At 42.0% G+C, this 288,358-nt stretch overlaps 1 protein-coding gene across 13 annotated transcripts; it reads left to right on the plus strand.

Moving 5' to 3' along the window:
- The first annotated feature begins 24,232 nt into the window (after positions 1–24,232).
- Positions 24,233–235,719, plus strand: epb41l2 (erythrocyte membrane protein band 4.1 like 2). 13 transcript variants are annotated; one of them, XM_041187700.1, is made up of 22 exons: positions 24,233–24,364; positions 101,068–101,588; positions 119,426–119,668; positions 144,190–144,294; positions 156,402–156,444; positions 160,883–160,958; positions 166,456–166,674; positions 169,546–169,633; positions 199,508–199,660; positions 206,476–206,573; positions 207,099–207,271; positions 208,123–208,319; positions 213,456–213,518; positions 214,409–214,555; positions 217,162–217,329; positions 217,786–217,839; positions 217,988–218,509; positions 219,021–219,149; positions 220,303–220,401; positions 223,912–223,992; positions 228,453–228,566; positions 234,570–235,719. In XM_041187700.1, exons 2-21 carry the CDS (start codon positions 101,082–101,084, stop codon positions 228,558–228,560), a joined length of 3,273 nt encoding a protein of 1,090 aa, XP_041043634.1. In that variant the 5' UTR covers positions 24,233–24,364; positions 101,068–101,081; the 3' UTR covers positions 228,561–228,566; positions 234,570–235,719. The 13 variants fall into 13 exon arrangements, with proteins under 13 accessions (XP_041043634.1, XP_041043637.1, XP_041043642.1 ...); XM_041187703.1 differs by lacking the exons at positions 24,233–24,364; positions 228,453–228,566 and adding an exon at positions 24,722–24,742; XM_041187708.1 differs by lacking the exon at positions 24,233–24,364 and having other exon boundaries at positions 217,988–218,065.
- The last annotated feature ends 52,639 nt before the right edge of the window (positions 235,720–288,358 follow it).

The raw sequence follows: 288,358 nt of genomic DNA on the forward strand, positions 1-288,358 counted from the left end.
TAATGACCAAATTATCTGTTCCTGGTGTTGATTGAGGCACAAACATTGGCCAGGGATAACTCTCCTGTTTTTCTTTTATATTATGCCATGGCACCTTTCATGTCCAACTTAAAGGGTAAATGGAGCCTTGGTTTAACATCATATGTGAAAGACAGTACCACACTGCTTCACTAGAACATCAGCCTTGATTTAGTTCTGCTCAAGTCCTAGAGTGGGACTTGAACCCACAGCCTTTTCACTCAGAGGCAATAATACAACATCTGAGCCGTGGTTGACATGAAGTACAATCATCTGAGCAACAGAGTGATCAGTGTTGCAGAGGAAACATACAATGAGAAAAGAATAAGAATTGATCAAGCCTTTGTAATGCTTAATGTAAGATTCCAATGTTTGTAAAGGTCCAGGATTTCCAACTACCACTCAAATTGTGGTAGAATGTTATGCAATTCATAACTTGCAGTCAGAAAATAAATCATTGTGTGCAGGCATGTAAGCATGTGGTGAGAACTGGAGCTATGAGCTATGTCATCTGCAGATGGTCTTTGGCACACAGTAGCCACCCTTTAATTTGCTATGGTGGCTCAAACCGATTGTAAGAGCATCTACATGTATGGAAAAAGGATGAGAGTAGCAAATGTAAACTCTGACTCCTAAAAGGCAAAGATAGGAGAAATTATAATGGGAAATAATGAAATGGCAGAGCCATTGAACAAATATTTTTTGCTTGTCTTCACTGTAGAAGCAACAAAAGCAAACCAGAAATAGCAGTGAACCATGGGTCTAACGAGACTGAGGAATTTAAAGTAAGTTATATCAGTAGAGGAAAAGCACTGGAGCAACTAATGGGAATATGTAGGGTTCATGGTCTACATTCTAGGGTTCTAAAAGAGATGGCTGCTGAGAATGGAGGGAGAGAGAAAATAGAGAACTACAGCCCCGTTAGCCTGACATCAGTGAAGGGTCATGAGGACTCGAAATGTCAACTTTGCTCTTCTCTGCAGATGCTGCCAGACCTGCTGAGTTTTTCCAGGTATTTCTGTTTTTGTTTTGGATTTCCAGCATCCGCAGTTTTTTTTTATCCCAGTGATTGGGAAACTATTCTTAGCGATGTGTTAACAAGGCACTTAGAAAATCATAACATGATTAGGCAGAGTCAACATGGTTATATGAAAGATAAATCATATTTTCTAAATTTGATACAGTTTTTTGAGGATATAATGAACGTGGGTAAAAGGGGGAACCAGTGGATGAAGCATATATGGATTCCAAAAGGCAGTCCACAAGGTGCTCCATAAAAGGTGATTATTATGGTGTTATGTGAATTTTTCTTCATTCTTTTTAATGGGACATGGGCATCGCTGGCTAGGCCAGCATTTTTATTGCCTGTCCCTATTTGCCCTAGAGAAGGTGGTGGTGAACCGCTTTCTTGAAGCGCTGCAGTCCATGCGGTGTAGGTATATCCATGGTACTGTTTGGGAGGGAGTTCCAGAATTTTGACCCAACAACAGTGAAGGAACTGTGATATAGTTTCAAGTCAGGATGGTGTGTGGCTTGGAGAGGGACTTGAAAATGATGATGTTCCCATGCACCTGCTGCCCATGTCCTTCTAGGCAGTAGCAGGTTTGGAAGGTGCTGTCAAAGTAAACTTGGTGAGTTGCTGCAACATCTTAGCATGGATAGAGGATTAGTTAATGGGCAGAAAGCAGAGAGTTGGGATAAACAGGGCATTTTTAAATTGGCAGGTTTAACCAGTGGAGTGCTGCAAGAATCAGTGCAGGGCTCTCAGTCATTTAAAATGTATATTAGTGATTTAGACAAAGAGACTGAGAGCAGTGTATAGAATCATTTACAGCACAGAAGGAGGCCATTTGACCCATCTATGCCAGAATTTCTCATGTTCTTCTGAGTGAGGGGTACTTAAGGGAAGAAGGGAGTGAATGAGCGAGGGAGGGGGTAATGCAGTGAGGATTGGAGGTGCACAATTCCTGTGCCATGAATACTCTGTCTATTGGAATGTGATGAGAGAGTTCATTGATGATACAAAGCTAAGCAAGCTACGAAAAGAAGGCTTAAAGGTTACAAATGGATATTGACAGATTAAGTGACTGAACAATAAAGTGGCAGTTGGAGTTTAATGTGGGAAGATGTGAGGTTATTCACTTTGGTAATGAGAATAAAAATGCAGAATATTTTTAAATGGCGATGTTTAATGTGATTTAGGTATCCTCAAACAAGAAACGCAGAAAGTTAGCAAGCAGGTACAATAAGCAATTAGGAATGGAAATTCAAAATTGGCTTAGTTGTAGGAGGCAGAGGGTGATGATAGAAGGATGCTTTAGTGACTGGAAGGCAGTGTCCAGTGGCGTACCACAGGGATCTGTGCTGGGTCCCCTATTATTCATCATTTATATAAATGACAGAGATGACTTTGTGGCGGGGGGTGGGGGGTTTAGGATTAGTAAGTTTGCGGATAACACAAAGATTGGCCAGGTGGTTAACATTGAAGTTGAGTGCCTTGGGCTACAGGAAGATATAGACGGGATGGTCAAATGGGCAGATAAGTGGCAGATGGAACTTAACCCTGAAAAGCGTGAAGTGATACACTTTGGAAGGAGTCATTTGACCAGGAAGTATTCAATGAACGGCATGACATAAGGAAATTCTGAGGAACAAAGGGCCTTGGTGTGTGTGTCCATAGATCTCTGAAGGCAGAGGGGCACATTAGTGGGGTGGTGAAACAGGCATATGGGACACTTGTCTTTATAAATTGAGGCATAGATTACAAAAGTAGGGAGATCATGTTGGAGTTGTATAGAACCTTGGTGAGGCCACAGCTGGAGTACTGTGTGCAGTTCTGGTCACCACATTATAGGAAGGATGTGATTGCACTGGAGGGGGTGCAGAGGAGATTCACCAGGATGTTGCCTGGGGTGAAACATTTAAGTTATGAAGAGAGGTTGGATAGACTTGGGTTGTTTTCGTTGGAGCAGAGAAGACTGAGGGGCGACCTGATCGAGGTGTACAAGATTATGAGGGGCATGGACAGGGTGGATAGGGTGCAGCTGTTCCCCTTAGTTGAAGAGTCAGTCACGAGGGGCATAAGTTCAAGGTGAGGGGCAGGAGGTTTATGAAGGATATGAGGAAAAACTTTTTTAACCCAGAGGGTGATGACGGTCTGAATGCACTGCCTGGGAGGGTGGTGGAGGCAGGTTGCCTCACATCCTTTAAAAAGTACCTGGATGAGCACTTGGCACATCATAACATTCAAGGCTATGGGCCAAGTGCTGGTAAATGGGATTAGGTAGGTAGGTCATGTGCTCCTTACACGTCGGCGCAGGCTCGATGGGCTGAAGGGCTTCTTCTGCACTGATTCTGTGAATTGGTATGTTGACCTTTATTATGAGGCAGCTGGAGCACATGAGTAAGAAAGTCTTGCTACAATTGTTCAGTAATTTGGTGAAACCACACAGGGAGTACTGAACACAGTTTTAGTCTCCTTATCCAAGGAAGGATATATTTGCTTTGGAGGCAATACAGTGAAGACTTGAGCTGCAGTGTCTCAGTGGATAGCTCACCTACCTTTGAGCTGGAAGGCCCTGGGTTCAAGTCCCAATCCACATTTTGTTGGGCATGAAACAGCCACTGATGCAGGCAAACCAATGTGTACTGGTGCCACACCCTAGCCAGGATAAATGGGAGGGTCAACCACAGGAAGGGTATCTGGCTGTAAAACCACCACCAAATCCAAAAATGATTGTAGGTATGAAGAAGTAACCAACCAACATTTTGCTGATACCATGTAACATGAGAAAAGCTGAAAAGGAAAGAAGGCAGTAAAGTGAAGCTTCATTAGATTGATTTCCGTGATGATAGGGCTGTCCTTTGATGAAAGGCTGAGTAGGTTGAGCATCTACGCTCTGGAATTTAGAAGGATGAGAGATGATCTGATCATTCCCAGTAAAGGCATGGCATATTCATAACCTTACTCATGGACTGAGCTTGAATGGAAGCTTCTGGAACTGTCTTTTATTTGTTTAAAGTGGACACTGATTATTTGTGAAGATGGCTGCCACGCAGTCAGGTGACCTTTGCTTATTCAACACAGGTGACCCAGCTTCCTGAAAGTTCTGAATTGAATAACCATGGGTGGGGGATCTCCCCCTGGACTGCACATACCAAGACAAATGTTATCTGTGGAATTCAGAACTGCTATTGTACAAAGCTTACTCAAAATACAGAGTCAATGAACTCCTAGGGTGGAATTTTCTGAGCATTTTGGCATCGGGCATCATGACAGGTGTGAGCAGACAATTTGGCAGAAAGGCCAAAAACCAATTTCACGATGTCGTGAAACGAATTTACAATCGTCTGCTCTGCCCATCAATGGCATCCCATGTTTCCCACCACTGCGAGTCAGGAACTTCAAACTTCATTTTAATACATTTGCATATCATTATAAGCACCATTCAACAGAATCAGCAACGCCCCCCACCCGCCTCCCCCCCGCCCCCCCCCCCCCCCCACCCCTCTCCACTGCATCATCTGGGCACGTCAGACTAATTGCATGCCAAAATGTTTCACAACAGCATTTGAAAGGTGTGTACCTTGCAAGCTGCACTTCGAGGGGAACTCGGAGGTGAGTGAACAGTAACGTTGCACAGCACTCGCGAGTGTCTCAAGGTTGAGGTGCCATGCATTCAGGCGAGGACAAAGGCAAGTCACATTTTCCTGGCTGGCTGACAGTGTGGTGCTGATGCAAAGGCTACACTGCAGTTGAGGCAAGTTGGTTGAGGGGTGGGAGTGGTGGGGGGGGGGTGGTGCGGGTGCGGGTGGTGGCGTGCAAGGGCTGCCCAGTGGTTGATGGTGTTGCACAAGTACGAGCTGGGTCAGGGGGAGGAAAGCAGCCACGTATTTGGGAAACCTTGTATAAAGTGACCATTCTTCTGCAGCTGAGACAGTTCAGGCAAAGCCACATTGACATGCTTGGAGTCAGACCTTTAGCTTATCTGCCCACTTAAGCAACTCAAAGGCCTGAAAATACCACCAAATGCTCCAGAGCTTTTCACCCCTTGGGCAGAGACTGCAAACTAATGAGGTTTTATTGGACTGCAGAACAGTTGGACAACTTGGCATGTTGTACAATCTACTTGCAGAAGCTGGCCATGCAGCAGTCGCTGGTGGAGGCACACACAGCCCCTTGCAATATCATCATTCAGTTTTGGACCAGTCTCCCCCATGGTTCAAGCTAACAGAGCAGCCTTGCTCCTGAGCTGAGAGCACAGCATGCAGTCCAGTGGGCAAAGCTGCTGCCAATGAGTCAGGTGAAGTGGGACAGAGGTGGGTGGGGTTTTCGGCAGCCATGCAGCACACTAAACTCTGGCCATCATATGCAGTCTTCAGTGACACAGGTTCTCGGCCATCTGCAGGAATGACATGTACTGGCTATAGACCCCAGGTCTAGCTAGGCGCCGACCAGCAACGGGCTCGTTGTGAGTCTTCAGCAAATGGTGGCCAATACTCTCTGGGATGCATTCAGGGGCCTTCAGACTTAACAAAGAGAGGTTCTTAGTACACTCAAGCTAACCCACAGGTCTTTCTCTTTCATCCTGCAGGAGTCCAACATCAGGATCATGGAGCCTGGTGAACTAACCGTATGGCTAATGGCTCACAGACAGTGGAGACAAAGGAGAAGAGAGCAACAGAGGGGCCTGGTTGTGCAGAGGGAGGAGCAGCACCCTTAGAAAGAAGGAGCAGCTGAGTCTCCCACACATGCTGCTGAAGAGCCTCAGCAAGCCCATTGCTGGTCAGTGCCTAGCTAGACCCAGGGTCTATAGCCAGTGAATGTCATTCCTGCAGATGGCCGAGAACCAGTGTCACCAAAGACTGCACATGTCCAGGAAATTGGTTGGTCACATCTGCCAGCTGCTGCAGGATTTAGCACCACAGGGACATGGAGGGCAACCACTAGCAATGGCCATGAAAGTGACTGCGGCACTCAATTTTGTACTTGCGGCTCCTTTCAGGGCTCCACAGGTGATCTCTGTGGGATATTGCAAGCCTCCAGACACAAACGTATACATGAGGTCACAGATGGTATTCTCGCGAAGGTACACAACTTTGTGCATTTCGCCCAGGATCAGGAAATCCACGAAGCAAAAGTACTGGGATTTGCACAGATCTCAGGTGTTCCACAGGTGCAGGATGCCATCGACTGCACTCACGTAGCATTCAGATCTCCGTGGCAACAAGCGGTCAACTACATCAACTGCAAGGTCTTCCATTCACTGAATGTTCAGCTGGTCTGCGACCACCACAAACCTACCTTTATCTTGTGCAGGGACCAAGGTTTCATGTCTGAATGACATGAACACTGCTCATCAGAACAAGGAGCCATAGGCAAGGAGATAATCTTGGGAGTTTATTAACAAAGTGAACGTTATGTACAAGTGATTAACACCTGTGTCCCAGGCTGTGCAACTAAATCTTCTTAATCTTTCTAATGTTACTGCTACATTTTAGTGCTCCCCCAACATCCACAGTGGAGTTGGAGGCAGCCTGCTGAGTGCTGCACCCTTTCTGTGATGGCCTTGATGGGTGTCCACTTGGGGGCCATGATCTGGAGGGCCCTGGCCTGCTTTCTGGGTTCTACTGTGTGGCAATGGCACCCTCCTTGATCTGTGGAGCTGGAGCTGTTGAGTTAAGAGGAAGAGGGGATTTGAATGGACTGGATACTCCTGGAGTCACCTAGATGGATGGTCCCAGTGTGTGTACCTACTGATCCTCCTCCCAATGGGTGCCCAAAGGCCCCAGCTGACTCCTTGAGGAGAATGGTTAGCTGGAGTGAGATCAAACTGTCCTCGCACCCCACTTGCGGCAACACTGTTGGAGGCCCACTATGGCATCAGCGATGGAGTTGAGCCTGCATAGCAGTGTAGGATCAATGTCTGGACCAAGGTCTCCATGGTGGCCACCATCTTTCCATTGCTGACCTTGGTACATTGGCATGCCGGCACTATTGCCTCAGCCTGAAGGCAGACAGACTCCTCCATCGTGTTTTGCAATCTGAGGAGTACAGCGGAAGTCCCTTCCTGATGTTCCTGCCTTTGCAGCTCCAGCCACTGAGGTATGACTGAGTACAGAGGCCCTTCAGCTGACGCTGGGCTCCAACAGTCCTCAGAGTGCAGAAAACATGGGCAGTGCCTCCCACTGCCTGCTATGTGCTCACCAGATTGTGATCCCGAGACTACTCTAAAGCTTGGTCCCACTGTCTCTGTGCTTTTGGAGGGTATGGGTGAGCGCTTTGACAGGTCTTCAATGGGAGTTCCAACAGATTCTTCTGCTGAGGTGTCTTTGGGGCTTGAGTGGGGGACCCGAGTCATGGAATCCCTCGGCTCTTTCCAAGATGAGCCTATGAAAGCAAGGAGAGATAACTTGGGCATGGCATTGGCCTGTGAAACAAGACACATCACTCACAGCATGATTGATGGATTTTGCATTGCAGGACTCTCAGTCTGCACAGGAATGGTGCAGATCTTTGCCAGCTGGATGACTTTATTTTCAAAGTCTGTGAGGACCTTGATTTCAGGCATTCCTCCACCAGCTTGGGGCCTCTTCCTTTTGTTGTGGTGCTAGCTTGTTCTGCATGAAGACAGATGGAGAGAGTGTAAGCAGGACATCTTCCAGGCCAGGTGATAGGTATGCCTGGCATGTGTGGGGTTGAGACAATGAAGGTCTGTGTGTCAGAGTGAATGGTGATGTCCTTTGAACTGGCAGTGAGTGAGATTCCTCTAGATGTATGATGGGTTTGTGAGTGTGAAAGTTGAGAGTGATGAGAAGAGTGACTTACCTGGCAAACGGAGGAGATCATTCATCCTCCTTTGGCAATGGGCAGCTGTCGTCTTTTGCAGGGCATTGGCACTAATCACAGCTGCCACCACCTCCCAAGCCAGACTGGTGATGTTGTTGCCACTCCTCTGGCCAAAGTGATAGTAGAAAACATCACGGCAGCCCTCCACAGTGTCCAAAAGGCGTTTCAGGGACATGTCACTGTATCGGGGGACTGCAGTCTTCTTGTCTTTCAGGCCCATGTCTTCTGTGCAGTAGTCCTGGGCTGGCAATACTGAGAGGTGAATGTGCAGCTGCACTTTAAATATGGCCCCGGCCTGTGGAATTGGCAAGATAACGGTGTGGTGGGCGAATCGGAGGCCACCCACCAGCAAAACGGCATATTTCCTAGGAAAGCATGATTAATGAGGTGTGATTGGGTCAATACAGCGTGAAAGGTCATCATGGCAGCTGGCATCTAAAACGTTCTTTGTCCCCCACCACCACCAACCCCCCCACTACCTCACTTTGTGCAAATCTGGGATGATTCTGCCCCAAGAATCTATATTTCCAGGTTTGTAATTCAACAAAGAAAAGCTGACGAGATAAGTTATCCACAAGTTAAGTGTGAAAGACCACCATCTATCTCCTATTGTTTATCAATGGCCTGTTAGCTTTAAGCCATTCTGGATGGACAATGGCTATTTACCATGTGACTGAAACTGGCTTCTGAGATCCTTTATTATGACAAGATCCAGAAAAGACCTGGGCAGACTGCAGAAGAACACCAACAAGACAAGCTGCAGAGAAAGTCTGTGCCATCTTTGTCTTTTGAGAAATATCAGTTGATATCAGTCTGAGCTCCAGGCTCTGAAACTAACTGCACTCTATCAAGTAGGCAAAGTACATAACCTGTTCCAGTTTCAAAGTTCACCTGACAGCCAACCTCCTAGGTATTTGATAAAAGAAATCTCACAACCTGCTGTGAACCCTTCACTTTACAAGACCCTCACTTCAACTTTAAATCATTGACTCCACTCAAGAAACCACAAAGCTGCCATGTGGGTGACTGGAAATTGTACATCAGATACTGAGTTAACTGTAATCTGTACATGTGCACTATCTGTATCAGTATCCAATCTTTGTGTGTGTGTGTGTAAGAGACCAAGTCTGTGACATGTGGCATTGCATTAATTCAGGGTTTCTGTGTGAGAAACCTTAGTTTAAACTCATGAAAGCTTATTGCTGAATTATTTAATTGGAATACCAAGGGAAGAAAAGATATGCCTCTTTCCATATAAAAACATACTTACCATGTGCAGCAAGAGAGCCTGTGACAATCTCATTGCATCTCATAAAATTACACAATAGTGGACAAGAAACTGTGAGACATTGCAAATATCTCTAGCATGGAAGGAACCAGATACATATGAGTACATCACCACAGTCAACTTTACAGTCACTGACAGTGTGGCATGCCCTACTCTAAGACTGTGGTTATGGCTGCTGCCAATGACCAATTTCAATGAGGACATTCTTACCGAAGTGCAGATATCTCACATATTGTCCCACGCTGAGGTTCAGATAGGAGAATTGCTACCTGTGCATTGTGGGCAACGATGGCTTCATGCCAAGGTAACCAACTGTCCCTTATTTTACAGCATTGTCCCGTATTTGAAGCCACTGTCCCATGTTTAAAATTTGCACATGAGACCACCTACTTTCTGCTAGCTGGCATGCTCTCACAGCTCTGCCATTTCCCCCCAATCCCCACACCTCACCCCACACTCTTACAGCTCTTGCAGAAGCTCCCTCCCCTCCACTCCCATAGCTGTGACAGCCTCCCACCCTGCTCACAGCTCTGACAACCCATTCCCCTTCCACCCCACAACCTGTTCCCATGGCTCTGGCAGCAGCTCCCCCACCCCCACACACAACACCCAGCTCATAAGGACCCCCATTGCAGGCTGAACCTTAATTTTCTCTTTGGTCACTCTGCTTCCTGCTTAGAGACCCCTAGGCCCCCCACCCCACCCCACCCCTGCTCCACCTCCTCCATCTTTCAGCAGCTTGTGCTTTTCTATATGGCCTTTGTTGTCCTCCAACTCATGCTGTATTCCAAGGAGAGTTTTTTTTTCTTTTATTCATTCACGGGATGTGGCCTTCGCTAGCTGAGCCAGTGTTTATTGTCTATCCCTAGTTACCCTTGAGAAGGTGGTGGTGAGCTATCTTCTTGAGCCGCTGCAGTCCATGTGGTGTAGGTACATCCACAGTGCTGGTGGGAAGGGAGTTCCAAGATTTTGACCCAGCGACAGTGAAGGAATGGCGATATATTTCCAAGTCAGATGGTAAGTGACTTGGAGGGGAACTTCCAGGCGGTGGTGTTCCCATCTATGTGCTGCCCTTGTTCTTCTAGATGGTAGTGGTAGTGGGTTTGGAAGGTGCCGTCGAAGGAGCCTTGGTGAATTCCTGCAGTACATCTTGTAGATGGTACACAATGCTGCTACTGTGTGTCGGTGATGGAAGGAGTGAATGTTTGTGGATGTGGTGCCAATGAAATGGGCTGCTTTGTCCTGGATTGTGTCAAGCTTCTTGAGTGTTCTGGGAGATGCACTCATCCAGGCAAGTGGGGAATATTCCATCACACTCCTGGCTTGTGCCTTGTAGATGGTGGACAGGTTTTGGGCAGTCAAGAGGTGAGTACTCGTTGCACAATTCCTAGCCTCTGACTTGCTCTTGTAGCCATAGTATATATATGGGTAGTCCAGTTCTGTTTCTGATCAATGGTAACCCCCAGGATGTTGATAGTGGAGGATTCAATGATGGTAATGCCATTGAATGTGAAAGGGCAATGGTTAAATTCTCTCTTGTTGGAGATGGTCATTGCCTGGCACTTGTGTGGCATGAATGTTACTTGCCACTTGTCAGCCCAAGCCTTGATATTGTCCAGGTTTTGCTGCATTTGGACATGGACTGCTTCAGTATCTGAGGAGTCGTGAATGGTGCTGAAAATTGTGCAATCATCAGCGAACATCCCCAATTTACATGGCTAGTCCAGTTAAGTTTCTGGTCAATGGTAACCCCCAGGATGTTGATAATGGGGGATTCAGTGATGGTAATGCCATCAAGGGGTGAAGGTTGGATTCTCACTTGTTGGAGATGGTCATTGCCTGACACTTGTGTGGCGTGAATGTTACTTGCCACTTGTCAGCCTAAGGCTGGATCTTGTCCAGATCTTGCCACATTTGGACATGGATTGTTTCAGTATCTGAGGAGTCGCAAATGGTGCTGAACATTGTGCAATCATCAATGAACATCCCCACTTCTGAACTTATGAAGGAAGGTCATTGATGAAGCAGCTGAAGATGGTTGGGCCAAGGACACTTAGGGACTCCTGCAGTGATGTCCTGGAGCTGGGATGACTGACCTCCAACAATCACAACCATTTTCCTTTGTGCTAGGTATGACTCCAACCAGCCGAGAGTTTTCCCCCTGATTCCCAGTGACTCCAATTTTGCTAGGACCCCTTGATGCCACACTCAATCAAATGCGGCCTTGATGTCAAGGGCAATCACTTTCACCTTACCTCGGGAGCTCAGCTCTTTTGTCCATGTTTGAACCAAGGCTGTAATGAGGTCAGGAGCTGAGTGGCCCTGGCAGAACCCAAACTGGGCATCAGTGAGCAGGTAGTTGCTCAGCAAATGCCGCTTGATAGCACTGTTGATGACCCCTTCCATTACTTTACTGATGATGGAGAGTAAACCGATTGGGCAGTAATAGTCTGAGTTGTATTTGTCTTACTTTTTGTGTGCAGGACATACCTGGGCAATTTTCCTCATAGCCGGGTAGATGCCAGTGTTGTAGCTGTACTAGAACAGCTTGGCGAGGGGCAAGGAATTTGTATTGTTTGAACCTGTCTTTTGGGTGCTATGGCAATACTCCACCCATATCAGGGAGCAATTGGTTTTTGCAGAAGCCTTGAAGTTATCAAAAACTTCTTTGACACCTGCCACACTACTCCATGTAGACTTTTGCAATTTTAAGCTATATAAAACATTGAACATTTGTAGAATCGAAGCAACAGCCAGAAAAAAATCGACCTGCAACCTACCTGCAAGTCGTAAGTCTTCGATGATCCTTTTAAATAGCTCTGGTCGGGGGTAGGATCTTTCCTGCTGCTAAGTGTGTGGTCGGCTGTGTGAGGTTAAGAGAGGGTTTAACTGGAGTATTACGCTCCAAAATGGCAGCCGGCAGCAAATCAGCATTACATGCTGACTGATGCCATGATTGCCTGTGCTGCAGACTTCTAGGGCCATTCACTGCATGCCTGCTAACACCTTCAGCAATATGGTGTGTGGCCCGATTCACCCCAAAATTGTGCATGTGCATTACAGACAATATTTTGGAGCTGCAGGAGCATCCATAGCACCCAAAAGACAGGTTCAAACAATACAAATTCCTTGCCCTCTGATACTTTGTCAATTCCCTCCTTGGCAGTTTGTGCTCCTGCATAGAAACATAAAAACTAGGAGCAGGAGTAGGCCATTCGGCCCTACAAGCCTGCTCCACCATTCATTATTATCATGGCTGATCATTCAACTCAATAGCTAACAGCAAAGTTGAAGGTTTCTGTGGAGAGTTGATAGAGAGATCTTCTATGCTGCTGTTGTGAGAGAAAACAGCCTCATCGAAATGCTCTGTAGCTACTCTACTGGCATTACCAACAGTAGCAGAAGATCTGGCATCTTGGAATGAGTAAGATTCTTAAATCCCTGATACAGACTGAATTGAATATCACCTAGTCGTTCTGAGATATGGCCTAAATACTTGGCAATCTGCTTGACATTTACCTCTCCAAACAATTTTCCAAGGCCGGCAGTCCTTCACTTCACATCTCCACAAGGACTTCACTGCCATTCCTTGGTCTGAGATCCTTTACTTCTACGTCCTTGTAGCCACTGGAAGTAAAGGCAGTTCTGTCAGCTTGGGTCTGCGATATGAAAAATACTGTAGCCTAAATGAGTTATTCGTGGATCTCTTATGAATGTTCTTACACCTGATAGAGGAATTAAAGAAAGCAGAGATTTATATTATTATAAAATGATCACAAATCTACGAAAAGCACATTGACTCCTGCACCTCTACTCTTAACTTTCAGGCTAGCTTTGGATCCAAATGTTGCCAGTGCATCCTCTCCACGCTGACTTAATGGGCAGAATTCTACACTCCCCGGGGCAGGGTGGTAGGAGGTGCAGAAGTGGGAATAATATTATGGGCATGTTTCCCAGTGTCTGTCACCTGCCCTTGACCCCATCACAGTCTTGTGTTCAGTGTAGGAGGTGTCAGTGGCCCACCTGCTCCTGGACAATTGAAGCCCTGAAATGGCCAATTAATGGCCACCTAAGGACCTCTTCCTGCCCTGCCGCATTTTTTCCCACAACAGACAGAGCCAGGTTTGAAGCCCTCCAGCTCTCACACCTCAGGCTTTTGGTGGAAAATGGGGTAGTTTCTCCTTTATGACCCCCCCCAGGCCCATCAAAGGACCTCCCCCCACCCCTGGGTTTGTCCCCACTCATTTCCCCTCCCCCATTTGTTTTGTCTCCCCCACTGGCCTCTTCACCCCAGGTCCCCCTTACCAGGGCCTCCTAGCCTGGTCCTGTTGAAACACCGCACCCACCCGCACCACCGCCCCTCCCCCCCAACTTCTTTCCCCGTCCAGCTTCTGTGAAGACCTCTGTTTGCGAATGAATGCAGTCCCAGCAGTGGCCACCACTCCCAGTGGTACATCTAGGACCAGAGAGCTACTGGCCTTTCAATTGACCAGCAGCCCATGTAGGCAGGACCACCTTTCCAGAAGGGGGAGGGGGTAAATCTAGCTTTGAGCCAACAATGCCCTGAGAGTTAAGTGGTTGCGGGGCAACACAGCAGAATGGGGTCAGGTTCGCCACTGACTTTCTCACTGAGGGTGGGGCAGGAACCCTGGCACAGCAGAAAATCCTGCCCTTTGTGTGAATATCTGCTGTTCCTCACCAGTGCCCTGCCATCTCTTGCTGTTATATACTGTCTTCTCCTATAGGAAGAATGTATTGCGTTAATAGGCTTCAGCAGTCTGCAGAAGTTGCAGTCACAATCTACCAGTACTCATAGTTCAGGATAGCCATGGGTAGAAGAGAGCAAGGACATAGAATTTGAGATTTCCATATGTCTGCAAGCACATAAGATGTGAAACAATTCACATTAGTGATACTACAAAGCAGTGCTTCTGGGTCAGTGAACAACGCACATATGCAAGATCCCAATTGGTACAGCTTAAATATTTGGGCAGGGAATATCCATTTATTTCTTTATGTTTCCGTCTACCTTCCCCTTATTCATTTGGCGATTCATTTACCATTTCTGACATTATGAGGTCATTTATCATCCTTCAACACTGTTAGTGCCAGGCCTTGTTTCAATGTGAGTATGTTAAAGCTGCAGCTTTTCCAAATTTGAAAGTGCTTGGACTCTGCCTTGTCTGAATTCAGGAGTGTTAGCGCTTTGAATTGTTAACGGTGTGTTATCTTCTGCACACAGGCGTGTTAACATTGGGTGTTCTTTGAACTCAAGAGGTTTTAGCATTATGCATTATCATACATACACATATATATATATACACACATACACACATACATACATACATGCAATACACACACATATACATATACATATACACATATACATAGACACACATATACATATACACATACATACATATATGATTGGAAACTTGATGAAATCTACCCCCATGGTGTTCAATTAAATCACACATTTTAATCATTATCTCCATCATTATCCCCATTTTAATCATTACACCCAGGTGTTTTTTAAACAAAGTTATTACTATAGAATCTTTTCAGGAAAATTAAACCCTTTTTCTAAAAATGTTACAAATTGTACATTTCAGGGAATCATTAAGTTTTAGTCTTCTAGCACAACAAAAGACAAACTAATAATTGTATGAAGGTTGCTTTGCCAAGTTGACTGAAAATAATTTCAGTGTCACTTCACAAAAGAAACCAAAAAATCACCCAACAATTCAACTGCTAATCTGACAAACATGCATGAGCTAATAATGTGCAGAAAGGCATGAAAAGACTCTGATTAAATGAATAAATACAAAAAATAATTGCAATAATAAGGAACAAAATGAGTTTCAGGCCTTGTTAAAATTCCAGAAGCTAATAGTAAATCTGTAAATTAACTTTATGGTTAAAATGCTTTACAGAGAAAAGAGCTGGAAAGTTAAAACTTCTGTACGTTTTCTGCAATTTACTTCTTGAAAAAAAAATTCAGAATAGTAATTTTGCATCTTAAAAAAAATCCAAATGTTTAAATAAAACCATCCATCCATTTAGTAAATTTGATAATAGCTGGCTAGGCCAGCATTTATTGCCCATCCCTAATTGCCCCTGTTCAGAGGGCATTTAAGAGTCACATGTAGGCCAAATCAGGTGAGGACAGCAGATTTCCTAAAGGACATTAGTGAATCAGATGGGTTTTTACAACAATGGTTTCATGGTCAGCATTGGACTTTTAATTCCAGATTTTTTTAAATTCAAATTCTACCATCTGCTATGGCAGGATTCGAACGTAGGTCCCTGTAGCCATACCCTGGGTCTTTGGATTACTAGTCCAGCAATACCACTGTCTTCTAACCATGACTATCCTGTTCTATGAGTACTGATAGATTGTGACTGCAACGTCTACAGACTGCTGCAGCCTATTAACACAATGCATTCTTCCTATAGGAGAAGACAGTATATAACAGCAAGAGATGGCAGGGCACTGGCAAGGATCTGCAGATATTCATGCAAAGGGCAGGATTTTCTGCTATGCCAAGGTTCCTGCCCTGCCCTCAGTGAAAAAGTCAGTGATGAACCTGCCCCCATCTCATGAATGAATTTTTTAAAATCTCATTTGTTCTACTAGGATCTCTTATATGTTAAATTTATATTTTTGTTTTTGTGATTCTTCATTACTGCTTTATCCCTAATGTGTAAGGCTGCATGGAAAAGTAATGTATAGTACTTAATCATATCCCAAACAATAAAGAACATTTTTTGCTCTCATATTTATTACACTGCAAAGTTGTACAGGTCAGTGCAGTGGATAAGGCCAATTTATTTCATGCCAGCATTCACCCTCTACATAATTTAAGAGATATAGACTCTTTCAGATTGCCTCAAAATGATATAGCTGAACCACATGGACTGCTCTCGTTAAGCCAAATCTGCTCCATATTTAAAATTAAGAAAACGAAACTGCTGCAAAACTGCTGATGCAAACTTACAGAAAAGTTGGTGATGTTAACACCAGTAGATGTCTTTCCGAGAGAGTATGATTAATTGGTGCGCTGCTCCTTATATGCAGAGGGGAAAGTGCAGAGGCAAACATCACCTGATTTTGAAGCACATATGAATGCTTTTTGAGTTTTAGTAGCCTTGTACAATTCTTTAAAGTTTTCTTTGTCTGTGCTCCTGGCAATTACCAAGATCAATTAATGTTTCTTCTGTCTCTAACTGCACTCTGTTTCTGGTCCTCCATACCTGTCACTGAACCTGGACATCAGTTTGTCGAAGTTCCAGCCTGCGTCCAGCATATCCACAAATCATCCTCATCCCAACAGAGGATCTTGGATTTCAGCTGTGGACTCTCTGTATTGGCTCGCTTCTATTCTCTATTTACAACCAGGACATATGTAGTCTAACCTTTGCTTATGTAACCTGAGTTTTCATGTGTACTTTTGGATCTGCATTTTGGCCGCTGCTGTGGGCCCGATAACATTATTTCTCTCTCTCTCTCTCTCTTTCTTTCTCTTCACTTCACTCCTCTAGGGCCCTTTTACCCTGTCTCCTGGCCTTCCTGTTATCTAGATATACCTCTTATTTCTTTGGTGTTTTGCTTCCAAATCCATATCTCAACCCTTTACAAATCCTCAATCTACCTAGTTTCCTTCTCCCATCCTAAGCTAAACTCCCTCTTGGATAAGACCGCAGCGTTCCTCTGTGCCTCTTTAAGCATTCCCCAAAAGGCTTCTCAAGATAATCATAATTTCCTCCTTCCGAGCAATGCCCCATCTTACTCTCCCACTAACCTCCCTACCAAGTACACCTACTAGAGGCTAATCATGCCAACCTCCTTTCTGTACCACTCATCAGTCTTATTGTTGACTCAATTACCGATCCTTTCCATATCTCCCTCCAGAATGTCCATTCATTTGGGAACAAGACCCTTGACATATATAACCAGATTGTGGATGATTGCATTGAAATCATGGCTTTGGTGGAAATGTGGCTCAAAGGTGAGCTTTTCACCTTATCGGAGCCTCTCCACCTGGCTATAACTTTATCACCAAATCTCATGTTGATCTGTTCCCCTCTTTCTCAGGCACCTTCATCCTTTTTGAGCATCTCACCTTGATCCTATTCCTCCCACCTCTCTTTTAAAATTCTTGTTCTCCCATACCAGCCCCACACTGAGTGTTTTTTCTTTAGAAATATCCTTACTTCTTTCCTCCCTCATTTCCACACTGAGTGACTTCTCACCTTCCTGGATATCAACTTCTATCTCACTTATCTTGTTCTCTATCTTTTTGGTTCATTCTTCTCCTGACCTCCCTTAAACTTTTTCTCCATACTGACTCTCCTTGCCATATTGATGGCCACCAACTCAACCTTGCCATCTCACTTTTACTGACAATGCCTGATCATTTCCTTGTATTCCTCACCATTCACATTCCCATGCTTCATTTCCAACTCCATTTTCTCCTGTGTCCACCTCAAAAAATCTTTCTCCCACATAATTTACAACACCATTTTAAAACATGCAACTGTCAAGCCTTTGGCTCTTCATTCTCGATATTAACTGATCTGCTGAAACATATCCCCACCTTTTGAATCTGGGAAGAGTGTCCTCTGCAGTCACTACCGCTGGGAAGCAGTCTGGGAAGAGTGTCCTATGCAGTCACTGTTGCTAAGTGAAAAAAAAATGACATCACAGGAAAACTGTAAGTTCATTGGTTGGTAAGTAACTGCTAGTTTGAACTGCCTGTTCAAAGTTGATTTCAGATTAAAGGTGACTACTGAGGCCCAGGATCGGAGACCTAACACTTCAGCTTCAACTCAGCAGAGAGAGCTAATTCCAGTTGATTTTAAAAAGTGTATTTTGAATCTCTATTCTAACTTGCTTTCAGATTAAAGGTAGATTGGAGAAATATTTTATAGATTGATAAACTAAAGATCAGCAGGAAATTTAAAAACAAATTGAAAAACTGATTTAATAAAATAGAGATGCAGGGCCAGGCAGTGTGTTGTAGCTGTTTGATGTGGGAGCTGGTGAACCCCATCATGGTTTCTAGTGACTACATCTGTAGCAAATGTTGGTTGCTTGAGGAACTCCGGCTCAGAGTTGATGAGCTGGAGCCTGAGCTTTGGACACTATTGACACATCAGGGAGGGGGAGAGTTACCTAAACACTGTGTTTCAGGAGACAGTCACACCCCTTAGATTAACTACCTTAAATTTGGCCAGTGGTCAGGGACAGGAGGGTGTGACTATGAGTGAAGCAGGTAGAGGGATCCAGGAAGTAGCACTGCAGGAGACTCAGTGCTTGCCCTTATCCAACAGGTTTGAGATTCTTGCTCCCTGCCTAGACGAGAGCAGGGACTGTAGGGAGGATGAGCAAACTGACCATAGCACTGTGGTACAGGGAGCCATTCAAGTGGGGGGAAAAGAGAAATGTAGCTGTAATTAGGGATAGTATAGTTAGGGGAATAGATACTGTTTTCTGTAGCCAGCATTGAGAATCCCGAAGGCTGTGTTGCCTACCTGGTGCCAGGGTTAAAGATATCTCATCTGGCCTGCAGAGGAATTTGGAGTGGGATGGGAAGTATTCAGTTGTTGTGGTCCACGTAGGTACCAACGAAATAGGTAGAATGAGGAAAAAGGTTCTGCTGAGGTAATACGAGCAGCTAGGGGCTAAATTAAAGAGCAGAACCAAAAAGGTAATAATCTCCGGATTACTACCTGAGCCACGAGCTAATTGGCACAGGGTCAATAAGATTAAAGAGGTAAATGCATGGCTCAAAGATTGGTGTGGGAGAAGTGGGCTCAAATTCATGGGACATTGGCATCAGTACAGGGGAAAGAGGGAACTATTCCGTTCGGACGGGCTCCACTTGAATCAGGCTGGGACCAGTGTCCTGGTGAATTGCATAACTAGGGTTGTACTTAGGGCTTTAAACTAAATAGTGGGGGGAGGGTTCAGTTGCATAGAAGTATTAAAAATCAAAGTTTAAGGAGAGGGTAATAGTGCAGTTTAGTGACGAGGCTGATTATTATCAAAAAGTGAAAGGAAAGGACACTGTGTGTGAATGCCATATTGCACCAAAGAATCCTTTAAGAGTAGAGAATATTGACAATATGGCAAACTTAAAAGCTTTGTATCTGAATACGCATAACATTCTGAATAAAACTAATGAGTTAACAGCACAAATTGTGATAAATAGGTATGATTTGTTAGCGATTACTGAGATGTGGTTACAGGCAGAACAGGTTTGGGAGTTGAATATCCAAGGGTACTCAGTGTTTTAGAAGGATAGGCAGGAAGGAAAATGAGGTGGTATAGCTTTGTTAGTAAAGGAAGAGATCAGTGCTATAGTGAGGAATGACATAGGCACTGGAGAGCAAGATGTAGAGTTAGTCTGGGTAGAACTAAGAAATAGCAAGGAAAATAAGTCACCAATGGGAGTAATCTATAGGTTCCCAAACAGTAATTCAGCAGTAGGTCATAGTATAAACTAGGAAATACTGGGAGCATGTAAGAAAGTTACTGCAATAATCATGGGTGATTTTAATATGCATATAGACTGGACTAAGCAAATTGGCAAGGGTAGCCTCGAGGGAGAGTTCATAGAGTGGACCCAACCAGGGAGCAGGATATTCTGGATTTGGTTTTGTGTAATGAGATGGGATTAATTAATGATCTCATAGTAAAAGATCCTCTAGGGAAGAGTGATCATAGCATGCTAGAATTTCAAGTTCAGTTTGAGAGCGAGAAACTTGAGTCCCACACGAGTGTTCTGGAGTTAAACAAAGGTAACTACATAGGCATGAGGGCAGATTTGGCCCTAGTGGACTGTGCAGCAAGACTAAAAGGTAGGACAGTTGATGAACAGTGGCAGATATTTAAGGAGATATTCAATTCCTCCCAAGTAAAATATATTCCAAAGAAGAAGAAAGATGATAAGAGGGGGAAAAAGCATCCATGGCTAAGCGAGGAAGTTAAAGATAACATAAAGGCAAAAACTAAGGCATACTAAATTGCAAATGTTGGTGGCAGGCTGGAAGATTGGGAAACTTTTAAAGATCAACAAAGGGTTACCAAAAAATTAATAAAAAGAACAAAGGTGAATTATAAAAGAAAATTAGCGCAAAATGTAAAAACTGATAGCAAAGGCTTCTACAAGTATATAAATGGAAAGAGAGTAGCTAAAGTGAATGTTGGCCCCTTGGAGGATGAAACTGGGGAGTTAATAGTGGGGAACACAGAAATGGCAGAGACGCTTCATCAATATTTTGCCTCAGTTTTCACAGTGGAGGACACTGGTACCACCTCAATAGTAACAGGTAGTGCAGAGGATATAGAGAAGGAGGAACTTAGAACAATCACCATCACTAGAGAAAAAAGTACTGAGCAAACTATTGGGATTAAAGGGTGACAAGTCCCCAGGACATGATAGCTTACATCCCAGGGTCTTAAAGGAAGTGGCAGCAAAGATAGTGGATGCATTGGCTATAATATTTCAAAATTCCCTGGATTCTGGAAAGGTTCCATTGGATTGGAAAAATGCCAATATAATGCCTTTATTCAAAAAGGGTGGGGGAGGGGGGGGAAGCAGAAAGTAGGAAACTATAGACCTGTTAGTTTAACGTCTGTCATTGGGAACTTGTTGGAATCCATTATTAAAGAAGTAGTAGTGGGGCATTTAGAAAGTCAAAATGCAATACATCAGAGCCAGCGTGGTTTTATGAAGAGTAAATCGTGTTTGACTAATTTTCTAGAGTTCTTTGAAGACGTGACAAGCAAAGTGGATAATAGGGATCCTGTAGATGTAGTATATCTGGGCTTCCAGAAGGCCTTTGATAAGGTGCCACATAAAAGATTAATACACAAGATAAGATCACATGGAGGTAGGGGTAATATATTAGCTTGGATAGAGGGGATTGGCTAACCAACAGAAAGCAGAGAGTCAAGATAAATGGGTCTTTTTCTGGATGGTATGCTGTAACTAGTGGGGTGCCAGAGGGTTCAGTCCTTGGGTCCAAACTATTTACAATCTATATTAATGACTTGGATTCAGGGATAGAAATCGCTTCAAATATATTCAAATAGCTAAATTTGCAGATGACACCAAAATAGGTGGGAAAGTAAGTTGCAATGAAGAAATAAGAAATTTACATATGGATATAGACAGGTTAGGTGAATGGGCCAAAATTTAGCAGATGGAGTTTAACATGGATAAGTGTAAGGTTATCCATTTTGGTTGGAAGAATAAAAAGGCAACATTATTTAAATGGAAACTTCAGATGCTTCAGTGCAGAGGGATCTGGGTGTCCTCATGCATGAATCGCTGAAAGATAGTATGCAGGTACAGTCTAAGTGCATCTTCCTTACCATCCTAACCTGTTTATCTCCTTATCGGCCTAACCTGTTTAAGTCCTCTTGCATGCTTCTTCACAAATTGCCAATACCCTAATTTAATCTATAGAATTACATTTAAAAAGCAAGTTAAAAAAAAAGCCTTGCATTTATATAGTGTTTTCACAACCATTGGACATCCCAAAGTACTTTACTTTTAAGCCAATTAAGTACTTTTTGAAGTGTACTGAAGGAAATGCAGCAGCCAATTTGCACACAGCAAACTCCCACAAACAGCAATGTGATAATAACCAGATAATCTGTTTTTTTTTAAGGATTTTGACTGAGGGGTAAATATTGGCCAGGACACCAGGAATAACTCCCTTGCTCTAACTTGAAATGGTGACCTGGGATCTTTTACATCCACCTGAGTGGGCAGAGGGGCCTCACCCAAAAGAAGGCAACACCAACAGCACAGCACTGCAGTGCCAGTATTGATTTTTGTGCTCAAATTCTTGAGTGGGACTTGCCTTACGACTTTGAGGGAAGAGGGCTACCAATTGAGCCACGGCTGACAAAAGCACATGGAAAACATCTATATGTTTCTGAGTTAAAGATTCAGCTAGTGTTGGTCACAACCCTCAACACAGGAAACATTTCAAATTTGAGTTTCAACTCACTTAACTATCATTCAAGCACATCAGGCACGGCATGGTTAGTACATTGAAATGGGGAAGCTGTTCAATTTTAAATGAGTTTTATATATGACAGAAAAGAAACATAAGTACAGAGAGGTTTACGTGTGGAGGTTATAGTTTAAAAAACACTCAAAATATTGCAATTAAGAGACCAAAAAAAGATTGTTTCCCGTCACACCTACAAATCTGTTAAGCCACGTTGAGCCACCTCTCTCCCACCCTCACAAGCAGCGCAACTGGAAGTACTTGCATAAAAGCAAAAAACTGCGGATGCTGGAAATCCAAAACAAAAATAAAAATACTTGGAAAAACTCAGCAGCTCTGGCAGCATCTGCGAAGAGGAGCACAATTAACGTTTGGAGTCCGTATGACTCTTCAACAGAACTAAGTACTTGCAGTTTAGTGGCGGGAGAACTGTTCAAGCAGAAAGTTTGATGTATAGACATAAAATATGGGAGCAAATTGTAGTCACGTGGAACCTCGACTATACACAAATTTCCGGGATCTTTTAACCCCCTTAATTGTTTTGCGTGTAAATTACACGTATGTTTGGGCAGAAGTGCGGAAGATACTCCAAGTCAACATGCTTGTCGTTTTACCATCACTGTTGTAGCTTATTCCTTTCATATTTTCATCAATTTCTGTTTTTTGTTTTGATTACCAGTTGTTGAAACTGCGTCATGTTAACCTGTTATCATGAGAAAGCCCAGGAGGGCAGCCTAGAAAATAACTTCATTAATGTTACAAGCTATTGGTCACAGTCTCAGAATTTAACCAACGAAACGTATGAATTAAATTCTGCTGGTTGTCGAACATGCTTTTTTATTATTGTATTCATTTTCACTGGAAAGGCCTTTGTGACATGACAAGCAAGTCTCCTGCTTTGCTGCATTGCCCATGGGTATCAAAGACTTGACTGTCAACACGAATTAGCAGCGAAGCGTTCTTTCAGGAATCATATTTAACGTTCCAGTTCAAGGTTTAAATCGTGGTCAATGTAAAACGGTTACAGTGTTGGATTGTTAGGTACAGACAACATAATTCAGTTCATTATAAGATTCAGGGAAAATATGACTTTGCAATTTAGTACCAGTGAAAAGTGTTTGTGGCACTATTTTAATTGTCGGCGATTATGTTTTCGTTTTTCTCTTCTAAATAAGTTTTTTTTGTATTTTCGTTTTTTAATAATCACATTTTACTACAAGTATAATTCTCTACAGGTTCTCCACAGAAGTGGTAGGAGTCGCCAACCACAACGACTATTTTAGACAAAATGGCAAACTAAACAACAGAAATATTGGTGGAATAACAGGACAACAGCAATTGAAAATAAATTATGAATTTAGAGAATTTTGGAAATGAACTGCGGGGAGCGGGAAGCAAACAAGTGTAAATTTAAGCAACTAATTAATTCCAACAACCCAGATTGACGCCCAGGTGCTTTAAACCGGTTTGTTTTTGCTTTTGACAGTTTTGGAGCTGGGATTAAAACACCTCCCAGTCAGGCTTTTACTTTCTTAGGACCCACCACCATAAGCGTTGATTTCTGGTTTCCCTCCCAGGCCAGTTACATACTATGAGCTATCTCCACACGGTGAGGAGCTTCCCACCTCTCCCTGAATGTCTCAATCAAACTGCACTTTCCCACGCCTGATGATTTGATGATTGACAGAAAAATAAACTACTCAGAAAGGAGCAACTTTACAATCGACTAATAACGCCTTGAATAGAAACCAATAATCCTGGCGTCAAGAAGCAGGGACCCACGTCGGTGTAGCAAATGCGATTGTCCAAGGACGGGGGTAGATGATGAATGAGGGGGTAGGAGGCGGGGCTTAGCGCTGAAACAAGCCCTTCTTCCTCCTCCTCCTCCTCCTCCTCAGTGAGCCTATCGGACGCTGAGCCCCGCCCCCTCAGTGGGGGGTTGATGTCTGCCGCTGAGCCCCGCCCCCTCAGTGAGGATGTTGTCAGCCGCTGAGCCCCGCCCCCTCAGCCACCGTGGAAACTCAATCAGTTTAGCGCGCGCTCGAGGGAAATTTCAAGTGTGGAGTGAGTGCGCGCGCGGTGTGTTTACCGCTGTCGGCACCGAGAGAGGGAGCGACCCCCCGGGCAGGCGGGTAAACCAAAACAGCAACACCGGCAGGAGAGCTAGCGGCTCCGAACAGGTAACCGGCGGGGATCGGGCTGACGGTAGATTTGAGGACGGGTTGCCGGTGACGGGATGTGGGAGAGCGGTGGCGGTGCTACCGCACGGAGCCAGTCTCTCCGGGGGGCTTTACTCCCGCTGTCTGTCTTTCCCCTGCAGCGCTGGCGCCATTTTGAGCGGAGATTCTTGATTTTTACTGTTTTTTTTCGGTTTTATTTTCATCTACTCTTTCCCCCTCCCCACCTACTAAAATGGAAGAGTTAGGATTCCGTGTCTCGAATTGCCAAATAGTGAAAAGCGGAAAAATCCTCCCCCTCCTCCCTAAAGAGTGTGTATCCACCATCCAACTCCTCCATCTGAACTGTGTTTAAAGAGGGGATGGTGAGTTTTTTCTAAAGTAAGTGTTAGTTGTTTTTCTTTCTGAGCGGATTTCTCTATCATTTTGCCGCTGGCTCTGTAACGGTGTCTTGTCAGTAGCGGCATGTAGAACAGTCAGTTAATCCGCTTTTAAAGACCCGCGTCTAATATTTATCTTGCCCACATTCTCGCTGAGATTGGCAAACCACGATTAATTGCAAAACACTTGGGGATTTTTAGATGAAATTCTTGTCCTGTTGTGCACTCTTAAATTCCGTGTTTGCTGTCCTGCGATTAGACAGTGTAACAGCTTGTAGGTACAGATTTACTGAAGCTGATAGTGTTCGTGCAAGAAAAAACGCTGGATTAAAAAAAAAATCCTTTTTGGCGGATAGATGAAGTTTCGCTACAGTGATAAGTAGAATAAAGCAATTTTTAAAAAGTGAGTCTCTGTGTTGTTGAAATGCGAATCCGATTCCACATTTTTCTAGTGACTAGTTGACTCCAAACCGAGTCTCGTTCCTTGGCTCCTGAACTGTGCTATTTGTTCATCACTTTCATACAGTTATTTGGTCCAGACAACTTGTTGCTCTTGGATTTTGTTTCATCATCTCGTGAATGTACTCCTCAAAGAACTGCGTTGTCTTTATTGATACATTTCCCGCATTCAATTTTAAGCGTTGAACCTACTTTTTGTTCCACGGTGAAGCTTATTACGTTTTGTTCGCATTATGCAGTACACATGTTGTTCAACAACAGATGTTTTCATTCCGATTGCAATTTTGTTTACAGGGGATGAGATTAATAGACGATGTATTCGGCACAAGACTTATTGAGGTCAGGTTGAGAGAGAAACTGTGACATTATTTTATTGAAGGGATTCGAGAATGTTTTTGTCACTGTAGATGTTGATGTGTACTCATACATTTACAGAATTATAGTCCTGCTCCTTCTGATGTATCACGTTGGCTGCTTTTTAACAGCATCAACTTGTTTTTTTTACAAAGGTTTTAACAGCAACACCACCCATATCACTTCACAGGAGCAGTGGAAGAAAAAAAAATAGTTTAGAAGCTACATGTGCTTTGAAGGTTCTGGACGCTGGGTAGAGAGGGAGCATAGCAGAAGGGCTTGGAAGATTCCACACTGCAGCTTTATGGTGGCTGTAAGTTCAGAAACTGATAATGAATTGGAAGGCTTGGAGAACAGGAGCACATAGCAGACCAGAGTCAAAAGAGTTTAGGTGCAGTTTGAGACTTGAAGTTATGGAAGTAGAGGGTGGTGAGGCCTTGGAGGGATTTGTGATTGAGGATTTTTAGACCTGTTTGCTGGGGAATGAGGATCCTGTGAAGATCAACAATCTCAGGAATGATTGGTGGGGTGGGATTTGATATGCAATATGTTGCAAGCGGTAAAGTTTGGGATGAGATGAAGCTCACACGGGATTGAGCTTGTGAGTTTAAGTTGACTCCGGGGGTGGCAAGTGTGGATGAAATAGGAGTGGAAATTGGTGCTCTCGCTAATGTCAGGACTTTGAAGCTTAAATTAGTTGAAATAAAATGTGTGGTTACATATTATCATTCAATCCTGAGAGGTAGCTGTAGAGAGCTAGAACCAAAGTTTGTGAAGGGACAAATAACTTGATCTTGGTCTTGCCATTGCTCAGCTAGGCATTGTTTTGTTAATAGCACAGTGGTAATTGAGAGGTGGTGAAGAAGTAAATCTTAGTGGTTGTCAGGATTCTTATGGAAGCTGTCTGCATGCTTGTGTCCGAGCAGAGTGAAAAGGCTCAAAGAAAAATTGTACCCCCACCCTAACCCCACTGTCAACTTTGTGTTCTTCTCAGAATAGTAAAACAATGGAAGTTCTCATTATTTAATGGGGTGGGAGGGTTAACAAATGAGCAAGCTTGCATTTTCTTCTGCTGAAACTATTCTGAAGTATATGTAGGTATCATGTAAGTACTACTTTATGTTTCTTCACACAAGTCATGTATTTTATTATGCTTTTATGCACATTATGTCAATGAAAATGTGATTGGATCTGTGTTGAATGAAAATGTTTTAAAATTTAATAATCAATTGTCTGGCTATGCGCATACAAGCTGTTACATTGTCTGATTGCAGAACAGTCAAAATGGAATTTAAAAATGCATGAGAGGACAAGAATTTCATCTAATGGCCCCAAATAAAGTTGTTTTGCAGTTAATCATGTTTCACAAATCTCAGCATGAATGTGGGTGAGGCAAATATTAGACACAGGTCTTTAAAGGCAGATTAACTAACTGCTGTAGAACCAAGTGTTGTATTTAGGCACAGTGGCTGAGAAAATATGGGATAATTGGAGCCAGGTGCACAAAGATAATTTGATCCACAATTTAAAATCATATATTCTATCCTTATTCTTATGTAATACTTCTCTATGTCTATTTTGGAATAACGAAATAGTGAAATGTCAGCTAACCTGACTAGAGTCATTTGGAGTTTGGGAGATTCTCTGCAGTACAGACTGCAGAGCTGTCATCAGTGATCATCTTTATTTACTGCCCCCTTCACCCCAACCACCCAAACCACTGGAGCAGTGATGCACCCACCCGACATTATTCTCACTTTTTCAGAAAAAGGGAGTGAATGATAAGGTCCTAAATTATTAGTCAGCCTGAAGGCCAAGGAGCTGCAAAGCATTCCTTGAGCTTAAAGGCAAAATACTGCAGATGTTGGAAATCTGAAACAATAACAAAAAATGCTGGAAAAACTTGGCAGGTCTGACAGCATCTTGAAGAGAAAGACAGAGTTAATGTTTCAAGTCCATATGACCCTTCTTCAGAGCTCCCTTGAGTTTCATTGTTTTTAGTCTTCTATATGGTTCCAGAGCTGGGAGTAGGACATAAAATTTGTGGTATGTGGCAGGGAGCTTGGAGTTAAACATGCACGTAGAAAGGTGTTGTTAGTGAAATGGTCAGTTAATCTGTGTTTGGCCTCTCTAATGCAGAGACATAACTGAACTGTGTATATCTTGAGGAAGGTTGTCAGAAAACAGGGTGGGTGAGGAGGTTAGTGGCCAGGTGTTGCATCTCCTGGACCATCCACGGGATGGGATGGTCGTGAGGGATCCTCAGCTGAGGAATTCGGAGTAAATTTCCAAACATCAAGTGTGGATGGTGATATAGTAGCAGATATGACAGAGACTGGGAAGCTGGGAGAAGGGAATTGGGTGCTTGCAAATTTGATTTGATAATGCTACAATGAAGCATCCTGAGACATTTTACAATGTTAAAAAACACTATAAATGCAAAACAAAAACAGAATTACCTGGAAAAACTCAGCAGGTCTGGCAGCATCGGCGGAGAAGAAAAGAGTTGACGTTTCGAGTCCTCATGATCCTTCGACAGAACTTGAGTTCGAGTCCAAGAAAGAGTTGAAATATAAGCTGGTTTAAGGTGTGTGTGTGGGGGGCGGAGAGATAGAGAGAGAGAGAGAGAGATGTGGGGGGGGGGTGGTGTGGTTGTAGGGACAAACAAGCAGTGATAGAAGCAGATCATCAAAAGATGTCAACGACAATAGTACAATAGAACACATAGGTGTTAAAGTTAAAGTTGGTGATATTATCTAAATGAATGTGCTAATTAAGAATGGATGGTAGGGCACTCAAGGTATAGCTCTAGTGGGGTTTTTTAAAAAATTTTTTTATAATTGAAATAGGTGGGAAAAGGAAAATCTTTATAATTTATTGGAAAAAAAAGGAAGGGGGAAACAGAAAGGGGCTGGGGATGGGGGAGGGAGCTCACGACCTAAAATTGTTGAATTCAATATTCAGTCCGGAAGGCTGTCAAGTCCCTAGTCGGAAAATGAGGTGTTGTTCCTCCAGTTTGCGTTGGGCTTCACTGGAACAATGCAGCAAGCCAAGGACAGACATGTGGGCAAGAGAGCAGGGTGGAGTGTTAAAATGGCAATCGACAGGGAGGTTTGGGTCATTCTTGCGGACAGACCGCAGGTGTTCTGCAAAGCGGTCGCCCAGTTTACGTTTGGTCTCTCCAATGTAGGGGAGACCATATTGGGAGCAACGAATGCAGTAGACTAAGTTGGGGGAAATGCAAGTGAAATGCTGCTTCACTTGAAAGGAGTGTTTGGGTCCTTGGACGGTGAGGAGAGAGGAAGTGAAGGGGCAGGTGTTGCATCTTTTGCGTGGGCATGGGGTGGTTCCATAGGAGGGGGTTGAGGAGTGGGGGGTGATGGAGGACGCCTCAACTATAAATGCAAGTTGTTTGAAGGAAGTGGAGTGGCAGAAAATTAATCCAGATATTTGTGGGAGTCAGTGGGAGTGTAATAGATGTCAGTGGAAAACATCAAGTCTGGAAAGGCAAGAGTTAGAAATTGACTTTGTAAAAGTAAAGAAAGACATGATTTAAGAGATATCCTAGATCATGGTGAAAGTAGAAGGCAACACTGACACAAGTGATCAGAGTAATGGAAAGCGAGGGTACTGAGCAGGACTGGAAAATAGAATGCTCCAAATGTATGACAAAAAGTCAGGTATAACTTGGAAACATGCAGATTAATAAACATTCAAAATCCTCACTTATATTAAAAGAAGGATTCTGTTTCTTGTGGCACTCTTCTGTGAAATTACTCTTCCCCAGTGTACCTCTTGCCACCTGAAAAAAAAATTCCCGGCTAATCCTGATGCTCACAGCAAGCAAGGACCCTGCAGGAGTGCAATTTAAAGGGGTCAGCTCTGTACAGGTTAGTGGCTGGTTTGCCTTTTTGGGATACTGGTTATCTTCTGGGTTGGTCTTTTGGCTATGTTTTCCATTGCCGCAGTGAATTCTCACTTCAGAGCAACTTTTTATACTGGTACTGCACTGTTTTTGCCTACCTTGAAAACAGTTATATTCCAGCTTTGGATGGACTGGTAGGCCCGTCTTTGTGGGTGTAAGATGAGGGGAGGTAACAAAGAAGTCAGGAGAGAGAGCAGTAGTAGCTTGGGAGAACGGCTGGTAGTGTTCAAGGAAGGTACTACCCAGGAGGCCTTAACTACACTGTTTTTGAGGTAACCTTGTCATACCTCAACCTCTTGGGCACTGTACACATTGCACCTCTGTGTTTCACTTGCAGCAGTTCAACTAGAGCCTCAGACTTGGATGTAACAATCCTGCTGTTGCTATCAACATTACTGTGATTCTTAACTTTTACCCCAGGGTTCGTTCCAGACTACAGTTGAGTTAAGCAATATCTCTCATTTAGCTGCTTCGTATAGGTCTATACCAGGAGGAACATGTACATCACATTCCCAATGAACGGAATGAAACAGATCAGAATGAGAACACCTCAGGCTTTGCTTTCATTGCAGACTTCCCCTGGTCTAAGATGCTGTAAATGGCATTTGCATTGCTTCGCATGGTCCCTAGTATATTTCTCAATACAAAAGAATACCACTCCCAGAATTTGTGAGTAGAAGCAGCATATGATGCAAACAAGAGCGACAGAATATTCGGTGCAAAGCCCCAACACAGACTGGAGCTGGAATCTTTCATAATCTGAGCCATTGTGCGCAAGCTTGCTGGCAGGCTGCCCAGTGCTCCTGCCATTTCTGGTCTATACTCATCAGACACCTTTGGTACACTGGACCCTCAAAGTGAAATAGAAACAAGAATGTTCATGTTTAAAAAAAGGAGAACTTAAACTCTGTGATATCTGCTGCATTGCCAGTTGCCATGGCTACATCTCACTCCTGCCCATGATGGCCAGCACATTGTCTTCCAGGCAAGGGCTTGCAGGCAAACTCTGCCTCATATGGTCATGGCCTCCTGCTGCCTGTTAGCTGTGACTTTCTTCTGTACGAAGAAGGGAGTGTGTTGGTAACAATCTTGTGATGTGATTTTAGAATGGACCTGTCATACAATAGCAAAGATGCTTTGTGGAAGGTGAGAGGTTTGGGTAAGAGAGAGACAGAGGATTAGCAGCCAGAATGCAGTGTGGTGCAATGATTTTTAGAAAGTAAAGAGAAGCAAGGGAAGGAAGTGTTGAGTGTGGTGTGATTGTAGATGTGAGGAGAGAATAATTGAGGTGAGAGGTAACATTTGCTGAGACATGAAGCCTTTATCCAAAATTGAAGCCAGGGTTCTTGGAGCTAAGTTCTGAGCATTAATTTCCTCAACCAACTCTTCGCATTGGCATAGGTATTGCCTGGAGGGCAGTGGACTATCAAGATCTCCTTTCTCCCATCTACTTTCTGGACCAGGGCTCCATCATTTCTGGACCTCTTGCAGCTATTTGTCAACTTTCAAAATTACCCTGGTGTCTGCTGCCCACTCAAACGTCACACTTAAGAACTGCTAGCTGTCTTTTCAAATGTCATCAGAGAAGCCTGGTTCTCTTTCCCCCAACATCCCCCAAACACTTGTACAGCCAACAAACAGTATAAGAAATGTTGTCAGCGCGCCTCACCCATAATAAGCTGTCAGGAAAGATTTATGGTTGCCAAGCCTACACGACCATATATATGAAATAGGTGAGATTGAATTTGTAGGTCCCTGGTTTTTACTTCTTTGATCTCTCTCCTTGGCCATTTTGTTGACCATTGTCATTTCTGCTATTTAACCATCTCTTGTTTTCCACTTTGAACAATTTATAAATTATTCTCTCTTTCTATTTTCTTTTTCTCTTCCCCTCTCCTTCTGATCCTATTAAATAGTTGTTCATCTGTGTTACCTTCCAGTTCTGATGACTGGTCAATTACTGAAATGTTAATGTGTCTGTTGTCTCCATGGTTGCTGCCCAGCCTGAGTTTTTCCAGCATTTTTAGTCAAATTTTCATTGTATCTGGACTTCTGAACTTGTACCATTAGTAATTCATCTGGTGTTATATAGGTCTGTCACTGTTACAATTGGGACAGTTTGTTGATTTGGTGATTAATGATGTGTCAAACAAGCAGTACATTGGACCAGCATTAAATTATATTGGTTTATGTGAGATTTTCTTCTCATGGATTTATAGTATTCAGGCTCCAGCTCAGACTGATAGCTGCAGTTCAGTTTTCAGAAACATAGTACTCTTTATGTTGCTTGACTGAAACTGTCAATAGTGGTGCTAGGGATGGAGCTCTGAACAGTACTGTTAACAGTTAAAGGGCCGAAACTTCCGAGCTCTAGGGCGTCATATTGGCGTGAGTACGCCAAAGGTGTGCTAGGAACCCTCTCTTGGAAGTTCACAGGTAAGGTTTGCACGGCAATTGTCTGGAAGTGCAAAGCCCAATCGCCCTGCACTGAGAACTATCTGAAAATGGGATTTAAATCACAAACTTCGAATGATTCCGATTGGGTTACACCAGTGGTTACCTGACAAAGTTAGAAGAATTAAAACCTCTTCTAACTTCTGAATAACGAGTGTACAGGCCCACAGGACTCCGCCGACATCCTTGATTGTCTCCCCCGCCTCCCCCAAGGCCTGGTCCAGCCCAGCTCCCAACCCCAAGCTGTTCAGCCCCACACCCTTCAAATCCTACTCACTTAGCTTATACACCTACCTTCACCCCTGGCTGGGCAAGGACCTTTAAACTTCAACTGACCTTTAACTTACCTGGTTTACGGCAGCTAGTGCTGTAAAAAAGGGGGCGTGGCCTCCTTCCCTTTGTCAGAGCCATACTCAACACTAGACCCTATGCGTGCCCTACCCAGATCTCACCAGGACTGAGTTGGAAGGTTGGGTGAGACAGAATGGAAAACAAATTAAGGTAAACAAATGAGGAGTAGAGTGGCAATCTGACGCTGATTGCCAATCTGAGGAAGTTCAGGGCCAACCTTTTCAGAGCACTGATTTTAAGATTCAGGTGCTTGGACCTGTAGCAATCCCAGGTGTCTTTGCTGCCATTGGACTTCTGTATTTAGTGACTTGCTATCCTGTGACTTTCTGTTGTCTTGTATGTAATGTGGAATGTTTATCTTTTTATTTTGTGTACTAGGCACTGTCTGGGATCTTAGATGGGTTTTCCTGGAAGTCTTAACATCTGCAGGAGAACTCCATACAAGAACCCCTGAAAGCCAATTATTTAGAGAGTGGGTGGGAGGAAATGCTGGTCTCAGCTACCAGAAATTAATGTAAATGTTTTAAGACGTGTCCAGCAGAGCCATTGAACCCTCAGAACACCTTAGAAGTTGAGTTTGGGACTCCATAGGGTATCAAATTCAAATAGTGAGAGACTGCTTCAGGGTATCTCTTCTTTGCTCTGAAGTCAGGTTGCGTTCTGATTCTGTGCTTACAGTAAATCTGTGCGTAAATGCATCCTGATTAAATTTACTGACAATGCTGAGCTCTACAATCAACAATTTGGAGTTGTAACTGTTTTATTTTGATACAAATGTGGTTTGAAATAGAAACTAATTTGGAAAGAAATGTTTATAGTTGCTCGGCATGTACATGACTGGGTCCAATTATTCAATAAGTATAGGGAAAGTAATATTACTGTAGCTTGTCATTATGCCATAGACTTTTTTGCTGTACAGCTTTAAGTCTCCATCCTTTATCCTTTCATCATTACTATCCTCACCACATCTCGACATACCTACCTCAAAACAGCAAAAGACACTTTTTAGAAACAATTATTGAATGCTGGCAGAAGCAGTTGAAAGTGATAGTTAACACTTTTTTTTTTGCTGATATTTTAATCTAAATTTTAGAGGTAGCATCATGACTGTTTGGAAAGACACCCAAGAACAAACTTAACTATCCGTTTTTGTATATTGAATATTCTATTTGAAGGCCAATTAAGTGATCTAAATAGCTGATTTATACTGCAGCAATGACAGAAAAAATCAATATCTGATTTGATACAGCGCTAAAGAGGTCTATAGTATTAAATGCCAACAGCTTTAAAGTGTTTTCTAACCTTTGCGTTGGTATGTAGAACAATTTGTATAGCAAAGCTGAATTGGCTAAAAATTCTTGATTTCCTAGACAATTATCTGCTCCTTAGCCCCCATCAATGGCATTCTCAGGTTCCTTCTGCACTTGTGCTTCCAATGTATCCAGTTTCAGAAAAGGAGAGTTTGTGTCTTGGTTTCATTTGTTTCTCATTGAATGGGGAGTTGGATGCCCCTCTGCATCTTGAAGCACCTCCACATCACTTTCTAAGTATATTTACTGAAAACTAATTATGAAGACTCGTTTCCCTTCCTCATTGAATCATCGGGTCACAGAATGGTTTCATCATAGAAGGAGGCCATTCATTTGACCTGTCGTGTTCCTAGAAAGAGCCTGGAATGAACAACTCAGCTAGTCCACCTGCTCCACTACCCCCACACTATTTCCTTGTAGCCCTGCAAATTGTTTCTCTTCAGGTGCTTATCCAGTCCCCTTAGAAAGCCTTGACTGAATTTGTCTCCACCACACACTCAGGCACTGTATTCTTGATCCTAAGCACTTGCTGCACAAAAAGAAATGGTCGTGGCCCCTGGCTCTCAAACCTTCCACCAATGGGAACAGTTTCTCCCTATCTGCTCTGTCTAAACCCTTCATGATTTTGAACACCTAATCAAGTCTCCTTTCAGCCTTGCCTAGGATGAACACCCCCCAGCTTCTCTAACCATATATCTGAATTCCTCATACCTGGAACCATTCTGCTCCCTGCCGAAAGCCTTCGCATCCTTCCTATTGTGCAGTGGGCACAATACTCTAGCTGAGGTTGAACCAGTGTTTTGTAAAGATTCATTGTAACTTCATTGCTTTTGTACTCCATGTTTTTATTTATAAAGCCCAGGATCTTGTATGCCTTTTTCACCACTTTCTCAACTAACCTTGCCACTTTCAGTGATTTGTGCACATATATCCTGTGCAGTGATCCTGCATCCACTTTCAAATTGCAACCTTTATTTTATAGTACCTCTCCTCGTTATTCCACCAAAATGTGTCACTTCTCTGCATTAAATTTCATGTGCCATATATCTGCCCATTCCACCACTCTTATCTATGCCCTCTTAAAGTGTATCACTACCCTCCTTACATTTCACAATACTTCCAAGCTTTGTAACATCTGGAAATTTTGAAATTGTGCCCTGTACACCCACCCTCTCTTGGAACTCCTTAGTTCAGCCTTCAGTCAGCCCTCTATGTTCTTGGCCTTACCTGAAAACACTCAGCAATTTCCACTCTGTGTATCTTAAATTTCCTTTAAATGTTGAGAGAGTAACTGACTTGGATAAGTTTCCTGTCTTTGTTCTTAAAAGCAGCTCCCATAAAATTATAGACCTACATGACTTGGCAATGCCACTGCTTCCTGGAACCTGGGTTTAATGCTCCAGAGAGCAATTAGCAGGAGCCTCACCAGCTGTACTTGTGAAACATAAGTACACCTAAGTCACTACAAAGAGGTGTTCTTTGTGTGCTGAAGAGTTCTTCAAAGATGAACCATACTAATCCCAAAAAAGGCAACTTGAGTTTTCTTGCTGCAGCAGCCCTTCCAATGCTTTTTATCCCTTTTTCCTTGTGTTGTTTAAAGCACTTGGTTATCTTTAAGATATTAAGATTTTGGAAACCTCCTCTCTTTTGCTTCATTTATCTAAATGAGTCTCACAAAAAGATTAATGTAATGCTAACAAATTACACGCTAAGAGACTCACCATGATGGGCTCTCACTCCTCCTTCTCGACCTGTCCGCAGCCTTTGACACATTGGACCACATCGCCCTCCTCCAACAACCCCCTGCTGTTATCCAGCTGGGTGGGGTTGCTCTCACATTGGCTATGATTAGAAAGATAAGGATGGAACAGAGTGTTACTTGCAATGGCATTTCTTCTTGTTCTTACACGTTCCTTCAAGGCCCCCTACTTCTGCCATTTATGTTGTTTCTTGATGATATCATCCAATAGTACAAGCACTAGTTTTCTCATGTACATTGGTGACAGCAAGCTCTACATCACCACAATCTTTTCATTCTTTCATGGGCTGTAAGCATTGCTGCCAAGGACAGCATTTGTTGCCATCTCTAACTGCCCTTGAGGAGGTGGTGGTGAGCTGCCTTCTTGAGCTGCTGCAGATATTCTGGTGCAGGTGCACCCACAGTGCTATTAGGAAGGGAGTTCCGTGATTTTGACCCAGCAACAGTGAAGGGAATGGCAATATAGTTTCAAGTCGAGATGGTATGTGGCTTGGAGTGGAACCTGCAGGTGGTGGTGTTCCTTTGTATCTGCTGCCCTTGTCCTTCAGTTGGTAGAGTTTGCAGGTTTGGAAGGTACTGTTGAAGGACCTTTGAGTTGCTGCTGTGCATTGGTGGTGGAAAGAGTGAATGTTTAAGCTGGCAGAATAAGGTGCTGATTAAATGGGTTGCTTTGTGTATTTCCTTATGTGGCTTCCTGGATGGTGTAGAGCTTCTTGTGTTGTTGGAGCTGTGCTCATCCAGGCAAGTGGAGAATATTCCATCTCACTCCTGACTTGTACCATGTAGGTGGTAGCCTGGCTTTGGGGAGTCAGGCGGTGAGTTACTCACTGTAGAATTCCCAGCCTCTGACTTACTCTTGTAGCCACAATGTTTATATGGTCGGACCAGTTCTGTTTTTGGTCAATGGTAACTCCCAGGATGTCGATTGTGGGGGATTTAGTAATGATAATGCTGTTGAATGTCAAGAGGAGATGATTAAATTGTTTTTTCTTGAAAATGGTCATTGCTTGATACTTTTGTGGCATGAAAGTTATTTGCCACTTATGAGCCCAAGCCTGAATATTTTCCAGGCCTTGCTGCATAAGGACATGGACTGCTTCAGTGCCTGAGGAGTAACGAATGGCACCCTTCTCAACTCCCCCACTGTCTCTTCATTATCAAATTGCTTTTCTGACATCCAGTGCTGGATGAGCAGAAGTTTCTCCAATTTAATAGTGGGAAGACTGAAACCATTGTTTTCAGTCCCTGTACCAAACTCCATTCCCTAGCATACAGATGCCACCCCTCTGACAACTATCTGAGACCAAACAAAACTGTTTGCAACCTTGGTGTTAGACTTGGCCCTGAGATGGGCTTCTGACCACATATTTGCACCATCACAAAGACCTTTTATTTCCACCTCCATAACATTGTCTGATTTCGCCCTTGCCTTAGATTATGTATTCCAATGCACTCCTGGCTGGCCTCCCACAGCCTACCCTCTGTAAACTTAAGGTTATCCAAAATTCTGCTGCTCATGTTCTAACGCATGCCAAGTACCATTCACCTATCACCCCTGTACTTGCTGACCTACATTGGCTCCCGGTCAAACTAAATTTTGATTTCAAAATTCCCTTCCTTGTTTTCAAATCTCTCCGTGGCTTCCCCTCTCCCTATCTCTGTAATCTCCTCCACATGCAGTACCCTCTGAAATATCTGCACTTCCCTTATTCTGGTTCCTTGAGCATCCCCAATTTGAATTGCTGTACCATTGGTGGCCATGCCTTCAGTTGCCTAGGCCCTAAGCTCTGGGATTTCCCCATTATACTTCTTCGCCTTTCTATCCTACTTTATTCTTTTAAGACGATCCCTAAAATCTACCTCTGACCAAGCTTCTGGTCATTTGACTTAATATTTTCATGTGGCTCAGTGTCATATTTTGTTTTGTACTGTTTTCGTGAAATACTTTGGGGTAATTTATTACTTTGGAGGTGCTGTATAAATTTGAGCTGTTTCTTAAGGTTAAGCAGATGTACCATAACTTAGTTGATTGTTCAGTGTAGCTTTGTGGCATTTGTAGCAGGAAGTGAGTTTGTTGCATTGCAGCATTTGTTTCTCTTATATTAGAGTTGTGGTTATATGTTTTAAGTTTTTCAATTTGATGAGCAGTTTCCTGCAGTTGGTTTGACTTTTATGTTTATATATTTTAGATATCAGTCATGTCCAGAAGTATTTCAGATTCATTGTTTAGGAGTAGTTGAATTCTTATGAGTATTAGTGGTTTTGTGTACCATCTACAAGATGCACTGCAGGAATTCACCAAGGCTCTTTCGACAGCACCTTCCAAACCCACGGCCGCTACCATCTAGGAGGACAAGGGCAGCAGATAGATTGGAACACCGCCATCTACAAGTTCCCCTCCAAATCACTCACCATCCTGACTTGGAAATATATCACCGTTTCTTCACTGTCGCTGGATCAAAATCCTGGAACACCCTTCCTAACAGCACATGGACTGCAGTGCTTCAAGAAGGTAGCTCACCACCACCTTCTCAAGAGTAACCAGGGATGGGCAATAAATGCTGGCCCAGCCAGCGAAGCCCACATCCCATGAATGAATTTTTAAAAAAAAAGGAGGTAGAGTGAATATTGAATAAGGACTTTCAATTTACCCAAATGTATGTTGTCTAAGTTGTGAACGAGGTGCTTTGTACTGTGTCTTTGCCATATCAGAAAATCCGGCACTGGACAGCCATGCTATGCTGATAAAACAGGGGTTGGTCGTGTAATTGTCTTGTGTAATGTCTCTGATAGTGTGTCAGCCCTGAGTCAGTTGGTAGCACACTCACCTTTGAGTTATAAGCTTCAAGGCCCACTGCAGGGCTTTGGTACAAAGATTAAGCTGGCACTCTGGTGCAGTACTAAAGGAGCGCTGCACTGTCTTTCGGATGAGACCTTAAACTGAGGCTCTGTCTCAGGTACATGTGAAAGATTCCATGGCATTATTTTGAACAAGAGCAGGGAAGTTCTCCATGGTAATCTGGCCAATATTTAGTGTGTGAGTTTAGTTACTGCTTAAATTTGAGTCTTGAAATTAGAGTAATGGCAATTTATTCAGAAGGTTCCTTCTACCAGTAGGTTCCAATTTAACAATCCCAGCATCAACTCATGTTTGAATTAAGAAGTTGAATCTCAGGACTCTAATCTGAATGGCAACATAATAGAACGCAATACATTAAAAGGTGATTAAAAACTAATAAGTGTTATAAATATCTTGTGTTAATAGGTTGTTTAATTGCTACCAAAATCCACTGTATATCTTTGTGGTTTTGTAACTGACACAGATGTAGCGAATTACTTCTGGGTATGTTTTATTGCACATGTTACTGTATCAGTGTGCATGGAGGCATCTTTGAAGTTTGGAGATACGAAATTGGAATCATCCAACAATCCTTTTTTATGGCTTTGATAAATGTTTTGTGTGGTATCATATTGAAAGTGGGTAAAATGTACTGTCTGCTTAAGCAGTTTCAAAGAGGGCACCTACATAATATCATTGGTGTAATGTAGAATGGTTTCTCGTGTTGGTTACCAATAAATTGACTCAGTTACCTAATTGTTATCTGTGTAGATAGGCTTATTTTAGTGAATAATTTGGCTCCCATTTCACTTTTGGCACTAAACCTGGCAGTGGCTTTACTGTAATTGTGTTATGTCCTACACTAGGGTGTAGTTTTAACAACTAGCATTTTATGCACTTTGCTTTATTCAGTTTAATATAAGTTGTTAATTCACCCACCACTGTAACCACACTTTTACAGCTGTGCAGCTGTTCTTGTCTCTGTTTTGAGTTGCTGCTATGGTTTTAAAGGCAAGACAGGGGAGGACACGTCACAATTCAATTTTAAACAGCTCTGTTGAATATAGGTTGCAGCACAGAAGGCTATTTAGTATCATGTTTATTCCATGAAAAAGTTGCATTTTTAAGTACAATAAACATATTCAACAACTTTCTACTCATTCAATTTATATGGCTAATGTACTTGGGAACTTCCCCTTTAATAATATAAACTGGCAATGTGGTATTTGTGTTACTGAAGTTGGAGAATGGAGCAGAGAAATTTGGTGTGAAGGATGAAAAGTGTGTCTTAAGTTACTTGTCAGAAAAAACTGAGGTGGCAAGAAAATATAGTCACATCTCTCATAATCTGATACTTTGAAACACACAACTATATTTTTCCTTCACTTTAATGTATGTATACGCTATATATTAATGTATATTATAACATACCTAGTTTGAGGGCTGAGTAGCCTACTCCTCCAAATTTGTTTTATGTATGTATGCATGATTCATTCAACCAACAAGTTCATCAGATACTATTAAGATAGTTTTAATATGCTTGATAGGTGAGCTTTGGCCCAAAAGGATTGGTTTTTTTCTTGTGTTATTACAAATTGTTGGGTCACTGCCCATTTTAGATTTGGTGTTATACAATGGCCATGATCAAACTGTGATTTCACCCTGCCCGCACTCCCCACTTTTATTGTGACTCATTGACCGAGGAATTGCTAGACATGTGTGCTGAGTGCATTGAATTGGAATTTTCCCCTCACCTTTTGTATGGTAATTTTGTGTAGCAAATTGGTGGCAATGCAAATTGGTGTGGGGCGACATCAATTGGGCGCCTGGGACCTCTTGAGTGTTTAGTTCAATGATCCGTCTCGTTAAACAATTACATTTAAGCGTAGAACAACAAATAGAGCAAGATACAGAAGGAAATAGGGTGAATTAGAGTCAAATTAGATACAGAAAGAGATATAGAGGAGGAAAGAGTATGTCAAGCCAAACAGCAAAAAAAAACTTTAAAAAAAATTAATGAAAATTCAACCCTTCCCCACCCTTTAGGAAGCAACATTCCTTGCTGTTCTCCATGATAGCTTATATGTAGGAAACTATAGAACAAGACCTGCTTTTTAACAAAACCAGAATGCGTACATGTATTATGGAACCTCCTAAGAAGTTAATTTTGGCCTTGAATACAACCAACCCAAATCCCACACAAAGCATCACTACTTATCATTGCACAATAAAAACGAAGGTAAGTTTTAGAAAATCCAAATGTGTAATATAATTAATCTACATGATTAATGTGAGAGGATTCAGGCAAAACCAGTAATTAACCTAATCCTTACGTCAGCACCCAGTTGTAATGGCACCAGGTTGAAAGAAGAAAAGTTCCAGTTTCCAAACTCCACCTCTCTGTGACTGGTATTGTCTAAAGTACCATAGATTAATGATCAGTTATTAATTGATGCAGTCTCAGCAGATCCACGAAAGAACAAAACAGGTTGTGTTTATTGACAAGAATGCCACACACCATTTAAGCTGTATAATCAACTCGATCAATAGACAGCTAGCATTACACCATGTTGAAGAAGCGTGACGGGTTAACTTAAAATATCTTGGTAACCAGGTAACTAATATATATATATATATATATATTGGATTCTTCCTCCAGAGTTTCCCTGATGTGTAAAATTGGATAACTATATATATGACCTTACACCATAGGTATGCTGTTGCCGTTGGCAGTTGGTAACATTTCTGTCCAGTTTCATATGTCATCAAGCCATCTCTTCTTTTGTTTTCTTCCTGATATTTGGACTTTGGTTTGATCCAACAAGATTATCTTGCCTTGGTTTCTTTTTCCTCGGGCAGTATTGAAATTTCTTTTTCTGCTACTGTTTTTTCAAATATCCATTAATTGCTCATGTGAATAATATAACATCATAAACTAACCTTTTATAAAATGGAAGACCCAGAGGGACCTGAAGACATGCTGGAGCCCATTGCATCTCCAGCTGACCAGTCTTTTTCTTGTAGGACGTGCTGTTTTTGTTATTTAGAGATTGACCAATCTCAAAACTGAGATGGACTGTATTAGTCTATAATGTTCTGGCAAACATTGCAGTGGAATGGATGTAAAGAGCGTATATTGCAGCATCAACACCTCTACTAGCTAAGTAGCTATTGCACATTTTGGTGAATCTGACATAATAGCATCTGTTCTATACTGTTGTCACATTGCTTACTTTGTGTATCTGTGGCAATATACTATAGCACTATATAGATTGAATTTTTCAGTTTAGTTTAATAGTTCTGTTATACTTGTGTGGTGTCCTTCATCTCAAATTGCTGTTACCAATTGTGATGGAACTGCAGTCGTCGATGTTTCACCATAATTAGCGCTCTAGTTGTAGGAGGACAAAATCAATAATTGTACTGCTGGAGGCTTTATTATATGAGTGGATATGATATGAAAATAATCACATGGCAATCATTATCTAATTTCTTTTTTAAAACAGTGGTAACATTCCAAAGTTACATCTTTAGCCTGGTATTTTGAGTAACTGTCTTCTGCCTTCCTCCTCAACCCTCACTGCCCCACTCTTAAAAGATTGATTGAAATTACTGGCAGCAGCCCCTCACCAGCTGAGGAACAAAGTGCCTCGTCTCCTCCCTGAAAATTGCCCTTGGTCTTGATGAAATGCAACGTCATGGGGAATTGACTAGTGCTTTACTGGCATAAAGACAACACTGATCTTTCTCTGAGCGAAGATTTCACTTAATCAAATTATTTTAAAAACAATTCATATCTTAAATTGTGAACCTGTGTTTAATTATTTACGAAACATCTCCTTCACTCGCCCAAAAAATGCAAAGTATAGTGTTATTTTTAAAGTTTTTATTACATTTAGTTTAGCACTCCATGGAGAACATAGAAAGTTGGTTGTTTCCTTTTTGTACTGTTAATCATACACAACAAATTCATTTAACTTTGTGAAGAGTACTTAAATAGAGCAGTTTTATTAGAAGTAATATGCTTCTCACCTCATAATTCTCTATTACATCAATGCTCCTTGGCCTATTGCCTGTTTTCCATGCTCAGCAAATTTAGTCCATCCAAAATTTTGCTCTCATCCAATATCACACTAAGTTTTGCTTACGCATCACCATTCTCCCTGATCTACATTGGCTCCTGATCACCAAAGCATCAGATTTCAAAATTCTCTTGGTTTTGTGTAAAAGCTCTCCATGGCTTTACCATATCCATCTGTAACCTCCAGCAGAATTATATTCCCCCAGTGACAAATTCTCTGTTCCTCTCACTCTGCTATCTTGTGCAGCTCCACTGTTGGCAGCTGTGCCTTCAGCCATCCAGGTTCCAAGAGGCAACATAATCATACAGGTATTGTGTTTTTGTTACTGAAAAAAATCTTATGACAAATGTTATTATTGTTGTGTAATTAGTACGCATTATTTGTTAATATGAAGTAATTTTGCTTCAAACATTCAAATTATCCATAAGTTTGAATTAAACACAGCAAAACGCTTTAAAAAATCAAAGAAAGTATTGAAATACACAATTAGAATTTGAGCACTGCAGAAGCTGCAAAATAAAAATTGAAATTTGAGCACTGTACAATAAAAGATTGAAATTTGAGCGCTGCACAATGCAAACTTCAGTCACCAGAAAAATGCTCTCTGATCATGATTTGTTCCCTGTTGATAGCACATTCTGTCCACAAAATAATTAGTGCAATTAAAAACTCCACTCGTATATGTGACTTAGTTGTGCCACTTCCTCAGCAGTCATACAGAATTGGATGGCTGCTTATGGTCAAGGTGGCTCCTTTACCATGCTGAATGCATTTACTTGAGCTTTTTCCTCTCTCACCAGTGGGAGCAGCTTTCTATATGGCATTAACAATTTCCCAGTTGGTCAGCAATATGGAATCCATCACTTGTTTATCAACTCAAACTTGATGCAAACCTTGAGTTTACTAACTGGCTCAGTAGAAGACTCATGCGCTCAAAAGTTTGCTATTTGTGTCAGTTGATGTATAAAATCCTTAGCTGTGTCCGATGCAGCCTCTTCCTCTGATAATTGGATGAATTTATAGTGTCAAAAGCTTGTTTGCAGTGGATTCTGCATGTAGGCTCAGGCACTTCATGCAGGACCCATAGCTGCTATATTTGAGGCAAATTTTCTGCTCTGTGATGCCATGCTGCAGTCATTCCTGAAAAGATGCATCTGTTATCAATGCCTTTTTGTTGTTTCTGTAGGTTGTAACAACAACTTGCAGCTATATGGTTGTTTCATGTAGAAAAATATCCCAAGGTGCTTCTGAGGCACAATTGGAGAAGAAAGGATTCCCAGTTAAAAAAGGGGTGCGCTGGGGAGTGGGATTTAATGAGGGCCTTCGCAATGGGAAGGGCAGGAAGTCTAGACCACAGACTTTATAGCTCTAAAGGCATAGCCCAATATTGGAGCAAGGGAAGGGGTGATGCTCAAAGTTCAGCATCAAGCAACTTGGAATTTAGGGGAGAGGGTTGTTGGACAAGATGAGATGAGAGGTAGGGAAGAGGATGAAAATGAAGAAATTTTAACTGTTAGGAGTGAGGTTATCAAGGTGGAAATTGGCAGTCTTAGGTTCTGACCCCATATTCATCACTAAGCTTGATCAGATAGGGTGCCAAGGTGGCAAACTGCATAGTCCAACTGGAGACAGTGGCCTTGGAGATGAGTAGAGTTGGTGGTGAGCTGAAGACAATGGCTTCAGTCTTTCCAGTGTGTTTGTAGGTGGATGAAATTGTTAAAGCTGGATGTTTTAAAAGACTTCTAAGGTAGGACTAGGTATTACTGAGGTCAACTTACATAGTAGCATCATCCAAAGATCTTGCATGTAAGAGCATGTAGATGAGGCAGAGGAAGGGGGCAAGCATCAATGTTTGGAAGACTCCAAAGCTCAACTGTTTGAGGCAGAAGAGCAGTTATTTCTAGTTCATGTGCATAACTCAATTACATTTATCCTGTTGTGATGAAAAGTCATCAACATGAAACACTGTGTTTTTTCTTCTTCAGATGCTGCTTGACCTGCTGAATATTTCAGTGTTTTCAGTTTTTATTTCAGATTTTCAGCATCCACAGTATGTTGCTTTTGTACACCTATTCAATTGTTTGGCTTAAGGAATTGCTATACTAATATTTTTAATAAATGTGAAAAGCTCATTCTGAAGAAAGTGAGAACTTGTGTGGCAATATGCTTGTTAACAGCAATCTATAAGAATGTAGTTTTTGAGATGTTTTTTAATGTATAAAGGAAATGCTTATAATTGTGCATATTTGTTCTCAGGCCCAATATGCTGACATGGTTTTGGTTTAACCGTAAAATCTTGCATTATTCAGTCCAGTCTTGCGAAAGAAAGAACTTTGATTTTATGTAGCACTTTTCACAACCTCAGGAGGTCCCAAAATACTTAATGGCTAGTGAATTACTTTTGCAACGTAATCAATGTTATAATTTGGGAACACATGGCAGCCAATGTATAATGAGAAATGATGAGATAATCATGTATTTGATGGTTGAGAATGTTGACCAGGACACTGGGAGAATTAACCTTGGGAAGTTTTGCGAACACCTGAGGAACCACACAAGGTTGTTGCTTATCATGCAGCACTCCCTCAGTCCTGTACTGAGGTGATGATGTAATGATCCGTGGTATCTCCATAAGAGCAGCCTGTGTCCTTTGCAAATGCAACATGGACACTGGCTTACAGTAGCTACTTTTGCTTAGGAAAACTGTTCTTTTTGAAAAGTTCAATGCATATATTTGTCCAGTGATGACATAAATTAATATTTTATCTTCATAACACAAACCTGTCTTCTCAAATTTCAGAAGTGTATTGAAGAGTCCTGTGTCAAAATGTAAATGGTCGTATTTCATTCTTAGCTCAGGTTTTGATTTTAGTTGTGCTTAGGTCAGGAATTCCATAAAGTAGAAGATTATTTGGCCCATTAGAATTAAGCTTGGATGAATGCTGTTCTTGTTGTCCTTTCCTATCAGAATAGTAACTTTGATCATGTACACTGATTTTCTTGAAGTCAGGAAAGCCTTGCATTTGTTTGCTTAAGCCTTTGAGATCTATGTTAGGAACCCTGAACAGAAAATAAAACATTCCATAGATTTTGTACTAAATTTAGCACTCATTGTATTAATTTATAATGGAGTATTCTTCCAAAGAACAATTTGTGTACTTATGTCTTATTCTCTAATAAACTGAAGTACTAAGTCTGCAATGTGTGTTTTTAATTACTACATGGAAGAGAGAAATAAAGATTTTGAAAAAAGAAGTATCTGAACAATTTTTAGGGCAAAATTAAACATATACTATTAAATTAAAAATGTAATCAGTTTTAAAAATACTTTGAAAGTGTGTCATTATTTTCTGCATTAAATGGCAGACAACTCCATCATGATTCGAATAACTGTTTAAATTGTGACTTTGGCTAATGATCACATCCTGACCTGTTTCCTATCCCTTCGTACAATTTCTAGCTACATCTGTCATCAATTCTGTTCATTGTTTTTGAATTCTTGCATTTTTGTCAAATTTACAATTACGACTAGACTGATATTTCCGTCATATTTGTACACTTCCTAATGACTCAGTGTCAGTCCAGCTCAGATAGTCGTCCAGTTCTTTTGAAAACTAGGATCTAAAGGTTTGTCTTTTAAAGCCTGGATTCCTTCTCTTATCTAATTTGCAAGTTGAGAAACCCTGTTTAATTCTGTACTCTATTTCTGGTTTTACTGATGCTTTTGAGCTTATTAGTATTGCTTATTAGTATTGGACTTTTATTCTATCTGCATACTTGTGTGCCCATAATTTTATTTGCCTTAAGGCTGGTAACCATCTAGTGTATCAGTTGTTGCAGGGGGTGGGTTATTGCAGTGGCTTTTCACTTAGAATTGGGGCAATTCAGTTCAAATTACTGGGCTTTGACATTTGCATGGAATTCTCAATCAGTTCTGGGAGTGGATGCACAACATAGATCCCCTCAATTTAGTTGTCTAAATTGGCAATCTCACTAGTATGGGAAAATGTTAAACCAATGCAAGGAAGCATGTCCTTCTGGGATTCATGCTTAGAGGATGTTTCCCCTCATGAGGCAATCTGGAATCAAGGGATATAGTTTCAAAATATGGGGTCTCCCATTTAAGATTAAGGTGAGGAGGAATTTCCTCTCTGAGGGTTTTTGGTCTTTGGTATTCTCTTCCACAGAGAGCAGTGGAGGCTGGGTCATTGTTTTACTCAACCTTGAATATATTCAGATTTTTGATCTACAAGGGAGTCCAGGATTATGTAGAGCAGGCAGGAAATTGGAGTTAAAGCCACAATCTGATCAGCCATGGTCTTATTGAATGGCGGACCAGGCTCAATGGACTAGAAGGCCTACTTCTGCTCTTATTTCTTATGATCTTATTTTCTGAACTGCACTATTACCCTCTCATAGGACTCAATTCATCACAATGCCCCTAACACTCACTCACCAACAACCTCTACCAATCAGGACTTTTAGTTGACATTTATATGTAATATTGCACCCTCACACACTTTTTAGTGATTCATTTAGAGGATATGGGTGTCGCCTGCTGGCCACCATTTATTGTCCACCCCTAATTGCCCTTGAGAAGGTGGTGGTGAGCTGCCACCTTGAACCACGGAACAGCGATATAGTTTCAAGTCAGGGTGGTGAGTGGCTTGGAGGAGATCTTCCAGGTGGTGGTGTTCCCATGTGTCTGCTGCCCTTGTCCTTCTAGATGGTAGCCATCGTGGGTTTGAAAGATGCTGCCTAAGGAACCTTGGTGAGTTCCTGTAGTGCATCGTGTAGATGGTACACACTGCTGCTACTGTTCGTCAGTGGTGGAGGGAGTGAATGTTTGTGGAAGGCATGCCAATCAAGTGGGCTGCTTTGTCCTGGATGGTGTCAAGCTTCTTGAGTGTTGTGGGAGCTGCACTCATCCTGGCAAGTTGGGAGTATTCCATCACACTTATGACTTGTGCCTTGTAGATGGTGGACAGGTTTTGAAGAGTCAGGAGGTGAGTTACTCATAACAGGATTCCTAGCCTCTGGACCAGCCCCTACAGCAACAGTATTTATATGGCTAGTCCAGTTCAATTTCTCGTCAATGGTATCTACCAGGATCTTGATAGTGGGGGATTCAGCGATGATGATGCCATTGAATGTCAAGGGGCGATGGTTGGATTCTCTCTTGTTGAAGATGGTCATTGCCTGGAACTTATGTGGCATGAATGTTACTTGCCACTTGTCAGCCGAAGCCTGGATATTGTCCAAGCATTGCTGCATTTGGATGCGGACTGCTTCAGTATCTGAGAGTTGCAAATGGTGCTGAACATTGTGCAATCATCAACGAACATCCCCACTTCTGACCTTATGATGGCAGGAAGGTCATTGATGAAGCAACTGAGGATGGTTGGGCTGCCGGCCTAACACCCACACCACACTGCACCCGCTGCCAGCTATTGAACTATAGTAGCCACATCACCAAAACAGGTTGTGCAACACTCACTGATGTACTTCCATTTTTCTGGCAGGATGAGGTGGCGCACAACTGGAGACTACAGTAGGTAACTGGAGAGGTAGAGGTGTGCTAGGGAGGAGACGTTGCTGGCTGCTGTTCATGGCCAGAGAAAGCTTTAAAATCCCACAATTTGTGCTCCTACCTAATAGTTTTCACATCCTACACCCTCTTCTGATTTATAAGCTGCAGCTGATATAAGCATGCACCAGTTTTTCCTTGCTTCCCTTATCACAACATTTTTCTTGTGCCTTTCTCATTTCAGATACTCAAGAACTGTAACCTGACCAGGCACTGGAGGAACAGCAAGAAGAGAGTGAGGATGAAAACCTAGCTTCATCACTTGATTTCACACTCCCAGCCACCAGCTCAGATACTGATATTGCGTGCATCTTAGAGGATAAATTTAGAGGTGGGAGCTGCACATAATGATTAACCAAGCATGAGTGGGCTTTCCCCACAGCAAGGATAATGTAGCTGCCAGCTCGCTGGAGAGTGAGGTTGCACACTAGCTCTACTGCAGAGGATTAAGATGAGTACTTCGGGGCAGCTTACAGAAGCAAATTGATGAGTATGCGCACCAAAACTCTGGTGCGTTTGCAAGATTTCTGGCAGGCTTCCAGTGTCATGGAGTATGGAGGAGCCTGGCAGAAACTTGGCGAAGGGTTTATTTAGGGCTTGGAGCTCATCCTTTCAACCCTGGAAGTGGTGACCAACTCCACAGGCATACTTGTGATCCACCCATGATGGAACATCTGAAGGCAGATTTATCTGCTTGCAGTAAAAGCAGCTTCTACCAGAAGACTGAATGCAGTAGAAGCTCAGACTGAATTTATGTAAGCATAGATTGAATTCATGCTAGCTGAAAACACTGTCATGGTTGTGGATTATCATGTGAAAAAGACCTTGCAGGATATCACAGGAATCCATTAATTTGTCGAACAGGATTGCCGAGACACTGCCCTCGGTGAGTGGCAGTGGTTCCATGCATGAGCATGAACTTGCTCCTCTCTCAGGAAGACAGCATTCCCAGTCTTAACCCTGCCACTCATTAGCCAAGCAGCCCAGACTACTACCCATGCTGAGATGGTACAGGCTGCAGCTGTGCCTTTCAGACCCTGAGCTTCTTGAAGTTAGTCTCCAAAGTCATCTGAAGTCTCCTTCACTTTTATCAGCCGTGCTACAGCGCACAGGAACCAGGCACTAATTGAATGTGCAGGGTGATATTTTGTATGCAATATGAAAGACTTGATTTATAAAGTTGGCATGGAATGACTATTTTGTGGCGGCTTTTATTATTGCTTTGTGGACAAAATAATGCTGAGGATCAGTGACAGTGGAAAGGTAAGATGTGACATTGGCAAATGAGGAATTGAGTTGAGGTTATTCAACTCGTAAGTATTCTATTTGATGAGTTCTTAGACTGCGTGGCCAGAAAGGGGTTCCTGATTTGTTTAATCTCTTCCTATTTCCTCCTTGTGCTCCTGCCATTAAGCTTCTTGGTATATAGCTGGTGGCAAGGGCTGTGCCTTCATGATATCGAGTTTGTGCAGCATGCAGTGAACCATGGCTAACCTTGACACCTGCTCTGCTGAGTACTGCAGGGCTCCTCCAAAGCAGTCCAGGCAGCAGAAACATCATTCCATTGTGCCAGTGATATCACGTTTTGTGTGGAACTGTGGCTTGCATTGTATAAATGTGACTGACATTTGAGTAGATTGGGAATTGGATCATCAGCCATGTAGTCAGTTGATAGCCCTATGCCCAGGATCCACCTTTTGTTTTGCCAGTATGGCTCATGAGCAACCACAGTGGACTGCTGCAGAATGGAGGCATCATGACTGCTGCCATATGGCCACACAGCAGCCAGATGTTGAGGGAATGGAGCCAATTTCAGTTGTTATAAGAGCAGAGTTGATGTGTGGTGCCCACAAAGCAATGTGATATTACTGTACACAGTTGTATTTAGAAACATAGACTGCTTGCAGCACAGGAGGAGGCCATTTGGCCTGTCATATCTGTGCTGGTTGTTTGTGATAGCAACTTGGTTAGTGTCATGGCCCCTCGCCAGCCTTTTCCCTGTAGACCTGAAAATAATTTCTCATCCGATCACTATTTAATTCCCTTTTTTGAAAGCCACAATTGATTCAGCCTCTACCATACTCTCGAGTAGTGCATTCAAGATCCTAACCATGCACTGTGTCAAAATGTTTTTCTTCGTGACACCTCTGGTTATCTTGCCAATTAATCGGTCCTGTGCTTCTCAACCCTTCTGGTAATGGGAATAGATTTTTTTTACTTCCTTCTTAGTTGAACGTGGTTCCTTGTTTTTAATCTGTGCTTCCTTACCCAGTACTAGGCCAAATTGAGCTTTATTCCTTTGTTGAATAACAACATATTGTCTAAGAACAGTTTTTAAACATAAAAAGAAAAGTTCTCAATTCTCAGTGATCAGTGATGCAAGTATACATGTCTGACATCACTGCAGGAAGTTAAATTATGCATGGAAGAAGTTAGTGAATGTTGGTAAACAGACACAAATATTGGATTTAATTCTGTTTACAAAAAATGCTAAGTTAAATTGCATGTAAGTTACACAAGCCATATGCTCCAAAACTGAAGTTCATGCAGTTTTATTCTCAGTTCTAAATTTTGTCTAGTATTGAATTTTATTTCTTAAAATCACATTTTTCTTTACGCAAGTATAAGAAAACATTTATGGATTGAAACCACCATCTAATTCTTAAATTGTATAGTCTTAAAGTTCTTTGATTAAATTATTATTGACTATTTGAAGTGGACAATGAGCAGTGAAATGTAATCTGCACGTCAAATATAAACTTGAATTCACCATATGTATCCCGGTTTTAGTAGTCCTTGACTTTCCTTGATGTGAATACATTCCAATTCAAATTGCAATATTTCTCCTTTTTATGAAAATGTAATGGACATATCTGATACAATAGCTTTTGAAAATTAAACTGAAACCATCTTGCAGTAGTTAAAATAAGATTGTCAAAATATGGAATGCAGCAGTTCAAGGAGGCTGACCTCCATGTTCTCAGGGTAGCTATGGATAGGCAATAAATGTTGGCCTTACCGGTGACACCCACATCCTGAGAGTGAATAAAAGAAGTTACATAAGCAAACATTTACTGTCAAATACAGCTTTGTTAGTAGTTCTTCATCTCTGCTTATTTGGACTTTGTTGAAGCAGAAGAAATGAGTATTTGTCAGCTGTCGTCTAACTGAACTATGTAACCTTTCAAAAATCTTCACCAAAGGCTAGTTGTCCAAGAATTAAAGTGGACTATGTATGGTATTTTTGTGTATTGCTGGATGTAGTCAGCCTTTACATTGGAACAGATCAAATGGTATTTAATCTGTAGGTGTAATACAATTCCTTATTACTCCCATTCTTCAATGAATGTTTGGCTTCATGCCAGATTGTGTTCTTCTGTTCTAAAATTGTACCTCAGCATCAGAAGGGAAAAAGGGACTCTTTTCAAAAAGGGTGAGTTTTTTTAAAAAATTAAACCTTTTATTGCAATCAAGTTCAACAAAACTTTTTGTTCAGAAATACTAATGCAGTTTTGAAAATACTTTACAACTTTTTTTGTATTTGGCCTACAGTGATTGTATGCTTCACTTTTTATGGGATGGAATGTGTGGCTAATCCAGACACGTAGTTTACTGAAGTATTTAAATTAGAGGTGTGTGTTAATGATTAGTGGTTTAAAAGTGGGGGAAGATGTCAGAAATTTGAGAACTATGGAACATTCACTTGATTTTTATTTCTGAAGTTACAGCATAACTTTTTGCTGGTAAACACTTTCAGTCCTTGTTTCTGAACTGGTAAAGGATGACATTGTTCACTGATATTTTATGGACTCATGAAGGACACTTTTCAATACTGTTTTCAGAGATCTGTTTTTAAATTACCGTAGTTCGTTATCTGGTAAACAACTGAGGAAGAAAAGCAACTGCATCAATGGTGATGCCTAGGTTGAGCCACCCTAGCAGCCTGATCCAAGATCTGATTAATTCTTGGTACAACTTTGAGGAGAAATTTGGGGCAGTGAACAATTTGAGCAGGAACCATTTCAATGCAAAATGACACCATTTTTAGATCGGTGTGCTAGGTTTTTTTTCTTGCCTACACTTAAATGAGGAGTGATTAAATTTGTACTTCTCTTAGTTGGCCTGTAGTCACTGGTAGTTGTGACAGTAGTGAGAAAGATTCTTGGCTCAGCGATCAGGAAGTTGAATCAGTTTGGGTGGAAATTAGGGATAACAAGAAAATGCTGTTGGGGAGTAGTTTATAGGCCCCTAACAATAGTTATACCGTTGGTCAGAGCTCTAAGCAAAAAATAACTGGAATTTGTTGCAAACTCCAATGTAATAATTGTGGAGGACTGGACAAATCAACTTGGGAAAAATGATCTGGAAGCTGGGCTCGTAGAATGCTTTTATGACAGTTTTCTGGAACAATATGACATGGAACCAACAAGGAATAAAACTATTTTAAGATTGAATATTGTACAGAGAGACAGGGTTAATTAGTAATTTCATAATAAAAGACCTGCTGGGGAAAAATGATCATAACACAATTGAATTCCATATTAAGGTTGAAAGCGACATTCTCCAGTAGCAAACAAGAATTTTAAACCTGAAGAAGGCCAATGAGGGGAGAACTAGCTAAGGTTGATTGGGTAATTAGACTGAAAGGTATGGTGATAAGTGGGAAACATTTTGTTCAACAAAAATACGTTCCATTTAAAAAAAAACTACTCGGAAGAAAACTCTATCCATGGCTTGCTTAGGAAGTTAAGGGTAATAAGGGTAGGATTGTGTTAGAAATCAGCAAAGGGCCATCAAAAATTTATAAAAAGGGAAAAAATAGAATGAGTGTAAATTAGCCATGAATATAAAACCAATTCTAAGAGCTTTTACTGGTATATAAAAAGGAAGAGATTAGCTTAAGTAAACAATGGCCCCTTAGAGGCAGAGGCAACAGAAATTATTGTGGGGAATAAGATAAAGACAAAGACCTTGATAAAATATTGTGTCATGGTGGAAGACACAAGTTGTAAACAAAAAATAGAAGGAACCATGGGGCTGAAAAGAGTGAGGAGCTTAAGATAATTATTATGAGCAGGGAAAAAGTATTGCAGAAATTTAAGGGAATAACATCCCCTAAATTTTGGGACCTGCTGGTTTTAGGGTTTTAAAAGAAGTAACTGCAGATGATGGATCCTCTGGTTATGATTTTCTAAAATTCCCTAGACTCTAGGATGGTTTCAGCAGATTGGAAATTAGCTTCGCTATTCAAGAAATGAAGGAAAAAGATAAAAACAAAAAACTGCGGATACTGGAAATCCAAAACAAAAACAGAATTACCTGGACAAACTCAGCAGGTCCGGCAGCATCGGCGGAGAAGAAAAGAGTTGACGTTTCGAGTCCTCATGACCCTTCAGCAGAAATGATCTTTCTTTACAAGGAGAGGGAAATATAAGCTGGTTTAAGGTGGGGGGGGGAGAAGTGGAGGGGGGTGGTGTTAGGATAGGAGCAGATCATCAAAAGATGTCACAGACAAAAGAACACAAAGGTGTTGAAGTTGGTGATATTATCTAAACGAATGTGCTAATTAAGAATAGATGGTAGGGCACTCCAGGTATAGCTCTAGTGGGGGTGGGGGAGCATAAAAGATTTTAAAATAATGGAAATAGGTGGGAAAAGAAAAATCTATATAAATTATTGGAAAAAAAACAAAAGGAAGGGGGAAGAAACAGAAAGAGGGTGGGGATGGAGGAGGGAGCTCAAGACCTAAAGTTGTTGAATTCAATATTCAGTCCGGAAGGCTGTAAAGTGCCTAGTCAGAAGATGAGGTGCTGTTCTTCCAGTTTGCGTTGGGCTTCATTAGAACAATGCAGCAGGCCAAGGACAGACATGTGGGCAAGAGAGCAGGGTGGAGTGTTAAAATGGCAAACGACAGGGAGGTTTGGGTCATTCTTGCGGACAGACCGCAGTTTACGTTTGGTCTCTCCAATGTAGAGGAGTCTGCATTGGGAGCAACGAATACAGTAGACTAAGTTGGGGGAAATGCAAGTGAAATGCTGCTTCACTTGAAAGGAGTGTTTGGGCCCTTGGATGGTGAGGATAGAGGAAGTGAAGGGGCAGGCGTTACATCTTTTGCATGGGCATGGGGAGGTGCCATTGGTGGGGGTTGAGGAGTAGGGGGTGATGGAGGAGTGGACCAGGGTGTCCCGGAGGGAACGATCTCTACGGAATGCCGACGGGGGGGTGAAGGGAAGATGTGTTTGGTGGTGGCATCATGCTGGAGTTGCCGGAAATGGCGGAGGATGATCCTTTGAATGCGGAGGCTGATGGGGTGATAAGTGAGGACAAGGGGGACCCTATCATGTTTCTGGGAGGGAGGAGAAGGCATGAGGGCGGATGCGCGGGAGATGGGTCGGACACGGTTGAGGGCCCTGTCAACAACCGTGGGTGGAAAACCTCGGCTAAGGAAGAAGGAGGACATGTCAGAGGAACTGTTTTTGAAGGTAGCGTCATCGGAACAGATGCGACGGAGGCGAAGGAACTGAGAGAATGGGATGGAGTCCTTACAGGAAGCGGGGTGTGAGGAGCTGTAGTCGAGGTAGCTGTGGGAGTCGGTAGGCTTGTAATGGGTATTGGTGGACAGTCTATCACCAGAGATTGAGACAGAGAGGCCAAGGAAGGGAAGGGAAGTGTCAGAGATGGACCACGTGAAAATGATGGAGGGGTGGAGATTGGAAGCAAAATTAATAAATTTTTCTAAGTCCCGATGAGAGCATGAAGCAGCACCGAAGTAATCATCGATGTACCAGAGAAAGAGTTGTGGAAGGGGGCCGGAGTAGGACTGGAACAAGGAAAGTTCCACATACCCCATAAAGAGACAGGCATAGCTGGGGCCCATGCGGGTACCCGTAGCCACACCTTTTATTTGGAGGAAGTGAGAGGAGTTGAAGGAGAAATTATTCAGTGTGAGAACAAGTTCAGCCAGATGGAGGAGAGTAGTGGTGGATGGGGATTGTTCAGGCCTCTGTTCAAGGAAGAAGCTAAGGGCCCTCAGACCATCCTGGTGGGGGATGGAGGTGTAGAGGGATTGGACGTCCATGGTGAAGAGGAAACGGTGAAGAGGAAGGAAAAAGATAATGGCCAGCATGATGTAAGTCATCAATAAAGCAGATGTAGTATACTTAGATTTGGAAAAGGCATTTGAATAAAGTGTCATCCAAAAGAATAATATTCAAGATTAGAACTTGGAGTTTGGGGTAATATGTTTGCTTCCTATCCGTTAAGTAAATACTATTAATGCTAAGAGTAGGCATAAATGGGGCATTTTCCCGTTGGCAGCCTGTTACTAGTGGAGTACCACAAAGGTCAGTGCTAGGGCGCAGCTATTTACAATTGATTTTAATGTCTTAGACGAAGAGGCAGAGTAATATGCCTAATTTTGCAGATGATACAAAGCTGTAAGGAGGGCGCAAAGAGAGATAGACAGGTTAAGTGAATGGGCAACAAGATGGCCGATGGAGGATAATATAGGGAAGTGTGAGGTTATTCACTTTGGTTGTAATAATAGAAAAGCAGAATTTTTTTTAATGGATGAAGCTTGTAATTAGAAGGAACACAAAGTTGGCATGCAGGTACAGCAAGCAATTAGGTAGGCAAATAGCATGTTGGTCTTAATTGCAAGGGAATTGGAGCACAAAAATATGGAGGTCTTAATACAGTTATACAGGGCTTTGGTGAGACCACACCTCTTGTAGTTTTGAGCAGTTTTGATCCTCATATTTAAGGAAGGATATACTTGCATTGGAAGCAGTACAGCAAAGGCTCAACAGACTGGTTCCTGGAATGAAAGGGTTGTCCTTTATTTCAAGGCTGAGTAAATTGGGCCCATACCCTCGAGTTTAAAAGACTGCAGTGATTTAATTGAAACATAGAAGATTCTGAAGGGGCTTGACATGGTGATTGCTGAAAGATTTTTTCCTCTGGCTGGGGAATCTAGAACATGGAGACACAGCCTCAGGATAAGGTACTGATCATTTAAGATTGAGATGAGGAGAAACGCAAATTTGCAATTACTCAACTGGCTGAAGTTTCACTCTCACTCACTTTGTCTTGACAAAGACATCAAGCTTATTTCTACATTTTCTTTGCAACCTGATTCTTTCTTTGTATTGATTACTGTATACAATATTTTATTGTGGTTGTATTTACCATAATGGATTACCTGTGGCTAATCGCTACTTAGGAAACATGGTTGAATGTCATAATTCATGATTTGTTCCCACATGACATTAAAGTGAGAGGTTCATTGGTAAACTGTTGGAGCACCTTTGAAAATATAAATAAGTGTTTTCAAAATTGAAGATAGTGTGGGATTAGGGTTGAAATATCAGGTTTTATAAATAGTGAGACTAGCTCAGTAATGTAGTGAAAGCAAAATGTTTTTCGTATGTTGAACAATATTGCAATGAAGGCAAACTTCATTTTTCTGTGAATTGCTGTAATGATGGGACAGTGTGTTTTCTGTAAACTCACCGTTCTGTATTGTTTAGTTTATTGAATTTGAATTTACTTGCATTTCTACACAATTATGTTGCAGAAAATTAGTCCATTATTTGGCATTTTTTCTGCATTTTTAAAATTATCTAGTAGGTAGAATTAATTCAAACCACCTTGGGCTTTTTCGTTCAAAAAAGCAAATGAACAAATCATTTGAATTAGGCAACAGTGCATTACGTGGAGCAGGTTATAAATATGTTCTTTATCCTCCATGCACTGTGGAAGAATAATTTAAACCATTTTTTTTATTCATTCACAGGATGTGGGCTTCACTGGCTGGGCCAGCATTTATTGCCTATCCCTAGTTGCCCTTGAGAAAGTGGTGGCGAGCTGCCTTCATGAACCACTGCAGTCCATGTGGTGTAGGTACACTCACAGTGCTGTTAGGGAGGGAGTTGCAGGATTTTGACCCAGCAGCAGTGAAGGAATGGTGATATATTTCCAAATCAGGATGGTGAGTGGCTTGGAGAGGAACTTGCAGGTGGTCGTGTTCCCATCTACCAGCTGCCCTTCTGCTTCTAGAAGGTAGTAGACGTGGGTTTGGAAGGTGCTGCCTAAGGAGCCTTGGTGAGTTCCTGCAGTGCATCTTGTAGATGGTACACATCGCTGCTATCTTGCGTCAGTGGTGGAGGTAATGAATGTTTGTGGATGTGGTGTCAATCAAGTGAGCTGCTTTGTCCTGGACGGTGACAAGCTTCTTGAGTATTGTTGAAGCTGCACTCACCCAGGCAAGTGGAGAGTATTCCATCACACTCCTGACTTGTTCCTTATAAATGGGATACAGGCTTTGGGGAGTCAGAAAGTGAGTTACTCGCCGCTGGATTCCTAGCCTCTGACCCGTTCTTGTAGCCACAGTATTTATTTGGCTAGTCCAGTTCAATTTCTGGTCAATTGTAACCCCTAGGATGATAGTGGGGGATTCAGCGATGGTAATGCCTTTGAATATCAAGGGATGATGGTTGGATTCACTCTTGGAGATGGTCATTGCCTGGCATTTGTCTGGCACAAATGTTACTTGCCACTTGTCAGCCCAAACCTGCATATTGTCCAGGGCTTGCTGCATTTGGACATGTACTGCTTCAGTATCTGAGGAGTCGCAAATGGTGCTGAACGTTGTGCAGTCGTCACCGAACATCCCCACTTCTGACCTTATGATGGAAGCAAAGTCATTGACGAAGCAGTTGAAGATGGTTGGGCCTAGAACACTACCCTGAGGAACTCCTGCAGTGATGTCCTGGAAGTGAGATGACTGACCTCCAACAACCACAACCATCGTTCTTTGTGCTAGGTATGACTCCAACCAGCAGAGAGTTTTCCCCCTGATTTCCATTGACTCCATTTTTACCAGGGCTCCTTGATGCCACACTCGGCCAAATGTGGCCTTGATGTCAAGGGCAGTCACTCTCACCTCACTTCAGGTGTTCAGCTCTTTTGTTCATGTATGGACCAAGGCTGTAATGAGGTCAGGAGCTGAGTGGCTCTGGCAGAACCCAAACTAAGCGTCAGTGAGCAGGCAAGTGCCACTTGATAGCACTATTAATGACCCCTTCCATCACTTTACTGATGATGGAGAGTAGACTGATGGGACGGTAATTGGCCGTGTTGGATTTGCCCTGCTTTTTGTGTATAGGACTTATGTGGGTAATTTTCCACAACTGTGTAGATGCCAGTGTTGTAGCTGTACTGGAACAGCTTGGCTAGGGGCACGGCAAGTTCTGGAGCACAAGTCTTCAGTACTATTGCCGGAATATTGTCAGGGGGCCCATAGACTTTGCACTATCCGTTGCTTTCAGCCATTTCTTTATTATGTGGAATGAACCGAATTGGCTGAAGACTGGCAGCTGTGATGCTGGGGACCACTGGAGGAGACCAAGATAGATCATCCACACTGCACTTCTGGCTGAAGATTGTATCTTTTGTACTGATGTGCTGGGCTTCCTCATCATTGAGGATGGGCATATTTGTGGAGCCGCCTCCTCCAGCGAGTTGCTTAATTGTCCACCACCATTCTCTACTGGATGTGGCAAGACTATAGAGCTCAGACCTGATCCGTTGGTTGTGGAATCGCTTAGCTCTGTCTATCACTTGATGCTTATGCTGTTTGGCAAGCAAGTAGCCCTGTGTTATAGCTTCACCTGGTTGATATTTCATTTTTAGGTATGCCTGGTGCTGCTCCTGGCATGCCCTCCTGCACATTTCAAAGAATCAGATTTGATCTCCTTGCTTGATGGTAATGGTAGAGTGGGGGATTTGCTGGGCCATGAGGTTGCATATTATGGTTGAATATAATTCTGCTGCTGCTGATGGCTCACAGCACCTCTCAGGCTCAGTTTTGAGTTTGTAATCTATCCCATTTAACATGTTGGTAGTTACCATGCCTGTGAAAACATCATGATACGGATAAGCAGTGCTGCATTTGGCCTCTTGCGTACATAGGATAAAGCCACAGAATTTGTATTATTTGCTTCAGTTTGTTTTATTGTAGCTTGGATTCATTTTCTTCTTATGTTGAACCCCTCGCTACCATGTAAGAGATGAGGTCTGTACTGGAGTACGTAAATAGGATGCCAAGTTTATTGTTATTTCATCTGTCAGACAGAGGTTGTGTTTCTTTTATCAGGTTTTCCTGGAGCTGAAGGTGTTATGCTATGTAAATCTGCAAAAAAATCATCACACTACTCTCCTGTTTGTGAGAAAGTTAAAATCAAAAGAAAAGATCTCAAAATAAACAGGAAAGTGTCTGTTATGCTGTGGTGGTATAGAAACTGTTTCCACTCAAAGGAGCATGAAGAAGTAGAGAGCATAGATTCAAAATAATTGGCAAAATGAGTAAAAGTGGTGTGAGGAAAAATGTTTTAACTTCCTGAGGTGGTGGTGGAGGCAGGTTCTATCGAGGGATTTGAAAAGGAATTGGCTAGCTGTCTGACAAGGGAGAACGTGCAAGGTTATGGGGATAAGGCAGGGGAGTGGGACAAGGCGGAAAGCTCTTTCAGAGAGCCAGTGCAGACTTAATTGGCTGAATGGCATCCTGCACTGTAAAGATTCAGTGCTTCAGTATGGTATACCATCTGGCTCTTGCAATACATTACCTGTATCAAAAATATGCCTCAAATTGGATCAGCATAGCTCCACCAACATTACCAAAGAGGTTGCATATTGTACATTTTAATGCTTACAATAATTGGAATGCTTTTTGCTTGAATATGATAATGCGACTGTCCAAATTTGTCTCCAGTTCCACAAAATGTTCAACCACAGAAGAGCTCTGACTTTGGACAATGCGATAAATTCATCACTGCTGGACAATGCATAAATAGTGACAGGGGCTTCAACGTTTGGCAAGAAGGCTTGTTGGTCACAACTGGTATCCGATTCTGTGTAAATCAGGATTATATTTCATATCGCCAAGGAGTTAACTGTTGGTCCAGTAACATGGGAGCCCCTGTAGACTCTTCAGTGTCATCCGAGAAAGTATTATCGAAACAGCCTAGTGCTAGTTTACATTTGATACCCTTCATGCTACACAACCTTGGGGATCATCAAAACAAAGTGCAAATATTCATCTGATGGATTTTGTGAAGTCTCCCCACAACCCCAAAAATTGCCTGAGCAAACCTGGTTTTGTATTATAAGCTATCGATTGTGAAGAATAGGTAACCTGTCTCTACCTGCACATATACGGTTCCATCCATTTTAACTGGGTCCTTCTCCCATCTTTGCCCTTTAAAGGAATATGCCTAGTTTGTGCCTGAACTATCACTTCCCTGAATGTATCTATTCTTCTGTCATGCTGTACCCTGCGATCACCTTTTCCAACCTACATGTGCTAGAATCCTCACTGTGAAATTAGCTGTTCCTCAGTTGAGCATTTTTACTTCTGATTATTTTCTGGCCTCTTTCCATTATTACTTTAAACTGAATTATGTTGTGGTCGCTATTAGCTAGATAATCCGCACGTGTGACACTTTCCACTTGCCCCACTTAATTTCCTAGAACTAGATTGAATCCTGCTTCCTTGTTGGACTGGAGGCAAATTTAAAGGGTCTGATTTTAATCCTAAGTGGATGTGTTTTGGATTGGTTAAAATCTGGCCCATACTGATTCAGACAGTTTTGTTGTATATCGGACTTTCTCACTTTATTGAAGCATTATAATTTTGTTAATTGGGTTAGGGTTAGGGTGAAGGATCTTATCACCACTTAGGTGTTGTGTTGGATTTATTACGCTAGGCAGCTCGAGACTGGGCAAGTGCTAATGACCTTAAGAATGCGTGTTTTTGAACAGCCTCCACTTGGGGCAGTCTTTCCAGTTTTGTTTTAAACTTAGAACCTTTGCTCTGTAGCCTGTACCCATGGTTTTAGTGCACATTAAGTTGCAGAATTTATGTGTGGGCAAATGGTTCATTTTGAGCCCAATGTGATAATTTTGCAGCCTTCAGGCATGTTTGCTTAATGATCTCCCCTTTGCAGGAAAGACTGTTGATCTTGGGTGGAAGATGTGGTTTCCAAAGCTTAACTTATTATGTGTTAGGAAATAGAGAGTTTCACTAAGTCATATGCATTGGGTGTGTTATGAATAAGGTATATTTTTAATGTTTAAGTTTGATTTGTATTTCTGTATTTGTGTGTTAAGAAAAGGAGAAGTTGAGATTAGTTTCCCTTTAAAAGGTGCCTGCATGTCTAATGAAATTTTTACAACTCTTGAAGGGGAGTTAAAGCAAATAAGAATAGAAAAAAACTGTGCTGTTGCCTAGCAACAGGGATCCAGAGAGGGAAGCCCCACACAAACACATATAGAGAGAACTAAAGAAAAGCAGTTTCAGTTCAGTTGAAGTCAGCATTCCAGAGAGGCTGGATAGCAGAGGGACAGATAGTAAATCCCAAACTGAAGTTGCAGCCAGCTGCCAAGTGAGGCTATACAGCAGAGGAAACTGTAGAAGCAGGTTCCGGAAACTAAAGGAGGAAGTCCCCAAATCCAGGGGAGTCGAACAGGGAAGATCCAAGAGGACAGTCTAATCAAAGGACAACGACAGGAATCTGGAAAAGGTCCTATTCTGTAGAAGTGAAAGTAAGGAGCAGAGAGGAAGGTTTCAAGTTTAAAGAGAAGAAAAGCTGCAGGAAGCAGATTTAAAGCAAAAATGGCTTGTGAGAAGCCAGAAGATGCAAAGAGACAGCTGAAGATCTATAACTCTTTACTATGTGCATGCGATGCAGTGGTGTTCTGTTGGCATGGCTGAGTCAATGAGAATATGTGTGTGCATGGAAGAAAGCTTGAATGCATGTGGTGATCTGGGGAGAGGATCATCGGAAGCAGAGTTCGAAACCCTGGAGGTGGACCCTTGTGGAAGCTGTCCGAGAGAAAGCGTTGTTTGGGAGAAGATTCCAAGGCGCGTTCTTCGAGAGTGGCTTTTAGAAATTCTCGTGTGAAAGACTGAGTCCAGTGAGACCAGTTGGCTCAGTGTGATGGGCCTCTGAGGGGAGTTGATGAGAGACCCGTAGCATCTATTTGGGGTGCCATCTATCACTTGGTTTCAGAGTGTGTGGGGAATGTCTGACCACAGGTCACCTATTGGTTTACATGGACTGTGTACTTACTGTGAACATTAGAGTATAAGATAGCTTTTGTTGCTTGTGTTATCCTACAGATATGTATATATCTGTTGATGTATAGTTGTGGGTGAAGGAGTATTGTAATAAACTGTTTAATAAGTGTTTTATTCTTTTATTAAAAGTTCATCAGCTGACTCCTGTGACCCTGTTCAGTAGCACTCTCCACATATCTAAACATAAAATAAAAGTTAGGATGTCACCGCTTCAATTATATCTGTTCACCCAGTGTCTCTCTTTCCCAACCAAGGATCAATCAAGTTGCAGCCCTAGTTCTGACATGCTGGTTGTACGAGGTCAGTATCTTATAGGGATTCCACTGCAACAGCCTGCTCCAGTTCACAATGTTAATGGAACTGTCATTGATTTGAGACACTGATCAAAGATGGAACAAGGCAATAAAGCAGTTCAACGAGCACATCAGCTGGTTGGAACTTAAGAGTAGCTCTGGGATGTTTTCACATTATAGAGCAGGGTAATTAACTAGATATGTGGTTTACATGATCTGCCATATCAATGATTAGGGAGGGACATGCTTTGGCTCCCTCTCAGTATATTGTCCTAAGAGTATGCTGGTGCCTGGTCAGAAGATTACATTTTCTGTTCGGTATTTGGAAAGAGTAAACAATCTAGCAGTATACTCCCTCCTGTTGCTGGAAACACCAAATGATAAATTATTGTAATGGGTGTCGAGGGATATGGAGCAAAGGCATGCCAAGTGAAGGTTGGAGAGGATTTTGGTGTTTTACTTAGGATACTAACAGAAGAAATTTGGACAAGTTTAAGGTTATGGAAGGTGCAAAGTTTCAGGCCAAATCATGAGAGCATTAACTAGCCTGATTTATAGGTAACTGAGATATGGATGAGGGTTTCAGGAACAGATGTGCTGAGGTGGAGATGGCCAATGTTGTATCTACAAGATGCACTGTAGAAACTCACCAAGGCTCTTTGGATAGCACGTTCCAAACCCATGTCCTTCGAGATGGTAGTGGTTAAGGGCAGCAGATCGCTGGAGAGACCGCCACCTGGAAGTTTTCTTCCAAGCCGCGTACCACCCTGGCTTGGGAATTTATTGCTGTTCCTTCACTGTTGCTGGGTCAGAATCCTTGGACTCCTTCCCTAACAGCACTGTGAGTGTACCCACACCACATGGATTGCAGTGAGTTGAAGAAGGCAGCTCACCACCACCTTCTCAAGGACAACTAGGGATGGGCAATAGATGCTGGCCTAACCAGCAATTCCCACGTTCCATGAGTGGATTAAACAAAAAATATAAGTAGAAGTACACAGTTTTGGTGATGAAGCTGATAATGGCCAGAAGCCCATCTCATGGTCAAGAATACCAAGGATCTGAACAGTCTTGTTCAGCCTCAGTTAGTGGCTAGGGAACAGTTTTTGGTGTGAACCAGAGAAGGTAGGTTCTGTTTTCCCAATGTTTACCAAGTGTTACAACTTATTTACATTTTAGAAAAGGGCCAGTAGATCCATGCTGGTGTTTATGCTCCATATAAGCCTTTGCTTGCCCTTCTATATCTTACCCTTTCATTCTTTATATTCTTTTATTTCTTTCTCCCTCCTGTGTCTGTCTAGTTTCCCTTTAAGTGCTGCTCGCCTCAACTGCTTGTGTTAGCGAGTCCCATATTAATCATTCGCTGAATAACTAAGTTTCCCCTATATTTCCCATTGAATTCATTTGTGGCTATCTTACATTTATGGCTCCCTGTTCTGGTCTCATCCACAAGTGGAAACATCTTCTCTATATTTACCGGATCAAACACTTTCATAATCTTCAATACCTCTATTAGGTCACCCTTTACTCTTCTTTTACTTAGAGAAAAGAGTCCCAACCTAAGACCATTTGGACCTCCACTGTTTCTAGTTTTTCACTGTTTTAAAAAAAAGTACACTGTAACCCCTACAATCTGGAAATCTATTATTTAGAAGCGACAGTTAATTTTCTGGAAATTTTTTGAGCAGACGCATGCATTCTCTTTGATGTCATTGGCATCATTTTAGTACAGTACCTTGAGAGCAGAAACATGGAAATTGCAGTATTTGCACAGGTAAAGCAATTTTTATTACTACTTTATAATGTTTCATTGCTGTTTTATGTTTCAGATGAATACTTCTACCTATTTAGTTTTCCGGTTCTCTCACTTGTGGTCAGGCATTCTAAAGTCATTCTATAATCGGGAAAATTCCGAAACCCAGAAATGACTTGGTCTCAAGCATTCTAGACTGGAGAAGTAGCAGTGCACTCTGATCTATCCTTTCTTGGCCCATTATGGATGACCTTAGACTTGTCTGCACCTTCTGTTACGGTTTTTACACTCTGTTAAACTATCACTGTTAGATTGTAATCTTAGGCCCCTGTCTACACAATTTATTATGCCACCAATCTTTGTGTCATTGACAGACTTGGATATTTGGATTTCTATTGTGTTATCCAAATTATTTTTAAAAAGTGAACGGTAGAGGCCCTAGCACAAATACTTTGGTAGTTAACCATTATCCCTACTTTGTTTTATACTGCCTAACTAATTGATAATTTGCCTTCAATTTCATGTGGTAGAATGGACTTGATGAAATTTATAACTCAAGCCCAAGCTCATTTCTCTGATGTCAGTATAAAAGATAAGGAAGGAAATGGATACAGAAATTTTCATCTCTAAGAAAAGAAGATATGGGGCTGAATTGTACGTCCTGTGGGCGGACGCACGCCTGACCTGATCGGGCGTAAAATCGCGCCAGACTGTCAGGTGAGCGTCCCGACGTCATTGTGCACTCGCGTGATGTTTCGCTTGGCGCGTGCTCGCAAAAGGCAATTAAGAGGCCAATTAAAGCTCATTAACAGCGCAATTGTCTCTCATTTCTCGTGGCCTGTCCAACCTTAAGGCTGGCAGATGGACGAATCGGCCAGGCGGCCTTTGCATTTTTCATCAAACCTCATCTAAGGGCGGGATGAAATTTCCGTTATGAAGTAAAATAAAAATAAATATGAACAACATTTTTATCAGCTATATTTTTAGGTGATGATTGTGATGCGTGGACATTTTTTTCAGCTTTTAAAACCTTTATGTGTGAATTTTCAGGTCTGCAGCTCCCTGAGACAGGTGTCTGCCTTCAGGGAACTTTCTCGCAGCACTCATTCGCACCCGCAGTGACGTCATCGCCTGCCCTCTTCCCACCCCCACCCCGGCAGTGCTGAGCACTTCAATGCGTGTTTCACACTGGCTACCCATTATTTGGCTAACCAGCATGAAATTGCGGTCAGGTGCCAGTCGCGGTCAGCGGTCCATTTCTCAACTGTTCCCAGGCCTGCTGATTGCTTGCGTCTGCCACAGTAAAATTCAGGCCATTGTTCACCCGGCTGGTACAGCCTCTGTCTTTGATCAGCGACATGAGAGACAAATCAATTGTCTGAATATCCCAAAGAGCTGCAAAGGTTATGAGCTATCTCTTCATGGATCTTCCATTTGAAGATGAAATGGAAATACAGGGATGGCAGTAGGTTATTCAGCCCCTTAAAACTGTTTAGTCCCACTCCAGACTCTTCAGCGCAATAGCTTAGGTTGACATTCCAGTGCCGCAATGAGTGAACTCTGCACAGTCATGGAGGTGCTATTTTTTGGATAATAAGTTAAACCAAGGCATTGACAGGAGTGTTTTCTACTGGGTAGACATAAAAGACCCCATGACACCTTTAAAGCCGTGCAGGGGAATTACCCCCGGTGTCCTAGCCAACATTTATCACAGAATTAACATCACAAAAGCAGATTATCTGGGTATTGTCACGTTTCTGTTTGTGGGAGCTTGTAGGCGCACTGGCTGCAGAGTTTCCTACTTTACAGTAGTGACTACATTTCAAAAGTACTTCATTGCCTGTAAAGCACTTTGGGATGCTCTGAGATTGTGAAAGGCACTAATAAATATTTTTGTTCTGTCATTGCGTGAAATTGTAATTGATTTGTATCTGAGCTCCATTTACCTGGCTTTGTTCCACATCCTTTGATACCCATACAAACAAAAATCTGTTGATCATCTTCATAAATTTCAATTGATCCTGCATCCATACCATTTTGGGAAAAAGAGTTCCAGATTTCTACTGGCCTTTGAAATCTGGAAGAAGTTTTTTTATAATACCTTTCAGCATCAGTAAAATGTACAATACTTTTTACCTTGTAGAAGCCTTACCAAACGTTTCTTTGGTAAATTTGCAGTTACCTCAATGAGCAAACTGCTGTTCAGTTTTGACTGGTACGTGACTTTGGAAAGCATCACATGCCACATTCCAGGTCCTGGGTTACTTGTCAGCAATGCCACAGGAGACCGACTAGCAGCTTACAACACCAATTTATCTCAATCTTACTTTTGCAGTAGGTAGTATAAATGCTAGTAATACTCAGCAGGCCAGGAATCATCTGCGGAGAGAGAGTTGAAACACTTTAAGTGGTATCAGGTTGCTATACTTATGTGATAGATACAGACTAAACATGGGCCTTCCATCCAAGGGTAAGTGAATTTTTAAAAACATAATGGGCCATAACCCCTCTAATTTTTTGTTGTTGTGTACTGTTAATCTTTTTCTGTGGCTGTGCCAATGTAGTAGTTTAAAAGGAACAGCCTTCACAATTGCAGTGCGGCTGTACACGCATGCATCTTAGAGGGAACATTAGCGAAAAGGCTCGGCTATTGCCAAGCAACCTCCCTGACACTAAAATCTAGATTTTATGAATGTGGAGTGTCATTCCTTCATATTCTAATTATTAGATATTTTAATAATTGAATATTTTAATAATTCGAGAATGTAGTTTTTTAAAAACTTTTCATTATGCCTCGTCTTAACCCTATCTTAATCCCCCTTTTCCTTTCAGTAAATTTGCCATTGAATTAAATATTTTGAATTGCACTTTCTGCTTAAGGTTTTGTGGCTGAGAAATCAAGTTACCCAAATTTTGAGATGCAGGTTTGTGATTTGCAATCTGCCATGCTAGTTCCATTGGAGGTGGTATGCATTTAAGTTTGGTGTTCCACCTAACTAACATTATTGTAGCCTGGGGCTGAGCAGGCTCGTCGCTGCTTTGTGTTGCCAGCTGCACCTGTGCTCAGCAGATGGCCGAATGGTGGTGTGCTGAGACCACGTGGTGCAACTAGGGCCCTGCCCTTAAGGTGTACTGCACTGAATAACATTGCTGCAATTTATCATGCAAAAATTGGAACACCAGGGTAGAGAGAGGGTTCCAGAGAGATGGATTTGGCACTGGAGGTATTAATGGTGTAGGTGGGCAGGGGGAGAGGCACCATTGTCTTGTGGTGGTGTACCCCTAACATCCATGTACTCATCTCACTCTCTCCCACCCTCACTCAATTACCAAGCATTCAAGCTGCACACCCACCACTTGCTGTAACCACATATCTATGCTATTGGGTTGTAGTAGGCAAATGACTCAAATGCAGCACTAGAGAGCCAACAGGTGACAAGGATGCCTGCTCCTGAGCTCTGTGGAGGGGATAACTCTTAGCAACATGGGGCCGGCTGCAACATTCTGTGTTGCTGAGAATATTGAGGACGTTGGTATGTTCCAGCCCTGTGCCCCTTAACTCCCAGCTCACTCTCATCTTGCTCACAGGCTTGATGAACAAGTTGCTGATGGTGTGACCATGGACCCTCTTGCTTCCTATCCTTTCCATCTTCCCTCGCACCAACTTTCGCCTTCTAATTTCCTGTTTTCAGCCACAGCAGCCCGAGAAAGAAAAATACTACCACCGTAGCACTGATGAAGAAGTCCATCACTTCATCTGACACTATCACCAGCTCATATACTGGTACTGCATGTACCTTGGAGGCCAGAATAGAGTTGCGGTCAGCATTTGGTGAGCCACCTGGGCATAAGCAGTCTGCAGCCAGGCCAAGCATAAAGAATAGTTCATTTACAAGCTTACTGGAGCACAAGGTTGGAGACGAGCTCTGCTGTCAAGGTCTCAGATGAGGACATTGATCTTACCTAGGTATGCAAGAGAGCGCTCATGAGCATACACAGAGATGCTTGTGCTCTTGTCACTGTCGAGAAGTCTGGAGGAATCCAGCTCCAACTTGGCAGAGGGCATCACCCAGAGCTTCCCCTCTCTGCAGCCTCTGATCCACCTGTTATCCTACAGACCCAGGGGCACTACCATTACTGCCCCCACATCTGTTGCAGTTTTTGTGTGGACAGATCATCAAATACTCTGCCCTCCTGTGAGCATGCAGCACTATTCTCTGGCAAAACCAGGAACTCACTTCAACACCTCCAAAAACTCTCCAAAATATTTCCAGAAACTTTGCAATAGCAGAAGTTCTTCAAAATTATTGTTTAAAAAAATGGTATGAGATCTATTTATTTGAGACCGAGAAGGTAAACTTGCAATAGAATTTTTTTCAGGTGTGGTTCCACTAATCGATTTTGAGTTTAGTGTCTAGTCTCAAAGAGATGGCATAGCTTATGGAGGATAGGGAGTGTCTACCCACCAGGAGAGGTAATGGGATTTGATGAACCAACTAGCCATTCCTGTCAGCCATTTTCAAATGTTCATCAGATAGCAAAAAATACCAGTCACTATCCTTGTTACTGTTGGACTGTAAACTTTTCTTCCTTATCGCATTTTAACAGGAAAAATATTATTCCTTTTAATTATCCCAAACCCTATCTATGGAATTTAATCATGAAGTTCAACTTCACTGATACTTCAGTACAGTACTGCGGGAGTGTGGCACTGCTGGAAATGAGATTTTCAGGTGAATGTAAAGATTCCATGGCATGATTCAAAGAAGAACAGGAGGTCTGCCAGTTTGCTGGTCAACATTTACCTGTTAATCAATGCCGTTAAAAATGATTCGTTATTTGTCATATTGTTCTTAGTGGCGCTTGCTCTGTGCAAATTGACTATTTCTCTAGATTACAACAGTGACTTTGTTTCAAAAGCACTTGCAGATGCCCTGAGGTGTGAAAGTCACTGTAGAAAAGCAAGTTTTTACAAAGTAAATGGAAATTGAATTCTTGTGTATCTCTGTCTGGTTCTGGAGCTATTGATTTCCCTTCTAGTGAATGTAAGGTAATGCTTTAACCGTATTCAAATACAGTTTATTGGAAGTTTAACCACAATTGTAGATTTTGAAGCATTCATTGGCAGAGGAAATTACAGGCAAGTCTCAATTGTTGACAGTGTTACAATAATAGTTGCATTGTAGTTACAATTTTCTAAATTGCTCTCTTTTAAAAGTGGAATTTTCAATTGAAGCAATATGCTCAACTTGATGAGGGTATTAGTATGACTTCATTTAAGCAGAATGCAATTCTGTCAACTTAGGCATTTGTGTGCACTCAAATGCAGGGCTAGTTCACTTAAAAGAATAGAGTTATGTCATTAAACTGAGCTATTGGGTCAGCCATCTGAAACTAACAGTGAGCAAAGATTCCTTTATGTACTGATTAGTTTCCCAGATACGGGAAGACTGTTTCACAATCCAAAACAGATGCTTGGTGGAGGGACATGTCAAGGGATTTGAATCAAGGGAAGTTATTTGTTAACCAGGCAGAAATCTTTGTTATATAATGATGAGTAAGGAATTACATTACAAGCAAAAATTGTCAACTTATTTTTGAAGCTTCTGATAATTCAGAAGACTTTTGTGGTTGTCTTGAATATTCCTTTACACCTAAGAGCAATCTTTTTAATTTTGTGCAAGTTAAGAATTTCATACAATCATTTTTTAAAAATTTATTTTTTCATGGGATATGGACATGGCTGCCTAGGCCAGCATTTAATCCCCGTCCCTAATAACTCCTGAGAAGATGGTGGTGAGCTTCCTTATTGAACTGCTGAGGTCCAGGTGGTGCAACCACACCCACAGTGCTGTTAGTGAGATCTAGGATTTTGACCCAGCGCCGTTGTTGGAATGGCGATATAGTTCCAAGTTAGGATGGTGTTTGGCTTGGAGAGAACTTGCATGTGCTGGTGTACTGATGCATCTGCTGCCCTTGTCCTTCTCGGCAGTGGAAATCGTGGTTTTGGAAGGTTCTGTTGAAGGATCCTTTGTTGCTGCAATACATCTTGTAGATAGTACGTACTGCTGCCACTGTGTGTGTCGGCGTTATAGGGAGTGAGTGTTTGAGATGGTGGATGGGGTGCCAATCAAGTGGGCTGCTTTGTTTTGTACGGTGTCAAGCTCCTTGAGTGTTGTTGGAGCTGTGCTCATTCAGGCAAGTGGGGAGTATTCCATCACACGCTTGACTTCTGCCTTGTAGATGGTGGACATGCTTTGGGGAGCCAGGAGGTGAGTTACTCTCTACAGTATTCCCAGCTCTGACCTGCTCTTGTAGCCACAGTGTTTATATGGTTGCTCCAGTTCAGTCTCTGGTTAGTGACAACCCCAGGATGTTGTTAGTGGTGGATTTGGCTGAGGTAATGACATTGAATGTCATGGGGAGATAGTTAGACCCTCTCTTGTTGAAAATGGTCATTGACTGGCATTTGTGTTACATGAATGTTACTTGCCATTTATAAGCCCAAGCTTGGATATTGTCCAGGTCTTGCTGCATATGGACATGGACTGCTTCAGTATCTGAGGAGTTGGAAATGGTGCTGACCATTGAGCAATCATCAGTGAACATCCCCACTTTTGACCTGACTTTATGATGCAGGGAAGGCCATTGAAGCAGTTGAAGATAGTTGGGCCTAGGACACTACCCTGAGGAACTCCTGCAGTGACATTCTGGGACTGAGAAGATTGACCTCCAACAACCACAATAACCATCTTCCTTCGTACTAGGAATGGCTCCAACCAGAGCAGAGTTTTCCCCCTGATTCCCATTGATTTCAGTTTTGCTCGGGCTCCTTGATGCCACATTCGGTCAAATGCTCCCTTGATATCAAGAGCAGTCTCTCTTACCTCACCTCTGGAGTCCAGCTCTTCTGTCCATGTTTGGACTAAGGTTGTAATGAGGTCAGGAGCTGAGGGTGGCCCTGGCGGAACCTAAACTGAGTGTCAAGTGAGCAGGTTATTTCTGAGTATGTGCCATTTGGTAGCACGATGACCCTTTCCACCCATACAGTGTTGTATGGATATAAATATTATATAGGTCTGTATTTGTGCACGGTTTCTCTTTGTTACATGATTGTATTTAAGACATATTGCCTTGCTGCCATATCTTGTTGATTTAATTGAAAATATAACAACAAATCATAACCAAGGAATCAAAAGCCAGGAAAGCAGCTGGAAAACTATCACTTGAAAGCGTCTAAAGACTTGTTATTTTTAAAAAAAAGTGGCCCACCAGTCAAGTTGTTCAAACCGCTTTGCAGGGGAAATTTTTTTTCCCCTCACTCAACTAGCTGCAGATGTAATGGTGCAAACTTTGTTGACAATATATTGGTGAGGCTGTTGGTATTCCCTGGGTCTGACGTATAAATGGTACAGCAACTTCAGGATAAGTGCGGAACACCAATGTCCGAAAGTTGCTTCCAAGAGACTCTATATGCAAACCTGAGTCTACCTGTTGGGCCTTTTGATTTCAGACTCAAGTGCAGATTTTCACTTGCATTGTATACCCGATCTCTTGAAGTTTGGGACTCGATGGACGATATTCAACAGCAACAACTTGCATTTATATCATCTATTAAAAATAGAAAAACATCCCATGATGATTCTCCAAATGTCAGTTATATAACGAAGGAGCCATCATAGAAAGTAAATGTTCGGTCAAAGGTATAGGTTTTAAAGGGTAGAGAGAAAAATGCTTAGGGAAGAAAAGCCAGAGCTTCAGACCTAGATGGCTAAAGGCAGTCACCAACAGTGGAGTGAAAACAGTAATGAGGTGCACCAAGTGGCTAAAATTGGAGGAATTTATTTTCAGGATATACTTTACTGAAACTCAGCAATTCACTGGAGAAGATTGCAGCAATTTAGAGAAAGAGGCCAAAAGGGACACAAAGATGAGAATTTTAAGTTGAATTCAGCATGGCTATGGAGGATTCTGATCTGCTTTTTTCCCTCCTGGAACACAATTTTATATTTCCAGAAGTTTCATGACAACTATCAAAAGAATTCCATGAACTCCTATTGGATTTTTGGAGGTGCTCCTATGAATAAATTTCCAAATCCAAAGAATTTGGAATGATTTGCTTGGATTTACGCTGAAGTTTGAATATGACCCATAAGACATTGGATAAGAACTTCTCTTTTAGATAACTTTTGCATTTTAACTGCTGATGGTCACTGAATTAAGCTGAATTTAGTTGAAGAAAGATGAAGAGCAGCTGTTACATGCAATTGGCTAAAACTTAGGCCTGGAATTTATGATTCTCTAAGGAAGGCCCTTCCCCTCTTTATTTTGGCTTCACATATAGTTAAGAAATTTTTTCCCTTCAGTCAGATAAACACTCAACAGGGAAATTGAAAATTGTTGAGATAATTGAACTTTTTTTCAGGATTTTAATCCAAACAATTTAAATCGATGTACTAGTCTTTTACCTGTTGTTGAGTTTTTAAAAATATGTAATATATTGTTTAAATAAAGTAGTGTTTTGGGCTTAAAACTGAATTCAGGCTAAGGTCCAGCCTGACGTGACTGAGACAGGTTAACCATGTTTGCCTAGGCCCTCCATTACATGATGTTAACTGATAGTCCCACAGAATCTTCCCCTCCCTACTTTAGCGTTTACAAATCCCAGAAGACCTCTGCCCCAAAGCTGTTAGGCACTGCTACTTTTCCCAGCCCCCAGAGTTCCCAGATAATGACATCCCATTCCCCAGAGAAGCCAGATTACAGAGCAACAGATCCCTGTAAGATAGCAGGCCTGATGATATCTTGTCAATGACCTAACTTGTTTACCATTATAAAGTAACACATTTTCTGACACGCCATGACCACATGATGCCACTTAATCTACTCAAAATGTAATAACATATTTCTGTCTGTTACTCTTGTGGTGTCACCATTATGATATGCAAACTCTGTTCGCAAAACAGCAACAAATCAGAACTATGCCATGGAGTGCCTGAATCAGAAGTGAGGATACAACAACCTACAATCAGAACATGTGAAGCAAGTGTGAAAGGATGAGTAGTGAGGGAAGAAGAAGCTGGACTAATCAAATAATTTCAGCACTTGTTCAACTTACTTAGAGGCAAAACAACAAAGTTGAAAATAAGGATTGGAACATAGGAACATAAGAGCAGGAGTAGGTCATTCACCCCCTTGAGTCTGCTGTACCATTCAACTTGATCATGGCTGATCATCTTGCTCGACATTTTCCTGCACCATCCCATAACCCTTGATGTCTTTAATATCTGGAAATCTATTGATCTCTACCTTGAACATACTCAATGACTGAGGTTCCACAGCCCTTTGGGGTAGATAATTCCAAAGATTCACCACCCTTTGAGTGAAGAAATTCCTCCTTTTCTCAGTCCAGAGTTGCCTAATCTGAGACTCTGATCCATGGCTCTAGACCCGCCAACCAGGGGAAACATCCTTCCTGTATTTACACTGTTGAACTTTATACAAATTTTTTATGTTTCAATGAAATCACTCCTCAATCTTCTAAACTCTAGAAAATATAGGCCCAGTCTCCTCATTCTCTTCCCTTAGGACATTCCGGCCATCCTAGAATTAGTCTGGTGAACCTTCAGTGCACTCCCTCTATGGCAAGTATATCTTTCCTTAGCTAAGGAGACCAAAACTGTACACAACACTCCAGGTGCGGTCTCACCAAGGCTCTGTATAGTTGCAGCAAAACACCTTTATTACTGTACTCAAATCCTCTTCCAATAAAGGCCAATATATCATTTGTCTTCCTAATTCCTTGCTGCACCTGCATGTTAGCTTTCATTGACTCATAATCAAGGAAACGCAAGTCCATTTAGACATCAAAGCTCCCCAATCTCTCACCATTTAAGAAATACTCTGCATTTTCCTACCAAAGTGGATAACTTCACATTTTCCACATTTTATTCCATCTGCCATGTTCTTGTCCTCTCACTTAGCCTGTGTAAATCCCCCAGAGCCTCTTTGGATCCTCCTTGCAACTCACTTTCCCCCCCCCAAGTTTTGTGTCATCAGCAAACTTGGAAATATTACATTTGGTCCCCACATCCACATCATTGATCTAGGTGGTGAATAGCCGGGGCCCAAGCATTGGTACTTGCGGCACTCCACCAGTCACAGTTTGCCAACCTGAGAATGATCCATTTGTCCCTATTCTGCTTTTTGTCTGTTGATCAATTCTTAATCCATGCCAGTATATTACCTAATACCTTGTGTTCTAACTTTGTGTACTAACTGCTTGTGTGGGACCTTATTGAAAGCCTTCTGAAAGCAAAATACACCACATCCACTAGCTCTCCTTTATCTTCTGCTAGTTACATCCTCAAAAAAAAACTCCAACAGGTTTGTCAAACATGATTTCCTTTTCATAAATCCATGTTGACTCTGCCCAGTTCTGCCATTATTTTCTAAGTGTCCAGTTATCATAGAAACATAGAAAAAAGGAGCAGGAGTAGACCATTTGGCCCTTCGAGCCTGCTCCCCCATTCATTGATTATGGCTGTTCCTGCTCTCGCTTTCTCCCCATATCCTTTGATCCCTTTCGCCCCAAGCGCTATATCTAACTCCTTCTTGAATGTTTTGGCCTCAACTACTTTCTGTAGTAGCAAATTCCACAGGTTCACCACTTTCTAGGTGAAGAAATTTCTCGTCATCTCAATCCTAAATGGTCTACCCTGTAACCTCAGACTGTGATCCCTGGTTCTGGACTCCCGCATCATCAGGAACATCCTTCCTGCATCTATCCTGTCTAGTCATGTTAGAATTTTATAGGTTTCTATTAGATCCCCCCCATATTCTTGTGAACTCCAGTGAATATAATCCTAATCGACTCAGTCTCTCCTCATATGTCAGTCCCGCCATCCCAGAAATCAGTCTGGTAAACCTTCGCTGCACTCCCTCTATAGCAAGAACATCCTTGCTTGGAAAAGGAGACCAAAACTGCACACATTATTTCAGGTGTGATCTCACCAAGGCCCTGTATAATTGCAGCAAGATGTCCCTGCTCCTGTACTCTAATCCTATGGCTATGAAGGCCAACATACCATTTGCCTTCTTTACCGTCTGCTGCACCTGCATGTTTACCTTTAGCGATGGTGTACGAGGACATCCAGGTCTCGCTGCACATTCCCCTCTCTCAATTTATAGCCATTCAGACAATAATCTGCCTTCCTGTTTTTGCTACCAAAGCTGATAACCTCACATTTATTCACATTATACTGCATCTGCCATGCATTTGCCCACCCACTCAGCTTGTCCAAATCACACTGAAGCATCTCTGCATCCTCCTCACACCTCACCCTCCCATCCAGCTTTGTGTCAGCTGCAAATTTGGAGATATTACATTTAATTCCCTCATCTAAATCATTAATATATATTGTGAATAACTGGGGTCCCAGCACCAATCCTTGCGGTACCCCACGAATCACTGCCTGCCATTTGGAAAAAGACCTGTTTATTCCTACTCTTTGTTTCCTGTCTGCCAACCAGTTTTCTATCCATCTCAATACACTAACCCCAATCCCATGCGCTTTAATTTTATACGCTAATCTCTTGTGTGGGACTTTATCAAAAGCCTTCTGAAAGTCCAATTAACCACATCCACTGGCTCCCCCTCATCAACTCTACGAGTTACATCCTTGAAAAATTCCAGTAGATTTGTCAAGCATGATTCCTCTTTCGTAAATCCATGCTGACACTGTCCAATTCTGTCACTGTTTTCCAAACGTTCAGCTATTAAGTCTTTTATAATGGACTCTAGAATTTTCTCCACTACCAATGTCAGGCTGACTGGTCTGTAATTCCCTGTTTTCTCACTACCTCCCTTTTCAAATAGTGGGGTTACATTAGCTGCCCTCCAATCTGTAGGAACTGTTCCAGAGTCTATAGAATCTCAGAAGATGATCACCAATGCATCAACTATTTCTAGGGCCAGTTCCTTAAGTACTCTGGGATGTAGATTGTCCGGCTCTGGGGATTTATCAACCTCCAATCACATCAATTTCCCCAACACCAATCATTTCCCTACTAATACTGATTTCTTTCAATTCCTCCCTCTCACTAAACTCTGTGTTCCCCAACATTTCTGGTATGTTATTTGTGTCCTCCTTTGTGAAGACAGAACCAAAATATGTATTTAGTTGGTCAGCTACTTCTTTGTTCCCCATTATAAATTCCCCTGTTTCTGACTGTAAGGGACTTACATTTGTCTTCACCAATCTTTTTCTCTTCACATACCCATAGAAACTTTTACAGTCAGTTTTTATGTTCCCCACAAGCTTACTCTCGTACTCTATTTTCCCCTTCTTAATCAATCCCTTAATCCTCCTTTGCTGAATTCTACACTGCTCCCAATCCTCAGGTCTGTTGTTTTTTTCTGGCCAATTTGTATGCCTCTTCCTTGGATCTAATACTTTCTCTAATTTCCCTTGTAAGCCACGGTTTGGCCACCTTTCCTGTTTTACTTTTGCGCCAGACAGGAATAAACAATTGTTGCAGTTCACCCATGTGCTCTTTGAATGTTTGCCATTGCCTATCCATCATCATCCCTTTAAGTAACGTTTCCCAATCTATCATAGCCAACTTGCGCCTCATACCATCGTGGTTTCCTTTATTAAGATTCAGGACCCTAGTCTCAGAATCAATTATGTCACTCTCCATCTTGATGAAGAATTCTATCATATTATTGTCACTCATTCCCAAGGGGCCTCGCACAACTAGATTGCCAGTTATTTCTTTGTCATTACACATTTCCTTTATGATAGATTCTAGCATTTTCCCCAGCTACTGCCATCAGGCTAACAGGTCTGTAGTTCCCTGTTTTCTCTCTCCCTCCATTCCTGAATAGTGGGGTTCTTTTTGCTATTTCCAATCTGCAGGAACTGTTGCACAATCTATAGGATTTTGGAAGATGATCACCAATGTATCCATTATCTCCAAAGCCACCTGTTTTGACACTGGAATATAGATCATCAAGTCCAGGGAGTTTACCAACTTTCAATCCCATTAATTTGGAATGTAAGACAGATATAAAAAGCATGCTTCCCTCCTTGATGCCTTTTCAGCTGATGCTGCAAATGGTTCCCTTTCACTTGGCACTATCCTATTAATTAAATTACCGCTATCTTCGTCCTCAGTAATATCTGTTCTCGGTCCTTCTGCCCTTGCTAACAGTCATCTCGTCTCTAACCTCCAGATCCACTCCTGTCATCCACCATCTTTCTTGCAAATCCCTGTTTAAATCCTCACAATCCTTTTTCTATCCTTCTCCCTGAACTGGAAAGGTTCTAACCAAAAGCTGGAGTAAAACTCTGTGACTAGGTTGCATCATTCTTCCTTGACCTTTGTGCAGATATCAACACAATTGAACAGACTTCTCTGTTCAGCTCATTAGGACTACTCTTGCATGTTGTTGGTCTTGCTTGCCTTACAGAACATATGCCACAATGCTCATGCCCCATTATCTTTGTAATCCCTCCAAGATCCATTCTTGGACCCTGAATCAACATGCTGCATCATGATGACATCATTTGAAACCGTGAGGTCAGCTTCCACAATGATGTTCATTATATCCAGTTCTCTTTCTCCAGTTCAACTCCTCCACAATATTGGCCCTGTTTGCACTGTCAGATTGGTTTATTTTTCAACATTTATTCTTAGATGTGCCGCAATTTCCTTTAGCTAAAGACTGGGGAGGATGAAGTGATCATCTCTTGTTCTTGCTACAGACTGCATACTCTCTCCACCAACTCCATTTGCCTTCCCTGGCTGCATACAGTTGTGGCCTTAACACCCTGTTTATACTGAAGCTTAATATGAATTCTCTACATTGCCAAAGCTTCATTTTCTTCCACGTCCATCCCAACCTCAAGGACATCTGACAAACCCTTGTGCTTTTGTCATCTCCAGACTTGATTATTCTTGAATACTCCTGGCCAGCTTGCTATTATCCACTATCCATAAAATGCACCCGATCTAAACTTCTGCTATTCCTACCCTATCCTGTATCGTGTTACCGATTACCTTGTTGACTTACGTTGGCCTGCCTTAAATTTCAAATGTCCACGCTGTGTTTAAACTGGTACCCTCATGAAATATGTCTTTGGAGTTGTCCTCAAATAGGATAAGAAAGAGGAGTTATTCCAAAATAAAGCAGTCTTCATTTTACTGAAAGTGTCCCATTTGGAATCTTTCTAAAGAGGATAAACTTTATAATTTTACTAGAATAGTATTGTTCACCGAAGGAACAGAATTAAAAGCACAAAGCTTTTATTATATTGCTATTCTGAAATGATGCAAAACAGAACTCAGTTCTATTTGGCCAATTCCTCTTGGTTCTTAGGTGGAGCTTAATAATAATTTATTAAGTTGTTGAGGGAAACTATGTGTCATTTTCACTGAGTTCTGATGTTAACTTTGTTTCATTTCATAGTGTGAACAAGCTTTGTCAAATTCTTTAGAATCAAGAACAAAGTAAGCAATTTGCAGTTTTCAAACTTTATTCTGTAAAGCAAAAGCCTGTTTTTAAGGATCAATGTGCTGCAAAGTTTGCTATTTTTCTGCCTCTGTCAGTTCTGATGTTGTTTTTGTGGGTTGTTATAGTGTTTCTATTGTATTTATTGGCATCCATATTTACTGTCTGTCTTCTGCAAAAGCGTATTTGAAAGCATGAGTGCATTTTAATTGCTGGACTTGGTGAGCTTGTCAGTGATGGGAGATGTTTATTGCATTTGACATGTTTTGTTCTCCATATGAAAAACAATGCAAGATCTGCAGAATACCATGTCTGCTTGTCACAGACAGCTTAGTGTTGGTAGTTATATGTTTGTTGTGGGGAAAGGTCGAGGGCTGCAGCGGGATGGTTTCAGAATACTTTTACTGTTCTGGCAATACAAGTTTTCTGAGTTGTGACCAATTTTTGAGAATTGAACTGTTGCCTTTCATGTAGGAGTTATGACCGTGATTTTTTGCTCTGGAGATTGGAAAGAGGAGCCAGATCAGTTTTGGGGCCAGAAACCCACCTCTTGTGGTTGAGGGGGCGGGGGGACGAAGAATGGATGGGGGTGTTGATAAAAGTTAAGATTTTGGTCTTTAATTGATGTGGTGATGGGTTTCCTGTCCAGAGCTAATCGGGATGGTAAAAGAGATGGGTAAGATGAAGTATGGGTCTCACTTAGGCTCCCACAAGCAGCTATCACTGAGGCTACTGGTTGTCTTGACTGAGAGATGTGTGGTTTGTGCCAAAACTGATCCAGAGGAATGCAAGATTTCATAGGGTAGCTGAAGGCCCGGCTCCAAGGGCAGAACAGATCTTGCTTCGTCGATGCCAACATGGATCTGATGCCAGAGGTCGTGATAGTGCGGAGGAGGACCCCATTAGTCGTAGTCATAGAAGTCTACAGCACAGAAAAAGGCCCTTTGGCCCATCGAGTCTGTGCTGGTCAAACAAGCACCTAACTATTCTAATCCCATTTTCCAGCACTAGGCCCATAGCCTTGTATGCCATGGCATTGCAAGTGCACATCCAAATGCTTCTTAAATGTTATGAGTGTTTCTGCCTCTACCACCCTTTCAGGCAGAGTGTTCCAGATTCCCGCCACCCTATGGGTGAAAAAATTCTTCCTCACATCCCCTCTTAACCCCCTGCCCCTCACCTTAAATCTATGCCCCCAGTCTATCCAATCTCTCCTCATAACTAAAACTCTCCAGCCCAGGCAACATCCAGGTAAATCTCCTCTGCGCACTCTCTAGTGCAATCACATCCTTCCTATAATGTGGATTCCAGAACTGCACGCATTACTCTAGCTGTGGCCTAACCAACATTTTATACAGTTCCAACATAACCTCCCTGCTCTTTATATTCTATGCCTCAGCTAATAAAGGCAAGTAACCCATATGCTGCCTTATCCACCTTATCTACCTGTCTCGCTACCTAAAGGGACCAGTGGCCATGCACACCAAGGCCCCTTTGATCCTTGGTACTTCCCAGGGTCCTACCATTTATCATGTATTCCTGTGCCTTGTTTGTCCTGCCCAAGTGCATCATCTCACACTTATCCAGATTAAATTCCATTTTCCACTGATCAGCCCATCTAACCAGCCTGTCTATACCCTCCTGTAAGCTAAGGCTATCCTCCTCACTATTTACCACCCCACCAATTTTCGTGTCATCCACGAACTTACTGATCAACCCTCCTACATTCAAGTCTAAATCATTTATAAAAACCACAAACAGCAAGGGACCCAACACCGATCCCTGTGGAACCCCACTGGACACAGGCATCCAGTCACAAATACACTCCTGAACCATCACCCTCTGCTTCCTGCCACTCAGCTAATTCTAGATCCAATTTGCCAAATTGCCTTGTGTCCCATGGGCTCTTACCTTCGTTATCGGTCTCCCATGCGGGACCTTATCAAAAGCCTTGCTGAAGTCCAAGTAGTCTACGTCAAATGCACTGCCCTCATCTATAAACCTCTGAAAATTCAATGAAATTTGTCAGACATGACCTCCCCTTAACAAAACCATGCTGAGTGTCCTTGATTAATCCCTGCTTCTCCAAGTGTAGATTAATTCTGTCCCTCAGAATTGCTTCCAGTAGCTTCCCCACCACTGAGGTTAGACTGACTGGCCTGTAGCTCCCTGGTTTATCCCTTCCCCCCCTTGAATAGTGGTTCCAAAAAAAAAGCCATGATTCCTGGAGGATGGCAGGAGGAAGCCACCTTGTTGCACAACAGAGGCACCCTTGTTCAGCAACATATCCTTCTGCCTCTTCCTCTGCACTCCCTAGCCACTGCACCCCATGAGCTGTCCCCTTCCCAGGGCCTCGTTGTCCCTAAGGTCCACACCTCACTGGAGGGCTGTGTTACGGAGAAGTGCAGCAGGCTACTACAATGACCAAGACTCTTGGTACCACCTGACTGGTGCAAGCACTGAAAATACATCTTCAGAAGCCCAATGGCTTGCTCAATGGTGTCATGCTGAGCAGGGTGGAATGGGTACTGCCTCTTTCTGGGGCTCTGATAGAGGGATGAGTAGCCATGTCTTCAAGGGATATCCCTTGTCCCCTAGGATCCATCAGCACAATTTGGGAGTTGGAGTGAAGATCCCAGGAAGTTTGGACTGGTGGAGGACGAAGGAGTCTTGGCAGCTGCTAGGAAAGCGAGTGCATGCATAGTAGAAAGGTGTATGGTCGCAGACCAGTTGGAATTTGAGAGAGGAAAAACCCTTCCTATTGATGGATTTTTAAAAAAAATTATTCATGGGATTTGGGCATCACTGGCTAGGCCAGCTTTTATTGACCATCACCAACTGCCCTTGAGAAGGTGGTGGTGAGCTACCTTTTTGAATCATTGCAGTCATATGGTGTAGATACACCCACAGTGCTGTTAGGGAGGGAATTCCAGGATTTTCACTCAGCAACGACACGATCATTGATGCCCCGTATTTGAGGTGAAACCCAATGTCCAATCTCTCTGCAAGGCCATGCCTGTCGTTAAACAAATGTGCTGCCCAGCTCTGGCAAAAAGAATATCCGTGAGCAATGAGATGCAGTGGTGTGCAACTGTTTTTGAGATGCCACGAGGGTTCACAGCTGATTCTTGGAATGAGCCAGAAGCAAAGAAGTTCAGGACTATGGCGACTTTGAGCATAGTGAACAGTGGTGAGAGGTCTTCAGTGATTAGGACACAGATGCCTGCGACCATCTGCCTGGAGAGTTGCACTTTCATGCGGCACTGGCTCTTGGTCATCATGAGGTAGTTCCATCTTTGGCAATAGATCTCGTGCAGATCTGCTGTCTTCCTGCCCTTGTTCTCTGATGGTGCCTAGGTGGTGTCCTTCCTGCAATGTGTTGCCTCTCATGTCACCAGGCCCAAAATCTGACAGTTGCACCCCTATGCCCATTGGTCCTGCACTTTTCGGATGACTGCCTGCAGTTTCTATTGGAGGCTGTTAATGATCTACGTGAGATGCCAGTGTGAGAGATGGATAAGGCACCTAGTGATTCTACTGGGATCCTATCCATGTTTGGTGAGCAGGGAGGGTGGGTGACCTGCAGCTCCATGCATCTCAGGGCACTCCTGATGATGGCAGCAGCTTCTTCGCCCCTTTGCCAGTGACCATCGCATTGAAGGAGACCATGGTGACAGCGAGTGCCCAGCCAAAGCGCTAGACTCTCCCATCCAGACGGGGCCAACACAGGCCCCGGTGACCAGAGGATGTCTGCCAAAGTTATCAAGGCTGATGGGGCATCTGAGTCAGCAGTCTGGCTCCAATGCAGCTGCTGGAGAGGGGTAAGCACCTTGATTTAGCACTAATAAGCAGAAATTTAAGTCACTATAATCACAGCCTTTTACAGGTGAATCATTCTCGTTGCTACTTGTGTAACGTTGGATGTAGCTGCCATATCACCATTAAAATGTGACATAATGTCAAATGGCCTATGGTGCTTTATGTCACTCAGCTCCTGAACTCATTAAAGCCTTGGTTCAAAACTGGAGAAAAAAAACTGAACCCAGTGGTGAGGTGAGAGTGACTGTCCTTGACATCAAGGTAGAATTTGACCGAGTGTGGCATCAAGGAGCCATAGCGAAACTGAAGTCAATGGGAATCGGAGGGAAAACTCTCTGCTGGTTGGAGTCATACCTAACAAAAAGGAAGATGGTTGTGGTTGTTGGAGGTCAATCATACCTGTTGCAGGTTGTTGGAGGTCAATCATACCCTCGGGGTAGCGTCCTCGGCCTAACTATCTTCAGCTGCTTCATGAATGACCGCCTTTCCATCATAAGGTCAGAAGTGGGGATGTTCGCGAACGATTGCACAATGTTCAGCACCATTCGTGGCGACTCGGTTACTGACGCAGTGCATGTTCAAATGCAGCAAGACCTGGATAGTATCAAGGCTTGGGCTGACAAGTGGCAGATAACATTTGCGCCCCACAAGTCCCAGGCAATGATCATCTCCAACAGCATTGTCCCTTAACATTCAATGGCATTACCATTGCTGAATCCATTCTGGGGGTTACCATTGACCAGAAACTGGTCATATGAATACTGTGGTTACAAGAGCAAATCAAAGGCTAGGAATCCAGTGGTGAGTAACTCACCTCCTGACTCCCCAAAGCCTGTCCACAATCTACAAGGCACAAGTCAGGAGTGTGATGGAATACTCTCCACTTGCCAGGATGAGTGAAGCTCCAACAACACTCAAGAAGCCTGACACTGTCCAGGACAAAGCAGCCCGCTTGATTGGCATCACATCCATAAACATTCACCCCCTCCACCACCAACTCACAGTGGCATCAGTGTGTACCATCTTCAAGATGCACTGCAGGAATTCACCAAGGCTCCTTAGAAACACCTACCAAACCCACGACTGCTACCACTTAGGTCAAGGGCAGCAGATACGTGGGAACACTACCACCTGGAAGTTCTGCTCCAAGACACTCACCATCCTGACTTGGAAATATATCGCCGTTCCTTCACTGCAGCTGGATCAAAATCCTGGAACACACTTCCTAACAGCACTGTGAGTGTATCTACACCACATGGACTGCAGTGGTTCAAGAAGGCAGTTCACCACATCTTCTCAAGGGATTGTAGAGATGGGCAATAAATGCTGGCCAAGCCAGTGATGCCCACATCCTGAGAGTGAATAAAAAAAGCCATAGTTAGGGTGGAGGCCTGCAACCCTGTTAGACATCGATTGGGCTGGAGATGAGAAGATGCTGCCAGAGGGCCTCATCAGCCTGAGCAAAAAGGTGACAGCTTGTTTGTGAAGATTTGGAGTCCTGACTTCGGAGTCCTGACTTCGGAGCCCTACTGGAAACTCCTCTGAATCAAGGCTTCCTTGGTCTCCCTGGCTGCCTTAAGCATCCTCATTGCTGGATCTTCTTTTTGATCCTGGGGCTGAGCAGGAACCTCCTCAGATTCAGTGCTGGATACATCCTCAGTGGTATTGGAAGAACGTCTTCGTCTTCACCTGCCATCTGCTCCCCCCTAGTGAGCCAGTTAGAGCACAGCAGCCAACCACTATAAGAGAAACAGATTGCAGACGATATTGCAGAGATCCTCCTTAGCGACCCAGACAGTGAAAGCTCATTTTGAGGAGGCCGATTGTCCCCTCAATGATGGCCCTTGTGGAGGCATGACTCTGGTTGTGCTTCTCCTCTGCGGGCATCCTTGAATGTCTGAGTGGTGTCATCAGCCATCTTTTGAACTGATATCCTTTGTCCCCCAAGCAGCCAGCCATCCAGCAGTGCTGGGGCTATGAATGGCCTTGGCAATTGGGAGTGACCTAAGACATAAGATGCATCATGGCAGCTTCCAGAATACCTGTTACAATTCTGCAGAATCTCATGCTGGTGATCACACACTATCTGAGCATTCAGAGAGTGGAACTCCCTTCGATTCACAAAGGCCCCCGGTCTCCTGCAGGTGCCTTTGTAGGCACATATGTGTAGCCAATGGCTCCCTGAATCCCTGCAAATCTTGCTATAGCTGTAAAATCTCTGGTTTGCTATGCCTGGTGATCCTTGTCTGTCTTGTAGTGAATGAAGGTGTTCACCCTTCGGAACAGGGCATCTGTCTACAGTTTGATGCAGCTGGGCGCTGTGGATTGCGGCACTTGACAAGGATCTCCCACAGACCCCCTGAAACGAACCTGAGGCATAAAACTTCAGAGCCAGTGGCACAATTTGAGGCTATCTCAGGTCCGATCATGTCATTCATTGAGGTGACTGTTTCTCTGGAGAGGCGGTGCCTTTTTTGGCACTGTACCTCTGTTATGTGAAGGTAGCTGAATCTCAGCCTGTATACTATTCCAGCTGGGTATTGGCGCCTTTTTCTGCCCCTTCTCCCTTGCAACGTCTGCTGGCCTTCGACCCCTTCAGGTTGTGCCTCCCGGTCTTGAGGGCAGACTCCATTTGCTGTCTACGGCCAACTGGCCTCCTCTCCCTTCTTGCCCTCTCCTCCTCCATCTGAGGAGGTCCCTCCAGCAAAGTATACACTATCCATCTCAAACCTAATGCTTGCAGAGGAAGGGGCCTGTCTGCATAAAGCCTCTGCAAAGTTTTCAACTTCCTAAAGTTATATAAATGAACAGAATGCTTCAAGTTAACTATCATGCACGCACACACAACTCAATTTGATACTCCTACCTCCTTGCCCTGGACCCAGAAAGTTGAAAAAAATGAGACCAGCCTGCCCGATTGGCCCATGCACCAAGCACACAAGCTTCTCAAAATCCAGAATCATTGGACTTTTTAATGGCCTTAGTTGGCCCTTTTTAATTGCTGGCAGGCACGCTTCCAACATTCATGTCCGCCTGCCAACCAAAATACTGCGAGGTGGCACAATGACCTTGGGAAGCCTTCCCGATGTCAATAACGCACCATTTCGTACTGAGTCTGTACTGCCATGGGCTGTGTAAAATTCTGGCCATGGTATCTACATTATGGGCTTTAGAGCCAGATTCCGCTTTGCGGAATGCCTCCGTCCAGTACATAAGCATAACCCCCAAGCTTCTGGTGACGTGTCATTTTAATTTTCCACCTTGCTCTCATGTTGACATCTCTGTCCTTGGCCTGGTGCATGGTTCCGGTAAAGTTCAATGTAAGCTTGAGGAACATCACCTTGACATTCAATTAGGCACTTTACAGCCTTTCAGACTCGACATTGAGTTCAACAATTTCAGAGGGTAAACTTTGTTCCCCCACTTTGTTTTCTTTGCATATTATGGTTTCTCTGTTGTTTTTGCTTTCAGACAGCAGCACACCTACTCCTAGGCACGTCATTTGTTTCTTTTCCCATCACCATTCCCTTTGGTCCTGGTAAGTCTAAGTCTGTCATTCAATCTCTCCTGTCTTCCACCCTATCACAGGCCTCCCTTTGTCCTTGTCCCACCCACCCACCCACCCCTTGCTCAAAACCTGTTACATTGCTACCTTTTCCTAGTTTTGATGAAAGGTGATTGACCTGAAACATTAACACTGTTTCTCTCTCCACAGACGCTACCTGACCTCCCCTCAATCTCTTTTGTTCCAAAGAGAACAAACCCAGCTTCTCCAATCTAACCATGTAGCTAAATTCCCTCATTCCTGAAACCATTCTAATAAATCTCCTGTGCATCCTCTCAAAGACCTTCGCATCCTTAAAATGTGGTGGTCAGAATTGGACACAATACTCTAACCAAAGCTTTATAAAGGTTCAGCATAGCTTGCCAATTTATACTCGTACCCCCTCGAAGCCCAAGATCCGATACACTTTGCTAACTGCTCTCCCAATATGCCTTGCCACCTTCAAAGATCTATGTACATGAACACCCATGTCCCACTGTTCCTGCACACTCTTTAGAACTGTGCCATTAAATATATATGCCTTTCCTCATCCTTTCTGTTAAAATGCATCACCTCACAATTTCCTTTATTAAATTCCACCTACTCTTGTCTACCCATTATGCTAGCTATGTATGTCCTGTTATGGTTCATTGATGCCACAGTTCCAAGTTTGGTATCATTGGCAAATTTTAAAACTCTTCTATATTCAAGTGCCAAGCCATTTTTATATATATCAGAAAAAGCAGTGGTCCTAGCACTGACCCTTGGGGAACACCACTGTCTCTTTTCTGTCCTTAAGCAAATATTTTTTTTTAGCCAAGCTGACACTGACCCTTCTATTCCACGAGTCTCAAAGTGGTTAGCCGACCTTTAATTAGTATAAAACCTATATAGATAAGATCCATTGTTTTTCCGTCATCAACATTCTCTGTTACTTCATCAAATAATTCAATTAGATTTGTCAAGCATGATCTGCCTTTTACAAATCTGTGCTGCTTCCCTTAATTAAGTCAAACCTCCAACTGCCTGTTGATTTTTTTCCCTAATTATAGTTTCTAAACCCTTACCCACCACTGATGTTAGATTGTGCAGCTTGTAGTCACTAAAAATGTCCTAACACACTTCCTTGAGAAGCAGTGTTGCATTTACCAGTTTCCAATCCTCTGGCACCTCCCCTTTATTTGAGAAAAATTGGAAGATTTATGGTAAGCCCTTCAGTTATCTCCACCCCCAATTTCCTTAGCTTGAGATGCAAGCCATTCGAAACAGGCAGCTGATCCACTCTAAGCATAGGCAGACTTTCCAGTACATCCTGCCTCTCTGTATTCAACCCAATCATTATCTCCACCACCTATGCTTCTACGATATTTTGTCTGTATCCTTGTTTTGTGGGTTATTTCATGGCCTAATCTTTACTGGTAAGTTTTCCCTCTGCTCATGAGTGACTCAGGTCTGACTAGGGTAGATGACTTCAAAACTACCTTATTAACACTAAATACATGGTAAACTACTAGATAAGTAATTTCTCTTGCTTGCAGGCTATTCCATCTGCTCTACAGCATCCTAAGCACATGACTGCTGATGACACTATTACATCATAGTACAGATAATCTCATTAGCATAACTATTAACCCATTATGCCACAATCCACTCTTAGTAAACACTGGTACAAAGTACTCTAGCCTTGCACCTCTAAGTCTTTGCCCTTCTCTAATTGACCTCACCATGATTGTACATATCAGGCATTCCTTCCCCACATTGGCTTTTACAGTTTTTACCCCCAGTCTATATTGGGATAATTGAACCCCCCCCAAGTTAATTATCACTATTGTTTCTGCATCTTTTTGAAATTTGCTTGTATATTTGCTCCCCCTCTTCCTCCTCCTCACTATTATCTTCTTATCAAAAGTACACACCAGCAGCACAACAGCTGCTCTTCTCCTTCACTTTAACCAAATAGATTTATTGTTGGAACTCTTAGTATACCACCCCTTTCCAGAGCTGTACTAGCCTCCTTTCCATTTTTTTTAATTTCCCTTTTCTTCCTGAGTACATTGTAGCCAAGAATGTTAGTTTCCATTCCAGCCCTTATTTAAGCCAGATTTCCTTTATTGTTACTCTATCAAAACCCCATGAGGTAACTTATGCCTGCAGCATACTAACCTTATTTGTTACTTTTGTGAGTTTACACACCTGCTCTCCAAGCCTGCTATGAACCACCTGGAAGAATATGAACTAGATAAAGGATGACCAATAGATTGGGTGAGAGGGCTAGAAGTGATAATGAATTTGTTTTCTAATATTTGCATTTACGCTCCTTTACCATCCTGCACTAACATGGCTACTGGCATGTGATATTTGAGCTGTCGTATATTGGTACTGTATACACTTTGAGCCAAGAGAGAATAAAAGAGAGAGAGGGCAATTAGGGATGGGCAAAAAGTGTTGGTCTAGCCAGTGAAATCCATATCCCTTGAATGAATAATAAAAAAAAACTTCACTACTGTTCTCCAAAGAGAAGATTTTGCAGTGGCACCAGGTGGGCAAAATTGAGAATTGTAGCAAAATTCAATAGTTGATTGGCAGACATATTAAAACCTGCTTCCAATAAAGTACAGAAGTATAATACTAAACCAGTAATCTCCAGGCCTGGACAAATAATCTAGAAAATTTGAATTCAAATCATGCCAGTGCAGTTGGAGAATTTGAATTCAGTTTTAAAAAGATATCTGGAAATAAACAATTGGTATCAATAAAAGTGACTGTGATGCTGTCTGATTTTGCCATATAAATCTATCTGGTTCACAGCCCAGTGTGACCTGAATATAAATTTAGTTCCAACCAACATGATTGACTCTAGTCAGCAGTGCTTACTTTCTGAAAGAATTTTTTTTGAAAAGATAATGAATCACGCAATGGTACTCGAACATCTCCATCTACAGTATAATTATAATGTTGCAACGCAATCCAATTTCTTTATTCAAGTCGACCAGTTTAGGGATAAATAAGAGGCAGAGAGGAGTGAAGGGGAACAAGGTTTTGGAAGGGGAAATCAAGTTTCCATGGTGTGTGTTTAATTTGCTCTTGGCAGGAAGAGGCAGGCCTAGTTTGCCCTCATTTGGGGTGGGAGAGGCGGGTGGTGGAGGGACCATAATTCAGATGGAAGTGTAGCCTTTTAAAAACAAGGTGCCTCCCCAATGAGTGCATTGGGTAACCTCGACATTCTGGTCATATATATCCTTTTGGTGGGTGGGAAGAGTACAATTTCAGGTGTTAAATTGAACTCTTCACATTTGGGATGGAACATTTGACCCAATCTATCCTGGATTACCAACCTTTTCACTTAAAATTCAAAGTGAAAGGTAGAACTTTATAGGAGATGCGCAGACCTGGGAATGTTATATCTGCACAAATTTTTGACGGTGCCAGGACAAGTTGAGAATGCAGTTTAATAACAGGCATATCAGATTCTTGGTTCTATTAACAGGCGTAGGGCTGGATTTTCCCCTGTGAGGTGGGAATTGAGAGTTGGGCCATTTCCCAATGTTGCAATTCTGCCTCTTGCCCGACATTACCCATCCATGCTATTTTCATGGTGGACTGGCAGGAAGGGCTGGAGTCAGGTCCTGAAGCAGGCCAGAGGCGGGAACAGTGGTGGGCAGATGCTGAGGCATGCAGGTTAGAAGGCCCACCTCACTTCCCTGGAACATTGGCTTGGTTCTGTACCTGAGTGTTAGGCACCCTAGCCCTCACTCCAATCCTGCCCCCAACTGTGTCCTCTGTCATGCCCAGTATATTATGAACTTTCAGTCAATACAATTAAAAACTGGATGCAAACAAACTGTTAAAATGGCTGCTTCAAATCATGTGACCTTTGACATTTGAGCCACAGGCAGTACCAAGCCTCAAGCAAATTTCTAATTAAATATGGACACGCAAACCACCTGGAGAAATTGCACATCTCTTTAAGATGGGCCAACACAAACAACTGGAATTTCCACACTGCCTGACTCCCTATTCCATACTGAATGAAAGGAAAGATTGAAACTTAATTGGTAGTAGATGAAATTGAGTGGCTATATCATGATCAAAAATAAAAATACCTGGAAAAACTCAGCAGGCCTGACAGCATCTGCAGAGAGGGACAGAGTAGATGTTTCGAGTCCGTATGACTCTTCATCAGAACTAAGAAATATAGCTATATCATGATGACTGCCTCAAACCTTCAGAGGCATTAACCAACAATACAGAATGTGGAATCGACATGAACACACGACCTTTTTGGAAAAGGACTTGAGAAGTTGTGGCATATCACATGGTGAGGCAATCATGTTGTCTTTGTTTAAAGGATCAGCTATTTCTAGTTAGAACTCAGTGACCTTGCACATGAGCATGGGAGAGACCTCATCCTGAGTGAGACACAGCCAGACTGAGTGTGGGTATTGGCAATTTGGTGCACAGTGGGAATTTGGTGCAGAGGTGCTTTTTGCTTTTTTTCTTTGCTATCCAACTTAAACCTTCAGAGAGTGGTCTTGCCTTGCTGCAGCAGTAGTGCCTATAATTTAAGGTCTTTTTTGTGGTTTATAGTTAGTATATTCTGTAGTAACGAGGATCAGGAAAGAAGAGCCCTAGAGTAATTGATTTAAAAGGTTTAATTTAAAAGGATAAGTTATGGCAGGAGAGCTCAAAGCTGTGGAGTGCTCCTTGTGCTCAACGTGGGAAGCTGTGGAGTGCCTGGGACCAGCGTATGTGCAGGAGGTGTGTCCAGCTGCAACTCCTGGAAGTTCGGGTTTTAGAGCTGGAACGGCAGCTGGGGACATTTTGGAGTATCCGCGAGTCTGAGAGCATCATGGATAGCATGTTTAGAGGGGTGGTCACATCACAGCTGAAGGGACTTGAGGAAGGAAGGGAATGGGTGACCACCAGGCAGTCCAAGAGAAACAAGAGTCCCCTGGGGTCCCGCTTGCAAATCGGTATTCCATTTTGGAGGCTGATGAGGTTGCTGGTTCCTCCAGGGAGTTCAGACAGAGCCAAGATTTTGGCACCACAAGCAGCCTGTCTGTACAGGAGGAGAGGAAGAGCAATAGTAATAGGGGATTCTATAGTCAGGAGAGCAGATAGGTGCTACTGTGGCTGTCAACGTGACTCCAGAATGGTGTGTTGCCTCCCTGGTGCCAGGGTCTGAGATGTCATTAAATAGCTACAGGGCATCTTGAAGGGGGAGGGTGATAAGGCAGAGGCCATGGTACGTGTTGGTACCAATGACATAGGAAGAAAGAGGGATGAGGCCTTGCATCAAGAATTCAGGGAGTTAGGCAGTAGACTAAACAGCAGTTGTAATCTTTGGATTACTCCCAGTGCCACGTGCTAGCGAGCACAGAATAGGAGAATAATGCAGATGAATACGTGGTTTAAGAGTTGGTGCAGGAGGGAGAGTTTTAGATTCCTGGATCACTGGGACTGTTTCTGGGGGAGATGGGACCTGTAAAAGTGGGATGGACTACATCTGTACCAGAGCGGGACTAACATCCTTGCGGGCGGGTTTGCTAGTGCTGTTGGGAGGAGTTTAAACTAAATTGGCAGGGGGAGGGGACACAATGTTAGCAGAATAGGGACACATCATAATACAGTAAAACAATCAAGTCAGAGGGAGTACAGCTGCATTAAGTTTCAAGGGAGTAAGGCAAGTATGGATGGCCTCTACTTTAATGCGAGGAGTATTATTGGTAAAACGGATGAGTTAAGGATGAGGATTGACACGTGGAATTGTGATATAAAAGCCATCACAGAGACATGGTTGAGGGAGGGGCAGGGTTGGCAGCTCAACATTCCGGGTTATAGAATCTTCAGGCGAGACATGGGAGGGGGTAAAAGAGGAGAAGGCATTGCATTATTAGTTGAGTCAGTTACTGCAGTAAGGAGAGATGATAACTTGGAGGGGGCATCTTGGGTAGAGCTTAGGAATAAAAAATGGGCAGCCACATTGTGAGGTGTTTATTATAGACCCCAGATAGTCAGCGGGAAATTGAGGAGCAAATATGTGTAGAATTTGTGGAGGTGTGTAAAAGCAATAACAATAGGGTAATTATATTAGGTGATTTCAACTTTCCCAATATTAATTGGGATAGACATATTAAGGGCTTGGATGGTGTGGATTTCTTGAAATGGAGAAATGGAACAGGAGAACTTTTTAGGTCAATATGTAGAGGGTCCAATAAGGGAAAGCGCAGTGCTGGACCTAATTCTGGGGAATGAAGCCAGACAGGTGGCTGAGGTGGTGGTGGGGGAGCATTTTAGTGATAGCGACCACAACATGGTACAATTCAAGCTTGTTATGGACAAAGAAATCGACAAGTTGCAAAAACATGTTTTGGATTGGGGGAGAGCTGATTTTAGTAAAATAAGGCAGAATCTGGCCAAGGTAGACTGGTAACAGCTACTTGTGGGGAAATCTACAGAAGAGCAATGGGGGCATTCAAAAGGAAATGGGGGAGGGTACAGGCTCAACATGTTCCCTCTAGGGCGATAGGAAGGAGTAACAAGCCCAGAGAACCATGCATGGCCAGAGATATTCAGGATATGATGAGAAAGAAAAGAGAGGCTTTTAGCAGGCACAAGGAAAGCAAATCAGCTGAGGCATTAGTGGAGTACAGAAAGTGCAGGATGGAGCTTAAGAAAGCAATTAGGAGAGCAAAGAGGGGATATGAGAAAGCTCTGACTGGTAAAAGTAGGAAAAACCCCAAGATATTCCATAAGTATATCAATGGGAAGAGGATAACCAGGGAAAGAGTAGGGCCCATAAAGGACCAAGGTGGAAATCTATGGGTGGAGCCAGAGGACATTGGTAGAGTGTTGAATGAATACTTCACATCCGTCATCACCCAAGAGAATGAGGATGAAGGTATGAAACTCGGGGAGAGAGACTACAAAGTTCTTGAGCAAATTGATATAAGGAGTGACAAGGTATTGGAGATGTTGGCAGGCTTAAAAGTGGACAGATCTCCAGGTCCGGATGGTTTGTGTCCCAGACTGCTGATGGAGGCAAGGGAGGAGATCGCAGGAGCTCTGACCCAAATTTTTAATTCCTCTCTCGGGTGCCAGAGGACTGGAGAACAGCTAATGTGGTTCTGCTATTTAAGAAGGGTTGTAGAGATAAGCCAGGGAATTACAGACTAGTGAGTCTCACGTCAGTGATAGGGAGACTATTGGAGAAAATTCTGAAGGAGAGAATCTAACTCCACTTGGAGAGGCAAGGTTTGATCAGGCTTTGTCAATGGGAGGTCATGCCTAACAACTTTGAATTTTTTGAGGAGGTGACCAGGTGTTTAGATGAGGCTAGTGCAGTTGGTATAGTTTATATGGATTTCAGCAAAGCCTTTGACAAGATCCCACATGGGAGACTTATAAAGAAGGCAAATGCACATGGGATACAGGGTAATTTGATAAGGTGAATTCAAAACTGGCTTAGTTGTAGGAGACAGAGGGTGATGACAGAAGGCTGCTTTAGTGACTGGAAGCCAGTGTCCAGATTCTGGGCATCATGTGGAGAGACAGCATCAAAATGAGGAAATGCTGCAGAGGACTGGTTCGAGGTTTCTGGGGAAATTGTGACAGAGGCTGGCAGGGCACTTATTTTTGCCTTCCGGACTTACCAGAGTGGCTGTGGAATGGATACCACCAGACGACAGAAGACAAGTTTGGCCAAAAAAGACCTGGAGAAATACACTTAAGGAGAACCTTCAAGAATGGGACACCATCTGGACTGGACAAAAGTTTGTGATGTACTGGACTGATGGCAGAGTCTTGCTGCCCATTGTCGCACACAGCACCAGAGGAACTAAGTCTAATTAAGTAAATTAGATCTGTCCAAAGTGGGGTGGAGAGTCATCTCTGAATGATGATGGATACTGTACAGATGCTTACAATAGTTCTCTGTTCAGTTCAGGTTGGGGAGTTGTGTAGCTGCGGCAAAGTAGTGGATTAGAGAGGTTACAAGAAATTTGTGCCTGGAATTGATATTAGGTGGAAGGTAGAGCTGTGCGAAACCCTCGTATTTGAGAATAGATGAATAATTACCTGCAGTTCACTTGGGTAGCCGTGTGGTGAATTGGATTAAACTCTATTGTACATTAGGGATGTGGTGGTTCTGAGAATCTTCTCTGGGGTGTGGAACTGATCTCCTTGTGATGAGGGGAAGAGGCAAGTGTTTCTACTAATGCATTTGAGTGGCCTCAGCTTTGCTGGGTAACGGAGGGGCATGTTCTGTGTTCACAGGAGAGCGGCAAGTGCCAAACAAAGCTGTGGGATTGACAAATTCATGGAAACAGGGAGCTTGAGTTCAAGGTTGCTGGTGTGGTGTGGTGCTTTGATTTAAGTGGTCAGTGTAATAATGGAGCCTTTATTTCACTTTGTAAGACTGCCTTGCGCACAGTTGTTTATTGGGTGGCACCAATCTTGTGTGTTTATTATGTCATTACATCTTTAGCATAATATACAAGTACATTACAAACACTACGCTCAGTGGGCTGGTGGTTTCAAATGTCTAGCTGGGAGTTGGGTGGAACTGGGGAAAGGGGTGGGAATTGTTGCCTCCAGTGCTAGATTTTGTTGTGCCTGTTTGAGTGCATTGTCACAGCCCACTGTAAGCATAAGAGGTTTTTTATTCATTTATGGGATGTGGGTGTGGCTTGCTAGACCAGCATTTATTGCCCATCCCTAGTTGCCCTTGATAAGGTGGTGGTGAGTTGTCTCCTTGAAGTGCTGCAGTCCATGTGGTATGGGTATACCCTGAGTGCCGTGAGGGAGGGAGTTCCAGGATTTTGACCCAGTGACAGTGAAGGAACAGCGATATGTTTCCAAGTCAGGATGGGAGTGATTTGGAGGGAACTTCCAGGTGGTTGTGTTCCCATGTATCTGCTGTCCTTGTCCTTCTAGATGGTAGAAGCCATGTGTTTGGAAGGTGCTGCTGAAGGAACCTTGTTGAGCTTCTGTCATGCATCCTGTAGTTGGTACACACTGCTGCCACTGTTGTTTGGTGGTGGAGGGAATGAATGTTTGTGGAAGGGGTGCCAATCAAGCTTTATCTTGGATTGTTTTAACTGTTTTTTCACTGTTGTTGGAGCTGCACTCATCCAGGCAAATGGAGAGTATTCCTTCACACTCTTGACTTGTGCCTTGTAGATGGTGGACAGGCTTTGGGGAGTCAGGAGGTGAGTTACTCGCCACAAGATTCCTAGTCTCTGACCTGCTCTTGTAGCCACAGTATGGCTAGTCCAGTTCAATTTCTGGTGGTCAATAGTGGGCAAGATTGGAGGCTTCTGAATCAGCTCTTTGCAAAGTATCACAGCTGGTATATACATCACTTTTGGGCTTTGCTTTAATACTGTTTCAGATTAATTGTGTGCTTATCTTTCTCTTTTCACCACGGTTCCTTTGAGGTTCAGTCAGTGCTGCGATTCTTAGTGTTTTGCTGTAATTTTGCTGAAGGATTATCGCGTGCCTAACATGATGATTAGCGCTCACGTTCTCATTAATTTCTCTGGTGTTTTTGCCTGGTCTGTTCTTCAAATGTCATAGTGAGAGTTTTCAGTGAAACAAGCTATTAATAACTTTGAAGACCTCAGCTCTGTCAGGAACCTCTTAGTCTTTCTCCTGTTTTAAAAGAGAAAAGAATCCTAGCTTGTCTGGTCTTCCCTGATGCAGTTGCATCCTTTAATAGGAAAGAATTTCAGAGTGAGCTGTAAATATTTTCCGATGCTTAAACTTATTCTTAGTGGTTAGTAGTTAGTAGTGATTGATTCTTAACTGCCCGCTGAAATGACCTAGCTAATCGTTCAGGCATCTTGAGGGCAATTAAGGATGGGCAGTAGAGCAATGTCCACATCCCCTGAATGAATAAAAGAAAAATCAGGGGTGCAGTACAGTGGAGTTTCCTTCAAGACTTGAATGCAAGTCCAAGATGCATAGACTGCAGTTTGGTCACTATAAAACAAATTGTCATTAAAAGAGATCACTGGTCTGCATTCCACTGAATTACAAAAATGAAGAAATTTGAATGACAATTCAGTTCAGTACAACCATTATTACTGCGCTGTCATCTTAAATTGGAAACTGAGCACGTAATCCAAGCTGGCACCTCATTACAGTAATGAGGCAGTACTGCACTGTTTCAGGTTCTATGCATCAAATATGATGTTGAACTTTGGCCCTAACTGCCCTCTCTGAGGGATGTAAAAGATCCCACTGCAGTATTCAAAGAGAAGCAGGGGAGTTCTTCCAGTGTTCTGGTCAACCTCTATTCCTTAACTAGCAATTAAGATGATGATCTGGTCTTAATATCTGCAAATTGGTCACTGTGAATTCCAATATCGTAACAGTGATTACAGTTCAAATCTACTTCATTGACTATAAAATTCTTTGGTACCTTCTGAGATTGTGGAAGGTGTATTATAAATGCAAGTTCTTGCTTTAATACCATTTTATTAGATTACCTGGGCACTTTAAATGTTACTTCTGTTAATTAGAGTTGCACATTTTAATTTCTCTTACAAACATTTACAGTAGCTTATGTTGGCAAGTGCAGTTTTTCATGTTGGCTGTGATTTTTTTCAATGCACACAGCTGTAAATATTGAAAGAAGTATCAAAAATCTTTTTAATGTTTGTTGTATACAATTTCATTAAAAGGTTTGTTCCTTTCAGTTCTGCTTCATTTTTAATAATAGGAAAAAAATAAAAAAAATGTAACATTGGCCTTTCTTCAAATAACGCAGTTGTTCAGGTCTCTTTAAAAAAAATATAAATGAAAAGTTTACAGGTGGCCTTATATTGCAGCTACTAATTTCAGTCTGGCTTTCTAAGCCTGGAGTTTAATTGTGACTGGAGTAATGCTACTCTCTCTGCTTAGCTTTGTGACTGAGAATCCGATCTTCAAAGTACTGGTATTGCTCAGAAGATGCGCACCTGCTTCCAAATTTGCTTCTCTTAGAAGTGGAAGTGACTACATAACAACAAAAATTCGTGTCTTCCTGTTTCAGCGAGGGAATTCAGTGTTTGTGGAAAAACTGGTGAGAGAATGGAAAAAGAAGGAAACCATACTGAAGAAATTGCCCAAGGCTAAATAGGCCATGAGAACTGGAACCAGCCACTGGTCTGATCTTGAGAAGCATGTATTGGAATGGATCCTTGCAAATCGTTAGAATGGTTATATTGTCACTAAAAATACAATGTATATATGTAGTTGAATGGGCCATATCAAACCCTGAGTCCAGCAAAAATTTTAGAGCAACAGCAAGTTGGTGTAGCCGCTTTATGGAATAAGAATGTTAAGTGTTGTGGAAGAAGACCAAGATCGTTCAAAGACTACCAAAAGACCTCTGCCAAATTTATTGATTTCCGGTGATTGATTCATACAGTGGCAAAAAAATGATTATCCATTGTGTCACATCTGCAACGTAGATGAAAAGCCCATGAATTTCAATATTCCCAGCAGTCGAAGTGTGGAGTGAAATTGTGAGATGCTATTAACGCACAAACTAACATATCATTCAAAAATGCTGAACATCCAATTCACAGTTCTAGCAAAAACCACAGGACATGAGAAGACCAAATTCATGGTGTTGCTAGCCTGCATGGCTGATGGAATGAAATTAAAGCCTATGGTAATTTTCAAAGGTAAAACCATGCTGAAAATCAAGTTCCCTGCGGGAGGATTTTTGCATGTCCATGACAATGGTTTGATGGATGAAGATAGTGAAGTTGTGGATCGATGACGAGTGGAATAAGTGGCATGGTGGCAAAGAACGAGGGTCATGTTATTAGCGAGGGACATGTTCAGATCCCATGTAATTTAAGAGATCAAGGTGCCTGTGAAGCAATAACACCCAAGTTGCACCTATATCACGAGGTCTCACGTTCGCAGTTCAATCTTTTGGATGTGTGCCTCAGCAAAATATTCAAGGATCATGTTTGCATCAGTTGGAATAGGCAGATGGTTGACAGAGAAAACATCTCCACACTGCTCATTGATTAAAATCTGTATATCTTCTAACGGATGAATGTGCTTAATGTTCAATCAAGCGTGCTACATTTTATGTGGAGCTGTGGGATTAATGAAAGTGCTTAGAGACAGTGTTGAAGGATACAAACTTAATTACAGGGCATCAACCACATGTAACCTTAGGGAACTGTTTTTAGACAGCTTTGTTCTTTCATTCCTGTTTAAAAATTCATATGATTACCACAAATGCACATAAATCTTCCCTTTTTACAACCCTTGTCTTGAAAATGCATGCTCCCCGCTTGATGTTTTGTATGGTTTAGAGATTAAATCATGGGATGCTATTCGTGCACAAGCTGTCAACAGATCGTTCAAAAAATGCGGAATATCCTGGATGGAGAGGAAGATGATTTGTAGAGGGATGATTCTGAAACTGGGATTGTGAAATTTGATTGAGTGGGATTCTTTCATAATTCCATAGCCAAAGTGACTCGGAATAAATGCGATGAACTCTTTGTGTCAGATGCCAAAGACAATGATCTTGATGGTTTTTAAAATTTGTTGTTTGTGGTTAAAAGTAACCTTGTAGAATTAATTCACTCAATAAAGCTTGTCATGTTGATTTAATTTGAATGCCTGTGTTATGTATTTTTTCACATTTCAAAGTGGCGACCACTTACACCAGCGGTTCATATTTTATACTCGGCATATCCGTCAACCACGTTTTTGGAAGGATTTTTTGAGGCTTCGAAGGTTGGTTCATACTATATCTACAGTATATAAAAGGCGATTAATGGCAGTGTCGCAAGCATTATAATTCAATTGTGCTGCTATTTGTGCCATTTTCCCTGAGCCTTTGAAAGAACCAAACTATAATTTTGAGGCCTTGTCAAAATATATACTACATTTTTACAAATTTACATCTGTTTAGTTGTAAAGCTAGACTTCACTTGAACCTGTGCTTGGGAGCAGTATTCTTGAGTGAGCTGAAATTTTATCTGAAAGCTAAGATGAACCTGGCATCTACAGTAGCTTGCATAAACTGTTCATTGATTAAAATCTGCCTGTATATCTTACAATAGAAGAACGTGCTCAATATTCAATGAAGCGCGCTACATTTTATGTAGGGTCGTGGGATTAATGAAAGTGTTTATACACAGTGATGGAGAATACAAATTTGATAATAGAGCATCAACACATGTAACTTTAGGCAAATGTTTTCAGGAAGCTTTGTTCTTTCATTCCTGTTTAAAAATTCATATGATTATCACAAATGCTCATCAGTCTCCCCTTTTGATCACATTTGCCTTGAAAATAACAGAATGCTCTTGGTAAAGAGTTCAGATGCCGTAGTTTCTAAGACACCTGGAAAACAACACCGTGCTTTCATAATTACCAGCTTAGCATGCTGGACATACATTTTGTATTCCTTTTGGAATGGTTTTGTAATCTATTTAGGTCAAAAGAGGTTTTCAGTGAGGACTGTCTCAGACCTATGTTTTTGCATAGCATCATGCCGATATTTTTTGCCTTTGGAGAGCCCCAATGCCTTTGCATGTGGCTATTTGCATGTTGTGCACTTAAGCCTGGCTTAACAGAGCTGAATTCGTGGACCACATTGATAGAAATGCCATTTGGACTGAACTGTTTGCTGCAACTGGTAGAAAATGCCTTACTGATATGGGTGAACTGAAACCCTTCTACCTGTCCCCTTACTATCCATAATCAGTGTGGTTTTTGAAGAGGAAGATCTGTGTATCTCTTAGCCATCGGAATGTATGGCCAATTTAAATAACAGTAGCAATCTTTTGTGTGTTTCAATATAGAGGATTATTTATTCATGGGTTCACCCCAAAAGTCTAAAGGCAATGCCAGTCACTCAGCATGTGTGCATGTACACACACGCGCACACCAGCTCGAGAAAAAATACACTTAGAGAGAATAGTTTACTTTTACAAGTTGTAATCAAAAGAGTAATTTATAGTTCACGTGTCCGGTTCGTTGTGGGAGAACAACCTTTGTGTGCCTGGTAAAGAAAGGAACTTTTACCACTCTTGATTTCTAGCGTAGATGAGTTCAAACACCCAAAGTCGAATATTAGGATTATTGCAGGATTCCCTTGAAGAGATAAATGTTCAGGTCATGAAGCTAGGCAATTGTGGTTTTTATATCAGCAGGTCCAATTTCTTCACAGGTGAACTTGGATATAGGAATCAGGTTGGGAAGCTTTTAAGATTTTGCAGCCTCCAGATTCATAAACGCAAAGATGACAGTCTTTTCCTACAGCTGCTGTTTCATGCGGTGTTCTCTACAGAGTACTCTGGTCTTTCTGGGTCTTCAGATAATAGTAGCCAATTTCAGTCACATGCTTAACTGCTATTTTCCACCTCGAATGTCTTGAACTGAAAGCTGTTGCTATACAATAGCTCTACACACCCACTTGTAGATAGCAAGTTTTTTGCAGCTCATCTTTTGTTGAATTGCAAACTTGGAGACATGGAGTCTTGAAGCCCATTGATTTTGAGTTTGGAATAAATTATGAACAATGGCAGACGTGAATTCTACAGAGGCATGCTATCTGGGTATGCCCATTCAAGGAGGAGATCCCCATCCAGGGTGATATAATTAAGACATTTCCAGAAGCTTGATGTTGTCTGTATTGAATTTGCAAAAGTCACCTGATCCATGGCAGTCATCTGTAGTTCCAGAAGCTTCCAAACAAACACAGTCCATATTTAAAGTGACGACAATTACATGCCTTCACTGGGTATAACAATACCAACTTGAAACTAATTCAAAGAACTTAGGCTTTTCATATGTAGTTTTTCTTTTTCTGCCTCCCTGTGAAGAACTGCTTTATACTGATGAACTAGCTGGCATTGGGGCACTTTAGATGGCTTCATTGGGAGAACTACCTTTTGTACCAGTGCTTTTTAAATAATAACATGGAACTGAGCATTACCTTAATGTGTAACCAAAACTCAAACTTGAAATTAAATCTGAAGACTTTAAATTGTAAATACTCAATCATCATTTTTTTTTTGATTTAAATGGATTAAGCTGAGAATTTTAACTTCGTGCAAATTTGTGTTTTTCTGTCAACTTTTTAAAAACTTGATTGTGAAATTATACTTTTTTAAAATTCCAGTTTAAACTTTGATCATGGCAACTGAAGTTGGATCTGCAATTGAAGTTAAGGAAGAGCCAGAGCAAATTGAACAGGAGCATTCTGAAGCCTCAGATCCTGAAGAGCCTGCCAGTGTAAATCAAGAGCAACAGAGTGATGCCAAAGAAAGTGAACAGCCAGTATCCACAGAACAAACTCTGAAAGAACAGGAATTAAATTCTCCAACTTCAAATGCAAGTACTCAAGCTAGCCCTTCAAATAGTCTCAAAAAGGAACAGTCAGGTGGTAAAGGGCTGTCACGCTTTTTACCTGGTTGGCTTAAAAAGCAAAAATCATTTTCTCAGGTTGAGATGACAGAAGACAAGGAAGCTGAGAAGGGCATTCAGGCTCAAGCTGAAGAAATGGGTTCAGCAGAAAAAGAACTGCCAGAGCCAGTAAAGACTGCATCAGAAAATGAAGTAGAAAAGGAGGAGAAGGTGGAAGAACAGACAAAGATAGTTGAAATAGGGGAGCAGCATTCAATGAACAGTGCAGAGATACAGGTACAGTAAATGCTGTAATGCACATCATCAAATTTTAATAGAGATTTTGATAAAATTTAAAGTACATGCCATCTGTCATCTCAAAAACCTTTTAAAAAAAAATGATTTCTTTCAAGATGCTTAAATGAAAATATAAATTCTACAACATGGTAATTAACGATGATTACTTAATTTACAACTTACACTGAACAATGTAATAAATTAAGATAAAATCTCCCAAGTTCTGGAAATCTCAATTAAGAACAGAAATGTTGGAAAAACACTGCAGTTCCTGTAGCACCTGAAAATAAAAAAAGGTAGGTCAATATTTTGGGAACCAAATTATTTTAATTCGGAAAAACTAATTTTATTTTGAACGCTGATGGACCTGCTTTTTCCTTGCAGTGTTGTCTGTTTTTATGTAAATATTCAATGAAAATGATATACTATTCTTAATTGCTCTCTAAATAACTTAAAATGTGTGCAGGTAAATATTTTTTCCAAACAATTTTAAATTAGTGTATAATATGAGTATACAAACTTAGTGCACCAGCAGATAAGGCCAGAGTTAACAAGAATGGTAAAAAGACAGAATTAATGGTTCTGTATTTGAATGTGCATAGCATGCGTAATAAATCGGATGAATTGATAACACAAATAGAAATACATATGTATGACCTGTTAGCAATTTGAGAGATGTGTTTGTAAGGTGATCAAGGCTGGGACCTAAATGTTCAAGAGTATTTGATATTATGAAAGAACAGGAATCCTAGAAAAGAAGGTGGGGTAGCTCTGTTAATTAAGGATGACAGTGCAGTAGTGAGAGATCATCTTAGCTCAGAAGAATGTAGAATCAGTTTGGGTAGAGATAAGAAATAGCTAAGTTACAGAACTGCTTTTTTTTTTGGACCAGTGTTCTAAATTTCCAGTTTTTACTGGTTTTTCCTTCTGGGGTTAGAGGGCATTTGTGGGAGCAGTTCAAAGGGCCCTTAACAGTAGCTATGCTATAGGACAGAATATCCAAGAAGAAATAATGGGGGCTTCTAAACAAGGTACTGCAATAATCATGGGTGATTTTGGTTTTCATTTAGATTGGATGAAACAGATTGTCTGGAAGATGAGTCCATAAGAGTGTATTTGGGCCAGTTTTTGAGAGCAGTACCTTCTAGTGCTAACTATGGAACAGGCTATTCAACAGAACGGGATTAGTTAATGACCTGATAGTAAAGGAGACTCCCATGACTAACTAAGGAAGTTAAGAATAGTAACAAATGGAAAGAAAAGCATTTAATACTGCAAAGATTAGTGGTAGGTCAGAAGATTGGACAGATTTTCGAAACCAGCAAAGGATGAAGTTAAAATAAAAAGAGGGAGAAATTAGAGTATGAGATAAAGGTAGCTAGAAATATAAAACAGATTGTAAGAGTTTCTGCAAGTATTTTAAAAAGAAAAGAGTAACTAAAGCGAACATTGGTCCCATAGAGGGTGAGGTGGGGAATTAATAATGGGAAACAAGGAAATGGTGGAAGCATTGAACAGGTATATGGGTCTGTCTTAACTCTAGAAGACCAGAACACCTAGAGTACCCAAATCAAGGGGAAAAAAGGAGGGAAGAAATTAAAACAATCACTAGGGAAAAGATACTGGGAAAATCATCAGAGCTCAAAGCTGACAAGTCCCCTGACGCTGATGATCTGTATCCTACGGTCTTAAAATAAGTGGCTGCAGAGATTGTAGATGCATTGTTTGTGATCTTTCAAAATTCCCTGGATTCAGGATTCCAGGGATTCCGAGCAGTTTGGAAAATCACAAATGTAACACCGCTATGCAAGAAAGGAGGGAGACAGAAAGCAGGGAGACGGACAGTCTAACCTCTGTCATGGAGAAAATGCTACACAATCTATTATTAAGGAGGGCACTTAGAAAATCGAAATGCTATCAACATGGTTTTGTGAAAATGAGGATGTAACAAACAAGGTTTTGTTTTAGGCCAACATTTATTGACCATCCCTCACTGCCCATGCTCAGAGGGCATTTTTAAGAGTTATGTAGGTAAGGATGGCAGATTTCTTTTAAAGGGCCTTATTTTCCTAAAGGACATCTCCCTAAAGGAGATTTTTATAACAATCAGCAATGGTTTTGTGGTCATCATCAAACTTTTAATTCCAGATTTTTATTGAATTTGAATTTCACCATCTGCTGTGGTGGGATTCGAACCTGGGCCCCCAGAGTATTACCCTGGGTCTCTGGAATACTAGTCCAGTGCAATGTCACTATGCCATCGCCTCCCCACTCGGGTGAACCTGTAGACATGGTGCATTTGGATTACAAAAAGGCATTTAATAAGGTTATTACACAAAATAAAGGCTCATAGTATAACATATTAGCATGGAATAGAGGACTGGTTGACTAACAGGAAACAGAGTGGGGATAGATCTGTCATTTTTGCGTTGGCAAGCTGTAACTAGTGTGCCACAAGGATCAGTGCTGGGGCTTCAACTATTTATAATTTATATCAATGACTTGGATGAAGGGACCGAATGTATATTAGCTAAATTTGCTGGTGACGCAAAGTTAGGTAGGAAAATAAGTTATCAAGAGGACATAGAGTCTGCAAAGGGATTTAGATAGGTTGTGATGCACAAATATTTGACAGATGGAGTATAAATGGAGAAAATATGAACTTGCCCACTTTGACCGGAAGAATAGGAAATTAATATCATATTTAAATGGACAGAGATCTCAGAAATCTACGATACAAAGGGACCTGAGTGTCCTGGTACAGGAAGCATAAAGTTAGTCCGCAGGTACAGCAAGTGATTGGGAAGGCAAATGGAATGTTGGCGTTTATTGCAAGGGGAATCTAGTATAAAAGTAGGGAAGTGCTGCTACAGCTGTACAGGGCCTTAGACCATATCTAGAGTACTGTGTACAGTTGTAGTCTCCTTACTTTAAAAGGGTGTAATTGCATTAGAAGCAGTTTGGAGAAGGTTTACTCAACTGATTCCTGGGATGAAGGGGTTGAGTAGGTTGGGGCTATACCCATTGGAGTGTTGAAGAATGAGAGGTGATCTTATTGAAAGTGCTAGTGAGCATAGGAATAAGAGGATTGATTGATTGAACACATGGCTAAAGAATGATGAAGGAAGGAGGGCATCAGATTTGAGGCGTTGAGATGGGTTATGCCTTAACAGGGCCAGGACTAATATCTTCACAAGGCGATTTGCTAGTGTTGTTGATGAGGGCTTAAACCAGCTTGTCAGGAAGATGGGAACCTGAAGGGTAGCTCAAATTGGAAGGAAGAACAGCAGCAAGTGAAAAGTGGCAAGTGAAATTAGAAAGCAGGCAAAACTAAGGCGGCCATCATCTAAGCTTAGAATGTGGAATAATGTCAAAAAAACAAAATGAAGGGCACTCTACCTGAATGCAAGCAGCATTCGCAACAAACTAGATGATTTAAAGGCACAAATCGAGGTAAATGGGTATAATCTAATTGCCATTATGGAAACATAGCTCCAGGGTGACCAAGACTGGGAATTGAATACTTAAAGATTTTCAATGTTTAGGAAGGACAGGCAAAAAGGAAAAGGAGGTGGTGTTGCGCTGATAAGGGATGGGATCAGTACATTAGTAAGGGCGGATCTCCAATCGGAAGAACAAAATGTGTAATCTGTTTGGGTGGAGCTAAGAAGTGGGAAGGGGCAGAAAACACTGGTAGAGTTGTTTATAGGCCACCAAATAGTACTGGTAAGTGTGGGACATGGTATTAATCAGGAGATTAGGGAAGCATGCAGCATGGGTAATACAATAACCATGGGTGACTTCAATCTGCATATAGACTGGGAAAACTTAATGAGCACTAATGCTGTGGAGTTCCTGGAATGTGTTAGGGATGGTTTCCTAGAGCAGTATGTTGAGGAACTAAATAGAGAACAGGCTATTTTAGATCTAGTATTATGTAACAAAAGAGGCCTAATTAATAATCTTGTTGTAAGTGAACCTTTAGGGATGAGTGACCATAATATGATAGTTTTACATTATGTTTGAAAATGATGTAGCTCAATCTGAAACCAGGGTGTTAAATTTGAACAAAGGAAATTATGAAGGTATGAGGGACAAATTGGCTGAGGTGGATTGGGAAAGCATATTAAAAGGCATGACAGTACATAGGCAATGTATAGTCTTTAAAGAATTATTACATAGCCTGCAGCAATTATACATTCTTTCAAGACACATCTCAAAAAGATAAGTCAGTCAACTGTAGCTAACAAAGTAAGTTAAAGATTGTATAAGATTAAAAACAAAGACCTATAAAATTGCAAGAAATAGTAGTAAACCTGAGGATTGAGAGGATTTTAGAATTCAGCAAAAGAAGACCAAGAAACTGATAAAGGGAGAACAGAATATAAATGTAAACTAGCAACACACAAAAATGGACTGTAAAAGCTTCTATAGGTATGTAAAAAAGAAAATTTTGGGCTAAGACAAATGTTTGGATCCATTACAGGCAGTCAGGAGAATTTATAATGGGGAATAGAGAAATGGCAGAGAAGCTAAATAATTACTTTGCGTCTGTCTTCATGACAAAGATACAAGAAATCTCCCAGAATTAGAGACCCAAGGGACTATGGCAAATGAAGGATTGAAGGAAATTAGTATTAGTAAGAAGGTTATATTGGAAAAATTAATGGGACTGAAGGTTGATAAGTCCTCAGGACATGATATTCTACATCCCAGAGTGTTGAAAGAGGTAGCTATGGAGATAGTGGATGCATTGGTGGTCATCTTCCAAAATTCTATAGACCCTGGAATGGTTCTTGTAGATTGGAAGGTAGCACTATTTAAGAAGGGAAGGAGAGTGCAAACTGGCAAGTACAGACCTGTTAGCCTGACAGCAGGGAAAATTCTAGTATCTATTAGAAAGGATGTGATAAATGGGCACTTGGACAATAATAATCTGGGCATTTTCAATGTGGATTTATGAAGGGGCAATCATGTTTGATAAACCTGTTGGAGCTTTTTGTGTGTGTTGTTAACAGAATTGATGAAGGGGTGTCGGTGGATAGTATATTTGGATTTTGAGGAAGCTTTTGATAAAGTTCCCCACGGGAGGCTGGTTAGCAAAATTAAAGCATGTGGGATAGGTAATATACTGGCATGGATTACGGATTGGTAAACAGGCAGAAAACAGTGTAGGAAGAAACAGATCATTCTCACATTGGCAGGCTGTGACTAGTGGGGTACTGCAAGGACCAGTACTTGGGCCCCAGCTGTCAAGAGATTATGTCAATGATTTGATGTGGGGACCAAATGTAATATTTCCATGTTCGCGGATGACACAAAGATAGGTGGGAATGTGAGGAAGATGCAAAGTAGCTTCAAAGGGTTTGGTCAGTGGACAAGAACATGGCAGATGGAATATAATATGGAAAAATGAGTTCATCCACTTCAGTAGAAGGAACAGGTGTGGAGGGTATTTCTTAACTGGTAAGAGATTAAAAAGTGTAAATGTACAAAAGTACTTTGGTGTCCTCATCAGTAAGCCACTGAAAACTAACATGCAGGTGCAGCAGGCAATTAGGAGGGCTAATGGTATGTTAGCCTTTATCGCAAGAGGATTTGAGTACAGGAGCAGCAGAGTCTTGCTTCAACTGTATAGAACCTTGGTTAGACCACACCTGGAGTACTGTGTGCACTTCTGCTTGCAATAACATCCTTCCTAAGGTAAGGCCATAGAGGGAGTGAAATGAAGGTTCACCAGACTTGTTCTGGGGATGGAGGGACTGTTTTATGAAGAGAGATTGGGAAAACTGGGCTTGTATTCTGGGAGAATGAGAGGCGATCTCTTTGAAACCTATCAAATACTTAAAGGAATAGACAGGGAAGATGCAGGTTAGATGTTTCCCTGGTTGGGGAGTTTAGAACCAGAGGACACCATTTCAAAATAAAAGGAAAGCCACTTACGACTGAGATGAGAATTTTTTTTTTACTTAGAGGGTTGTGAATCTTTGGAACTTTCTACCCGACAAGGCTCAGTAATTGAGTATGTTTAAACTAGAGATTGACAGATTTCTAAATACAATGACATAAAGGGATATGGAGATACTGTGGTGGAAAAAAGGCATTGAAGTGAATAATCAGCCATGGTCACATTGAATAGTGGGGCAGGCTTGATGGGCTGAATGGCCTACTCTGACTCCTGTGTTCTAATGAAGCGCATAAAACCCTGAGGGGATTAGGATGGATGACAAGATCATTGGGAGATGGCATTCAATGCCAAAAATTGCTATGTCAAGTGCATTACCAACAAAAAGGATCCACTAACAGGAAACTTTAAATTTTGTAATCAAATTATCCAACATGTAGACACACAACCATACCTGGAGTTTCATCTTAAGAATCGTCAGTGGAGACTCCACATTAAACAGATAACATCCAAACATTTCTGAGAAGGAATCTTCAGTGTTGCAACAAAAAATATCAGCTTTATAGTTGACCAAACATTTGTTTGTCCACAGAGATAAAAACAAAAAAACTGCGGATGCTGGAAATCCAAAACAAAAACAGTTACCTGGAAAAACTCAGCAGGTCTGGCAGCATCGGTGGAGAAGAAAAGAATTGATGTTTCGAGTCCTCATGACCCTTCGACAGAACTCTTGTTCTCACGCTGAACAATTCCTCCTTCAACTCCTCTCACTTCCTCCAAATAAAAGGTGTGGCTATGGGTACCCGCATGGGCCCCAGCTATGCCTGTCTCTTTATGGGATATGTGGAACATTCCTTGTTCCAGTCCTACTCCGGCCCCCTTCCACAACTCTTTCTCCGGTACATCGATGATTACTTCGGTGCCGCTTCATGCTCTCGTCAGGACTTGGAAAAATTTATTAATTTTGCTTCCAATCTCCACCCCTCCATCATTTTCACGTGGTCCATCTCTGACACTTCCCTTCCCTTCCTTGACCTCTCTGTCTCAATCTCTGGTGATAGACTGTCCACCAATATCCATTACAAACCCACCGACTCCCACAGCTACCTCGACTACAGCTCCTCACACCCCGCTTCCTGTAAGGACTCCATCCCATTCTCTCAGTTCCTTCGCCTCCGTCGCATCTGTTCCGATGATGTTACCTTCAAAAACAGTTCCTCTGACATGTCCTCCTTCTTCCTTAAGCGAGGTTTTCCACAGGGCCCTCAACCGTGTCCGGCCCATCTCCTGCGCATCCGCCCTCATGCCTTCTCCTCCCTCCCGGAAACATGATAGGGTCCCCCTTGTCCTCACTTATCACCCCACCAGCCTCCGCATTCAAAGGATCATCCTCCGCCATTTCCACCAACTTCAGCATGATGCCACCACCAAACACATCTTCCCTTCACCACCCCCCCCATCGGCATTCCGTAGGGATCGCTCCCTCCGGGACACCCTGGTCCACTCCTCCATCACCCCCTACTCCTCAACCCCCTCCTATGGCACCTCCCCATGCCCATGCAAAAGATGCAACACCTGCCCCTTCACTTCCTCTCTCCTCACCGTCCTCACCAAACACTCCTTTCAAGTGAAGCAGCATTTCACTTGCATTTCCCCCAACTTAGTCTACTGCATTCCTTGCTCCCAATGTGGTCTCCTCTACATTGGAGAGACCAAACGTAAACTGGGCGACCGCTTTGCAGAACACCTGCGGTCTGTCCTCAAGAATGACCCAAACCTCCCTGTCACATGCCATTTTAACACTCCACCCTGCTCTCTTGCCCACATATCTGTCCTTGGCTTGCTGCATTTTTCCAGTGAAGCCCAACGCAAACTGGAGGAACAACACCTCATCTTCCGACTAGGCACTTTACAGCCTTCCGGACTGAATATTGAATTCAACAACTTTAGGTCGTGAGCTCCCTCCCCCATCCCCACCCACTTTCTGTTTCCCCCTTCCTTTTTTTTCCAATAAATTATATAGATTTTTCTTTTCCCACCTATTTCCATTATTTTTAAATATTTTAAAATCTTTTATGCTCTCCCCACCCCCACTAGAGCCACACCTTGAGTGCCCTACCATCCATTCTTAATTAGCACATTCGTTTAGATAATATCACCAACTTTAACACCTATGTGTTCTTTTGTTCTATTGTTGTTGACATCTTTTGATGATCTGCTTCTATCACAGCTTGTTTGTCCCTACAACCACACCCCCCTCCACTTCTCTCTCTCTCTCTCTCTCTCTCTCCGCCCTCAACACACACACCTTAAACCAGCTTATATTTCAACTCTTTCTTGGACTCGAACTCAAGTTCTGTCGAAGGGTCATGAGGACTCGAAACGTCAACTCTTTTCTTCTCCGCTGATGCTGCCAGACCTGCTGAGTTTTTCCAGGTAATTCTGTTTTTGATTTGTTTGTCCAGTCGTGGAGAATGCAAGTTGCCTGTAGGATCCTTATATGAGAGATAGAAATCAAATTGAAATGATTCACAAATCTGTATGGTAAATAAACCAATGACACATCCTTGATCAAAGATTTGGAATGGGCATCACCAAAGACAAAGAGGGAGAAAAATAGACTGACCGTGTTCTGTAAAATGTGGAAAGGAGTGTGGGAACTGACAGAAACAAGTACCTGGTGTTCTCTGGCAATGATAAAACATGAGATAGCCATCCACACAAACTACAAAGACCATTTATTTCCAAGACTGTGTATCAACAATCTTTCTTCCCAAGAACAATCCCACAATAGAACAAGCTGCTAAAGGAAATAGTCCCAGTCCCATCACTCAATCTTCAAGACCCATCTTAAGATTATTTCCGTTTAAAAGTTTTTTAATTATCAGGACTACCATCTCAGCAGGTCATGCCTGGTTAGCTATCACTACCCATATAAATGTTGCAGAATAGAGATGTTAGCCTGTGATGCAGACATAACTAAAGCAGAAGCAAAAGGATGCTGAGAGAATGTTTCCCCTTGGGGGTGTCTAGAACTAAGGGGCATAGTTTAAAAATTAGCAGCCTCCCATTTAAAACAGAGATGAGAATTTATTTTGAGGTTGTCAGTCTGTGGAATTCTCTTCCCCAGGGTATAATGGAAGCTGGGTCATTGAGTATATTAAAGACTGAGCTGGATAGATTTTTGATTGGTGAGGGAGTCGAGGGTAATGGAGGCAGACAGGTAAACGAAGCTGAGGTCAATCATATCAGCCATGATCTTATCGAATGGTGGAGCAGGCTCGAAGGGCTGAATGGCCTTGTCCTCCTAATTTTTGTGATAAACCAATAAGAATTGCTGGACAAAAAGATTAAGGTCCTTCGAGTTTGCCTGCTACCATCCTGATAGTTGGATAATTTAAAAATTAACCAGTCAGGGTAATCGATCTATATTAATCTATCTGCAACAGGCAAAAGGTAAGGAAATGCCCAATAGTGGAGAGCTTTGGAAACTACAGATGCAAAGCTACTGGTTCTTTCCAGTAAATTAACATCTGCCAGCATTTATAAAAACATAGAAAATAGGAACAGGAGTAGGCCATTCGGCCCTTCAAGCCATTCATTATGATCATGGCCGATCATCCCACTCAATAACCTGTTCCTGCTTTCTCCCCATATCCTTTGATCCCTTTCGCCCCAAGAGCCATATCTAACTTCTTCTTGAAAACATACAATGTTTTGGCCTCAACTACTTTCTGTGGTAGCAATTTCCACAGGCTCATCACTCTCGGGGTGAAGAAATTTCTCCTCATCTCAGTCCTAAATGGTCTACCTCATATCCTCAGACTGTGATCCCTGGTTCTGGACTCCCCCACCATCGGGAACATCCTTCCTGCATCTACCCTGTCTAGTCCTGTTAGAATTTTATAGGTTTCCATGAGATCCCTCCTCATTCTTCTGAACTCCAGCGAACATAATCCTAACCGACTCAATCTCTCCTCATATGTCAATCCCGCCATCCCAGAAATCAGTCTGGTAAACCTTCGCTGCACTCCCTCCATAGCAAGAACACCTTTCCTCACATAAGCAGAACAAATCTGCACACAATATTCTAGGTGTGGTCTCACCAAGGCCCTGCATAATTGCAGCAAGACATCCCTGTTCCTGTACTCGAATCCTCTGGCTATAAAGGCCAACATACCATTTGCGTTCTTTACCACCCGCTGCACCTGCATGCTTACCTTCAGCGACTGGTGTACAAGGACACCTAGGTCTCGTTACTCATTCCCCCCTCTCAATTTATAGCCATTTATATAACACTTTGAACATGGATTACACTTCGTGGGTCACTGCGGAGATAACTTTTCTAAACCGTTTATAGTTGATTTTGACTTGGGCATAGCGAACACAATCATGAAATTTGCTAATACGCAAGTAATGAAGGCTGTGAGAAGACTTCAGGAAGGCATAGATACTTCAAGAAAATGGGTGGGCAGGTAAAAGATGCACCACAACATGAATAAACCTGAGATAATATATTTTGTGAAGGAAAATAACGAACAGATGTTTACATTCAATGGAAAGATGCTGTGGTTGAACAGAGACATCTAGAGGTTTAAATATACAATTCTGTGAAAGTCTTAGTACAGTCAGTGAAATCATTTTTTAAAAAGGCCGCAACAGCATTTTGGCTTTCATTAAAAAAGTATTTTGTTAGTCATATCATAGACCAGTATACAACGGGTTCCCCTGATGGTATCTTTAAGGTAGCTACATGAGGTAATGTAAATGCATGAAGGTGAGAAAAACTTTAATGTTGCAAGTTGACCTCATCATCAGAAAATTCCATTCCCCTTTCTCAGTACTACTTGGCTTAACTCATTTGCGCATGTAGCCATATAATTAAATCTCTAACTAGCAGTATTTGCGGTCTTATTATTTTTAGACATAATGTCTCTGTAGACCAAAAATTAGTGCTTGGCTGACAGTTATCTGATAAATCACAATACCATAACCAATTAACTAAACCGGAATGAATTAAAAATTTGGACCTTTTCCCATCTGACAGCTACTGGCACATATCAAAACCGCAGAAGAGCTTATTGAGCTTCTGTTTACTGAAGATGCGCTCCTGATACACATGGAGGAAGCAATGCAGTCCATTGTAAACTGTTTCTCTGCAGCAGCAAATGCCTTTTGTCTTACTATTGAACAACTGTAAGGAAAACAGAAGTGTTGTACCAACTATAACCTGAGGAAATTGCACCCACTGCAGATAATCATTGACAGCAGCAACCTCTATGTAGTAGAACAGTTTGGCCCATAACTTGTGAGCTCCGGTGGCATTGTACCTGGGAAGTACCCCAAAGATGTTCTCGGGGACTCCTTGGAAGACCCCAAGTAAGGATTGCATCGCAATTGCCCGGAAATTTAAAACTTCCATCTGAAATTGCGATATAAATCACAAACTTTGGATGGTTCTTACAGCACTGGTTACCCAGAAGAAACTAGAAGAAATAAAACCACTTCTAACTTCTGGGTAACCATAGTACTGACGACACAGGGGAACCCCTTCCCTACAAAGCCCACGACCCCTCAACTGCAACCCCCCCCAACCCCCTGGTCCAACTGCCCTGCACATAGACCCCCTCCCCATGAGAACCCTCCCCAACTACCCACCCCACTGACTCCCTGACTGGCCACCCCAACTACTCCTGCCTGCCTTGACTGTACTCCCCCAACCTGGCCACCTCCCGCCCAGCTACTCCCAATCCTGCCCCCTAAACCTCTCCCTGGCTTCTCAAAGTGGTTGAACCTTTTATACCTAATGCCATAAAAAATGGGGCGTGTCTTCCTTTTCTCCGACTCAGCTGCCATCAACAGCACTGCAGTTTTTTCACCTAGCCCAAGTCGGAAGGTCAGGTAAGAGGTGGCAATCTGATTCCACCACTTCATGGATGATGTTACTCAATACCTACCTAGGTAATGTGATCTCAAATAATGTGACTATCAACAAGTTCATAGACAATCAGCTGTCCATGTCCAACAGCTCCTTTGGCCACCTCTCAAAGTGCGTCTGGTGAAACCATTCATACGCATCTCTACTAAAACTCAAGCATACAGAATTGTTATCATCATCCTCTTGTATAGACCAGAATCATGGGTTCAGGACAGAAAACATGAGACTGCTTGAACGCTTCCATCTACACTATCGTCGACCCATCATGAACATCATGTGGCAGGACTACAGCACAAACAATGAAGCCCTCAACAGAGCTAATCTACTCTGCATTGAATGCATTCTTTTACAACACCAGTTGCATCTTTGCGGGCGGGTTTGCTAGTGCTGTTGGGAGGAGGTTAAACTAATTCGGCAGAGGGAGAGGACACAATGTTAGCAGAATAGGGACACATCATATTACTGTAAAACAATCAAGTCAGAGGGAGTTCAGCTGCATTAATTTTCAAGGGAGTAAGGCAAGTCTGGATGGACTCTAATGCCAGGAGTTTTACAGGTAAAACGGATGAGTTAAGGATGAGGATTGACTCGTGGAATTGTGATATAGTAGCCATCACTGAGATGTTGTTGAGGGATGGGCAGGATTGGCAACTCAACACTCCGGGATATAGAATCTTCAGGCGAGACGGGAGGGGGTAAAGGAGGAGGAGGTGTTGCATTATTAGTTAAGGAGTCAGTTACTGCAGTAAGGAGAGATGATATCTTGGAGGGGGCATCAAATGAAGCTTTGTGGATAGAGCTTAGGAATAAAAAAAGGGGCAGCCACATTGTTAGGTGTTTATTATAGACTCCCAGATGGTCAGCGGGAAATTGAGGAGCAAATAAGTGCAGAATTCGTTGAGGTATAATTATATTAGGTGATTTCAACTTTCCCAACATTAATTGGGACAGACACAGTGTTAAGGGCTTCAATGGAGTGGATTTCTTGAAATGTGTACAGGAGAACTTTTTAGGTCAATATGTAGAAGGTCCAACAAGGGACGGTGCAGTGCTGGATCTAATTCTGGGAAATGAGGCTAGACAGGTAGCTGAGGTGGTGGTGGGCAAGCATTTTAGTGATAGTGACCACAACATGGTACAGTTTAAGTTTGTTACAGACAAAGAAATCGACAAGTTGCAAAAAAATGTTTTGGATTGGGGAAGAATGGATTTTAGTAAAATACGGCAGGATCTGGCCAAGGTAGACTGGGAACAGCTACTTATGGGGAAATCTACAGAAGAGCAGTGGGGTGGGGGGGCGTTCAAAAAGGAAATGGGGATGGTACCAGGTCAACATGTTCCCTCTAGAGGGATAGGAAGGAGTAACAAGCCCAGAGAACCATGGATGACCGGAGATATTCAGGTTATGATGAGCAGGAAAAGAGAGGCTTTTAGCAGGTACAAGGAAAGCAAATCAGCTGAGGCATTAGTGGAGTACAGAAAGTGCAGGGTGGAGCTTAAGAAAGCAATTAGGAGAGCAAAGAGGGAATATGAGAAAGCTCTGGCTGGTAAAACTAGAGAAAATCCCAAGATATTCTATAAGTATATCAATGGGAAGAGGATAACCAGGGAAAGAGTAGGGCCCATAAAGGACCAAGGGGGCAATCTATGGGTGGAGCCAGAGGACATCACTAGTGTTGAATGAATGTTTCACATCCGTCTTCACCCAAGAGAATGAGGATGAAGGTATTGAACTTGGGAAGAGAGATTGCGAGGTTCTTAAGCAAATTGATATAGGGAGTGACAAAATATTGGAGGTGTTGGCAGGCTTAAAGGTGGACAAATATCCAGGTCCAGATGATTTGTGTCACAGATTACTGACGGAGGCAAGGGAGGAGATCGCAGGGGCTCTGACCCAAATTTTTAATTCCCCTCTGACCACGAGGGAGTTGCCAGAGGACTGGAGAACAGCTAATGTGGTTCTACTATTTAAGAAAGGTTGTAGAGATAAGCCAGGGAACTACAGGCCAGTGAGTCTCACGTCAGTGGCAGGGAAACTATTGGAGAAAGTTCTGAAGGAGAGTATCTATCTCCACTTGGAGAGGCGAGGTTTGATCAGGGATAGTCAGCCTGCCTTTGTCAGAGGGAGGTCATGCCTAACAAATTTGATTGAATTTTTTGAGGAGGTGACCAGGTGTGTAGATGAGGGTAGTGCAATTGATGTAGTTTATATGTATTTCAGCAAAGCTTTTGACAAGGTCCCACGTGGGAGACTTATAAAGAAGGCAAATGCACATGGGGTACAGGGTAATTTGATAAGGTGGATTCAAAATTGGCTTAGTTGGAGGAGACAGAGGGTGATGACAGAAGGATGCTTTAGTGACTAGAAGCCAGTGTCCAGTGGCGTACCACAGGGATCTTTGCTCGGTTCCCTGTTACTTGTCATTTATATAAATGACATAGATGACTATGTGGGGGGTAGGATTAGTAAGTTTGTGGATGACACATAGATTTGCCACGTGGTTAACAGTGAGGTTTAGTATCTTGGGCTACAGGAAGATATAGACGGGATGGTCAATTGGGCAGATAAGTAGCAGGTGGAATTTAACCCTGAAAAGTGTGAGGTGATACGCTTTGGAAGGAGTAATTTGACAAGGAAGTATTCAATGAATGGCATGACACTAGGAAGTTCTGAGGAACAAAGGGACCTTGGCGTGTGTGTCCATAGATCTGTGAAGGTAGAAGGGCATGTTAGTGGGGTGGTGAAAAAGGCATATGGGACACTTGCCTTTATCAATCGAGGTATAGATTATAAAAGTAGGGAGGTCATGTCGGAGTTGTATAGAACCTTGGTGAGGCCACAGCTGGAGTACTGTGTGCAGTTCTGGTCGCCACATTATAGGAAGGATGTGATTGCACTGGACGGGGTGCAGAGGAGATTCATCAGGATGTTGCCTGGGATGAAACATTTAAGTTATGAAGAGAGGTTGGATAGACTTGGGTGTTTTCGTTGGAGCAGAGAAGACTGAGGGGCGACCTGATCGAGGTGCACAAGATTATGAGGGGCATGGACAGTGTGGATAGAGAGCAGCTGTTCCCCTTAGTTGAAGGGTCAGTCATGAGGGGACATCTGTTCAAGGTGAGGGGCAGGAGGTTTAGGGGGGGATGTGAGGAAAACTTTTTTACCCAGAGGGTGGTGACAGTCTGGAATGTGCTGCCTGGGAAGGTGGTGGAGGCGGATTCCCTCAAATCCTTTAAAAAGTACTTGGATGAGCACTTGGCACATCATAACATTCAAGGCTATGGGCCAAGTGCTGGTGAATGGGATTAGGTAGGTAGGTCAGGTATTTCTCATGTGCTGGTGCAGACTCAATGGGCCGAAGGGCCTCTTCTGTACTGTGATTCTGTGATTCTGCATTGGACAGGACATCTGTTCATGCATGAAGTTTTCCTGAATGCCAAAAGCAGTCTTTTATGATAACTGTCCAATGCTCTAGTAAGAGTGACCAAGGTCCACCTCGTAAACACTTCAAGGACCACTGAAAAGACAGATTCTCTGGCTGACATTGACCAACTGGGAGCAGGAGGCTGCCAACAGAGACAGCTTGCACAAAGCAAGTAGGAAAGCAACCTACCAGTTCAAAACAAACAAATGCGAGGCTGCTGCAGAAAGGCGCAGACAATGGATGGAGGCTGCTTTTTACACAGCCCCTCCAAACCACGAGTCCATGTGCCCCAATTGTTTAAGAGCTTGCAGATCAAGAATTGGCATCTATCTACCATAGAGATGAGACTTCCCGTGATTCTTGCTGCAAAGAATCTTCCATCATCATTATCAAATGGGAGTGAATTAAAATGTTGGAGCTTTTCCCATGAGTTTGACAGTCAACATTCTACGCTGTATAGTTAGATTTATGCTGTGTGCTAAATATTTAGTTTTGTAGTGTATTGCTAGTCAATATTTCATGATGCTGCACACGGGTAGTCAAGCAAAGTCTAATATTGAAGTCATGCAAGTTAGAATGAAGTGGGATAACTGGGGATGGGTGTGGGTATGGCGGTCAGGAGGGAGTGGCTGGTGGAAGAAAAGAGGTCAGGAGCTTAAGGGGCTGGGATGTGGGACAGAGCAAGAGAAGGTATGGAGAAAGTGTAACAGAAGATGATAAGGAATGTGAAATACTGGGCCATAGCTCGTTTTGCAATGAGAGGAAGGAAAGGATGTGATATAAAGTACAAATGGTGAAGAGAGGATAGGAAGTTGAGGGGACAGTGATGGATGGAGAACCATGTGGTGGCACTGGGCTAAGGCCAGTTGTCATTCTTTGGGGTGGAGGCAGCTGTCCTGGCCAAGTCCTGATTCCATTTCTATGGAGTGGTGTTCATAAAGGGTAAGATTCTTCTCAGAGTTGGGGATGTTGTATAACCCTTTGTCTTTCCACTCTTAGAAATTCTTCTAATAGCTGATTCTTTGGCTCACCATCCATTTTTATCTGATTTCTCATCTGTAAGATGCATTACAATATTTCATATTTGCTATATAGGTGCAAGTTATTGTAGTAGTACTCCTACTCCTGAATTACCCTCTCTCCCAGAGGAAAGCCAGTAATAAAACTGTTGACCATAATGACCCAGATCTTCCAGTCTTCAGATCACACAGACTGGACGCAAGCCTCAAAATGCACGTTGGGATCCCACACTAGTCCTGACCTGCTGACCTCCATGGGAATTTCCTGGGAGGTTTTAGCTTCCAAAGGGAAATACCCCTGCTTCCCCCAAACACTATGCAAAAGTCTCCGAATCTGGGTTAGAGTCTGAGACTTCGGATAGTTCCAACTTTCTTACCTGAGTAGTTACCTGGGAAATGTTAGACAGAAATACCTTTGTCTAACTCCTGGGTAATTACAGAACTGACTGCCACCCCACTATCGACTCTCTCCTCAATGCTTCGACTATCCACGACCTGACCCCACTTGACTGATCCACCACTGACCAGCCCCAGACCCAACATGACTAGCCTCGACGTGACTGCCCCTCCCGACCCTACTCAACTATCCCCCGGCCCATCTGCCATCTCACGCACCTACCACTTGCCACACTAACCACCCATTCACTAACATTCACCCACCTGCCCTTTCACCCTGAACATTTAAACTTACTATATGGCAGCTGGTGTCATTAAAAAGGGGGTGTATCATGTATTCCCCTGAACTAGTGCTGCGGTGGAGTTCTCTGAGGGACCCTGCGCTCCACATTTCTGGAGAAGCCAGTCTCTGAGGACTCGGCAAGAAATGTGGACCAGTGCCGAATTGTGGAAAGGTTTGAGTGGAGCAGCAATCCGACGATGATTGCCTGAGATTGGGTACGTGACGGCCAGAGGTTCTTGCGGAGAAACCCTTCAAAGACAGGCAGACCCAGAGGAGTGGAACCTGTTGGGAAACAAAAGTAACAAACCTGAATTCACAAAGTATTGAAAACCAACAAAATCTTACCTGCAGCTTGAGCAACAGATTTGGGAGATGGTCTATGCAGGAGCAAGTGTAACAAAAAGGAGTTACTTAATAGACAAGACTTTTAACATTATATACCTGACCTCCTGTGACATTGCCCACAAGAACTCTGACCATTATGTTCTTTTGTAAGGTTGGAGATTTATGTGACATTCCTTACAGTTGGTGAGGCAACGGCTCGGAATTTCCTAGGAACTTGCACCTCTACAACAGTGTATCCAATGGTGCATGGTCATTGAACCCATTACTCTGTCTTACCATTATATCAATGCTGATTGCACATTTTCTGGATGAACTTTGACCGCCGTGCTGCTACCAATTGGACTTGCCGAATGTAACTGGTGGACTTAGTATAGTCACAGGAATAGAAAATGTCTTCAATACCTCAGTTTTGAAACACAGAATATTGACTATTAAACGAATCAGTATTTTTGAATTAACTGACTCAGATGATGAATCATATTTTGCGTTTCATTGAAATAAATTAAACTTAAATCTACTTTTGCAGCCAATTAAAGAAGAGGAAAAGATTGTAGAATATTTGGAAAAGAATGCAGATGTGAATAAGGCAGAAGTGACTAATGCAGAGTTGGTAACCGAAGAGATAAATGAGGGAAGTAACAAAGGTGAAGAGCTTCGGAAAGATGAAGATGCAAGCAAAAAATCCCCTCTGAAAATTCCCAAAAAGATTAAGATTGTGCAATGCAAGGTACTTATGTTGGATGATTCAGAGTCCACCTATGAAATTGAGGTAAGGAGAATTTTCTTTAATGTTAACATGACATTAAACCAAGCAGTTATGTGATTATTACTGACAGCGTGTACACTTACCCACGTCCTATGACATTCAAATTATCAGAGTGTGGAGTACCTACTCCAAACTATTTAATATGTTCACTACCAGGTTATCCTAGAATATGAACAATAACCTATTTAAGTGTTTTGATCAGAACTCATGACAATATTTTCCTCATGCAGTAAAAGTGGACGTGGCACAAATAGACTTCTATCACGTTAGGGTAGTTAAACTTCCAGTGATTTTACTCCAAGGCTCCTTGGAACATATCTTTGTATCAGATCACCATTATGATACAGTTGTTCGTGGGTTACTCAGACAGTTGGTTTTTCCTAATATACACTAGTAAATTATAGATAATTTTGCAAAGTGTACAGAGGATCTGCAGCCGGTGATTAATTTTTTTGGGCATTAATTAGAGTCTCACATGTTGTAAGGAAAGGGAAACTGTTTTACCCAGAATCTGTGAATAAAATAGAGATTACAAAGATAATTAGAAAGTTTCAGACTCATCGCATTAAGGCCAAAATCAATCGGCACTATGGAAATGATGATCTAGCAATATCAGGGAAGATTTTCCTTATACTGCACCATTTGCATCCTTTTTAAAATTTTAACCCCTAAAGTATTGTGAAGAGATTACTTGTTCAGGCATTATCAGATTGTGGGAACGACGAATTATCATGTGCAGTGGTTGTTCTGCTCCTGGTAATGATGTTTAAAAGCGTTGAGTTGCATCTGTCTTAAATTCCTGTGAATCCATGAGCCTTTGCTTACCTGAAAATCAACCTTTTGAAGTTTTATTAATTCGGTCAATTGGCAGTTTTTCTGAAGTTGCTCTTGCCTCTAAAATGAAGGACGAGAGCAAGGAGATGGGTGGAAAAAGACAAAAATTTTTACAATATGAGAAAGATTAACATTGTATATGTTGGTTACTAAACCAGAAAGCCGGGCCAAATATAGATCTATATTGCTGTTTAATAGAAAAGCAATAAATAAAACCTGAAGCAGTGAAACTGCACACTGGAGGTGAGTAGATTGATCCTGTGAATTTAGCCCTAATGTTGCGACTAAAGAGAACAGTGAGGCTATCACGTCCATTGTTATTAAGGAATAACTCAGACAGCAGCTTCCTCCAACAGCCCATGCACAGTTGAATGTGGAAATCAGGAGTTGTCTACTCTTCTAAAGGTTTACTGAAAGCTTGGCATTGAAATACAAGGGAAGGCTTGAAGATGCTCAACTTGCTTGCTGGATACCCTCTAAACATCTCAGAAAAAGTTGGGGTTTGACATTATGGTGCTTGTAAATTTGAAACACTATCATAAGTCTTAATTACCGCCAAACTGGGACACTGAAATTTAACTTTTACAGGTGTGTTGCTAAGAAAAGAATTTTTCTCTCATAATTTTTAATTCCTTTCTTTCCCTCGGTTAATTTTGCTGATGATTCATTATGAATTAACTATTCTAATTTACACTTTCTTGTAAAGTTTGTGCATGCCTCAGTAAGCATTTTAAAATCTGGCTAAGAAGATGCACAGGAGCTTGACAGGTTCACATAACTCCCAGATCTCCTGTAGAGGATTCAAGCTGAAATGGATTTTTAGTCAGGTCCACAGAATCTTGTGGCCAAATGTAATGAACGGCCGGCACTGTTCGCTGCTAACTACAAAATCCAGGACAATTTTGGCAATTAAGGAGTTAGACAAATTGGCTGTTGAGATGGAAGCATTGTGGATTAAACTAAATGACGTCAAGTGGGAACTTGAGAGACATTATATCAAATACGTAAAGATTGTATTTGAAGGATTAAGAAGCATTGTTACACAATGCTGAGGGAGTAGGAAGGAGGTTAGAGATTTTGAGCCCCAGGAAACAGAGACAGATAGATCATTGGGAATGGATGGTGAGACAATTGCAGTTGTTGCTGTTGGTGAGCAAGTGATAGATGCCATCAGAGGTTAGGCACCAGGATGGGTGGCTCATGTTATAAGATGCTGTGTGTAGTTCAGTAGGTCTCTTGATGAGGTTCTGGGTCTTGTAGGGTTTAACAGTAAGTGTTTATTAACTACTGGTAGCTATGTACATATATGCAGTATAAGGTCTAAACTCGGAGATGTCTCCATGCTTGCCTCAACACATGTCTCTGTCCAGTATAAGACTGCCCTCTGGACTCTGGTTATGTGCTCCTTTACATTACAGTGTGGGCAGTACCGCACCCAGTCACATTAATCCTTTCAATGCTAGACCCTTATACTACACCTCCCCAAGTCTTTATGCAACTTATTTATGATGGATTCCTGTTTACCCAACATATTTACATTACTTCAACTACCCCTTCTTCCCACCTCAAGTCTGTGTTTACAGGTTCAGGAGGCCTGGAGGCTTTATAATTGTTCCAGATCTTTTCTTTACAACAGTTAGAGGAGTGATAGACTGTTGTACTGTGCAAACCTTATTGAATAGGGGGTGGTTTTGGATGTGGTCATTCTGGAGTTTGGTTGGTTGATCTTAGTTCTCTTTTTTTGTTCCTTGGAGTTGAACTGATCCTTCTCAAATTCCCATCCGGTGTTATCGATGGTCCTTGGTTTCTCCCATTCCTTACTGGGAGAACAAACTCGCAATTCACCTATAATGCTCATTTTGTCTTTCTCCCTACGTGCAGTTTGCCATGATCCACACTGAGATGGACAGTGTCTCTGCCTGTAGTGTAACTTATCAACGGGCTCACCTTGCAGTTTAGTTTTCTGTGCAACGATGTTCTAATTAATTTGTTTCCTTGCTGCACTGAGTTGTGCAGCAGTCAGTTGATGGCTGCTTCTCTGTTCCAGCATCGTCTGGCTAACAATTGTACTGGCTGGAGGTTGCAGCACCTATGTCTTGGTGCCTTGAGGTACCTTATCAACAGATGTCAGAGCCGAAGGTCAAGACTCTTCTTGCTGTTGGTTCATCTTTCGGTTGTCTTCTACTCTAGGTGTCGTGGTAACCATCTGAGTGATTGGCTGGTCTTACCCAATGCAGAGCTTCTGGCACGTGCAAAGAAAATGGATGAACTGGTTCTGCAAAGAGCGAAAGCAATTCAGAACTGAAATCCCAGTTGAGAGTATCTTTTCTGTTGGCACTCTTGGGAGCTTACAATTCTGTGTAATTGACAACAGAGGTTGTTTTGACATCTGCCATTTAAGAAGATTCAGGGCAACAGAGTATCTCTGATCAGAAGAGAAAAAGACTGGTTATGGATGACAAACATGACTTCAAACATTTGTTTGCCATCGTACCTTAATAGTTCCAGAGTTATCCCTGTAACTGGAAGTCGGATTTCTCCGAGTCTTTGGAGTGCTATGTCTGTCGTTTGTAGCCAAAAGTGACTCAGCCACGGTTCAATTTAAAATTTGTGAGATGCCCATTAACCGAGATGTCAGCATTCTAGAACTAAGATCCCTGATGGTTGACCTCACCTGAAAAGCATGGTTGTGTTTCCTCTTGGTGTGATACCGCGACCTTGTGATTCATCTTGGGATCATCTGTGCATCTGGTTGTGTTAGCTTTGCATAGCTTTCCGAAATATCCTATGCGGTTGCAATTGAAACACTGTGCCGAGACTGCCGGACATTGATCATGCCTGTGGGGTCACTTGGCTCCACAGCACAGACATGGTCGCCTACCCTCCCGTGGTCGGTTAGGGTATTGCTTCCCTTGGCCTGGAGCACTCCTGCTTCTCTGCTGTTTTACTAGCTGGACAGTGGGGGTTGCTCTGTACCATGGCTTGTTTTTGTCCCTTAAGTTGGATCTGTGCTATAAACTGATTTCAGATTGCCTGGCAACCTGAATGGCCTTTTCAAAGGTTAAACCTTCCTGAGCTTGAAACATATCTGAGAGCGCATCGTCCACCACTCTGACAACAATTCTCTCCCTGATTAGCCCTGATTTCAGGACACAGCCTCGAGCCATTCTGTGTAGCTCATTAATGAAGGAGTCAACAGGCCCTCCTGGCTGCTGGACACATTCGTTAACTTTGCTCTTTCAAGGATCGTGTTATTGCTCAAATTAAAATGTGTCAAATGATTTTAAAACTTAATCAAAATTTACTGAGAAATTATATTGATTCCTTGCCTAGCTGTTTTATTGTTGGCTATTGGACCTACCGAATAAAGCAGTATGATCAGCTTCTGCCTTTTTGTCTAGACCTAAAGTAATCCTGTATCTAAAGAATCTCTTCCTCCAAAGTCGCCAATTTTGTGACTGGTCTGGGCCTTGGATGAATCCAAACTGGTCTGGTAAGGTAGATTTTTGATTCATGGTCACTTAAAATTAAAAGTGTGCATTGCTGAAAATGCTGTTAGGAAATCCAAGCTGGCACTGATGTATGCTGCTTCTCAGTGAGGTTTCTTCTGTTTGTTCGTTTTGGCGGGCTCTCACAGTAATGGTGGTCACCATTTCTGTGTATTAAATTTTCAGCAGTAACTCAGTGGATTGATACTTTGAGTTTTCCTCGCACCATGTAAATATTTTCAGGTTGTGGAAAGTTGATTCCTGGCTTTTGCTGGATCTTTTAACTGCCGATTATCTGTTAGTAAGTTTAATTATTTTTTTTCGATTGGAGCAAGTTTGGCCGCCATGTGTTCAGGCGCCAACCCGGAACCCAAGGCTGTTCGCAGTGCTTCATAAAATGGTACTGCTGATTTGAAAAAAAGTTTAAAGCTTGTTCTGGCCAAGACTGTTTTTTAGCTCACCCCTGCTAGGTCTTCTGACTCTGCACTCTTTGGGTATTGAAGCTGGTCTTCCATGGGATTCAGTGGAGTCTTCTGCTGCTGTGTGGAGTTTTATTTCTGCCTTCTGCTTCCGGTCTTGCCTTGAAGCTTTTCTGTGGTAGCCGGCAGGTGCCTCCTCACCAATTAGGAGTACGATTCGAGCTCCATGATCAGGTTGACATCATGTTTTGTTGGAAGCTCCACTGTGGCTCTGGAGAATGTGAGGGGGGGGTGGGGGTCACCGTTGCCAGCTCCTTCTCTTCTAACAGTGAGAACAATGGCTTATGATCTGTTTCAGTGGTGACATTTCGGCCATTAATGTAGTCTGACAATTTGCGTGCCCACATGACTGCAAGAGCGCCATTTTGATCACGGTGTACCTTGTCTCTTTGTCCGACAGTCCTCTGGATGCACTGGCTGGCGACATCCATTCAGTTGTTCCTGAAATAAGACTGCTCTGAGACCTGTGGGCCAAGTATCCCCTGCTGTGGTGGTTGGCAGGGAGTGGACCAGGAAGTCGGTTGAGAGCAGCATGGTTTTGATGCAATCAAATTCTTGTTCTTGGTGCGTGTCCCAGCACCGTGCCTAGCCTTTCTTGAGAAGGTGCTGCAGGAGTTCTGTGACCTGTGGCAGACTGGGTAAAAAATGTTGCCAACTGATTAACCTTACCCAGGAATCTCTGGAGGTCTGGAATCGAGGATAGGGTTGGGAGCTCACAGATAGCTTTTGTTTTCTGTGAGGCTGTGGGTTATTCCAATATCTGCCATCATGTTGTAAGATGTGTGTAGTTCAATAGGTCTCATGAGGAGGTTCTGAGTCTTGTATAGTTTAACGGCAACTGTTTATGAACTACTAGTAACTATGTCCATATTTACAGTATAAAGTCGAAGCTAGGGGATGTCTCCCTGCTTGCCTCTACATATGTCTCTGCCCAGTACAAAACTGCCCTTTAGACTTGGATCATGTGTTGCTTTAGATCATAGTGTGGGCAGTACTGTACCCAGTCCCACATTAACCCTTTCTATGCCATACCCCTATACTACAGCTCAGACCCAGGTATTGATCTTTAGGCATTGATCATTATTAAATGGTTAGCAATGAACGCCAAAGTATAATTGAATTTCCTGAGTCAGATGAGAGAGAATTTTTCAAGTCAGTGACTTTCATGTATTGATGGATACATTACTCTTTAAATGGCATTTGGATGGAGTTGTACTTCACCTTCTTGTTTATGCCTTACACAGCTGTGTTCTGATTACCTGAGGAAATAATGGCACAGATGTTCTTTACATTTCATCATAATTCCTCCATTGGGAAGTAAAATTTGACACACTTGCACGAGCCTATTTTTGAGCAGGCTGATAGCAAGACTGTTGCTAGCTCCAGCAGTATATTATGTTGCTTAGGGAATTGGAAGATTGGAAAAACTGATTAGAAAACTAGTTTATGGATTGTGTCTCCATTGAGAAAATTAAAACTCAGCTTCACTCCTGCACCAATCGTCAGATCTTTTTATTAACTCATTCATGGGATGTGGGCATCGCTGGCTAGGCCAGCATTTATTACCCATCCCTAATTGCCCTTGTTCAGAGGGCATTTTTATGTTTTGAAGAGTCAACCATATTGCTGTAGGTCTGGAGTTACATGTAGGCCAGCCCAGGTAAGGGCAACAGATTTCCCTCCCTAAAAGACATTAGTGAACAATCAACAATGGTTTCATGGTCATCTTTAGATTTTTAATTCCAGATCTTTTTTGAATTCAATTTCTATTACCTGCCATGGTGGGATTCAAACCTGGGTCCCAGAGCGTTCCCCTGGGCCTCTGGATTACTAGGCCAGCGACAATACCATTATGCCATCATCGATGCAGATTACTTTTCCTCGACACTGATATAGAGCAATGTCTGCTTTATCAAAGCATTACAAGAGTTTCATTGATGCAGTTGGACAAGTTTGGCTGAAGATGTTCAAATTTGGAAATTTACTTAGTGTTTTACAGTGGTGCTATGATATACTTTCTACTTGGTGGTTGGCAGAAGTGTAATTTGGGTAAAATATGATTTTTAATACAATTCAGCTTCCCTTTCAAGAATAACAACTTGCATTTAGCGCCTTTAATATAGGAAAAGATCCCAAGGCATTTCATAAATGTATAATCAGATAAAATTAGATGAGGAGCCAAAGCAGGAGATATTAAGAGGAGTGATTAAAAGTTTGGTCAATGAGGTCGGCTTTAAGTGTCTTAAAAGATAAGAGGTGAAATTGCTTAGGAATGGAATTCCAGAGTATAATAAACGATTTTGCAAATCTAGTGAAAATGGGATTGTGGTGTATGGCTGCATACTTAAGTGCAATAGTGATATAGGGAAATGAAATTGTGGAATTTAGTGAATGTAGGATTGTTTAGCAGGATCGTATTAAGCAGCACATCCCTTCGGCTATTCACAACGGGCAAAGTACTGACCATACCCAGCCTGTGCTTGCAAAACTCAAAACATAGTGCCCAACATTGGTTGTGATTCTCTAATTGAACAACACCTGCTTAAAAAATGCTGATTATGCTAAGAATTACACTGAAAATTTAAGATTGCCAGTTGGGCTCGCAGTGTGGCTCACATATGCATGCTGGAAGCTATACACAGGGCCCTGTCCTTTGCAGACAAAAGGATCATGTCCACACATTGCACATTTTTCAACTAAACAGAAGCTTAGGCAACAGTCATTCTCTGGTTCATTCTCCAGAGCAATGCCTTGACCAGAGTCGACCTGCCCAGTTTGAATTAGAAGAAAACTAGATAGCTAAATGTCTCATGCTGCATTCCCCGTGGCAATGTCTCCACCAATCAGAATCCACTTGCTAATCAATTAGTACTTCTTCTCATGCAGTATAGATCCCCCATTATGGATAAAAATTCTTGCAAGCTATCCTGATAAGTGCATGATGAAGTGCTTTGATAGCATCTCACTTTTATCAGCAATATTAAAATTAGATATATCAGTAATTGTGAAGCTATTCATATATTTAGCAGCCATTAATCATGCAATGGAAAACAGTTAACAGTGGTGTTAAATGCATATTAGTAGCCCAATTTAGGTTGAGATACTTTTGAGAAAATCCCAGCAGACACATTTTGCTTGGAAGTGTGAAGAAATGACATGATTGCTTCAGTTTTGACTAATAAGATAGTAGAGGATAGTTTCATACAAGACTTGTATTCTTTGGCAGGACACTGTATAGCCTGTACACTTGTACAGCTCTTTGTTTATTAATGGGCTGTGATGTTGATTTCTTGGAATTAGAACATGAACTAGGATGCATAATAGGTCGGTTGAAATTAAATCTGCAATCAGAGGATGTAAACAAGTTTGGAGCAACATACCAGTGTGCACCTTCAACAAAGGCAGTACATTCATTATATATTTGAACCCTAGATTAATAATGGCTTATAATTTAGTGCGAGTATTTGCTTATTGGTGTTGAATAATTATGCTGATTTGGATAATGGTCCTTTATGTGTTGAAGTTTGTATGAAAAGATCTTTTGGAATTGATTTCAGAAAGTAGGATCAGAGAACCTTGTACAAATGGCATGTTTTCTCCTGTATGTTTAAAGGTAGCTGAGAATTTAGGATAAGCACTGCCAAATATGAAATAGGAATCTTTCAATGTGGAAGATGAGAATTGACTGTTGTTGCATTTGAACCTTAGGCAAAGAAATGAATAAGAGCTGCTCCTGATGGAGTGTAGCAAGAGTGAATAAGGGTCTTATTTTGTGGGGCATGTGCACTGAATGCTGGAGTTAATTGTATCTGTCAGATCCAGTGGCTGTAGAGGCTTGTAGAATGGATGAGAGGACCTATCCTTAAAGAGGCCCGTTGGATGCAATTAAATCCCCAGTACACTGACAACAGCTTAAAATTATATAGTACCTCTAACGAAGTAAGACGCAAGGCTTCACAGCGATTATCAAATAAAATTTGACACCAAACCACATACTTGCCAGGTGAACAACAGCTTAGTCAAAGTGGTAGGTTTTAAGGAATGTGTTAAAGGAGGAGAGTGAGGCAGAGAGGTTTAGGGAAGAAACTCCAGAGGTCAGGGCTTTGGTGAAGGTACAGCTGCAAACCTATGGAGCAAAGAAAGTCAGGATGCACAAGTGGCCAAAATTAGAGGAGCACAGACCTCAGGGAGTTGCAGAGTAGGAGATGATTAGCAATATCGCTTTCTATCTTTTTAGCAAATATTTAGAAAGTTGAACTTTGAATCTTTCTGCGTAATTTAGTGCTTTAAGTACTTTTTTCCCACTCCAAATTTACGAATGAACATTGCTTCGTTATGTAAAGATTTGCTTCCTGTTCCAATGCTCTAACCTTATTTGTTCACTTTGAAATCTATCTGCTATTTCTTAGATCACCTCCTTCATTTGGCTAGTATAACTTTTTCTAGATCCACATTCATTACTAAGTTCAAGTGGATAAGCGGTCATAGCTGAATAAAACAAAATTAGACGTGTTTCAGCAGCATCTTTTACTCTGCATCTGGCTGAGAGAGGTATTTTGAATGGAGTAGTAATTAAAAATCAGCATTTATATATGTGAAACTATGGCTGGGATTTTCTGTTTCTGCCAGAGTCGGGCGTGAGCGGACAATATGGCGTAATTGGTTTCATGACTGCATGAAAACCAGTTTGCGATTGTCCGCTCAGCCCGCTGATGGGGTACCAGGTTTCCCGCCATTGGACGTCGGGAACTGCATTGTTATACAACTGCATATCATTATTAGACCTGCCCGCTGGAATCCCCTGTCATCACTGGATTGTCTGCCCACGTGTTTCACAACAGCATACAAAAGGCATGCACTTGGCGGGCTGCACTTTAAGAGGAACTCGGAGGTCAGTATACAGTAATGTTATGCTGTGCTCACCAGGGTTGCCTGTTGGATTTCAAGCTTGGGGTGGTAAGGGCTGCAAGGGCATTTCCGCGGTTGAATATAGTGCACAAGCATTTGGGGTGGGGGGTGGGCTGGGTGAGGGGCACCTTATATACAGTGACCATTGCTCTGCAACTGTGACAATTCAGGCACAGCCATTGATATGATTGGAGTCAGGCTTCTAGCTTATCTGCCCATTCAAACAGCGCAGAGGCATCAAAGTGCCACCAAATACTCCAGACCTTTCCACCCCTCGAGCACAGACTGCAAACTAATGAGTATTTTAGTGGATTACAGAACAGTTGTACGACTGGGCAAGTTGTACAATCTCCTTGCTAAAGCTGGTCATGGAGCAGTCACTGCTGGAGGCGCTCACAGCACCTTGCAATGTTAGCATCCGGGTTTCAACCAGTTTCCCCCATGGTTCAAGCTAACAGGGCAGTCTTGCAGTGCGGGTTAGGAGAATACCTGAGCTGAGAGTACAGCATGCAATCAATGGGCAAAGCTGCCGCCAGTCGGTTAGGTGGAGTGGGGTGGAGATGGGTGGGGTTTCGGGCAGCCATGCAGCGCACTAGTCTCTAGCCATCCAAGTGGTGGCCAGCAGCCTCCGCGATGCATTAAGGGATCTTGATACTTAACCAGGATAGGGGTCCTTAGTACACCCATGCTAAGCACGTGTGTCTCTCTTGCATCCCACAGGAGTACAACATCAGGATCCTGGAGCCTGATGAACTAGCTGTATGCCTTGTGGCATAGAGAGACTGAAGATGACGGAGAAGACAGCAACTGAGGCGCCTGGCTGCACAGAGGGAGGCGCAGCACCCTCAGGAAGAAGGGGTGTCTAGGGCTCCCTCACACGCCGCTGAAGAACCACAGCAAGCTGTTGCTGGTCGGTGCCTAGCGACACCCACGGTTTTTGGGGGGCTCCTTTCATTTCTACAGATGACTGAGAACCAGTGTCATCGAAGATTGCGCATGTCTAGGGAACTGGCTGGTCACATCTGCCAGCTGCTGCAGGATTTGGAGCCACTGGGACTTGGAAGGCATCCACTGCCAGTGGCTTTGAGAGTGACCATGATGCTCAATTTCTACGCCAGTGGCTCCTTTCAGGTCTCCACAGGTGACCACTGTGAGATATCACAAGCTTCCACCCACAAATACATCGATGAGGTCACTGATGCTATCTTCACGACGGCACACAACTTTGTGCATTTTGCCTGGGACCAGGAACACCAGGATGCAAGAGCGATTCGATTTGCCCAGAACTCGGGTTCAAGAAGGTGCAGGGTGCCATCGACTGCACTTGCATAAGGCTCAGATCTCTGTCACAACATGCAGTCAACTACATAAACCACCAGGGATTCCATTCGCTGAATATGCAGCTGGTGTGCGACCACCACAAACACAGCCTGCAGGTGTGCGCAGTTTCCAGATAGTGTGCAGGACTCCAACGTTCTCAGGCAGTCACAGATCCCTGACATATTCCAGGGTTCACAGAGGCTGCAGGGATGGCTCCTTGGGGACAAGGGCTACCCACAGAGGACGTGGCTGATGACACCCATGTGGCGGCCTCAGACTGCAGCAGAGCGAAGTTGTAATGAGACTCATGATGCAATTCGCAATTTGTTGGAGCAAACTATCGTAATGCTGAAAGTGAGGTTCTGGTGCCTGGACCGGTCTTGTGGTGCCCTGCAATACAGTCCGAAGAGGGTGTCATGCATCGTCGCCTGCTGTGTCCGTTGCAACCTGGCACTGCAACGGGGAGAGGAGCTGCTGGAGGAGCTGGAAGTCTCCTTGGATGAGTAGGACACTGATGGGGATGAGGGTGAGGAGGCCTTCTGACTGGGACGAGGCCCTCTCAGTGGCCATTTGAGGCAGGTGTTCGGGAGCTCCTCATAGCTACTAGATTTGTGAAGGATGATGACATGTAGTGAGGTGACCCCATAGATCCTCACATTGCATCCGTGAACATTTGACTCCAGTCTGGCTTGTGGCATTATCTGTGCTAATGTTTCTGTCATGGAGATGCAGTGGAGGTCCTAATTGATTACAGGAGGATGATGGTGACAGGCAGTGATGACATTCCATAGATTTTTGCATAGCCTCTGGGAATGCATGTCTCCTGTCTGGCCAAGGGAAGCTTGCTTGCGCTCTGTGATCAAGGTCATATCATACCATATCATCAAACTTTAAATGCACCTGATCCTTTGTCCACCTTCACCTGAGCTCTTCAGGAGCACAGCGCTAGTGGTCACCAGATGCTAAAGAGATGGGGGCTACCCTGCATTAAAGGTGCTGAGAACACACAGAGAATAATGGAATGCTGTGGCGTCTGCCCACTATATTCTGGCAGCAATGACTAGCACCGTCGAGGTGCAGGTATTAGTAATATATCCAGGGAGTGAGGAGCTGGACCATTACTTTGGTCTGAAGAGGCCCTGGACTGAGACACCTATCCTTATCTTGTGCAGAAAGATTTCACATCTGAGTGACAAGAACACTGCTCATTTGAACAAGGAGCCAAAGGCAAGGAGACATTCTTGGGAGTTTATTGACAATAGTGAACACTATGTACAAGTGTTTAAAACCCGTGCTTAGGCTGTGCAACTACATTTTCTTAACTTTCCTAACTCTGCTACTATGTCTTGGTGCTCCCTGGACATCCACAGTGGAGGTAGAGGCAGCTTGTTGACTGCAGTGCCCTGTCTGTGTGAACCTTGACATGCGCCCTCTGGAGGGCCGAGATCTGGAGGGCCCCGGCCTGCTTTCGGGGTCCTGCTGTGTGGCAGTGGCATCCTCCTCGACCTGTGGAGCTGGAGCTGATGAGGTCACGGGAAGAGGGGATTCGGGTGGGCCGGACAGTCCCAGAGTCACCTGGGCGGATGGCCCTGGTGAAAGGGGAATCATCTACTGATCCTCCTCCCTATCGGTGTCCAAGAGCCCCAGGCTGACCCCTTGAGGAGAAGGGATAGCTGGAGTGAGATCGAGTTCCCCCGCACCCCTCTCGAGTACACACTGTTGGATGCCGACAATGACATCAGCAATGGAGTTCAGCCCACACAGCAGTGCAGGAGTGACATTCTTGACCAAGGTCTCCATGGTGGCTGCCATCCTACCAGTTGACTTCAGTGCATTGGCATGCTGGTGCTATCACTTGAGAGTGAAGGTGGATGGACTCCTCCATTGTGCCTTGCAATCTGAGGAGCGCAACAGACATCCCTTCCTGATGTTCCATCACATTCCTGACTTGTGCCCTGAAGATGTTGGACAGGCTTTGGGGAGACAGGATGTCAGTTATTCGTCGCGCTATTCCTAGCCTCTGACCTGCTCATGTAGCCACAATATTTATATGGCTAGCCCAGTTCAATTTGTGGTCAATGGTAACCCCCCGGACATTGATAGTGGGGGCTTCAGTGATAGTAATACCATTGAACATCTTGTTGCAGATGGTCATTGCCTGCCATTTGTCTGGCGCGAATGTTACTTGCCACTTGTCAGCCCAAGCCTGGATATTGTCCAGATCTTATTGGATTTGGACATGGACTGCTTCAGTATCTGAGGAGTTGAGAATGGTGCTGAACATTTTGCAATCATCAGTGAACATCCCTGCTTCTGACCTTATGGTGGAAGGGAGGCATTGATGAAGCCGTTGAAAATGGTTGGGCCTAGGACACTACCCTGAGGAACTCCTGCAGTGATGTCCTGGAGCTGAGGTGACTTACCTCCAACAACCACAACCATCTTCCTTTGTCCTAGGTATGACTTCAACCAGCAGAGAGTTTTTCCCCCGATTCCCATTGACTCCATTTTGCTAGGGCTTCTTGATGCCACACTTGCTCAAATGTTCCTTGATATCAAGGGCAGTCACTCTTATCTCACCTCGGGAGTTCAGCTCATGTTTGAACCAAGGCTGTAATGAGGTCAGGAGCTGAGTGCCCCTGGCAGAACCCAAACTGGCATCAGTGAGTAGGTTATTGCTAATCAAGTGTTACTTGATAACACTGTTGATGACCCCTTCCATCACTTTGCAAATGATGGAGAATAGACTGATAGGGCGGTAATTAGCCGGGTTGGATTTGTCCAGCTTTTTGTGAACAGGACATACCTGGGCAATTTTCCATATAGTGGGTAGATGCCAGTGTTGTAGCTGTATTGGAACAGCTTGGCTAGGGACACGGCAAGGTTTAGAGCACAAGTCTTCAGTACTATTGCCGGAATGTTGTCAGGGCCCGTAGCTTTTGCAGTATCCAATGCCTTCAGCCGTTTCTTGATAGCACATGGAGTGAATCAAATTGGCTGAAGATTGGCATTTATGATGCTGGGGACCTCCGGAGGAGGCTGGGATGGATCATCCACCTGGCACTTCTGGCTGAAGTTTGTTGCGAATGCTTCAGCCTTATCTTTTGCGCTGCTGTGCTGGGCTTCTCCAGGATTGAGGATAGGAATATTTGTGGAGCTGCCACCTCCAGTGAGTTGTTTAATTGCCCACCATCGTTCACGACAGGATGTGGCAGGACTGCAAGCTTAGATCTGACCTGTTGGTTGTGGGAGCGCTTATCTCTGTCCATCATCTGCTGCTTATGCTGTTTGGCATACAAGTAGTCCTGTGTTATAGCTTCACCAGGTTGACACCTTGTTTCAAGGTATGCCTGGTGCTGCTCCTGGCATGCCCCCCGCACACTTCATTGAACCAGTGTTGATTCCCTGGCTTGATGGTAATGGTAGAATGGAGAATATACCGGGCCATGAGGTTACAGATTGTGTTCGAGTACAATTCTGCTGCTGCTGATGGCCCACAGTGCCTCATGGCTGCCCAGTCTTGAGTTGCTAAATTTGTTTGAAATCTATCCCATTTAGCACAGAGGTAGTACCACACAACACGATGGAGGGTATCCTCAATGTGAAGGCGGGACTTCGTCTCCACAGTGACCATGCAGTTGTCACTCCTACTGATACTGTGATGGACAGATGCATCTGCAGCAGGCAAGATGGTGAAGATGAGGTCAAGTATGTTTTTCCCTCTTGCTGGTTTCCTCACCACCTGCTGCAGACCCAGTTTAGTAGCTACGTCTTTTAGGACTTGGCTAGCTCAGTCAGTAGTGGTGCTACCGAGCCACTCTTGGTGATGGACATTGAAGCCCACCCCTCCCAATCCAGAGCACATTGTGCGCTTGTGCCACCCTCAGTGCTTGCTCCAAGTGATGCTCAACATGGAGGAGCGCTGATTCATCGGCTAAGGGAGGGCGTTATGCAGTAATCAGCAGAAGGTTTCCTTGCCCATGCTTGACCTTATGCCATGAGACTTCATGTGGTCCGATTTTGTGGATTCCCAGGGCAACTTCTGACTGTACACCACTGTGCTACCTCTGCTGGGCCTGTCCTCTTGGTGGAAGAGGGCATATCCAGGGATGGTGATGGTGGTGTCTGGGACATTATCTGTAAGGTATGATTCCGTGAGGATGGCTATGTCAGGCTGTTGCTTGACTAGTCTGTGAGACAGCTCTCCCAATTTTTATACTAGCCTCCAGATGTTCGTAAAGAATGCACTGAAAGAAGTTTTTTGCAAGGTCGACCATTTCAGAAAGTTAGTGCTATAATGCCTTCGTTGCTGAAGATGCACTTGTTACAGAAGTTTTATGCATCCAGATACTTTCTAGTTATCAACTCTCTTGTATGTTGGACTGCTGTCCAGAATAATTGACTTTGTGAGGAGTTTGGGGAACTAAAAGATATGCCTATTTGGCTTCTTACCTTCTTGTCAAGGAACAATGTATCCATTGAATGTTTATTTCCAAACCCCTCTCTTTATCCCTTCCTCCTCCCCATACTTTTCCTCAGCTAACTAGCAACCTAAGACTTGCCTGCATAACTCTTTTGGATTTTCTATTTAGTCGGCTAATGTAGAGGTGAATGTAGCTTTTGGGGCTTTTCATTCTTTCAACTTACACTGGAGTTTCTGGAGCATCACTAGAAGGAAGTATATGATTCCGAGCTACTACTGAAACAGTTAGATAAAGTATAATTTGCTGCCTGACTGCTGAGGTTGCAAAAGGCACTGCATAAATGCATGCTTTTTCCTGTTTCCTCTTCTGGAGGAGCTAGCCTCACTGGCCATTCATTTCACACTGGACTATGAATCTTGGGCTTCTGGGAGTTATGCACTTTTTTTTTGGTTTCGAGAGAGAAAGATGGACCTTGTGAAAATTTCAGCAAGAAGCAAGACTCTTTCAGAACTGTTAGCAAAAACTATTGGATGCTTCTGAGAGCTCTGATTTGTTATTTGAGCTTCTATACAATGTGCATATCTTTTTATTGAAGCATATTGAGAACATATTCCAGACCACAATTCTTGAAGGTTTAGGTAGCCTGTGGTAATGTCTTAGTGCTCCCTTGAATCTGGGAAGCTGCAAGTAACTGAAGCATGCTCTTTGGAACCTGAAGATCTGAATGTTAGGTAAAATTTTAATTTAAACAGGCTTATTGTTGTTATCAATAAATTTAATCGACCAATCAATTTATTACTTCAATTAAGCAGGATTGACTGCAACCAACGTAGTCAACATTTATAAAAATCTCGACCACAGTCAGAGTATTGTGTCCAGTTCAGGTCACCACACTTTAAGAAGGATGCGAGTGTCCTTAAGAGAGTGTATAGGAGATTTAACAGAATGATTCCAGGGTTGAGGGATTTTAGCTACAAGGCTAGGTTGGAGAAGATGGGACTGTTCTCCTATTGAGCAAAGGAGATTAAGGGGAGATTTTATGGAGGTGTACAAGTGGTGACTGGTTTCAGTAAAGTAGACAAAGAAAAACTATTCCAGTTAGCTGATGGTACAAGGATGAGGGGACACAGATTTACTGTTTGGGCAAGAGCTGCAGGGGGATGTGAAGAAATTTTTTAATGTATTGAGTGATGATGATCTGGAACTCGCTACCGACAAGGTGATGGAAGTGAAGATGATGAATGATTTCAAAAAGAAATTGGACGGGCACTTGGGGGAGAAATAATCTTGTGGGGCTATGGGCATAGAACAGGGGAATGGAACTGATTAGATTACTCTGCAGGGAGTGAACATGGGCTTGGTGGGCTGAATGGTCTCCTGTGTCATAATGACTCTACTCTATGACTCTGAGTTTAATCAGAGCCATGATATAATATCACACAACACAAAAATAAAAATACCTGGAAAACCTCAGCAGGTCTGACAGCATCTGCGGAGTGGAATACAGTTAACGTTTCGAGTCCGTATGACTCTTCATATCACACGCTAGTTATACAGCAAAAATATTGAATCATGACAAACGAGTATCACTTTACATAGGGCAGGACAGCTGGCATGCAGAAACAGCTAATTTCTTTTCTTTCTACTTTCTCTTGGTCCCTAGCTTCTTGAAGTCTTCCTAACTACCCAAGAGTGTTAGACTGAACCCAGTAGGGATATACGGTCGGGAGTTCCTCTTTACCATCTGCTGCAATGACTTCTTTCAAAAATTTTTCCTTTATAACCTTTTTCAGGGGTGCAACTGAGTTTCATATTGACCAGGCTTGATTGCCTTGTAAAAGTTCTTAATATTATTCAGTGGTATGTTGAGGTTGTGGTTTAAACTATGGTGTAAAGCCCATCCTTATATTATCTCCCACCTTTCATGATGACTGCTTTCCTTATCTCTCCCTGTGCTGTTCACCATCATCAGTTTCGTAACTTTCTTGAAACATCGCATCTCCACTTCAGATCTACTTTCCGGGGCCTTATTGTTCACATTTGCTTGTTATCGATTACTTATGCTCAGTTCATAAGGTCAGCCTTATTGTTTTATCTGGTTGTTCTAATTCCTTATCAAACTATTGAAGCATAGGATGGTTCACGAAAGTGCCTCCATTCACTGGTTTCGTTTCCAGTCCAGTCAATTCTAACTGATGTAATCATTTATAACTGAATAAGCAATCTTAAAGTACACCCAATGTGGATAGAATCAATTCATGTGCATCGTTGGACTACCATTTCATATGATTTAATCGGATTAACCACACTACACCTGCCAGTTAATCAAAGACTACTGAAGGCTAATGCCATACTTTTGTGCATGTATTACTGAAATTACTGGTTGTTGTTGGAATGAAGTACCTTTGTTTGGCAGGCTGTCATCTCCAACAGTTTTATGGATATAATAATCAACATTTTGAATGTATTTTAGCTAAACTTTTTTGACTTGAACAACATCTTGTATTTTTGTGGAATAAAATGAAGCGATCCAAGGCCTTTCACAGGAACGTTACTAAGCAAAGTATGATACCGAGCCGCATGAGGAGATATTAGGTTAGATGACTAAAATCTTGGCCAAAAAGATGGGTTTTAAGGAATACCGTATAGGAGGAAAATGGGGTAGAAAGTGGAGAGGCGTTGGGAGGGTATTCCAGAGATTGGTGCCTAGGCAGCTGATACTACAATCACCAATAATGGATCAATTAAAATCCGGGATACTTGAGGCCAGAATTGGGGAATGCAGATATCTAGGAGGGTTAAAATCAAGATGTTGCTCAAACACTAGCCAATGTAAGTCAGCAAGCTCAGGGATGATAGGGGAACAGGACTTGCTGCAAGTTATGGCACAGGCAGAATAGTTTTGGATGACCTCAAGTTTGTGGAGGGTAGAATGCAGGAGAGGAGCCACAGCCAGGAATGCAGTATAATGTCAAGTCTAGAGATAACAAATGATGGTTTCAGCAGCAGATGAGCTAAGAAAGGGCCGAAGTTGGGTGACATTATGAAGAAATACGCAGCCTTGCTTATGGCATGAATATGAGGTTGGGAGCTCAACTTCAGATCAAATATGACACCAAGTTTATGAACAGACTGGATTAATCTCAGACTGTTGCTAGGGCGAGGGATGGAGTTGGTATCCAGGGACACACCTACAAAAGAGATGTTGACAAGACTACTCCAAATTAGGTTTGCACTGCATAGTTCTGAGTCTAAACCAGAAGCTGGGTAACTGCTTCTCTTCTAGAAGTATTATTCATTTTTAAAAGAAAAACCTCTGCAGAGAGCCAATCAAATGAATGGGTTTGTTTCATAAACTTGTTCAAACCTGGTGTGTATTTTGGACTGTCCTCGGCAAGTAAAGAGTAGTGTCAGATTAAAAGAAGAGGCTTATAATTTTGCACAGAGAAGTATTAAGTATGATGATTGGGAGTATTTTAGAAACTGCAGAGCACCACCAAAAAGTTATTAAAAAGGGAAAAAATAGAGGGCAACCAAGTGTTGTTAATGATGGCTACATCCTAGACTTCCAAAAGAGGCTGTTGCAGAGTTAGTGGATGCACTGCGTATGATTTTCCAAAATTCCCTAGATTCTAGAACATTCCCAACAGATTGGAAGTTAGCAAATGTAACTCACTACTCAAGAAAAGAGGGAGAGAGAAAATGGCGAATTTAAAGGCCAGTTGTCTGATATCAACCATTGGGAATTGCTAGGATGTCTTACTAAGGAAGACTTAATGCATTTAGAAAATCGTAATATGATCAAAGTCAATATGATTTTACAGAAGGGAATTGTGTTTAACAAATTTAGTAGAGTTTTTTGAAGATGCAACTAGTAGGGTAGAAAAAGGGGAACCATTAGATAGAACAAAGAAAAGTACAGCACAGGAACAGGCCCTTCGGCCCTCCAAGCCTGAGCCGATCATATTGCCCGTTAGCTAAAACATTTTGCACTTCCGGGGTCCGTATCCCTCTATTCCCATCCTATTCATGTATTTGTCAAGCTGCCTCTTAAACACCACTATCGTACCTGCTTCCACCACCTCCTCTGGCAGCAAATTCCAGACACTCACTACTCTCCACGTAAAAAAAACTTGCCCCGCACATCTCCTCTATAATTTTCTCCTCTCACCTTAAATCTATGTCCCCTAGTAATTGACTCTTCCACCCTGGGAAAAAGTTTCTGATTATCTACTCTGTCCATGCCACTCATAATTTTGTCAACTTCTATCAAGTCGCCCCTCAATCTCCGTCGCTGTAGTGAGAACAATCCGAGTTTCTCCAACCTCTCCTCATAGCTAATAACCTCCAGACCAGGCAGCATCCTGGTAAACCTCCTCTGCACCCTCTCTAACACCTCCATATCCTTCTGGTAATGTGGCGACCAGAATTGCATGCAATATTCCAAGTGTGCCCTAACCAAGGTTCTATGCAGCTGCAGCATGACCTCCCAGCTTTTATACTCAATACCCCTGCCAATGAAGGCAAGCATGCCATATGCCTTCCTGACCACTTTATCCACCTGCGTTAACACTAGATGTAGTATACTTGGATTTCCAGAAGGCATTCAATAAGATGCCACACAACTTTTATATGCAACATAAGGGCTCGTGGAGTTGCAGGTAATATGTTATCATAGCTGGATCATTGGCCAGTGGACAGGAACCAAAGAGTAGGGATAAATGTGGTATTTCCAAGTTGTCATGCTGTGACCAGTGGAGTTGTGCAAGGATCAGTGCTGGGGCTTCAGCTATTCACAATCTATATTAATGACAGAAGAGAACGAAAGTAATGTATCTAAGTTTGCTGACAATACACCTTGTAGATCATAGACACCTTAGTTATGATGTGCCAATGCTGGAAAGAGTTAATGTTTAAGGTGGTGGAAGTGGTACAAATCAAGCATGTTTGGCCTGAATGGTGTTGAGCTTCTTCAGTGTCGTTGATGCTGCACTTATCCAGGCAAGATAATGTTCCACAACTCTCCTGACTTGTTTCTTGTGGATAGTGGAAAGACTTTGTGGGAGTCAGGAGGTGAGTCAATTTTCCAGTTTATAGTGAGAGCAGGAAATGGCATTGATAGTTGTCAGTGAAGCGGAAAAAAGATAAAAGGGATGGAACCTGAGTAGGATTGGCACAAAGAATATTTCACATATCTCATGCTAAAACAGGCATAGCTAAGACTCATGTAGGCTCCCATAACACTTTTTTCATTTGGAGAAAGTGAGTAGAGTCAAAGGAAAAGTTATTCCATGTGAGAACAAGTTCAACCAGACTGCGGAAGATGGGAATAGGGACTGCTGAGCCTCTGTTCAAGGAAAAAGTAGAGGGACATCATACTGTCCTCGGGATAGAGATGTAGAGGAATTGGATATTCATCCTGTCAAGGAGACTGGAAACTGTGGTGGAGGGTATGGGAAGAGATTAGTTAAGATGAGAAAAATATAGTTAAGATATGAATAAATCAGTTCTATGGGGCAAGAACAAGCTGAAACAATTGGGGTCCACCAGTCCTTTTTGTTTACCTTGGGAAGGAGGTAAATGTGGATTGTGCAGTGTTGGTGGACTAAGGTCAAAGACTGTGGAGGTTAGATCAGTATACCTTTCTCCAGGGCGCTGGCAGGCCCCCCCCATGGTATACCTGGCAGTGTGCACCCCTCATCCTGGTTGGTAAAATATCAGTGGCAGAGGGTGCTGAGGCCTTAAGTGGCCCTTAATTGGCCACTTAAGGGCCTCAATGGGCCTCTGGGTGGGAAGGCGATTGTCAACCCTTTCCACCCTGGACTTCATTCGGGGAAGTCAAGCAGGTGACGGGCTCTCCACCCAGAGCCTTCCTGCTCCATTTTACAGCCACCCTTGCCTCTCTGCCTGCTCCCAGGTAATTGGGGCATTAAATTTCACCCAGTGAGTGGGTGGGACCTGAGAGAATGGAGTTCTGCAAGTTCAGAGGGAGGTAAGTTAAAGAAAGTGAGTGGAATAGAAGAATTGTGATGTCACACTGGCAGTTCCCAATGGGAAAATCTTGAGGGTAAGAGGCTAGGAGGCATCCAAGTGATTGAGAATTCTGAAGAGTGGAGAAAGGGCCCACTGTGCGGAGGAAGACCTCTAGCCAAATAAGTGAGTGTGGGAGTGAAAGTGAAGGAAGAAGAACTCAGCATCATGCCAAGCTCGAAATTTATTGAGGTGGGGCTGTAAGAGGATGAAGCTGGGTCCTATGCTGAGGAGTGTTCAAAATCCATGAAGAGATGGTGAAAATGTGAAGGGGGAGTGGGATCCGAGGAAAATGATGGATCCGGAGGGGCGTTCATATGCAAGATTCGAGAAACTTGATAGTAAGGTAAGTTGGTTATTGAAAATGTGTTAATATTGGGTGGGCACCTCACTCCTTAGCATCACTAGGGAGGGCCATTGCTCGGGTCGCACTTGAAAGGCTCCATCTACTTGCACACTGACTATGTACAGAAGCGTAGTGCAGTTCCTTTGCCAACAGAGTGGACATGATCTTCTTCATACACCAGCTACAAGGAAAGTGTAGGGGACAGGATATACCCCTTTACCATACTTTCGTAGATCCCACAAAAGCATCCTACACCAACAGCAGGGTAAGACTCAACAAGGTTTTGGGGAAAATTGGTTGTCCATCACAGCTCCTCAGCCTCATCAGTTCTTTCCATGACAACATGCACTATTCTGTACAAAAACAGAATTACCTGGAAAAACTCAGCAGGTCTGGCAGCATCGGCGGAGAAGAAAAGAGTTGACGTTTCGAGTCCTCATGACCCTTTGACAGAACTTGAGTTCGAGTCCAAGAAAGAGTTGATATATAAGCTGGTTTAAGGTGTGTGTGTGTTGGGGTGGGGGGGGGTGGGGGGGCGGAGAGAGAGAGGTGGAGTGGGTTGGTTTGGTTGTAGGGACAAACAAGCAGTGATAGAAGCAGATCATCAAAAGATGTCAACAACAATAGAACAAAAGAACACATAGGTGTTAAAATTGGTGATATTATCTAAACGAATGTGCTAATTAAGAATGGATGGTAGGGCACTCAAGGTATAGCTCTAGTGGGGTTGGGGAGAGCATAAAAGATTTTAAAATATTGGAACAATGCAGCAAGCCAAGGACAGATATGTGGGCAAGAGAGCAGGGTGGAGTGTTAAAATGGCAAGCGACAGGGAGGTTTGGGTCATTCTTGCGGACAGACCGCAGGTGTTCTGCAAAGCGGTCGCCCAGTTTACGTTTGGTCTCTCCAATGTAGAGGAGACCACATTGGGAGCAACGAATGCAGTAGACTATTCTGTACAGTTTGACGGCATGACTTCCGACAGTTTCAGGGTGAAGAATGAAGTGAAACAAGGTTGTGTCCTAGCCTCCACTTTGTTTGGTATCATCTCATGCTTTTGACCTTTGCCTTCTCTGGCAGAAGTGCACCATATGAAGCTATAGCATCCCCAATGGTTTAAAATTTGCTGTATGTCCATCATCTTATGCAGATGGAAGAATGCTGATGATGATTTATTCTAGAATAAAAGACAAGACAAATAAAATGAACATTAATTGTCAATAGGCCATGTAATACCTGACCAGTGCAAATCTGATAATGAGTTGCAGAAATGGACAGTGTTGCTTTTTCTAGCATTGCCATTCTTACCTTGAATACAAAAGGTCATTGAAAGTAAATTTTATTTTTTTAAAGTTTGTAACCCATTTGTATCAATTTGGCACAATGACTTCCATGCAGGGTTTTCTGTATTTGCCAAACTTTATAATTTTGACAAATAACATTAGTTTTAACCAACATTGAAAACAATTTGAAAATCTCCATAATTATTCTGTACCATTACATTCTATGAGCAACTTTCTGTTTTTAATTAAAACAGAAGATGCTGGAAACATCCAGAGGTCAGGCAGCATCTGTGTAGAGAGGAACCAAGTTAATATTTCAGTTCAATAACCTTTTATCAGAACCACTAGAGATACAGTTTTTAGGCAAATTTTAAACCAGAAGAAGAAGAAAAGGGACACAGTGGAGGTCAGGAGATATAAAACAACCAAAGGAATGATGGTGCAATTCAAAGAAGGTGATGTGACAAAAGTGGGAATGAAAGATGGGTCTGGGGAGGTGCAAATGATGACAAATTTATACCACCTTTTGCCTTGCACCATCACCCTTATTGTCACTGAAACATTCCACGTGATCAGAGACTTTGTGTTTCCCTTCTCTCATTTTTTCGGTCATCTCCAACATCTTTCAGTTCTGTTGAAAAGTCAGCAACCTGAAATGCTTACTCTCTACAGATGCTGACTGACCAACTGACTTTCCAGCATTTCCTGTTTCACTAAAGATTTTTGCAGTATTTTGCTACTTAATTCTTGTATCTAGCACAGAATGGCTGTTTCTGATCATGCATTATGCTTATTTGTGTACCATTTTTTAATTTTAAGGTAGTTCTAATAAATTCTCAGTCATGAAATTAGTTTTAAGTTTATTCATAAACATTGGAAATTTCAGAGGTGATTTTAAGTGCTGTTGTCATTTAACCTGTAACAAAAGAAAAATCGCAAATGCTGGAAATACTCAGCAGGCCAAGCAGTATCTGTGGAGAGAGAAACAGAGTTAATGATTCAGTTTGATAATTTTTCATCAGAAGTACATCTAGTTGGGTAACCAAAGAAGAGATTAGAGACAGTATATGCAGAAACAACAAACTAGAAGAAGCAGAAATTTGGTTTGAATGATTGATTAGTATTGCAGAAACACAATTTTTGAAGGATATGGAAGTTTGTCGGAATAAATGAGTTTTGCATTCAGTTATGTCAATTATAATTGAAGCATAATTTCAACAATTATCAAGTGTAAATGTTCAGCATAATTTAAAAATAAATTATTTTCTGTGATTTTGTTCAATTATTTTTTGAATGGTATTCTTGTACTGTAAACATGTCCCTTTTAAAATAAAACATTATTTTTAATTTTTATTATTTATTTTGCATGTTAAGATTAAAATCTAAATTTGTCTGTGGCTTTTATTTTTCAGAAATGTGCCAAGGGCCAGATATTGTTTGACAAGGTGTGTGAGCAAATCAACCTGTTGGAAAGGGATTATTTTGGCCTCACTTTTCAGGATGCTGCAGATGAAAAGGTAAGATTAAGAATTGAAATAAAACTATTCATAGCTTCTTTGAAGTGACAGTTAAAATAGGAGGGTTTCTAAATAAAAATAAAAATGTACTCCAGCCAATGGTGAGAAACCAAAAAGCTTCGCCAAAACTTTTGTTATTCTCACCTTTCCCTTGTACTTCATCATTTTGGAACATGGTATTATTGCTGTAATTTGTAAACAGGTTTTAAGTACCCAAAGAAGGAGCAAAGAGTGGCCTTAAAGGTTTGCAAGATCCAAAACTGGAAGAAAAGGTAAATCTTGCGCATTACCTCAGATCCACGGTATACAGTTCAATATGCAAAGCCAAATTTAAGGGCAATGAGAAGAATAAGTTCTTCAGCAAAAGTATGATCCATTTTGAATGGTCTCGTAATAGTTAAGGATCAGGAAGTTTGTCCTAGCTCATCTACTCAGAAAAGAATCTCAATTTCCTCATCATGACTATTAAATGATTCAAAGTCTTTTGCCTGCTCTACCCTCTCTGTATTCTGCTGTATAATTGGCCAGCATCATTCGTTGGATCAGTAGTCTGCTTCCTTTTTATGTATTCTTAAATTTGTCTATATTGGGTTGGTGCAATATATGTGATGGGAGGACACAACTTGTCCCCCCTTATAACACAATAGAATGTGGTTAGTCTGCAGTATAATGTTTCATGTATACAAAAATCACAGGTTTTATTTAGCTATGCAGACAATCTTGTGATTGTTTAGTATTTTTCATTCTTTAACGTTTGGACATTAAAAATGTATGATTGGTTATTTAAAAGAATTATATGTTGACTAGTGCATCTCCTGTGTTGCTCAATTTATACAGACTGAGCTTCTGCTTTCCCCAATGTTGTGGGTGACCAGAATTTCACCATCTGAAGTGGAGGTATGATTCAGACCAAGATACTTTAGTGTATGTATCTGGTCTTATTAACCCAAGGCAAACAATAGAGACAAAATCCTTTTCTCTTTAGTTGTGGGTTGGGGCAGCTGTTGCTGTATCAAGGAATAAGAATCAAAAAATTATTTTTAATTATGTAACTTTTTTACATTAAAGTGATTGGCTCAGAGGACTTTGCTTCAGTGTGTTTTAACTAATATTAAGCAATTATTTTCTTAGATCTTGGCTCTGCTATCATTTTTTAAAAGCATAGCCTCCAGAAAAAAAGTTAACTGAAGTACAAGCCTTATATACTTGTGAAGTTTATTCTTGTGTTGTGTCATCACGGCTGCTATCTGCCTGGCTTGAGTTGGGAAGAAGTTCAAATTTGATTTCCGTGATAACCAGGTTCACTAAGAGTTCATCCATTCATCAGAGAGGAGATTTGCGGGAGTTGTATTATTTTGTTTAACATTGCAAGAGATCTCTCTCCTTTATAAAGTTGCAAATTATTTAGAGCACAGAAACAGGTCATTTGGCCTAACAGACCCATGTCGGTATTTATACTGTACAGGAGCCCTCTCCCACCTGCTTCACCTAGCCCCATCAACATATTCTGTTCATGTCTCCCTCGTGTGTTCACCTAGCTTTCCCTTAAATACATCTATGCCAGGGGTATTCAACCTTTTTAAACTTTTGTTTTGCTCCCATGTTAAATTCCACAGATCCCCTAAAGCCTGAGGTAATGCATCAATGGGGCATTCAAGAATCCCACTATACTTGTGAGATTGAGTTACATTTTTGAATGAGCAAAACTACCTCCAATATGCAGTTAAGTTACATATTATTCAGACGATATCAACCAAACCTTTAATCAATAACTAGAAATTAGGTGTAATTTTATTTTCCTACCATCATCATGTTAGAGACAAACCAACACAGGATATGACCTGAACCAGGCTGCAAACCCCGGCCTTACTGGCACCCAATGGAGTGAGTGGGTATAAAGTGTTCAGCTTTCCTTTTGGTGAATCTATCGAGGGAGACAGTGGTGTAGTGGTAATATCATTGAACCAATAATCCAGGTTAATTCTTTGGGGATGTGGCAGCTGGTGAAATTTGAGTTTAGTCAATAAATCTGGAATATAAACCTAGTCTCAGTAATGGTAACCATGACAACTATCATCGATTGTTGTAAAAATCCATCTGGTTCACTAATATCCTTACCCGGTCTGGCCTACATGTGACTTCAGACCCACAGCAACGTAGTTGACTCTTAACTGCCCTTTGAAATGGCCTAGCAAGCCACAATTAGGCATGGGCAACAAATGCTAGCCTTGCCAGCAACTCCACATCCAATGAAAGAATTAAGAAAAAAAATTACTGCTGATTACTTATTCATTACCCTACCATGTCTGAAGCACAAGATTTTTTTTTCAATCTTTGATAAGAACATAAATAGGAGTAGACTATACAGCCCGTCCAGCTTGCTCGGCCATTCAATGCAATCATAGCAGATTTTCAGCCTTAACTCTGCTTTTCTGCTTGCTGCTCAAGGAACAAGAAAATGGGGGAAGCACTGTATTTTGTCTCTTTTCGCTGTTGAAGACACAAAAAAACATCCCAGGAAAGTAGAAAATCGAGGGGAAAAAGGGAGAGGGGAATTTAAGAGAATCACAATCATTAGGGAAAGCACACAGGGAAAACTATTAGAACTAAAGGCTAACAAGTCCCTTGACCCTGATGGCTTGCATCCTAGCGTCTTAAAAGAAGTGGCTGCAGAGATTGTAGATGCATTGGTTGTGATCTTCCAAAATTTGCTAGATTCTGGATAGGTCCCAGTGGATTGGAAAACCGCAAAAGTAACAACTCTATTCAAGAAAGGAGGGAGACTTTTTGCAGGAAATTATAGGCCAGTTAGCCTAACGTCTGTCTTAGGGAAAATGTTAGAATCCATTAATAAGAAGGCAATAGCAGGATACTTATAAAATTGTAATACAATCAGGCAGACTCAGCATGGTTTTGTGAAAGGAAAATCCTGTCTAATTTATTAGTTCTTGGAGGAAGTTGGAAAAAGGGGAACCTGTAGATGTGGTGTACTTGGATTTCCAAAACATATTCCATCAGATGCCACATCAAAGGTTACAACACAAAGTAAGAGCTCAAGGTTTAGGGGCTAACATATTAGCATGAATAGAGGATTGGTTATCTAACAGGAAGCAGAGAGTAGGGAAAAATGGCTCATTGCCAGGATGAATGCAGATCCAACAACACTCAAGCTTGACACCGTCCAGAACAAAGCAGCCTGCTTGATTGGCAACCTATCCACAAAAATCCACTCCCTCCACCACCGACGCACAGCAGCAGTGTGTACCATCTACAAGATGCATTGCAGGAACTCACCAAGCCTCCTTAAACAGCACTTTCCAAACCCACTACCATCTAGAAGGACAAGGGCAGCAGACACATGGGAGAATCACCACCTGGAAGTTCCCCTCCAAGCCACTCACTATCCTGACTTGGAAATGTTTTGCTGTCTCTTCACTGTCGCTTGGTCAAAATCCTGAAACTCCCTGCCTAACAGCATTGTGGGTGTACCTACACAACATGGACTGCAACAATTCAAGAGGCCTGCTCACCACCGCCTTTCGAGAGCAATTAGAGCATCCCATGAATGAATTTTTTAAAAATTCAGGCCAGCAAGCTGTTAGTAGTGGATTGCCACAAGATTCAATGCTGGGGCCTCAATTGTTTACAATTTATATCAAAGGCATGGATGAGGGCACCGGATGTATGGTAACTAAGTTTGCTGATGACACAAAGGTAGCTTGGAAAGTAAATTGTCAAGCGAACATAGAGTCTACAAAAGGATTTATATAGGTTAACTATTGAAAAATTTGGCAGATGGAATATAATGAGGGAAAATATGAACTTGGCCACTTTTTGGCAGGAAGAATAGAAAAGCGGCCTATAGTTTGAATGGGATATATTTAAAAATTCTGTTGTACGGAGGGAGCCGAATGTCCTGGTACTTGATTCATAAAGAGTTAGTATGCAGGTACAGCAAGTGATTAAGAAGGCAGATGGAATATTGGTGCTTATTGCAAGGTAAATTAAATATAAAATTAGAGAAGTATCTGGAGTACTGTCTGCAGTTTTGTTCTCCATACTTAAGGAAGAATATAATTGCATTAGAAGAAGCTCAGAAGGTTTATTCGACTGATTTCAGGGATGAAGGGCTTATCTTATGAGGAAAGGTTGAGTAGGTTGGGCCTGTATACACTGGAGTTTAGAACAATGAGAGGTTACCTGATTGAAACATAAGATCCTGAGGGGACTTAACAGGGTGGATGCTGGGAGGTTGTTTCCGTTTGTGGAGGAATCTAGAACTAGGGGACACAGTTTTAACCAAAAAGAAATTAGGGGCCACCTATTTAAGACTGAGATGGGAAGAATTTTTTTTTTCTGAGGATTGTTAGCTTATGGAATTCTCTTCCCCAGAAAGCAGTGGAGACTGAATCATTGAATATATTCAAGGCTGAGTTAGATTTTTGATTGACAAGGGAGTTCAGGGTTCCGTGGCAGATGGGAAAGTGGAATTGTGACCCTAATCCGATCGGCTGTGATCTTATTGAATGGCAGAGCAGGCTCAAAGGGCTGTTTGGCCTACTCCTCCTAATTCTTGTGTTCTTGTGCTCATATCTTCTGATTCCCTGTGAAACGAAACATTTGTCTGTCTTAGCCTTAAATATACTCAATGATGGACCATCCACAACCCTTTGGAGTAGAGAATTCCAAAGATTCACAACCTGAAAAAATTTCTCCTTATCTCAGTCCTAAATGATTGTCCTGTTATCCTGAGACTGTGTCTCCATTTTCTAGACTCCACAGTCATGAGAAACAAATTCTGAGCGTCTATCCTTTGAAGCTCCTTCAGAATTTTTGTTTCAATATGATCAGCTCTCATTCTTCTTAATTTCAGAGAATATAGATCCAGTTTATTCAGCCTTTCATCAAAGGATAACCCTCATCACAAGAACCAATTTAGTGAACCTCCGCTGTACTGCCTCCTACGCAAGTATATTCTTAGTTAAATATGGAGGCCAAAACTGAACAGTACTCCAGGTGTGGTCTCACCAAAACCCTGTATAATTGTAGCAAGACTCTTTTATTCTTGTATTCCTTCTCCCTTACAATAAAGGCCAACATGTCATTTGCCTTAAACAAAAACAAAAATAGCTGGAAAAACTTAGCAGATCTGACAGCATCTGCAGAGAGGAATACAGTTAACATTTCGAGTCAGTATGACTCTTCATCAGAACTAAGGAAATATAGAAATGAGGTGAAATATAAGCTGGTTGAGGGGTGGGACAGGTAGGGCTGGATAGAGGGCCAGTGATAGGTGGAGGCAAAGAAGAGATTGCCAAAGATGTCATAGACAAAAGGACAAAGGGGTGATGATGGTGGTGATATAAGCTAAGGAATGTGCTAATAGTGACATTAAGAGTGGAAAGCAGGACAAGCAAGTGACAGCCCCAGCTGAGGTGGGGGGAAAGGGATCAAAATAGGCTAAAAGGTGGCGATAAAACAATGGATGGAAATACATTTTAAAATAATGGAAAGAGATGGGAAAAGAAAAATATATTTAAAAAATTATAAATTATTAGAAAAAGGGAGATTGGAAAGGGGGTGGGGATGGAGGAGAGAGTTCATGATCTGAAGTTGTTGAACTCAATGTTAAGTCCGGAAGGCTGTAAAGTGCCTAGACGGAAGATGAGGTGCTGTTCCTCCAGTTTGTGTTGAGCTTCACTGGAACAGTGCAGCAGGCCAAGGACGGACATGTGGGCATGAGAGCAGGGTGGTGTGTTGAAATGACAAGCGACAGGGAGGTCTGGGTCATGCTTGCGGACAGACCAAAGGTGTTCCGCAAAGCGGTCACCCAGTCTGCTTTTGGTCTCCAATGTAGAGGAGACCGCATTGGGAGCAGCAAATGCAGTAGGCTAAATTGAGGGAAGTGCAAATGAAGTGCTGCTTCACTTGAAAGCACTGTTTGGGCCCTTGGATGGTGAGGAGGGGGAAGTAGAGGGGCAGGTGTTGCACCTTCTGCGGTTGCATGGGAAGGTGCTGTGGGAGGGGGTTGAGGTGTAGGGGGTGATGGACCAGAGTGTCCCGGAGGGAACGATCCCTGCGGAATGCCACTAGGGAGTTAAAGGGGAGATGTGTTTGGTGGTGGCATCATGCTGGAGTTGGCGGAAATGGCAGAGGATGATCCTTTGAATGCGGAGTCTGGTGGGTGATAAGTGAGGACAAGGGGGACCCTATCATGGTTCTGGGAGGGAAAGGAAGGTGTGAGGGCGGATGCGCAGGAGATGGGCCGGACACGGTTGAGGGCCCTGTCAACCACCGTGGGTGGAAAACCTCAGTTAAGGAAGAAAGAAGACATATCAGAGGAACTGTTTTAGAAAGTGGGATCATCAGAACAGATGCTATGGAGGTGAAGGAACTGAGAGAATGGGATGGAGTCCTTACAGGAAGCGGGGTGTGAGGAGCTGCAGTCGAGGTAGCTGTGGGAGGCGGAAGGCTTGTAATGAATATTGGTGGACAGTCTATCATCAGAAATTGAGACACAGAGATCAAGGAAGGAAGGGAAGTGTCATTTGCTTTCCTGTTTGCTGGCTGTACTTGCATGCTAACTTTGTGTTCCTTATAAGTGTACACCTAAGACTCTCTAAACATGAACATAAACATTTATAAGGTTCATGCTTTTTTAAAATAAAATTCTGATTTCTATTCTTAGGATCAAAATGAATAACTTCACACTTTGCCACATTATATTCCTTCTGCCACCTTATAGACTTAATCTGTCTATATCTCTTTACAGCGTCTTCGTGTCTTCTTCACAGCTTGCATTCCTACCCAGCTTTGTATCATCAGCTCACTTGGATGCATTACTCTTGGACTCTGTCTGAGTAATTAATATGGATTGTAAATAACTGAGGCCTCAGCACTGATCCTTCTGGCACTCCACTAGTCACAGCCTGCCAATTTGAAAATGCCCATTAACCCCTACTTTTTGCTTCCTGTCAGTTAACCAATCCTCTATGCAAACTAATACATTACCCCCACCTCCATGAGTTTGTTAAACATGATTTCCCTTTCATGAAACCACATTGACTTTGATCATACAATGATTATCTAAGTCCATTGTTAAGTCTTCCTTAATAATAGATTCCACGCTTTGCTGGTGGCTGATGTCATGCTAATTTGCCTGCAGTTCCCTGTTTTCTCTCCCCCTGTTTTTTTGAATAGCGGTGTTACACTCGCCAGCTTCCAATCTGTTAGGGCCATTCTACAATCTAGGGATTTTGGAAAGTGAAAGCCAGTGCAGCACTATCTCTTTTAGAGCTCAAAGATGTAGGCCATCAGGTCTTGGGGATTTGTCAGATTTTAGCCCCAGAAGTTTCCTTAGCCCATTTTCTCTCCTGATATGAATTACCTGCATTTCCTCAGCTTTTCCAGCCCCTAGGCTGCTCTCTATTTCTGTTATGTAACATGTCTGTCTTCACCGTAAAAGACACACAAAATATTTGTTCAATGCCCCTGCTATTTACTCATTCTCCATGATAAATTCTTATGTTTCTGCTTCTCAGGGATCAACAGGATTCTGCTCCCTTTTATACACTTGCAAAAAGCTCTTGCAACCTGTTTTATATTCCTGGCTTGTTTACTCTCATTCTATTTCTTTCCCTTTTTAACACCTTTGCTGGAATGTGAGTGTCACTGGCAAGGCCAGCATTTATTTTACTGCCCATCCCTAATTGTCTTGACGAAGATAATGATGAATCACCACCTTGAATCGCTGCAGTCCATCCTGGTCTAGGTACACCTTTGGTGTTAACTCCAATAATTGCATGTTGAGGAAGAATGAGTCTGAAGCTAGCCTGGACCTTAAAACAGGTTTATTTCCAAGACAGCAAAGCAGAGTCACAGACTCCCAGTTCCACTGACACTCCGAGTAAACTGGTTTATATACTCTTACAATGATTCCCTAATCCTTCCCCAACTTGGAATAGCTGTGCTTAATTACCAATTTAAAGCATGCATTTCATTGCAACACCAGTTCAACATTAACACACGGTGCTGTCAGGAAGTGCCTTGCAAGATTTTGATCGAGTGAAATAAGGGCAATATAGTTGCAAGTCAAGATGGTTTGCGGCTTGAAGGGGAACTTGCAGATGTTTCCGTGCCTCTGATGCCTTACCTTTCTAGGTATAGAGGCCAGGGGTTTGTAGGTGCTGTTGAAGGAATCCTGGCGAGCTGCTGCTGTGCATCTTGCACATGATGCACACTGCTGCCACTGTGTGTTGGAGGTGGAAGGAGTGAACGTTTTAGATGTGAATGGGGTGTTGATCAAGTGGCCTGTTTTATACTGGATGGTGTTGAGTTTATTGAGTGTTGAGAGAGCTGCACTCTTCCAGGCAAGCGGAGAGTATTCCATCAAATTCCTGACTTGTGCCTTGTAGATGGTGGATACGCTGTGGGGAGTCAGAAGGTGAGTTGTTCATTACACGATTCCCAGCCTCTGAACTCCTCTTGGAGCTACAGTATTTGCTTGGCTGGTCCAGTTCAGTTTCTGGTCAGTGATGGTACCCAGGATCTTGATGGTGGGGAATTCAGCGATGGTAATGCTATCGATTGTCAAGTGGAACTGGTTAAATGCTCTCTTGTTGGAAATGGTCATTGCCAGCCACTTGTTTGGCGCATTTTTTACTTGCCATTTATCAGCCCAAGCCTGAATGTTGTCCAGGCCTTCCTGCATATGCTTCAGTATCTGCAAAATCATGGATGATATGGAATGTTGTGCAATCATCAACAAACATCCCCACTTCTGACCTTATGATAGACAAGAGGTCATTGATGAAACAGCTGAAGATGGTTGGGCTTAAGGCACTACCCTGTGCAACTCCTGTAGCGATGTCCCGGGACTGTGATGATTGACCTCCACAAAGCACAACCATCTTTGTGCTAGATATGACTCCAGCTAGTGTAAGTTTTCCCCCTGATTCCCATTGACTTCAATTTTGCTAGGGCTCCTTGATGCCACTAATGATCAGATGCTGCCTTGATGTCAGAGGCAGTCCCTCTCACCTCACCTTAAGTTCAGATCTTTTTTCCATGTTTGGACCAAGGCTGTAACAAGGTTCGGAGTTGCCCTTACAGGACCCACGTCCCCCAAACAATCAATCTCTATCCCACCTGTAATTGCTGTGCTGGTTGGCTCTGCATTTCTCATCTAAAGCCTCGAATAAAATGAACAACCAGATTTACCAATGGTAATCCCCAGAAATACAAGCTAGCCAGCCTGTAGTTGCTGACCTACATCGGCTCCTGGTTAAGTGATTGCACAATTTAAAAATTTTCACACTTACTTTCAAATCTCTTGGTCCTTGCCTCCTCTAATCTCTGTAATTTCCTTCAGTCCTATAATCCTCAAATCTGTCATCCTCCAATTCTGGCCTCTTGTGCTTCCCTGATTTTAATTGCTCCACCATTGGCTGTGCCTTGAGCTGCTGAGGTCTTCAGCTCTGAAATTTTCTCCCTTATCCTCTCTGCCTCTGTATTTCTCATTTCTTCTTTAAAATACTCCTTTAAAAATCCTTATTTGACCATACTTTTCTTCATTTGCCCTAATATCACTGCATGCGGCTTGGTGTCAAATTTTGTTAGATGATGCTCCTGTGAAGCACTATTGGGAGGCTTTATTATATTAAAGGCACTATATAAATGCAAGTTGTTATGCTAGTGAGTACCATATCCTAATCATTCTCAGTAAAGTTTCTCCTGAGTTCTGTTTTGCCAAAATTGTGATGGTATTTGTATTTATGGTTCTTGCAAAGCTTGTGGATAGACTGATTACGAACAATAATGAATGACATTGATATAATAAAAGATGCCTGAAAATACTGGAGTTTCTATTATTTGTGATGTTGCTTTAAGATAGAGCTGTGAAAGTGCAATGCAAAAATGCACATAATTTGATTCTAAACAGCCTCAGTATTGGCAACTGACTGAACTTGTATTGCAGCCTATTTCAAAGTCATAAGAAAAATGCTTGCCGGCTTTTTTCCTATGGTTACTGTAAAAATTTGCTATCCTATATTGTAGGTGTTAGAAGAATTTTGCTGCATAGTTCCAAAGTATTTGTCTTCCTTGCATTAATTCTTAATCTATTGACTCTATTGTTATTTCTGTTGGCACAAGTTGAATCCTGTTTTTTTCTGCTTCCTCCCCTGCTGCGCCTGTTGATACTTCCATGTTCAAATGCTACAAATCTTTGACCTCCAGTTAGTGCTTTGCTGAATGCTTAATGATTTATTCTCACCCTTGTTCACTTATCACTGCCAACCATTTATCTGCCAGCTGTTCTCCTCAGCTGCAGCTGGATAGTCTGTGAGCTGCATATTAAATACCCTTTAGTTGTGTTCCTAAGGCTGGTCTCTAACAGTGTAGCAGTGGGGCCATCAAAGTTGATCTCAGGAGACAGAAGTGTTGAGAATTGTTCTGCTTTGGCTAATGTACCTGCTAATTGGTGTTGTTGATGTGAGGTTTTGTCAGGTATAGGAATTAAGCAAGCAGCAAAGTGTTATGTATGATGGAAGTTGCTCAATCCAAGTCAGATGACAGATCATGCTGGAAATATTTCTGAATTTCTGCATTGGAAAAATTAATACCCAACATATTAATGCTAACTGTTAACCCACCCCTACCTGATTTGTCATAAAAGGCCATACATTTTTTCACCCCATACCTTTAGAAGTGGTGAGAATTTTCACTCTGGGTGGCTGGGCATTTGGTGGGTTGAAGGGTATAGGTGATTGAATGGCACTAATTAGAATTAATAGAGCATCGTTTATCTGCAAACGTTTCTGTCAGTGATAATTGAGCCATTTTTTAGCTTTCCTGCAAATAAGAATGCTTGAATAACCCATTATAAAGGAGCTTTAGAATTATTATATTAAGAATATGTGGTAGAAGACATTGTGGCTATTTGAAAACTCCCAATAAGACGGTGCTGCTCCGAGCATAACATTTTGCAGGAACTGAGACCTTGGGGTAAAGTTTCTGCATATTTACACGAGTAACGTTGGCCCAACCAGGCAAAATTGGCTGAATCTGTACAAAAGATTGGGGAATTTTAAACCTAAGTGGGTTACGGACACAACCACTTGCCCGAGGTTTCTGCGCACTCAATTGGGCTCTGCGGTCCAGATTGAAATTGCAACGTTCTGCATTGCAATGGTTCAGAAAGGTTCTTTAAATTGTGCTCATTTTCTTTGGTACAGAGGCACATTTTTAGTTTACACAAATCAAAAAATATTTCATTTACTGAGAAATTGACTAGTATATACCAGTTAAATTATTAAATAATTTGGTGTAGGTTTATTCATGTAATTTTCAATCTGGTTATTCCAGTGAAGGACTGGACACCCCTTTTCAGAAATGTTTATTTTTCATGATAAACTTATTTTCAGCTGTACTAACAAAGCTATAACATAAACACATCAAGAAATTTAAAGGGAAGAGAAAAAAGCTATTATATTCCATTCCACTTGCCGATAGCGTTAGCTTACAGAAGATTTTGCGTTTTTGATTTTGCACATCAACTTTAACAGAAATGCGAACTATAATGTAACTAATATATTATTGTTGCAATTTTCCGATTACGTCCAATGCGGGATCTTTAGTCCCTTGTGTTTAAAGTTATTGGGTGGGAGAACTGTTGCTAGGACTCTGAAACATAATAGGTCTGTGAAATTTGAACATTGAAAAATGAACAGCAGTGTATTTGTGGATTTTTGTTCATTCCTGGCTCAAGTCTGGGGAAAGTTTTTTAAGCTAGGGTGAAGTAGCAGTAAACGAAGATCTGGTGACAGTAGTGGTGAAACTACTTGGAAATGATGAAAATGCTGTGCAGAATATGCATTGTACAATTGAATTGCATTGGCTTAAGTGCAGCAAATACTCAGAAACGATGCTGGAATGTACCAAGTAGAATACGTCAACCTAGTAAAAATTGCAAAAATTGATAACATAAGATTTTCAGAAAGAAGACAGAGCTGAAGATTTCTTGAAAATCCTGCTTCTCTAGATCTAATTATTATAAAATGTGTATTTTTCCATATGATTAGTTCTAATGCACAACTCTCTCTTTTTAGAATTGGTTGGACCCGGCAAAGGAAATAAAGAAACAAATTCAAAGTAAGTGTACTATTTCTTAAACAGTAGTATGTTTAGGACCATCGAAGTTTAATTTGGACATAGATGTTATTGATTTTTTTGTTGTGTATAACCCTAATTTATTGAATAATTTTACAAACTATAATTAGGGAAAGAATCAACAGGCACTGTTAGAGATTTGAGCTAATTAAGGAGAGTCAGCAGGATTTGTATAGGCAGATTGTGCTTGACTAATGTAATCTAAGGAGAGACGATGGTGTAATGGTATTGTCGCTGATCTAGTAATCCAGAGACACAGGGTAATGCTCTGGGGACCTGAGTTCGAGCCCAGTTCTGAATGTTGGTGGACAACTCAATGGAGGAGGAGGCTCCACAAATATCTCCATCCTCATTGATGGGGGAGCCCAGCATATCAGTGCAAAAGGCAAGGTTGAAGCATTCGTTACAATCTTCAGCCAGAAGTGCCGAGTGTATGATCCATCTCAGCCTCCTCCAGAGATCTCCAGCATCACAGATGCCAGTCTTCAGCCAATTCGATTCACTCCACGTGATAGGAAGAAGCGGCTGAAGGCAATGGATTGTGCAAAGGTTGTTGAGCCTGACATTATTCCAGCAATAGTGCTGAAGATTTATGCTCCAGAACTTGCCACGTCCCTCGCCAACCTGTTCCAGAACAGCTAAAACACTGGCATCAGCCCGGCTGTGTGGAAAATTGTCCAGTTATGTCCTGTGCACAAAAAGCAGGACAAACCCAACCCATAAGACCTAGGAGCAGAAATTAGGCCATTCGGCCCATCGAATCTGCTCCGCCATTCAATCATGGCTGATAATTTTCTCAACCTCATTCTCCCGCCTTCTCCCCGTAACCTTTGATCCCCTTACCAATCAAGAACCTATCTATCTCAGTCTTAAATACACTCAATGACCTGGCCTCCACAACCTGTGGCAATGAATTCCATAGATTCACCACTCTCTGGCTAAAGAAGTTTCTCCTCATCTCTGTTCTGAAAGGTCTTCCCTTTACTCTGAGGCTGTGCCCTCGGGTCCTAGTCTCTCCTACTAATGGAAACATCTTCCCCATGTCCACTCTATCCAGCCTTTCAGTGTTCTGTAAGTTTCAATCAGGCCCCCCCTCATCCTTCTAAACTCCATCGAGTATAGACCCAGAGTCCTCAAACGTTCCTCATATGTTAAGCCTTTCATTCCTGGGATCGTTCTTGTGAATCTCCTCTGGACCCTCTCCAGGGCCAGCACATCCTTCCTGAGATACGGGGCCCAAAATTGCTCACAATATTCTAAATGTGGTCTGACCAGAGCCTTATAAAGCTTCAGCAGCACATCCCTGCTTTTATATTCTAGCCCTTTCGAAATAAATGTCAACATTGCATTTGCCTTCCTAACTACCGACTCAACCTGCAAGTTAACTTAAGAGAATCCTTGACTAGGACTCCCAAATCCCTTTGCACTCCAGATTTCTGAATTCTCTCCCCATTTAGAAAATAGTCTATGCCTCTATTCTTTCTACCAAAGTGCATGACCTCACACTTCCCCATGTTGTATTCCATCTGCCACTTTTTTGCCCATTCTCCTAACCTGTCCAAATCCTTCTGCAGCCTCCCCGCCTCTTCAATACTACCTATCCCTCCACTTATCTTTGTATCATCTGCAAACTTAGCCAGGATGCCCTCAGTTCCTTCATCTGGATCATTAATGTATAAAGTGAAAAGTTGTGGTCCCAACACTGACCTGGCCATTTACTGCACCATCAGTCTACTCTTGACCATCGGTAAAGAAGGAGTCATCAACCGTACTATCAAGCAGCAATTGCTTAGCAACAACTTGCTCACTGAATCCCAGTTTGGGTTCCACCAAAGCCACTCAGTTACTGGCCTTATTACAGCCTTGTTTCAAAGATGGACAAAAGAGCTGAACTCCCGAGGTGAGGCGAGAGTGACTGCTGTTGACATCATGGCCGCATTTGACTGAATGTGGCATCGAGGAGCCCTAGCAAAACTGGAGTCAGTGGGAATCGGGGGTGGGGGGAGCTCTCCACTGGTTGGAGTCATACCTAGCACAAAGGAAGATGGCTGTGGTTGTTGGAGGTCAGCCATCTCGGCTCCAGGACATCACTGCAGGAGTTCCTCAGGGTAGTGGCCTCGGCCCAACCATCTTCAGCTGTTTCATCCAACATAAGGTCGGAAGTGGGGATGTTCACTGATGATTGCACAATGTTCAGCAACATTTGTGACTCCTCAGATACCGAAGCATTCCATGTCGAAATGCAGCAAGACCTGGACAATATCCAGGCTTGGGCTGACGAGTGGCAAGTATCATTTGCACCACACAAGTGTCAGGCAATGACCGTCCCCAACAAGAGAGAATCTAACCATCAATGGCATTACCATCACTGAGTCCCCCACTATCAACATCCTGCGAGTTTCTATTGACCAGAAACTGAACCGTATAAATACTGTGGCTACAAGAGCAGGTCAGAGGCAAGTATTCCTGTGATGAATAACTGACGACCTGACTCCCCAAAGCCTGTCCCCGACTACAAGGCACAAGTCAGGAGTGTGATGGAATACTCCCCACTAGCTTGGATGAGTGCAGTTCCCACAACGCTCAAGAAGCTTGACACAATCCAGGAAAAAGCAGCTGGATTGATTGGCATCATATCGACAAACATTTACTCCCTCCATCACCGACGCACAGTAGCAGCAGTTTTTACCATTTACAAGATGCACTTCAGGAATTCACCAAGGCTCCTTTGGTAGCACCTTCCAAACCCATGACCACTCCATCTAGAAGGACAAGGGCAGCAGATAAATGAGAACACCACCACCTGGAAGTTCCCCTCCAAGCCACTCACCATCCTGACTTGGAAATATATTGCCATTCCTTCACTGTTGCTGGGTCAAAATCTTGGAATTCCCTTCCTAACAACAGTGTGTGTGTACCTACACTACATGGATTGCAATGGTTCAAGAAGGTAGCTCATCACCATCTTCTCGGGGGTAACTGTGGATGGGCAATAAATGCTGGCCGAGCCAGTGATGCCAACATCTCATGAATTAATTTTTAAAAATTTAATTTTTTGATAAAGTAACAAAGAAGGCTGATGACGGGAAAGCATGGTGCCTGTATGGATTTTAAGAAAACGTTTGACAAAGTATCATAAATACTGGTTTACAAAATTGAGGCTCATGGAATAGGGGTCAGTGCCAACTGGGCTACAGGAAAAAGATGCAGGAGTGGGATCAGATCACTCGCACTTCCAGAGAGCTGCTGCAGGCTGAATGCAATGTGCTGCAACCATTCTATGATCCTAATGGTTTAAAAATGTGGCTTAAGGACAGAAAACAGCAAGTCGTGGTGATTATTTTTCAGACTGGAGGATGTTAGATAGTGGTTTTCCCCAAGGGTTGGTGCTTGGACCGTTGTCTTTTTGACATGATTTGGATATTGGAATTCTGTGGAATTGGAGTAAAATTTCAAAACTTGCCAATGATATCAATATTGGAGGTGTGGCAAACGGTGAGGGTGATAGCACTCAAATGCAACTGACATAGGTTAGCAGAATGGGCAGACCAGTGGCAGATGGAATTTTATACTGTAAAATGTGAAGATACATTTTGGCAGAAGGGAGAGGGAACGGCAGTATACACTAAATGGCACAGCTCTGAAGAGTGCACAGAGACCAAGGGGTCTGGGATTCATGTACTTAGATCTTTGAAAGTGGCAGGACATATTGAGAGAGTAATTAGCAGAGCGCATAAGGTTTTGAGCTTCATAAATAGAGGTATTGAGTACAAAAGCAGGCAAGTTATGCTGAACCTTTATTCAACTCTGTTAGGCTACATATGGAATATCTTGTTTAGTTCTAGTCACCAGAATTTAGGACGGATGTGAGGGCTCCTAAGAGGGTGCAGAGGAGATTTACCAAAATGATTCCAGAGCTGAGGGATTTTAGCTACAAGGTTAGGTTGGAGAGTTGGGTTTTTCCACTTGGAGCAAAGGGTATTGATGGTGAGATTTGACAGAGGTCCACAAGATAAAGAAAGGTGTAGATAAGGGGAAGAAGGAAAAGCTAAGCCCCTTAACCTTTGGTACAAGGACAAGGGGATACAGATTTAAGGTTTTGGGCAAGAGATATGGGGCTGGTGGTGGGTGGATGTAAAAAAGCATTTTATTTTAAACAGAGTAAGTGGTAATGACTTGGAATTTACTCTCTACAAGGGTGATGAAGTGGAGATGATCAAAGATTTCAAAAGGAAATTTAATGGACACTTGGAAATAAACTTGCAGGGTTACAGTGATAGAGGAGGGGAATGGGATTGACTGGATTACTCTACAGAAAACCAGCATAGAATCAGTGGACTGAATGGTGGCCTCTTGTATTGTAATGACTTTATGGTTCTGATTTGCCACATAAAATAATACAATTTGTATTTTATTGCAGGTTGTCCTTGGCAGTTTTCCTTTAATGTAAAATTCTATCCTCCTGATCCTTCACAGTTAACTGAAGACATCACAAGGTACAAATGCTTAAAATTAGATGAGCAAATCCTTGTGAAAATATTTTCAACACATAGTCATGTAAAGTTTCAACTTGTGCTTCAATTTAAAAAAGAAACTAGTATAGCATACTATATAAAATGCTACTGATACACATTGAGGCAATGCACTTTGGAGCTATGCTCTTCTTAATAACAATCTACCACACCACATGGACTGCAGCGATTCAAGAAGGCGGTTTACCACCACCTTCTCGAGGACAACTAGGGATGGGCAATAAATGCTGGCATAGCTAGCGACGCTCACATGCTGTGAATGAATTTTTTAAAAACTCCACTAACAAACTATGAAATAATTGCTGTAGTTTGTTGAACTAAATATGGAAAATGTTTAAATACATAAGCCATTTGTAAAAAGCCAAAACAAGTTAATATTTCAGTGTTAAACTAGCAAGGAAAATATGCTTTATCTGCTTATCCTCTGTTAATGCAGGACTTTTTGTGTATTTTCAGCATTTTTGTTTAAGTTCATATTTGCAGCTCTGTTTTCTTTTGTATGGATTAATAAGTTGAGTTTCATGTGGGAGAGAAATATGGCTATTCCTGGACTAGCATTTGACTAGATGTGGATTTCAGCTATGCAGTTCTGTGAGGAACAATAATAATTGAGGTTCTAGTTTTCCAAATAGTCTCTTAAGGAATCTTGGTGGGGAGTTTTAGAAAAAGTGGCCTAACACTAGTGCAGGATGAGCTGTGAGGAAAGATTAAAGGAAGTTTAAGGTTTACAATCTAGAAAGGTGGTGGCTTGGAGAACATCACCAAAGTATTCCATTACTAATTGTTGTATCTATGGTAAATGCAGACTCTTGTGTAAGACTTCGGGGTTTGGGTCCACAGATACCTAAATAGGCCGTCAACTAATCATAAGGGGTAGACGGTGGCATAGTGGTATTGTCACTGGACTGGTAACCCAGAGACCCAGGGTAATGCTTTGGGAATTTGAATTCAATAAGGGATCCGGAATTAAAAGTCTGATGATGACCATGAATCCATTATCGATTGTCATAAAAATCTACCTGGTTCACTAATGTCCTTTAGGAAAGGAGATCTGCTGGCCTTACCTGGCCTGGCCTACATGTGACTCCAGACCTACAGCAATGTGGTTGACTCTTAAATGCGCTCTGAACAAGGTCAATTAGGGATGGGCAATAAATGTTGGCCTAGCCAGCAATGCCCACACCCCATGAATGAATAAAAAAAGTAGTTTTACGATGGTTTATTAAGAAACAACAGTTTAAGGTTCTCTAGCCGAAGTGTTAGGAAATTCTTTCCTTCATGTTCCTCCCCGTTCTCTGGTCCATCTTCCATCTGAAGAAGGCAGCTGCCAACAAGCATTGATAGCTCAGCAGCTTGTGAGCCCTCAGCAGGACCTCTCCAGCACCTCCGCCCGACCTCAGCCCCCTACCACAAGTATGACACCAACATATACACCCTTTTTGACACTGGGTAAGCTACCAGTCCCCAAACATCTGTCTAGCTAGCATGACCAATGATCATCTTTCTAGCTAGCAACGTGTAAGAAAGGCAAGGTTACAGTGATCATGGGGGATTTCAATATGCAGGTAGATTGAGAAAATCAGGTTGGTAGTGGATCCCAAGAAAAGGAATTTGTGGAATGTCTACGAGATGGCTTTTTGGAGCAGCTTGTGGTGGAGCCCACTAGGGAACAGGCAATTCTAGATTTAGTGATGTGTAATGAGGCAGATTTGATAAGGGAGCTAAAGGTGAAGGAACCCTTAGGATGAAGTGACCATAATATGATAGAATTTACCCTGCAATTTGAGAGGAAAAAGCTGGAATCAGATGTAATGGTATTACAGTTGAATAAAGGCAACTACAGAGGCATGAGGGAGCAGCTGGCCAGAATTGACTGGGAGATGTGCCTAGCAGGAAAGACAGTGGAACAGCAATTGCAGGAGTTTCTGGGAGTAATTTGGGAGACACAGCAAAAATTCATCCTTAGGAAGAAGAAGCATAATAAAGGGAGGACGAGGCAACCATGGCTGACAAGGGAAGTCAGGGACAGCATAAAAGCTAAAGAGAAAGCATACAATGCGGCCAAGAACAGTAGGAAACCAGGGGATTGGGAAGCCTACAAAGACCAACAGAGGACAACTAAAAAAGAAATAAGGAGGGAGAAGATTAAATATGAGGGTAAACTAGCCAGTAATATAAAAGAAGATTGCAAGAGTTTTTTAAGATATATAAAGGGTAAGAGAGAGGCAAAAGTGGACATTGGGCCGCTGGAAAATGACGCTGGAGAAATAGTAGTGGGGAACAAAGAAATGGCGGAGGAACTGAATAGGTACTTTGTGTCAGTCTTCACGGTGGAAGACACAAGTAACATCCCCAAAGTTTGGTGGGGGGTGGGGGTGCAGGCAGGCAGCGGTGAGTATGGTGGCCATTACCAAGGAGAAGGTGCTAGGAAAACTGAAAGGTCTGAAGCTGGATAAATCACCTGGACCAGATGGATTACGCTCCAGAGTTCTGAAGGAGATAGCTGAAGAGATAGTGGAGGCATTAGTAGTGATCTTTCAGGAATCATGGAGTCAGGGAGGGTCCCAGAGGACTGGAAAATCGCTAATGTAACCCCCCTGTTTAAGAAGGGAGTGAGGCAAAAGACGGGAAATTACAGGCTGATTAGCCTGACCTCAGTCGTTGGTAAGATTTTAGAGTCCGTTATGAAGGATGAGATTTCAGAATACTTGGAAGTGCATGGTAAAATCGGGAAAAGTCAGCATGGTTTCATCAAGGGAGGTTATGCCTGACAAATCCGTTAGAATTCTTTGAGGAGGTAACGAGTAGGTTAGACAAAGGAGAACCAATGGATGTTATCTACTTGGACTTCCAGAAGGCCTTTGACAAGGTGCCGCACAGGAGGCTGCTTAGTAAGATAAGAGCCCATGGTGTTAGAGGCAAGGTACTAGCATGGATAGAAGATTGGTTGTCTGGCAGGAGGCAGAGAGTGGGGATAAGGGGGTCCTTCTCAGGATGGCGGCTGGTGACTAGTGGAGTTCCGCAGGGGTCAGTGTTGGGACCACAACTTTTCATTTTATACATTAATGATCCAGATGAAGGAACTGAGGGCATTCTGGCTAAGTTTGCAGATGATACAAAGACAGTTGGAGGGATAGGTAGTGTTGAAGAGGCGGGGAGGCTGCAGAAGGATTTGGACAGGTTAGGAGAATGGGCAAAGAAGTGGCAGGTGGAATACAACGTGGGGAAGTGTGAGGTCATGCACTTTGGTAGGAAGAATAGAGGCATAGACTATTTTCTAAATGGGGAAAGAATTCAGAAATCTGGAGTGCAAAGGGACTTGGGAGTCCTATTCCCGGATTCTCTTAAGGTTAACTTGCAGGTTGAGTCGGTAGTTAAGAAGGCAAATGCAATGTTGACATTTATTTCGAGAGGGCTAGAATATAAAAGTAGGGATGTGCTGCTGAGGCTTTATAAGGCTCTGGTCAGACCACATTTAGAATATTGTGAGCAATTTTGGGCCCCGTATCTCAGGAAGGATGTGCTGGCCCTGGAGAGGGTCCAGAGGAGGTTCACAAGAACGATCCCAGGAATGAAAGGCTTAACATATGAGGAACGTTTGAGGCTCTGGGTCTATACTCGATGGAGTTTAGAAGGATGAGGGGGGATCTGATTGAAACTTACAGAATACTGAGAAGCCTGGATAGAGTGGATATGGGGAAGATGTTTCCATTAGTAGGAGAGACTAGGACCCGAGGGCACAGCCTCAGAGTAAAGGCAAGACCTTTTAGAACAGAGATAAGGAGAAACTTCTTTAGCCAGAGAGTGGTGAATCTATGGAATTCATTACCACAGAAGGTTGTGGAGGCCAGGTCATTGAGTGTATTTAAGACTGAGATAGATAGGTTCTTGATTGGTAAGGGGATCAAAGGTTATGGGGAGAATGTGGAAGAATGTGGAGCAGACTCGATGGGCCGAATGGCCTAATTTCTGCTCCTATGTCATATGGTCTTATGACCAAAACAGCCAAGTGCTTGCAAATGGCAAGTAGGCCATTTTTGATCATTACTCAGAACGTCAGGGTGGTTAACCAGTCTGCTGTTCATCATCCTGCTCGAGGTCTGTTTTTAGTTTACGTCATGCTGAGGGCCATACCTTGGTCTTTTCTAAACGGGTAAGGGGGTTCAGAAGATGCCATCCTATCAGCTTCGGAATGTTAACATCCTCTTTCTAGAGAGAGAATCAGTGCTGTTTAGCTCATCTAATAAAATGTAGAAAATATCCATTTATTAAAGACCCCAATTTCTTACATTTGCTTCAAGTAATGCTAAAAAAAAATGGAACCTTGGAGCCTGAATTGGTATCTGTGAAAAGTAATTTCAGAATGGATATGGAAAAAAATATTTTATTGTGCAAAAAAGTGATGAATGTTTTAAATACTTTAATTTGAAATGCGGTTTGATGTCTTTTTTAAAAGGGAGGGATGAGCTTTGTTTGGCTTTATTTTTAATCTATTGATTTTTCATCTGACTTTTCTTGGGTTCTGGAGTTTGTGTTTATGGAGAAAAATTTCCTTTGACTTCTCTTTGTTAAGCCCTGTACAATGAGAATGCAAATTTGTTTGGCAATGCCTCTGCTGTCATGGTGTCAAAATTGATTTCATTAAGCAACTACAACATATTTGATGTGAATCTATGTTCCAGAATGGATGTTAGGGCCTTTGGGACTCAATGGGCAAAAAAGTACCATTGTAAGTATTGCAAGTCATAAGTTTTCAAACTGGGGTCCACAAGGCAGTACCAAGGAGTCCACAAAATCATTAGATTTATGTTCCACACGTTCGGCATGCTGTACACTGATTTAAGTGTTCTGAGAATTTTCATTTCTACTGTATTTGTTGATTTATAGGCAAATATTTATGTTGCTGTGCTTTTCATTTGTCTTTTTGTTTTGTAGGTAGTCTTGAAAGTTTGAATATGACATTATTGGGAGGAGATCACTCATATACACAAGCTTATGTTATCAATAATGCAGAAATAAAACTTAAATAAATGACAAAGCAGTGAATTGGGAGGGGGATAATGTGCATAATTTTTTTTATTTTTAATGAGTAAAATTGGGTAATTTTATTGATAAATTTTCATGATTGAATTTAACAAAATAGTTCACACTGGAAATTTTGTGTTTGGCCATTTTTGATCATTAACATAGAAACGTTCACTGGTTTAATTTTTCAAGTTGAATGGTAGGTTTGAAATCCCTGTAAATTAGGCTCACTTCGGTTTTTAAAAATTTATCCTATTGAAGAAAAAAAGCTATTCTTAATAGTGTAGTTCTGTTACTGTAATAGTTTGGTAGCCCTACTTAGACCATGCAATGAAACAATAATAAAATCAGCATTGTGAGAATTGGTTTATGTAATACTGAAGGGGATACTCTTTTCCTCTTCTAAACTCACCACCTCCTGTACTATCTACTGCAGATATTACTTATGCCTTCAACTCCGCCAAGATATTGTATGTGGTCGTTTGCCATGCTCTTTCGTAACTCATGCCCTTCTTGGTTCTTGCACGTTGCAAGCGGAGCTTGGGGACTATGATGCAGATGAACACAAAGCAGGTTATGCCTCAGAATTACAGTTTGCTCCAAGTCAGACAAAGGAATTGGAAGAGAAAATTTGTGAACTGCATAAAACACACAGGTAAAAGTTAATGTAATTTTTTTCATCTCATGTACGCCTATTTGTCAAATCTTGTTAAGAAATTAGATACTTTAGAGGAATCATGAGGACAGGAGCATAGAAATGAACACAGACCACTTGACTGAAGCATAAGATTTTCTGGTTTATCCTTTGAGTAGTAATTTCCCCTCAATCATAAGGTAGTGTAGGATAAACTAATTGTTAAAAATGTTCCAATCTTAGTTGTCAAGGATTATTTTTGGCATTTGATTTTTGAGGAGGGAAACATGGCAGCCAATTGACACACAGCAAGGCCCCTCAAATAACAATGTGATGAATGACCAGTTAATCTATTTTGGTGATTTTGTTTGAGCAATGTCATCTTTTGGCCAGGATACCAGAACTCTGCTCTTTGGAAATATTTCCATGGTAGTTTTTGCATCCACCTGAACAGGCAGACTTTGTTTACCACCTTATCTAAAAGGTGGCTTTCTGACAACTCCCTCAGTTCTACACTAAGGCGTTGGCCAAGATTAAGTGGTGGACTGAAGGTTTCAGCCCAGTCTCCTGACTCAGAAGCAACAGTACAACTACTAAGTCAAATGCACAATTTGGTTTGGAAGGCCCTGAATTTCCCAGCAACTACACGATAGCTTGGCAAGTGAGCAGGATTACCATAATTTGTTGTATGCTGCACTTTGTGGTTAAATGCAGTGTCTGTGCTGGGTTTTGTACCAGAGGTAGTGTTTCTTGGTTTCCTGTTGGTGACTTTTCAGATTTTACATAGAATTACAAATAATATAAAGCACAAACACTTGGTATTCAGCCTAACTTGCTTGTGCTGGTGTTTATATTTTACATGGTCACCTCCCATTCAATCTACCTCACCTCAGCCTTTCAGCATAGTTTTCGATTCGTTTTTCTCTAACATTCTCCTCTATTTCCTTTTGAAACCATCTAAGCTATTTGCCTAACTGTTTCCTGTGGTAGTGAGATCCACATTCCAAACACCAAATAAAGAAATTTCTCTTTATTTCCTTATTGAGTTTATTAATAATTATCTTATAATCATGGCCCTTAATTTTGCATTTTGTGAGCTTTGATCATCTATGAGAGTTGGAAAGTGAATGCAGGCTTTTCAGTTGCAGAGAAGCATCAAAAATAGAGTCCACTCCTGTCCTTATCTGATACCGATCACACTTCTCAGAGAGGAACCTGAGATGACTATTTCTCTGCCTCCCTAAACCCTGCACCAAGACCAATCCTAGCAGCCCTATCATTATTGCACCCTAGGGCTGGAACTTCATTTATAAGGTTTGACTGTTTTTTGTATTATCCAGCAGAGCTATTGGAAATCCTGATTCCAATTGGAGATTGGCTGGCATTACCAGTGATGCCCACGTCCCATGAACAAATAAAAAATGATAATCTTTTGGTGGCCTTCTGTTTGGCATTGTTTGGTGTTTTTAAAATGCTTACATCAGTTTTCGCTGTGATATCAAATTAGCTTTTTTTTCAATAACTTAAAATGCCCTAATGGCATTGTGGTGTTGGTAAAAGAGGACAAAGTTGGATGGATACAAGCTCATAGTGAGTGCATTGTAGTGCTGGAGTAGGTTACCGTGGTTGGTTTGGGCTAGTCCATGAAGATATTCAAATGCAATACCGACAGAACTTCAGTTAAAAGAGCTTTGGCAACCAAGTCAAATGTACTAAATTTTTCACTTTTCTTTAAAATTTTAGAGGATAGTCTTGGACTAAGGTAGAAGGAGAAATATCCTAAACACACTTTTAATAGTTAAGTTGGAAAGATTTGAATTTCTTTACCTTAGTGGAGAAATTTGAAACACCACAGATATAAAATGAGTTTTTCAGGGCCAGTGAAGCCGTTCAATAATTGTGAAGTGAATCATAGATTTGGCCCATCAAGTCCATACCAGCACTCTATAGAGCATTCCAGTCAGTACCATTTTCCTACTTTATCCCAACAGTCCTGTACGTTTATTTCCATCAAATGCCCATCCAATTTCCTTTTGAAATCATTGCTTATATCTGGTTCCCACACCCACGTAGGGAGTGAGTTCCAGGTCATTATCACTCACAGTGTAAAAAAGTTTTGCTTGATTGCAAACTAGAGGGTTCTTTGACAGCATGGAGAAGCAACTAGAATGGTAGAATCACTGACAGCAACTTCTGGATTTGTATATTTAACTGTGCATTTGTGAACCCCAGAAGTTGCTGTCAGATTCTGAGGAATAATAATAAGAATGCTGACAATCTTGTTGTCATTACCATCACAAAATGCGGGCCTGTAACTTTCCATAATTACACAAAACAGGAATAGGCCATTTAGAACCTTAAGCCTGTTCTGCTGTTGAATTAGATCATAGCAAATGTATACCTTAACTCCATTCTCCGCTGTTAATCTATATCCCTTGATATCTTTACCTAAGCATAAAAAGTCAATCTCCATCTAGAAATTTTGAATTGTCCCAGTGTCCACAGCCTCTTGACCTGACTCCTCTTCTCATCCACAGGATTTACTGTGCCACTGTCATCTGAAAATCTTGATATATAAATTTCTATTCCTTCACCAAGTCACTAACAATACATGTGCCAAGTACAGATCTCCGGTCTCTTCTTAAATTACCCAAATTATAATCACAGAAATCATAATACAAATAGGCTATTTGGCCTATTTGTACCAGTGCAATTACTGATTCTTCACATAATGTCCTTCAATGGTTTTTTTGTTTTAACAAGGATGCCGCTTGTAATTAACGGGAAATAATCGGAGTTTCTTAACTTAGCCATTTTTTAAAAAATTGGTAGCTGACCACATAACCATGTGTCGTTATATTTTTACATTTAACTTCCTTGTTTTTATACCAGGGGTCTAACTCCAGCCCAGGCTGATGCTCAATTTCTGGAAAATGCCAAGATGCTTTCCATGTACGGCGTAGACTTGCACCATGCTAAGGTAATTGCTTCCCAATTGCTCCCTGGGTATGATGTAAGCGGAGGGAGAAGCCTTGTTAACAAACATGGAAGTCAAGTTCAAGGCTATTCTTCAAAGCATATAAAAGAATGCTAGAATGTTCAATGTTAAGTATTGTTTTTAAAGAAGCATTGTTTTCACAATAGTCATAAAATCATTCACGGCACAGAAGGCAGCCATTTGCCCCATCAAGTCCATGCCAGCTCCCTTTTGAAGCAATCCAGTCAGTCCCACTCCCCAGGTCAGTCCCTGTAGTCTTGCAAGCTTATTTCCTGCAATTGTCTATCCAATATCCTTCTAAAATCATTGATCATATCCGCTTCCTCCACCTCGTGGGCAGTGTTCCAGATCATTACCACTCACTGCCTAAAAAAAAGTTCTTCCTCCCATTCCTCCTGCAACTCTTGCCCAAAAACTTAAATCTGTGTCTGCCCTCCCCTCCCTGCCTAATTTTTGTGCCATCGGCTAATTGTTAGGAAATAGAGATAGTTTAAATAAGTTATATTTGTATTTGTGGGTGTTAGGAATGAGTTTAGCTTTAAAGTTTAAGTTTGACTTGTATTTCTGTATCTGTGTATTAAAGGTCGAATGGAGTTTTAGTTTCATTTTAAAAGGCTGCTTGCATTTCTAATTAGAAGTCTACAACCCCCATAAAGTAAAAGTAAACACACAAGTAGATAGAATAGTGCTGTTGCCTAGCAGCAGGGAGGCCAAATAGGCAGGTTCCTTCTACAGACATACACATAAACTAAAGAAACGGCAGTTTTAAGTTCAGTTGAAGCCTGGACCCCAGGCAGACTGGACATTGGAAGAGGCAACTGCAGATTTCCCAAAAGAACAAAGGCCTCAAGCATCCAGGACAGTGGAAGAGGGGAAAATCCAAAGGAGACCTTGTAGTCAAATGAAGGACAGAAACCTGGGAAAAGGTCCTGTTAAGTGAAGTTAAGAGTGAGGGGCAGAGAGAGAGGCTCCAAGCTTCAGATTTAAAGAGACAAAAGTTGCAGAAAGCAAATTTAAAGTGAGAACAGCTTGCAAGAAGGTTCAAAGAGACAAGTAAAGGTCTATAATTCTTTGCCATGGGCATGAGGAGCAGTGGCGTACTGTTGAGGCTGAGTTGGTGAGAGAGAGAGAGTGCATGGAAGATAGCTTGAATGCATATGGTGACCCAGAGAAGAGGAACATCAGAAGGAGAGTTCAAAACCCTGGAGGTGAACCCTTGTGGAAGGTGTCTGTGAGAAAGTGTCGGTTTGGCAGAAGATTCCAAGACGAGGTTTTAGAGAGTGAATTTAGGAAACTCTCGTGTGAAGGATGGAATTCGGTGAGACTGGTTGGCTCAGGGTGTGACAAGCATCTGAGGGGGGAGTTGAGGAACGATCCATAGTATCTGGTTGAGATGGCATTTGTCACATCATTTCAGAGTGTAGTGTGTCTGACCACAGGGTGCCATAGGTGTACATGGACTGTGTACTTACTGTGAACATTAGAGTATAAGATAGAAACAAAATACTGTGGATGCTAGAAATCTGAAACAAAAACAGAAAATGCCGGAAAAACTCAGCAGGTCTAACAGCATCAATGGAGAGAAGAACAGAGTTAATGTTTCGAGTCCGTATGACTCTTCTTCCGAGCTAGAGAGAAGTAAAAATGAGATGAAATTTATACTGTGTAAGGGGGTGGAGCAGGTGAAGCTGGATAGAAGGCCAGCAATAGGTGGAGGCAAAGGAGAGATCGACAAAAATGTCATGAACAAAAGGACAAAGGGATGTTAATGGTAGTGGTACTGGCTAAAGGAGGTGCTGATGGTGGCATTAAGATCAGAAAGCAGAATGTGATAATAGCAAGACAACATGAACAAGTGACAGGTGGCCCTTGTGGGGGTGAGGTGGGACCCAGACCTTCTTGTCACCTGCCATTTCAACACACTATCCTGCTCTCATGCCCACATGTCTGTCCTTAGCCTGCTGCAATGTTCCAGTGAAGCCCAACGCAAACTGGAGGAACAACACCTTATCTTCCGATTAGGCAGTTTACAGCCTTCTGGACTTTACATTTGGTTCAACAACTTCATGAGCTATATAGTTGTGGGTGAAGGAGTATTGTAATGTAGTTCATCTTGTTGAATAAATGTTTTATTCTTTTGTAAAAAGTTCATAAGCTGACTCCTGTGACTCTGTTCAGTAACTACTCTCCATGTATTTAAAATACAAATAAAAGTTAGGATCTATCAAGATGGGTTCCACCCCGGGATCAGGCTTGTCCAGGGATAATCTCAGCTGTGGATCATAACATAATGGGAAAAGGTTTTCCTCGTCAATCTTACCTAAGCCTGTCTATAATCTTGTACACCTCTATAAAATCTCCTCCCATTCTTCTTTTCTCCATGGAGAACAACTCCAGCCTTTCTAACCCAACCTTATAACTAAAACCCCCCATCAATTCTGGAAGCATTCTGGTACTCTGCACACTTAAGGAAGTTTAAAGTGTGGTGACCAGAACTGGACGCATTACTCTAGTTAGTGTCTAATCAGAGCTTTATAAAGATTCAGCATAACTTTTGTACTCAGTGCCTATATTCATGAAGCCCAGTATACCATATGCTTTGCTAATCACTTTCTCAATATGTCCAGCCACCTTCAAAGATTGATATGCATATATTCCCAAGTCCTCTGTTCCTGCACACTCTTTAGAATTGTGCCATTAAGTCTACATTTCATCTTCCTTTCCCTTTTGCCAAATGCATCAACTTGCATTTCTCTGTATTAAATTCTGTCTTCCACTTGTCTGCCCATTCAGCTTGTCTTCCTATGTCCTGGTGCAGGTGATCCTTACTGTTTACCACTCCTCCAAGTTTGGAGTCAGCATCAAATTTTGCAAGTTTATTCTGTGTTCTAAGATCCAAGCCACTTATATATTGCAAACAAAGCACTGGTCCTAGCTCTGACCCTTGGAGTACTCGACTGTGTACCACCCTCCAGCCTAAAAAACAACCATCCACCACGACTTGCTGCTTTCTGCCCTTAAGCTAATTTTTTATCCTGTTGGACACTGACCCTCCTATTTCACTATCTCAATTTTGTGAATCAGCCTCACTTGTAGTACCTTGTCAAATACATTTTTGAAATCCATATAGGTGACATCCACCACATTCCCTTCATTAACTTTCTCTTGTTACTTCATCAAAAAATTATTTTAGATTAGTCGAGCACAATCTGCCTTTTACAAATCCCATGCTGTGTTTCCTTAATTCAAACTTCTCCAAGTGTCTGTTGATTCTTTTTCCCCTTGATTATGGATTCCAAAACCTTACTTGCCACTGATGTTAATTTAATTGGCCTGTAGTTGCTAGGACTGTCCTTACATCCTTTCTTTTGAATAAGGGTGTCACATTTGCCACTCTCCAATCCTCTGGCACTACTCTGGAACTAGCTAGAGAAGATTGAAAAATTAAGGCAAGCCCTTCTGCTCTCTCCACTACCACCTTTTAGCAACCTAGGATGAAAGCCATCCAGACCAGGTGACTTGTTCACTGTAAATATAGCCAGCATTTCAAGCACTTCCTCCCTTTCAATTTTCACACTATTAATTGTCTCCATTATCTCCGCTTCTACTGATATTTTGTCAGATTCCTCTCTTAAGTTAACACTGATACAAATAACTCAATAAGTATTCTAGCCTTGTCCTGCACACACATCACCCTGTTTATCGATAATAGGACTCACTCTAACTCTTAGTACCTACTTACTAATTACATGCTGGTAGAAGATTTTTGGATTCCCTTTTATGTTGACTGCCATTCTATTCTCTCTGTTTACCAACTTTATTTTCCTCTTCACCTCTCCTCTCAAACTATTGAATTTGACCCAGTTCTCATTTGAAGAATTCCCCTGACATGCATCATACACCCTTTCTGTAGAATCATAATCTCTACCTCCCTCATTGTCCAAGGAGCCCTGTTTTGGCTCCCTTACCTTTCACCCTTGTTGGAAAGTACCTAGCCTGTACCTGAAGCATCTCTTCCTTAAAGATCACCCATTGTTCTGTTACAGTTTTTTCTAACAGTCTCCAGTTCTGTTTTACCTCCACCCCTGGCCTCTTCATCAAGAACCTGTCCACTCCCAGGCCTCACCTCCCCTCTCCACTCTAAGACCTCCGCACACTTACCTGGACCTGAACTCCAATTTTCGAATCTGGGGACTGCTTGTAGTCCCAGTTCTGGCCACAGCACTGCTGGAACTACAGAACTGCCGGCCATCCTTGAGGATAAATTGTTGTATGTCTGCTGTGATGAATGGTGATGTGTTCCCCGCTGACTCTTTGGTGGAGCTGGAAACTTCAACATACGAAAAATCATGCCCTTGGTCCACTTTATCCACCTCATTTCTCAGCTGCAGTTAGAGTAATGCCTCCTTTCTAGTTGGACCAATACTTACTGGTCAAGAAAGTTCTCCTGAACACATTTCAGGAACTCTTCCCATTCCTTACCCTGTACTCTAACATTATCCCAATTAATATTTGGGTAATTACAGTCTCCCAGTATCACCAATCTACAGTTCTTGCACATCTGTCATTTCCCTGCAGATCGATCACTCAGCCACTCACTCTCTTATCTCGCTCTCCTCTCTCACCCCTCACCGCTTGGCCCCTCGTTGTTTGACCTTTCTTCTCTTCCCTCCCCCTCGCCACTCCCACCAACCCCCTCTCCCTCCGTTTTGGTCTCCTTACCTAAGAAAGGACATACTTGCCATAGAGGGCATGCTGCAAAGGCTCACCAGACTGATTCCTGGGATGGCAGGATTGTTGTATGAGGAGAGATTGGGCTGACTAGGCCTGTATTCACTGGAGTTTAGAAGAATGAGAGGGGATCACATCCCGTATAAAAAACATAAACAATTCTGACAGGGATGGACAGACTGAATGTAGGGATAATGTTTCCTCTGGCTGGGGGGTCTAGAACAAGGGGTAACAATCTCAGCATACGGGTAGGCCATTTAGGACTGAGATGAGGAGAAACCTCTTCACTCAGAGGGTGGTGAATCTGTGGAATTCTCTACTACGTAGTGCTGTGGAGGCCAAGTTACTGAATATATTTAAGAAGGAAATAAATAGGTTTCTAGACTCAAGCCATCAAGGTTATGGGGGGAGAGTGGAAGTATGGCATTGAGATCGGCTCAGCCATGATCGTACTGAATGGCAGAGCAGGCTAGAAAGGGTAGAATGATCTACTCCTATTTCTACTTTTCAATATTTCTCTCTCCCTCGTGTGCCCTCGTGCCCCCCTCTTGCATGCCCTCGCCTCTCCCCTCGGTATTAGAGGTTGCTACCCTCAGCCTCTCCTTTCTCTCATCTATTTAGAGGCCTGTAGATGAGTACAAGAAGCATGATCTTACCTTTTTTAGTACTTAACTCTAACCAAATGGATTCTGTCCTTGCACCGTCAAGACCATATTCTTTCCAACATTGCGATGTCTTCTCTAATCAGTACTGCCACCCACCCCCCTTTTTTGTTTCTGAACACTTTAATAACCTTGTAAATTAAGCAGCCAGCTGTCGTCATTTTTAAACCATGTTTTCGTTATTGCCACTAAATCATATTTCAACACTGCTATTTGTGCTTGAAGCTCACCAATCTTATTCATTACATTTTGTGCATTTGCATTCAAGCATTGTAACCCTGCCTTTGCATTCCTGATACTCCATGTTAGTCTACTCCATGGTCTGGGCTGTTTTGCTTCAGGCTATTGCCCCTTGTAGCAACCTCTAATACCAAGCACCTGTTTCAGAATGGCACACCCCAAAGGCTCCTGTACTCCCTGCCTCTTTCTACTTCTCTAGATGGTCATCCGTCTACTATCCTGACTTCTCACTGCCTGTGGAGTGATCATCTCCTGGAATGAATGATCATGGGAGCTCTATCCTCCCCAATGCTCTGTAGTGACTCTAGCTGCACTTCATGTTTGGAAATCCTGAGCTGGAGCAACTGGAGATGCCTGCGACACACACAGTCACCTTAGACATGTGAAATGTCATGAGATTCCTACATGGTGCAGGAATTGCAAGCAACAGGTGTTGATGCCCATCTGTGATGTCAACAAAAAACTCTCTGGGCTGGATTCGGGCTGACTCTGGAGGCCTTTAAAAATAGTAGACGAGACCCAGATATGTAAGTTCCGTCTCCATTTCTGGCAGATCTCAATTTTTCCAGAAGGGTGGTGGGGTGGGGGGTGGCATGGTGTGAATCTCACAGACAGGATACCCAAACTCAGGGTCATTTGAAAGTAGGGCTGAGTTTAAGCATACCCTATTTTTGCTGATCCAAGGGCCTTGACCCACAGTGTGGGAGTCATGAATTTATGGTAAAGGCGTAAACGTTTGTGATGGGCTGGTAAGGTCAAATTAGTCTCATGGTTGGAAGTTATTTCAACCCCCATCCCTTTAAAAGTGAAACAAACCAGGTTACAACTGTGGGTTGAAATAAAAAACCAGACACACACTGCTAGCGCACATTGATAACAGGCCACCTAGTGTAGCTTAGAAAACAAACTATTAACCATCTATTTCTGCAGTTTCAATAGACCTCATTGCTGATGTTTTGCAAGGACTGTTATTACACCTGAGCCTATTATGAATGTTTGGCTGAGTTTCAAAAGTCCCAAAACCAGTCATGTCAGCACAGGTGGGGGTTTGGGAGGGTAAGTTTTGACTGACAGTTTTAAGGAGTTATTAAAGGATTAGCTGTCTTTGATGTAGTTAGTGAATAGAATTTTATTTTTACAGCAGATTCACCACTTGACAAAGGGTTTTAAAGTTTTGAATTGGTTTCATGAATGGGAGGCTTTTTTAGTATCAACTGTGTTGAGTGAGTGCTCTCTTAGATTGTTTATCTTTTCTTATCTCCAAATGGCTCCTGTGGTCTGCCCAAAGTGGATACTGGGTTGTGGAGGTGGCATGGGGGTGTAAGGGAACACAGAGGTAGCATGAGGGATATGAGGGTGCTTGGAGGCGGTATGGGGTTTGGGTGGGGGGTAAGGGCTAGGGAGCCAAATGTCCTTTTATACAGTTAGCTGAAATCATAGAGAAGCAAGGCAGGCCTTCTAACCAGCTCGCCTTGGTACTCACCTGCCTCCAGAAGTGGTGGGCCTGACTTAATCACAATCTCCCCCTCCCTATCATGTGTGTGGTTAATTTGCATACAGACAGGTCAGCCAAGTTGGGAGATGTACTGACTCGGTCTCCCTGTCTTGATGGTGAAAATACAGCCCTTTGTTGCCAGTTAGTATTCAGTTAAAGTATCATCAATTATTTGCATTTACAGCCTTATTTCATGAAAGTAGACATAGTAGTTAAAAGACGCATTGAAGGTGTGGTTTGTTTTTATGCTGGTATAATGTAAAATAGCACCCGCTGTAGGAATAGAATGAAACTGCTGTGTTTCATCAATAATGTCTATTCTATATTGCACTGCAGGTTTGAGATTGCCATTATTTTAGGTCTGTTTGGAATCTTTTGGAGTTTAATCATTGTACTTTAAATATTTGGTACAATTTAAGAAAAATTAGGCATAAAGAACATGAGCCAAGTATACTGACTTGTGAAGCATGTCATTAACGATGCTTACATTTAAAATGAGTAAAGTGAGAAGGAGAGAAATCTTTGGTGTAGAAGAAAATTATTTAATTAACACAATGTTCTTTCTAGTTAACAATGTTTACAGAATGTATTTGTTTATACCACTGGTTTTGCAAATGCAGTTTGTCTCCAGGCATTGCAACTTTGCATAATGAACAAGATATAAATGTAAATGCAGAAGACTGGAGATATGGAATTCTGAAATAAAAACAAAATGCTGGAATATTCAGCAAGTCTGGCAGCATCTATGGAGGCAAAAACAGAGTTAACATTTCAGGTTGTTTCAGGTCTGTTCTGATGAAAGATATAAATGTACTTTTTTTTTAAAACCACCTTTTCCACTTTCTGTTTTTTGTTCTTGAATAAAACTCACTAACATCAATTTCAAGCAGCTAATATGTGATTGTCATGTGTCACTCTGTTGTCTTTCATTAAATAGCACTAGTAAAATTTAACTCTCAAACAAATATATGTTGAGAGTGTGGTTTATACAAAATAAACCACTTTCACTAGAGCCATTTTCAATGAATGCTTGCCACTAAGGAGCTGTCTCTTCTCTCTGTTCTGGAACACATTTACATGTGCACAAAGTGCTTCCAGGAGTTCAAGCTCTTTTACTGAGTTTTAGGAGTGGCTGATGCAGGGCATATGAGAGCATGAGTGTTTCCTCGATCACACTTTCCAGGAGGTGTGCACCTTGAAGCTGAGGAGAACAGTTGAGGGGGTAGCCATCTGGCTGGGTAAGAAGTGGCAGGCAATGTAGGAATTTTCCACAAGGGCAGCATTCTCAAACCAGCTTTCAGCACAGACTGCCAGTGATATTGACGACATCTCAGGGAGGCTCAGTCGAGAGCACATCCATGGCACCATGAGGCAAACGACTATATGGAGAGCAGAGGCACAACAATTCGTCAAGATGCAGTGGTCATAGGGGATTCGATAGTCAGCAAGATGGATGGTGTGTCTGCAACCACAGGCATGCGTTCTGCACAATACAACATAAGAATTAGGAGCAGGATTAGAGCTTTCGGCCTCTTAAGCCTGCTCAGCTATTTGATAAGATTATGGCTGATCTGATTATGGGCATCAACTCCATTTACCTGTCTGCCTCCCAAAATTCTTGCCTGGTGTGGTGCTTCCCTGAAGCAAGGATAAAAGTCATCACTGAGAGAGTGCAGAACATTTTGGGGAGGGGGCGTGGGGTGGCAAGGGGCACAGCCAGAAATGGTGGTCCATGTGGGAACCAATTACATAGAATAGAAAAGGGTTGAAGGCCTGTAGTTAGAATTTCAGAAGTTGGGGAGGTAGTAGAAAAAGCAAAACCTCAAAGGTGTAGTAACCTCTGGATTACTGCAAGTGCATATGCTAATGAGTATAAAAATAGTACATAAAATTACACAGAATATGCAGCACAGAAACAGACCATTCAGCCCAACCAATCCATGCCAGTGTTTATACTTCACTTGAACCTCCTCGCATCCCCTTGCATCTAATTCTATTTAGCATAACCCTCTAAACCGCTCTATCTCATTCTTGCCTAGCTACCCCTTAAGTGCACCTATACAATTTGCCTCAGCTGCTCTCTTTGGTAGCAAGTTCCCCATTCTCACCACTCTCTAGGTAAAAAGACACTTCTATGGGCTTCCTAATTGGACTTTTTTTGCTATCTATCTTGTATCGATGGCCTCTAGTTTTGCTTTTCCTCACAAGTGGAAAGACACTCTGTCTACTCTTTCAACCTTTCTTAATTTTAAAGATCTCAATTAGATTATCTCTCAGCCTCGATCTTCTCCATTCTAAAGTCAGCTCTGGCTCAATATTGATCAAAAAAACTAGTATGGCACTGAAGAGGGATGATATAGTTGAAAGGTCAAAAACAGACTCTCTTTGATTCAAATTGAGGAACAAGCAAGGAACTATTACACTACTGGACATATACAAGGGACGCCAAAAAGTGGGAAGGAGAATAAGGAGCAGGCAAATTACAGAAAGATGCTGGAACTATAGAGTATGATAAACAGAATTTCAATTATCCTAATTATGGACTGGGACAATAACAGTGAGATGAGACTGACTGCCCTTGATATCAAGGTAGTATTTGGCTGAATGTGGCATCGAGGAACCTTAGTAAAATTGAAGTCAATGAAAATCGGAAAATTCTCCACTGGTTGGAGTCATACCTTACACAACGAAAGATACTTGTAGCTGTTCGAGGCCAACCATCTCAGTCCCAGGACATTGCTGCAGGAGTTCCTTAGACCTGTGTCCTTAACCATCTTCAGCTGCTTCATCAATGACCTTCCCTTTATCTAGAACAGAGATATATTTCCAAGTCAGGATTCTGTGCAACTTAGAGAGGAACTTGTAAGTGATGGTATTCCCATGCACCTGCTACCTTTGTTTTTCTTGGCAATAGAGGTCACAGCTTTGGAAGGTGCTGTCAAAGCCTTTGCGAGTTGCTGCAGTGCATCTTGTGCACCAATGTGGAGAGAGTGAATGCTTAAGGTGGCGGATAGGGTGCCAATCAAGCAACCTGTTTTGGAGATGAGAGTGATTGTCTTTGACATCAAGGTAGTATTTGGCTGTAGTGACAATGTGGTATCAAGGAGCCTTAGTAAAATTCAGGTCAATGGAAATCAGGGAAAATTCTCCACCGGTTGGAGTCATACCTTAAACAAGGTATGTTTAAGTAGTTGTTCAAGGCCCATCATCACAAGATATTGTTACAGGAGTTCCTCAGAACCGTGTCCTTACCCATCTTCAGGTGCTTTGTCAATTACCTTCCCTCCTTCAAAAGGTCAGAAGTGGGATGTTAGCTGAGGATTGCACAGTGTTCAGCTTTATTTGCTGCTGCTCAGCTAATGAAGTGGTCCTTGCCTATATGGAGCAAGACCTGGACAACATACAAAGATATGAATTAGGAGCAGGAGTAGGCCTCTCAGCCCCTCGAGTCTGCTCTGCCATTCAATAAGAACATGGCTGATCTGAATGTTTCCTCAACCCCACATTCCTGCCTACCCCTGATAACCTTTCACCCCCTTGTTAATCAAGAATCTATCTAGTTCTGCCTTAAAAATATTAAAAGACTCTGCTTCCACTGCCTTTGGAGGGAGAGAGTTCCCAAGACACTCAACCCTCTGAGAAAAAAATTTCTCCTCGTCTTGGTCTTAATTGCGCGACCCCTTATTTTTAAACAGTGACTTCTAGTTCTAGATTCTACCACAAGAGGAAACATCCTCTCCAGATCCAACCTGTCAAGACCCCTCAGGATCTTAAATGTTTCAATTAAGTCGCCTTTTACTCTACTAAATTCCAGTAGATACAAGCCTAACCTGTCCACTCTTGCCTCATAAGACAACCCTGGAATTAGCCTCGTAAACCTTCTCTGAACTGCTTCTAACACATGTTTCTTTAAATAAAGAGACCAGGACTGTACACAGTACTCCAGATCTGGTCTCACCAATGCCCTGTAAAACTGAAGCATAACCTCTCTATTTTTGTAATCAATTTCCCTCACAATAAATGATAACATTTTATTAGCTTTCCTAATTACCTGCTGTACCTGCATACTAACCTTTTGTGATTCATGCACTAGGACACCCAGATCCTTCTGACCCTCAGAGCTCTGCAATCTCTCATCATTTAGATAATAAGCTGCTTTTTCATTCTTTCTGCCAAAACAAATGATTTCATATTTGTCCACACTATGCTCAATTTGCCAGCTCTCTACCCACCCACTTAACCTATCTATGTCACTTTGTAGCCTCCTTATCCCTTCTTCACAATTTACTGTCCTACCTATGTTTGTGTCGTCAGCAAATTTAGCAACTATTCTTTCGGTCCCGTCATCCAAGTCTTTTATATAAATTGTGAAAAGTTGAGCCCCCAGTGCTGATCCCTGTGGCACAACACTCCTCACATCCTGCCAACCAGAAAAAGACTCATTTATGCCAACTTTCAGCTTCCTTTTAGCTAGCCAATCTTCTTTCCATGTAAATATGTTACCCCCTGCACCATAAGCTTTTATTTTCTGCAATAATCTTTAATGTGGGCACCTTTATAAATGCTTTCTGGAAATCTAACTACCATCGATTCCCCTTTATCCACAACACATGTGACTCCTTCAAATAACTCCAATAAATTGATTAAACATGATTTCCCTTTTACAAAACCATGTTGACTCTGCCCGATTGCCTTGAACTTTTCTAATATATTATAGCCCTGCTATAACATCTTTAATAATAGCTTGTAACATTTTCACTATGACAGATGTTAGGCTAACTGGCCTATAATTTCCTGCTTTCTGTTTCCCTTTTTGAATAAAGAATTTATATTTGCTATTTTCCAATCTAATGGAACCTTACCCGAATCTAGGGAATTTTGGAAAACACCAAGATCCTTCTGCACCTTGGAATTCTGCAGCCGTTCTTCATTTAATTAATACCCTGCTTTTTTTATTCTCCCTGCCAAAGTGAACAACTTCCACATTTTCCCACATTATACTCCATCTGCCATATTTTTGCCCACTCACTCAACCTATCTATATCCGTCCGCAACCACTTTATGTCCTCTTCACAACATACTTTTCTACCTATCTTTGTGTAATGTGCATATTTAGTGACCATGCCTTCACTCGCCTCATCTATGTCATTGATATAAGTTGTAAACAGTCGAGGCCCCAGCACAAACCCCTGCAGGACTCTACTCGTCTCACCCTGCCAACCGTAAAAAGACCCATTTATGCGTACTCTGTTTTCTGGCAGCCAGCCAATCTTTTATCCATGCTAATATGTTACCCCTACACCATGAGCTTCTATTTCTGCAGTAACCTTTGATGTGGCTCCTTATCAAATGCCTTCTGGAAATCCAAGTACAGCGTGTCTACAGGCACCCCTTTATCCACAGTGCATGTTACTCCTTCAAGAAACTCCAAAAAGTTGATTAACTGGCTGGCAGAAAACAGAGTATGCATAAATGGGTCTTTTTCCGATTGGCAGGGTGAAACGAGTGGAGTCCTGCAAGGGTCTGTGCTGGGGCCTCGACTGTTTACAATTAAACATGCTTTCCCTTTCACAAGACCATGCTGACTCTTCCTGATTACTTTGAGTTTCTCTAAGTGCCCAGCTATGATCTCCTTAACGATCGATTCCAACACCTTCCCCACGACAAATGTCAAGCTAACTGCCTCCCTTGAATAGAAGGGTTATATTTGCTACTTTCCAGTCTGTTGGAACTTTTCCAAAATCTAGTGAATTTTGGAAAATTAACAGCAGCGCATCATCTACCTCATTAGCCACCTCTTTTAAGACCCTAAGATGAAGTCTATCAGGACCTGGGGACTTGTCAGCTTGCAGCTCCATCAGTTTGTTCAGTACCGTTTCCGTAGTGATTGTCATTTCACCAAGTTCCCCCTCCCTTTCACCTCCTGATTTACAGCTACTATTGGAATGGTTTTTGTATCATCTATAGTGAAGGCAGAAGGAAAATATTTGTTCATTCCATCCGCCATTTCCTTATTATCTACTATTGTCACTCACTTTACTTACCCTTTTTCTTTTTAAATACCTGCAGAAAATCTTGCTATCTGTTTTTCCATTTCTCACTAGCTTCTAATACTCCAATTTCTTTGTCCTCACTAACCTTTGTCATTCTCTGCCTTTCTTTTATATTCTGACCAATCATCTGACCTGCCACTCACCTTTGCGCAGTTATATGTTTTTTTTTTAAGTTTGATGCTTTCCTTAACTTCTTCCGTTAACGACGGATGGTGGGTTCTCCGCTTAGAATTTTTCTTTATAGTAGGAATATACTTATTCTGAGTATCCTAAAATATCCCCTTAAATCTCTGCCACTGCTTCTCTATTGATCTGTCCCCTTGCCTAGTACACCAATTCACTTCAGCTAGCACAGCTTTCATCCCACATAGTTGCCCTTATTTAAGTTTGAAACATTAGTCTCAGATCCACTTTTCTCCCTTTCAACCTCACTGCTACCGAGGGGTGCCTTCATTCTGAGATCATTAATTAATCCTGTCACATCATACAATACCAAGCCTAATATAACCTGCTTTCTGGTTGGTTCCAGAATGTGCTCCTCTAAAAAAATACTATCTTGAAAGCATTTCATGAACCCCTCATCCAGGCTCCCACTGCCAATTTGATTTTTACACTTTATATGTAGATTAAAATCACTTATCAACTATTGCTGTCCCTTTATCACAAGCACCCAATATTTCTTCTTGTATACTTTGTCCTACATTGTGGTTACTGTTAGGGGGCATGTAGACCATTTCCATTAGTGATTTCTTTCCCTGACTATTCCTCATCTCCACCCAAACCAATTCTACATCCTGATGACCTGAAGCAAGGTCATCTCAAACTATTGAATCAATGCCATCCTTGATCAACAGTGCTGCCTCTCCACCTTTAACTAGTTTCCTATTCTCCTCAACACTCAGGACCCAATCCTTGTCATCTGCAATTATGTCTATGCAATGGCTATCGGATCATATTTATTCACTTCAATGTGTGCTATCATTTCATTTACTTTATTATGAATGCTATGAGCATTCAGATACAGAGCCTTTAGTTTTGTATTTTTGTTATGTTTGTAACATCTAGTCTTGACTATTGATGTATTCTTAGGTTTTATCTCAGCCCCTTCCTGCTACTTCCTGCTATTCAAGCACCCTCATTTCCTACATTACTATTATGGTCTCCTGCCTTGAACCTATTCCTTGATTTGCCACATCTAGCAAGCTTGATCCCTCACCCCCATTGTTTAGTTTAAAGCCCTCCCTACTTCCCAAGTTATGCAGTTCGGGAGAACACATGTCCCAGCATGGTTCAAGTGTAGACCGTCCTAATGGTTCAGCCCCCACTTTCCCCAGAAGTGGTGCCAGCACCCCACAAACCGGAACCCATTTCTCCCACACCAGTCTGAGCCACGCATTCCTTTCCCTAATCTTGTGTGACCTATGCTAATTTGCACGTGGCTCCAAACCCAGAGCTTATTATCTTTGAGGTTCTGCTTTTTAATTTGGTACCCGGTTTCTCATACTGACTATGCAAAACCTCCTTCCTTGTCCTGCCTATGTCATTGGTACTTGCATGGACCACAATGACTGGATCCTCCCCCTCCCACTGGAAGTTCCTCTCCAGGCCCAAGCAGATGTCCGGAACAGTGGCACCGGGCAGGCAACACGGCTTTCTGGACTCTTGCTCTTTACTGCAGAGAACAGTGTCAATCCCCCTCACGATACTGTCCTCTACTACCACTACATTCCTGTATGCTGCCCTAGCTTGAACGGCTTCTTGTACCATGGGGCCATGGCCAACATGCTCATCCACCTTGCAGACCTCGCTTTCGTCCACACAGGTTGTGAGTACCTCAAACCTGTTTGACAATTGCAAAGTCTGAGACTCCTCCAGTACTGTCTATTCAGTCCCATTACCTGTCTCACTCTCAGTCACACCCTCCTGTCCCTCACTGCTGACCAAAACAGGCGACCCTATTTTAAGAGGTGTGACCATCTTCTGAAACAAAGTATCCAGACGTTTCTCCCCCTCCTTTTATGTTGCACAGTATCTGCAGTTTGGCTTCCAGATCAATGATCCTGATCTATAATTCCTCAGCTGCTTACGCTTTCTGCAGACGTGTTTGTCATGGATCGTCTTAGCATTCAAAAGCTCTCTCATTCCACAGTTGCAGCATAACTCTTGTCCTGCCAATGTTCCTTATGTTATTTGGTTAATTTAATTATTCATTTAATTAACTTCGAATAATTCCTATATAATCCACACCTCTTTTCCCCGTGCACTGAATTCCCACGTGAAACTAATTCGCTACTCATTCAGTCTCTGTCTCACTCAAGCTTAGTCGCCTATCTCCTCGCGTGCCCCTTTACTGGATTGTACAGTTTGAAAAGCCTGTCTTTTTAATAGAATCATTGGGTCACTGGCTCGTTTTGCTTCCTGCTACAGTAATTAACACCACTTGAACCAACTGCTTTCAGGTGATTTGAGAGATAACTGCCAATCCAGGCAGTTCTCTGTTTAACAAGCTAATCTAATTTACTTGAAGGTGAGTACTATGTCAGATCTTGATTCTTAATCTATAGTTAAAACCTGAAAAGGACTTACCATAATTTAAAACGTGAAACTAATTCGCTACTCACTCAGTCTCTGTCTCAATGCAGCGTAGTCACCAGTCTTGTCATGCGCCCCTTACCGATTGTAATAAACAACAACATTCCATTTGTCTTTCTCATTACTTGCTGTATCTGCATATGAGCTTTTTGTGATTCATGTGCCAGGACACCCAGGTTACTCTGCACCTCAAAATTCTTCAATTTCCCTGCATTTAAATAATATGCTGCTTTTTTAATCTTCCTGCCGAAGTGGGACAAGTTCACATTTTCCCACATTATACATCACCTGCCAATTTTTTTTGCCACTCACTTCACCTATCTATGTCCCTTTGCAGACCCCCTATGTTGTCTTGACAACTTACTTTTCTACCTATCTTTGTGTCACCAGCAAAGTTAGCAACCATACATTCAGCCCCTTCATCCAAGTCATTGACATATATTGTAAATAGTTAAGGACCCAGCACTGATCCCTATGGCACTCCACTTGTCACATCTTGCCAACCCGAAAATGATTCGCTTAGTCCTACTCCATTTTTGCTGTTAGTTAACCAATCCTCTATCTATGTACCCATGACCATCATGTTACCCTCTACACCGTGACCTCTTATTTTGTGTAGTTACCTTTGATGTGGCACCTTGTCAAATGCCTTCTAGAATGCCTTCTTCTGCCAGTTACTTTAAACCTGTGTCTCTGGCTCTCAATTTTTTCACCTGTGGGAACAGTTCCTCCCAACCTAGCCTGCTCAGACCCCACATGATTTTGAATACCTCTATCAAATCTCCTCTCAACCTTCCTCTTCTCCAATCTGTTAACATGACTGAAGTTCCTCATCTCTGGAACCATTCTTGTGAATCTAACCTGGATAGTGTTGAGCTTCTTGATTGTTGTTGGAGATCCAGTCTTTCCAAGAGTGCTAGGGAGTATTCTATCATATTCCTGACTTGTGCCTTGTAGATGATAGACAGGCTTTGGGGAGTCAGGAGGTGAGTTTCTCTCTGCAGAGTCTCCAGCCTCTGACCTGTTCTTGTAGTCACAGAATTTAAATGGCTGCTCCAGTTAAGTTTCTGGTCAATGATAACCCGAGGATGATAAATTGATGATGGAGAGCTTAGTGATGGTAATGCCTAGCTTCCGAACTTGTTCAAAATATTACATCACAAGTGAACTATAGAAAGGCCCAACCATTCAAAGGTCCACCAGAAATTCTACTGGCTAAACTTAAAGTGGTGAGGATTGTCAAGTGTCAATGATTAGATTCTCTTTTGCTGGAGATGGCCATTACTTGGCAACAAATTGTTGTATTGTTTGGAATTCTGTTTGCTTTGTTGATTGCTTCTCTGCAGGAGTTAGGCTTATTGAGTGTAAAACCTAGTAAAGCTCCTAGATCCTTTTTCATTTTCATCCATGCCTATGGGAACACGGGAGTTATGTACCTTGCCCATTATTTTTCTTCTTTGGTTCACAACTTTGCTTGTCCACATTGAATTTAATATACCAATAATGTGTCCAGTTACGTGTTTTGTTTAATTCACTTCAGTTTTCCAAGCTGTTCAGAGTTAATTGCTCACACTTGGTGGTATATGGAAAATTAAGTGATTCATTGAGTCTCTCAAAACAAGTCATTGCTGTAATTTAGGCACAATACCAATCCCTGGGCAACCCATTTAGAACACTCCTCCCACCCGAAAGAACTCATCTGACGTGTACTGTTGTATTCTGCACAAACCATCTTTTAAATCCATGCTTGAGATTTATTCTGAATCCTTAGCACTTCAAGTTTAACCAGTAGAATTTGTGGTGGAATTTTGAATGGTTAGGCCTTTCCATGGTTCACTTATGATGTAACATTTTGAAAATGTTAGGAAACTAGGTTGGCCATTATCTTCCTCTTCTGTTATTTTCTCTAGTTTTAGCACAGACAACCCAAATTAAATGGATTCCATTATTTCTGCGTTGTATTGCAGCAACACTCTCATCATTGTCTGCCCCAGCTTTGTACATGATATTGGCCTGTTTTCAGTCTACAGATGCTGGTACTGGTATTCACTAATCCCTTATGATCACCATCAATGCCTCATATCTGTTTTTTAAGGCGCTGGAATAAATGTCCATCTATCACTGGAGTTGTTTGCTTCTAACCTGTATAGCCTTTCTGGGACTTCCATCCCATTTATTTCTACTTGGGTTATCACTACTTTGAGAGGGCATGACATGCGTGGCCTTTTTTGTGAATACCAGAGGAAGTAATAGAGTTTATAATTTTTTTTTGTAGGGCCATGTTAATTTAGTTTATGCTTCTGATCCTATGTATGTATTTATCCTAAGATAAAAGCAAAATACTGTGGATGCTGGAAATGTGAAATAAAAGCAGAAAATGCTGGTAAAACTCAGCAGATCTGGCAGCATCTGTGGAGAGAGAAACAGAGTTAACGTTTCAAGTCCGTATGACCCTTCTTCAGAGCTAAAGAAAGAGCTGTATTTATCCTACCTGCTTTGGCATATGTCTTTCACTGAAATTTTGTTAAATAAACCCTAAATAATTTCTTTTACATTTAGTCCTTTTAAGAATTATATATCTGGTTCCCAATCTTCTATTTTTGAATCCCAGAAAATGTTGAACTTGATCAATGTGGTTGCGATGACCTGAGAGTGCCACATCTTCCATTTATCGATGTCATCTCACTCATTTTACCATTGCCAAGTCAAGATATGCATTGCCTCATCTGTCTTCACTGAAGAACTGAATCAAGAATTTTTTTAAAAAATTATTTTACGGCTTGTGAGCGTTGCTGCCAGCATTTATTGCTCATACCTAATTGCCCTTGAGAAGGTGGTGGTGAGCTGTCGTCTTGAATTCCTACAGTCCCTGTGGTGTAGGTACACCCACAGTGCTGTTAGGAAGGGAGTTCCAGAATTTTGGTTCCAGCGACAGTGAAGGAACGGTGATATGTTTCCAAGTCAGGATGGCGAGTGACTTGAAGGAGAACTTCCAGATGGTGGTGCCCCCATCTATCTGCTGACCTTGTCCTTTTAGATGATTTGGAGGGTGCTGTCTAAGGAACCTTGGTGAGTTTCTGTAGTGTATCTTGTATATGGTACACCTCGTTGCCACTGTTCGTTGGTGGTGGAGGGAGTGAATGTTTGTCATAGGGGTGCTAATCTGGTGGGCTGCTTTGACCTGGATGGTGTCGAGCTTCTTAACTGTTGTTGGAGCTGCATTCATCTAGGCTTTGGGGAGAGTTCCATCACATTCCTGACTTGTGCCTTGTAGATGGTGGACAGGCTTTGGGGAGTCAGGAGGTGAGTTATTTGCTGCAGAATTCCTAGCCTCTGACCTGCTCTTGTAGCCACAGTATTTATATGGCTAGACCAGTTCAGTTTCTGGTCAATGGTAACCCCCAAGATGTTGATAGTGGGGGATTCAATGATGGTGATCCCTTTGAATATCATGGGGTGATAGTTGGATTCTCTTTGTTGGAGATGGTCATTGCCTGACACTTGTGTGGTGTGAATGTTACTTGCCACTTGCCAGCTCAAATGTGGATATTGTCCAGGTTTTGCTGCATTTCGACATGGACTGCTTTAGTATCTGAGGAGTCGCAAATGGTGCTGTACATTGTACAATCATCAGTAAACATCCCCACTTCTGACCTTATGATGGAAGGAATGTCATTGATGAAGCAGAACACTACCCTGAGGAACTCCTGCAGTGATGTCCTGCAGATGAGACGACTGACCCCCAACAGCCACAACCATCTTCCTTTGTTCTAGGTATGACTTCAACCAGCGGAGAGGTTTTCCCCTGATTCCCATTGACTCCAGTTTAGCTAGGACTCCTTGGTGCCACGCTTCGTCAAATGCTGTCTTGATGTCAAGGGCAGCCACTCTCCTCTCACCCCTGGAATTTAGCTCTTTTGTCCACGTTTATACCAAGGCTGTAATAAGGCCAGAAGCTGAGTGACCCTGGCGTTACCCAAACTGTGAGTCAGTGAGCAGGTTATTGCTGAACACGTGCTGCTTGATAGTGCTGTTGTTGACCCCTTCCATCACTTTACTGATGGCTGAGAGTAGATTGATGGGGTGGCAATTAGCCAAGTTGGATTTGTCTGGCTTTTTGTATACAGGACATGTCTGGGAAATTTTCCATATTGCCGGGTAGATGCAAGTGTTGTAGCTGTGCTGCTTGGCTAGGGGCACAGCTAGTTCTGAAGCACAAGCCCTCAGTACTATTGTCATGCTTTGCTCAAAATCTTAACTGCATTGCCAGTTCATATCTGTTCATTTTTGTTATGATAGGGTGTTAATTAGTATTTTTCTAAAGGAAAAGTCCAATTCCAGCTCTCTCTTTATTGCATGAGATTCTTGGAATTTTATAATATGAATTTCAGATACTTCACTGAATTTCATTTGTATACACTACTGTTACTGAAACACTACTACAATGGAACAAATGGAGCAGATTTACAAGTGAGTCTTTTCACGTTTAACTGGTTATTAAAACCAAAGAATGAGATGAAGGTTTCTATTGCATTTTGTAATATGAGCATGTTGCTGCGGATCCAGCAATTTTGTTTCAACCCTTTCCTTTGCCGTAGTGCCTTTAATGTCTAGTAATCCATGAGGCCACTTCAGTTTGAAAGTTGATGCTTAAAAGTGGTGGATTATTTCTTTAATATTTATAAATGGGGCACAGATTAGCAGATATCACTATTGAGGCCTATTACAAATGCTGCCCTTATTCGGCTGATTGGTTATGGATTTGTCCTTGGCCAGTCAGGCCTGCTTGCCATCCAGCTGATTTTTTTTTTAGTATTGGGTAGACATTAAGCATGAGTTGGTAAATGGAGAAGTAAAGAAAAAGTCTTGTCGTTATTGTTAATTGTTCGATTTGCTCGGGCCTCTATTTACTTTAAACAGCCCCATTTTTCTTTGATCCTGTATAGCCCATCTTTGGTTTTCATTTTACAGTACAGTATTCTGAATAAAGCTAAAACATTCAAGTGAGACTTGATGCAGCATTTTCTTCAAATAATAGGCTGCCTTTGTACACAATCATGGTGCTTAGCATTGTCTTTTGCATAGTTGTCAGAAAACCAAGTGATTGGCCAAAGAACCACAGGCAATATGACAGAAAACCTTTTTGCGCGCGGAATGGTTAGGATCCGGAATGTACTGACTGTGTGTGTGTTGGAGGTGGATTCAATTATGATTTTCAAAAGAGAATTGAATAATTATCTAGAAAGAAAAAAAATTACAGGGCTGCAGTGAAAAGGCAGGGGAGTGAGCCCTAGCTCTTAAAGAACTGGCATGGATACTATGTTACGACACAGTTGTAAACTATTAACGATGCGCCTTAGCACAGCTATAAAATGTAGTGATCTGAACCATTTTTTTTTTACATTTCTTGATAAAGGCCTAATGTCATACAAATTGTTATGATTGTGAGGTTTTATAAGATTATTTTGTTTGTAATGTCTCTTTAATTGAAAGTAAAATGGAGTAATGAAGAGAGTCATGCGATCTGCTGAGTTCTGCAAGGCAACAGGCCAGGTTGCTTGGTTACCATGGGAATAGGGGGCTGAGCAAGGTGAAAAGTTGTCACAACTGAAAACAAGGGCAGGAGCAACTGGGCAGACTGTGGTAGACTTTGTTTCCAAGATTGCAGAGAGAGAGAGAGACCTCTCAGAAGAAATAAAAGGCTACAGCTAATGTGGTCAGCAGTGAGGAGAGCAGAGAGCCTTTCTGTGGGCTACCAGGCAGAATGTGAGAGGGAAGATGGTCTCTGGTGGAACTCTAAGAGATCTTGAAGATTCATCCTGTTTGGCCAGAGGGAGGGGTTGGAAGGGGTGGGGAGTGGGAATTGTCTGAGTGGGTCTTTTTGCTGGTATTCAGTTCAGGACTTCTTTGGAAATTGAGAGTTGTGTCTTTTGACGGTCTCTTGACGTTATGACTCAGCGAAATGTGGAGAAGCAAACCCGTTGGAAGCTGGGAGTGATTTTGAACTGATTCTTATGAAAACTGTTATTCTGCAGAGAGTGGGATATAAGTCTGACTGTACTGATGGGTTTTTGGCTGTGTGAAAAGTTAAAGGGAGAATAAATTTCCTATTGAATATTAACTAGTTGCTTACTGGGTAATGTTTAGTCAATGTTGCTTTTAGTTAGTTTGTGTACAGTTCAAAACACACAAATTACTATGTTAATTTTCAAGGAGCCATTGCTTCACCAGGTAAAGAAGTTACTTATGTTGTGGTCCTTTGAAGTCACTTCCCGTCTCCTGTTCTTAAAACTTGAAATCTGGTTGTGTAATTCCTTGATGTTGGTCACTGAGAATTAAAACCTCTTGCTTAAAGTTGTCAGTCGCTGTTGGGATCATGACAAAATGTAGAGGCTCAAAATATTTACTTTAATGGAAGGTGAATATTTTAACTTTTGAAACTAAGTACACTTCACCTACAAATCTTCCATTTGCTATCTGCCCCTCTAAATGTTTTTTCCAGCATTTTTTTGGTATGACATCCTGGAAGTAACCCTTATGAAATAGTTATGAGGTAGGACCTCATCATCCAGGAATATCCAGAGTTCATGCACGTAATCACCAAGATTTTGCATCTAATAATTTTAGTGGTCAGAAAATCCATTTAAGTCTGAATTCCTGATATATGCTTCTCACTGGCAAGGCTCTGGGAAAGTGATTTTATATAATTATTCCTTCTGTTTTATGATACAGTGGCTCCATTTCATTCTGATTCAGTTTTGCAAGGATATTTTTTGTATCACATTTTGCAGACTTGCCAGTATCAGAAATGTGTAATTATGGTGTTACAGGTTTTAAGGACAACTGTTTTAAAGGCACATTTCTGTTTTCAAACCGTATACATTAAATTTAAAAGCCTTTATCAAAATGGAACTATAGGCAGACAACATGGCACCTTCCGGTATTTATTCAAACCTCGTCAGACTCATAGCTCTAGAGCTGGCTATGAAGAGACATTAAAAAATGCAAAGGCCCTTCCAAGAATGTCCATTGAATCTTCTAAAATGTGTGAAAAATCCTTTTACTTCTGAAGGAACAAGAGACGGGAAGTGACTTCAAAGGACCAGAACATAAGTAACTTCTTTACCTGGTGAAGCAATGGCTCCTTGAAAATTAACATAGCAATTTGTGTGTTTTGAACTGTGTAAAGGAGGCTGTAAGAAGCTATCTTATGAGGCAGTGCAGAACCCCAGGAAGAACTGAGAAACATCAAAGGAGAGAAGGTTCTTGGACAAAGAGCAGGTTTAAAGAAATCAACTGATGTCCTGCCAAAAGATTCAAGGCAATTTGCAAGTACCGTAACCACAGAATTAATTATTAATAGGGAACCTCCTCTCTCTTGCAAAAACCCGCTGACCTGCTGAATCCTCCTAAACTGAACCTCAAATTTCAACCCCTTCACTTCGGAAAGAACAAACTCAAGCAAGGGGCCCAGAACAATATCACATGGAGACTGATTTGATATCTCATCTTTAAGTATCTTTTTCCTTTATCTGCATTTTAATCTTTGTATCTCTATTTTAGATAATAACTTTATCACATTTACCTAAGTAACTTTCAGGAGTATTTTTTGTTATTAACTAAGCTATCTTGCTTGTCTGCTGGGTTATTTTCAAATTGAACTACTCATAAATTAAAAGGGGGCTACATACACACACAAGTCCTTAGCTCATGGACCACTTTAAGGAAATGGCTTTTACGTGGTCAAGACATCTGCAATAATATATATTAAATATAATCTTAATTCAAATTAACACATCATAGAGCCTTTTTTTGAAAGGTAGAACTTGAAATGCCTCTTTGTATACCAAATTATAAGGACTGTATATTTTTTTAAATGGCAAAACTAATGGCCAGAATTTTCCACGTGCCGACGTCAGCACGCGGCATTGCGATATTTCGGTCAGCGGGCGCGCTCAGCAGTGAGGTGTTCGTCCACCATTAATTGAAGGCCTCATTAAGGCCCTTTACTTGCCAATTGTCCTGGATTTTGAGGGGCCCGTGTGAACTTCGGGTCGGCGCACGGGCCCAACAGGCAGGCGGGTAGGAGATTTTTTAAGAAAACTCATGCAATGTCGGGATATGTGGACTCAGAGAGGCTGTTCATGTTTTACGTAAAGTTTTAATTGCTGAAATTGTTTAAAAGTTGCCTGTGTGATTGGTAGCAGTTCACATCGATTTCCAAGAGCTTCTTGTGTACTTTGAAGCCAGTCTGCAGACAGTAATCTTTCTCGAGCCTGCAGCTTTCCGGAGGCCTCCATTTAGCCTGGGGGTATGGGTTCTGACCTCTCCATGGGAGGCAGCTCCCCCTGAGGTGGAAGAGAGGGATAGAATAAGGGGGAGGCCAGGACTGGACAATCAGCCTCCAGGGGAGCCACCTTTGGGAGGCCAGGCACAAGGGGCGCAAGGCCAAGAGGTTGTCCAAGGTGCAAGAGGCCTCAGAAGATGCCACTATCCTGAGCCAAGGTATACAGGCAGCGAAGCAGCTACCTCAATACGACTGAGGTGCAGTACCTAAGGAGGCTCCGACTCTCAAGGGAGACAGTCAACTATATCTATGTATATATATGATTGGCCCTGAGATCTCCCCTAACTGTGTAAGTGACACCCCATACCAACGGCTCTGAAGCTCACAGTTGCCCTCCATTTCTATGCCTCTGGCTCCTTTCAGGGCTCGGTGGGTGATCCTTGCAGCGTGTCCCAATCACCTATCCACACTTGTGTCAAGCAGGTTACAGACACTCTGTTCAGATGGTTATCCACCTTCATCCACTTCCGCTGCGACCAGGCAGGTCAGGCACAGCGAACCAGAGGCTTCACAGCCATTGTTGGCTTCCCCCACGTCCAGGGTGCAATAGACTGTACACATGTGGCCATCGAGGCGCCAGCAGGTGAGCCCGGTGCCTTCGTCAACAGGAAGGGCTTCCACTCCATGAACGTGCAGATAGTGTGTGATCACCAGATGCAGATTTTACAAGTCTGTGCAAGATACCCAGGCAGCTCCCACGACGCCTAAGTAACTTTCAGACACTCCCAGGTGCCGGGGCTCTTCAGTGCTCCGGCTCGGCTGGATGGTTGGCTGCTGGGTGACAAGGGCTATCCCCTCAGAAGGTGACTTATGATGCTACTAGGCCGTCCAAGAACAGAAGCTGAGCAGCGGTACAATAGGAGCCAGGGCCACAAGGGCTATGGTGGAGAGAGCCATTGGTCTTCTCAAGATGCGCTTCCGTTGCACTCCAGTACCCCCCAGATTGTGTCCGTGATAGTGGTAGCACGCTGCGCTCTCCACAATCTTGCGCTGGAAAGGGGGGATGCAGTTGACGATGAAGACCTTGATGCACTGGATGAGGCTGCACATGATGAATCCATCAGTGTCTCAGAGGATGAGGAAACACAGGGCGATGATGAGGGGCAGAACAACGACTCGCAATTACACCAAGGAGGCAGGGACATCTGGGGCAATTTAATCCAAAGAACCTTCAGCCAGCTCCACGTACATGGATCAGCAGGAGCAGCATTGCCTGGAACTTCCACACGTGGCACTTAGGTGCCATACCTTCCACCTGTTCAGCTGCAACTAAGGGCTTAGTACAGAAACATCAGTGTCCACTCAAACACTCATGATAAGTATGTGAAAAAGAAAAATGCACCACAAACAAAAGACCCTCAGCCATGGTAATAAAGGTGGACTTTATTCTGTCCAAAAGAAAAGCAAACAACACTCCATTGCAATAAGAAAAAATTTGAGTCCCTATTCTACGGGCAACACAAAATCACCAGTGACATACCCGGGGAGTGCCTAAGGTGCCTTATGCTTATGTTTGTGGGTGCTATGTCTACGTGCCGCCCCATCGCTCGGAGTGGCTTGTAAGACAGCCTGCTGACTCTGCTGTCCTATTGGCCTCGCTGACCTTGGCGGGCGTCTTCTGTCCCGTGGAGCCTGTGATGGCTCCACCTGGGAGGGAGTGGTCAGTTCCTGAACTGGCAGTTCCCCAGTTGTCACAGCCTCAACATTGACTGGCGGAAGGGTGGAGGAGCTGCTGTCCTCATCTGGAGCACCCTGAGAGGAGCTTGCAGTGACGACAGGCAGCTGCTGCGCCGACGTGAGGTCCCTGCTCACCGCAGATGCATGGGCACCGAGTGCTGACGCTTGGTGCCCACAACATCCTCCCACTTTGGGAATGACCACCTGTGGCCTTTACCGCTGTGAGGGCTTGCAGGTCAGAGCGTAGCCCAATCATAAAATGTTCCATTCGATTGAAACCCCTCTCTATGAGAGTCGCCAATCTTTCATTGGAGGAAGCCTGATGCTCTGCCCTGAGGGTCAAACCTTCACGTGCGCTCTGCCTGGACTCCTCCATCGCAGGGAGCAACTGAAGCATTCCCTCATGCAACCCTGCTAGATGCAAACGCACTTCCTGCCGCCTGTCCTTCAGCTGCTGCATTGGGGACAACTCCAGAGGCATGTCATCTGTGCCAGACTCAGCATGTGCCTCATCCCCTGCAGCCCTCCGGCTGCTGGAGCCATTGGCACTCTCTGCCCCTACCATCTCCTCCAGCGATGGTGATGTGCCCTCTCCACTGTGACCCGGGACACCAGCCGACGGTAAAGTCCCCACCGAGGTGTGTGTGTGTCTGCGCTGGTGCCTGGCTGGCTGAAATGATATGCCGCAAATTGCACATGTTGGCCCTCAGGTGTGGAGGGGGGGCTGCGGTGTCGAGGTGTGCGTCGCTCTGGCGGTGATGCTGAAATTAACAACAAGGACACTGCATCAGTTAGCGTACATTCAGTTCAACCTTTCATCCCTTTCCACCCCCAGCCTCATAAGTCGCTCATCCTTCAAGACCCGAAGGAGACGAACATTGGTGAGGTGGCAAAGAGTCAAGAGGAGCCCCAACCATTAAACGCACATGCAGACCGGCTGGTCAGAAGGCCTCAGGAATGCCACATGGCATGTTATGTGCCATAGGAGTGGGGAGAGTGCAGAGGTTCCTGACCTGGATGCATTGTGGCCTGGATAGTTGCGGGGCTGAGGAAACATCGCAAACAGTTGCGACATTTGCTGTGGATCACAGGAGATTGAGAGGTCACATTATTGGCCTTCATACCGTTATGAGGGGCATAGACCAAGTGGGCAGAAGGCCACATTTCCCCTTGGTGCAGGGATGAGTAACATGGTGACATTTATCTAGGTTGAGTGCCATGAGGTTCACAGCTGAGGTGCTGAGGACCTTTTGGACAAAGTAATGTGGGGCGCACTGGCCCCCTAAGATGCAGTAACTCTTTGGCTGTGCAGCAGCGATCCAATGGCATGTTAGACCATGGTGATAGTGGTCACAAATGGGATAAGGTGATTTTGGAAGGTGGTGGAGACACGAATCCTCAAGGGCACGAGGGTCCCTTCTGTATGATTCGTGTCACAGTCTGTGAATGAGCATTGTTTCAGCATTAACGATTACAGCAACCATCAGTGGTTTGGATGGTGGGCAGAGTGGATGGGATTGTGAACCTTAAATACCTGTCCCCTGGACCCCAGCCTCGCCGCCCTGACCTCCTGCCCAGCTCCATGGCCTGTTCTTCAAAGGTTGTGAGGTGCTGGAGGAGAGCACACCCACCTCCAGTCCTCTGGTGCTCCCGGGCATTGTGGTAATTTTTTGCCTACAAAACAGAGAAGAGGGTTTATTGGGGCCTTTCGCTCATGTACTCTGCACGCGCACGCTGAACCCCAACCACAGTGGCCCATCTGAGGCCTCCAGCGGCTCCTGCCCACACTACTGGTGATCAGTCCTCAGAAGATAGTACAGCTGCTCCCAACCCCCTCCCCCAACAGCCACCTTGGACAACATTCGGCGTCCATCACTTTGAATTGCACACGGGTCTTAGTGCCCATGGCAAGGAGGCACAACTAGGTGCAGCACTGATGCCACTTGGCCAAAAGACCTTGAGGCACCCCTTGGACCATCTCATTACCATCAATATGACATGTGTTGGAGTTCTGAGTATGTGTCTAGTGGCCTCCCCTGCAGGTTGCCCCCAGACTACTCAAATGCCACAAACAACAACATATGCTGCGGGGAGAACCCTTCACCTCAACCGCTAAGGCTGATGTAAGCATGGTCAGTACCCATTTACCCACCCAGCATGTGCCAGATGCCCTATGCAGTCAGTGGGGTGAGGGTGGGGGGGGTGCTCAAAGGCTAAGGCTGCCTTCTGGGTCAAATGGCCAAGACCGACATGGTACTCACCCGTCCAGAGCGCAGCAAATCATTGAATCTTTTTCTACACTGGGTGCCAGTGTGCCGCACATCATCATGGACACTGACAGCGTCACCCACCTCCTCCCACGCCTGGCTGGTGACATGGGGGCCGCCCTCCTCCCATCCTCCAGATACAGCACATGCCAATGGATAGACACCTCTTGGAGGAGGACAGCAAGGCATGCACCTGAAAATCGGGGGGCACAGTAGCCCTCCGCTGGCCTCTCCTGTAGCCTGCCCCCCCCCCCGCCTCCTGCTCATGCTGCTGTCCAATCAGTCTTCCCTCCCTCTCTCTACGAGTGGCCATGGTGCACTGCCTCAAACAGGCTGCCTGGCCACTCTTTAAACAGGCTGTCGGTTCCCCATTGGAACCGGCAGTCTGAGGCCACCCACCCCGGTGACTATTTTCCCGTTCTCCACAGGAGTCGCTTACCCGCTGGACGGGCCTTAATTGACCCACCTGCGGAAAATGGTGGTGCGGCCCGTTTCTTCAGCGGCAATCGACCTCCCGACCGACACGGAAAATTCTGCCCAACGTGTAACTGTGTAATTTGTTAGATCATTCACTGTAAACCAGGAATTTTAAACTGTATGCCTCAGTTAAGTGACATAAGTAGTTCTAAGTTTACCTTAGCGATGCATAGAAGCATCTACTAGACAGTATAAAACAAATAGTTTTTGATAGAGATGCTGCTTTTTATACAAGTCATAGTATGATTAGAACAAGTCAACGTGGTTTTACAAAAGAAAAATCGTGTTTGACAAATTGAAGAGTGTTTTTTGAGGATGTAACTAGTAGAGTAGACGAAGGGGAACTGGTAGATGTAGTATACATGGATTTACAAAAGACATTTGATAAGGTGCTATACAGAAGGTTAAGACACAAAATAAGGGCACTTGGAGTTGGACATGATATAATTGCATGGACGGGATTAGTTAATGGATAGGAAACAGAGAAGGAATAAATGGGGCATTTTCAGCTTGGCAGGCTGTGACTAGTGGAGTGGTTCAAGGGTCAGTTCTGAGGCCTCAGCTATTTACAATCGATATTAATGACTTTGATGAAGAGACAGAGAATAATGTATCTAAGTTTGTTGATGATACAAAGCTAGATGGAAAGGTAAGCTGTGGGTAGGATGTACAGAGACTACAAAGAGATATAGACTGATTAAGCGAGTGGTTGACAAGATGGCAGATGGAGCATAATGTTGGGAAGTGTGAAGCTTTTCACTTTTGCCGTAAGAATAGAAAACCAGAATTTTTTTTTTTAAAACATGAAACTTGTAAGTGTTGATGTTCAAAGTGATTTGGGTGTACTCGTACAAGGAACACCAAATTATCTTGCAGTTACAGCAAGCAATTAAGAATGCACATAGCATGTTGACCTTTATCACAAGGAGATTGGAGTACAAGAATAAAAGAATCCTTGCTGCAATTGTATGGAGCTTTGGTGAGTCTACACCTATTCTGTGCAATTTTGCTCTCCATATTTTAAGAACTTGCATTGGAGGCAGTATAGCAAAGATTCACTAAATTGGTCCTTGGAAGGAGAAGGTTGCCCTATCCTCATGATATGCCTCTCCAGTTATCCAGTAATTAATCTTAAGTCGTTTAAAAGGACGCATTCATAAAATTATTCCTTATTCTGGAGATCTTTGTATTGCTCATGAGTTAAAATTGTCTGCCAATTTACCTTGAAAATTGGGCTTTAGTATGTGCAAGCCTTTGACATGCCATGTTGATATTTTAAAAAATTTTTATTGTTTTTCTGTTGCTTTTTAAATAGGATTCAGAAGGAGTGGATATTATGTTGGGCATATGTGCTAATGGACTGCTCATCTACAAGGATCGTCTCCGAATTAACCGCTTTGCTTGGCCAAAAATTCTTAAAATTTCTTACAAACGAAGCAATTTTTATATTAAAATCCGACCTGGAGAGGTAAGAATTTATCCAAACATCAATTTGATATGTGGTTAAATTTCACAGTAACTTATTTAAGACTGACAAGAAGCTAATTTAAAGCATAATGGAATTCAATTAATTTGATAAAGGTTAATGTTCATGTTCCATTCTATTGGGTTGTAACAGTGGTATATTCTGAGGGGGGAAAAATACCCCTACAATGTTGGAAATACACAAAGCTGATGAAAGAAAGTGGTTGGTAAAGCAACCACCTAATGTTTGGTTTTCTCAATATAAAGGAGACTGCCTTATGATTAGTTATCAGGGTGTTTTAGACTAGAGAAAGGGTATGTACTTGCCATTTCAAATTGAAGAAGTTCTGGAATGGCTATGTGTTAAATGGACAGGTGTTGTGCACCCTGCAGTTGCATAGGAAGTAGCACGGTAAAAGATTACACAAATGTATTGCAGAGGCATTCCACAAAGTGAGGTGGAAAAATGCGCATTGTGACATAGTCATGTTGGTTGCCAAAGACTATCTAGAGAATGTGGAAGGAGGTGAGGAGGACAAGAGGGGACACTGCTGCAGCTGAGTAGGAGGAGGTTAGAGACTAAGGAATGAACTGACACAGACAAGGGTCATCTTGACTACTGTGGTGGCAAAGTTTGATGACAGCAGATCTGTTGCCAAAAATGGAAATTAACCCTGTAAATGCAAAGAAGATCTATGGACCTTTTACTGGAACTGCAGTGGGAAGAAACATAATAGTTCTTGAAGTAGATTTCTGTGGAAAGCCCATTGCGTGACGTGGAAAGAAGGCCAGGAAAGGAAAGAACAAATCAGAGATGGACTGTGAGGGATGGGGTGATCGGAAGTTTGGTAAATTAAATCCTCTGGATCAGAGTGAGAACATGAAGCTGGATTGAAGAATTGTCAGTGTATTGATTAAGAATTTGGAAAGGGTCAAAGTAGAATTGAAACAGTGTTCCATATGTCATGCAAAAGGGCACAAATGTCTAGGACTCATGAATGCCCACAGCAACACCTATCTGGAGAAAGTTTGAAAGAATTTTCAAGGTGAGTTCAGCCAAGTGGAAGAAGATGATGCATGTCAGCTGTTTGAGCTGCTATTCAAGGATGAAATCGACTATGCAGCTGGTAAAGAACGGAGGTACTGGACATACATGCTGAAAAGGAAATTATAGTGGAATATCTGAAATTGTTTAAGCTTCAAAAGGCTTCAGTGGAATTATGGCTATATATGGGTCATGTTACGAATGCCAAGGTTTATAAGATGGTTATGTTTTGGACTGTCTCTTTCAGGTAAAATGGAGTAATGAAGAAAGTCATGTAATCTGCCAGGAGTTCTGCCCGATAACAAGCCTGTATATCTTTTAACCATGAAGACTGGGGGGTGGGGAGAGAGGGAAGGGTGAGCCCAGATTGAGTGCTATTGAACTGCATGTTACCAGGTTTAACACCTGAAAACAAAGGCAGAAGCAGATGTACTTGTTATTGTCGACTTTATCTCAGGGACTTTGAACAGGAAACAGAGAGAGGGAGTCCGAGAGAAAGAAACAGAAAGACAACGACGGCGGTGAAGAGCAAGGAGAAGGTAGTTCTGTGTTAGCTACCGGGCAGAATGCTGATGGCAGCTGGCCTTCTGGTCAAGGCAAGGGAACCGGCAGGTATTTAAGAACTCAAAAAAAATACACCGCGTGGCTGGTGTAAGGAAACATTGGGGTGAGCCTTGCTGCTGAAGGTCTGTTTGGGATTTCTCAGAAGACTGAAGGAAAGGACCTTCGACAGACACTGGACGTTATAACTTGGCAAAACAGGGAAAAGTGAACATGCTGGAAGCTGGGAGTGACTTTGGACCATTTCCTGAAAAGACTGCAATTCGGTGAAAACCAGGCTCTAAAGTATATATGTGGCGTGAGGTTATCGATGGTGTTAAGGCATTAATATGGGTTATCTTTTCTGTAGTTTAGTAATTTAGTGTATTAGTTGCCTATGAAGTAATGTTTAGGCGATGTTGATTTTGGTTTGTTTGCTACATTAAAAGTCTTAAAGCTTGAAATCTTCTGCAATTCCTTTAATTTGGTCACTGGGAATCCAAATCTGTATTATTGGTCTCTATACTGGGATTGTGAAGAAGAGTTATATGGACTCTGTTTCTCTCTCCACAGATGCTACCAGACCTGCTGAGTTTTTCCAGCATTTTCTTTTTATTTCAGACTTCCAGCATCTGCAGTATTTTGTTTTTATGTTATTGTATTGTAACAGTAGGGACTGGATGGCTGAAAAGGAATACAGCCCTGAATTGAGGTAATTGGTTCAGTAGCACAAGAATAGGCTGAAACAATGGATGGAATCTTGCCACATCCGAAATTTTTCTTCCATCAGGACTAAAGGTGAGCCCTGACCCCAGTGGTGTCTGCTGATTGCACAGCACTGCGATCTTACAGGGGGTGGCCAGTTAAGAGGTCACCTCTGCGTTTGCCGGCCAATTAAGGATTGTGGGTGAATTCCTGAGGTGGGAGATCGAACCAAAGGGGCTGAAGCTATGGGCTTCTGGGAGAGGTAGGCGCTGCTGAACCACACAGAGAAGCACAATGGGGTGCTCAAGATGGATGTGCTATCTGAACTCTTACGCAATTTAAAAATGAAGAATGGCTACAGCTGGCAGAACATCATTGTGGAGAAAGAATCGCTCCTTAAGCTTGCTAGTGGTTATGGCTGTGGTTCTCTGACCCCCACGGCTCTAAGATGGGAGGTTTTAGAAGAAGCGTTGATGGTCCCCCAGCCTGTCGCCAGGAAGCCCGCACCAGGTACCTGCTAGGCTTTGGCCACAGCAATGGGCTCATCTGACATCAGAACGTTCCCACAATAGTGGCTTTCTTCCCTGCCCCCCCATCCCCCTCAACCCCAAATTGGCCCCTAAAGTGACCAATTGACTTTCTACCTCTTCTGCATTGACCCCTTTTCTGGCAAGGAAGCTTTGACATGGGAGTGCATGGGGAGCTGAGCCAATGTGCTATCTTCAGACTTTACTCTTGTTGCCGTCTCCAACCCTGGAGGCATCAGGGTCTGGGAAGATTTTGCCCAACTGGTCTATCAGAATAGTTCTAATTATTTATCTTCAGCAGGAGGCAGAGATGTGTTGTGTGGGGTTGCAGAGCAAGATTTGAAATATTACAAGATATAGATTTCCAGAAGAGATTAAATCAGTTTCAGTATGGGAAATATACCAAAAAGCTTTCACAGGAGCAATGGGCGGAATGGCTTCCTCTCTGCCGTATCGTTCCATGATTCTATACAAAATAAAGCACTTGCATTCATATGATGCCTCATCATACTATTGAGGCAAAAATGCTCTGCAACCAATGGATTACTTACTCTGTAAATGTAGCTGCTGATGCATAGGAAAACATAACGGCTGATTTGTAAGTCAAGATCCCACAAGCAGCAAATGTCTGAAAGTCCAGTTAATGTATTTTTTTGTGTTATTGATTAATGCAGGAATGTTGGTTAGGACAAGTTGAATATTCTGTTCCTCTTAAAATAATACTATGCATTTTTTTATACCCACTTACGCAGGTAAATGGAGATTCAGTTTAACGTTTTAACGGAAAGACAGCATCTCTAATGAATGCCCCAAGTTATCAACCTAGGTTATATACTCAAATTCATAATTAAGCTTGAATCTGAAGCTTCTTAACCGAGATGAAAGTGCTGTCAGTTACAGCTTGCATTATATAGCACCTTTAATGTCGAAAAACATATGATGATGTAATCAGACAAAAATGGATACAGAAAGGTGACTGAAAGCTTAATCAAAGAGGTGGAATGCAAGGTAGAGATACAGAGCGGTTTAGGAAGGACATGCAGAATGAGGAACCTAGAGGACTGGAGACACTACCACCAATGACCAAAGGGAGGGAGAATGAAGAAGAGGTATTTTGTGAAGAGGACATGAGGTTGCAGATGGATATAAATAGGTTGAGCGAGTAGGCAAAAATCTGACAGATGGAGTATAATGTGGGAAAATATGAAATTGTTCATTTTGACAGGAAGAATAAAAAGCAGAATATTACTGAAATGGAGATTGGCTGCAGAGGTCCAAGGTGCAGAGCGATCCAGGTGTTCTAGCGTGTGGGTCACAAAAAGTTAGTATGCAGGCACAGCAAGTAATTAAGAAGGCTAATGGAATGCTATCCTTTATTGCAAGAGCAATTGAACATAAACGTAAGGATGTTATGCTTCAGTTATACCAGGGCATTGGTGAGACCACATCTCAAATAGTGTGTGCAGTTTTGGTCTCCTTATTTAAGGAAGGAGGTAAATACATTGGAGGAGATTCAGAAGAGGTTTACTAGATTGACGCCTGGAACAAGTGGGTTATCTTATGAGGAAAGGTTAGACAGACTGGGCTTGTTTCCACTGGAGTTTAGAAGAGTGAGGGATGACTTGATTGAAGTATATAAGATCCTGTACAGTCTCGACAAGATGGACACGGAAAGGATGTTTCCTCTTTTGGGTGAGTCCAGAACTAGTGGGCACTGTTTTCAAATTAGGCGCCACCCTTTTAGGACAGAGACAAAGAAAATTTTTGTTCTCTGAGTGTTCTGCAACTTTGGAACTCTGCCTCAGAAGACGGTGGAGGCGGGGTCATTGAATATTTTTAAGGCAGAGGTAGATAGGTTCCTGTTAGGCAAGGGAATCAAAGGTTATTGGGGGGGGTGGTTGGGAATGTCGAATTCGAAACGAACAGATCAGCATGATCTTATTGAGTGGCTCTTATGGAGCAGGCTCAAGGGGCTGAATGACCTACTTTATTTTGAAAGGTCTTTTGTAGGCCAGAGTTGGAGGAATGGAGACTTGTGGGAGAACTGTATGGCAAGAAGTAGTTATGGATATAGGTAGGGACAAGGCATAGGAGGGATGAGAATCTTAAATTTGACACTTTGGTGAACAGGGAGTCCATGTAAAACATCAATGACAGAGATGGTTGGGTGAATCTTTGTGCAGGGTAGTATATGGGCTGCAAGGCTTTGGATGAGCTGTACTTTATTGTAGAGGATGGGATGAAAGTCCAGTAGGGGAACGATTTGAAATGTTGAATCTGGAGGTGACAAAGATATGAGCTGAACTAGAGACAGCAGCAAACAATGTTGGAGGTGAAGATGGATGGTCTTGCGTTCAAGACCACATGGAATCAAAAGCTCAGTTTGGGGTCACATTGGGTGCTAGGGTTACAAACAACCTGGTTCAACCCGAGAACGTTCAGGAGGGAGATGGTATTGATAGCTGGGATAGAGTTTGTGGCTGAAGTCCAAGAAGATGCATGTGATTTTCAGTTTTTAACTGGGAGAAGTTAAAATTTATGTCAACCAACTGACCTGAAAGCAGTGGAGGGGTAGAGAGATAGTGGAGAAGCAGAGATAGGTGCAGTTATTGTATGTGGAACTTGATGCATTGTCTGTGGGTGATATCACCAGAGGCAAAATCTAGAGAACACCTGCAAAACTAAAGCCCTCTTCCAACCCGCATCTGCAGCACACCATTGCCCTCCCCATCAATCAAGATTCAAGTTAAGAACCTGGAAAGCATGGACTATTTTGGCATATTTTGGGAGCCACCTCTCGCTGAAGGCAGATACAGATGTTGAAGCCTGTCATCATCTCCAGTGTGCCAGCTCAGCCTCCTGACGACTGAAGAAAAGATTATTCAAGGACCAGGACCTCAAACCCAGGACTAAAGTTTACTGGGCAGCAGTGATTCCCATGCTCCTATGTGCTTCGGAGACTTGGACAATTTACAGCAGGAACCTCAGACATTTGAGAAATACCATCAAAGCTGTCTCTGAAAAATCTTTCAAATTTGTTGACAGGACAGGTGGTCTAATATAAACATCCTCTCCCAAGCCAGCATTTCAAGCATCTAGGCACTAATGACCCAAAACCAGCTTTGCTGATAACAGGCTCCCGAAACAATTGCTCTACTCTGAACTTTGTCATGACAGGAGACTCCCAGGTGGACTAAGGAAAAGCTTTAGGGATATCCTCAGAGCATCCCTGAAGAAATCCAACATGCCCATTGATTCATGGCAATTAACTCGAGGGATATGTGGATAGTGCAGGAAAGTGGCATTGAGGTAGATGATCAGCCATGATCTAATTGATTGGTGGAACAGGCTCAATGGGCTGAATGGCCAACTCCTGTTCCTATGTTCCTAGCCTATGACTGCTCAAAATGGAGAGGGAACATTCAGGAAGGTACTAAGTGATTCAAGAAACTGACAGAAGCATGCAGCAGTCAATCCAAGTAGCGGAAGGAGTACACAGTCCTCAAACAACTCATCTTTTTGATCCCTCAAGCACACCTGCCCACATGTGTGCAGATTGCGCACTGTTAGCCATTTTAAAATGCACAGAACAGCAGTGGAACCAAGGCATCTGCGATCCCAAGGGACTGCCCGAGAGATCCTGTTTAACGCTTGAATGAGTTGAAAATTTAATTGTCTTGTGATTTTATATTTTATCTTCACAGAATGCATTGCATTGCATTGTACGTGGAATTAGAAATACCAGTTAAACACTGGACTAGTATAATGCAAAAATAAAGTGATAAAGTATCTCATATTTGTTCCTTATCAATATATTTTTATCTCTGTCCTTTTGAAATGTGAGGGGTCCTTTTCATAAGTTGCCAAAGTGTTTCAAAAAAACAATGTGCTTTTATGTTTAAACAGTAGTGCAAAGGTTGATACCTTGTAAAAGCAAACATTTTTTTTGTTGAGAATCCCTGTTTACTGCTGAGAAGATGTCATTTCATTTCTTCTTTCCAGACAGAGCAGTTTGAAAGTACTATTGGGTTCAAGTTGCCTAATCACCGAGCAGCAAAGAGATTGTGGAAGGTTTGTGTGGAGCATCATACTTTTTTCAGGTAAACCTATTCTGTAGTTGTTGGATATAACAGCGTTTATGATAGTAATCCAAAATTATCCTCGCTGTACTAGTGGAAACGGACAAATTGTCCCTTTACTTTCATTATCTCAGTCTTGCTATAATTTTCTGGTTACACCTTTATCCATATCCTATAATAAATTGCCCTATCTATAGATGTATGCTGCAAAGAAGGAAGAATGAGTTGAGTATTTTTCACGTGAAGTACTCCCTGCAATGCACATCTGAAGTGGATAGTTTCTAAAAGAAGGACAATGAATTATTTTTATGTGCAAACTCAAAAATGAGAAATTTTCACATTTAATTGGCCAAAATGCAATGTACTGAGAAAGTTCCCTTGATGACGTTCCTTAGCAAATTCCATGTTTCCAGGATGTCCGAATAGTACAGACTAATGGTTATTTTCTAAGTTTGAACCAATACATGGCAACATTTTAATTTGTGTATTTATATTGAAAAGCATTTAATTTTGAATTTTTAAAACATTTAAAATCATTAATTGCAGGTTGCTATCTCCTGAACAAACTCCAAAAAGCAAGTTCCTGACTTTGGGGTCAAAGTTCCGATACAGTGGTCGCACCCAGGCTCAAACACGGGAGGCTAGCACACTCATAGATAGACCTGCACCATATTTTGAACGTACTTCGAGTAAGAGAATGTCCAGAAGTCTTGATGGAGGTAGGTGGTGGTGAATTTCAATAAGCCATCAGGCTCTAATCCATCCTTTGAAGATAAGTCTAGAGAAAGTGCTTTCTGGTAAATAATCTCCAATGTCCCTATTATTAAAAATAATTTTAGGTTGAAAAAATACTTGCTATTTTCAATTAACTTTTCTGCAGGATATATGCAGTTATGTCATATGTGGACATTACTTTGAATCAAGCTGATCTGTAGCAGACTGTTCCTATGAAACGTGACTGATGGAGCATGCAACAATACCAAGACAGAAGTATGATTTTTTTTCAGGTTATGTGACTTATGAATCATCGTTCTGACTTGGTTTTGACATAGTCCGATGTCTGCATATGACATCTTCCCTGGAAACAATGAATTCAGAGAAATCAGGCAGGGAAGACCAGACTTTGGTATGGGGGACTTCCCAATTATCTGTCTATCTTCCCCAACAATTTTCCTCGGGGTAATACAATACATCTGGACCCAGGTCTAGAGAAATCTACTCTTGATGTCGGAAACTATTTCATTTCTCAGCACCGACCTCTTTAACCTTTGGACGTGGAAAAACATATAGCAGATAAACTACTGTATTTGGTGCATCTTCTGAGCATTTGTGTAGGTAATTAGTACGCAAAATACTATAGGTATCTCTCTCCATTAGCAAGAGACAGTCAGTTATATGTAGCTTGAGGGGCACCACTCTGCAAACATGGAGCAAGGTGAGAAGTCTCCATGGACTAGCACAGCCAGTGCAGGGATTAAACTCATACCATTGATGTCATTCTGCATTACACTGTAGCCAACTGATCTAATAATGACAGATATAAGCAAAAAAAGTTTATTTTCTCTAACAGCCCCAGTAGATGGCATTGATGAAGTTGGCCTGCTGCAAGGTTCATCTTCTGTAGGTGTTTCTCAGAGTTCAACGGCAGACATCACTGCTGTGACTGTTGGTATCGTTAAAGTAGAAGCAACAGATGAAATGGCAGAAGCAAAAGGCAAAAGCACTCCCTCAAAAGTCTCTCAGCTGGAAATGCCTGTGGAAACAAAGGTATTGTATATTTTTATTTAAAAAGTTACTTTGATTAGTCAATAATTAATGCACACAAGTTTTTCACCTTGCAAAGTGTTCAATAGTGATTTCCATAAGCATGCTAATGGTGCAGAACTATTTTTCCCCTCCAACTATCACATGATTTAAAGCTTTATAATGTGATATTTTATGAAGTATTTCTTGAAAAAGGGGTGGAAAAGAATTACAATAAAATCTGTGTGTGATACATCTTATGGGAGGAATCGGCCTTGACTGTCAATCATTGTAGTTTTCACCATCATTAAACTAACACAATTTTCTTAAATTTCCTATTCTCACCTTTTGTACGAGTTAATTCTTTGGGCAGGGAAGAGTGATTAAGAGTTTGCATATTGTGGGAGAAATTCAGAAGTGTTCTCTGACTTGTGGAGAAAGGGTGGGGAGAGAAAATGCAAAATGATATTATCCCTCACCAGTAAGGGCATTTGTTTCCCCCTAAGTATGTTATGTGGATGAAGGGAAGTGCTTTTTATCCCTTTAAGTTTTGTCCACTGTTTGCAGCCACTTATTTTAACAAATAAGGTAGTAAAATTGATCATGATGGGATATATTTGCTGAAAACATCAGAGGAAGTAGAAAAATAATGAATGAACTCAGATGAATGAATCAAAAGCAAAATATTATTGCTTTCAAATTTCTTAAAACTAGAAAGCACCCTTTATCGGATGAGTTGACTTTTCCAGCCCTGCATGGATCGAACTTTAGGACGTGTAAATAATCAATTGAAATCAAAATTAGTAAGAATAAATGTAAGTGCTGAAAACTATTTGAGGAGAGATTTTCCTGGTTCAATGCCCAGGTGTGTTGGTAGTGTGGGTGCAGCAAATATTGGAAAATTGGGCAGTCAGAACACACATACTTGTAAAAAACCCGCAAAATGTTTCTCCAAAATTTAATGTCATGAAAATCAGGTGTGTGTTCTCACTTGCTTAGTGTTTAGCTATTTGTTGCACTTCGTTAATCTTGGATGTAGACCCAGACCCAAGAAAATCTCCCCTAATATTTGTAAAGTAGCAGAACTGTTTTGCGTTATATTTCAAGTGCCACTGTTAAGTGCGCTGTGTTCTTAATAGCTAAAATTAACATAATATAGGAATGTAACATGACCATGACTTATAAAGTGTAGCTAAATCCTTTGTAGAAAAAAACTGAGCAAGTTTACTTTAGATAAAAGTTTTTCTTGTGTTTTGAATTTTAAGTTGAATAAGCATATGGTTGGGAGAAAAAGCTCTGTTGTAATCAAGCTAAATTTTAGTAATTATTGTACAAAAGATGTACTTTGCTTGTTTTTCCTGTATTGTGTTTACCCTATCCATCTTGCAAAGGCTAAAGTTGTCTGCCTCCATTTGTTTGAACTTGTAGCACTTCCTGAGTGACTTTCTGACTAATATTGTTTCTCTTTTCTTTTTTGTTTCCTTTCTGTCCCCTCTATACTTTCTGAAACATTAACACGTCTCTACTGGGTTTAATTTAGTTTCATTACATATATCCCCCATCTCCTACCTATTCCAGCTATTCCCTCTCTTTAAATCTCTTTCCTATTCCTGAGACAGATTTTCTCTCTGACATTTCAGAGGGTAGTGCATTTTCAACTGGCGAATTAGACAAAGAATGTATTTTCGAGTCTGTTTCTTTCAGGCATAGTCCACATGTAACAACACCAGAGCATGATGCAGTATTATTAACTAATCCTCATCATCCTGATCCTGTATTTATCACACATAATCTTAAAGCACAGGACCTGAAGGAAATAGAAATTGACTCTAATCCTGTAAGAAAGATATTGGCTCTTGCATTTCTAAATCTATACAAATGCTTTCCACACAAATTCCCTTCATTGCTTGATGAGGATGGTTATATTAGCTTTCCCAGCCTTCCTGCTGACTGTTCAGCTTTGATTCCACCAAGTTTTCAAAAGTACATTCCTATTACATCTCCATCCCTTATTCCTTCTCTCATTGTCATCTTTGTGCTGCTTTTGTCTGCATCCCAGTCTGTCCCTTTCTCACTCACCCTTTCTCTTCCTCTTGCTCTGTCTCTCTGCTACCTGGAGCCTAAGGCGACTACATTATACGCCTCTTATGACAATGACCTGAATGAGAAAGCAGAGGAAGAGGAGGTGTGTAAATTTGTCGCTTAATGTGTGGCATTTGAAAAGTTTTTGTATGGAAAGTTATAAAATAATTAGAGATGCTCTTTTTTGGGGGGGAAAGAGAAAGAGTATAAATATTTTGATTAATGTTGATTCATGGATTGTTTTTATTTGAAACTCCAGCCTACTTCTGTCCATTCTATTCTCTGCAATTTTCTCTTCTAATTGTGTAGCATCTGAACTCAATATTTTGTATTGTATACTATTTCTTGCAAACCAAGAAGTATGGGGTCTTCAAACACAATGTTAAACCATGTGATTTGTAATTATTTTCCATTTTTTTACTCACAAACCACACTTGATCAGATGTTTCCATATCTGAAATTTCATTGTTAATGCCTTTTTTAAACAATGCAAGTTTAATACAAGATCTATGCCAAGTATTTACTTTTTGGGGAACTGACTTTGCAGCAGCTGCAAGGCAGGTGGCACTGTTTCACTTCAAACTAGACAAGATTTTGTTGACAATCAGAGCTACTTTATACTTTATATCCCACCCTCCTTACTCCCCTTCTCCACTCAAGTCCCAAAGGCTTTGATTATTTAGTTGGAACACTGCAACCAACCAGATTGACCAAAATGGCTTTTAGGATCCCACTTATTTCTAATGAAGACATGATAGTCTTCATAAATAGTCCAGATATTCCAAACCTATGTCTAAGCAAAGCTGTGTCATAATAAACAATCGCCTTCAAAAAAAAAGAATCCCCTTGGCCTCCATTTTTCCCTCAAAAAGCAGGTAGTAAATACTTACAGTTGGTAAAGAGGAAAGCTTTTAACTGTTAACTGTACAGGACATTTGTGAGACTGCACCTGGAGTGCTATGTACAGTTTTTGTTGCATTTCTTAATAAAGGATATATGCATTGGAAGCAGTTCAGGGAAGGTTCACTATGCTAATTCCTGGGGTGAAGGGTTTGCCTTCTGAGGAAACGTTGAGCAGGATGGGCCTATACTCATTGGAGTTTAGAAGAATGAGAGGTGTTTTTTTTCTCTTTATTCTTTAATGGGTTGTGGCTATTGCTGGCAGGGCCAGCATTTATTACTTACCCTTAATTGCCCTTGAACCAAATAGCTTGCTGGGCCACTTCAGGGAACAGTTAAGAGTCGACAACATTGCTGTGGGTCTGGAATCACGTGAGCCAGACTGGGTAAAGATGGCACATTAGCTTCCTTAGAGGGCATTAGTGAACCAGGTAGGTTTTTATGACAGTCGATGATAGTTTCATGGTCCCTAATATTGAATGAAACATCTAAGTTTCTGAGTGGGTTTGACAGGATAGATACTGAGAGAATGTTTCTCCTCGTGGGCCAACCTAGAACTAGGGGGCACAATTTAAAAATAAGAGGTCTCCTATTTAAGACTGAGGTGAGGAGGAATTTCTTCTCTGAAGGTCTTTAGTATTTGGAGTTCCCTTCCATAGAGTGCAGTTAAGGCTGGATCATTGAATATATTCAAGGCTGAGTTAAACAAATTTTTGATTGACAAGTGAGTCAAGAGTTATGAATGACAGGTGGGAAAGTGGAGTTAAGACCACAATCAAATCAACCATGATCATTGAATGTTGGAGCAGGCTTGTTGGGCCAAATGTCCTACTCCTCCTATTTCTTATGATCTTACGTTTTACAGGCAGGAGGTACAAACATAAAAGAAATCTGAGCCAAAGGGCTGGATTTTTCCCTGGTGTCGGGACCCCGATGTCTGGTCTAAATGCGGGTCCCGAGCTGGCAGTTGCTGGCTGCGAGACCAGTGTCTCACTGTCTTCCTATAGGCAGCCTCCTAGTTGGCTGCCTCCAAATTCCATGTGGACTCCTGATGCCACCAGGCAATCAAAAGGCTGGAAGCTCTGAATCCTCGACAACCCCACCAGGAAAAGGGGGCACTGCCAAGACAGGTCGAGGTCCGTGAGGCCTCCTCAAAATGGAGGTGCCCGTGGAGGTGATAAGGTAAGTCAAAAAAATTCAGAGTGTCAAAGCCAGTCGGCCCCTCGGAGCAAAGGGAAAAGCCCCTCCAGGTAGATTATTTGGCCACAAAATCACCCCAAATTGAGACCTTAAGTATATAATAATAATAATAAAAACAAAAAAACTGCGGATGCTGGAAATCCAAAACAAAAACAAAAACAGAATTACCTGGAAAAACTCGGCAGGTCTGGCAGCATCGGCGGAGAAGAAAAGAGTTGACGTTTCGAGTCCTCATGACCCTTCGACAGAACTCGAGTTCGAGTCCAAGAAATAGTTGAAATATAAGCTGGTTTAAGGTGTGTGTGTGGGGGGGCGGAGAGAGACCCCCACACACACACACCTTAAACCAGCTTATATTTCAACTCTTTCTTGGACTCGAACTCAAGTTCTGTCGAAGGGTCATGAGGGCTCGAAACGTCAACTCTTTTCTTCTCCGCCGATGCTGCCAGACCTGCTGAGTTTTTCCAGGTAATTCTGTTTTTTGTTTTTGTTCCTTAAGTATATAAATTGGCTGCCTACCTCTAAGCAGTCAATCTGCTTCCCAAGCGCTGTGGGAAAGTTCCCCGGAACGTATTGGGGAGCAGTCACTACTTGGTTTGCCCCTATTTCCCTGGCAGATGAAATATGCAAACTGGTTAAGATTTTTTTATTTGCATGTAGTTGCCATTTTTATCGACTAGTTTTTCATAATAGTGAGGAAATAATATTTTCTTTTGCAACTTGTTGAATGCATTCAGTTGGAGCAGGAAGAAGCACTGCAGCAGCAAAAGGTTGATGCAACTTGCATTCTTTCCCATTTCAACTGTTAGGTTTGGAATGTTTTAGAATATCATGTGAGATGTGGTAGTGTACTTTTTTCATTCCTTGATGATTTTTTTTCTTAATTTTCATTTTGTTTTGGTGCCTGCATGCCCCATATGATTTTATTTATTTTTATGTTGGAATTTTCTTTCCTTTTTCTTTCTCTCGATTTCACAGAATAAGTCATTGAGCATAGAAGGAGAAAATATTTATATCAGACATAGCAATTTAATGTTGGAGGTTTGTATAAAATCTCAGTACATGGATGGGCTATTGTTTTGCGCTGAATGAACTTTCACTAGCAGGCTGTTGCCATGGATTTTGCATGCAATGCATGGGAATGGACATCATTTGAACGCATGCTACACCTCCCCAAGTTGTATTTTTCAAATCCTGAGCTGTGGTGGATTAGCTTGGAATATTAGCATGCAATATAAACCAGGTGCCAGGTAGAAACAAAAGTGTTTTCACTACAGTTAGATCAAGATGAATGAGCACATTTACTAACCAGAATTACTGCAGACTAGTAACTGGGCTAATTGACCGTTTATATATAATTTTGTGATTTTACCAAATAATATGTATAATATATACTAAAATCAAACAGACCACTCCAGATTTCACACTAAGTTGCAATTACATATGCCTTGTCTCACTGAATATTTAATTTTAGATCTTAAAAAGAAATTGATTATTTACCTTTTTTGATGAAACTTATATCAGCTATGTTTTTAACATAGGTTCTTACACTTGCTGTAAATTTTAGAAACTATTTCACGGTCAATTATGATTGCCCTTTAACTAACAAGGATGCACCTAAAATGATCCCTGTTTCAATAGAAATTAATATTAAATGTTTCAAGTTATTATATTTATGGCACTGTCCAAATTGTACTATTGGAAGACTAGCATCAGTAGGCAAGTGATATCTGGTATTAAAGCTGGGCTTATGCAAATAAATTCTAAACAATTGAGGTTTACAAAAAATAATCAAGCCAGCAGGCTACTTTCTTAAATCAATAAAGAACCAGTTTTCAGTGAGCCTAGGCGTTCTGTGTGTTGCTCATTTTTTGACTAATTTAGTTTTGATCTGTTGTCTCATTCTAATTGTGTACATGTGCGGAAATTAGGACCTTGATAAGACCCAGGAAGATCTATTGAAACATCAAGCTAGCATTAGCGAGCTAAAACGCAGTTTCATGGAATCCACACCTGAACCACGTCCAAATGAATGGGAAAATCGATTGACCAAACCCTTATCACTGCAAACAGAAGGGGTATGTGTCAGAAGCAGAATCTCAGGTTTTAATTAAAGGCTTGATCCAACTTGATGGATGTTTGTGTTTGTATGATTTGTAATGCTTTCATACATATTAGAAAAATATTTGCAATGCTAATTTGGATAAGCATTTTTGTGTTTGAGTGCATTAACAAATTAAGGTATAGACACCTTACCAATAATTTCTAATTTATTCATCCTATCACACGATTGCATTATTCGATGTAGGATCCCAAATTATTATTCCAAGCTCATTTCTTTTGCTTACAATGGTGAACATGTGTGAGGAATTCTTATACAAATTAATGTTGATGCTTTTATTTTAAAACTCAATTTGGAAATACATTTAGAAGAATTGTGGAGTACAATATTGTGGCCTTCAGCCTCCAACCACTCATCTGCAAACTTTCCATCTGGGAATTTTCAGTTGTGCGTTAAAGTGTTGAGTTTAGGTTTAGCTTTATTGGCCCTGTGACATTTCCCATATTAGAGCCACTATTTCTTCACCTGGTGAAGATTTTCTGAAATGGAATCAAGATTTGGAACATTTTCTATAACCATCCAGTGGATGTGTTGCACTTTCAGTCATTGAGAATTTTCAAATGGTATGAAATTAATTTTAGGATATGGTTCTTGTAAAGGTAAGATTTAACCTGGAGTTTTTGTATACTATCCATGCAGATAACAGCTCATTCTGGGTGGAAACAAATCAATTAATGCAAAGGGTCATAGAATTTTAAGAGTAAGCAAGTTGCGCCTGTAATTGCATTATGCTTAAATATCTGCAATCCTTAAAGCTCACTCAACAGACTCTCCACCTGAGCCAGTTCTCACCCACAAGCTGGTCATGCCCTAGGTTGGAAAGGTGACTTCCTGTCTATTGCACTAGTTCGGGCATTCACATTGTGCGGAGATTCTCATGGTGCATGAGCACCTATGGTCATGTGAACTCAACATTAATCATCTCATCAGCAGCCAGTGGAAGCCATGGGCCTATCCACTGCCACTGCAGAAATCATCCTAGGTGGAGAATGTAAATCCTGCAAATGAATCAGCCAGTTACATTGCTTAATTGCGCTGCTTAATGAGAGATTTTGGGCTTGTGCTGATAAATGCGGGAAACTTGGATGCAGTTTCATTTTGGCAGAACTAATGCAGTGTCAGGCATGGTTTAGGTGGAACTTGGTGATTTGATCTCTAGCAGCAATTCTAGGCTAATTAGGTGCTGTATATAATGTTGCATATAAGGCTTCTCCCATGTGTTTTTTATTTAAATATAAAAACACCATGGTTAACTTGTCTTCTATAAAACTTGTACATTTGTGTATGTTTCTTGTTGTGAGCCTTTGTGGCCTGTTACCCTGTTTTCCTGTTTACATGTTTGTTTCCATTTCCAAAACAGAAAAGCATTTTGTGCTCATCAAGACAAAGAATATTAGTACTTGGAGATCAAGCACTTCTGATTTGAATCACTCACTATTGCCATCGGCAACTGCCAATTCAGTAGTATACAGCTGCAGAACAAAATTCTCTCTACCTTGTCCCAGCCCTGGATCAGTACCCTCTATCACACTTCTGTGCTGTTCCATTTTTCCACATCATCATCCTTATGGCTTCTCTGATATTGCAAGTGTCAAATTGGGGGACGAAGCTGACTAAGAACTAGGTTTTGACTTTCCAAAGTTGTTTAATGTAGGATACATACAGCCAGCATTCATTCCATTAGTCTGAGTAGGATTCAAACTTCAGGTACCAGAGATCAGAAGGATATTCTGCTAACACCTTGCACAATCCAGGGTCAAATCTTAAAACTGTTCAGTTAGCTTCGTCAGGATTAAACTTTTCGTTCTTTCTAGTACTTGAATTCTGTTTTTTTTTAGATGATCGATTTTGATCTTTTGCACTTATGTGGTTTTGTTGCTTTGGAAAGATCTTGATCAAGATGCTGCTAAGGCCAATTAAATCGTATTTTTAATAGGCTTTCTAGAATAACAATATAATCACATGGTGCAAAGAATTTTAATCACTCCATATAGCACAGCATAAATTTGTTTGAAGATTTTTCGCTTACATATTCCTAGCAAAATTGTAAACTTCTTATTTTACAAAATGTTCATAGTTTTCCTTAGAATCTGGACAATTTCCAGCACATGGGAACACCCCTATTAAGTGAAGTACATTGCGGATGTTAAACTCCATGTTGTGTGGACATGCTAACACCTTGCACAATCCAGGGTCAACGGGCAAATCTTAAAACTGTTCACTAAGGGCATTCAATAGGAATTCTATGAAATCTCGGGCAATTTGTTACAGAATACTTTTTTATAATTCTGAAATTCTATTAAGTGGATTGAGGATTTGCTACTTTGAAAATATATTTTAGACAGAATAGGCATATTGCTTCAAAACTGATTAATAATGTTTGTGGATATTAAGATATTCTGTGTTTATGCTGTAAAAGACCTGCTTGTCATGGCATGTTTTCTTACTTACAGGCAAAAGCCTATAGATATGTGATATAGTGTAACTTCTGTCCCTTTTTTTCTCCTGTAAGATTGTTTGTTATCTTTGTTAATCTTTATTCTCAATTTTCTAACTGCTTAGAGCTTAGAAGAGGAGATAACATCGCTTTTACTTAGTAAAGAGAGCTTCTCAACAGGCTTGGTGGCCTCCTTCTCGTCTGCTATTTCTCAGGCATCAGAGGGTGCGGGGCTGAAAGAAAAATCTGCTGCTGAATCTGTTTCTCTCACATGCTCCAAGCAGTTGCCTGAGGTGCTTTTAGAATGGAATTTGATTGGTAGTTATAAAAGTCACAGTATGTCTAACATGCTGCTATGATTTTTCTGTTTTGTCCTGGTCATTATTTGTATGTCCTCTTGTATTTTTATGCATTTTTAAATTGCTTATCTTTCATGTTCTTTGTAGCTGTACAGTAGTCTTTCATAATTTAGTATTATATATATATATACATTATATATCATATATTTATATATATTATGTATATGATTATATATGTTTATATATACTTATAAATGTTTATATATATATGTTTATATATATTTATATATATGTGTGTGTTTATATATATTTTTATATATGTATATTTATATATTTATAAATGGGGAACTCTCTGCAGCAATTTCATCTGTCATAATTGATTTTTTTCCCATCAATCAGTGGTAAAGGATATTCATTACATGTTGTTGTGGCTGCTTGCTTGTTCTCCAGGATCTTGCTTCAAGAACAGAGGGGCTTCCAGCAGGAGTCGGAGGTGTTGCCAAGGTGGTCTTTATTAAATAATTCCACCAGAGCATAACCACTGTAACATCATTCTTCATTTCTTTTGTTTTCTGTGATTATCCTTTTAAGTTTGCATGATTATGTTTCATGTTTCTTGCCTCATTTTTTTTTCATTCATTTCCTTGTGTAGAGCTCAGATGAGAAACAGAAATCCGAGATGGAGGAGCAGGCAGAGGTTGTAGTAGAAGAAACAATAGTGATTGAAGAGGTAAAGAGTGCACCCAGCCATTCAAAAATAAAACTTGAAAGAGCTGCTGAAAGCAGCACAATTGTGCCCCCCTCTAAGGTGCCAGCAAAAGAGGGTTATGCCTCATCCTCTGATAGCCATAGTGAGAGTGAGGAAGAGGCAGAGTACCACCCACAGACCAAGGAAGGAGAAAATGTAAAGAGAGAAAAAAATGAATTTAAGACATTGACTACAGTAGGAATGGAGCCCAAGATTTCGGTAACAGAAATTGAAACAGTACACTGTCCAGCTGTTGTGGTACATAAAATGCAGGATGTCCCGGAAGAAAATTTGCAAGAAGTGCAGAATGGAGAACTTCAGGAAGCAAAACACAAGCAAGAGCAAGAAGACGCCAAACCCAAGCTAAATGGAGATGTTTCGTATGTTGATAATGATGCTGTGCCAGAAGTTATATGTTGCACGGAGGTAAATGTTCACAGCAATTGGGTCAGGAGTAAATGTTAGTGTGCTGGAGTCCTCTCCAGTGCATACTGCCTCTTTCCTGGTCTGTCATGGGTTTTCTGGAACAATTTCAATTCACTTAGATTGAGCAAGTTTCTTTTCTCCCCCCAAAATAGACAGAAGTAGTTATCAACCACCCCTCTGCCTGCTTCAGTCTTGGTTTCTGGCTACTTTGCTTGCACTGGAGATTTGGGCAACCACTAAATTTTTCTTTATGATGTATTTTTTATGTTTATTGAAGTATAAAATAGTTGAATATTTTGCATTCTGTATTTTATGTCATGCTATCTGTTTTAATATAAACATCTTGAGTTTTTTCATTAAGCCCATTTATGATATGAATCTTTTCCATTCTTTTCATTTTATAGCTTTTCACTTTTTTCTTCTTCTTACTATTAGGTTTCAGTTGGCATCTCTTTTTAGCTTATCCTCTAAAGTATATCTGGTTTTACTTACTTAAATTTCTTATTAATAGCCTCCTGTGGTAAAGACAGAAATGGTGACAATCTCTGATACAGTGAGCCCTGACAAGACTGAAATTGCAACAAAAGAAGTTCCAATTGTTCAAACGGAGACCAAAACCATTACATATGAAGCTGCCCAGGTAGACTTACCTTCCCAAAAAAAGTGGTTAGATATGTCATAATTGCCTTGCAGTGAGGATTGCAACTATGTGTATACCATGTAAATTGTAGCTTTTACATTGCCAATTTATATGCTTATACTTTTCCAAAAGTTCCTCCATAGTTTTTAAACTTGTATAGACTAACAGAAATATTTTACATTTTTGAAAGATTAAGAATTTTAAATATAGCACAGTTCTACATTTTGCAAACATATTCTAAAGCTGTAGTTCCTGGCATAAAATATTAATCAATTCATGTAAATACTTCTCACTAGTATTGATTCTCTTACCTGTGTGTTGCACATTAATTCTTTCCCACTAAAATGAATATAGATGATCTTTGGCCACCTGTCTTTTTGGCAGACTTGCTGGAGAGAGATCTGGGTAATGATGAGCTCTCCTTTTAGTAATAGTCATGTCATCACTATTTGAATATTCAGATATACAAGATGTAATTTGCTGCTAGCTTTTGCCTTAGTTAGGTCTTTGCCCATATGTGTGTCTCCTCAGTTCAAGGTGAGGTTCAGAATTTGATCTGTGCCCTACACACTTTACCTATAAAGTTGCATCAATTCTGTTGAATAGTGAGTTTTCACACAAAATGCGCTGCTGTTATATGCTTTTCATTGTAGCTAAGTACCCTGCCACAGCAAAGTCAAACAGTGCAGTTAAGTAAGTGACATTTGAAACATCCTTGTTTTCCAGAGCTTAAATATTCAGACATTTCTATAATATTCAGTTTATCCTAGACTTAACTTATCTGTTCCTTCTGACACTCCATGAGAAATCAGGGGCACACCATTTCGCCTATTAATATTTGCACCGATTTATTAGCTCCCTTTGCAGTGTTATTTACTTATTCAACATTCAGGAGGTTAACCAGGTTGTTAATAGTGTGAAGACCATGTTAGTTAATGACTTCTTTAATTGTTTAGCTCCATCAAGGCATCAGGTGAAAAGCTTAAACAAAGGCCTGCACCAATGTGTAAGCTATTGCAGCACTTTTTTAAAATGGCACTTGATTAAACTGATTTATTCATCTAGTTGAATATCCTATGATTCAACAGTATTATAACAATATTATTATTTCTGACCAAATTGATTGGACTTTCTCATTTTGTTGTATTTCAAGGGTGATGGCAGTGGAGACAATGATCCTGGCGTCCTGATGAGTGCTCAGACTATAACTTCCGAATCTATTTGTACAACAATGACGACGCAGATTACCAAGGTGTGCAGTAGGTGGTAGGCCATCCATTGATGTTTGGCCTGTATAATAAAAGCACAGCTTTGTTTGCCTGCTGTCATTGAAATTTTCTACTGAATTTAAGTTCCTTGTTTTACCTTACTAACAAAGTGCACTGCTGAAATTATTTGATGGCACTCATTGCTGCCTGTGAACTGTTCCTTGTAATTTTGATCAGTTGTCACCCTGCCTATCGGTAGGAAGTGTACCTTTAGAAAAATGAATCAGTGTGTCATTTTAAAGCAAGTGCATATAACCAGCAAATGAGTAAATGCAATGTAAACTTAAGTACTTATCCAAACATACCTATGTCTTTTGATTTGATTACTTTCTTAAAGGGAATAGTCAAATTAATATGAGAATGAAATAACACTTAAATCTTGCACTGCACCATGTAGTATATTATGGGGTTATAAATAACATTTCTCAGTTACCTGTTCGCATGGTCCTGCTGCAGTACTACATTATAAAATACTGGTTCTCTAGTCTTTTAACTCCTACATTCAAAATAAGAAATTATACCATGCTGTTGAGAGAGACATTTTTCAGGGCACTATCTGGTTTTTAAAAATGGCTGAGGGCTGCTTGGTTATAGTGTCACTTTGACATGGGCTCCCATTTCCTTTCCTTCTTTGAAACAATGGGCCCCTCTTATATTGCCTGCCACAACAAAGGAAACATTTTAATACAGTGTCTTGAAGATTAGTGGTAAGCCAGAAGATTACAAAACACAAGACCACGAGCAATAGGGGCAGGAGTAGACTATTTGGCCCCTCGAGCCTGCTCTGCCACTCAACAAGATCATGGCTGATCTGATTTTGGCCTCAACTCCACTTTCCTGTTTATACCCCACATCCCTTGTCAATCAAATATTTATCTAACTCAGCCTCCACTGCTTTCTTGGGAAGAGAATTGCACAGACTAATGATCCCCTGAGAGAAAAAATTTCTCATCTCAACCTTAAATGGGCAACCCCTAATTTTTAAACTGTCCCCAAGTTCTAGTTTCTCCCATAGGGGGAAATGTCCTCTAAGCATCCACCCTGTCAAGTTCCCTCAGGACCTTATATGTTTCAATAAGATCACTTCTCATTCTTCTAAACTCTAATGGGTATAGACTCAACTTGCTCAGCCTTTCCTCATTAACTAGTCCCTTCATCCCAGGAATCAGTTGAGTGAACCTTCTCTGAACTGCTTCTAATGTGATTATATCCTTCCTTAAGTAAGGAGACCAAAACTGTACACAGTACTCTAGATTCAGTCTCAATAAGGCCCTGTATGGCTGTAGTAACACTTCCCTACTTTAGTACTCGATTCCCCATGCAATAAACACTAACATTCCATTTGTCTTCCTAATCACTTGCTGTACTTGCATAGTAACATTTTGTGATTCCTGTAGCAGGAAATTTTAGAAACCAGTGAAGTATGCCTAAAATTTAGAGAGGAATTAACAGTATGAGAGTAAACCAGCAAGAAATAAGAAAACAAACAGTAAGAGTTTCTATAAGCATATAAGAAGGAAAAGAGAACTAAAGTGTAAATATTGGTTCATTAGTAGATGAGACTAAGGAATTAATAATGGGAAACAAAGAAATTGCGGAGGTTTTGAACAAGGATTTTGTATCTGTCTTCAAGGTAAAAGTCACAAAAAGCACCCCACGCATAGTTGAAAAGCAGGGGATAGAAGGGAGGGAGGAATTTAAAACTATCACTATAGAAAAAGTACTAGGGAAACCAAAGGGGCTAAAAACTGACAAGTCCCTTGGACCTGGTGGTCTGCAACCTAGGGTCTTAAATAAATGATTATAGAGATAGTGGATGCATTAGTTGTAATCTTCCAAAATTTCTTCAATTCTGAAGGTTAAGTGAGTAATACAGCTGTAGCATTATAAGAATGATCTGCACAAAACTTTTAATAACCCTCAACTCCGCTATGAGATGTCCTAATATTTATCCATTTCTTAATTTTGTATTTGCACGCATTTCTAATCTGACTTCCTGTTGCATTTTTTTTCTCCATTTTAAATTGAGCGGAGAGGGTGCAGAGAGCTTATTTTTCCAGAATTCTAATGGAATTGCATGCATCAACTAATTCATGTATCTGCTATTCAAGTATATCAGTATTTATAAATTTTTGATAAATACAAAAAAACCACAAAATTTAAAAATAACACTTAATTATTTATATTTTCATCAATACCAAACACAATGTGGTAGATTTAATTATATACAATTATTTAATGAATACCAAAATTTAAGTGACAAAAGATTGAAAATATCAAAGTAAATGTAGAATCTACTTAGGAATTTAATTCTCATGTCTCCTTCAAAATATAAGAGTTGCAGACTGTAGAGACTAGAAGCTGCAGGGGCTGATAACCACTGCCATCCCCACAAAGCCACAATGATTATGACTACATTAGTAATATGGTGCATTAAAGATAGCTGATGGTTCAGAATTGGCACAATATCAAACCATGACTCAGACTCCAAGGTGTAAGTAAACAGTCATAAGCTGAACTGCTTTAAATTGTAGAAAAGAAGATTGAGAATAGAGTGGAAGGAAAATTACATGATTTGGGTCTTCAGAATGTTGACACACAAATAGTTTGGAAAAATAATTGTAGATCAGGGGATAGTTTCAAAATCAACAGGTTTCAACAAGACCAGATTTTTTTTTCCTGAACTAAACAGTAGACATGTGAAATAAATTCCCATAAAAAGAAATGAATTCTTCAAGGGGGAGGAAAGCTGGATAAATATCTAATTGTGATCAGAGTGGAAGGTAGTAGGGATCAGTATAAATATGATGAGGTTCATGGTTCACAGTGGTTACTGAGCTAATAGAAAGGGACGTTGCCTTGAGCAGGTAAGTGGCTCAGAATGAATTGTGGATGAGGGTGATGTGAATGATGATGTGAATGTTTTGATTATCTTTGTGGACTGGAAATGATTTATGTTGTGCATTCCCTCAAGCGGTATATAACAATAGCGTTTGCTATCGTTCTCGCCCCGTCACCGTCTCCTCATGCGTGTCTCTGACCACCCTATACCTGCCCTGGTGCCCTTACCCCCTCGTTTCTGCCCCTCGTACGTGCATTCTCCCTTTCCCTCTTTATTTTGCTATCTGTTGCTGATTTAGCATTGAATGAAGTAGCCTGATTGACACTTGCTGGCTCAGGTTCTGTGCTCTTCATTAATGATTCTTCATTCTGGTTAGAGGGAAACAAAGTTGCTTTCCCTGTTTGGGCTGGTTCTAGAACTCTTGTAGGTGGTGTTGCACTAAATGGCTTTCTTATTGTAGCAAGTTCCAGTGCAATATCCCATGGAAGATCTATGCCTGTGTGTAATGAATGGCTAGCACTGTTCGTTTGCCGCTGAGAGAAAAATCAAATCAAATGAAACTGGCTACAAAGGTGTGACTGAAAAGATTGACTGTCCACTATTTATTCATGAAAAAAGTCAATGGCTGACTTAATTCTTCACTTTTCCTTAGACCGTTAAAGGTGGCATTTCTGAAACGAGAATTGAAAAACGAATTGTTATCACGGGGGATACAGATATTGACCATGATCAGGTTAGTTTTATTTTTCATTTTAAGCTTATTTTACAAGCAGGCTTGAGTATTTTCAAATATGTATGAAGTAACCCAGTAGTGATTCAGTAGTAGTTTGCAAGGAGGATGAAAATAAGTGAATTTCCCATTAATTTATGGGAGTGAATTGACGTTGACTAATTTTAGTGCAGAATTTTGAGCTTTTGATGTAGATTTCAAACTTTGCCACATTTTAATTTTCTGCACTTTTTTATACTTCAAACATTTATCTAAAATATCAGCAGCATTTAGCTTTAAGCTATTTCATCTGGCATTCTGACTTTGTCTTGGGAAGTATAAGCATAAAGTTGATTTTTTTTGTCTACTTAAATATTTCACAAAAGAAAATATGCAATATTTTCTCTTAAATCTTTATTTGAAGTTCAGTGTAGGTTATTGGTGAGTTTTGCTTATTGGGAAGATCTGCCTCATTTTTGAGTCATTAACCTGGATGTAAACATTTTTTGCTTTTTATTCCATGGCAAAGCATTAGAGTGAAGAAACCTGGAGTTCTGTATAGTTATAGTCAGAGCTATCCTTCTTGGTGTTCCACATAAATGAAGAATGTTTGCTTTAAAACTTCATGATTAAACCGTTGTATTAATGTAGACCTTTGATAGCAGCAGTGATTTTCTAGCTTTTGTTCAGAAAGATTCCTTGTATTTTTTGCTCTATTTTGCTGTGGAGCGTTGGGAAGTAATCTAGAAAAGCAGAGTGCTACTTCATTAGTTTTATATGTACTGTTGCATTAAATGTTCTTTTTAAATAAAGATGTTTTTTCGTCGCTTTGATGTCATGAAGAAAGCCAGTGAACTGTAGAACTAATACTTTATTGGGCAGTATTGAGAGGTTGCTCATGCATTCATTTAAAGCCTTCACAGATCAATTTACCCTAAATAGCTGTTCTGTTGCTTTGTCTGCCTCCTCATTCTGTAAACTTGCAACATTTTTGTTGCATAAGCGCTACATAGACACTAGAACAAGATATTCAAAGAACTAGTTATCCATCAAGCTGAATAATTTATTTAGTTAATCTAAAACTTGAGCTGTATGTTTTTCAGGGTAGCACTTTTTTCATTGCTGTCATTTGGCAGGAAGAAATACTTCTGGAATAATACTGTGGTAGATAGAGTTCAATTTGGAGAAGTGTGAGATCATCCACTCTGGTAGGAAAAAGACATTAAAACATTCTCTTAAGGGTGAGAGACTAGGAACTGTGGAGGAACAAAGATTGAACTATGCATGGACTCAAAATCACTAAAAGCTAGCAAATAAATTAAAAATAATCAAGAAGGGTAATGAATATGGAACAAAGCTGGATAAGTGGAGTTGAGAGATACAGATCAGCCATGATCTAATTGAATGATGCAACAGTCTCAAGGTCCTGAATGGCCTACTGGTATTCCTCTGATTATCCAAATGTCACACAACAACTAACTTGTTTTTCCTGATGAAAGTTCTGTTGATTTTTGAATTTGGTATGTGAAATACTTAACTTTGGGGAATATTATGATGATGCCCAGGGGAGGAATAGCAATTATATAGCATGACAATAGCTGCCACAAGAACAAGAGTAATGTAGATGCCTTAACTTTGCATTGTTTCTGCACTGCCTGAATGTAACCTAAGTTTCTACCTTTTTGAAAAGTTTGCACCAGAAAATTGAGAGGCAGTTTTTTTTACATGTTTCTGGGGTGCTTTTTCATGATTGATATGTACTTTGCTTAGTGCCAACCCTAGTCAACGGAAAATCTCAATGTGCTTTAAACGTTATACTATTTTAAATTCACAATGCAAATTCATAAGGTACAGTAAAATGTTCTTGATGTTTGAATTTCTGGTAGATTGCCCAGTCTAAGATTTGTACAGGTGTTAGGAAGAATTCGCAAGTCAATTAGATAGTCAGTGTCTCTTTTCTTAAGCATAGAATATTGCAGCCATTTCTTAGTTTTCTTGGGCTGGTCTAGGTCAAAAGGAGTGCCCTATGATGGATGGAGTGCCAACTTTTCTTAGGTTTCAGCACAGTGCTTTGCAAAGACAGAGAAATGTTGGAGGAGAGCTAATTAGTATTCCCTTTGTGCCTCGCACGCATGTACTACTTCAACCTCTCAACAGGCTGGCTGAGCAAACATTGATATAAGACTTCAGTTCAACAATTGATGAGCTGCTTTATTTCACAATAAGACGAATATACAAAATGCAAGTTGATCATACCATTCACTTCTATCACCTCTCCTGTATTGTCTAGCTGACCAGAACTGCCCTCGCTTGGTTTCATTCCTACCTGCCCTGTTGCAACTAGAGAATCTCCTGCAATGACTTGCCTTCTTGACCCTGCAGCATTACTTCTGGAATCCCCAAAGGATCAAACCATAGCTTCCTTTAGCTGTGGTACACATGCCCCAAGATCAGAAGGTTCCAGGTTCAGTACCCACTAAAGCTTGAGCACAAAAATTAAAACTGATACTCCAGTGCTGAACTGAAGGAGCTTAGCATTTTGGAGATGCCACCTTTCACTTGAGGTATTAAACCAAAATCTTATCTGCCTGCTTGGGTGGACATCAAAGGTCCTATGTTACTACGTCGAAGAAGAGCAGGGAAGTTAGCCCTTGTGTCCTGACTAGTATTTATCTCTCAATCAGCATCACAAACTATCTGATCATCATTGCATTGCTGTTTGTGGGATTTAGTGGAGTGCAAATTAGCTGCCGTGTTTGCTATACATTACAACAGTGACTACATTTCAAAAAGTACTTCATTAACTGTAAACACTTTGAGACATCTAATGGTCATGAAAACTGCTGTTTAAATGCTACTTCTCATCTGTGTTCTGTGAAATCACCTGAAAATGCCACATGTATGCTGTCAATGCTCAGCACTATTTTAGTGCCACCTCTAATTCTCCACATCCTCTATTGTCAAACGTATCCAACATCCTATCCTGGATGAGCTGACATTTCCTCCAAGTAAGCAGTGGAAACCGAAGACCATCCTTTTTAGCCCCTGTACAAACTCCTCCATTCCCTTGTTATCAATTCCAACATCACTCCTTCTCCCTCCCTGGCCACTGTCCCTGGCTGAACCAACTTCACATCTTCACAACTTTTTTTTATTCATTCATTGGATATGAACTTCACTGGTGAGGCCAGCATTTATTGCCCCATCCCTAATTGCCCTACTTATTTAAGAATCAACACATTGCTATGGGTCTGGAGTCAAATGTAGGCCAGACCAGGTAAGGACGGTAGATTTCCTTCCCTAAAAGACATTAGTGAACCATATAGGTTTTTACGATAATTGGCATTTTTCATGGTCGTCATTAGATTTTTTATTCAACCATCGATGTCTACCATCTGTCATGGCGGGTTTTGAACCCAGGTCCCCAGAGCATTACCCTGGTCTCTGGATTACCAGTTCAATGACAATACCACTACGCCACCGCCTCCCCTAACTTTGCTGTTGGATTTGTCCCTGGGCTGCGATACCAACTCCATACCCCTTCCATCACAAATATCATATAGCATCTGTAACATTACCTGTAATATTACCCATCTTCAGCACATCTGCTGAAACCCTCATCCATGCTTGCATTAGCATTGGACTGTATTATTGCAGTGTTCTCCTGGGCAGCCTTCCATTTTCCATCCACTATAAATTTCAGCTCATCTAAAACTCTGCAAGTCCCATTAACGCTTCACCCTTATGTTTGCTGACCTATGATAGCTCCAGGTTAAACAGAACCTTGATTTTTAAATTTGCATCCTTTTTTCAAATCCCTCCAAGGTCTCACCCCTTCCCTATGTCTATATTTTCCTCCACACCTACAACCATTTGAGATATCTGTGCTCTGCTAGTTCCGGCTCCTGCTAATCCCCAATTTTAATTGTTCCACCACTGAATGCCAAGTTCCTAAACTCTAGGATTCTATGCCTCTCGATCTTTTTATTCTTAAAGATGCGTCTTAAAACCTATCTCTTTGACCAAGCTTTCTGCCCTAATATCTCTGAGATTTGAGTCTGAGGAACTAGTTTGAAAGCCATCCAGTCTTGCCTTTGTTTCATAATATGGAACATTAACTTTAAATTAGCTCACGCGACGACCAACTTTGGGCTAAGTGTATAGGTGTATATATTTTTCATGAAGTGTGAGGAAACCTGATACATTATTCCATAAATGCTCAATGGATATATTCTGAATAAGGCAATCACACAGTTTTTACATTGACCTTTTGGGCAACCACTCCATTTGGAAATTTTGATTAGTTCATTCTCAGTAAGTAAAATTTTTTATGACTGATTTTTTTTATACAAGATTAAATTGTATATCTATTTTACCATACAAATATTGGTAAACTTAGCTTACTTAAATTATGCCATTGTTTGTGTATTTTGACATGTATTGTTTTTCCCAATCCCATCATTATTGTTTGTAATTCTGGGTAGGCCTTGGCCCAGGCAATAAAAGAAGCCAAAGAGCAGCACCCAGACATGTCAGTCACCAGGGTAGTGGTACATAAAGAAACAGAGCTCACTGAGGACGGGGAGGAATGAGTTAAGGTAAGGGAACACAGCATCTACTGAGGCAGCAAATGTAATACTTAATCAGAGCAGATATTATGTTCTTCATATCTCTCCATTTTTTTTCAGCATGCTTTCATTTTCTATGCAGGGAGAAATACATGGTATGAATTTGCATTGATCCTTGGTTGACCACTAGCCAGCAATGTCTGCCTATAATTTCACCTTTTTTGTATTTTGCCTGATCAAAGTCATAGTACTGCAGTTGACCTTAATATGCTGTGAACGGTCTAGTCTAAATTGTGTCAAACAATTGACTGAATACAAGAATTCAAAAGGCTTCAATAAATAGTCTGAAAGCAAACATTTACTAGAGAAAATTTTGAAATTACTTGTCAACAATTTGACTAGCACAATTCCATATGTGTATTTTGATTGAAAGAACAAAAGAAAATTGCAAAAGTAGAGCAATGCTAGCATAATCACAATTTTATCTTAATATACTCAAATTGTAACAAAATGTTAATGAATCAAATAGTTTTAGCTCTTAGCCAGCTAAATCAATGGCATTTAATTAATTAGGCCCAATTTCTTCACTTTTGGTCAGTAATTATTTGATTACCTTCTGGTTAAATAGGGAATACTGTAGTACATATTTCCTGAGTTTTTGTTGTATTAAGTTTCATTTTAAGTTGCATGATTTCTGTTTTTGCAATGCATTACACAATTCTTTGTTTTGCTATAAATGTTATATTTATTTTATTTAATTTGTTTGAACAGCATCTGCTGTTAGAGGTATGTTTAAAGTCATAGTTGCGACATATAGATTAATGGAGTTTCTGAACTAAAGGTGCTGTGTCCCAGAATTTGAAAAAGGTTGTGGTTGAGTAAGCACTCTATTGCAAGCTGCAGAAATTTGTAGTGGAAATTTCATGCTATTTTTATGACATTTTCTTCTGCAGAACTTCCTCCTGTACATAAGTTGTTGCTAATAAACATTTCTTTCAATAGTGTATTGATTACAAATTACAGATACTGCTACTATTGGCTATGTTGACAATGTTCACAAACCCAATGCACTGGTTTGAAGAATTGTTCTCTAGAAAACAATTGGGGTGAGTCATTTGATTATACGGCAAGTGAATGGAGCATATATTGAAGTGGAGACCATACTCCTTCCTAATGGGAGGAAGAAAAATGTATTGGCGTGACATCGAGTTGGATTTAACTAATTAGAACTTCCTTAGTGGAACTGCTGGTGATAGTGAAACTCTTAACTGAAGTTGACTGAAAAGATAAGAATACAATTATTTAACACAAAAAAATCATGAATGCAAAATGACAGTGGCTGCACAATTTAAAAGAGAATTTTTGGTGGATGGGTGTATGAATTGCTTTCCCTGGCGCATGTGTGCAACTTTACAACAGTACACCTGTAGAATCAAAGCATTTGGATATATATTAACTTTATATATAGGCTTAATTAAGAAGTATATAGAAGATTCTGGGAAGGGAAGTAGAGTGAGTAGCCTGACATGATTTAGTTGGAACAAATGGCAAAGGGAGTTTCAGGCTGGAATGCTTTCAAAGTGACTTTGAGGAGTTGGGTATAACATAAAAAGCAGGCCCATTAGATTACACTCAGTGCTCTATGTTGGTCCGCTTGGAGAGAAATGGTGAGCATTTGGTGGGATTTTTTCAGATTTCCAGGGCATTGGGATTATTTCTTGGACAGAGGAGCCCTACATTCATAATAGGCTTTACCTAACCATATTAGCCTCAATATTCTGCACAGGGAATAAGTAGAGGAATTGGGGAGGAATTAAACAAGAAAAGTAGAGAAATGGGGCAAATCTAAATAGTATGTTTATGGAAAAATGTATCATGGAGGAAATAAGAGAGGTGAAGAAGAGGCATGGGGAAGGGAAGAATAAGAAATAAAAATAGAAACAGCATATCAATATTTGGGGTTACAGTGCTTAAATACAAATGTGCAATCCATTAGAAATCAGGAAGAAAAAACCTTGGCTTGGACCTGTTATTATGTTGATAATACATTATAGACCACCAGACAGTGAAAAAGAAATGAAGAATATTGGTATGAAGGTAAAACAATTGTGATAATGAAGGATTTGAACAATTCTAAGGTAGACTGAGAGAATCTTTTGGTCAAAAAAGTAGGGTTCCTTAATCCTAGACTTATTTTTTGTAACGATTTTTGCATATCTAACAAAGAAGGGGGCATGAAACAAAAACTGAAAATGCTGGAAAAATTTGGCAGGTCTGAAAGCATCTGTGGAGAGAGAAATACAGAATTAACGCTTTGAATCCATATGGCCCTTCTTCAGAGCTGAAGAGAAGTGGAAATGTGATGAAATTTATACTGTTTAAGGAGGGGATGGGCAGGTGGTGCTGGATAGAAGGCGATAAGAAAGGAACGTAGCAAAGGAACAATTGACAAATATGTCATGAACTAAAGGACAAATGGATTGTTAATGGTAGTGGTTAGTGCTAAAAAAGGTGCTAATAGTGGCATAAAGGTAAGAAAGCAGACTGTGATTATAGCAGAACAAGGATAGCATTGTGTGAAAGGACAACATGGAAAAAGTGACTGATGGCCTTATAGGGGATGGGGTGGGGGGAAGAGGCGGTGGTGTGGTGAGGGAAAAAAAGGATTGAAAATAGGATAAAAAAGGGGATAAAAATACAGATAAATGAATAAAAATAAAACATGTGGATAAAAAATAAAAATGAATATAGAAAGAAGGGGGCATGCTAGATCTGAGTAATAAAACTCATATGATCTAAAGGTAGAGCAGTTGGAAAGCGTAACCATAACCGCATTAATTATTTTCAATGTGAATCTAAAAGAGGAGTTGAAGACAAAGGTATTGACTGGAAATTAATTAATTTCAGTGGATTGAAAGATACCCAAACTGTGCAATTGGTTGTGGAACAATGGCAGATGAAATAGCAACTGGGCATATCTAACCATGTAGTAGATAAGGTACAGATTAATTACATTCCAAACAGAAGGAAAATGGGCGCATCAAAGGTAGGAATAAAAAACAGTTGGAACAAAAATGAAGTCTAAAAATGGCTTATGAAAGTACAGAGGGAAATAAATATATGCCCAAGTCAGGATGATGTATGATTTTGAGAGGAACCTTAGAGGAATGGTGTACCCATGCATCTTCTGCCTTTGCCTTTTTAGCTGGTGGAGGTCATATGGTTAAGAAGGTACCATCAAAGAAATGTTTATGACTTGCTGCAATGCATCCCATAGATAGTGTATTCCTGCTTGCTTGACACCCCATCCATAAACGTTCATTCCCCCGCCCCCCACCCCACCACCACTAACACCACCACCACTAACGCACAATAGCAGCAGTGTGTACCATCTACAAGATGCACTGCAGGACCTCACCAAGGCTCCTTAGTCAGCACCTTCCAAACCCACGACCACTATCATCTAGAAGGACAAGGGTAACAGATACATGGGAACACCAGCACTTGGAAGTTCCCCTCCAAGTCACTCACCATCCTGACTTGGAAATATATTGCCGTTCTTCGCTATCGCTGGGTCAAAATCCTGGAAATCCCTCCCTAACAGCACTGCGGGTGTACTTACACCGCATGGACTGCAGCAGTTCAAGAAGGCAGCTCACCACCACCTTCTCAAGGGCTATTAAGGATGAGGAATAAATGCTGGCCCAGCCAGCAACGCCCACATCCTGTGAATGAGTAAAAAAAAAGATATGATACACATATGCATGGTAGCGATGGAGGGAGAGGGTGTTTAAGCTGGTAAGTGGATTATTTGGTCCTGAATGAATTTAGCTTGTTTAGTGTTTCAGTTGTACCAATGCCTTCCCAACAAGTGGGGAGTATTTCATCATACTCCTTCCTGACTTGTACCTTGTAGATGTTGGCAGGCTTTTGGGAAACTGGGTGAGTTACCTATCCCAGAATTCCCAACCTCTGGCCTGCAGCACTTATATGATTGCTCCAGTTATTTTTTTAGTCAATGGTAACCCTCAGGATGTTGATGTTGGGGAATTCAGTAATTGTGATGACGTTGAATGTCAAAGGTTGGTGGTTACATTCTCTCTTGTTGGAGATAATAATTGCCTGTCACTTGTGTTGTGCAAATATTACTTGCTAGCCTGAGCATTAACGATGTTCAGGTCTTGCTGCAAGCGGGCGTCGACTGATATACCATCAGGAATTGCAAATGGAGCTGAAAACTGCAGCTGTCAGCTAACAGTTCCACCTCTGACCTTTTGATGAAGGGAAGGTTATTGAAGGAGCTGAAGTTGGTTGGGCCAAGTGCACCGTCCTGAGGAACTCACGCAGTGTTGCCCTGGGGTTGAGATGGTTGGCCTCCAACAACCATAACTAACTTCCTTTGAGCTAGGTGACTTGAACCTGTAGAGGTTTTTTCCCAATTCCCAGTGACATCAGTTTTACTTGAGCTCCTTGAAGCCACACTTGGTCAAATGTTGCCTTGACGTCAAGGGCAGTCACTCACTTCACCTCTGGAGTTCACTTGTGCAGTTGTTTGGATCAATATTTTAGTGAGGACTGGAGTTGAAAGATCCTGGCAGAAGCCAAACTGAGTTTCTATGAACAGGTTATTGAGTATTTGCCACTTGATAGCACTGTTGATGGCTTCCATCCATTTGCTGGCTTGGAGAGGTTTAGAATAATCAAGCTTAGGCATGACAAAACTATTATTGAGAACTTCAGCAACAGATGGACCAAGATGGGACACAAAATAGGTAATATTATCGAGGTATAAGTAGGTGGTCTTTGTGCTGAATAAACAATGGGGCTCAAAGCTTGACTTGGGATTGAACGGGGTGCTCAGTTTTCAAGCAGCCTGATTCAGTTGAGCCTGGGAATGGATAAGAGATTTTGGCAAGAGCCAAAGGCAACGTCTTCAATATTGTGAAACAAAAACAGAAAATTCTGGACATACTTAGCAGGCCAGACAGCATCAGTAGACAGAAAAATAGTCGATGTTTAAATATTAATTCTGTTTCACTCTGCACAGATGCTGCCTGACCTGTGGAGTATTTCCAGCATTTTCTGTTTTTGTTTCAGATTTCCAGCATCTGCCATATTCTGCTTTTCAACTTCAGTTTTGTATTTGCTGGAGGAAACTAGGTCTCCCCATGACTGGTTGTCACATAAGGCAAATTGATTCCTGTTTTTCTCACATATGGATGTATTTCACTTATGAAAGAACTCTCCCAACTCACTCCTTGGTAAAATGTCCTGATCAATCTAGCTAAAAATTGTCTGAAATTAATTCTCCACTGATTTTGAACTAAATATACATATCATGTTTGAATTAACTCTGGACTTGACCCATGTAACATCTGTTCAAATCTCAATTTGGAATTAATTAAAATGTGTATCAACGTACCAAGAAATTCTTAATGTGCCATTTTTAAAAATATAGGCAAAATGTAAAATTTTTTAAAAATCTGCCGATTTTGTATTTGGACAACAAAATATAATATTCCACATGAAATATTGAGTTTACTACAATTGAAATTTGAGTTGAAAATTTTCAAGCACAGGAGGGAAAAGCCAGAGTGCTCCTACTTTACGAATTAAAACAATACTTTAAAGAAAGTGAACTGAAATTACATTTGTATAATGTATTGTACCTTGCCCACTATCAGTATTTTCTTACCTATCCTTTTTACATAATTAATTTGAAATATTTGAGTATACAGTCTGTTGGTGATTACTTTTTTGAATCCTAAAGCAGCAGTTACATGTATTTGGGCAGTTGCTAATTTTTGCTGTTGTTTGTCATTGTATAAGGCAAACATGCAGCATCAAGCTAAATGCTGAAAGTCAATTCTTATAATACCCTGCTCTCCTATGCATTTTTCGTTAGGAACTGGCAGATATCAGGATCAAATACATAAGTACAGTTTCACTGAACAACCTGCAATGTATATCTTTAAGTTTTTATAAGTCATTTTAAATGCTACTTTGCTAATCTTCAGTGCTCTTTACTTCCAGAAATGAATATTGCCTGAAACTAAATGAAGAATCTTTACCATTAGTGACCACTGCCATGAATAATAGAGAAAAGTTACCTCTGAGCATTCGCAAATGACACCCTACATAGCAGTCGCACATAGTGTGAATATTTGAAGATGCCAGAGACCTGCAGAAAAGCATCATTGGAGCTAGTTATTTAAAATCATTAGCCTGTAATTTGATTATTCACTCTCTACTAATGTGATGGCTTATTAACCTACCACTTCTATGTACCATTAGAATTTAATAACCGCAAGTAAAAATACAAAAAAGGCTACAAGTAGAATTCCCGTTCCACAAGAGTTTTGTACAGAATGTTGTGACTAATTTAGATACATAAGTGGCTCACTTTCAAAACCTGAATAAATATGTGTAAACCTTGTTGTTACAGAAACAATTTTTAGCACGATCAAGTAGGTACCAAATATTGTGGAAAAGAGAAATATGGAAAGATTTTCTTCTAACTTTTCCAGTGTCACTTCGAACTCTTAACATGTCAGTTTAAAATAATTACGTCTGTTTATAAAGGATCTCCTAGCCCGCCTATTGCTGCAAAAAATTAAAGGGGACCTAAAGTTAAGCAAACATCATTCCAATAAAAAAAATTCACTGTAGTGCATTTACTATATAATATTTTTTTAAGTCATCCATAGAACTTGGAGATCCATATTGGAAAGAGGTACTTTTCTATTTACTTACCAGTTCTATAACATGGTAGACAGCTTAAAATTTAATACTTTAAAATCATATTTCCTCAAATAAAAAAAATCATTACATTGAATACATTCCTATAAATGCTTTTACATTCTGAATCTTGATATAAAAATCTAAGCTTTATAAGTATAGCTGTTAATGGGCAAATTGTGTTGCATTTCTGATGGCTTTGTCTAATGTTTGAGGAAGATTTTGAAAAAAATAATCTTTTTATTATTTGGTCTTCTCTGTAGATAATATGGCAGAATCTTGTGCTTAGCATTTGTTTAAAACTATACTAAATCTTGATGACTGTCATTATGCTTTTGACCCTTATTGGCAAACAAGCAAAATAATATTTTAGCAGCTTAAAAGTTGTGTTGATTGATATTCTTGCTTCATGTAATGCTGTTGAAAATAAATTCCACTTAAAATATGTTGTTCTGACTATCTTCTATTTTCCTATGTTTGATTCCATTGTTAAGCTCCTCAAATGATACATATGGCAGTAATAATTTGAGGAATCCAAACTTATCAAAGCTCATAGTGGAAGATCATTTCAACTGCTGCGCATGCAGAGTTGTTATATTAAAGTGTGAATGATACAAAGAAAGTTTAAAATTACTTTTAAGAAACAAATATAGTTGTAAATATTTTCAAATGTGATTCTTTGGCTCTTGATCTTGGTTTCCCTTGCCTGTCCTATGCACACGTTAACCCGGCCACAGCCAATCCCTCCTGGAACATATCATTTCACTTTCTCGTTTAATTGACCATGATACAGCAAGTTTTTGACGGCCTATTCCTAAAGCCACATTCATCCAGGTGTGTATCACCTTCAATTATCTTGCACATTGTTACGATTAGGTAAAGAGGAGTTGAATGGCTCACCTCTTATATCCCTCTCCTCGTTTGACTGCAACAGTTTATTTTTAAAAGGACATACTTGCCAAGTCAATGAGTGTTTAATTGTTTACGCACTGTGATCATAAAATTACCAATTGGACAGGTTTTCTTAAGTTTAACATAAAAAGAGGTTAGCTTTATTATACTTAAACCGATCTAAACAAAACAACAGAATACGCTGCAGCTTTCACGCACTCCAAGTTCACACACGCATACTAATAGATTGCTGAGTGGGGAAGGATGGATTTATCAACTCAGATTCCAGAAAAATAAAAAGGATATAAGTCTATAATTTGATATTTGGCTGGCTTCAGGCTAAATTTGGTGGTTTTGAAACTTTCCTTTGGTGGTCCGATGCTTCAGATTTAAAGATGGTGACTGCTGATTTGGCTGTTCTCCTGGAGACAGTACTGCTGGGTTGAATTCTTTTAACAAGCTTTGAAGCGGAATCGTCGCAGATTTGCACTAATTGCAGCAGCTGGCAGGAAAAATAACGTTTTACCCGCCGGCCACAATGGCGGCTTTTCACGCCATATTGTCCGTTTCATCCCCACCCCCCTAGTTAATTATGCAGCCACAGGAAACATGCCATCTCACTGGCAGGCGGCCTCTGAATCATCTGCCACGCCATCATCTCACTCCAGGTGCTATATTTAAACTGCAGCCACACACACAATTCTCAATGCTTGCAGGCCAGGATTGCTCCAGTCCACTGAAGACGTGGCATCGAAAGCCAGGAGGAGTTCAGTGACTAGTCACTGGAATGCCTTTTGGGGGCCTGCCATGATGTCCTCCACCCATGATCTGGCTGCAGGAGGTCTAACAATCTCACCATTCCAGCTTGGGAGGTGATGACCATGATGGTCAGTGCCAAACAGTGCAGAACAGGGATGAATGATCTCATCCATGCCACCAGCGTAAGGCAACCATCTCATCACTCTAAGCTCTCACATTCTCAAGCCTATCACACATTCACGGGCATCTCACTTGTTGCCAGCTCACGCACACACCCACTCTCATGCACACACCCTCATCTCTATCTGGTCTCACCTCTTCTGAAGACTGCCTCCCCAGCCTGCATCATCTTGAGACCACTTGCACAGATCAATACGTGCCCTCACACACAGCCTGAGAAACCCCTTTCCTCAGTACGGCCCTCACCCAGCAGCCTCTGCTCTTGCCTGAGGCCCCTTCTCTCCCCCTAACAAGCCCTAGCCCTGCAGCTGTAGAAAAGCTACCCCCACCTTACAGCTAGTCTGGTACGTAAAGACCTGCCCGTGAACCCCACCTAAAAGTGATGTGGTGCTGCCTGTGAAGCCTGGTGCTGATGACCACAAGTGCTGCCCGGAGCAAGGTAGGTGAACAAACCTCAAAATCCTGAACAAAGTGCAGCTTGTCAGTTTGCGTGCCGATGAGCCCGATGTGATCCAGTGTGGGGGGGGATGATTCTGGCGGACTGGTATTATCATTATATGTACATGTATTAAAATGACGTTCCGACATCAGTGGTGGGAAACGCAGCACGCCATTGACGGGTGGAGCGGATGATCACAAGCTGGTTGCATGACAGCCTGAAACAGATTTCGGCCTCCCTGTCATATTTTACACTCATGCCCGCCTCGAGTCGTGGCTGAGTGGTTAAGACAATGGATTCAAAATCCATTGGGGTGCCCCCACGCAGGTTCAGATCCTGCTGACTAGTCTGCTCACTGTTCCTTCCTTTAGAGCTGATTTGAGTTGGCCCAAGTTGAGTGGAATGTCTGAGGCTGTGGCTAAGGGCGATGCTTCCACAAAATGTTGAAGCAGTCGCTGACTGAAGTCACCAAAAAGCCGCCCGAGAAGCGGACAAAATTGTGCAAGCAGAGCTATTCCACTTACGCGTACAGAGTGCTGACCCAAATCCACCCTTCCACCAGGATCTCGTCCAAGGCCATGAGTGCCATGAACTCCTTCATCGTTGATATTTTTGAGCGCATCACCTCCGAGGCCTTGCACCTCATACACCACAATAAGCACCACACCAGGGAGATCCAGACAGCATCCGCCTCATGCTGCCAGGGGAACTGGCCAAATATACTGTCTCAGAAGGCACAAAAGCGGTCACCAAATACACAACTCCATTTAGGTTGACCATCCTAAAGTTGAAAAAAACAAGCCCACCATGACCTTCTGGGTCACAATCAGAAAACATGGTTTGAAGCTTGCCAGGTGGATTGGAGAGGGAGGAAGGAGGAACCCCTCTTGGGTCTCCTCTTGTCAGCATCCCAGCCGCGTGTCCTCTTGCTTCAGAGAAAGCAAAATTTTAAACACACACAGGATGGGCCTATCACATGACCATCACCCAATGATTCAAACATGTATTTCAGATGTATACTGCAGTATTTCTCCTTGTAACTTAATCAGTTAATGCCTGGCAATAATCCAAGTAATTGCCTTGCTAATGGGGACAGGATATGTGGCCTCACTTCTGTCCTTAATGGTTCTTTGCAAATGTGATGTGTCTATCTCAGTGGTTACAATGTAGAGAGGACAGTCATGTAAGTTAGGGTAGCCACCTTTGTGTGAGCTCAAGTTACGTTTTTTAATCTGTGTATTAAAGATGTCCCTGTTTTTAAAAGTTCATTTTGGTTTTCCAGCTGGTGGATTTAAAATCACTATTTAGAATAAAGCATGTTTTTGGGACTATATTCCAAGTTTTAACACTGTGATTCAGCAAGAGAATGTGAAAGAACTGCGCTGTGACTTTGGAGATATTGAAAAGTAAAGGGATGAAAGATTGAAAGAGGTGAACAGAAGCAATGAAAAAGAAATCAGCTAAAATGATATGGAAAGCTCAATGAGGGAAAAGTCACAATCATGAGAGAAAACAAAGCAGTTAAAGATCGAAAACAAGGCAACGAATTCATGACAAAGCAAAGAAACAGTTACGGAAAGAAGGTATAATTTTTGGGAAAAGCCATTATCACCTATACTATAATTGTTTTCTGTCTTACAAGATGTTACAAAATAGTCTTCTGACTCACTTTAAACAATGCCATGTGAGAACTATTTTTTCTTGAGGAATGTTAAAACTTGTAGATGCATCAAGCATTTATTTTTAAAAGAATGTAATTAAATGGACCAATTAATAGTCCCAAATGAGCACAGAAATAAAAATAGAAATGCAAACTTAAAGAATGTGCAACTTAGATACATTTTCATGCAAATTGATGTGGATAAAATGCTCAACTTTTATCTTTGTGCTCTTGTAATTATCAGTGTTACATTATGATCCATGAAGGTACGGCAACTGTGAAGTAGACCATAGGTGCTGAAACAGAATAAATTGAGCACTACATTAGTTAAACAAAATGTAAAGAATGAAATTTCCTGCAGAGCTCTGGGGACAAGTACATTTTCAATTAATATACAGCAGAACTGATATCAAAATCTATTTTGCATAAGATGAGTTCTTAAGTTCTACTTTTGTTAGTATATGAATATGTAAAGGTATAATTATAACAAATATTTCCAAGAAGCCTGGTGAAAAATTAATCCATTGTGATGAGTTTAATTATCAACTTTTTGCAATATGTAGGAGCTCATTAGTCATATCTGAATATTTCATATTCAGGAATAGATAAAGAAAAATAGCTACCATCTGCTGGACAGAAGAAACAGGTTTATTTGTTGATCTTAAATAATCTTAAACATGGAATTACTACTTCACCTGGACAGGCTCAAATGACTGACCTAAAAGAAACAATGTCCCTTGGTTCCTTTTACAACCAGTCTGTAAGGGCCATTCAAAGGATATCACCTTTTGAACATGAACCCACTGCGAGAAGCCAGTCTGTTGCTTAGATGGTATTTGGCAAAACTAACCACTTGGTAATTTTTGATTGAAGAAGTAATTTCCACAATTGCGATAGGATAATGGGTACCTTCATGGCAACAGCCTACTTATTAAAGTGAGCCTCTGTTTGCTGAGATTTAATTGTTACCAGTTGTATTCCATACTCTGCATTCAGTTGAATGGTGATGAGCCTGCTTGTTGAGGTGTTCCTTAATAATGTCTTTAGGATCATGATTCATTGCCAGTTCTTTGTTCACTGTTGAGAAAGCAGATTATTACTGGTCATGAAAGCAAATTAGTTTGTTGTATAGTGGCAGAAATGCAGTTTGGAAAATTTCTGACATCAAACTGACATTTATGCACAAGTTAAAACATGGAACTTCCTTTTCTGGTCATTTCTTTCCATTCTAGTATTAATTCGGCAGACACGGTGGACTGGTAATCCAGAGATACAGGGTAATGCTCTAGGGACCAGGGTTTGAATCCTGCCACTGCAGATGGTGGAATTTGAATTATATAAAAATCTGAAATTAAAAGTCTAATGATGACCATGAAACCATTGTTGATTGCCAAAAGAAACCCATCTGCCCTTTAAGGAAGGAAATCCTCCATCCTCACCTGGTCTGACCTACACATGACTCCAGATCTCCAGTAATGTGATTGACTTTTAAATGGCTTTCAGTTGTAACAAACCACTAAAAAGTCAATAAAAAGGAGTGAAACCAGATGGATCACCCGCTAGTAGCGACCTAGGCACCAGAAACGACAACAGCAAACCCAGCCCTGTCGACCCTGCAGTCCTCCTCACTAACGTCTGGGGGCTTGTGCCAAAGTTGAGAGAGCTGTCTCACAGACTAGTCAAGCAACAGCCTGACATAGTCATCTTCATGGAATCATATCTTACAGATCATATCCCAGATACCACCATCACCATCCCTGGGTATGTCCTGTCCCACTGGCAGGACAGATCCAGCAGAAGCGGTGGCACAGTGGTATACAGTCGGGAGGAAGTTGCCCTGGGCCTCCTCAACATGGGCTGAAGTCTCATGGGATTAGGTGAAACATGGGCAAAGAAACCATGAACTGCACAACCCCCACCCTCCCCTTTTAGCTGATGAATCAGTACTTCTCCATGCTGAACGCAACTTGGATGAAGAACTGAAGGTAGCAAGGGTGGAGAATGTATGCTGAGTTGGGGACTTCAATCTCCATGACCAAGAGTGTCTTCATAGCACCACCACAGACCGAGCTGGTCATGTCCTATATGACATAGCTAGTAGACTGGGTCTGCGGCAGGTGGTGAAGGAACCAACAAGAGGGAAAAACATACTTGACCTCATCCCCACCGACCTGCCTATCGCAGATGCATCTGTCCATGACAGTATCGGTAGAAGTGACCACCGCATAGTCCTTGTGGAGACAAAGTTTTGGCTTCACATTGAGGATACCCTCCTTCGTGTTGTGTTGCAACTCAACACTGGGCATCCATGAGGCGCTGTGGGCCATCAGCAGCAGCAGAAATGTACTCGAACACAATCTGTAACCTCACGGCCTGGCATATCCCCCACTCTACCATTACCATCAAGCCAGGGAATGAACCCTGGTTCAATTAAGAGACCGGGAGGACATGCCAGGAGCAGCACCAGGCATACCTAAAAATGAGGTGTCAATTTGGTGAAGCTACAACACTGGACTACTTGCATGCCAAACAGCATAAGCAGCAAGTGACAGAGCTAAGCGATTCCACAACCAACAGATAAGATCTAAGCTCTGCAGTCCTGCCACATCTAGTTGTGAATGATGGTGGACAATTAAACAACTCACTGGAGTAGGAGGCTCCACAAAAATCCCCATCCTCAATGATGGAGGAGTCCAGCAGATCAGTGCAAAAGATGAAGCTGAAGCATTCACAACAGTCTTCAACCAGAAGTGCCGAGTGGATGTTCCATCTCAGCCTCCTCCGGAGGTCCCCAGCATCACTGGTGCCAGTCTTCAGCCAATTCGATTCACTCCACGTGATATCAAGAAACGGCTAAAGGCACAGGATACCGCAAGGGCTATGGGCCCTGACAATATTCCAGCAATAGTACTGAAGACTTGTGCTCCAGACCTTGCCGTACCCCTAGCCAAGCTGTTACAGTACAGCTACAACACCAGCACCTACCAGGCTATGTGGAAAATTGCCCAGGTATATCCTGCACACACACAGCAGAACAAATCCAACCTGGCCAATTACTGCCTCATCAGTCTGCTCTTGATCATCAGTAATGTGATGGAAGGGGTCATCAACAGTGCTATCAAGCGGCACTTGCTTAGCGTAACCTGCTCACTGATACTCAGCTTGGGTTCCACTGGTGTCGCTCAACTTCTGACCTCATTACAGCATTGGTTCAGACATGGACAAAAAAAGCTGAACTCCAGAGGTGAGGTGTAAGAGTGACTGCACTTGACATCAAGGCAGCATTTGACCAAGGTTGGCATCAAGGAGCCCTTGCAAAATTGGAGTCAATGGGAATCAGGGAAAAACTCTCCAATGGTTGGAGTCATACCTAGCACAAAGGAAGATGGCTGTGGTTGTTGGAGGTCAATCATCTCAGTTCCAAAACATCACTGCAGGAGTTCCTCAGGGTAGCGTCCTAAGCCCAACCATCTTCAGCTGCTTCAAAAATGACCTTCCTTCCATCATAGGGTCAGAAGTGGGGATATTCGCTGACGATTGAACAATACTCAGCACCATTCACATATCCTCAGATACTGAAGCTGTCCATGTCCAAATGCAGCAAGACCTGGAGAATATCCCAGCTTGGGCTGACATGTGGCAAGTAACATTCACTCCACACAAGTGCCAGGCAATGACCATCTCCAACAAGAGAGAATCTAACCATTGCCCCTTGTCATTCAATGGCATTACCACCTTGCTGAATCCCCCACTCTCAACATCTTGGGGGTTACTATTGACCAGAAACTAAACTGTTCTAGCCATATAAATAACGTAGCTATAGGAGCAGGTCAGAGGCTAGGAATACTGCAGTGAGACCCACCTCCCGACTCCGCAAAGCCTGTGCACCATCTACAAGGCACAAGTCAGGAGTGTGATGGAATACTCCCCACTTGCCTGGATGAGTACTGCTCCAAAAATACCCAAGAAGCTTGACATCATCCAGGACAAAGCAGTCCACTTGAGTTGCATCCATTCCACAAACATTCACTCCCTCCACCACCAACGCACAGAAGCAGCAGTGTGTACCATCTACAAGATGCACTGCAGAAACTCACCTGGAACTCTCTCCCCAACAGCATTGTCCAACACATGGACTGAACAGGCTCAAGACGCCAGCTCACCACCACCATCTCAAAGGCAATTAGGAATGGGCAATAAATGCTGGCTTATCCAGTGGCACCCTCATCCCATAAATGAATAAAATAAAATATAAATATAGTGTTCAGAAATACATCAGTTCGGCAAGTTGATATTGAGTGGAATTTTCCGAGCCCGCTAGCAGCGGGCATGATAGGTGGCATGTGTGGAAAATATAGCGGGACTCATTTCACGAAGGCCTGATGGCAGGTCACGATCTTCTGCTTAGCCTGCCGACAGCAGGCCGCGTTTCCTGCCATCGGTCAGCAGGGGACTAATTATAATACATTAACAAATAATTAAAAGGCCATCCCGCCAGGCTCTTGGAACCCCACCATATCGTCTATCCATGTCGGTGGGAAAGCACGCCAATGTGTTTCACAACAGCACGCAGGCAACATGCACTTGGCGGCTTTCACTTTAGGGGCACTGAGATGAAAGAACAGCAGCGTTCTCCACAGCTCGTCCATTGTTTACAGGCCTCGGGCACCAGCGAGTGGGGGAAACTGATGCCTGGCCCCGTAGGCAACTGCTGAGGGGTGGGGTGTCTGGGGGGAAAGTGCTGGCTAACTTCAGAGGTGACTGCTGAAGGGTGGTGGGGGTGTCAAGTGCCGCCCTGGCACTGCATCCCATGCACAGGCAATTGAGGTGGGGGGGCAGGGTAGGTGAGGGAAGTGGCCACGCATTAGGGATACGTGTATAAACTGACCATTCCTCTGCAACTGAGACAGATCAGACACAGCCACAGTGATATGATTGGGGTTGGGCTCCTAGCCAGCCCACCCATGCAAGCAACATGGAGGCACCAACTGCCACCAAGAACTCCATATCTTACCCCCCCACCACCCTGCCCCCCACGCCCCTGGCACAGACTTCGAGGCTGCCACCGCTTTATTGGACCACGGAGCAGTTGGACTGCACACATTGTACCATCTCCTCACCAATCTGGCAATGTAGCAGTCACTGCTGGAGGCTCTCGCCGCCCCTTGCAATCTGATGCTGCAACAGGACGAGGAGCTGGCTGAGGAGGAGATGGAGGAGCTGCACGTCTCCTCCAAAGAGGAAGCTGATGGGGATGTGGGTGAGTGGGTCTCAGTGGTGATGACGACAGGGATGAGGCTCTCGTACTGGTTTGACGAGGCAGGTGCGCTAGGGAGGCCTTCATAGTTGCCATATATGTGGAGGATGATGACAACATGCAGTGAGGTGTCCCCATGGATCCTCACATCGCAGCTGTAAACGTTTGACTCCAGTCTGGCTTATCTCAGCACCAATACCCTCTAAGAGAATGCTCCTGTGATGGCGATGCAGTGGAGGCCCTAATAGTCGCTCGATCGCAGGAGGATGATGACAACATGCAGTGAGGACACTCCATAGATCTTCACATAGCCTCTGAGAATGTCTGACTCATGTCTGGCCGAGGGTAGCTCACTTGTGCTCCATGATCAGGGCTATCTCAGAGATGCAACCATGAAACTTTAGACTCACCTGATGTTGTGTTCACCTTCAGCACATCAGCCCTTCAGGATCTGATGCACAGCATCACTGGTCGCAGATGCTGGTGTGATGGGGGCCAGCCCCACCTTAAAGGTGCTGAGGGCACACGGAGAATATGAGAAAACTCTGTGGTGCATGCCCACTACATTCTGGCAGCAATGACCAGCACTGCCGAGGTGCAGGCATCCGTATTGTTTCCAGGGAGTGCGAGGCTGGACCATCACTATGGTCGGAAGGCCGCCCAGAGCACAGGGAAGAGGCCCTGGACTGAGACACCTACCTTTTATCTTGCGCAGAATGGTTTCACATTTGAGTGACAAGAACACTGCTCATCAGAACAAGGAGCCACAGGCAGGGAGACATTCTTAGGAGTTTATTGACAATAGCGAATAGCACGTACTAGTGATCAACACCCGTGACCAAATTTTCCTAACCCTGCCGCTACGTCTTGGTGCTCCCCAGACATCCACAGCAGAAGTGGAGGCAGCCTGCTGACTGTGATGTCTTTGGCGGGCGTCCTCTGGAGGGCTGAGACTTGGTGGGCCCTGGCCTGCTTTCGGAGTCCTTCTGTGTGGCAGTGACACACTCCTCGGCCTGTGAAGCTGGAACTTTGGAGGTCACAGGAAGAGGGGTGTCAGCTGGGCCGGTCACTCCCAGAGTCACCTGGATGGATGGCCCCGGAGTGTGCTCCTGCTGATCCTTCTCCCTGTGGGTGCCCGAGAGCCCCTGGCTGACTCAGTGAGCGAAAGAGGTAGCTGGAGTGAGATTGAGCTGCCCAGCACCCCTCTCACGTTCAAACTGTTGGAGGCCAACTATGGCATCAGTGATGGAGTTAAGCCTGCACAGCAGTGCAGGAGTGACTTCCTGGACCAAGGTCTCCATGGTGTCTGCCATCCTGCCAGTGTTGACCTTGGTGCGTTGGCATGCTGGTGCTATCACCTCAGCCTGAAGATGGACGGACTCCTCCATTGTGCCTTGCAATCTGAGGAGTGCAGCGGAAATCCTTTCCTGATGTTCCCGAGTTTGCCTTTGCAGCTCCAGCAACTGTGACATGACCAAGTCCAGACGCTCGTCATCTGACTCAGACTCAGCAACATTCTGGCCTCCAGCAGCCCTCCAAGTGCTGGAGACCTGGGAAGTCCCTGCCTCCGCCTGCTGTGCATCAGAAAGTGCGATATGCTCACCAGATTGTGATCACAAGGCTACTCTAAAGCTAGGTCCCACTGAGATGTGTGTCTCTGCACTGGTGGAGGGTGTGGGCGAGCGCTGTGACAGGACTTCAATGAGGGAGCCTTCAGATTCCTCTTCAGAGGTTTCTTCGGAGCTTGATTGGAGGCCCTGGGTCATAGACTCTGTCAGCTGTTTGGCAGATGTGCCTGAGAAAACAAGGGGAGATAGTACATGGCAGTGGCCTGTGAAAGAGGACACATCACTCACGGCATGGTTGTCTGATGGATGTTGAGCTGCTGGATCTTCACTTGCTAGAGCAACGCCGACCTCATCACCAGCACAGGACCGGTGCCGGTCATCGTCGGCCAGCTGAACGGCTCTGTTTTCGAATTCTGTCAGAACTTTGATTTCTGGTGTTCTTCCAGCTGTCTGTGACCTTTCCCTCCTGTTGTGTGCCAGTTTGTGCTGCATGGATAGAGATGGGGAGAGTGTATCAGGATGCCTGCTGGGCCAGATGATAAGTCTGCCTGGCCTGTGTGGATGGTGAGTGGTCCCATGGATGGGATGAGGAGGATGATGGTGTGTGAAACAGTGAATGGTGATGTCCCTTGCACTGGCAGTGCGTGAGGGCCCTGTGGATGTGTGATGGATTTGTGAGTATGTGAGTTGGGAGTGATGAAAAGAGTGACTTACCCTGGTGGAACAGAGGAGATCATTTTTCCTCTTGCAGCACTGGGTGGCTGTCCTCCTCTGCCGGGTATTCGCACTGACCACCACTGCCATCGCCTCCCAAGCTGTGTTGGTGACATTGCTTCCCCTCCAGCAGCCAGAGTGGGGGTAGAGCACATCCTGGTGAGCCTCCATGGCATCCAGCAGTTGCTCGAGGGACCCCTCGTTGAAGCTGGGGGGGCTGCAGTCTTTTGCTTTTGCAGGCCATGTCTCCTGGGCAGTGGTGGTGAGCTGGTGGCGATGAGTGCTTTGCTGGTGGCTGCCTTTTAAAGATGGCAGCTGGCGTGATGCAACAGCAGGTGATGGCGAGTGGGCGAATGAGAGCCCGCCCATCATGAAAACGGCATGTTTTGCAGGAGTGAATATATAATGAGGCAAGCTCGGGAAGGTATAGCGTGAAGGTATGGACAGAACTCCATTTTGCCTGCCCGCTACTGCACTTAATGCAATTCTGGAAAAATTCAGCCCATTGTGTTTAATTCCCCCTTTATGCTTCCCTGTTTTGTTGAAACAGAGGATGTGAGATGAGTCACAGAGACAATTGCACGCATTTTCTTGGAATTAATTGAGGGCTGTAGTGAAAATGAATCTACGGAAAAAGGTTATGTTTTCTATTCATGAAAACATTCATTTTTTATCCTCCGAAATTGGTTGATTTCCAGCTATTACATTTAGTGAATTAAGTTGAGATTTACGGCTGTTGCTGGTGCCACTAGGTGATTAATGGATAATAAAAACTTTGGTCTGAGCTGGAGCTATGTGGATAATATGAACTTGATACTTCAATCCAGCCTTAGCCAGGAATTTCAGTTCAGGATTCCTCCTGACTAACAAGGGGATTGAGTGACAAGTCACTCCAATGCTGTAACCAATGATTGGGAAACCAGCCCTATATTTGACCAATTTTTGGAAAAAATAATTCTGCAGATTTGGAAACAAAAACACAGAAGAGTATTTGCATTTTTGGTAAGAAAACCTATGTCAAGAATTTAGTGACAAGAACAGGTTATTGTGATTTACTGAGGTTAGAATTAATGGTGTTTTAAAAAATCTAGATTTGGATAGATATGGCTAGTTCAGATCCCTGTAATTTTATTACTTGTTGGAGATACAGAATTGGACACACATAAAACAGCAACAATGGTAATCTAATAATGGAAAATTATTGATTTGAATTATTAAAGCTAATGTTGTTGGCTGGCTGTTCTCCTTCTACCAAAAAAATAAAACATTTCTTCATGAAAAGCTCCTTTCAACAATGCCTTCCAAAACTGCAACCTCTACCACTAAGAAGGACAAGGGCAGCAGACACATGGGAACACCACCACCTGCTGGATCCCCATCCTGACTTGGAAATATATCGCCATTCCTTCACTGTGCTAGGTCAAAATCCTGCAACTCCCTTCTTAATAGCATGGCTGTTCTTACAACACATGGGCGGAACTGTTCAAGAAAGCAGCTCACCACCAGCTTCTCAACGGCAATTGGGGATGGGCAATAAATGCTGGCCTAACCAGTGATGCCCTCATCCCATGAATGAATAAAAAAATACATCATGTTGTATAATTCTATCCAATTCCAAGCTATGGTTGCTGTGTCATTGAGATTATATAATGTAGCAAGGATTGGAGATACTGTTAACCCACTGCAATTATTGAAATAAATGTGCATGAGGTTTTGAGGCCGCCTGACTGGATAACAGCACACCAAAACCAGTGGCGTATGATTTCACTGCAATCGATGCCATCTCCCTCAGTCAACTGTCTGCAATCGAAACATCTGGCTTGACACATCCTTTATTATACAAATTGGGGCCCAGATAAAATGAAGCTCAGAACATGTATTTAATGTGGTGTATGAATTTCAGTGCCAATGTAATGCTAGGTATGTAGGCTGTATGTCCCAAAGACTGACAGATCGTATCAAACAGCATGCCCCACCTGCTGCTCGCAACGGGCAAGGTACAGATCGTATCCAGCCAGCCCGTGCTTGCAAACCTCAAAACACAGTGTCCAACATTGGATGTGACTCTGTAATTGGACCACATTTGCTAAATAATCCTCTGTGCTACAAATTACGTTGACAACCAATTTAAGATAGCCAGTCGAGCTCATAGTGTGGAGCATTTGTGTGTACTGGAAGCTACATATATTAATACACAGCCCTGTTCTTTGCAGACAGGAAGAACGTGTACACACATTGCACCTGTTTCAGCTAAACAAAATAAGTGACTGCTATTCACTGACTTATTCCTCAGGGCAATGCCTTAACTACTCAGGGTCAAGCTGCCTAGTTTAAATTTCAAGCAATGCTTGGGAGTTAACTGTCAGTCACCATCACTGGTGCATTCTCCATGGCAATGCCTCTATCAATCAGAGTCCACTTGCCAACCAATAAGCACTCTCCTCTCATACAGTATAAATTGTTCTTTTCCCCTTATAATTTGTCTTCTTGCGAAATGTCCTGAGGAGTGCAAGACAGAAAGTTTTGACATGCCTCTTTTTTCAGCAAGTTCTGTACTACCAAGCAACTATGTGTATTTTATGTGTATTTTATGGATCCAGGAAGAGCAAGAGTGTTCTTCTAGCCTCCACAAAAAACAAGCTGGGCCACACCATACTGGGTCCTTAGCCCTCCTGAGGACAGAACACTGTTGTGTAAACCGGTAGGGCTGACTGATATTAGTCCAAATAAGACTGATTGATGTCTCGAATCAGCAGGCTGCTCAGGTTTTTTGCCCCCCAGCCACATGTTTCTGAAGCCCAGCCTTTAAAATAGATAGGAATCCCACTTGCACTATCAGCCAGTCCCCTGAAAACCGTATGGGGGGAAAATCTAACCCATTGTTCAAGAAACATTTAAGAAAACTGATATACACAGGGTAAACCTAACCCTAATCTTGGAACACTGACCTATACTGTTGCTGCGATGGCAGTATGGTCCTTGCATTGGATACAAAATGCATTTTGAATTTCAGTGCAGCTGAAATTGAAGCAACTACACCTCTCCAGTATATAAAGCGTTTTGGGTATATAATAATAGGTGAGAATTTCTTTAAAGCTCTGAAAGCGGACATTGAATAAATAGTTTAGACTTATAAAGCTAATTCCTATTCCATGATTAAATTTCCATTTTTTTAAATCTTAAGCATCATTATTTTGTCCCTCAGATTTCAGACAACTGATGAGTGAGTCCCAGCACCACAAGTCTTCATAGGTGCCTATCCTTTCCTTGTCTTAAAATTTTCAACTAAGTTCATTTCAATTCAACAGTTGAAAGCTTGATGTTATGCTTCCTCACCTAATGGACTTGTAGCGCTTCCCTGCTAGTTCAATTGCACAGATCTTTTCCCCCACACAATCATAAATTCACACTGTTTTCTTCCCTTTTTGCCAGCCCCTTTCTACCTATCAACAGCACTCTTTCTCTTCCTTGTGCCTTAGCAACTCTAATTGAAACTGATTCTTTTACTTGAGTAGTTATTGTTCTAATTCTACATTTCTTTGAGATATTGTTTGTACATTTTTCTACTGCAAAACTATTTTTCAACTTGTTTAAACTTTGCTTGAGTACTCAAAAATGAACGAGCTTTGCAGTAGATGTGTTTAAATTAAGTGAATGTATTACACAATTGTCAGGAAGATATGATAATTCTCATAATGTTATTGGAATTTATTATAAAATAGTGGTATCTGTGTGTGTGTGTTTATGTGAGACTTAATTGGATTAAAGGCAGCTGGTCTGAAGGTTTTGATGTAAACATGGGGGAAGTTTAAAATGTAAGGTGTAAAAGAACATTTGCATTTTAAAATAAAGTAGACTAGATTGTTTTCAACGGAGGAGTGAAATGTGTCACCTAGCCAGGTGAAGCTTAGAAACATTGTGCTTATTTTTCCCCAAAGATTACCGGTAAAACTTAGTACTATAAGAAATTTTTATTATCAGAATGTTAAAGTCCAAAGAAATAGTGAAACAATGGGAATTTGCATTCAATTGGGACAATATGTATAAAGAAGTGAAGGCTGTGTGTAAAGGTAGGCATTTTAAGATCTAATAAGTGTGAAAAGCCTTCAGCATCTATGCCTCAAGCTGCTGCCTACACTGAACTGAAGTTAAGAAAACTCACTTTGAATCGACTGGTTCAGGGCATTGTGTGTCACCTTGCCTGAGTCTTTTAAAATCTATGTGTCTTACTGTTGCATTAACAAAAGTGTAAATGGGAATCAGATTAAGTAGGGAATTTAGAAGTTATTATAGTATTAATTTGTAGACATAGCATATGATTTAAAATCTTGTTTCTTGTTAATAAATGTTTAATCTAGTTTTGTAAAAACCTATCAGACTTGGTGGTTTTATTACTACGGAATTCGAGACATGCATCTCAAAATTTATACAAATTGTAAAACAAGTTGTGGCTGTTGTTTCAAGTTTCCTTTCAGGATTTGAACGACTCAGCATTTGTCATCTGCTGTGCCATAACATAGTTGGGAACTCTTTGCAGGATATATTTGAAATTCCTTGATTGGTTTGGAGTTGGTGGATCTTAAGGTTACCATTATGAGAAGGACTTTGAATTCAGGAGTTGGCGTGAGGGTTTTTGAAGTGGTGAGTCTACAATATGGCATTGGCAGTTGCTAAAACTTATCTGGGAGTTGAAGTTATAACTTTGGCTGGTTTGCAAATGGTAACTAAAGTTGTCAATAGAATTGGTGGATAAATTGCAATTGGGATTACCTAAGAAAGCAGACATAATTGAAGGTATAGCACAGCATTTAAAGTTGGAAATGATACCTGACAATGATGAGTCACAGCTGGAGGTAGTGAGACTCCAGTTAGAAATGAAGAGGCTTAAATTTGAACAAGCAAAGGAACTGAGCAAACTTGAATTGGAGGCAAACGAAAAGAAAAAAGAATTGGAAATGGAGAAAAACTGGAACTAGAGGCAGCAGGAAAAGAAAGGGAAAAAGAGAGATTATTTCAAAAAGAAAAGGAAATGCAAAAACTTGATCTCCCAAGGGAAAAGTTAGCAATAGAAGGGAGAATGAAGGAAAGAGACTGAGAATTTTGGCTTAAAAAGCTGGATTTTTAAAAGGAGACATCAGATTCCGAGGAAAGTTTTGATGATGATAGAACCTTTAACCTAAAACCCAGGAGATGTTTAAATTTGTACAAGCTGTTCCAAAGTTTGAGGAAAGAGATGTGGAAGCATGCTTCATTTCATTTGAGAAGATAGCTAAACAGATGAAATGGCCACAGAAAAACTCGGGACATTGTTGTTACAATCCAGGTTGGTGGGTACAGCACATGAGGTTTATGCTTCACTATTAGAATAAATGTCTGTGAACTATGATGTGGTAAAAAAGGCTGTTTTGAGTGCATGTGCATTGGTCCCTGAGGCATACAGGCAGAAATTTAGGAATAGGAGAAAACAGCCAGGGCAAACTTATATTGAGTTTGAAAGAGTAAAACAAAGTAATTTTGACCAGTGGATACAAGCATTAAAGATAGAGACAACATATGAAGCTGTTAGAGAGGTAATTCTTTTGGATGAATTTAAAGATTTAATCCCTCGAGTGAGAACTCATGTGGAGAAACAGAGGGTTCAAATGGTAAGACAAGCAGCAGAGGTAGCTGATGATTATGAGTTAGTTCATAGAGCTAAACTTATTTTTCATCACCCTTTTAAATCAGAAAAGGATAGAAAGTGGAAAGGTGAAAGGAAGATGGGTAGTCATAGAAGAGGAGGAGTAAGTGGGAAGTCACAGTAAGTTTTTTCTCAGGATAAAAAGGAAGGTGGTGAGGGTAGAAGTGACATTCGAAAATGGAGGTGCTTTCATTGTAATAAAGTTGGATATACGAAATCTATGTGCTGGAAATTGCAGGGAAAAGCCGTTAGAATTAAAGGGGTACAGAAAAGCTCTGGAAGTAAAGGTACCCTGTGTTCTGAGGTTCAGACTCAGGAAATAACAGCGGTTTGTGTACAGGTAAAACAGGGAGAATCAGTGATAGGTAAAGAAGTAGAAATGTGTTCACAATTTACCCAAGAGAATTCTGAGGATTAGGTTGCAGAAATGTTTAAAGATTTTGCATGTGAAGGGAAAGTCTTTCCATGTGTACAGGGTGGAGTGGGTAAAGATGTTAAAATTTTAAGAGACACAGGGGTTAGTCATTCTTTAATGATGTGGGAAAGTGACATTTGTTGTTCAGAGGGAGAATTGCAGGAAAAGATGATAATGAGTGGGGTTCATGGAGATGCTAAATTTATTCCATTGTGGAAGGTAAATTTTAAAAGTAAGTGGAAAACAGGTGAGGTGATTGTTGGAGTAGTGGAAAACCTGCCCATTGCAGAGGTTCAAGTTATTCTGGGTAATGATATAGCTGGGTCACAAATGTGGGTAATGTTCATGGCCATTGAACAGCCTGTAGAAGTGTTTTCAACAGAAGCGTTGCAGAGAGAGCAGCCCAGATTATTTCCAGATTGTGCGATAATGAGATCACAGGTTCATAGATTGAAACAAGAAGAACAGGGAGTTCAAAGGCAGGGAGAAGGTGTGGAAATCCAATTAGCTGACACTGTGTTTGATTCAGGAATAAAGAACAAAGGACAATTCAGCTGAAGTGTTTAACTCAATGAGGTTAGTGGAGTTACTGAAAAATGATTTGCAAATAAAACATTTATGTTAGATAGGTTACTCAAAAACAGGGACAAAATGTATTCCAGAATGTTATCACTGTTAGGATAATATTTTAATGAGAAAATGGAGCCCTTATCATGTTTCAGCAAATTAAAGGCGGAGGGAGGTGCGTTGTAATACCATTTGGATATAGAAATGAGAGATTGAGAATAACTTATGAAATTTGAATGGGAGGACATTTAGGAATGAGAAAGGCACAGGCAAAGGTACAAAAACATTTTTATTGACCTGGATTGCATAGGGATGTAGTCAAATTCTGTAGAACATGTCACACATGTCAGGTGATAGGGTAACAACAAGCAGTGATTAAGCCGGCACCTTTAATTCCAATTCCAGCATTTGAAGAACCTTTTTACTAGGATCATGATTGATTGTGTAGGACCCCTCCCTAAGACTAAAAGTGAAAATCAATACTTACTGACAATAATGTATATGTCTACCAGATTTCCTGCAGCCACACCTTTGAGAAACATTACAACAAAAAAATTGAGGAAGAGTTAACTAAATTTTTTTACAGATATGGTTTACCTAAAGAAATACAATCCGATCAGGGTTCAAATTTCATGTCACAGCTGTTTAAGGAAGTAATGAACAGCTTGGGAATAAAACAGTTGATGTCAACAGTTTATCATACTGAGTTACAAGTGGCTTTAGAAAGATGGCATCAAACTCTAAAAACTATGATGGGGGCATATAGTCAGAATTATCCACAGGATTGGGACAGGGGAATTCCATTCTTGTTTGCTATTAGGGACGCTCCTTATGCATCGACTGGTTTCAGTCCTTTTGAACTAGTTTATGGTCATGAGGTGAAAGACCACTGAAATTGATTCAGGAGAAATTGGAGGGTCAAAATTCAGAAACTAGTCTCCTGGGTTATGTATCAAATTTCAGAGAGAAATTAGACAGAGTATGTGAGTTGGCTAGGGAACATTTAAAGATATCACAGCAAATAATGAAAGTGAAGGCAGACAGGAAAGCTACCACTCATAGTTTTGTTGCTGGGGAGAAAGTATTAGTTCTGTTACCAGTACTGGTTGACTCATTAAAGACAATTTTCAGTGGGCCTTACAGGACTGGAAAGATACTGAGAGAAGTGAATTACTTAATAAATACTAAAGATAGAAGAAAGAAGCAGAGGGTGTGTCATGTAAATATGCTTAAAAAGTACTTTAACAGGGAAGAGGACCAGAAGGAGGTATTAGTGGTAATCAATAATGAGAAAGAAGTAGTAATGCAGGATTCTGAAATTGATTTTCCTCTAATCAAATTGGATAATGAGGGGGTACTTGAAAATTTAAACGTAATATGGAGTTACCTTCCAGACAAGTGTGAAAATTATTTGGAAAAGCTGTTGTGGTCACACAAAGATATTTGTGGAAATAAGCTTGGAAGGACAAACTTAGCTATACATGATGTATGTGTAGAAGTTTGTTCTTCACTAAGGCAACATCATTATAGATTAAATCCAGCAAAGTCATCACAAGTACAGAAAGAAGTTGAATTCATGCTTCAAAATGATATCATTGAGTCTAGTTGCAGTAACTGGAGTTTACCTACTGTATTGGTACCTGAACCAGATGGAACACAAAGACTGTGTGTGGACTATCGAAAGGTGAACGCAGTGACAAAAGTGGATTCATACCTTACACCACAGTTGGAAGATTGCGTTGGGAAAGTGGGACAATCAAAATTTATCAAAAAGATTGACTTGCTAAAAGGATATTAGCAAATACCATTATCGGAGAGAGCAAAAGAGATATCGGCTTTTGTGATGCTGGGTGGACCATATCAGTTTAAAGTTATGCCATTTGGTATGACAAATGCACCTACAACATTTCAAAGACCGACAAACAAGGTCATTGCAGGTTTGCAATAGCGCAAGTTACATATTTAGGCCTTACCATTGGACATGGTAAGGTGGCTCTGAGAGATGTGAAAGTCAAGGATATCATGGATTTTCCCATGCCTACAACAAAATTAGAAGTTTTGAGATTTCTAGATTTTATTGGAAATTTGTACCAAATTTTAAGTGTGGTTGCTCCACTGACTGAACTATCTAAAAAAAAATACAAGAAGTTTCAATGGACACAGGAATGTCAGAAGGCATTTGACAATTTGAAAACTGTATTAACTATGACACCAGTTTTGGCAGTACCCAACTATGCCAGGGAATTTAAGTTGACCATTGACGCAAGTGATATAGGCATTGGGGTCACACTGTTACAAGAAGGTGAAAATGAAATACTAAAATGATAGGATATTTTTCACAGAAGTTGAATGTACAACAGAGAAGATATTCAATGATTGAAAAGGAGATTTTGGATTTGGTGTTAGCATTGCAGCATTTTGAGATTTATGTTGCAAAGAATTCGTCAGAAACACTTGTTTGTACAGACCACAATCCTTTAAAGTTTCTAGACAAATTTCGAGACTGAAGTGCCTTGCTTGGGCCTTTTAAAATCTATGTGTCTTACTGCTGCCTTAACGAAAGTGTAACTGGGAGTCAGATTAAGTAGGGAATTTAGATGTTATTATAGCAGTAATTTGTGGACATATGTATGTGCTTAAAAATAATTTTTCTTGTTAATAAATGTTTAATCTAGTTTTGAAAAAAATCTAAGACTTTGTGGTCTGATTACTACTGAATTCAAGACATGCATCTTGAAATTTATACAAATTGCGAAACAAGTTGTGGCAGTTGTTTCAAGTTTCCCTTTGGGATTTGAACAAATCAGCATTTACCATCAGCTGTGCCATAACAGAATGAATGAGCAAATAATCTGTGATATATTAGTTATACATTAAACAGTAACCCATTTTGCATCTATATCTAAGTAGACAAAATCTTAAGACTGCAATTGAAAATCTATTCTTTGATAATTTTCTGAAATTTTCAAACTGTCAATGATCATCTTCAAGAGAATTCTGTAACCCCAGTTTCTCTTTATTTTAACAATATTTCCTTCTTTGATTTTAATGCAATGTTCCTTAGTGGCTGGATCTTCAAAGTCTGGGGGATAGCAAAATGGCAGATAAGTAAAACCAATATTTTGCATTGGTCTTCATCGTGGAGGACACTATAAACATCCCAAAGATATGAGATAAGCAAGGAGCTAATGGGAGGAAAGATCTCTATCAAGTCTCTATCACGAGGTACAAAGTATTTGACAAACTAACGGGACTAAAGGCAGACAAATTGCCAGGCCTGCATCCAAGTGTTTTAAAGGAAATGGCTGCAGAGATAGTGGAGGCATTGGTTGAAATATTCCAGAGCTCACTGGATTCCGAGAGAATTCCAGCAGAATGGAAAACCACTAATATGACACCCCAGTTCAAGAAGGGAGGGAGACATAAAGCAGGATACTATAGACCAGTCAGCCTAACATCTGTCATTGGGAAAATGCTAGAGTCCATTACTAAGGAAGAAATAGCAGGACATTTAGGAAAGCTTAATGCAATCAAACAGAGCCAACATTGTTTTGTGAAAGGCAAATCATGTTTAACAAATTTGCTAGAGTTCTTTGAGGATATAACAAGCAGAGTTGATAAAGAGAAACCGGTAGATGCAGTGTATTTGGATTTCCAGAAGGCATTCTATGAGGTGCCACATAAAAAGTTATTGAACAAGTTAGGAGCTCGCGGTATTGGGGGTAATGTATTACTATGGATTGAGGATTGGTTAACAGACAGAAGACAGAGAATTGGGATTACTAGGTCTTTTTCAGGTTAGAAAGACATAACTAGTGCAGTGCCACAAGGATCAGTCTTAGGGCCACAATTATTTACTATGTATATTAATGATTTGGAGGAGGGAGCAGAGTGTAATGTATCCAAATTTGCTGATGATACAAAATAGTTGGGAAGGCAGGTTGTGATGAGGACATAAGGAATCTACAAGGGGAGATAGGTAGTTTGAGTGAGTGGGCAAAAACTTGGCAGATGGAGTTTATTGTAGGAAAGTGTGAGGTCATGCACTTTGGTAGGAAGAATCAAAAGGCAGACTATTATTTAAATGGACAGAGACTCCAAAAGAGTGCAGCACAGAGGGATCTTTATATTCATTCATGGGATGTGGGTGTCGCTGGCCTGGCTAGCATTTGTTGCCCATCCCTAATGCCCTTGTTCAGGGGGCATTTAAGAGTCAACCACATTACTGTGGGTCTGGAGTCACATGTAGGCCGGACCAGGTAAGGACAGCAGATTTCCTTCCCTAAAGAACGTTAATGAACCAAGTGGATTTTTTTTACAGCAATCAACAATGGTTTCATGAAGCAACATTCCCCCCCCATGTCGGGGAGGATGTGCGGGAGGGCAGGTTCCCAATCAGCACCCCGAGTGGGGGGCATGCTGCCATTTTATGTGGGCGGGGCAATTAAATATTAATAATTAATTAATTATGTGCTCCCTGTGCGGGCGGGGGGAGTTCCCTGAGCTGGGAGTGTGCTTTTTCTCGCACGCGCACAAAAGAGTGCATAGATCTCCCTGAGGCAAAGTGCCGTCTCAGGGAGATCACTGGAAGTTTTAAAAATTTGTGGAAGTGTGGGAAAAAAAATTCCTGACATGTCCCCTCATGTGACATTGTCAATTTCTTTTATCTCAACGTTTCATAAACATTTTAAACCCTTCATGAAACCTGCCCGTGGATGAGGTTATGTTTTTGCTAAAGGCCGCCTAGCCTCCTCGCCTGCCTGCCAACCTTAAGGTTGGACAGGCAGGTCCTTTAATTAGCTTAATTACTTTTTTAAAGGCCTTAAGTGGCCGTTGACAGTTCGGTAGGTGCACAGCTGACTAGAAAATGTAAATGACGCTGGGTGATGTCGGGACATGCACCCGATGTCAGCGAACAGGCCCTGTCCCCTGCTTGGAAGATACAGCCCATAGTCATGATTAGACCTTTAATTCTAGATTTTTATTGAACTCAAATTTCACCATCTGCCATGGTGGGATTCAAACCTGGGTCCCCAGAGCATTACCTTGGGTCTATTGGGTTACTAGTCCAGCAGCAATACCACTCTTCCATTGTTCTTGTGCATGAAGTATGAAAGGATATCATGCAGGTGCAGCAAGTAATTAAGAAGGCAAATGGAATTTTGGCCTTTATTGCTAGGGGGTTGGAGTTTAAAAATCGGGAAGGCTTGTTACAACGGTACCTGTTATTATCTTGTTTACTCCTGCCACATCACAGACAAAGTTAGGGGAAGTGCTGAGTGCAGGGATATCAGTGCCAGACCCGAAACCTTCCTCAGGAGCTTCGACCCAATAACTTGGAAAGGCTATGGGCCCTGATAATATTTTGGCAATTGTACTGAAGACTTGTGCTTCTGAACTTGCCGCGGCCCTAGCAAAGCTGTTCCAGTACAGCTAAAACATTGTCTTCTATCCAACAATGTGGAAAATGTCCTGTACACAAAAAACAGAACAAATCCAACCCGCCAATTACTGCCCCATCAGTCTACTCTCGGTCATCAGTAAAGTGTTGAAAGGGGTCATCAACTGTGCTATCAAGCGCCACTTGCTCAGCAATAACCTGCTCACTGACGCCCAGTTTGGATTCCACCAGGGCCACTTAGCTCCTGACCTCATTACAGCTTGGGTTCAAACATGGACAAAAGAGCTGAACTCCAGAGGTGAGGTGAGAATGACTGCACTTGACATCAAGGTCGCATTTGACAGAATGTGGCATCAAGGAGCCCTAGTAAAACTGGAGTCAATGGGAATTGGGGGGAAAACGTCCACTGGTTGGAATCATACCTAGCCTAAAGGAGGATGATTCTGGTTGTTGGAAGTCAATCATCTTAGTTCCAGGACACCATTGCAGGAGTTCCTCAGTGTGCTAGGTCCAACCATCTACAGCTGTTTCATCAATGACCTTCCTTCCATCGTAAGGTCAGAAGTGGGGATGTTTGCTGATGGTTGCACAATGTTCAGCAACACTCGCGACTCCTGAGATACTGAAACAGTCCATGTCCAAATGCAGCAAGACCTGGACAATATCCAGGCTTGGGCTGACAAGTGACAAGTAACATTTGCACCACACAAGTGCCAGACAATGACCATTTCCAACATGAGAAAATCTAACCATTGCCCCTTGACGTTCAATGGCATTACCATCATTGAATCCCCCAATTTCAACATCCTGGAGATTACCATTGACCAGAAATTGAACTGGACCAGCCATATAAATACTGTGGCTATAAGAGCAGGTCAGGGACTAGGAATCCTGCGACGAGGAAGCTTTCGGGTCTGGCACTGATATCCCTCCACTCAGCACTTCTCCTAAATTTGTCTGTGATGTGGCAGGAGTAAACAAGATAATAACAGGTGAAGGAGGGCATTTGGTGTATTCTATTTTAACTATTTTGAGAAACACTAATCACCATTGCACATAGCATCCAATAGTTTTTTTTAAATTATTTTACAATGTGATTCAATATTTGTCTCCTTTTCATATAATGTTGCATAAAAAATACTTTTTGTGCATATATTGTTTTAGGAGGCAGGAACATTGACTCTGGAGATTCTGCTACTAAGGAACATTGCATTAAACCACCAAGGGAAAGATCTTTAAAATAAAGGGAAACTCCAGTTAAAGAATTCTCTTAAAGGCCATGATTGACAGCTTGAAAATTTCAGAAAATGAACAAAGATTAGATTTTAGAATTGCAATCCTTAAGATTTTGTCTACTTAGATGAAAAATGGGTCGCTGTATAATGTATAACGATGATATCACAGATTATTTGCTTCTTCATTACTCAGTTCCTGAATCCCCAAAGCCTGTCCACTACCTACAAGGCACAAGCCAGGAGTATAATGGAATACTCTCTTCCTGCCTAGGTGAATGCATTCCCACAACACTCAAGAAGCTTGACACTGTCCCACTTGATAGGCACCACATCCACAAACATTCACTCCCTCCACCACCAACGCACAGTAGCAGCAGTGTGTACCATCTACAAGATGCACTGTGAGAATTCACCAATTCTCCTTCGACAGCACCTTCCAAACCCATGGCCATTACTATATAGAAGGATAAGGGCAGCAGATAGATGGGAACACCACCACCTGGAATTTCTCCTCCAAGCCACTCACCACCCAGAATTAGAAATATATTGCTGTTCCTTCACTGTCGCTGGTTCAAAATCCTGGAACTCCTTCCCTACAGTACTGTGGGTGTACCTGCACCACATGGACTGCAGTGGTTCAAGAAGGCAGCTCACCACAACCTTCTGAAGAGCAATTAAGGATGGGCAATAAATGCTGGCCCAGCCAGTGACATCCACATCTCTTGAGTGATTCAAAAAGAGTCTGTGAACAAAGAATTTGAAGAAGATTTATACAGACTTGAAATATTCTATCTCCACTGGTGCTGCCAGACCTGCTGAGTTTTTCCAGCATTTTCTGTCTTTTCTCCAAAAAACCTGAATTGTCTCTCAGAAAGCTGCACCCAATACCACCCCCACCCCAATGCCATTCCACTCTTTGGAGAGGGTTTTCCTGTACAGGCTGCTCCTGCAAACTCTGCACTTCCTCACCCTTGTCTGCCATCCAGACGCACCATGGCGTTCAATTGTACCGTCTGGAGATGCTGGGAGCCCCCGGTAGGAGGGTCTTTATACTGAAGGCCTCCCTTTGTACATTGGAGATTTGGCATGGAGGATGTTGCATGCGGCGGTTAAGGCAATTCACAGACTTCTGGACTGCCTGTAATTTCTGTAGCCTGGGAAAGTCTGTTTCACATCTCTGCAGCATGTGTGAGATTGCAGCCCCTCTTCCATTTTCTGAGAGAGCTGCTCCTCAATTCCTGACTGTATTTCAGTCCCTATAATCCTGATCTTTGGCCGCCTCGCACAGAGGGGAACGGGTAGATTGGAGGACCTCCTTGTGGGACTGTTCATGTGCCTGGCCAAGGTGGCCATCAAAAGGCCCAGCCAGTGGGTGAAGGAAGGGTTTGTTAGACCCAACTGTCTGCCTCTCCTCCGTAGCTACATCCATGGCCTGGTGTCCCTGGTGAGACAGCACATGATGTTTGTCTTCAGACTTTCCGAGGCCGATTGCCACTGGGTGGCTGGAGTGCCTTATCACACCTGGGAATGTCACTTTAATCTTACTAACTAAGTGTTCTTAAAGATATTTTGTGTTACTGTATATCAGTAAATACCCCCTTCAGAAGGGACGCTTAACTCCTTGTTAATGATAACCTTATGGTTAGATTAAAAGGGGAAATATGCAGATCTGGTGTAGAGGCATAAAGAGTAGAATTCTGGAAAATGTTGCAAAACAAATAGGTGCCCAAAGAAGGGGATAAAAATACGTAAGGTTTTTTAAGAGAAGTATCCAAAATAAAATAAGTTTTCATTATGTTGCTATGTTCCTACCTCCTCGTTAAGTAACTAAGATGAAGAGAATTAGGAAAAAAGCTTTTCAGAGGTTGTCAGTTTAATCCTTCCCTCTTTCACCCCTGGGCTTGAGTGTTCCTGGCCTGTTAGAGGGGTGGGTGGTTGGGGTCGGGTGGGGGGTGGTGGGTGGGATGCAGGATAGGTGTAAAATGCAGCCAGGGTGTGTTTGGACCCAAGACCAAAGTCCTTAAAATTGCTTCCAAATTTTGCATGTGGCAGGAACCATGGAGGGTGGAATTCACCCTATGAAAGCAGCAAGGCATCAATTAATGTTGTTTAAATGCCAATTAACTTGAATTTTATGGAGCATTCAGTACATTATAAACTGCACAGGGAACCATGGGTTAAAGCCTGGTTAAAAGGGGCAAGAGTTCAGGGTTACCTCTGCCAACCAGTATACTGAAGGGCAATGTGTGGTGGAAGGGAGGTGGGGAAAAGAGGCCATTTCCAGAAGGCAGCAGAAGAAGATAAAGTGCAAGCACTGACGGGGTGGGGGTGGTGGGGGGGGGAGGTGAGGTGGCGCTGGGGAGGGAAACTCTGCAAGGACACAGAAGCAGTGGCGTGAGACGCAAATAATGCATAGCAGAGACGCAGAGCCCACCGAGCATGGGGCTAATGCACCTAGTTGTCATGCCCGCCAACCCTCCACCCCCTTAGGAGGAGGAGCAGCTCAGAGGGAGGGAGGGAAGTCCAGGCACCAGCAGGGCCACAGCTAATACATCAGGAAAAGTAAGAGTGCCAGCAAACTGGTAGGCACACTGCAGCATGGCACAGAGTGAAGCATCCACAACCTTCTCTTCTTCAGAGAGTCATATGGACTCAAAACATTAACTCTGTTTCTCTCTCCACAGATCCTGCCAGACCTTTTGAGTTTTCCAGCCTTTTCTGTTTTTATTTCAGATTTCAGGATGGTGAGTGCTGGAGGGGAACTTCCAGTTGGTGGTGTTCCCATGTGTCTGCTGCCTTTGCCCTTTTAGATGGTAGTGGTCATGGGTCTGGAAGGTGCTGCCTATGGAGTCTTGGTGAATTTCTGCAGTGCATCTTGTAGATGGTACACACTGATGCTACTGTCCTTTGGTGCTGGAGGGAGTGGACATTTGTGAATGGATTGCCAATCAGTGGCTGCTTTGCCCTGGAAGGTGTTGAGCTTCTTGAGTGTTGTTGGAGCTGCACTCATCCAGGCAAATGTCGCACTCCTGACTTTGTGCCTTGTAGATGGTGGACAGGCTTTGGGGAGTCAGGAGGTGAGTTACTTGTGGCAGGATTCCTAGCCTCTGACCTGCTCTTGTATCCATAGTATTTATATGGCTAGTCCAGTTCGGTCTCTGGTCAATGGTAACACCCAGGTGTTGATACTGGGGGACTCAGTGATGGTAATGCCATTGAATATCAGAAGTCGATGGTTAGATTCTCTCATGCTGGAACTGCTGTCAGAAAGATGTAATAATGTTATTGGAATTTATTGTAAAATAGTGGTATCTCTGTGTGTATGTGTCCTTTTGTGTGTGTGTGACTTGATTGGATTAAAGACAGCTGGTCTGGAGGCTTTGATGTAACAAAGATAAGCTAGGTTTGAAATGTTAAGTAGATAAACATGGAGGAAATTTAGAATGTAAGTGTAAAAGGAAATTTGCATACTTAAATAAATAAGACTAGATTGTTTTCAAAGGAGGGGTGAAATGTTTGACCTAGCCAGGAAAAGTTATTTTTTTCAAAGGTTACTAATAAAATTTAGCGCTATGAGATGGTTTTGTTATCAGGAAGATAAAGTACAAAGACAGCGAAACAACGGGAATTTGCATTCAAAGGGAAAAATATGTATGAAGGAGTGAAGGCTGTATGTTAGGGTAGACATTCTAAGATCCAACATGTGTGAAACACTTTCAGCATCTAAGCCCCATGCTGCTGTCTACAAAGAACTGAAGTGAAGGAAATTCACTTTGAATTGGATTATTCAGGGTATAATGTTTCTTTGCCTGGGTCTTTTAAAATCTATGTGTCTTACTTTTGCCTTAACGGAGGTGTAACTGGGAAATGGTTTAATTAGGGGATTTGAACAACTTGGCATTTACCATTGGCTGTGCCTTAACAAAGTTGGGGGCTCTTTGTGGGATATATTTGAGGTCCCTTGATTGGGTTGGAGTTGGTGAATCTTAAGGCATAAGTACGAGAAGCATTTTGAATTCCGGAGTTGGTGTGAGGTTTTTTTTGGCAGTTGCTAAGTCTTGTTTGGGAGTTGAAGTCATAGCTTTGGTTGCTTACATTGGTAACTAAAGATAAGTTAATGCAATTGGCTGATAAATTACAATTGGGGTTAGCTGCAGGGGCTATGGATGCATGCATAATTGAATGCATAGCACAGCATTTAAAGTGCAGGTGATACCTGACACTAGTGAGTTACAGCTGGAGGTAGTGAGACATCAGTTAGAGATGAAGAAGCTTGAATTTGAATATGCAAAGGACATGAAAAAACTTCAATTAGAGGCAGCAGAAAAAGAAAAAGATAAAGGAAGAGAATTTCAAAGGGACCAGGCAGAGAGAAAGAAAACAAGAAAGGGAATTAGAAATGGAGAGGTTAGAAAAAGAGGAAAGAGAGAGAGAGAATTCCAGTTTAAAATGCAAAGAGATGCCAGTAGGTGAGGAAGGACTTATTTCCTGACCAGAACCCAGTGGCGAGATATTTAAATTTGTATAAGCTCTTCCAACATTTGAGGAAAGAAATGCTGAAGCATTCTTTATTTCATTTGAGAAGATAGCTAAACAGATGAAATGGCCACAGGAAAACTGGGCATTGTTGTTACAATCCAAGTTGGTGGGTAGAGCTCATGAGGTTTATGCCAGTTTATGCCAAACTCCCCTTGGCCAGTCTCTTCCCACCTAGATCTGCGATTTCTCTGACACCCTACATCATAACAATTTCCAGTTCCCTGGCCCCAACCGCCTCCTCTTCACCATGGATGTCCAATCCCTCTACACTTCCACCCCCCACCGGGATGGTCTCAGGGCTTTCCGCTTCTTCCTCGAACAGAGGCCCGAACAATCCCCATCCACCACTACTCTCCTCCATTTGGCTAAACTTGTTCTCTCACTGAACAATTTCTCCTTAAACTCCTCTCACTTCCTCCAAATAAAAGGTGTGGCTATGGGTATCCGCATGGGCCCTAGTTATGCCTGTCTCTTTATGGGGTATGTGGAACATTCCTTGTTCCAGTCCTACTCAGGTCCCCTCCCACAACTCTTTCTCTGGTATATTGGTGCTGCTTTATTCTCTCGTCTGGACCTGGAAAAAATTATTAATTTTGCTTCCAATTTCACCCCTCCATCATTTTCACATGGTCCATCACTGACTCTTCCCTTCCCTTCCTTGACCTCTGTCTCAATTTCTGGCGATAGACTGTCCACTAATATTCATTACAAACCTACCGACTCCCACAGCTACCTCGACTACAGCTTCTCACACCTCACTTCCTGTAAGGACTCCATCCCATTCCCTCAGTTCCTTCACCTCCATCACACCTGTTCTGATGATGCCACTTTCCAAAGCAGCTCTTCTGACATGTCTTCCTTCTTCCTTAACCGATGTTTTCCACCCACGGTGGTTGTCAGGGCCCTCAACCATGTCCGGTCCATCTCCCACGCATCTGCCCTCACACCTTCCTCTCCCTTCCAGAACCATGATAGGGTCCCCTTTGTCCTTACTTATCACACCACCAGCCTCCGCATTCAAAGGATCATCCTCCACCATTTCTGCCAACTCCAGCATGATGCCACCACCAAATTCCCTTCACCCCCACCCCGGCGGCATTCCACAGGGATCGTTCCCTCTGGGACACCATGGTCCATTCCTCCATCACCCCCCACACCTCAACCCCCTCCCACGGCACCTCCCCATGCAACCGCAGAAGGTGCAACACCTGCCCCTTTACTTCCCCCTCCCTCACTGTCCAAGGGCCCAAACACTTCTTTCAAGTGAAGCAGCACTTCACTTGCACTTCCCTCAATTTAGTCTACTGCATTCACTGCTCCCAATGCGGTTTCCTCTACTTTGGAGAGACCAAACACAGAGGGTGTGTCATGTAAATATGCTTAAAAAGTACTTTAACAGGGAAGAGGACCAGAAGGAGGTATTAGTGGTAATCAATAATGAGAAAGAAGTAGTAATGCAGGATTCTGAAATTGATTTTCCTCTAATCAAATTGGATAATGAGGGGGTACTTGAAAATTTAAACGTAATATGGAGTTACCTTCCAGACAAGTGTCAAAGTTATTTGGAAAGGCTGTTGTGGTCACACAAAGATGTTTGGGGAAATAAGCTTGGAAGGACAAATTTAGCTATACATGATGTATGTGTAGAAGTTTGTTCTTCGCTAAGGCAACATCATTATAGATTAAATCCAGCAAAGTTATCACAAGTACAGAAAGAAGTTGAATTCATGCTTCAAAATGATATCATTGAGTCTAGTTGCAGTAATTGGAGTTCGCCTATTGTGCTGGTACCAGATGGAACACAAAAATTGTGTGTGGACTATCAAAAGGTGAATGTGGTGACAAATATCCTATACAATGTTAGAAAGATCATATTGAGAAAGTGAGACAATCAAAAATTTATCAAGATTGACTTGCTAAAAGGATATTGGCAAGTACCGTTATTGGAGAGAGCAAAGGAAATATCGGCTTTTGTGATGCCAGGTGGACTATATCAGTTTAAAGTCATGCTGTTTAGTATGATAAATGCCCTTACAACATTGCAAAGGCTGATAATGTAATGTAGGTCTGAGCAATTGTGCTATTTATATTGATGACTTGATAGTTTTCAGTCAGACGTGGGAGGAGCACTTATAACATCTGGAAGAATTATTTACTAGATTACAAGAAGCTAATTTGGTGATGAACTTGGCTAAAAATGAATTAGCAAAAGTTCAAGTTACATATTTAGGCCATAGCATTGAACATGGTAAGGTGACCCTGAGAGATGTGAAAGTCAAGGCTATCATGGATTTCCCAATGCCTACAACAAAATGAGAACTTTTGAGATTTCTGGGGCATGGGTGGGTTTTTTGGAAATTTGTACCAAATTTTAAGCAGCATGGTTGCTCCACTGACTGAACTATTTAAAAAAAACAAGAAGTTTCAATGGACGGAGGAATGTCAGAATGCATTTGACGGTTTGAAAACTATATTTACTACAACACCAGTTTTGGCAGTACCCAATTAAGACAAGTAATTTAAGTTGGCTACGGATGCAAGTGATATCGGTGTTGGGGCCGTACTGTTACAAGTAGGTGAAAATAGAATTGAAAAACCGATGGGGTATTTTTCACAGAAGTTGAATGTACAACAGAGAAGATATTCAACAATTGAAAAGGAGACTTTGGGTTTGGTGTTAGTGTCGCAGCATTTTGAAATTTATGTTGCCAACAATTCATCAGAAACAATTGTTTATACAGACCACAATCCTTTAAATTTCATGGACAAATTTTGAGACAGAAGTGAAAGGCTATTTAGATTGAATTTATCATTGTAGCCTTTAATCTACAGATTATATATGTAGTGGGACAAGAAAATCTGATTGCAGGTGCATTATCAAGAGTTGGAGCTTAAAGGGAAAATTTGACATTTTAAACCTAGACACAATTGATTTCTGTTGATATGAAGGATTTGTATGTATATTGTTATGTTAGTGCATGTATCTGGTAATTTAATAGTGTAAGTATATAGTATAGGAGATAGTATAAGATGGGTTAATAAAAATAAAGCCATCTTTTAAAATTATGACAGTTCTTTTTTCAACAAGGCGGGGTGTCAAGTAGATATAATAATGTTATTGGAATTTATTGTAAAATAGTGGTATCTGTGTATATATGTGTCTGCATTTGTGTGTTTGTATGTATGTTGTGTGTGTGAGACTTAATTGGATTAGAGGCAGCTGGCCTGGAGGCTTTGATATAACAAAGATAAGCTGGGTTTGAAATGTTAAGTAGGTAATTTGCATTAAGTGGGAATTTGCATTCAAAGGGGAAAATATGTATAAAAGTGCGAAGGTTGTGTGTAAGGGTAGGCATTTTATGATCTAACAAGTGTGAAATGCCTTCAACATCTAAGCCTGCTGTCTACAAAGAACACAAATAAAAGCAAAATCTGCAGATGCTGGAAATCCAAAACAAAAACAAAAATGCCTGGAAAAACTCAGCAGGTCTGGCAGCATCTGCAGAGAGGAATTTAATATCTTATATTTCACCTCTCTTCTATTTTTACTTAGTGCTGTTGAAGGGTCATTCGGACTCGAAACATTAACTGTGTTCCTCTCCGCAAATGCTGCCAGACCTGCTGAGTTTTTCCAGGTATTTTTGTTTGTGTCTACAAAGAACAGATGTGAAGGAAACTCACTTTTAATTGGATTGTTCAGGGTCATGTTTCTTTGCCTGGGTATTTTAAAACCTATGTGTCTTACTGTTGCCTTCATGGAGGTGAAACAGGGAGTTAGTTTAATTGGTGGATTTGAACAACTCAGCATTTACCATTAGCTGTGCCATAACAATTGTCATTGCTTGGCACTTGTGTGGTGTGATTGTTACTTGGCCCTCTCTTTATTGATCTTTGCACATTTCTCCTACAAGCAGATGGAGGAAAACTGATAATTTCCCCATGAAGACAAGCACAACACCTATGCTGATGGCAGCCCACAGGTCCATGATGCAGTTCACGAATGCCTCCTCAGTACCTCCGCCCCTAAGTTTCTGGTGGGCGTCAGCATCTCTTACTGACATGTAGCCTTGACTCTGTATGCTGTACAGTATGCTGCTGCCTCACACCATTGCCACCAACTGGGTGGTCACTCCCCTCCCTCTCATGTTAACACTCGCAAGCCCCAAAGAGGAAAGTGATATTGAGAACTCACCCTTGTGGAGCGAAGGAGGTCATTGACCCCTTGCTGTCAGGTTCAGGATTGACCCCATGGCTGCTGACCTCCTTTGCAATCTCTGCCTAGGCTTGCTTGGTCAGATGAGATGTTCTGCTCTTGCCGTCCTTTAGCAAGACAACCTTTTGCCTTTCCCATGAAACCTGGAGTAGAACCTGCAAGGATGCATCGCTAAACTGTGGGTCCACCCAGTGTCTTCTCGCTGCCATGGTTGTAGCAGCCCCCTGGTCCCCTTCTTGGGTCATCTGTGATGATCAGGTGCAGAAATCCTCTGTTCAGGTAGAAGGGTTCTCTGCAACGTTGCTCAGGCAAGCAATTCAAAGAAGACAAGAATTGCATGCAGGGCTGTGGCAGCCCTTTAAATATGGTTCTAGCACATGACTTTGAATCAGCTGATGCCACCATTGGCACCTTGTTGTCTGCCCTCACTCTTTAATTGAACGGGCTCCACACATCCGGTTGGTTGATTGGCTGGCCGCCGTGTGATCACGTTTGGCAGGCTACAAGATGCTCAAGCGGAACCTACACCCGCTTCTGGTGATGGTGCCGGGACCTGAGGCCTCCTAACAAAATCCAGCCTCTGGACTCCCTAGCACTGTGCATCCAAAAGGTAGGCCTGCAACATGATCTGAACTTACTAAAAGATATTGGGAGAACAATATAATGCAAAGTTTCTCTCTCCTATCGGAATGATACTTAGTCTTAGCACATCTTTGGCTGCAGAATTGTTTTAAGTGGCAATTTTTGAATGTTACCTCTCAAAGAGATTGAGATAAATCACTCATTTCAGTGTCTGAAGAGTAGTTAGAATTCATGCATTTTCCAGCCTCAAAAGGTAATGACTGAACAATCTGTGTCTCTTAAGATTTAAAATTGTAGAGATTATATATCAAGTTTATACTTAAACATCGACTTCAAAACTAGAACCATTTTCATATTTAAATATTAGCCCTGGCACTAGAATTATGAGAGGTTAGTAGCATGCTTTTTTCTCTTATGGTATTTTCTCACAAACATTAAATGAAATATGGGCCTTTGAAAACATACCTTCCATTAGTTCCAATCTGAGGTAAGCAATTATCAGCAACAAGAGCAGAAAAACTGGGATGAATATTCCAAATATAAGAACCCATAGTGGCAGTGCCTCAAACACAGCCTCAAATGCTGTAAGCCTGTACACCATGATATAGTCTTTGGTTTTCAGCTGCAGTCACTGCATCTCTTCTGATTTAATCAGATACCAAAGTGCACTCTTTTTACTTTGTGGACTTTGGTCTGTTTGAGTAAGCTTGTGATTTGTAAGAGATTTTATAACTTTACGCCCTGAGACAGGACTCGATAATTACGTCAGCATGGCTTTTTTTTTGTCTTCTCTATTCATGTTCTCACTTATTAAAATTTGTTCTAAGCAAATGTCTGCAAAAACTGATTTTATGTTAACAATATAGATGCATCTCCTAATTTTATATTTTGATACTGAATGTTAATGATCATCCCAAAATAATTATATTTATAATATCAAAGTAAACTTATCTCCTTATTTTCCGATTATCTGAATTATGCCTAGATCATATAATAGAATCATAGAAGGACAGCACAGAATCAGGCCATTCAGCCCATCATGTCTGTGCTGGTTCTCTGCAAGAACAACTTACTTAGTGCCAGTCCCATGCCTTTTCCTGTAACCGTGCAATGCTTCCTTTTCAGATAATGAACCAATTCCCTTTTGATTTCCATGATTGAACCTGCCACAACCATACTATCTCAGGCAGTGCATTCCAGATCCTAACCTCTGTGTAAAATAGGTTTTCCTCATGTTACCATTGTTTCTTTTGCCAATTACCTTACATCTGTGCCCTCTGTCTCGATCCTTCCACCAATGGGGACAGTTTTTCCCTATTTACTCTGTCCAGACCCCTCATGATTTTGAATACCTCTACCAGATCTCATCACAACCTTTCCATCTCTAAGGAAAGCAGTTCCAGCTTCTCCAATCTATCTACATACACAATATTCCAGTTGAAGCCGAACCAGTGTCTTACCAGTTTATCATAACTTTCTTCCTTTTATACTCTATGCCTCTATTAATAAAGCACAAGATCCCATAAGTTTTATTAACTGCACTCTCAACCTGTCTTGTGCCCTTCAATGATTTGTGCACATTTACCCCCAGGTCCCTCTGCTCCTGAACCCCACCCCCCCACCCCCTCTTTAGAATTATACACTTTATTTTATATTGTCTCCCCCCATTCTTCCAACCAAAATAAATCACTTCACACCTGTTTAGATCCTTTTGAAGTTGAACACTAATCTCCTCATAGTTCACAATATTTCCAAGTTTTGAGTCGTCTGCAAATTTTGAGGAAAAATATAGAAGCAGTGATGGTAGGTGTTGCTATTAGGAATGGAATAGAAGCAGGGAAAGTGATGTCCTAATTTGCTCAGTTATGGCCAAAGAGCTCCTCGTATACAGAGTGATTGTTTAAATTAAATGTACCCATTGAATCCAATGATAATCCAACCTCTTTACCAGTGTGGAACTACATACGTTTGTCTCAATTGCACTGCCTTTTCCAACCAATCTGGGAATCAAGCCTAGCTTTTTGCTTACAAAAATTAAATTGTACAGATTTATTGGATCATAGATACCTGCTGTTAAACATCTTGTGCATGACACTCATCTGCTGGCTACAATAACCTTCCTGAGTTGTGATTTTTGACTAACATTTCTTAGCATTTGTAATGGTAATATCCTACATCAATGTTCCAAAATGATGAAATCCTTTTGCCTGTTATTCTCTGGTTTAAAGCCTCCCAACATTAAATAGTGACAATGTAATGCAAGATGCCCAGATACATCTATTGTTTTCTCATGCTATTCTGATATCTTCTTTCCATCCATTTTGAGTATAGTTTTTCAAATGTGCTTTTAAGATTTTACAGCTGATTTCCAGAGTGCACAGAACTTGGCTTGCTATTTGTGAGGGCACTGTCTATATGCTCAATTAATTTGTAGCTTGCCAATTTCTCACCCATCCAGTGGGATTTGGCTTCAAGCTTAGCATAATGGCCTTTGACCCAGAAGCAGTACAGTAAGGAAAATTAATAATTTCTTAAAAATGTCTTTGGAATCTGTAATTGTTTAAAAATATTTGGAAAGGAGTTTTAAGAATTTGCATCAGTTGTAAAGGAATCAATTGTAATTTTCTTGAATAATAAGAAATACTTGGTCCATGTGATCTGGTGACCCTGAACCTGGAAGCAATACTAACAGGAAGGAAATTGGCATATGAAAGCTATGTGTCTGCCAGACACAAAGGAGAGCTGGAGGTAGAAGGCAATCATCACACAGACGTAAGGGTTCTTGGAGGCATTGTGTAAGCTGGCTAAAAATGTCTAAAACCTAGAAAGCGGTGTGAATAGCTAAAGAGCTGTGTGTTTTACCAGAAGTGGCCACACCTTGAACCAGGATGTTATTGGCTGATCAGTTGAAAAGAAAATCTGGAGAGCTACACCTTCAGGACTGTTGTGACCCGAGGGAGAAAGGGTTCATAGAAGTGTGCCTTGCTGATGATAATCATGCTCGTGAAACTCAAAGATGAAAGCTGTTGTCGGATAGGACTGCTGACCTACCCTGCATGAATAAACAACAGCATATTATGGAACTGTGTAGCTTCATAGTGCCACACATCTTTCGGGAGTGAAGCGGGTGCTTGTTGATATTTCGTTGCGTCAACTATTTAAAATGAAACTACCTTTTTAACAGGCAAATGATACTTCAAATAGATTCACGTGTAATTTATATTGTTTGTGATTTGTGCTAAAGTATAAGTTACAAAAAGTGAAAGCTTGTTGATAATTTCTTCACTTGGGGGTTATTCGTTACATTTAATTATTCTGGTTTATGGTTCCCGCACTTAGCATGTGAATTAATCCACTCAATCTGTTTCTTGCCACCACAGTGTTACAGTCACCTCCCACATTCCTTTAGTGCTCAGGCCTTGCACACCCAGCATCACGTCCCTGACTTCCATGACCCATTTTTTGGTAATATTTTGGATTCTTATTTGCCATTTCTCATGCTCCTGCTCCTGCCTTGGGTAGTTGGAGCTGCTGGTGTGACTGCTTCCCAGGTCTTGAACTTTATCCTCCCTTCCCCATTTCACATGCTTTCCTATCCATTCCCCCCACCTCCCCCAACCTCCACCCCATCCAGGCCACTAACAAGCTTTTTTTTTTACTGCACACCAGAAGTTTACTTTTATAAAGCACTTGTAACATTATGTTTTATTTCTAATGCTATAAACACTTCATAAAACAAATTCTTGTTACCCATCTTAATCCTTTGGACCAGCCTAATGTTGAGAATAGAATAGTTAGGCAAAAAGGGAGAATTGGGCATGAGATTAAGTGAGATAAGGGATGGGGTGAGTGAAAGGAAATAGAAGCGAATCAAAGGTGAAGCATCTGGGGCTAAAGAGCGGGATGGGGAAAAGGGCAACGCAGGGAGTGAGTAAGTAGCATAAAAGTAAGGCACAGGCTGGATTTTGGGACTGAGGAGACAATGTTAGGGGAAGGGCAGTTAAGGTGCAGGGAAACTAGCAGGTGGAATGGGAGAGTGTCTGGGAGGGGTGTGAGAAGAGGTCACCGGCCTTTTCCCTCTATCTAATACCATATAATTTATGTAGTAAAATACAACCAATTCTTGAGTTATATTCAGTAGCTTTCATTTGTTCTGCTGAGCATCAGAGTGAAACACCTTAGGTGGATGAGAAATAACTTAACCTTTGATTGTAAATAATAAATAACCTATGTGGAGAAAGTCTGTAACTTTAAAAAGAATAATTCTTTGCTTTTTTTTAAGATAGATTGCCCTTTGTGGAGAAAATGGCATTTATCTTTGGAGAGGGACTGAGGGAGAGGCAAAAATCAAATAAGAAGATTAAAGGGATTGGATGGTTATTTGATACTCCATTAACCAACTCTAGTCAATTTTATTAATATTCATAATTATATAAAATTAATGCCAGATAATATCCATCTCCAACATGAGAACACCTAAATACATCTACTTGACCTTCAATGGTATTACCATTGTTGGATCATTAACATCCAGGAGGTCATCATTGTTTAGAAAATGAACTGCATCTGATACAAAAATGCAACGGGCAGAATTTTGCCGTCAGCAAGCAGGGGGTGGGGCAACGTCATCCTGCCCCATTTAAGGTGAGAGCGCTGCAAAATCAACTGTGGGCCTGCCAACCTGTCAATGGTCAATTGAGGCCATTGACAGGATCATTTAGACAGTTAAAGGACCTGCCTGTCCAACCTTAAGGTTGGCGAGCAGGCCAGGAGCCCTGGCAGCAAATAGAGAAAACATGAAACCTCATCCAGCGGCGGGATGAGGTTTCATGCCAGGTTTTAAAAGTTTTAATAAAGTTTTTCTGTAAATTATGAACATGTCCCATCTCATGTGACATTGTCACATGAGGGGAACATATTAGGGAATTTTTTTTTTCTATTTTTAATATTTTTCAAAGTGGAAGCGATCTCCCTGAGACTGCACTTAACCCTTGTGCGCATGCGCGAAAGAGCACACTCTCACTTTTAGGGAACTCCCCCCCCCCCCCCCCCCCCCCCCCACCCTCACAGGAAGCGCATAGCACTTCCAGCTGGACGTCATGCTGGGCGGGCCTTAATTGGCCCTCCCACGTAAAATGGCAGTGCGGCCTGCTCCGTTGGCGTGGATAGGCTCCCCATCCGCTGGAGATTGGGTCGGGTTGGGTCCGTCCGCCCAACAGGCAGAAAATTCTGCCCAATGGCTAGTGGAGCAGGTCAAATGTTGGGTATTTAATGGTGTGTGTTTCACTTCCTGACTCCCCAGAGCTTATAAGGTATAACTCAGGAGTGAGACGAAATACTCTTCACTTGCCTGGATGGGTGCAGCTGCAACAACATTTGAAATTCAACACCATTCAGGCCAAAGCAATGTGTTTGCCACTCAATCCACCAGATTAAATATCCACTTCCTCCACCACTGGCATACCACAGCTGCAGTGTGTACTATCTACCATCTTGAGCAGCATCTTCACCATTTGGAAGGACGAGAGTTGTATGGGAACACCATCAGTCCCAAGTTCCCATCCAAATGACACCCCATTCTGACTTCGATATATTGTTGTACTTCCATTGCCACAAGGTTAACATTCTGGAACTCCTACATAACAGCATTATAGACTTACTTCCACCACGTAATCTACATCTGTTCAGGAAGAACTATCACCTTCTTGAGGGTAACTAGAAATAGGCAATAAATACCAGTCTTAACAGCGATGTGCCTATCTTGAGAATTAATGAAAAAACTCCTTACATTCAACCTAAAAAGAACAATCAGGACCCACTGTTATAGTTTGGTCTGCAATTCCTTATTTGTGTTTGTTCTGGAAGACAAAAATGTCATACCTAATATAAATACATATTATATTCAGGTTATTCAATCTTAGCTTTATATTTGTCCTGCAATTGTTAAGTTAATTGCCCTAATACCAATGGCTTAAAATCACATCCTAAAACCCTTGTACTATACTGCTGATTTTAAATTGTTAGCTGAGAAATTTCAAGGTTGAGTTGTTAAACATCCCAACACTACAGTCAAATTATTTTCTTAAACCCCTTTATCTTACTACTTCACTTACCACCATTGAAAACCTCAAAATTTGTTTCTTCAACCACCGCTTCTGTAACTCCTGCTAAATTTTGTTTGATATCTGATTCTTGTCATCCATCCACTCACCACTATTTTACGAAGTACCCTAGGACATTCTACTGTACCAAAGGCCTGCGAAGTAGAAGTTGTTCAAAGCCATTATGATTCACTTAATATAGCATGGAATCCAATAATTAATATGAAGTGTGACTTCTGTAAAGTGCAACGGTAGTACAGTAGTTAAAATGTTCTCACAGTTGTCATTCTCTGTACATGCAGAAAATCGCTACATCCTGCAGCAATTAAAACAACACCTGTAAAACAGAACATGGCAATTCTCAAGGCAATACTGACATATTTGGGGTGAAAGGTGGATCCTGACATCAAATGCAAACATTAGCAGTAAAGAATTGTAGATCACTTCATTACTGACTTGCAGTGGCTGTGAAGTTAATCTGTGTATAAATAGTTGTTTGGTAGTACAGAACTTGAGTATTGCTGAACAAAGAGAAATGTTGAAGCTTTTCATCTTGTACTCATCAGGACACTTCATAAGAATACCAATATAAGGGGAAACAATAATTTACACAGTATGTGAAGAGAGCGCTGATTGGTTGGCAAGTGGACTCTGATTGGTAGAGGTGTTGCCATAAAGAATGCACCAGTGATGGTGACTGACACTTAATTGCAAAGCTTCAACATGTCTCTTTTTTCAGAAATACTCAAGTTTTGTACTACCAAACGACTATTTATAACAGATTAACTTCACAGCCACAGCAAGTCAGTAATAAAGTGTTCAACAATTCTTTACTGCTAATGTTTGCATTTGATGTCAGGATCAACCTTTCACCCCAAATGTGTCAGTCTTGTACAATTAATTGACAATCGTTGTTTGAAATTTAAACCAGGCAGCTTGACGCTGATTGGTCAAGGCATTGCTCTAAGGAATGAGTCAGCGATTAGCTGTCACTTATTTTGTTTAGCTGAAACAGGCACAATTTTTTGAACATGTTCTTTCTGTCTGCAAAGAACAGGGCCCTGTGTATACTCAATGCATACACAATGTTCTTGTGCATGGTTTCAATTTTGGTGTGCCTTCATCCCAAATCAAATGGGAAGAGGTATTTGCTGAGTTTGAACTTCTCTACCCCCAGCTATCCCACCAGAAACTATCAACCACTGAAGACGCTGAATCCTTGAAAGTCTGCCTGGCTGATCTAGCAAATATATATTGCAGGATTCAGAATTACGCGTTTGACATTCACATACAATGCAAATGTCTTACAGCATTGCGAGGCCTTTAGACCAACCTTGACATACAGAGCATATGTACAACAGCAAACCTAACAATGGGATGGGAATAGTCATCCTTAACATGCGTGATTATATCAACAAAATGCACGCCATCCTTAATGACAAGTCCAAACTTGTATCCATTGGACCTGCCGCTTAACATCACTGGAAAGCCTTTCTTGAAAGTAGGCTTAAAAAATGCTTGCTGGACTTGAGGTGTAAGAGTGATGAACTACCTTGGGATTATATATGACAGGGTTTACCATCACGGTTCGCTATGTCTGCATATGTATGAGCTGCCCATGACCCAAGACACACAAAAGTACACCTTATCTATGACTGGTTCTGCATGACATGAAGTGGCCAAATGGTTGTGTGAATTGTTACAACCAGTTGTCAAGAAGATATGATAATTTTCATGATATTATTGGAATTTATTATAATGTAGAGTAATAGCGGGTTTATGTGCATGTATGCATGCATGCACATGCCCGTGTGCATGGACAGTTGTCTTATGAGGAAAGGTTGGACAGACTGGGCTTGTTTCCACTGTTTAGAAGAGTGAGGGGGGATTTGATTGAAGCATACAAGATCCTTAACAGCCTTGACAAGGTGGACGTTGAAAGGATGTTTCCTCTCGTAGATGCATCCAGAACTAGAGGGCACTGTTTTAAAATTAGGGGTCGGCATTTTAGGACAGAGATAAGGTGAAAGTTTTTCTCTCAGAGGGTTGTGCGACTTTGGAAAACTCTGTCTTAGAATGTGGTAGAGGAGGGGTCATTGAATATTTTTAAGGCAGAGGTAGGTAGATTCTTCTTAGGCAAAGAAATCAAAAGTGGTAGATGGGAATGTGGAAACTGAAACACAAGGAGATCATCCATGATCTTATTAAATGGCGGAGCAGGCTTGAGGGGCTTAATGGTCTACTCTACTCCTATTTCTTATGTTCTATGTTCTTATGGGACTTAATTGAATTAAAAGCAGCTGGTCTGAAGGCTTTGGTGTAACAGAAGATAAGCTAGGTTTCAAATATTAAGTAGGTAAACATGGGGGAAGTTTTAGAATGTAAGGTAAAGGGAACATTTGCATTGTTAAATAAACCAGGCTAGCTTAAATTCAAAGGAGGCAGTGAAATATTACACTTAGTCAGGAGAAGTTAACATACAGTGTGTTCATTTTTCCCAAAGATTACTGGTAAAATTGGTACTATGATAGATTTTATTATTAGAGAAATAAAAGTCCAAAGACATAGTGAAACAATGGGAATTTGCATTCAAAGGGGAAAATATGTAAAAACGAGAGAAGGCTGTGTGTAAGGGGAGAAAGCTATATGTAAGGAAAGGCATTCTAAGATAAAACAAGTGTGAAAAGCCTCCAGCACCTATACCTCAAGCTGCTGTCTTCAAGGAACTGAAGCTAAGAAAACCCACTTTGAATTTGACTGTTCGGGGTATTATGTGTTACTTTACCTGGGTTTTTAAAAATCTATGTGTCTCACTGTTGTCTTGATGGAGGTGTAACTGTGGTTTAGATTAATTAGGGGATTTAGAAGTTATCATATTAGTAACTTGTAGATTTATGTATGTGCTTGAAATCATTTATTCTATTAATAAAGGTTTAATTTAGTTTTGTAAGAAACTTATAAGACTTTGTGGCCTTCTTTTACTGAATTCAAAGCCTGCATCGTGAAATAAGTAAAAATTGCAAAAATATTGTGGCAAAAATAGTTGTTGCCAAGTTGTGGCAAACTTGAAACTGTGCTTCAAGTTTGGGATTTGGGCAGCTTGGCATTTAACAGCTGCCTCCTTTAACACCAGTTCTAACCAAGTTTGCCACACACACAGTGAAGGCCTCCTTCACGTTTGTGAAGGCCATAAAGGGCTTGCATATTGATAGCATTGCTGTGTCCTTCTGCTCATTTGAAATAGCTAACCTATGTACCAATGTTCCACTTAAGGTAGCCATAGATATTTGCACTGCATCACTATATCATGGTGATCTAGACCTACCACAATTGCTTAAATCAGTGTTCACTGAATTATGAACTCAGCAAAACGTGCAGCTGAGTTCCGTATTAATGACACCATGCATGCCCAATAGATGGTGTTGCCATGGGATCCCCCTCCAGGCACAGATCTCACAAATATCTTTGTTGGGTTCCAGGAGAAACGTGTACTCGATGGAATGACACCTACCTCCTACCTCTCACTTTTTCCGATATGTGGTTGATACATTTGTGATATTTAAATCTGCAGCTGCATGTAATAATTTCCTTACATGTCTTAATGGGCTTCATCCTGCGCTGAAACTCACCTTTAAAATGGAGCAGTCAAATGAACTTCCCTTCCTTGATGTACTAGTTGAGAAATCTGTCAGGGGATTCTCTACCACAGCCTACCGTAAGCCTACCTTCACCGGTCAATATACGAGCTGGCATTCTTACAGTTCCACATACTACAAGTTTGGTCTTATTGGCAATGTTAATAATAGAGCCTGAGCCATTTGCTCACTATGCAAGCTTGATGCATTTCCATGAGAGAGAATGGATTTCTCCTCACCACCATTCTGTGAAATTCCATTCTGCAGCCAAGAAATCTGCAATGCCATTGTGCACTAGTTTCTGCAGGTATTTGGGCAATAGCAGCCATTAAATCCACAGGAAAGATTTATTACATTTTGATGTTTTCTCTCCATGGAATGTCCCTGAAGGGCATTTGTATTTTAATGTCCTGTCCAGACAAGCAGGCTAACTTCCAGCCTGTGCAATTCCATGTATATTGGCATGCAAGAAGGGAGGTCAACTTACCTCTTAACTACATCTTGTTTCAAAGCAGATTGTCCATTTTCCATTTTGTTTTTAAAAGTAAACTGCCCATTTTCCATAAATTTAAGGCCTTAATTATGTGGATGTGACATTATGCAAAAACATTAAGGGGAGAGGTTTTAGCTTGGCGGGTGCATGTGCACCTGACCCGACTGAGTGTAAAATGATGCGTGATGATGTAGGGTGAGTGTCCCGATGTCATTGTGCACTCGTGTGATATTTCAGTCGGCACGTGTGAGCCGGAGTTGGCAGACCGCCCACCGACAAATGAAAGGCCTATTTAGGCCATTAAAAAGGTAATTGAAACAAAATTTTCACTGCCCATCCAACCTTACAGTTGGCGGGCAGGCGGAAAGGCCAAGCGCCTTTGCATCCATGGGTGGGATGAGGTTTCCAACAGCAAATAAGAATAAAATAAATAATATTAAATTTCATTTATAACATGTCCCTGCTCATGTTAGAGTCACATGAGTAGGGACATGTTTTATAACATTTTTAATCTTTCATATCTTCATCTCCCCAAAGCATACACCCATGCGCATGTGTGAAGTTTGTGATCGCTCTCCTGCCCCACCTCTCCCCCCACCCTCCCCCACACAGGCAGAGATCAGCGCTGCTGCTCGTATTTCACACTTACTTGGCCCTCCCGTGTGAAATCGTGGTCTGACCCCGATCACAGGCGGCGGTCGGTTTCCCAATTGTCCCCACCCGGACCCACCGAGCCCGCCCAATGAGGGAAAAATCCTCCCCTAAGTCTTATCTTGGTACAAATTGTTAATTTATTACTTAGACTCAGGCCCCAAGATTTCCTTTTCAGGTACTGAAATTTGGGCCTGAATTTTACATTGGGTGTGTGGGCACATGCCCGACACACTGGAGCATAATATGATGCATGATGACGTCGGGCTTACATCCCGACATCATCGTGCGCCCTCGCGACATATCGCTAGGCGGGCGCACGATGAAGATGGAGATGTGCCCACCATTAATTAACGGGCCAATTAAGGCCCTTGAGATATCAATTGTCTCAGAGTTTACGCAGCCTGTGTAATTTTCAGGGCATCGCATGGGCTAAATGGGTAGGCAGGTCGACCACATTTTCAGAAACTTCTTCCATGGGTAGGATAAAAGGGGCAAGTGGGCTTGCTAATGCAAGTTGTTTGTACTTTAGCTTATAAGTTGCTGCTGCTTTCTTGTCTGAACAGAACATCTTCATTTCGCTTCAGAGCTGCTTTGACTGAAAAAAAGAGACTTCAGTTCAGGATTCCAGAGGAGTCATACCACTTGGGTCCTTCCAGGTCTCAGGCAGCCTTCCCTTATCCTGGGAATGGGGATTGTGGTCTCTGCTGAAGGCACCACCTCGGAGGAGGAAGAGAGGGCCAGAAGGGGGAGGAGGCCAGGTGTCCCTATTCAGCCTCCAAGGGAGAGACCTGTGTGAGGACAGGCGCAGGCACAAGGAGCGCAGGGCCAACAGAAAGTCCAAGGCGGAAGGGGCCGCAGAAGATGCCACTCTCCTGCTGCCAGGGTTTACAGGCGGCGATGCAGCCACCTCAATATGTCTGAGGCGCAGTGCCGAAGGAGGCTCCGCCTCTCAAGGGAGACAGTGACCTCCATCTGTCAGATGATTGGCCCTGAGATCAGCTCCAACTGTATGGGTGGACACCCCATTCCAGTGGCGCTGAAGGTCACAGTGGCCCTCAATTTCTATGCCTCCAGCTCTTTCCAGGGGTCAGTGGAGCATCTGTGTGGAGTGTCCCAATCATCTGTCCACAGTTGTGTCAAGATGGTGACAGAAGCTCTGTTCAGGCATTGACTTTCATTCACAACTGCATGGACGAGGCTTTCCAGGCTGAGCGAGCCAGAGGCTTTGTGGCCATTGCTGGCTTCTTCCACATCAAAGGTGCAATATACTGTACACATGTGGCCAAGGCGCCAGCAGATGAGCCCGCTGCCTTCATCAACAGGAAGGGCTTCCACTCCATGAACGTGCAGATAGTGTGTGACCAGAAGATGCAGATTCTGCAAGTCTGTGCACTGTACCCTGGCAGCTCCCATGACACTTACATCCTGACACACTCTCAGGTGCTGAGGCTCTTCAATGCGCCAGTCCAACTAGATAGATGGCTGCTGGGTGACAAGGGCTATCCCCTCAAAAGGTGGCTCATGACGCCTCTCCGCCATCCAAGAACAGAGGCTGAGCAGCGATATAATGGGAGCCATATCTTGACAAGAGCCATTGGTCTTCTCAAGATACACTTTTGATGCCTGGACTGTTCAGGGGGCGCAATGCAATACCCCCTAGATCGTGTGTAACTGATAGTGGTTGCATGCTGTGCTCTCCACAGTCTGGCACTGGAAAGGAGGGACACTGTGGAGGAAGAAGATTTTGACACACCTACTCTGGCCACAGATGATGAGTCCAGCAGTGAGTCTAAGGATGAGCATGGTCAGGAGAACACTGAGGGCATAGATGCAGACCTGGGCAACCTCCAGGGAGGCAGGGACACCCGGGATGCTTTGATCTAATGTTCCTTCGGCTAGCCCACCAAATAAGAACCACCACCACATGCCAGGGCTGCAGGCTCCATACTCGATGACTGACAGGAAGGTTTCCTTGGTGAACAAAAGGTGTTATGTGCCTCTTTAATAAAGCTCAATGACAAACAAGCTACTTATAACATCATGGGTTACCATTCACCTGCAGAACTAATGAAGAACCCTGAGGGTTATTGAACAGAAACACATTTAATGACGTGGTGACTGGCATACATAATACAATTGAAATTGATAGGTGTTATCCATCAAGCCAAATAATACTTAACATAAAAGTGGGGCAAAAAAATATCACTAGTGATAAGCATGTGTTGTGCTTAAGGTGCTTTACATTTTCACTTGCCGGTGCTACGTCTAGGTGCTCCCCCCTCGCTGGCATTGGAGACAGCCTGCTCACTCTGCTGTCCTATTGGCCTTGATGACCTTGGTGGGCGTCCTCTGACCCATGGAGCCTGTGTGGCCCTGCCTGGGAGGGAGTGGCCAGTTCCACAGCTGGCATCCCCCCAGTCACTGTATCTTCATCAGATGCCACGGTCACTGGCAGAGGGGCAGAGGAGCTGCTGCAATCATTCAGAGCACCCTGAGAGGAGCCCGCAGAGACAACAAGCAGCTCGTGTGCCAACATGAGGTTGCTTTGGACCTCCCTGCTCACCATTTATGGATGGGCACCCAGCTGGGATAGGTGCCAATCCAGTTCCTACACTGACAATGACCACCTGAGGTAATTGCCGCTGTAAGGGCTTGCAGGTCTGAGCGCATCCCCAGGAACCTCTGATTCAGCTCCTGGAGGAGCCTCTCCAGGAGAGTTGCCACTCTCTCCATGGAGGAGGCATTGCGCTCGGCCATGAGGATCAGTGCATTGCTGATGCTCCGCTTGGACTCCTCCAGCACAGAGACCATGGCACGCATTCCCTCATGTATCTCCGCCAGATTCTCCCTCAGACCCTGCTGGACTTCTAGCATCTGCTGCCTCAGGGATGACTCCAGAGGCACATCATCAGCCACCGACTGAGCATATTCCTGGTCCCCAGCAGTCCTCCGAATGCTGGCGACATGGGCACTTTCTGTCTCTGCCTGCATCTCAAGCGAGTGTTGGGTGCTGTCCTCTGGGTTCAGTGGTGGGCCTTCAGGCTCTTCACCCCGATGGGCTTCTGGTGAGCCTGAAAGGAAGAACAAGGACACGTGATTAGTTGAAGTCATTGCACTGTTACTGTGCATGCCTGGCACCCGGATCAGGGTGCCCTCGTCTTTCCATTATCAATGGGGATTCCATGTTCAACGCTCACATCAATACAGACAGAGACAACAGTGGAATGGTTGCTATTACAGACACTCTGACCTCAGTGCACTGCACTCTTATCTCCTTGTGGCGCTCCAACCTCACCGTGCCTCTCCAGCTCCAGTGCCTCCTGCTCATATTGAGTTAGGATAAATAGGTGGGGCGGTTCCCCACCAGTCCGCAACCTCTCAGCATTATTGTGGGCTGTCTTCTCCTAAAAGGAGAGAGGAGCATTGATTAGATCGCCCTTTACCTGCATTGCCATTGCAGCCTGGCCAACTCCACTAAATACCTTGCAGGGCTCAGCTGATTTGTGACCCTGGAGCCACAGGACACTCATTCCAAGCAGCCAGGACTCACCCCCCCTTACCCAGATGCTGTCTCATTGACATTTGCCACTCACACTCTAAGAACTCTGAGGCCCAGGGCGGGTGTGTGGGGGAACAACTCCTAACTGCTATGCTAAGTGACCCATACCAACAAGGTACTCACCCTTCCCGATTGCAGGAGATCATCAAACCGCTTCCAGCATTGCACCCATGTGCGCCTCACCACATCATGGGAGCTCACCCTGGATGCCACCTCCTCCCAGGCATTTTTGGTGAGAGAGACACTCATTGGAAAAATGTGGGGCTGACTGCCCCACCGACCTGCCCTCCCGTCTGTCCTGTTCAGCACTAACTGCTCCATGACGAGGTCTGATTCACTGGCAGCCTTTGCATGGCTGCCACGGCCGCTTTTGAATAGGTCACCAGGTCTCCATTGGACCCGGCGGAAGTGACTCCAGCCGCTTGAACTCATGCTGAGTGTTTCTGAGCCTAAATGGCAGCTAGATGGGTGGCTGAATGTTTCCTGAATCGCGTGTTCCTGATGCTACACCCCTTCCCCGCCCTTCCCCTGTGCTCCCTCCATATAACCCTACCCCTCCCGTCATCTTTCACCTTTGGGCTGGGATCCAGCAATGATCCTGGGCCTCAGCTGTGCTTTGTACCAGCACGCCACCACTTCCCCAGTAATGCTGTTATTCAATAGAGCAGCCAGCCTCTGTTGGCCGGCTCTTTGTGGGTGGGATTTAAACCCCCAGATCATTTGATCCGGGAGAATGCCTGCCATTGGCCTGTCAAGTGACTGAATGATACATGGCGTGGCAGACCTTCCAGAAAAGAGGCCACGTGAGGCTCTCCAGTCGGCAACAGAGACCCCTGTCACCTCCCCAAGATTCCATCCATTAACTATGTTTCTCTCTATAGGCCCTGCCTGACCTGCTGAGTATTTTCAATGTTTTCTGTTTTTATTTCACATTTCCACCATCTCCAGTAGTTTGTTTTTGTATCACAAGGTTTAGATTAGTTATGGAGAAGGACAAGGAGCAATATAGAATACAAATGCTTAATTGAAGGTTGGCTAGTTTCAGTAAATTGAAGAGGAATCTAGCCATGGTAAATTGGAGTCAATGACTGGCAGATAGAAATGTAATAGAGCAATGAGTGACCTTTAACGAAAGAGATGGTTTGAATATAATCTGGGTATATTCCCACAAGGAGGAAAGGGAGGCCAATCAAACCCAGAGCTCCCTGGATGTTGAAATACTTAGAAAGAACGAGGAAGCAGGAAAAGGTGGCATATAACAGATGCCAAATAATACAGGAGAAAATCGGGCTGAATATAAAAAGTACAAATGAGAAATGAAAAAATAAATAAGAGGAACAAAGAGACAGTATAACAATTAACTAGCAGCTAACATGAAAAGTCATCTAAATGTCTCCTATAGCCATATTAACAGCAAAAGAGTTGTCAGAGGAGTGGTGGGACCAATTAGAGACTAAAATTAAGTTTTGTTAGTGGAGGCAGAGGCATGACTGAGATACTAAATTAATACTTTGCAATGTTGTTTACACAGGAAAAGAACTTTGCCAAAGCTACAATAAACATGGAAGTTTCTAGGATACTGGATGAGATAAAAAATGATAATGAGGAGGCACCAGAAAAGTTGGTGATTATTAAAATAGATAAGTGTGAAAGAATCCATGGTATTGAATTTTGTATTTTTTGTGACAGACTCTAATTGAAACTAATCATCCCAGTGTCTAAGGAAATCAAGACTGAAATTGAGAATGGAAACCAAAACTGCTGGGGAGTCTGAAACTTGTTGAAACCATATAAACGGACATCGAGCCATCAAAGCTCAGGTGATGATTCCAATGATGCAGTACAAGCAGGCTGAAGAAGAGAGGCTAGATACAGAATTTGAGAACAGGCACATATACAGTTGCTACAGTTGTTTTTGTTATTTGACGATAACACTGGTGGATCTATGCCATCCAGATCATTGTAAGCCGAGTTGAGGAGGCTCTGCAGGCATGTGTCATTTTTGGTGAAGACCATGGCTGTAGAACTCTGATTGGCTGTGCGCTGCTGTCGGCTGAGGATCAGGCCAAATCCTAGAAGAGAAGTTGAAATTCCTCATGGGCAGAATTTTGCCCTTGGCGCTCAGGCTTGTTGGTGGTGGTCAGGAAGCCGACCACTGCCCATGATTGGCATCGCACCACAATTTCATGCTGGTGGGCCAATTAAGGACCGCCCAGCGTGAAACACAAGCAGCAATGCTGAGCGCTGCCTATACAGGGGTGGGTGGGAGGGGGGAGTGCGAGCTGGCCAAGCGCGAACTTTGTGCATGCACGCGAGTGAGGGCTGCATAATCTCTCTGAGGCACAGAGCTGCCTCAGAGAGGTGAAGAGATATATAAAAAAACGTAATACAACATGTCCCCATCATGTGACTGTCATATGAGCAGGGACATGTTATCAATGCAAAATTAAAGTTTTTATGTTATTTTTATTTGCTTTTGGAAACCTGATCCCACCTGTGGATGAGATTTCCAAAAAAATGCAAAGGCTGCTTCGCCTTTTCACCTGCCCACCAACCATTAGATTGGATGGGTAGTGAAAACTTTAAGTTAATTGCTAACTTAATGGCCTTAACAGGCCTTTTAATTGTCAGTGGTGCGCTGCCAGCTCCAGCGCACGCCCGTCGACTAAACTATCGTGCAACTGTGCATTGATGTTGGCACGTTCGGCCTTCGTCAACGTGTGTCATTTCACGCTCAAGCGGGCTGGGCATGCGTCCACCTGCCAAGCGAAAATTTCAGCCCTGTGAGGAAGACAGAATTTTGATGGATTTTGTGACTGAAATTGATGACATATATGCAAAGTGGACTGCTGAGCTAATTTATAATGTCTGCCTTAGTTGTATCTGCCATTTAATGTGTAATTTATAGCTTATAATCAACTGTAATTTGCCTGTTAATTTATGTTTAACTTATATTGATTTTGGGTTTGAGAGTATAGATGGTTACCTAAGGTAGACTTAGTTAGACTCTTGTATGGTAAGAATTCTTTTGTTTTACTCCGTGGAATCATGTAGCCTCATTCTTTCAGTAAATAACCGGAACTTTGGTTTTAAAAAAAAAGTTATTGGTCTTAACCGAGATCATAACGTAAGTCACCCAGCCCAGATGAGATGTATTCTCAATTGCTGAGGGAAGTAAGGGTAGAAATTTTGGAGGTACTGACAACAATCTTCCAATCATCCTTAGATCAAGGATAACATTAGGAGACTGGCGGATTGAAAATTCTACAGCCTTGTTCAAAAAAGGGGAGAAGGTTAAATCTGGTACTAACAGTTTAATCTTGGTGCTGGGGAGACTATTAAAACAATAATCTGGGAGAAAATTAACAGTCACCTGGTCAAGTATAGCCTAACAAAGCACAACCAAGAGAACCAAGGCTGCAGTTGTTCACCTTAGAGCAGAGAAGACTAAGAAGAGATTTGATAAAAGTGGATAAAATCATGAAGAGCTTAGATATAAATAAAGTTAAACAGTTTCCAATGACCAAAGATTAAAAGCACAAAGGGCACAAATTAAAGTGATTTAATTTGGTGACAAGGAATAATGTTATTATGCAGCAAGGATTTGTGTGTGCTGCCTGATAGGATCATGGAAACAGATTGAACAGTTGCCTTCAAGGGGAATTAGATAAACACTTGAAGTAGAAAAAAAATTGCAGGGATATAGGGAAAGAATGGGAAAGTAAGATTAACTGGATTGCTCTTTGAAAGCCAACAGAGACTCGAGATCTGAATGGCTTCTTTCTGTGCTGTAATATTCAATGATTCTATAAGCTGATGGGGGAATAAATGGAATATTTTAAAAGTTTGTGTTCCACCTTATAAAACACCTTGTATTTTAATTTTGTACTTCTGATGACAGTTGTAAATTACTGTCACTCAGCAGATAATTATGTTAAATATGCCAGTCAAACCAATAGCTTTCTTTATTCACTTGAAAGTACCTTGTCCCTAATAATGTGGTTCCACTATTTAAGAAGGGTTGTAGAGATAAGCCAGAGAACTACAGGCCAGTGAGTCTCATGTCAGTGGTAGGGAAACTACTGGAGAAAATTCTGATGGAGAGAATCTATCTCCACTTGGAGAGGCAAGGTTTGATCAGGGATAGTTAGCATGGCTTTGTCAGAGGGAGTCCATGCCTAACAAATTTGATTGAATTTTTTGAGGAGGTGACCAGGTGTGTAGATGACGGTAGTGCAATTGATGTAGTTTATATGGATTTCAGCAAAGCCTTTGACAAGGTCCCACATGGGAGACTTATAAAGAAGGCAAACGCACATGGGATACAGGGTAATTTGATAAGGTAGATTCAAAATTGGCTTAGTTGTAGGGGACAGAGGGTGATGACAGAAGGCTGCTTTAGTGACTGGAAGCCAGTGTCCAGTAACGTACCACAGGGATCTGTGCTGGGTTCCCTATTATTTCTTATTTACATAAACAATATAGATGACTATGTGGGGGGTAGGATGATTAAGTTTGTGGATGACACAAAAATTGGCCAGG

Source organism: Carcharodon carcharias, chromosome 5, assembly GCF_017639515.1.
Source record: "Carcharodon carcharias isolate sCarCar2 chromosome 5, sCarCar2.pri, whole genome shotgun sequence".
NCBI lineage: Eukaryota > Metazoa > Chordata > Chondrichthyes > Lamniformes > Lamnidae > Carcharodon > Carcharodon carcharias.

What these genes read in the sequence shown, in the direction of transcription:
- epb41l2 (XM_041187700.1), top strand. Translation starts at nt 101,082, where the DNA reads ATGGCAACTGAAGTTGGATCTGCAATTGAAGTTAAGGAAGAGCCAGAG. An exon ending in GAGCATCATACTTTTTTCAG is followed by an intron (nt 206,574 to 207,098) that starts GTAAACCTATTC and finishes CATTAATTGCAG; the next exon opens with GTTGCTATCTCCTGAACAAA. An exon ending in TTACATATGAAGCTGCCCAG is followed by an intron (nt 219,150 to 220,302) that starts GTAGACTTACCT and finishes TTGTATTTCAAG; the next exon opens with GGTGATGGCAGTGGAGACAA.